The sequence below is a fragment of the Phyllostomus hastatus genome, unplaced genomic scaffold (assembly GCF_019186645.2).
Source record: "Phyllostomus hastatus isolate PE091 unplaced genomic scaffold, TTU_PhHast_1.1 phas_contig_1, whole genome shotgun sequence".
NCBI classification, from domain to species: Eukaryota; Metazoa; Chordata; class Mammalia; order Chiroptera; family Phyllostomidae; genus Phyllostomus; species Phyllostomus hastatus.
In genome coordinates this window covers 16,375,659-16,620,922 of record NW_025333498.1, presented here as the reverse complement: position 1 = coordinate 16,620,922, position 245,264 = coordinate 16,375,659, and the positions used below count along the sequence as shown (strand labels likewise).

Here is a 245,264-nt window from a genome sequence, read left to right as displayed (position 1 = left end):
CTGATATCCTGAGCCATTTAGGAAAGTTTAATGGAGAATAAAAGGTAGTCAAACCATCCAGAAGCACAAAGCCTTGCTACTCGAAACGTAGCCGTGGGCAGCAGCTTTGGCATCTTGTGGGCACTTGTTAGTGGGCTCAAAGGTGTTCCTGTCCTACAGGAGCTCACTGCCTCTTGCTGCCCAGCGGACAGGTGCAGGAGTACCCTGGGCTGGAGCCTTTGCACACAAGGGAGGGCGAGAAGGCAGGCTGGGCTGGGAGGACACACCAGCCTGACCCTCTCCAGGCGACTCACCTGATTCTCCACCGGACCCACGATGGTCAGACCCCTCTCCACCTTACCAGCAGGTTTGTGGGGTATCTAGTATTTTGCCTGCCACATACTGAGTGTGTATTCCAGGGTCACTGTGAGGACAGATCAAAGACAGGTGAATACTGTGGTTATAAACATAAGGACCAAAGGGGAAGCCCTTCCCTGTCTCCCGTCTGTCCTGGGCCTGCTAAACTGTGCCTTTGGGACTGCAGGGGGGACCACCATGTCATGCCCTTCGCAGCGTTGCCTCTAACACCCTATGCTCACAGTTTCTCTGGGTGGCTCTGGTGTCACCATAAGATGTATGTTCTTTTAAGGTATGAACAGTCTCCCCAAGTCCCAGGTGGGTTCTTTCTGTGAGGTTAGCAGAGAACCTTTCATCTGCTTCCAGCCAAATTGGGCAGAGGGTGGAGTCCCATTGCTTGGGGAAGAAATTGTGCACAGTTTTGATTCCAAGTCTGGAAGGAAGGGCACGTGACTCTTCGAGGGGCTGAGTCAGTCGGGCACTTCTGTTTGTGCCATCTTCACGGCTTCCCTCCTCCCAGGGACAGCGTCCAGCCAAGAGGGGCTTCAAGTGGCCAGACCTGTGCCGCATTCCTGGCACTGCTGCTTCCTTGCTTCCTACATGCCGTCACCCTAATTGTTTATTTCTCCTGAAAATTGACAGCCTTGTCTACAAAGTGAAGATAATAAACCTCCTTCATAGAGTTATCGTGGGGATCAACATTAAAATGAAAGATGGGTAACACCCAAAATGGGACCCTGGAGAGTGTCCTCGGGGGTGCTGCCCATCATCACCCCAGGGCCTGCGAGACCAGCTTCCCTGACAAAGCAGCTCCCTAATTGAAGGGCACATGCTAGGTGCTCTGTGAGTGATAGTATCACATCTATTGCTACATCTGCTTAACATAGGATTGCCAGTCTTAGCAAAGAAGATTGTCTGAAACATTGTGTGGAATGTACTTGTACTAAAATATTTTTTGTTTATCTGAAGTTCAAATTTAACTGGATATACTTTATCTGACAACTCTTGTTTATGAACATTGGGTCATGGGAGGTTAAATTATAAAGGGAAAACTGTTACTACAAATGCCACAAAAGACATTGCCTACTATAAACAAACTGTTGCATTGGAATTTTTTTCTCCCCAGTAGTAACTGGGGTTATTTCTAAGTTGGCCTTAGGAGAAGAGGAGAAGAGGAACCGGATGAGGCTGAAGGAGGAGGGTGGAAGGGGACGGAGAGCCGGAGGAGCCAGAGGGCAAGGTGACTAAGAGACCTGCTGAGGAGTGAAGAAACACACTCTTAGACCCTTTCAGGGCTTGGAGGTTTACTGAAGAGGTTAAGGGTGGTATGGCCCCTGTGGGGGAAGGACGAAGAGCAGATTGGATGGCCAGGAGTCCAGGGGAAGGGTTGTGTTTTCAATGCCCTGAAGTCACAACTGAGAGCCTTTCCCCTTGCTAGTGGGTCTGCAGTGGGAGGAAGAGAAAGCCAGCCTCAGCCCCTTCCTGGAATCAGAGGGCTTGTTGGTGTGGAGATGATCGGGTGGAACAGGCTGTTTGAAAGGCTTCTGTCAAAACAAGCCAGGAGGCCACCACCTGCTTTTACTCTGTGTGGTTTACCTGGTGGTCCAGAAGAGAGAGAGACCCTGCTCCCAGCAAGTGGGGTCAATTCCTTTCTCTCTGCTTCCCATCCCCCCCCACTCCCCCCACCCCCGTCCCCCTGCCATGCAAAGCCGTCCCACATACTCCCCTGCTGCCCGAACAACCCCTGCCTTCCACTCTCGTTTCTGTTCCTGGGGAGTGAGGTCTTGGTCATTAGCACATACTGGAAGGCAAACCCCAGTGAGGGAATTAGCAAATGAAAAGAAACTCTTGAATCCAACGGAGGAAAAAGGTGGGCAGAAGACACAAGATTGGCAGAAGACGGGTGTCAGGTGTGAACCTTTGCATCCACCCTCCATGTTCCTTCTCCAATTTCTTGGTCCTCCAATTCCTTCCTACATGTTGGTATTAAAATGTCATGTTTTTTCATAAATGAAGGTCATAATAAATGATCATTTTTAAAACTGCAAGTTAACAAAATAAGATTTTGGCAACCTCCTATCAGTGAAAAATGTTTTTGGGAATATTTAATGTGAAATCCCCAAATCTGAGAAGCAGTGATTTAGAACCTTGGCCACTCCAGATGGCTGGACCGGAGCAAGTTCACGTTCAGGTCCCCAGTGCGGAGCCCACAGGGCACCCCGCCGCCACCCAGCGGCCCTTCACGACCGGCAGCAAAGTGGTGGAGCCAACTCTTTCTGACATGGCGAAGTCCAGGATGAAGCAATTCTTACCTTCTGTTGGTGGCCTTCTTATACCACAGACACTGATGAGAAAAATTCGGCATGCATTTTGACAGCAACACAAAGGCTACATGTGCCATTTTTGAGTGTTATGTGTACAAAGCAGCTGAAATACAATTTTCTCTAAGAACCTGTTTTTAATTAGTTCTGGAGCCCTGCTGCTTTTTGTTTTGGTTTCATTGAATTAAACTGGACAAATACGCATTCTGATACCAACGGGACAAGTGCAGCCCGAGGAGCTGTGGGAAAACAGAGAGTGGGCCAGACGACGCTGCTGCCTCCACAGAAGCTGCAGTCTCTCAGGAGAAAAGACAAGGAAATGACTGATAATGGAGATGGTGGAGATGACTCAGTCCCTGAGGGGCAAGGGTGGGGGAGGGAGAAAGGAGATAGTTTGGAGGAGGCAGAGGTCACAGGTGACAGAGACGAAGAAAAACATTCTGAGGGAGGTGGCGTTTAGAGGGACCAGACCGTGTGGGCAACTGGAGGACAGCGACTGTGTGATGGCCCTGGCGTCCCTAGTAACGGGCACCCAGTAAGTGCTCAATACATGTTTGAGGAATTAATTAAATAAGTACTAATGGCAGTGCACGTGCCAGTTAAAAGTTTCTAAGCACAATGCTTCTCTTAGACTGAAAGCATTTGGGGAAAGCTCTTAGTTAAAGCAACTTTTATGTGCATTGAGGGATGCTTTCCTGCATTTTAATTCAGTGGCTGCAGTACTTACTTTTAAGCACAAGAGGGAGCTGCTGCCCAGTTTATTTAACCAAAATAGTACTTAGGTTTGCTTATTTCTTCCCAAATTAAGTGTAGTATATTGAGCCCTTTAACCATCTTCCCCCCCTCAAATAACCCACCAACCAAAAAAAACTATTATAATACAATAAAATTATTTTTTAAAAATCTTTTTATTTTTACTGATTTTAGAGAGAGAAGGGGGAGAGAGGAGAGAGAGACAGGCAGACATACAGACATGTTTGAAGTTCCACTGGTTGATGCGTTCATTGGTTCCTCCTTGTGTGTGCCCTGACCAGAGATCAAACTCTCAGCCTTGGTGTATTGGAACTGTGCTCTAACCAACTCAGCTACCCAGCCAGAGCAAGAAGACTACCATTGGTGGTGCATTATTTTCTAAAAGGAACTTCTCCTAAGTTACATGATTAGTAGGGGGGAAAGGTAACATTTCACGTGTTTTGTAAGTGGCTATCCTAGACCAGGCTGAGAGTTCTTCAGAGCCCTAAATAGACCCAGGGTGTCCCGGTGATGGAAGCCCTACGTATAAACATGCGTCAGAGCCTCACCTGTGGGCAGCAGATCTGAGATAACAGCCTTTTCTAAGAACCCAAGGTCTTACAAGGGTCAAAGTCTGGCTGAGATGCTGGCCAAGTCCAGGCCTTCAAACTTAGGACCTGCAACTTCTTTTACAAAGTGCTGCAAATAATAAACTATGAAGGAGCTGGAATTCGGATGTGTCTTAAATACAAACACTGAACTTAGAGGAAAGTTAGCAAGGAATTAAATGATTTTAAGGGATTTCTTGCTTTACTAAAGGATTCTCCACAGATTTCTCCTCATAGCAAGTTCCCAAGTAAATACATTTTTTAAAAAACTTGAGGTACTAAGATAAAATCCATCCACCATTTCTATCAAATAAAGTGTAAGATAATTTAAATGTGGGAGGTGGTATTATTAAGGTAAACAGTGATCAATGTGCTTTCCACTATCTGAGAATAAAAGAGCTTAAAGTAAAAGAACATTTGCCTAATTCATAACTAAATTCAACCTATGTTAAGAATGTAGCCCTGGCTGGTGTGGCTCAGTGGGTTGAGTGCCGGCCTGTGATCCATAGGGTCTCGGGTTCCATTCCCAGTCAGGGCACATGCCTAGGTTCCAGGCTAGGTCCCCAGTGCAGAGGGACGGTGCGGGGCGGTACAGGAGAGGCAACCACACATTGATGTTTCTCTGCCTCTCTTTCTCCCTACCTTCCCCTCTCTCTAAAGATAAATAAATAAATAATTTTTAACAAAATTTTAAAAATAGAATCTGAATTTTGTCTTAAAGAGAGAAAACAGTCCCTTTTGTCTTCCCAGAACTATTTCATTATGATTCTTTTTTATTTTTTATTGTATTTTAATTATTTGTTCAAGTACAATTTTCTGTCCTTTACTCCCATTCCAGCCTACCCACTCATCCTTCCTCACCTCCCTCCCATTTCCACCCCCACTAGTTTTTGTCCATGTGCCCTTTAAATTTGTTCCTGTAAACCCTTCCCATTCTCCTCTGAAATTCCCTCCCCTCTCTTCTCTGGTCACTGTCGCCTGTCCTCTATTTCAGTGTCTTTGACTATATTTTGCTTGTTTCTTTGTTTTGTTGTTTAGGTTCCTGGTAAAGGTGAGATCATATGGTATTTGTCTTTTACCTCCTGGCTTATTTCCCTTGGCATAATGCTTTCCAGCTCCATCCATGCTGTTGCAAAGAGTAGGAGCTCCTTCTTTCTTTCTGCTGCATAGAATTCCATTGTGTAAATGTACCATAGTTTTTTGATCCATTCATTTACTGATGGGCATCTTGGTTGCTTCCAGCATCTAGCTATTGTAAATTGTGCTGCTATGAACATTGGGGTGCACAGGTTCTTTTGGATTGGTGTTTCAGGGTTCTTAGTCTCTATGGTCTTAATATTTGAGAAAGGGGGCAGCAACATAAAATGGACTAAAAATTGCCTCTTCAACAAATGGTGTTGGGAGAACTGGACAGCTACGTGCAAAAAAAATGAAACTCGAGCACCAACTTACACCTTACACAAAAATAAATTCAAGGTGGACAAAAGACTTAAATATAAACCGTTATACCATTAAAGTCCTAGAGGAGAACATAGGCAGGAAAATCTCAGATATTTCATGCAGAAACATTTTTACTGACATGTCCCCTAGAGCAAGAGACTTAAAGGAAAGAATAAACAAATGGTATCTCATCAAAATAAGAAGCTTCTGCATGGCTAAAGAAAACAATACAAAAATAAAAAGAGAACCAACTGTATGGGAAAACATATTTGCCAATGATACCTCAGACAAGGGTTTAATCTCCAAAATATATAAAGATCTTACACGACTCCACTCTAAGAAGACAAGCAACCCAATTTAAAAATGGGCAAAGAACTTGAACAGACACTTCTCCAAGGAGGACATACAGAGGATCAGAGACACTTGAAAAGATGCTCAATATTATTAGCTATCAGAAGGATGCAAATTAAAACCACAATGAGATACCACTTCACACTAGTCAGAATGGCCATCATAAAGCAACAAACAAGTGTTGGAGAGGTTGTGGAGAAAAGGGGACCCTAGAGCACTGTTGGTGGGACTGCAGACTGGTACAACCACTATGGAAAACAATATGGACCTTTCTCAGAAAACTAAAAATGGATCTGCCTTTTGACCCAGCAATTCCATTGCTGGGACTATATCCTAAGAACCCTGAAACACCAATTCAAAAGAACCTGTCCACCCCGATGTTCATTATGATTCTTTTTGTAACGATAAGTCCCGGCTTTCTACCATCACCAGGGGCCAGGCTCTCCCACGTCCGGCGGCCTGTGTCTGGGCTTCTCCCCCCTCGGTCCCCCCCCACCCCCCGTGCTGTTGTTTCACACTGCTCACTTCTGGAGGGTGACTGCCAGGCCTTCTGGGGTTTCGAGTCACCTGCATAGCCTGGCCTGGGGCCAGCATTGGATAGTTCTTTCACAGTTAGAAAAAATAATAGCCAAGGGTGACTGATAAATACAGAGGGGAAACAGGTTCTTAATGGTTAAGGGTTATATGTTTACTTGGTTTTGACTGCTTGGTTGTTAAATCCTAATGCTCTGGTCAAGAGGGAGCAGGAGTGGTGAGGAGCATGGACTGAGGGAGTCTTGGGTTCAAATCCCACTTCTGCCACTTGGAGCTGAGTGGTCCTGGGCAAGATTCCTGCCTTTCCACATCTCAGTTTCTTTATCAGTAACAGGATGCTGACGCTGATGAAACTTACCATGCTGGATTTATTATTTATAAAGTACTCAAGATGGTGCCTGACATATAGTAAATACTATTAGTGATTCTGAAGTAGAATAATTATATTTAGTGTGATCCAGTCAAAAGATACTTCAATTGGTCAAAAACTAAATAAAGCTTAAAAGAAATATAACTGAGATGAGTCGATGAAAATGTACTGGAATTATATATTGATGGTGGTATGCTGCCTCATGAATATACTAAGAACCACTTTCATATGGTGAATTTTATGGCATGCAAATGTCTTAATAAAATGTACAGAGAAAAATTCAACAAATATTTGTGGACACAGTAGATAACGAACCCTCTCCTGGGTTCAGTGGAGGGTAGGAAGCGGTTCAGGAGATGATGTTTACCCTGAAAGGTGTGATTTAAGGGGCCTCTGCAGAGTGTCACCACCTTCCCAGTGCCCTGGAGAAGAATTCACTATCCACATTTTTTACTCTGAGACCCAGCAGGGTTAAGTAATTTGCCCAGGGTCCCACAGGAAGTATGGGTAGCAAGACCCAGCTTCCTTTGTCAGGCAGGGACAATCTCATTGAAGATAGAAACGGACATCCATAGAGTAATTAATGAAGCAGACATCACAGGGGCTCATCAGGTCCTATGTACGTGATAAGGAATGTGGGCGGCCAGCAGTGGGGACTGTTTCCTGGAGGTGAAGGCCTTCAAGAGGGGCCGTTACAGCTGGGTAGGGCTCTGACAGGGACAATTGTGCTGGGAGAAGCTGTCCTTAGAGATGCATGGGAGGTGCTCACAGACTTGCTTTGCCTAGAATTATGCACATTCTCAGGTTGTGAAGCCTTTGGTGATCCTGCGAACAAGCACAGATGTGTAAGAAATGTGTATGGATGTATTGACACAGCTGAAGCCATTTGTTTCCACCAATCACACCAATCAGATGTTAATTAGAGGATGAGGATACAAGACAATTTACATTGCTTACCATTCATTCACTTATCTCTTAACACATTTTCGAGCATTTACCCAACCTGAGAGTAGAAACATAAATAAAATACAACCTTTGTTCTTTGGGCAGATTCTAAGTTGGGAACTGAAATCAGGCACACGAGAAAAGGCTGCAGAGAGACACACAGTGTGTGGCCGAAGGCTGTGGAAAGGAGAGTGGAAACACTGGCTTAAAACTCCATGTTTGGTTGATGTTCATAAAATAAAGGTTGCTCAAGAGGTTTATTTTTCTGGCTGAAAGGAAAAAGAAAAAAACTTCTACACAGAGTACCTTAGCAGGACTTCCCTGGCAGAGAGGGAGGAAAGAAAAATCGGGGGAAGAGGTGCCCCAAGGGTTGGGAAGGGACAGGGAGCCCCTCGCTCTGCTCTCTGCGCCACCCTCAGGGCGGGCCCCCAGGTGGTGGATGGGCTGCTCCCCGAAAGTGGTTTAAATTTGAAGTGGGGCGATTTCTCTGTTCTCTGCGTCCAGGCCGACCCTCTGAGGGAAAGCCTGTTGGGACTTGGTGGCTCTGGGAGGGAGCTGGAGCCCTCACGATGTTTGTGGAGAAGAGGGGACTGCTCCTTCAAGAGGAAACTATTTTCTCTCAGTGCCCTATTTCAACTGTCCTCACCCAGGGACCATTTTTAAGGATAAGCAAGGAACAGTTTGAGATTTTTAAAAAACAACGCTTTTTATTGTGGTAAATATTCGTAACACAAATTTTATCACTTTAACCGTCCTTTAGTGTACAATTCCGTGGCACTAACTACATTCACGAGGTTGTGCGACCATCAGCATGATCCATTTCCAGGATTTTCTCAGCACCCCAAACCAAAAGAAACCCTGCCCAACAAGCAGCAACTCAACCCTCCTTCCGAACCCTGGTAATCACCACTCCACTCTCTGTCTCAGAGAACCTGCCTGTGCTCAGTACCTCGTGTAAGTGGAGTCATATAATTTCTGTCCTTTTGTGTCTGGCGTACTTCATTTAGTATGTTTTCAAGGTTGAGCCACATTATATGTCAGAATTTCATTCCTTTTTAAGGCTGAATAACATCCCACTGCATGTACATACTGTATTTTGCTCATCCGCGGAAGGACATTTGGGTTGTTTCCATCTTTTCAGGCGCTGCAGGGAACACTGGCCACAAGTATCTGTTCAAATCCCTGATTTCAGTTCTTTTGGGAGTGGAATTGCTGGGTCATATGATAATTCTGTGTTTGGTTTCTTGAAGAGCCACCAAACTGTTTTCTCTTTAGTTTAAGATGGAGGCACTCAGTGTTACCATGGGTGTGTGAGAAGGATCCCCATGGAGAAGTAGGTGGAGGCCCCGGGTTGTGTCAGGCCACCCAGCAGGGCAATTCCCCGCTGCCCTGATATGGGCAGATAGGTTCTGCTGCTGAGCCCAGGGCTGCACATACTCTAGTTTGGGGTGAATTACATTGTGGCTAAAAGGTTGCTATGGAGAAAAAAAGGCGGGAAGTGCAATTGGGAAGGCGGAAAGATGGTTGACAGTAACACCGAAGCTCTGGAGACAGTGACCAGCTATAGAATGGCCCAGGTTGAGCCAGGGGTGGCCGGGAGAGCAAGGAGCAGATGAACTGACTCAGCCCAGAGCTGCTTGGAACCCAGATGCAGTGTAGGTTCAAATCCCAGTTCTCTTCTTCGATATTTTAGGCAATGAACTAAACCTCCCTCCAGTTCAGTTTTCTTATTTGTAGGACAGTTGAGAGGATGAAATAAATTGTGTACTTGAGACAATGCCCTCGGGGCCTGGCCCTTCCAGTCCGTACAGGTTAGGACCAGTTTTCCCTTAAACCCTGAGCATCAAACTCAGGCACCGTGTTAGACTGAGAAACACTCCCCTCACCTCCCAGTCCTAGACATGTACTTTAAAACACGGGATTCAATGCAATTTGCATTTCAGTGGCCATTCCAGAACTTACCTATTGCCTTTCTACTGCCTCTTTTCTCTCCCGACCAAATGCTTTATCTTTTTGGGACTGGTGAGTGGGGCTTTCCCAGTAGGCACTAAACTAGCTTTTAAGCAAAGGATACATACTTTGCTTAAAAAAAAAGTAGAAAAACAAACCAACAGAAAACTCAGCTACTCTGGACAAAACTCTTCAAGATACCATTGGCAGTGAATATTCTTGTAGTGACCCTGTTTCCTTTATTGAACAGGGTTCACTCTCCAGGCTGACCTGGATTGAAGGGAGAAGCAATATGAAAACACTCTGAGGCCACAGCCTCACGTAAGTGTAAATTATTATCATTGATCGCAAATACAGAAACTGTTTGGAAAGTGAGCTGATATCCAAGTGGACGAGTCTTCTATTTCCCCACCTTTCCCTCTCCCCCCCACCCCCCGGGGGGGCGGGGCCAGGCTCAGCGGAGCTCCCTGCTCATCCTTGCTGATTTAATTCAATGAGCCGACCTGCAAACACAGCCAGGGTTCCGATGATGCAGACGAGCATAAAGACTCCAAGGAGAATGTGGTCCATCACCATTGCAACATACTTCCATTCCTCGGCCGCCTGGGGGAGAAGGAAGTGTGAGAATTTCCTTGCGGTGGCCCTTAGGCTCACAGTGTTCATCTATGCATCTTCTACAGCCCTTTTAATTTACCGATCTCAGAGCCCTCAACATCCTTTGGCTGGCATTATGCTCTTTATCTTTTTAAAGATTTTATGTACTTATTTTTAGAGAGAGGGGGAAGAGGGAGAAAGAGAGGGAGAGAAACATCAATGTGTGGTTGCCTTGTACATGCCCCCAGCTGGGGACCTGGCCCACAACCCAGGCGCTGGGTGGGACTCCATCCACTGAGCCACACCAGCCAGGGTAAGACCTTTATTCTTCAAATAGATCATTCACAATGATGACTTACCAAGGTGGCCTAGAGGCGGGCACCGAGGCTTATCTTCGGTCAGGTGCTGCCTCTAAAACCCCAACCTGCCCATCAAGCCAAACCCATCCACCTGTGCTCGAGCACTTGGTTATTTAACCCCACAGGTGTGGGTTTCACGTCACAAGGCTTACATTGTTGGACTCCTGGTCCGACTTCATGGTCTCCGCGATGTATTTGATGCCCTCGATGGCACTTTTCACCTCAGGGTGCTTGATCAGGGGAGAGTGGAAGCCCACGGGGGGAGGCCCCGGCTTCCCAGAAATGTCAGAAATATCAATGTCTTCTGTAAAAATCTTTTTGTCTTGTTTTTCTCGGGATGGTCTTTTCATTGTGGAGAAGAACATGATATTTGGGATGGTGTCGATAAAAACCTAACATAAGAAAGAAATCCATTTATGAGAATAATTTCTAGCAGGGCAAGCATCGAAGTCTGACTTTGAATTAGCAATGTAACTTTAGGCAAGGCTTTCAGCTTCTCTGCCTCAGCCTCTGTGTCCTGAAAACAAAATGACTATACCACACTTACTCAAAGATTCCTTCATAGTAGCCTGTGGTCTGTCAAGTTACTGTGGTTAACACTGATGATTCTGTCATGTGAGCCTTTCGCCACCGGAGGGAGCCTGTGCTCAGCTCTCCAACTCAAGAAACCAGTGGTGCTCCTGAGAACCCAGTGACGCCTAGCTTGGGAGCCCCTGCAGGTACCTGCTTCTTCCAAGGCCACGTGCTCTCATGATCACATGGTTAAAAAAGGGCACCTCCAACTAAAAAATATGTAAGGTTCTTGCTCCACAAAAGAGCTAGACTATTTTCTTTTGTTTATTGCTGTTGAAAAAATGCAACATAGGTATTGCCAGGAGTCGCTTAGCAGTCTTAATAGGGACTGTTTTCTTCTTCAAAAAAAAATACATTGTGAGCAGTAGTTTCTCTGTCAATTCATCACAAATCTTTTGAATTTTACGCCAAAGACCCTAGCTATATGTGTGTCTGTGAAGTTTTATTTTTTAAAAAACCCTGACATATTTGAAATTTAACATATTTTAAATTTCAAAAACGTAGATACTTGAGACCAAGATCCCCATTAAAATTCACTTTTTGACAACCTCTCAAGCCTCTCCTCCATTTCTAGTCCTTATTCTATGCAGATGATTGTACCAGCAAAAATTAAGCAACCTGTTCACAGACCAGAAGACATTCAAGCAGAAATCTCAAGAATTTTGCAGCATTTCAATAAAAAGACAGTTATTTGTATCTTCTCTAATCAAAGAGATTCTTTAAGCTTGAAGTAAAGGTGAGCTTTGTTAATTCTGTTTTTCTTCTCTCTCTGAGGAAGCTACATAAGTTCTTTATCTCTAGAAAGGGGCTCAAGAAATTTCCTTCATAGATGGTAGGTAGAAAATAGACAGGGGGAGGGTAAGGATAGTATGGGAAATGTAGAAGCCAAAGAACTTATAAGTATGACACATGGACAAGAGCTAAAGGGGGGGAATGTGGGTGGGAGGGGGTGTGCAGGGTGGAGGGGAGTGAAGGGGGTAAAATGGGACAGCTGTAATAGCATAATCAATAAACTATTTTTTAAAAAAAGAAAGAAATATCCTTCCAAAAATCCCCTAAAGCCCATAGAGGGCTTTCAGTTCCGAGTACCACAAGGGTTAGCCAGAATTCTGCGGGCGACGGTGGGGCGTGGGGGGGCAGGGGGGGCCCTGCAGAGTCCCCGGAGGAATGGCTGCCCTGTGCAGAGTTGGCAGGGGCCTCCCTCACTCACCTTCCGCACCCACTCTGGCATGACGTGGGTGCTGGGGGAGCGGTGGTGTGTGTTGATGACGATGACGGTGATGATGATGGAGGCAATGACAAAGACCATGGTGAAGAGCATGTATTTCCCAATCAAGGGCACAGCGCTGGAGGTGGAGGGGATCAGCTCCACGATGACCAGAAGGAACACAGTTAAAGACAGCAGGACGGAGATGCTCAGAGTCATCTTCTCTCCTGGGCAAAATGGGGGAGAAACACAACAGACAAGCTGTCATAGCCCAAATGGTTACTCCTCTCTGATTTATGCACTGAAGTCCTAAGCCTCCGCCCCTCAGTGACTGTATTTGGAGATATGGCCTTTAAAGAGGGAACTAAAATGAGGTCTCGGGGTGGGCCCCCATCCAGTGTGACTGGTGCCCATATAAGGAGAGGAGATTAGAACACAGATACACACAGGGAGGGAAGAAGCATGTGAGGACACAAGGAGAAGACCAGCACCTGTCCACCAAGGAGAGAGACCCCAGAGGAAACCAACTCTGCTGATACCTCGATCTCGGACTTCAGCTTCCAGAACTGTGCGATGATAGATTTCTCTTTTCTCAAGCTACCCAGTCTATGTCTTTTGCTATGGATTCCCTCACAGACTAAGACACCACCAAAACCCCAGGCGAGAAGAATGTGGCAGGCACTTCTCAAAACATCGTTCTGGGGAAATTTGTTGGGTAGAATTTCCTGTGAGACCTTGGCACCTTAACTCTGCTGACTGTGGCAGGTTCATTAGAGGCCTCCAAGCAGGAAATAACTACTTCGTCTCATGCCCCATAATTGTTTTTTTTTTTTAATTGAAAAAAGATTAGCTCTGGCTGGTGTGGCTCAGTGGATCAAGCACTGGCCTGTAAACCAAAAAGTTGCTGGTTTCCCCATCAGGTTCGGTTCCCCATCAGGACACATGCTCAGCTGCAGCCAAGGTCCTCAGGTGGGGGCACTTGAGAGGCAACCAATCGATGTTTTTCTTGCACGTTGGTGTCTCTCTCCCTCTCTTTCTTCCTCTCTCCCCTCTCTCTGAATAAATAAATCTCTAAGAAAATTTTAAAAATATGTTTATTAATTTTATAAAGGAAGGGGGAGAGAAAGAGAGAGAGAGAAACATTAATTGGTTGCCTCCCCTGCATGTTCCAACCAATAATTGAACCCATGACCCTTGGGTGTATGGGGTGATGCTCCAACCAACTGAGCCACACCAATCAGGGCCAGAATTCCGTTTCTTGGTGGAGCCCAGAGAACCGAGTTACACGAGCTGGGTGGCGTGCTAGTCCCCAGGAGGCAGGTTTTCCATCTGCAGCAAAATGTCATGATAAACCTCACCAAACTGAACGGAAGCCTGGCCTCCTTGTGACCCTGCAGACAGGTGGGCAGTCCAGAAGCACATGTACAGTTTTCTCATTATGGGCGCAAGCCATAAGACCCAAACCGAGAAAATGAAATAAATGACTTCACATCACTTACTTTCCTCTAAAGGGGATACTTTGGTTTGGGTTCTGTTTTTCATAATAAGGAACTAGGGAGGCCCCTGCTCCCCCTTGTCTCCTGGTCCTACAACTTCAGGATCAGCAATTCTGGTTGGAGTCTTGGTTAGGCAAGTATGGCAGACAAGAAGGGCAGGGACTGACTGGCAGTGAGATGTTTTCGTGCGGACTGACCACCTTAGAGGCAGAAGAGAGCCACTGGTGGGGACGTCCCTTGGCTGGTCTTGCTGATTGTGCCCCGGGAAACCCTGTGTTTCCCCACTTTCCAGTATGGAGCTCTGCCCCTGCTCTGGACGCTTCCAGATGCTGGGAGTACAGAGCAGGATGCAGAGCAAGTGCGAACAAGACACTACCAGTTCTACCTAGTGAGGAGAAGAGCCTTTAAAAGTGAAAACAAAGACAGAATTATAAATATGAGATATTGACCAAGTCACATCACATTTCTTGAGTAATAATAGTAGCTAACATTCATGAAGCAGTCTCACTGTTCTAAATACTTCCCAAGCATAAACCATTTAACATTTGTAGAAACTGGGATTCGTTTCCATATTGCCCTGACTAGTGTTTTCTCTCTTGCCTTTAAGGGGCTTCATTTGATTAGAAAACTGGAAAAATACTCGACTGTGATCATTTGTTTAAAAACAAATATAATCGCTAGAACATACTTTCTGCAGGGACGAATTCTGCCTTGTTTTCTACGGTGCTCCTGCCACACAGCAGTTCTTCAGCAAGCACTGTATGTTGAATGAGTGAATGCGTAATCTTTTTTTCCTTGTTGAAAAGTCAGATTTAGAGTTTGGTGAGGTTTTCTTTTTTATTACTTTGATAAAGTTGTGACCTGTCGTAACTTCGAGAACTGTCTGCACCTTCCCCCTGCCTTCCCCACCTGTCAGCCACGCGTCGTTTATGAGCGGTGGCTTGCTGGTGGCACGCAGCCCCTCTCCCTGTTTCCTGGGCCTGTGGTGGTTTGGCGAGATTGTGTCACAGGTGTGACGACTCAGTGGGAGGTGTGGACGTTGCTTGGGCTGATCGGGGAGGAAGCACTGCCACTTGGGAAGTGTGGTCTTGTGTATAAAGGCGCTGCCATCTGGAAAACAGACAGGCAGAAGCTCCTTTCAAGTGGCCGGCAGTGAGCAAAACAGGCGAGACCTGGATCAGGTGGTAGAGAGCAGGGACTGCTTGGTGGAGGCGGTGTGAGGAGTGTCTGCGGTCCCGCACACTTCGGGGCGCACAGTAGGTGTTCCACCTACTGATAGGTACAGATAGGTACGGGTGGCTGTTCACTCTAACTAGACTGAGCTGTATGTGTGCATCGTTGGGGGCACGCTCAGCTCTCGGCCTGCTCTGCAGTCTGCTCAGCTGCGAGCTCCATCCACGGCGGCTTTCGCCACTGGACATGGCCACTCGGTACGTGTGTCCTCCCCGTGATGAGGATTTCTGTCTGTCTGCCTGCACTTGCTGATTAGCCTGTAATTATTTCTGGCTTTCCCCAAAATAGCAGCACAAGGTCTGTTAGCATCAGCAGTTGCAGCCATGGCAACTGCACCCACCTGAGTCCGTGGGCAGGTAGAACACCAGGCCAGTCAGGAAGGAGAAGAGCAGGCAAGGAATGATGACGTTCACGATGAAGTAGAGGGGCAGGCGCTGCATGACGAAGTGGTAGGTGATGTCCAGATAGGGGGTGGAGGTGCAGCAGGCATAGAACACCCAGTGCTTCCAGCCACGGGCCTCCTTGATCACCCATTCCCCACTCTCCATGAAGTTGCTCAGGTCTGGCTGGTCACTTTCCTGAGAAGATGAAATGAAACTTTCAAAACCCAGCCATGTCACCCTGAGGAGGGGCAGGGTTTTGTAGTCATCTGTGACAAGGCAACAGATTCCAGTGCTCTTACACACCCAGGTGGGACCCTGGGTCACTTCCAGTTTGGCATCTCAGGTTACTTTCCTATCAAACAAGGGGGGTGGAACTATTGGGATTCAAGCTACCTTAGGAGCTTTAAAATATACTGGTGCCCTGGCCCTGGCTGGTGTGGCTCAGTGGATTGAACGCCAGCCTGCAAACCAAAGGATTGCTAGTGCAATTCCCAGTCAGGGCACATGCCTGGGTTGCAGGCCAGGTGCCCAGTAGGGGGTGCATGAGAGGCAAACACAGATTGGGTTTCTCTCCCTGTCTTTCTCCTTCCCCTCCCCTCTGTCTAAAAGTAAATAAAAACAAAACAAAACATATTGGTGTGCCAGCCTCACCCCAGACTGATTAAATCCAAATTCTTGGGACTTCATTTAAGCTCCCAGGAGATTCTCAAGTGCAAGCACATCAAGAACCTTACCAGCCAAGAACCATCTTGTAGATGATTCCCAAATCTCCCAATGGTGCTGAGAATCTGTGATTATGAAGGGGCAGAGTGGAAGAAGACCTGAATCCTGCTTTTCCTGAATCCACCCTCACTGCATGGGGCCACTGCCTACCGGATAGATGGCCACCACAGAGCCGTCATAGGTCCAGGTACCCAGCTTCATGCTGCAGTTCTGCTCATCAAAGGGAAAGTGGGTGACGATGATCTCACAGTAGCTTTTAAAGATGGCTGGAGGCGTCCACGTGATGTGGCCGGTGTAGTCCAGCAGCACTTTGGTGAACTTGACGATGGCAAAGTCACCGTCTGCACTACGATGGGACCACAGAGGAGAGAACTGTAAATTCTCAGGTGCTAATTACAGCTTTCTTTCAGGCAGTGCTGCTTCTTACCTATGTTAGGGTTTCCCAAATTTGTCTGATGGTAACAATCACTGGGCTGTGTGCTAATGTAGCAATTCCTGTAAGCACTGAATCACATTACCTGGGGAGGAACCTGGGAACCTTCCGTTTTAAAGAAATAACAGGGAACACTGATCCATTGCATCCAAGCTTTTTTCTTCCCAGTGCTCAGTAGTATTTGTCATAAACTCCAGATTATTGGATTTTTCCTCAGAAGCTAAAACTCCCCATTTTTAAGTCCAAAGTTTCCATATTTTTGAATGTAGGAGTTTCCCAGATTTTGATGTAATATTTCCAAGTTTTCAAATATTGGCAGTAATTTCTTGTTAAAAAATATCTGCCATGATAGATATTAAAAATCACAAAAGGCCATTTCTGTGACACGGGCTGTATTCAGTGCGCGGTCCTCGTCCAGCAAACACCCTGCGTCCCAGGCTGTGGCCCAGGGCTGGGCACAGGTGTCAGGCAGGGGTGGGGTCGTCTCAGTGGGCGTTCAGAGACATACAGCATCTGTTGGCTCCTCACTTCATGAGTCAAGAGGTTTTCTCCCCATTGAATTTTCCTTGGGATGGGGCTGTATCCCATTGCACTGTTGGGCCTTTCCAAAGAGCAGAGGGCCACGTTGTCCGTCTGTCCCTTTAAGCAGACCACACAGGGCCCTCTCCCCACCAGGGTGCTCCTGAACAAGCTTGTTAGAAGGAGCAGAGGAGTTCATCACTTCCCTCACATTCTTATTGGAAGAGAAACTTTACTAACACAGGACACTTTGCCCTATTGGCATAACAGACTGAAAAGTTCACAGAAATGATTGGATCATTTGACTCAAGCTTGAATCCCAGTTATGACAGGAATATATGTGGGTGGAAAATCGAAGGAGGGGTGGTTGGCAGTAAAGGGCGTCCTTTCCACTCACTGGCCGCGGCCTCCTCCCCCGTAAGTCTGCCGCCTGGCACCGCTAGCTCGCCGCAGACACGAGCTGCAGCGCGTCAGGCGCGAGCCCTGTAGGCCAGTGTTAAATGCTGCTGCCTGGGAAGGGCGTGCTCTGCGATGCACAGGCCCTGACAAATGAAGGATGTATGGTAATGAACATGTCATTAGAGCAGAGTGTCTCGAATCACATTATAGTTTTGTGACATGCAGTCTGTCACGGAGCCCCTGGGTGGGCTGCACGGGCGTCCCGGGCGTCAGCAGCTCGGCTGCCATGAGGGCGTGATGAATCCCGACCCCGGGAGGCTCGGACCTGCTGGCAGGAAGGACGTTTAGTTCCAAGGAACTCAATCATAGCAAGTTTGGGTTCCTTGGACAGTTGCCATACACCCTTCAGGAGCCCTCGGGGATTAAATGTCCTCCACCCACAGCCCTGATTCAATTTGGCTCCGATAATTGTTCCTCTTCATAACACGAGACGCCATATGGCGCCCTAGCAGGGCAGCCTGGCTCTTGGTTTTCGGAGCATACTGACAGCGGCGGCCCTTCTGTCGGGGCACGTGGGCTCCCCGTGCAAGGCCCCTCCCCGGCCGGGCTGGTTCGCTTACTTGTTATACAGCACGATGTCTGGGCGCCAGATCTTTTCGGAGGGAATGTGAATTTTTTTCACGCCGCCATAGTCGTCTGGATTCCATTTTAGGTTGTAATCTACCCATTGCTAGAAATGAAGACGCTTGGCTGATTAGAAAGCTCAAAACGTTTTTAAAACAATGCAGGGTTATCAAGAGCTCTGGTGGGTATGATACTTTAGATAGCAACAGAAATTGTGCTGCCATTAGAAAGGCTGGATTCAGAGTTCGGCTTTCGTGTTAGTTAGCAATATAAGCCAATGCTTCTGCTGATTGGCTGCATGCAGTCGCTGTTGTAAGCATTTTCCTGATATTGATCATTTCGACCTCACAATGACCCTGCAAGGTCAGAGTGGTCACTCACCCCATTTTACAGATGGGGAAACAAAGGTGCCTCCAGGTCACGCCCCTGGGTGGTGGCAGGTCTATCTCGCCACAGTGCCCCCGCCAGGAAGGAGAATGTCCTTCCTGTGAACATCTTTCCTGAAGCAGGCAACATCACTTTTAAAAAGTATTATGTTTTTTCTACATTATAAAAGTAATATATGCCCAACGCAGCATAACCATAAATATACAATGTTATGGGTTGAATTTTGTCTCCCCAAAATTCATATGTTGAAGCCCTAACCCCTAGTACCTCAGAATAGGACCCTATTAGGAGAGAGGTTATTAAGTTAAAATAAGTTCAATAAGGTGGGCCCTATCCCAATGCGTTAGTTGTGAGGAGGGAACATTTCTGACAGAGGCACATTCGGGAAGAATGCCGTGAGAACACGAACACGGCCAACTACCCGCAAAGCAGAGAGGCCTGGGGCGGACTCTCCCGCACAGCCCTTCTGCTGACACCTTGAAGAAACCCCTTCTGCCGACACCTTGATTTTGGACTTTTGGCTTCAGCAACTCTGAGCAACAAATCTCTGCGGTTTGAGCCACCCACTTTGAGTCTTTGTTATGGCAGCCCTGGCAAACGAATACACAAGGAAAAAGCACAAAGTAAAAACAAACCCCCACTGGCAAATACAGTCCATAATCCCACTGCCCCCAAATACTCACTGCAACGTTTTGGTATATATTCCTTCAATTGAAATTGATTTACTCTGGGTCCAGGTTAAATTTCAGGGTGAATACAGACAACATAAATGCAACTGTCTCACTGACATACCTGTTTTAGTCGAACGTTGGTTGTTACGATCTGATTCACTTCATCCTGAAAAAAGATAAGACCCCATCTTTAGGGAGCAGGGGAAAGCGAACGGGAGGGTGCTCCGGGGTGAGACTGTGGGTGCTGGAGGGGGGGGCCTGGAGCGCTCTGCTCTCACCACATTGATGAGCTGTATCAGCTGCAGGCCCACGGTGACCTCCACGGCCTGGCGGTGGTCTTCCACTGGCCGCACAACGCTGTTGTAGTGTTCGAATAGCTTTGCCACCAGACGGGTCTCATGTTCAGAGCCCAGGACCAGGCCAGCTGAGGCAGCAAATGACATGCACACTGTTAGACTCTGCTGCCTGCCTCCACACACACTAACACGAGGAACTGAGGCACAGCGAGCTAGTGGGAGGCTCGCATTAGCCCTTGTTGAAGCGCTCCCAAATGCAGCTAGTGTTTTCTGGAGTCCTTTCCAAGCACAGCTGCTGGTGTGGTCCCTTCCCAGTGGGGCATACCAGATTACCATGACGGCTGTGCTTTGGACAGGGGACATTCCTTAATACAGCTTCTGGCTGAATCAAGCTTGCTAGGAACATGTACACACAAGAAGAAAGATCCCCCCCAAAACCCAGTCTCAGCATTTCAGAGTCTGGTCGTGGTGTAATGACCGGTCACATTGGCTGGTCTCAGATGCTAGGGACAGCCAAAAATCAGTGCTGTTCACACCCGTTAGGATGGCCATAGTGAACCAAGTTGAAAGTGACAAGTATTGGTGACACCGGAGAAACGGAAGCCCTGATGTGTTGCTGATGAGAATATAAAATGGGGTGGTCACTGAGGGGAACATTTGGTGGTCCCTCACACCAGTTAAGCACAGAGTTAGCACACAACCTGCCACTTCCACTTCTGGGTGTGTCCCGAAAGAACTGTTCGCACAGAAACCTGTACCTGAACGTTCACAGCAGTACTGTATACAAGGGCTAAGCGATGGACACGACCCAAATGTCCATCAACAACAGGCAAGTGGAGGAACAAGTTGTGGCCTAACACCATTCAGGGGGAAACTTGTCAGCCAGAAAAAGGAGTGCAGTGTTGGTCCAGACAACATGGACCTGCCTTGAAAACACTGTGCTGTGTGAAAGGAACCAGACACAGAAGGGCACATACTGTGTGATTCCGTTTATATGAAGTGTCCAAAATAGGTTAGTCCACAGAGATAGCAGATTAGGGGAATACCAGGGACCGAGGGACAGGGGAAGAGGGAGTGACAGCTAATGGGCCCAGGGCTTCCCTTTGGGACTAAGAAGAGTTACAAAACTAGACAGTGGAGATGTCTGCATAGCATGTTAAATGTACTTAATGCCACTAAATCGTTCACTTTAAAATGGTGATTTTATGTATGTGCATTTTACCATGGTCGATTTTATACCATCTGTATTTTACCATAGTTTTTTTTTTAAATCACTGCTGGTGGGTCCTTGTCCCGGTTGTTATCAAGACAGAGTAAAACTGTGTGCTCTGCTCGCCTGGGCTTGGGGCTCCTGTTTGGAGCAGGAGCAACCCCAGGGAATCTTGACTGGATTTTCTTTCAGGGCGAAGAGCAATGCCATCAATATTCTCGGGGCTCATGGCCCTTCTATGGCCAGTGTTGTGTGGTCCTCACCAGCCTCCAGTGAGGCAGGTGGGTAAGCTGGCACTTTCACCTGGGGTTCTGAGAGGCTGGACGGCCCGTGCAAGGCCGTGTGGCCAGGGCCGAGCTGGGGTGAGAGACCTGTCGCTGGGCAGCGTGCCCCTGCACTAGCTCCTGAGTGTGCTGTGGGCTGTCTCAGACAGAGACTGTGCGGCATGATTCGTGTTAGAAAAGGTGTTTTGGATTCCAGCCAGTGCCTTACGAAGGATCTCTGTAACTCAAGCCTTGCGTGGACTGGGGATTGCCGGTTCAGGGCTGGGAGAGGAAGCAGACACATGATCTGCTTCCATGATCTTGGGAAGCAGACCCAAATGATCCATTTGCCCTGACTCATGCCACCAGATCTCCCCTTTCCGCAGGTTATTGCTGAAACCCCCAAACCTCCTGCCTGGAACAAGACAACTTGAAAGGTTAAATGAAGGAGATGCTTTCTCTTTTTTCCCCAGGAGTGTTAACCTACTACTTCTAAGACAGGTTATTATTTTTCTGTTTTCTTAAATTATTTTTTATTGATTTTGCTATTACAGTTGCCCCACAATTTTCCCCCTTTGCCCCCTCCATCCAGCACCCCCCACTCCTTCAGGCCACCTCCCCACCAGTGTTCCTGTCCATGGGTCACGTGTATAAGTTCTTTGGCTGCTCCATTTCCTACGCTGTATTTTACATTCCCATGGCTATTCTGTAACTGCCTATCTGTACTTCTTCATCTCCTCACCTCTTCACCCATTTCCCCACACCACCCTCCCATCTGGCAGCCATCAAATGACCCCTGTATCTATGATTCTACCTTAGTTCTTCTTGTTTGTGTAGTTTATTTTTTAGATTCAGTGTTGATAGATATGTATTTATTGCCATTTTATTGTTCATAGTTTTGATCTTCTTTTCCCAAAATGTCATTTGTGTCTATGTAGCTTAAGTTTGGAAGAGTTTGTCAATAAAATAATTATAAAGTAAAAAGTAATGACTCTTCCTAATTTTATTAATAAAAATAACTGGCATGTCCACCTTATGTGCTGTTCTTCTACATGCTTTATATATACTAACTCTTTCCAGCCTCATCATGGGGTGTGGTAGGTATTATTTTGGTCCTCGCTTTACAGACGAGGAAGTTGAGGCACAGAGAGGTTAAGTGGCCAGGATTCATAAGCGGTGGGGCCAGGGTTCAAAACCAAAGTACAGGCTCTCAGCCACTATTTCTTATCCAGAACTTTGGATCAGCTTGAAACAACCAATGTTGTGCCATAAGTTGAAAACATTTTATCCGGTCAAAAGTGTGCTTTAAGTAGCCTGTAGAGCTTTAGTAAAGGCCCTGTATTTGTTTTAACTCATTACATGCTTATAATAGTCCTAGGAGGTAAGTCTTCACCCCTGTATTACAAAGGAGAAAGTTGCGGTTTAGACAATCGAGGGATGTATTTGTGGTTCACCGCCAATTAGAGGCAGGACTTTGAATGGGGCAGTCCGCCACCTGGGCCCGTGCTCTTTGCCACCTCCCTAAAGGTACATGTATCACTTCCATTCGGGTTTTTGAAGCTCTCGGTGCAGCGTCAGGCTGTTTGTTATGACCTCCTTGGACTCTCTGTAGGGAGCCCCTGACCTAGCCTGCCTCTCCCTTTCTAGTTTTCCAAGTTTCCTAAACCCAAAAGGGTCCATGCAGAGCTTTCATATGGCATCTCCCCCAAACCACTGGCATTTGAAGGTTCTTCAGAGGAGCGTGTTGTCCAAAGGCCCAGTGTTTGCAGTCACCCCATTGAGCCCCTGGGACACAGCAGTCCTCTGTCCCTCATGCCTGTCTATCCTGGGCCCCACTCAGCCCACAGGGTAGGGGACTGGCATGGGTCACTGAATGTCTTGGCAGCTGAATTTGAAGCTGTTGCTTTGGCATTGCCTTGGGCTGCTTATTTTCAAGTGATGGTTTATTCCGGTTTGACAGGAAGAACATACTAGAAAGCAACAGATAGGGCAGATGGTGAGCATTCTGTAGCAGGAAAACTATGCAAGCCAACCCCATGGCCCACCGGGGAGAGAAGGCAGGGCCGGGAGATGGGTGGGCGCGGTCAGCACACCAGCAACACAAATTCCCTCCTCTCCCACCCTGGCCAATAACAAGGGGCCTGGCTGCTTCCTTAATGAATTTCTCAGGAATTTCCCCAAAGGTCTGCATTTCTTAGATTGGATTCATTAGTTTTCTGTCCCTCTTTTTTTCCTTTTTGAAACAGGGTGCAGTGATAGAAAACTTACAGGACTTGAGGTCAGAATCATACAGTTCTATTCCTAAATCCACCGTGAGCTGGAGAATTGGACCAATTCCCCATGGACTCAATGCATCCCAGTAAGTATAAGATGCAGAGTGTAAATTAATAACCATGCAGACAGATAAATAATGTCCAGGGCTCCCTGTTCAGGAACATCATCCTTGTTCAGATGGTGTAGCCTTAGCGTGTTCGTCAGATACATGTGCATTCACTGTGTGCAAAGCGTGGTTTTAAGAGCTCTGAGATATCTGAAGGTGAATCTGACATAAATCCTGTCTTCCTACCCTCATGAAGACTGACATTTGTCACTTACATAAATAGCTGTGAACAAGTTGGAAAGTAGTATGCTGTAAGAGAGGTGGCAATAAAGTACTTGGGATTCTTGAGACGGAAGAGAGGAAAGGTTGTAATAAAAAATGCTATATAAATAGAACAGAGATCATTATGTGTTAAGCTAACAAGGAAAATATATCCCTGATATGAATGAGAATTTTGCCCACAAGGAATTGGTTCTAAATAGGGGAACCCAACCAAAATGTTAACATTGCTTTTCTGTACCATACTGTTCCAATTTGTATTTTTAATGGCCACTGGGTTGGGCAAAAAGAATTCTACACTATTCCTACTCCTCTTGGGTGATGCTGATCTCGCCCTGCTGCTGTGTAGTGTTGCTACCTTTTGCACTTCCAGGCTGTTTTCTGACTACGCACACAACAAAAGGAGTCTCTGAAAGACCGCGATCTAAGATGCATACGTTCAGTGAGTTTGGGCAGGTCAGTTCCTGTCTTCCCGCCTCAGCTTCCCCATAACATGGCACCGAAGATGTTGGAATGCCTCACCCAGCTCTAAATTCACCTGTGGGAATCTATCCCAGCAAATTCTAGGGTTGATCTAAATATATGAGGCAATATATGAGACATACTTTTTAAGGTAGCTAACCATGCATTTTTGGAGGTTTTTGGTGTCCTAAGAGCTCTTTCAAGGATTTCTATGCATAAGCACATCACTTAAGAATTTTCCCTGAGTGTAGTGTCTGCACGCGCGCGCACACACACACACACCATCACCACCAGGCCACATCTGGTTGGATCAAGTCCAAATCCCATAGGATATCATTTATCTGAATGTATTAGAGTTTTGGCTATTTCCCTCAACTCTGCTATGGAAAAACATTGATAATAAAACTCTTTCCCTCTTCTGCCCAGAAGGCCTGTGTCTGTCAGAGCAATGTTAGAGAAGTCACAGAATGCCAGCTGCCTTGCTTCCCCGTTGGGATGATGTCACCAGCAAATTCTCCGATATGAAGCAATCAGCAGACATCTCCTGTTTTCCGCTCCCGGAAGTGTGGGATTCAGGAGAGTGCTTCAGCTGCTGTGTGGCGACACATTCCAGAGTTAAAGGCAGGTCAAGGGCTCGCAAGGCTTTAAGGTTTCAGTTCAAACCCTAGCCTTCTTACAGTAATGTACTTTCTCAAATGAAAAAAAAAGTAAGCCAGAATGCATTCGTATGAACTTCTTTTAACTTCAGAAGTTTAAAAAGTTACAAAATATTTCATCTCCTGGAGAGAATTTAATTACAAGTATGAATAGGTTTCTCTCTCCAGCACATGGAGCTGTCAATCAGTCCTCTCTATTATCAGAACTCTCCAGGAGAGGTAAAGGGGGTTGTTAGCCCCATTGTTTGCGGCAGTGAGTCGGCCCCCTGCTGAGTCCCTGTAGTCGTTCTAAGCGGAGGGCAGCTCTGGGAGGGCAGCGGTGGTGCTGAATGCAATCACACGGGCGCACCAGGCACTGATAGAGGGAGAGACCAGCACGTTCTGCTTTGTACCAAGCAACTCCTATTTTATTTGGATAGCACAATTGAGAAATCTCTATCCACAAACCCGATCAAGCCAACATTGGTGAGAAACTGACAGCAGTCTCAGGCTGCTGACGCTCGCCACTGTGTTCCCACCAAAGAAGCAGGACTCAGGTTTGTGGGTGTCTCGTGCTTCAGCCTCAAAGCACAGCCCCCCAGCACCGGCACTTACCTGAGCAGAGGCCCAGGAGCAGGAGGAGCAGCCGGGGCTCCATGGGCGGAGGGCGCTGCTGCGGGCTGGCGGCGGACTGGAGGCAGACTGGTGGCCTGTGCTGCTGGCCGGCGCTCTGGCTGGACACTCGGCTGCTGGCGGGTTTGGACAGTGTGTCGGCTCAGTGGAGCTATTGTTTTACACCACCTGTTTGTGGCCGTGACAGCTGGGCTGCCCAGAGCCCAGGGAGGCGCTGAGGCCTCACACTGTTACAGAGTCCCTCTCTTTGCACAACTGCTACACCCTTGACAAGTTGAATGTGAACTGCACTGTGTTTTATAGGCACCAGGAGTCAGATCTTAATTTTTTAAAAAAACTGGCAGTAGGGAAGGACTTATTTTGAATGATGAGCAACTCTCTCCCTTTTGTGAAAACCAGAACCTCATCGCTGTGGGTTGATTTGATTAGGGTCACTGGGTCTGCGAAGAGAGTCAGCTGTGTGTGTCCGACACCGCTCCGCCTAAACCCCAGAAGTGCACATTCCGCACACGGAATTCGTCTGCTCCGGGTCACTCGAGGCTGAGTGTGCCTGGGGCTCTGGTGGCAAAAGGAACTTCAGAAGAGTGTGGCTGGTACTGAATCTACTGCTGCAGAGGCCCAGGTTTGATGGCGTTTGGTTTTTAACGAAGAAGGCTTCTTCCATAAGATTGCTTTTACTGGCGTCCAGAGTGGCTGTTCCACACCCCTCTCTGTACCTGGCAATGCCCGTCCCACAGCAGGCCATTAACCCGAGCAAACTGCCCATCGCTCACGTACTGTTACTCAAGTGAACAGTAACCAGGGGTGAAGCGTCCCGCTGCGGGGCCCGCGGTCCCAGGTTCCCGCTCCTTTCCTCCCAGTCGGTCCTCCGCCTGCTCTCCCTAGAGAAGCAAAGAGCAGAGTGGCTCAGCCTTTCAATTCCTTTGTTTAAAAAAAAAATCCTAAAAGCCAGCAGTTAGTAATTGCTCAGCTTGAGAGGTGTTTTTTTGTTTGTTTGTTGTTTGTTTGTTTGTTTGTTTGTTTGTTTGTTTGTTTTTACCACAACAGGGAGGAAGCTGTTAGGTAAAGGTACCCAGCTTGTTCCTTCCCAGTTGAAGCAGGCCCCTCACCTCAAGTCCAAGGACAGTGTTCTGACAAACTCCCCATTTCAGTGAGTCCGAATAATTAGAGAAAGGAGTTGGAGGGTAGAGGAGAGAGCTGAGAGTTTACATTTATGTTTTTTTTTCTGTTTGAAATTATGGGAGATCAGCTAATTGTCCAGTAAAATATTGGTTCTCCCCCTTCAACACTGCACTGGCCGCCTGGGAGTTATTCCCGCCCCACCCCCACCCCCACCCCAAGATACCTTGCTGCTTGCATCTAGATGAACTCATGTGGCTAGAAAATGAAATGTGAGAAGGAATTTTATGAGACCTGAAAGGACAGAGCCAGCTCCATTTGCTATGGTGGCGCCATCTGCAGGCCTGTGACATTGTTAAGCACGACTGCCCTCTCCTCCTCTCCGCTTGTCCCCAGGACTGGACATCACTGGAAAGCAGGAACAGAACGGGACTAACTGCTCCCTACAGCCACAGGCAGAAGGTAACACTGGGACAAACTGCAGCCTCATGTTACAAGCCCCAACAGCCCAGGGGCCTCACAACAGCACCTCCCCCCCATTTTTAATCCAATTATAATTCAATAAAAGCTCAAAGCCCCCACCCCACGATGCTGGTGAGTCTCTCTACATCATGCCCCTCTCCTTTGCTGGAGAGTGAATTAAAACTTTACACTTTCTTCTCTTGGTGAATTCTTTCACAGCCCGTCTCGTTGGCCACCCTAACACGACTCACAAACCTCCTACCACAGCTATGCATGCTTTCGTCGTCTTTGGATGCCAGGAATGAACAGGACCCCCAGGGTAACCTTGGAAACCACGTGTTAAAGGGGGCTTTCTTTTGACATCCTGGATCTTGAATGACTTCATGGAGAATACCCATTGTCCTGGTCACCACCCAGCTCTTTTTCATGAATGAGAATAAAACTTTCATTGTGTTAAGCCATTGACATTCTTGGGTTTTTCTGTTCTGAAGCTAATATTACTGTTATTAATATGAAGTTCACTCCCTTGCATTGGGGTCCTGTGGTTAAGAATAGACCCTAAAACATGCAGTGCTGCAGAGGAAGGCAAGAACACTGCTTTTGGAGGCTGGAAAGGAAGAAGACCCATGCTATGCAATAGAGGATTATTTAATAAAATTGCTCCTTAATTACTTAGTGAGCAAAGTGTTACTTAGCTTGTGGCTGTCAGCAGAAGAGGGTGGAAAACCCAAAGTTAGTGCACATTGCTTCTGATTGGCTTTGCTTAGTGAGTCAGTACACGGGAGAGTGAAACTCAGGAAAGAATTGGCTGGTTCAAGAGCAGAAATGAAAGGGAGTAGAAGGAGTCCAGAAATCTGGAGCTTTCTGTTTTGAACCCCAAAGAGCACGTGATAACTGAGAGAAAAGGCTTTGGGCAGCAAAAGCCTATTAAAAATGCTCAGCGGTTCCACCACTGCAGCAAAGATCAGATTAAGGGTGCTTTCTTCACACTCAAGCCTATTTTCTCCAGATGGCTTCGAGCTGATTGCCTCTGAGTTGAGGAGAGGAATAGAGGTTCCAATGCAAGAAGTTAATCAAGCTTGAGAATGAAGACCAGGAAAGAGCCCCGTGTGTGCACACTGGCACGTGGAAATGACTGCAAACAAATATTTCAGGAGCTTGCTAAGTGTTTGAAGGATTTGTGTTGCCAAAGGGTTCGTGAACCCAGATTATGAAAGCTCAGGTTGCTCAAGCCTTAAAACAGTTCTTGCGAATCCCACACCTGCATTGGTGGAAATCAGGCCACAACACCTGCACAGGCTTCCAAGAGGGCACACTCCCCATTGTCACTTCTGGTGTGGCCTTGAAGGTGAATGGATGAGAAAGAACCTCCCAGGGCCTGAGCCAGGAGCCACAAGGGCAACAAGGCAGATCCTCCCAGAGGGCAAACTCAGGTCTAACTCAAGGAGTCACTGCAGACCCTCTCAGGAACACGCATTTCTGCTTGCAGGGCTCTGCTTACTGCCCACACCTGCCACACCCGCAGCCCTCCGCCTGAGGGGTTGGTTTTCTCTCTGGCTATAGGAACACATGGGCCAAGCTGCAAGGGCAAGAGAGTTAATGCCCCCAGAAATGGCCCTCAACTCCTGCAAAAGGAACAATGCCCCAGCTTTCTCACCCCCACAATGGGGTAACTGAGGCACACTTTATGCTGAATGTTGTGGGACCGAGTCCCTGTTACAGGTGGTGGAAATGTCTGGACAACCCCCCCTTTACTGGCTTCCTTCTCTTCTCTGCCTCATTCCCCACCCACTGCCCGCCCCGGCCCACCACCTCTCAGATAACTCTGTACAGGGGCTGCTTCTGGGGGAACTCAAATCAAGACAGAATTCTTCCCACTGTCTGGGCAGGGGTCTTCCCATTGGCGTAAATGGGTGCCTTTTCCACATTTCTAGAAACTTCCCAATTCTCTTCTGGAGGTGAAAAGTAGTCCCAAAAATATATTAAAACTGTCTCAGAAGTAAACCAATTTTTTTCCATTGAAAAGTTTATTATTCAAGTAATTTAAATTTACTATAGAAAAATTGGAAAACAGATGAGAAAAAAGGAAAGTGTTTACCCACTGTCCTTCTACCTAGAAATATCCATGGTTAATAGGTTACTTCACATCCATCTCCATGGATATAAAATAGACCTTTCCATGTATGTATATGTATATGTATACACATATAAGTATTTCACTACCCCAAACCCCTACTTCATGTTACTTAAAGTCAGAAGATGTCCTTTAATTTTTAGGCCTTTGTGGATTAACCACTGCCAGGGAAACACTATTTTCAGGAGATTAATCTTTTTCCAGCTTTATTAAGGTATAAGTGACCAATAAAATTGTAAGATATTTAAAGTAACAGTGTGATGCTTTGGGATACATGGTGAATGGATTCCCCCCATGTTCATTTATTAAACTGGATTTCATTGAGCATCTCTATGTGCCAAGTACAGCCCTAAGCATTTGGGATACATCAGTAAACAGAACAACGAGTATTTCTGTTCCTCAGGAATAATCCATTCTAGTTGGAGAAAATAAATGGACAACTATGAATGTAGTTAATAAGGAAAATTGTTTAGTATCTTACTGGGTGAAAAATGTGCTGGAAAAAAAAAAGTCGGGCAGGGTCACGGGGTCCAGGATAGCTGGAAAGGGGTCGGCTTCACTGAGAACACAGCATCTGACAAAGACTTGAAAGGGGTGCAGATATCTGTGGGTGAGCATTCCAGGCAGAGGGAAGAGCCCTAAAACTCCCTAAGGGAATGGGCCTCAGGTGCTCAAGATGTAGCACAGAAGCCAGCCAGGCTGGAGCAGAGTGAGTGATGGGGTGGTGGCCAGGAGAGGGGTCACAGAGGAGCCAGGGGAGGAGGGGGCAGCACACTGCCATGTAGACTTTCACTCCGGGTGAGATGGGAAGCCTCTGCAGGGTTTTGAGCAGAGGAGTGACGCCATCTGACATGTGTTGTAAAAGGACAACTCAACTCCTGCGGCGACAAGTGGCTGCCGGGGAGACAAGTTAGGCGCCACTGCAGCCAGCCAGGCGGCAGACAGCAGTGGACTGGACCAGAGTGGTGGCCGTGAGGGCGGTGAGATGAAGTTGGATCTGGGAATGTATTCTGGCGCTAGGGCTAACAGGATTTTCTCAAGGATTGGATCTGGCTGTGAGAAAGAAAGGATGATGATTAAAGATGATTTGCAGGGTTTTAGCTCGAGCATCAGGAAGGATTTAGGCGCCAACAAGTAAATTAAGAAAGGCTGTGAGTGAAGCAGGTTTTATGGAGGAGCAGGGTGGGTAAGCATGAGTTCTTTTAGGGACATGATGAGTTTGAGGTGTCTATTCAAAATGGGGAGGCAGTTGCCTTTATGAGTCGAGAGTTTTGGGGAAAGATGTAGGCTGGGAGAGATGGTGCTGAAAGCCATGGCTGGATAAGGTCAAAAGAGTGGGTCTGGAGGAGAAAAGATCTAACGTTAAAAAACTGGGAATAAGAGGAGGCTGCAACCAAGACGGAGGAGGAAGTATGCGGCAGGAGGAGAGCTGGGAGAGGGTGCACTCGTAAGCCAGGCGAAGACGAGAGGGGGGGGGGGTCTGCTGTGTTCAAGCTCCTGATGGAGCCACAAGATGAGGACGGAGATGACTGCGGTCTCAGCAACACGAAGGCCACGGCGCCCTTGGCATGCACACAACCTCACTGGAGGAATCAGAGGGGCTTTACAGCACAGGGTGACAAAGAAGTGAGGTGTTAGTGGGTGGAGGATGTAGGGTTGATAGATGTTAATGGAAGACTCTGTTTTTTGCCATTTTTTTTGGATGGGAAAAATAACAGCATATTAGCACATGATTATAATGATCCAGCAGTAACAACAAACATTGACTGCGTACGAGAGAGCTGCAGGAAAACATACATAAAATGTTTTCATAAATGGGATTTACTGTAATATTTTTTTATAACTTGCAAAATACATAGTAAATACATCTCTAGTCAAATGATGTGGCTCTAAATTTTCATTTTTAGTAGCTGCAAAATATTCTTTTTTTTTAGTGTACCATGATTTGTTTAACCAACACTTTATTACTGGACATCGGAATGTATCCTGGGTTGGCTTTTTTTTTGCCTTTATAAACGATCATGCAGTAGACATCCTTATACATGGGTGATTTGTAAATCAGCCCAATTTTCTGATTGTCCCCTTCCAATAAACTCCTAACAGTGGGAATGCTGGGCCAAACAATGAAAACATTTAAAATAATTTTAATGTATATCAAATAGTCTAAACCTCCATTTTAGTATCTCTCAAACTTATTTAGGCCAGCCCTTATTGCACTTATATTTCTCAATAATGCATGTCACAATTCTGCACTGTTATGTTTATCCATGTGATTATGTTGTAAGTGTCTGTCTCTCCCCCAGACTGTAAACCAGTGAGGCAGAGGTGGCACCTGCCTTTGCTCACTGCCTTCTCCTCAGCTTGAGGGCCTGAGCCTGTCATACAGCAGGTGTTCATTCAGTCTCTGTTCATGAGTGAATGAATGAATGAATGAAAAGCTTAATTCAATGAAAAAGGTACACAATCACAATGGATAACGTCATTTGGGGATAGAATGAGGTCTGACTATTAATCACAACCAGATCCTTGCATGGTACCTCGTACATAGCTTAAAAGGTGTTTGTAATTGACTATATATTACAAGAATAAAGTGTACCACTTTTATTCACTATAGAAGTCCCCCTTCTTTTGTGGCTTAACTAATGAAATTATTGTGGATCCTCCCAAGGTCACTCCTTTGGAGAAAATTCTCCGTCTAGACCTGTATTTTGATGCAGCTCCTAGGAGCCTGGCCACCTTCCCACCCTTTGCCAAATCCTCCTGTTTCCAGCTCTGGGCACTTCCTCCCAGTGGCCAGCAGGTGGCAACAGATGGTTATTAAAGTGGCTGTGGAGCTTCAGAGGCTGTCCTTACTGGGAGTCTCTCTTGGCTAGCACACTACCACCCATGGTCCCCAAGGCCCGTCAGGGCACTGTCCGCATGAAAAAGTCCTGCAGGTCTGCCAGCAGGTCCCTTCCTGGGGGACAGGCTGCTTTGGGCCGTTCCCAGGGACCTCTGGAGCAGTGGTTTCCCCTCAGAAGAAGGATCAGGGGTCAGCTCATAGTCCCTGAGGGAGCCCACCTCTGCTTTCTCATTTTGCAGGCCTTACAGTTCTGAGGGACTCCAGAGCCGACAGCTTGAGAGCCAGATGAAATTCACAGGAGCGTCTGGACTTCCTCAGGCTCCGGGATCTTATCCATCACACAGGCTGACCTGCCTCTGTCATTGTCTCAGTCTGTCGGAAATGGTCAGTTTCTTTTACTGCTGCTGGGGCTTCTTCTTTTTCAGTCTAAGCTCAGTGCCTGGCAGTTCGGGCTGCTAGTTTGGTAGTAATTATTGGATCTGTAATCACTGGGTTTGCTGCACAGACAAAACAGGTGGCCGCCCACATGTGGGTCCTCCCTAGGGGGGTGCTGCTGTTTCCCGGGGCCAGAGATGGATTGGCCCCCTCCCCCAGCTTCACCCTCTCCTTTGCTCCCTGGAGAGGAAGGGTAGGGAGGATGTCACCATTTGCTGCGGTCCTGCTGTCCACCATTTCACCGTCACAGCAACCCAGTGGGGTAGGTGTTATTGTGACGTGTCCAAGCTCACATAAGTCATAAGCGGCAGAGCTCACCACAGAGCAGTCTCGTGTTTCCGAATCCAGATATGGTGCTCTGTCCACCCCACTCAAGGTCCAGACTGCGCTCCCTGGAGCCCCTCGGAAGGGCCACAGGAGACAGGAAGGTAGAATGGGGACACGTGGCCCAAGGGGTGAGGCTGCTTGCCTCCCACCCTTGCTTCATCTAGAGCCATTACATTTTGATTCTTAAAAAAATAAAGATCTCTCACCCTCCCATATTTATATATAGTATAAAAAGGAAAAAACTCTGAGAATCCTCTCACAGAACATATGGTCTCAGGTACGTTCTGCCTCCGCTGATGCTGGGTAGAAGTGTGAACCGGGCTGTGGGACTCTAAGACAAGTCAGAGCAGACGGGACCAAAAGCAGGCTCCAGGGTCCAACCACTTGGTTAATTCAAGAAATGCCCTGACAGCAAAACTCCTCTGCAACCAGCTCCTCCTCTTCTCTGGGACAGACAGAATCCAGGACGATGAGTCTGCTGCACACTGCGACGTGGGCCCCACTCGCTCCCTCCCTGGTAGCAGAGTGTGCTTCGAACTTTTCTTGGTCCTGCAGAATCTGGATGATAGCGATCTGGAGGAAGACTGAAGGAGCCTGGGCGGCCAAGTGGAATGACCAGTGACCTGCGAGCGGAGGGAGCGGAGAGAGAAAGGCCTCAGGCTGGGTCCCTGGAGCTGTGGGGAAAACAGGCAGAGAGAGAGAACTGGAGACTGAGAGACATTGGTCCAAAGAGTACTTCTAAGTTTTTTGGATGTTTAACACACACTCCTATGTTTGGCAGTTTCTCAAGAGACAGAAAAGGTTTGATTTGTTCCCAGTTGTACTTTTCTGCAGGTCCGCACCAGTGCCCAGCCCAGGCCGTGCAGGACCCCGGGATTCGGTTGGGTGCGTGAGCCGCAGTGTCCGCTGTGATGGGGAAACTCAAAACCAGGAACGCCGTTCAACTTCGTTTTGTCCGCTGCCTGGGCTTTTATTCTGAGGGGTGTGATCAAACATCGTTATTTGCTTGTGTTCCCCAAATAACTTTTAATTGGTCTTTATTTGGACCAGGAATGTTCTGCTCTTGACACAAGGACAGAAATGATCAAAAATAAAATTAATAAACAACTCACTTCAGAAAAAAACTTGCCCTAATAGAGTATTTTATTATATTGATCTCAGCAAAGACATAATTTAAAATTTGCTTTTTAATTGTTTCTTAAAGCAACAATTGGATTGGTAAAGAGCTCACTTAAATATTTCTTTTCACATCTCCTGCATTTTTCACAATGGAATTTAAAAATCATCTTTCAGTAGAATTACCTGCACTGGTGCAAGACATGCAGTCCAATCAGCAACTGTCCGAAGCCTCTGAAACCTCTTGTCTGGCTGGATAATCGCTGTATTCATCACACAGTGAAAACTGATGAGCCAGAATCCTTTCACCGAAAAATACTGCCACAGAAAAAAGCCTGTCAGTGTTCCCAGAATATTATAAAACCGACGGTACAAGAAACTTAAAAAATATTGTTGGGGTTTTAAAGTTGAGTCTCCCTGCTTCCCTGCCCTGTCCTTTAGGACAATATTAAGAGGCTGTAGACAGGCTGTACTCCAACCATTAGTGCATTGTTCTAACAAAGACTCTCACGTCCTTTTGGCTAAACAGCGGCCAAATTTTAAAGGGCCGGTAATATTGGGGCTGGTCCACTGAATAGTTTTGGGCAAAACATCTGGCCAAGATCAAAGCAGATGCAGTGAGGGTGGGACCCATCAGCGGAACGTGCTGTGAGGACTGTGCACATGAGACTAACCCAAGCTCGCTCCAGTGCGGGCGGACACCTCCGCACTCACAAAGGTGCGAGATGGCTTCTTCAGTGAAAAGCCTGCAAGTAAATTTGCCAAGTGCCGTGTTCAACTGGAACCTTGTCTACAGTCTCATTTTCTCAAGTACGGTGTAATTTGGTCTTGGGACCACTTACCTAATTACATGTTACGAAGATGAGCCTTGTATGTTACAGCACAACTGACAGAATTAGCAGTTCGGTGGGAAAGAGTGTGGATGGGTTTGAATATTTATGGGGATTTACCTTGTCTGTTAGAGGGGCCTTCTAACAAATTAGAACATGCATGTCAGCTCCATAATTATCTAGCTAGACTTTAAAAGATGAGCTAGCCAAGACTGAGTTTTATTCAAATACTATTTTATTTGTCATACTAATTTTTAAAAGATTTTATTTATTTATTTTTAGATAGAGGGGAAGGGAAGGAGAAAGAGAGGGAAAGAACCATTGATGTGTGGTTGCCTCTCACATGCACCCTCCTGGGGACCTGGCCAGCAACCCAGGCATGTGCCCTGATTGGGAATCTAACCAGCAACCCTTTGGTCTGCAGCCCACACTCAGTCCACGGAGCTACACCAGCCAGGGACTATCATACTAACTCTAAGTGCACTAGCCCACATTATGGCCATCAGAGGCACTATTTAAATTGCCAACACCCAGGTACCTCTTCTTCGTGCTGTGACTCAATGCATCAGGGGCACTAACTTCATTTAGTTATGCCCCGGGGGTGTCTGGAGCGCCTGGATAGACATGGTGCAGTTCCTGGGGCTCTGATTCTACTTGAAAACTTGGAGAAAAAAAGAATAATCAGTTTAACCTTTTATTTAATATGCTGCCAATTCTTTATTTAACATGCTATGAAGCAAGCAAAATTCTGCATTAACTATGTTATGACTGAAACCCAAATGCTGGCTAATACTTAGAGTGACAGAATAACAACTTATAAAGGAAGGAGTGTGTTTAGCTGTCAGAGTTCCAGCCAGAAACTGAGTGATGCTGAGGAAAAATGTGCGATGACAGTCATCCTGGGGGAGTGGTGGGACAACACCCTACCCGTCTTCCAGGTGAGGCAGCCCAGAGCTGCTGCTCCTGTCTGCCGTCCAAGTCCCTTTCACTGGTCAGGGACTCGAAGACTGCTGGAAGGAAAGGAAACCTCCAACCCCAGGGAACAGGACCCACCCTGTTAGGTGAGATGATGAAGCACCTGGACCGGCTGGGCGTGGGCAGAGCCATTAAGAAAGTTTCCTCCTACCTCAGCTAAGCCTGCACTGGGCAGAATCCCTGAGGCTCAAGGACATCCTCTCCTCCAAGAACCGTCCCCATTACTCTCCCAGATCCGGCCATGGCACCTCCCAACTCCTGGCACCCAAGTCGCCACCTTTGATGGGGACCACTCTATAGCACCCATAATGGTACCCTCCCCCCACCTCTCACCAGCCTGCCCACTGGGGGCAACACAGTCCGGCCCAGGTCCAGCCCTAGCTGGAGAGGGGGAGCTCCTGCCCTTGACCCTGATTCAGGCTTCTAGTTCTTTTCTTTATGTGGTTCACTCCTAGGACTACAAACTGGGTTCAACCAATAAAGAATTTAAAGTCGAATTTTTCTGTGAAAATACATATGAATGCATAATTCACACGAATGTCTAAAACAGAAGGTGCCCTTGTTTGTGACCCTGCAAGCAGTCCCTGGGCCCCTGGGGGACCGGCTCATCTTCCTCTGCCATTCGAGCGCCACCAGCAGGCATGTTGGAGAAGTGAAGCTCTGAGGTGCAAACCTGCAGAGTGAAGGGGACAGCCCCCATACGAAGTGCGCCCCAAAGTTGGAGACAAGACTCTTCAGAGGGTGCCCGTCCTGCTGGAATCAGAGGAAATTCCACACCGTCCGTACATGCCGCCTCCTCCCTGCGCCTCTACCCCACCTCCCAGTCTGCACAGAATGTCAGAGGAATAAAACCAGTCCCCTTTCTTAATGGGCTGACAATTTTGTAGGGAGTGGTCTGTTTCTCTTTTTCTGTGGCATCATTATCAGAAGTATTTAAAGTTGTTTTGGTGAAATTCACTCTATATGGCTTGTTTTTCATTTCCAGAAAGATAGAGCCAGCGCGGCTGGTGCGGGGGAGCCAGAGCTCCGAGAGCAGGGGGCGGGGTCCTGGGGCCGCGGGGGCTGCACTGTGGTCGGTCGTTGGTGCAGCAGCACACGCGGCCTCTTGTGGGGGCAACAACAGAAACTCAGGGAGCCCAGGCTGGCAAGAGCAGCCTTTCCAAGCCCAAGACTGTCACTGAATGGAGGGGTCTGCGGATGACCAGGGTCTCCTTGTCCTGGGCTGACAAGCGCTGTCCTGTCACCTGGCCTTTCCCCCTCCCCACCCCCTGCCTCCTGCCTCCTGCCTGAGGCCTTACGAAACACGTTTGGGTGGGCAGAAATGCCCCGCGGGAGTCACTGACTCCAGGTCGAAAGGTGAAAGTCTTTGGTCGCGGCCAGACCAGTTCCAGGCCCCATTTCAGTTAATTCTGGAGGAGGGTTGAAGGACCTGACACCTCTCAGAGAGCCCCCCTCAAGCCTGGCCTCTTAGAAACGTACTTTTCTGGAGACTGATCTTTGACTTCTGTTTCCTACAGAAGAGTGATTAGCAGTTGGAGGATTGTACTTCTGTGTTCGTTTCTATTTGGGAGGCTAATTCACATGTCAGCTCAGGAGGATCTGGTGGCTTTTCAGAACTGTCACCTTAGGGATGTGTTTTCAGGGCCTGGCTCTGTGACAAGCACCCCACCCCTCAGCCACACAGGACAGGGTGCATGTAACCCTTTTTGCCCTAAGCCATAGCTCTCTCTCTCTCTCATACCCTGTGCGTGAAGACTGACACATTGCAGATGGCCATTCACCTGAGATGGAGACAGGTCATCTGCCTCCTGCCATACAGCTGAGGAGGAGCGAAGAAAGTGTCAGAGGAACGAAGCTAAGAAAACAAGAACAATGGGTTGGGCTAATTCTCAGAAAGAAGAAGAAACAGGTCCTGGGAATGGGAGGCTATTGTCAGAGACCCAAGAGAGACATACCAGGCAGCTTCACAGGCATGGACCTGGATCATTCCATGGGGCCTGGTATCAGGGAGAAAGCACCATGTTTTCAAGGACAAGAGGCTGAAGGGAAAACCTGGCTGCCTGTGTGTGTTGGCAGGGGAGGCTGCTATGATGAAGATGTGGGGCAGGGGTGGGGTTTGGGGTAGGGGTGGGGAGCTGGAGAGAGAAACTGATTGGGATTAAGGAGAAAACTCAGCAAACCAAGTAGTACTGGGCTCTACCAGGACCTGTGACCACTCTGTAGCTACGATGTCCTGAAATTTAAAAAATAAGTCAGTTTTATCTCCCCAGAGTTAGCTGACATGTTCAAGGTCTGCCTTTATGCTCTCTGTATTTGCCTTTGTAAAGCCAGGCTTTTCTCCAAAACTCCACCCTGGCAGGAGATCAAGGGAGAGAGCCCCGTGCTCTCCAGCTAATGGTAAATTGTCTCAGTGAAGCTTCCCCAGCATCACCCAGAAACAACCCAGAATTAGCAATCCGGCTTCATCAACTGCAGCACATGCTCGCACACACAAGGCATGCACCTTGTCTCTCCAGAAGGACTCCTACGGCCTGCGCAGGCAGATGGAGCCCAGCAGAGCACACCCCGGGGCTCTTGTCTATTGCCGCCCACAGATCCTCTCCGCCCAGCCCTCAGAGCCCTCCCTGCATCCCCAGGACAACGGCCCTGCCCCTTGCCCCAGTGTTGCGGTTAGGTTATTTTGACATATTCATCCCCAACACATCATGATGAAAGGCAGGAAATGTGCAATTTCAGTTCCCATAGCAGGAGTGGTCGGACCACATTGTATCACATTTATAGGCTGGTCATGGGATCCTGGAGGCAAACGCAGCGCAGGGTGACCTCAGGCGCGGGCTGGTCTGGCCCGGCTCCCGGGGCCCTTGCTGCCTGAAAGCCTGCTCACTGCGGACTGACCACAGCCTGGCTCCCTCCCACTGCTGCCTGTGATGATGGCCACCTCTTCAGAAGGTCACTCTCGCTGGGGCTCCCCTCTGCTCACATGCCCCAGAGAGAGCCCACTTCCTCCGAGCCCCTCCCAGGCCCCTGGGGCCTATTTCTGAGCCAGTAATGTGGAGCTTTCCATTTCCATTTCCCGGTCAACAGGAAGTGACTCCAGGACCTCAGGGCAGAGGTTTGGAAACCCCCAGCATTCTAAAAATGTGGCAGGAGTTGTTGACCCATCAAGACCCTCAGGGGAAAAAAAGGCCAAGGCCTCGCTGTTTTCTGCAGCCAGTCAGTCATCTGTAAATGCACCATCTTCTCCAGGAGACAAGAGCAAGCATCACTTACCCACGCTCTGGGTCTTACAGCACTGGAAGGATGATTTGTTCTGGGCCAGAGAAGAAGCTGGAGGGAAGAATTCCCCTGCTCCTGCCCCAGGTGTATGCCCTGTGGCTGTGTCAGAGGGCAGTGGGGATGGGTGAGTGTCCGTTTCCTGGCTCTGGTGCAGCGAGGCCAAACCCTCGGCTGCAGGAAGAGCGTTTGTGCTTTTCATTTCCTTGGGGGTGATTTTTCAAAGTGGCTCCAACAGGCTTGACCACATTCAGATGTGTTTCCCGGGAAGCAGGCGACTGGGAAGTGCAGGGGAGCTGGCTTGCGTGGGGCCCAGGCAGCGCTCCTCTGCCTGTGCAGCCCGCAAAGACAGGTACTCAGGGACCGTGATGTCCTTCTGTGCCTTTGTCTGGGGCAGTTCATTAAGGTAGAGACCACCTCAGCATTGACAGGACAACCCTTTTCTGTGTGTTCCCAGGGAACATAATTGACTACAAAACCTTTTAGCAATGTCACCGCTGCCAGATACAAACCCAATTAGCAGCAGAGTTAACTCCGATGAATCCTGGGAACATGGAAATAGCACATTCTACAGCTGATCAGACCCATGGAATGATGACACGTCGGATGTCATCCGGAAGCTGGGGTCCCAGGGACCGCAGGGACTGCAGTCTCAACGAGCCCACGTGTTCCACCGACTCCAGAGCCCCCCCTTCGTGGGTAATTACACGGCCTTCGAGGACGAACGATGCGAGGCCAGCTCCTGTCTGTTCCAGGCGCCTGGGCTGGGAGCATCGCAGTTAGAGACATTCAAAGAACTCGTTAGGTCTTAATCCAAGTGCAGCCCCTTGGTGCCCACCCCCCAGTGCCTGCCCCACAAATCTGAGCAGATTTAGAAACCTTTTGTTTCTTGTTATTCAGCTCTTCTCCCGAGGACTAAGGAACCGTGTGTTCTGACTCTCCTGGGAGCAGAAACGAACCAGTCACTTCAAGGGCACCGTGGGACGCTCTGCCCACCTACATGTCAGTTTAAATAATTAATGGTGCCAGGCGGGGGCTACCAGTACGTGCAGAGAGAAAAATACCAGTGCAGACGGCAAGCGCAAAAGGAAACACTTACCTAGTTTTCAAACTGTTATCATACTGGACTGTGGTGATTATTAATCATGGTGGGGAGGGCCATCACTCTGGAAAAGGCACTCTACGTCCTGGGCACCTTGCTTTGAGGACTAAAAGTCCCATTTGGAAATCACCTGGGGACTAGAGCAGCCGGGCCTGAACCAGCCGGTCAGCAGCCAGGCAGGAGGGAGGCTGGCACAGGCGCTGCTCAGGGCCTCAGGCTTTACAACGAGCCTTCCGGTGTCCTCAGCTGCTCACGTGACATGTCACCCCTCCACCTCCTCCACTGGCCAGTGGGGAAAGCCCTCAGGTGGAGGAAGCCCACCGATGGGGCAGGACGGGGGCTGCTGCCAGGGTTAAAGGCATTTTTCCTCTTCATTTGGTAGGTGGGGTGCTTGACAGGCAGAAAGCATTTGGAAAGCAGTAGGGTGGACGTGTCTGGAATCAGGGCCCAGCAGCCCGGGGAGTCAGCTAGAGCTCCCAACTATAAACAACAGAAACCAACACCGCTGATTTAAACAGAAAAGGAGTGTGTTGGATGGCTACGGGATGGCCCAGAATTAAGGGAGGGCTGGCAAGCAAGCTTGGGAAAACAGAGGCACGAGCCGTGTTACAGCCAGGCCCACAGGCAAAATCACAGCAGAACACCAGCACTGCAGGACCCACACCCTGTGCTGGTGATTGCAGGGCATCGGGACTCCTCCAGGCCCTGCTGGGGCTGGACCTGGCCACTGAGGCTGGAGCAGCTGCCTGGGGGCCCTGCAGACACAGGGCCCCACCCCTCTGCTGCAGTTCTCCTTTCTGGTTTGCCACAGCTCTGGGTTCTCACGAAGTCCAGGGTCCCCCAAATGGTCAAGGCTGACCATGTGCCTGTGTCCCACTGCAAGGTGATACACACCCTTCTGCCTGAGTACGGATGCCAATTCTCCCAATTTCCAGTAGGGACACTTCATGAGCTTTCCTGGAAGATGAAAGGAGATGGCATGACCCTTGGAGTCTCTCTGATCCTCTACCCAGGCACCTTGTGTCTGAGCCTGGTAGCCCACGAGGTAGCTATCCAACCCCTTCCCTTTTCTTTCTCAGGCTGCAGCCATTTTTATATTTCTTTTTAGAACCTCCATGGTGAGAGAAGGGGACATGAGGCAAAACCAAATGTGCCATTGCTCTGGGGACAGTTTGCAGGGGAAGGGTGGAACTCAGGGTCAGCTACAGGCATAACTCGGAGATATTACGGGCCAGGTTCCAGCCGACCATAGCAAAGTGACTACCACATAAAGTGAGTCATAATCCCTTTGCCGGCGGAGGGTCTTGCCTTCAATTTGTAAAAGATGCCATATCTGTGAAGCTCAATAAAACAAGATGTGCCTGGAGAGGCCAAGGCAAAGGGGAGCACTGGTTAGAAAATGCTAAGCACCTGTCAAAACTCTCGGTCCCAGGGCATAATACAAACTTCAGCCGGGGCCTGAAGCCCCCATGGGGAGCAGGAGAACCTCCACGCGCAAGGGGACAGACGGACTCCCGGCTGCAGGAGGGAGCGGTGGAAGCCAGCGTCCCTCCCCAGCAAGGTAGGTAGGAAATGGAGTGGGCTGGAGAATGCTGGGAGGTTCTGAAAGATTATAACAAGACTTCTGTTTATCTCCTCCCCAGCTTCTGCAGCCGGTCTGCAGTTGGGATAAATTCAGCACAGGAGGAAAACTTTCCTCCCCCTCTCGCCTCCCATTTTAGGTGAGAGGAGGAGGTGGCACGGGGGATAGAGAAGGATCTAGCAAGCTCGCCAGCTGGTGCGGTGCGTGGCTAGGCTGAACGGAGAGAGTGAGCTCTGTGCCCCCACAGAAAGGGGCTGAGACAGGAAAGAAGAGGCACCCTTGCTCTTCTCTCCCTTCCCCCATCTCTTTGGAATCAGGTTGGCCTCAGTCATGGAGGGAGTAGGGTCTCCACAGCGGGCACACCCCAAGCAGAGCACCCATAGCCAGGCTCAGGGCAGCAGCTTCTGGTGCGAGTGTGTGTTTGGACTACAGCATTGCTTTCAGAAGGACCCACTTGAAATGCAGCCCTGTTGCCTGGGAACCGTAATGCATGAACAGCTCGGTCCCCTCCACAGAGCTGGCCATCAGATGACTGATGGGTGGGTTATGGGGCAGTTCTGAGGATGGGAGTTGGAAGATTTTAATGTGAGTGAAGGGCTGTAGGGAGGGCCTTCAGTGGTGGGAGCACTGTGTGTGGGGACCCCATGAGGGCCTTGGATAACCAGGGGCACCAGGGAGACTGGAATGAGTGCGGAATGAGGGATTGGGGATGGGAACAATCACCCCACAGCCTCAGAACCTCCCCCACCTCCCCACACAGCTCCACCTCTCTGTAGCATGGGCAGAAGCTAAAAAGCTTTGAGTCTGGCTTTCCAAAGCCCTGTTGGAGCCTCTCACGGGAGCCCTGCCCAGTCAGCAGGCCTAGACGCCTCCTGGGCTGGAGTGTAGGCTGCGGAAGCCGTGGTGGGAGCCCGGAGGCCAGCTCACTTCGTATGGGAGAAGTACCTCCCCAGCTGGTTCTAGGGACAGACATAAGCAGAATTGTATTTCCATCTCCTTGTTTCCATCTCCTGAGTGGTTTGTTTTAAAATTTGGTTCAAGGTCTTATAGCTATGGAGACGAGATACTTGGTCTCAACTTTTGGCTTGTTTTGTGCCTTTTAGGAACCAAATGAGGGGCTGCCACACCTGTTCTGGGTGGACGGTCACCAAGGGCCACCTACCTCTTTGAGCTGCAGAGTCTGCACTCTGAGACACTCATGGAGTTTATTGCCCCAAATAAGATTCTAATTACAGAGTGAGTTACTATTAAAAAATTGTTGCCATTGATCTTGTCTAAGGATTGAGCTATGCAGTTCTGCAGACTGCCTAAGACCACACATAGTGGTCAGGTTTGGCTTTGTTTTGCTTCAAGTGCACACTTGTTTGTGAGAAACAAGTGTGCCGCCACCTGCCATGTGACAAGTGAGGGCTGGTCCCATTGTCCTTTTGGCTCCTTATTGGAAAGTACAAGATTTCATTATGGTTGAGCCCTATGTGGGCGAGTCTTTCTGAGTTGGACCAGCTTGTGGCCTGGAAACCCATTTCCAGTGAGTCCTTGACCACTGGGCCGTGTGAACAGCTAAGAGGGGGCCGTGGGAGGTGAGTGGGAGTGGTGCGTTGCCGCGCTCTTCTGATGCAGGCATCACAAATAAACGGGTGTATTGTGTTGTATACGTGCGTGTGTGCACATGTGTTCATAGTGGTGTTCTGGGGGTGGGATACAAGTGAACTTTATTCATATTCTGTGATTTCCAGATTTCTGCATTAAAATATCTTACTCTTATAATTAAAGGAATAAGTCAACACATACTAGTTTGTAAAGAGAATAAATTTTTATTTTCAACAACCATGGGCAGTAGGTTTTCTCCCCTGAAATTGTGTGTGTAACATGTGTGTCCATTCACCTACCCACCCATCCATCCACCCACCCTTGCATCTTCTTACCCTTCCGTCCGTCTGTGTCTTTGCCCGGAGAGATACCTGGAATGGTGCTGACCCAGTGTTCGTGAGGGTTGTTTCTGGGTGGTGAGATTTCAGATGCCTTTGTTTGTGCTCTTCTTTGTACTTACCTCTACTGCTTGACATTTATAATACTGAGGTGCGTTTTTATAATGAGGAGTAGGGCGTCTCTGCTCTCGTCCAGGGGGAGCCCAGGCACAGAGCCAGAGTGAGGCCTCCCAGCTGGCAAGACCAAGCGAGACTCCGGCCTCATGGCCCTGCTGCCCTGGCCGCACTGAGCCTGGGTGCTGAGGCCCGGGCTGGGGCAGGTGTGCAGCTCGTGGGGAGTTGAGAGGGAGTTTGTAGGCGACCCCTGTGCTCTGTGTAAACCCACAGCAGTGGCATCCTGAGGTACGTTTTATGACTGACTGACTAAGGCTCTGTGGTTCATAGCTCCAGGGTGACAGTGACAGGCCCCAGGGTCACTCCTGTCCCTAAGATTCTTGCACCACCTCTCCCTCCCCCATAGCCCCAAAACTTGGGTAGGGGCTCGTGTGAAAGGATCTCCCAGCATCCTTGGGTTTGGAGGTTGCTAAGGTCATGGATGTGACTGTGGACCTTTTTAGCTCCCGCAGAATAGACAGGCGGGCCCTCCTGTGTGGGCACTGGCAGAGCGTTCTCCGAGTGTCAGCTGGGAGCTGGGAGCAGCAGGCAGGTCTCACCCGGGGTGAGAGGGAGAGTGGCGCCACGAGGCAGGCAAACGGGTTGGCACCTGTCCTCCAGCAGAGGGGACGGCACACACACGTCAGAGACGGAGAAGCACTGATCCTGGAGATGGGTGGGGAGGATCGCAGGGCTGATTTTTCTAAGAGCTCCAACCCAGGAACAGCCCTCTGTCAGAAGATCTTAGGAGAAGGAGCTCTGTGAAGGCTCGTGTGGTCTGTTCAGCTTCTGCTGCTCCTGAGCAGGGAGGGCGGGGTGGAGAGAGAAGTGGGTGTGGGGAGTGGAGGACGGGGTTGTGATGAAGGAGCGGGTGGCGGGAACGGCAGCAGGAAACCACAGCGTGCGGGGGCAGGCCGACGGTGCGCAGGTGTCCATGGGTGAGGAGTGGGAGCTGAGGGTCGTGGAGGGTCGCCAGGTGACAGGGCGGCTCAGGAGGGTGTGGGAAACTGGGACGATGGCTTCTCCCACTCCCATCCCCCCACTTGTTGCTAGTCTAGGCCTACCCATCAGTCGGTAGGCCACCAGTCTGCTCCCCAGAGACACTTGACAACCTAAACAGTCGACAGAAGATGATCGAACTAAGATGTGCAGAAGCCCTCAGAGAGGAATCGGTGAGTGAATATGAGAGAATTAAACAAATAAATGATGCTCGTTGCCAAACTCTGTTAGGAAATAACCCTTGTCTGCCCAGAAAACACACTGAGGCTTGCCGTGCAACAAACATAGCATGACGGTTCTTCAGGGAGTTGAACATGGAATCGCCACACGGCCCAGCACTCCACTTCTGGGCATGCACCCCAGAGAACTGACGACAGGGGTTAACACACACACGCCCGTGTTCACAGCAGCACTGCCCCACTCCCGACAGCCAGAAGGTCAAAATGACCGGAGTCCCTCGGCACATGAATGGGGAAACAGACTGCGGCACAAACGCAACAGAGTTATTATTGAGCCTTCAAAAGGAATGAAGTGTCGATACATGCTGCCCCATGCAGGGGCCTCGATCACATCGTGTTGGAGGGAGCACGGCGGACGCAGAAGGACAAACAGTCACGACTCCCCTCACGTGAGGTGCTTAGAATGGGCTCGTGCACAGGGAGGGGATGTAGGGCAGTGCTTGCCAGAGCCTGGGGGGAGGGGGGTGGGGAGACCTTGTTTAACGGGCACAGGGTTTCTCTTTGGCATGATGAAACGTTGAAAATGTTCTAGAAATACAGAGTGCTGATGGTTGTGCAACCTTGAGAATATAAATGCCGCTGAGTTGCACACTTAAAAATGCTACATTTTATTATGCATATATTTCACCACACACCAGGAAAGAAGTCCACAGGGCTGTTATGGACTGAATATGTCCTCCCAGATTTCATGTGTTTAACATCCTCACCCCAATGTGATGGTGTCAGGAGGTGCGGCCTGGGGACGGTGATCAGGCCATGCGATCGGAGCCTTCCCGACTGGGACCAGAGCTCTGCCGAGACCGGGGAACTGCTTCCTCTCTGCGCCTGGCGAGGGTGCGGGAAGGCGGCTGCCCGTGAGCCGGGAAGCAGGCGTGGTGCTCACCGGCACTGGCACCGGCTCTGGCGGCGGTCTGGTCTTGGACTTGCAGCCTCCAGAAATGTGAGAAAGAGGTGTTTGTTGTTTAAGCCACTCAGTCTGTGGTACTTTGTTTTAGCAGTCCAAACAGACTAGGCTCGAAAAAAAATTGTTCCCGCGTGTGGAGCAGGAAGAGACAGGCAGGGCTGTGGGGTCATCTACAGAAGAGCAGGAAAGATGGAAACCAAGGTAAAATCTCTTCATTAAAGACTGAAGAAGGAGAGGAAGGGGCTGTCCTTGGCCTGTCTCTGGAGTTCCTCCCACTGTTGGGTCCTCTACGGCGGCCATGGAGATGGCCCTGTGACCCAGAGACCTGGCTGCCGCTTGGGAAGCAACCTAGCTCTCTGCTCCCTGTGCTGGCGCCTAAACAAAGGCTGAACCCACAGACCCTCCAAGGAGCTGCCCTCTGGAAAATCACCTTTTGTAACTCTTCTGTGTGTGAGCCCACTCGGAACGCGCTATTTGAAAAAGGAACTGAATTTAAAAACTAAAGATGCTGCAATATGTTGACATGTGCATGATGGAAAATTGTCTTCTCAAGCAGCTTGAGAGGAAATCCTCACATCCCCATGGCAACCAGATTCCACCGTGACCATGTATCTCTGGGAGGTCATCCACTTATTTCTGAGCCTCAGTGCTTCAGCCCCTCCCGGCAAACACATGAGGGCCAGATGATGCCACCGTACTGCAGTTCCCTAGCTGTGGACTGATGGTCGAGGACCCTCTTCTAGTCTGTGAGGAACTTTCCTGGAGACCCATCGAACCTGGGGCAGGGGACCAGGCAGTCACTGAGAGGCGGGGGCGCTCTGGGGCAAGTCGCCACCCTGCAGAATTGTGAGACCCCCACCCCTGCTCAGGGGTTCAACATGCTGGGATGAAGGGATGGGATTCAAAGGTGATGAGCACTGACCAGAAAGTCTGTCCCTTGGTAATTGCAAGAACTCTTAAGAAATTAGATCCTTAGTGCTTTATCCCCGTAAACAGATATCAAGATCCTCTCACAGAATTTCCATGTAATCTTCCCCTTTGATTTTTCAGAACAAGCACTTCTTTCAAAAGTATGTCCTCAGCACCATTTTCATGTCCCATTTCAGAGCGGCTGAGCTGTGTGTGAGAAGGCCACCTTCCCCAGCCCTGCAGGAGAGGCGGGAGGCCCCCTTTCCTGCAGTCCCTTCCCTGCTGGTACACAGAAAGCCTTACAGGCGGTTTGGGCAGGAAAGAAAGTGTGTAATTTTGCTGTTTCAGGGCCCCAGCCATGCGCTGGACAGCATTCTCTTCCTCTCTTCTGCAATGCAGCTTTTATAATTAGAAAGTGTTGTTTTAAAATTCCACCCCTGATGTCTCTTTCCCATGACACTGTAGAAAGCCACAGGCTCTCCGAGAACACAGCATGTTTGTCATTTGAATGATGTTGGAATAGGCCAGGCTTTCGGTACAAGGGGACATGCATGAGAGAAAGCAACTGTCCATGTTGTGGGTGGATAAGTTTTTTTTCCCTTTACCCCTTCTCCTTACCCTCGAGTGGTACAAAGTTGGGGAGGGAGAAGTGTTTCCTAACAGGCTGCATGTCTCTGCATCTCAGGCTAGAGCTGGACTGCCCTTCCCACGCCCGCCGGGGCCTCTCAACACCCACTAGAGACCATTTGGGGTCATTTGGCATTTGCTCCTTGTGAGAAATCCCCAGTTCTCTCAGAATGACCTTTCCACCAAACTCTGCTTCCCCATCATAAAGCTGGAAAAAGAAGAAAGGACCGTGGTTCATGGGGTGTAGGCAAGAAGAAAGGATTTTGATGTAACCCCATATTGGCTCGGTAGACCTGGGCAGTGTGGGTTTTGCAGGGTGAAAGCCTCGGACTCACCTCTGTGCACAGACAGCTGTGCATCTCAGGTGCCAGCAGGAGGCTGGAGAAGATAGCATGGAGGAGAAGGAGGGCGGGAGAGGAATTAATATTAATGTCATCCACATCAATTTTGATGAACTTTTACTGAGGACATATCAAAGAACGCATGGGCAAATGCTCTTTGGTAATTGAAATAATGTTGATTTTGTGAGGCCACTTGTCTCCTTCGCCTGGTTGCCTATTTCACAGACAATACACTGGATCCTGAAATTTTCCGATAAGTTACTGGTTTCTTCTCCCAGATCTGGGACTGAACCAGGGTGTTTCCAGAATGGAAACAGCGGGGAAGTTAGCTGCCCTGACTGATGCTGTCCCCCGCGTCTCCCAGGCCTTGGAGACGTGGACGGGGATTCCCTGACCTGTCAGCAGCAGCACCGGGAAGAGCAGCTGCTGTGTGGCCAGTCTTCGCTGAGCCTCCTTCTGGGCGGAGCCCAGTGCCGGGCAGCGTGCCCTGGCCCCCGGCTCTGGGAACCCCAGGCAGAGGGCTGCCCGCCTCCTCCTGCTCTCACAGCGATGGGTGTCTTGCTCAGGGGTGCCTCAGTGACTGGCCTTTGGTAGACAGGCTGGTGGGTCCTAATAAACCCTTCCTCATTAACCATGTAGAAACCATTAATAAAGTGGAAACTCTGCTCTGGCAGCCAGCCCAGCACACAGGCGCAGAGGGTGGGGTGAGGGCCCTGCTGGGGTGGGGAAGCCCGGTGCCTTCTCACTCACCCTCCACCATCAGCTTCAGGATGTCTGCGTTCTGCTTTACATGCCAGCAGTCCTTAATTTCTCACGAATTGTTCGTGACTTTAATGTTTTAAAAACTCGTGCTAAGGGGGAAATTTTTCTTCGAGAAGTTAGTAAGTTTGCAGAAAAACAAGGCTTCCCATGAACTAGTGGCTAGTTTGTTTAAAGTTTTTCTGAGTGCAGAACCTTTCAGAAGCGTTACTATGCTAACACGATTGTTATCTTCATGAAGGTGAGATTGGTATATAGTATTTCCCAAACTTATTTGACTATAGAGCCCTCTGTTCTTGAAACGACTCCCCAGTAAGACGCTGAGCTCCCCAATGTATTACCAGATGGTCTGCTAATAAAAAATAGCTCGTACGTTGATTAGAATCCAAGGCAGCAAGCGGGGGAGAGCGCCACGGCTGTGGAGCAAGTGCTTCAGAGTGGGGATGCCACAGGAGAATTTCCAAGGGCTTGGGGGTTCAGCTCAAGCAGTTGAGATGTGTCTTTCAGGGCCGTGGAATAAAGCAGGTTAAGACCGCAAGGGTCTTGTAGGGAGCTGTGAGGTGAGCTATTGTTTGATAAGCAAGCTGTGTGCCAAGTGAGCAGTCTGTCGCCTCAGATACATTGATCTGCAGGACATTCCTGAAACTGTCTTAACTTCCCTGGGCGAAAGGTTTCTTAGAACAAACAGCTAAATCTGACAGAAGTTGTCTCAGTTTCTAGGCCTCTGGCTGTGTTAGGCCGATGCAGGTTGTTGTAATTCTCAGAGAAATGCATACTTCTAACATTTTGTGGAATGCTAGTCTCATCAAACAAAGTCTGGGAAATACAGAATTTTTCTTGAAGTGATTTAACATGGTTCATGTTAAACCTGTCTCCCTTTTCTGATTTGACATCTAATATATAGGTTAAGCTATATATTAGCTTAGATTAAAAATTTATATTAAAAATTTAAAAATACGTGTATTGATTTTAGAGAGAAACATTGATGTAAGAGAGAAACACCTATCAGTTGCCTTCCATACATGCCCTGACTGGGGATCAAACCGGCAACCTTTCAGTTTACAGGACCAAGCTCCAACAACTGAGCCTCACCGGCCAGGGCTAGAATAAAATTTGAGTAAGGGAAGAAAGTACTGAGGATGGAGTCAGACTTAGGTTAGGAACCAGGAGATGAGGCTCTGAAGGGAAGCAGAAGCAGCCAAGTGTCTGGACAACACAGTATTTCTGTGTGCTTGATGCTCTGGCATTTGAGGCCTTGATCCTGGAGAGGCTGCCGCCGCCAGGGTGAGCTAGTTCCCAAAGAGAGCGAGGTCCTCTCCTGCGGGCACACCTGTGGCTTTCCAGCCAGGCTACCCAGAGCCCACATCTTCAGCTATGCCCTTCAGCAAACTTACACACCAAGCCAATATTCCCCGTTCCTAAGCCACCCCAAAGCCAGGTGCAAGACAACTAGGAATAGGCCAGAGTCTGCTGAAATTCTGCAAGCTAATCCTAAATTGACTCAAGGAACCTGCCCTACCTTACCCATTCCTAACCCCGCAAAACCCTGATAGAGGCTCTGGCCATTCTCTTTGCCTCTTGACTGACCCCGGTCCATTCCCACAGGACCCTGCCTGGTGTGCTGGTCCTCCTGTTCCTATGGGTGTGTGAGTTTAACCTTCCTCCTTCATGACCATCATTGCCATGTCTGTGTGTGGCATCATACCTGACGAGAACAAATCCCAAGTGCATTTTAACACACCAACAAGAATGAAGCTGAATTCAGTCTGTATACCAGGGACTCCCCGGGAGCTGACGGCCCAGGCCCTACCCACAGAGTGTTTGATTTGATTGACTTGCAGGAGGACCTCAGGTGATTCTCATGTATATTCGATCTCCAAGTGAATCCTGGGACCAGCAGCAACACCGGGAGCTTGTTAGAAATACAGAATTTTGTCCCTGCCCCAGACCTCCTCATTCAGAAACTGGAGATGGGGCCTCTGCCAAGCTCTCCAGGTGATTCTGAAAAACCCTCAAGTTCAAAAACTGGTGCACTGGGCTACAGCCGGGTAGACTCAGAGACGCAGCCACCGGGGGGGCCAAGAGCCTGCACGTTTGTGGCTCCTTTCAATGCCATCTCCTGAGGCAGCCCACAGCTGCTCTGTTCCCGGACCTGCAAATCCCTTAAATCTTGGTGTGTTGTATTTCCATTTTTATTTGTCTCAGGGTATTTTTAATTTCTCTTTTGAGTATTTTTTGACTCATTTTTTTCGTAGCATGTTGTTTATCTCCACAGATTTGTGAATGTTTGTTTTTGTCTTGTAATTGATTTCTAGTTCCATACCATCATGGTCAGGAAAGATGCTTGTTATGATTTCAATCATCTTAATTTATTGACTTGTTCTGTGGCCTAACGATTTATCCTGGAGAATGTTCCAGGTGTGCTCCAGAAGAATGTGCGTTCTGTTGATTTGGGTGGAACACCCTGACCAGGCTTACCTTGTAGACACTGCAGGTTCACTGTGATAGAGTGAGCGTAATCTTTCAGCTGCTGGAAGGTCTTACCTCCAATTTGTAAAAGTGCAACATCCGTGAAGCACAGTAAAGCAAAACCCAATAAAATGAGGTGTGTCTACATGGGTCTGTTAAGTCCCTCTGGTCTGACCCGTTGTTTAGAGCCGATGTTTCGATTTTTCCATCTGGATGATCTGTGCATTTGTGAAAGTGGGGTATGAAAGTCTTCTACTACTATTTTACTGCTATTTCTCCTTTTAGGTTGGTGAATATGTGCTTTATACATTTAGGTGCTCTCACGTTGGGTGCATATTTACAAATGTTATAGCCTCTCATTGGAATGACCTATCATTACTTAATACTTTTCCTTGCCTCTCGTTATAGTCTGTGTTAAAGTCTGCCTTGTCTGATATAAGTATAGCTGTACTAGCTTTCCTAGCTGTACTAGCTTTCTTTTGGTTTCCATTTGCATGAAATCTTTTTCTGTATCCTCCCTTTCAAACTGTGTGTCCTCCCATCTGAAATGAGTCTCTTGTAGGCAGTATATAGATGGGTCTTATTTTTTATTTGAATCCAGCCACTATTTGTCTTTTGATTAGAGAACTTGGTCCATTGCATTTAAGGGAGTTGACAGGTATGTACTTATTGCCATTGCAATGTTTTCTGTTTGTAGTTCCTCTATTCCTTCTTCTCTTGCCCCATTCCTTTGTGAGTTCATGATTTCCTCTGGTCTTGCGCTTAGATTCCTTTCTCTTCATCTTTTGTGTGTCCACCACAGAGTTGCTTTGTAGTTACTCTGAGGCTTAGAAAAAACATCTGGTAACAGTTCATTTTAAGATAAGAACTTAAGTTTGAACACATTCTAAAAGCTCTACATTTTTACTCCAGGCCCCATCCCATGTTTTATGTTTTTAATGCTGCTAGACCCTGTGACAGAGCGCTGGCTGGCACTGATGTGGCTGAACTTAACCTTGGCACGCCTGCATCATCTTCTGTCTCCCATAGTTTGGATACAAAATCCTCGGACAAGTTATTCCTCACTCATACGACTTTCTTTGGTAAGAGTAAAAACTGTCTTAGGAAAATGTCCACTCACATGGAGAAGCCTCTTGATGTCAGGCCAGGCCCTGGTTTTTCTGCACCGAAAAGCCCCAGCTGTGTCCAGGTTACACCTGTGAAATCGTCAGAGGAAACACACAGGCCTAAACTTCATATGATGAAAACCAAAATATTTTTTTGTTTTCAGACCAAGTTTACAGCCTTTTACCTCTAGAAAGCCCTTTTTGCTAACTTCCTTCGGTCATTTTAATCTCTATACATTACCTCCTCTGCTTTTTGTTACCACCGTGACGTGGACAGTTAGGCAGTTACCCAATGAGAAAGAGAAGACAACCCGTGGATGTTTTAGCTCCAGGTGTGGTGTTTCCTGCTACAGCGTCACCGTGGCTGCGTCCAAATCACAGTAAAACCCCGGCACTTCCGAGTGGTCACCTGCGCTCCAAGGACAAGGGCAGGAACACGAGGCTTGTCCTTCTGGTGTTTTGTGATATTTGATGGGAAAAATTTACAGTGTGAAATATGTTATGACTGAAAGACTGTATTAAAATGCAATCTCTTCAGTGGAGAGCAGTAAGACTCAGAGACCAGGGTTTTCCTCACACTACACGGTGAGGAATTATGAATGAATCATAATTTTTAGCTTGGCTCTCTCTTGACTTTTGGCTTCAATCTGTGACATATCAGTTGATGTGAGATCCCTGTGTGATATGTAGAGCTTGTGAAATAATTTTACTTTAATATTTACTTAGGCATTTGCTGAGAGGTCCCAGTGACTTTACTAAGGTAGAAAAATGCATGGAAACCAACAAATGTTTGAGTCTACAATGAAAGTATTAATACAGCCTTCATTAATGCAATTGCTAATTGGTCTTTGGTGGGTTAGTTATAACCTAATTCCATGACTATGCAAAGCCAGGGGAAAACAACTACTTTAGTTGTTTTTTTCCCATCATTACTATTTAAGAAACGTACATAGTGTCAGTCTGTTTTAGATAAATGGTGGGATTCTGAGCTTCAGGTTGAGACCATTTCTTGTTCCAGAAATGACCACTAACTATGCCTGGAATTGGCCCAATGAGAGAAGTGCACTGGGCTGCAGTGCACCCCCAGCACCACTGCCCAGCCTCATGTGAGGAGGGAATTAGGGGCCAGTGAACCCACGGCAGAGGATGACGAGTGGGCTTCTTTCACGTTCTGATGTCCCGTTTCAGATACACACTCACCTGCAGGGTCAGGCAGCAGGCAGTGATCTTTTGATGCTTCTAAATAAGCTCACACTGGGCATGCGTGAAGTCATTTTCATTTCATGTCTACTTTTCTTATTGGTCAAAGAAGTGTTGACTGTCAAAAGTACCCAATGGAATTGTGAGAGTGTGGCTTTGCGAGCTCATATCTCCCTAAAGGACGGACCTATACCCAGGCTGCTGTGTTTAGTTTTCTGTTGACTTCTAGGGCCGAGACCCGTAGGCAATAAAATGAAGGGCAAAATTGAAGTTTGATTAGACCACACTGACCCAGCAAGTTCCCTGGGAACCGGAACCTATCTTGTTCCCCGGATTAGCACAGTGCCTGGCCCGGGGGAGCAGGCAGGACATGGGTGTAGAATCAGATACACCCAGGGACGCAGATCTGGGCTTTTTTCGGAGATAATGCAAGTGAGAACTAATTCTCTAAAAACCAGAGCAGCGGACAGAGCCCTGGTGATGCTCCATTCTCCGCAACCTTCTCCTGCACTCTGCCACAATGTGAGCCCATGAAGGGTCAGAACCGTCCGGATGTTCGGTGGAAATGTGATGTGCGATTGTGCCATGTGTAAGGGTCACCATTACACACAGTGTCACACAAAAGGAGACGCCCTTCACTGAACACTAACAGGCACTTGTGAGGGCCACACAGTTGTTACAGGCAAATCGAGTCACAAAGATGCTCGAAGAGTTCCGTGGGCAGTCAGCCTCCCCATGACTGAAATAGACAGCTGGCAGAAGAGTTTTCGGTATCTTCCTTTTCCAATGTCCATTAAAAATAACCTTTTTGTTCTTTAAATGGACTTACAAATATACCTAATCAGTTCTGGGCCTGTAAACACCAAACTATTTTGTTAAAATGAGTAGTGTTGGAACCCTGCACTTAATTTATTTAGAGGCCGCCTATTTGAGCTCATCAAGTAAGCAGAAACATTTTGATAAAAACCAGTTCTTCCATTTAGAGACATTTAAAATCTCAATTCAGTGAAGAACTACTTCCTCTGCCAGCTGGTACAACTAACTGGCATTAAAAACTAACAGAAAATGTAGAGAGAGGAAAATCTTTGATTTCTCAGTAATTTCTGTGAGACTGTACATTTCAGGGCGCAGCATCCACAGCGTGGCCAAGTCTGTGGGTGATCACGGTCCCTCCTTATCCTGACTGTGGTGGGAACAAACAGAAACCTCTGCCTCCTCATTAAAATGTCACGATTTAATAAATCTCCCATTAGTCATAGAAAGATATGTATAAACGACTCAGATTCTGAGTAAGAGCCTGCCTGAGTGACTGGGAATTGTCTCTTCATTCCAAGGAGTGCCACCCAGCAGCCCAGGAGTTCTCACCAAGGATGTAGCTGTAGTTTGTATCTGCACGTCCTGAGTGGATGAACCACACATCCATCAGTTTAAAACCACACCAGAGGGAAAGGGGCGTGGGGGGACAGATGGAGATGGAAGGAGACTTGGCTTGGGGCGGTGAACACACACTCCAACATACAGATGATGCATTACAGAGTGGTACTCTGAAACCTGTGTAATTTCATTAACCAGCCACCCCAATAAATTCATTAAAAAAATAAAACCATACAGTTCATATCAAACATATCAGGTGCTCTTGTTCACAGCCCTGATAAACAGCAGCCTGCCTGGATACGTACTGAGGACATTATGTGAACATCTGCTTAATATTTACCATGACCAGGCACTGCGTCTGCTCCAGGTGTACCTCCAATCCCAGCAGATGCCTACTCCAAAGTCAACCACCTCTGTTCCTTTTAGGAAAACAAACCAAAACAACAGGGCGATCCATTCCAATAAAGCTTATTTCTTTATAAATTTCTTTACTAACTTTCTCCTTTAAAAGGACTTTGTTCAAAAAGAACTTTGTGCAAAAAGAACCTCAGCCACAAGCACGTGGAAATGCATTGGGCTTACCTAAGCCAGGGCAGAGCCAAGTGCTCCAACTTCTCTGAAAGCGTCTTTCATGAGTCACAAGCACTGTCTTCATGGACAGTGTCTTTTTATGGCCGCCCTTTTAAAGAAAATTTCTGTTAGGAAGCAAATCTGGGTGCTTCATTAGTCTGGGTATCTGATGCTGCCTGGTGCAACGCCATTGCTGCGAGGGGGCTTTGCTCACGGAGACAGCGGTGAGAGGCTGCTTCCTGAATAACCGCACTTTCCTGCATGGAAGCGTTAAACACACGGCCAACCTCTGCCACAGCCTAAGGGCAAACACATGGGGAAAGGCCACAGTTCTGTCAGCTCCCATTATCCCTGAGATAGTCTTGAAAGTATCAAGGATTGCAGTGGCAAAAATGGAAAAAAGAAGTAATTTTTTTTTTTTTACTTTTCAAAGCAGGACCGAACTGTAGTTCGGAAAGTGTGCTCTGCTGGCAGACAGGGAAACGAACTCTGGGCGGCTGGTGGCAGGCGGGACGAGGCCCATCCTGGGTTTCCTGGCATCGGGATGTCTGCAGAGGCCCTGCCTCCGGCCGTTAGGCCGCTCTCTCTGGGACTCAGCGTTAGGCCGTGTTTTCAGCTCAGCGGTGTGTCAACACTACTCACAGTCAACAGACCAAGTGTTTTGAAAAGTCTCTCCTTTTATTAGCCTTTTTTCTTCTTCTGATGGTTGTAGAAGGAACTCTTACCTGTGTGCTGTGCCCTGCACCCCACTTTCAAAAAAAGTATTCTAGGTTTCTGTCAGAGTATGCAAGAAGAAAAGTAAATTCAATGAATGGGTGTTCTAATTCTAAGCAGTTTTAAATTACTATTCTAGGAACTTAGCACAAAACTTTCCAAAAGGTGAGAGGGATCACTCAGTACTAAATGGCCAAACACATTCTTCCAAATATTTTCAATCATGGGAAATAAGCAAGCTATCAATATTTTTAATTTCTAAAAGCCAAATTTAATAAATTAATAAATGCATGCCAGATAAAAACACAAAATTACAACTAAAACCCAATAATAATTTAACAGAAAATGCTCTGCATTTTATTTTTTTTATTGGTCTTGATCATTTACTAAAGTAACAAATCTGAAAACACATTTTGCTTTTTTGCTGGGAAGAAAGTACTATGTTAGAGAGGAACTAGGAGAACCTGGAAATAAAGCATGTGAGAAGAGTAGGCGTATGTTATAGTCTATGGCAATGCAGCAGCCAGAGGTGCTGTTTTATCCACTGATGTGCATGGTTACATAAGCGTCAGAAGCCAATGACATAGAACCCAAAAGCGAAGTCACGACAGATTTACTCTGCGAAACATGCTGAATTACAACCACAGACTACCCAGGACGAAGAGCGGTGCAGGCTTGCTGTCTCCTTTGTACGGGTTCCCTTGCCAAACGGGGCTAATCATGCAATAACCTGAGTTTCTCTTAACATGATAAACACCCAGGGTTCACTAGAACTGGAAAGCGTGTGTTCACTGGTTTACGAGGACAGCTGAGCGGTGCTACGCAAGCAACGGAAAGTTCCGTCATTTTAAGCTGGTTATATGCCCGAACTGCTAACCAAGGAATAAGTCAGCTATAAGAGCCAATTAAATTACTATAAAACATTCCTTCATCTGTAAAACATTTTTTCCCTCAAACTAAAACTTTAAAATAAAATGTCTTCATTTTTGATAAGCAGCTCTACCACGAGTCTCTGATATCGTATATCGTTCAAGGCAGCCATTGCGTCTAGTTCTGGAGACCTCATAAGCGTTGGGCCGAAAACAATCCCCAGGTTTTCTGCGTTCATAAGATTCTCCTTCTCATGGAGGGTCACTCTGAAAAATACAAGTAAAGGAGTGTGAGTATCTGTAAACCATGTGGTTCTTCACTGTGCTTTGGCACCAAAACAAAAGATTTGTGTGGGTTCAGTTCTCTTTGTGGATTCTCCGGCCACAGCCTAGAGCTGCAGGGGTGAGTCTGCACACAGCAGAGAAGGAACTGGGTCATCTGGATCATTCCATCAGCCTCCCTCCCTCCACTTTGGCTATCTTGTTTCCTGTGGATTATTTTTGCAAGTGTCTAGGGAGAGTGCGGTAGTGACATTAATAGGAAATGGCTCAGGGAAAGCAACCTTGTCAGAGAGTGTTCATGTTTATATTCTTTTTACCGCTATAGCCAAGGCACAGAGACTATAATTTGAGAGTTATTTCTTTGTTTTAGTGTGGAGTACTTAATTGTCTCCAAATATGAAGCAAATTTGAATTTACAGATGGAGTTGTAAGCAAATCAAACAAAAGGTTTAACTCCTGGTGTTTTTCAAGAGAAGAAACATGTACATGTTAAAAGCACTGCGAATTAAATATTCATTTCTGGGGGACGCAGGCCTAAAGGCATACAACATAGATGTCACATCCCGCTATCTTCTTGTTTCTGATTGGTCTTACATTTTGAAACCCTGAAACCACTAAATCTCGGTCTTATAATTTTAAAAACATTGCTTTAATGGTAGAGATTGAGGGTGACCGAGCAGGGAATAAAGCTAAATCACCATCAATCACTTTAAAACATTAAAGCAGAGTAACAAAATATTCCATTTTCCATTCCTCCCTTCACCCCTTACTGTACTCCATCATTTTTTACAGCTGTTTTCAGTGCTGGCAACATTAACTCAATAATCTGCAATCCCATCCCAAGTCTAAGTGCCTACATGAGAGCACGAAGAAAAATGAGCCTTCTTGCAAGTTGTTTTGCTCTTGCTTTATTATGCTAATGCTTGTGTCTTTGCAGCTGCAACCTTTCCCCTTTCCACAAAAATTGATGGGTGTCCTTGGCAGAATATTAGTGTTTCTAACATACTTGCCAACTCACACTGGAATTGCAAATACACTTACGTCAGAATCAAGTGTATTGCAGTGCATAGTATTTTTCGCATTCCCTCTTTACCTGTGCAGTTGCACACACAACATAGCTATTCATTCATTCATTCATTCATTCATTCATTCATAAGATCATTTGTCCTCTCTGTCACCTTTGGGTTCATTTTATTGTTACAACGTGGATTCGGTACAGGTAGAAGCTTCACAGACTGACTTGCCTCTTCAGATGCGCCATGAGGTACCGGAGGGTTTCGCAGTGAGCAGGCGGCAGCAGCTTCAGTGCTTCGTGAAGGGTTTCCAGCTGCTCGTCAGGATCCATGATTTCTAAAGTAGCAGCAGAACAAATACCAAGGAGAAAAACTTTAACAGACACCAGGTATAAAGGGTTCATTTGATTCTGTTCTTGTGGTAATCTTTTAAAACTGGTAAGAAATGCTTTCTCACAGATCCGTGACACGGCCTTCGAAAGTTATTTGTAAGGTGCAAACCGCAGATTCCCAAAGGCTTACTTTCAGTGTGGCAATACCACTCACTTGAAGTTTTGGGGGAAGCACCCAGTTTTTTCACTTGAATATCCTGGAGTCTGGTCACTATGGGAATTGGCTATTAGATATGTAGGATGTAACTATAAAAAAATTCAGATGCAAATGTACTTAATAAAAAAACTTATACATCCAAATGAGGCCATCTTAGAACATTGCATATGTAATGGATGCTGCACTGCTCCAAATATTTCCAAGACCCCCTTTCAGCGACGGCGTGGAAGCTGTGCCACCCTCTGCCCCTAGCAGCTCCTTGCTACAGTCTTATTATTTGATATTCATGCCTTTTTCTTTTTCAACCAAGAAATGTATCATCCAATATGTATTTCCTTTATTAGATTACATTTTAAATTACTTTGTGTTATATAAAATAGTCAATCTACCCTAGAGCACAAAGACATTCTACTACTTAGAACACTCAGAAGCTACAGTGCGGACTTTGAAGGCAGTTCTGGCTGCTCTGGGTGACTGCAGGACCCCTGACATCGACGGGGGTCTTCCAAGTGTTGACTTCCACGGGGCCACCTTCATGTGGACATTTCAGTTCTGCCGTGTTGGCCAAAAACCCAGCACATTCCTTCTAGGTCACAGACTGCATTAAGTCCATCAATTATTTCCATAATCAGGAACAAGAAACGTCTTTGGAATTCTGTGTTCCTTCCTAGCACATTTCTGCTTCCACCCCAAGGTCAGGAAGATGGGGTGCGTATACAGGTTTGGTTTCAGGGCAACTGCAAAGGACCCCAACTGCTGACTCCTAATCAGGATAGCAGCTGTGAAGTGTTAAAAGGCCACATGTGACCACAATGTGACCATTCAAGACCCAAGTCAAGAATCCTAGCCCTTCAAATTTAATAAAATAAACCAACTCAATGGCAATGTATTGGAGTCAGGTAAAAACTGATAGGAGGGTGAAAAGTTCCTAGTGTTGGCAGAGCGATTTGCTGAATTTCAGGATGTGAACATTGACTTAAGTTTTTTAATTCAAGGAAACTCTGGCCATTTTGCAATTTCTGCCCAAAGCTTCCCCAGAGTTTCGGTTCATTTCGTAGCGATAAAGAATGTAGCATCTGACTTTCACCAGGATACACACTGCTTGGTCTTTGAACCCTGGGGCCCTTAAAGAGTGCCATTTCCCTACAGCAATGCCATCTTAGGGACTGACATTCAATCACTTAATTTCTAGAATTAAGAGAAAAAATTCCACTTACTAGAGAAAACTATATAGGACTTATTAATTGAAAACTACACTATTCTGGAAATTGAAAAAGGGGCAACTGAGTTTTAACTTCCACAATTAATCCTTCTGGGGAGAATCTTGAGACAGTGTGAGGTTAGGGACAGTGCTGGTCGGGTGGAAACAAACAAAACTCTGTTCATGGAGAGCTCACCTTGTCTACCGGAGGGGGCTGAGAACAAACAAGGAACACGTGTCTTTTAGTTTGTACTAGTTCGAGTGAGGCGCGTGCTACGGGAAGCAACTGGACATGCAGAAGTGGGATGTGTAATTATAAAAGGGTGGTCAGGATGGACCGCAGTGAGAAGAAGGACTGCGTACAGGGCTCCGAGGCAGTGGGGGAACGAAGCACCTGGAGATCTGGGGAGGGTGGTGCCAGGCAGAGGAAGAGCCGTGCGAGGATCCTGAGGGGAGAGCATGCTGGGAATGTCCCAGGAAAAGCCAGGGGCCAGATATGGCTGCAATGGAGTGAGCAAAGGCAGCAGAAGGCAATGAGACCAGAAAAGTAATGGCACTCTCGAGTCTGGTGCTGTAGGTTATTCTAAGGACGGGGCGTTTGCTGAAAGAAATGGGAAGGTCATGATCTGACACACATTTTCTACAGGTCCCTCCTCTGGCTGCCAAGTGGGAAACACTATGGGAGGAGCAAGGGTCGAAGCAGGAGGATTATTCCAGTAAGTACAGAAATCCAGGTGAGGAGTGACATGAGCTCAGACCAGGTGCTAGCAGTGAAGGTGATAAGAAGTTGCTGGATCCTAGGAGTATTTTAAAGGCCATGTCCAGAGGAGGTACTGATAAGGGACGTGTGAGAGGGAGAAGCGTCAACGGTGAGCCGAGCTTTGGGCTCAGGCAACTCGGGGGGTGGAGCCTTCGTGAACTGAGATGGGAAAGATGACGGGTGGAGGTTCCGTGGGGAAGATCAGGACTCCTGTTTTCGGTGTCCTTCAGACACCCCAGTGAACACCTGGATTGTGGGCTAATCTGGTGTTCAGGGAGAGGTCAGGTTGGAGCGATAAATTTGAGAATATATGACAAAATGCACTTGATTATACTGATATCAAATGGACAGAGATTGTTCCCTGGAGTTCATTTCTCTTTTCCATGTAGAGAAGTATCACCCATGATCAAGTTTTCAGAGAACACGATTCTTTAGCCCTAAGAAGACCACAGCATAATATAGGAAGCAGACGGACAAAACAGAAAGGGTTTAGAGACGAACGACCACATTCATGCTCTGAACACATGAAGGCTGGCATGTGGGACAGGGTGGTACCAGGACCACTGCCGATGGGCGGGAGTTCAAGCTGGCAGAGCTCTGGCGTCCATCAGGGGGCTGGCGGCCTGGAGCGGCAGTGAACTTGCGGCTATTGGGTATTTAAAAAAGGAAGTCTAGTTATACGACTTCTTAGAGTATCTAAAAACTAAGATTCTGTGGTTCTCAATTATAAAATTATGTTTACTCATTCAACAAATACTTTTTAAGTTTTTTAAAAAAGATTTTATTTATTTTAGAGAGGGAAAGGGAGGGAGAAAGAGAGGCATAAACATCAATGTGCGAGAGAAACACTGATGGGTTGTCTCTCACATGTCCCCAACCAAGGACCCAGCCCCCAACACAGGCACGTGCCCTGAGGATCAAACCGGTGATCTTTCAGTTTGTGGGATGACGCCCGACCCTCTGAGCCAGATTGATGAGGGCTCATTCAACAACTATTCATCGAGCATCTACTATGTAAACAAGGAACTGTCACAGGCGCTGTGGGAAATTAAACGTGAGCAGGAGGGCTCCTACTGTAAGGGGTTGCAGACTAGCAGGGAAGACAAGAACATAATCTCTGACATGAAGGAAAGGGGCTTTACAAGAAGTCCAGGCACGCCTGATGGGAACACAGGGGAGACTGATGGCCCGTGGCTGAGAGAGCCAGAGCAGAGGAAGAGATGGCATTGGGGGAAGGTCTGGAAGGATCTGGAAATGCAGGCGCAGGAAATAAGCACTCTGAACCTATATCAAGATCTAGTTAAGAGCGCTTTTTAAATTTTAAATTCTTTATAGAGGAATTCAAGTACAAGAAGAATAAAACTTAGCCAAGCCAAAGGTATGAATCAGTGGCAGAGCTGAGGGGAAAACTTGGCAAATTTTAACTCCCAGGCTCCTCTTTGGGATGTCTAAGTTGCTTAGGAATAAGAACTCTGGGTTTAACTTCTGAGTTTATCTGACTCGCTCAAGGTTCCTCGCCAAGTCATGCAGCTTCTCTAAGACCTGCTGGGAACACAGCTCTTAGGCCCACTGGCCAGGGGAAGAGTTCCAGATTCAGAACTACCAGGGGCTCAGCACTGGCAGCACTGGCTGCATCGTGGTCAGGAAGCACCCAGGAAAGCTGGGGTGCTGAGTGGGTCTGGGACAAGCCCCTCTCTTCTAGGCCTCAGTACTGTACGGCAGAGATTCCTTAACTGGTGGGGAGAGGCAGTGAGGAGAAGGGCTCGGGAGACCAAGACAGCCAGCTGGTTCCTAAGGGGGTGGGCAGGGGACGAGGCAGAACTTCAAGCCTTTAGGCAGGATGCCCTGGCCTCCTCTCCCCGGTTCTGATTTCCTGCAGCCACTCCCTTCCAGCTTTCAACCAGCAGGATTTCTCCAAAGGAGGCTGCAGCAGCAGAGCTTAAACGGCTTTTTACAGGAGAAAGCTTTAATATGAACTATGATGTTTTTGTTGGCAAAGGATGCTAATAAATGCCATGGATACTTGAGACCTGAAAAATATAGCCTGAGTTTTGTTTTCAGGGCTAGAGAGAAAAAAATTTCAAGAGCACATGCATCAGCAAGGGTCAGCTAACTGTGCCTTCGTTTAGAAGGTGTTCCTGTCCGCTTGTCTGTCTGCCTCCTCTGTGTGAGTCTTCTGTCCCCTGGACCATCCGGTGACCCAGGCAGACTGGAGGGAGTGAGGGCTTTGATGTCAGACAGATGTGGGTTCGTTTGCCAGTGCCACCTCCTCCAGTGATCGGACCTTGGACAGATCTCTCATGTCCTGCAACATGTCCCTCTTTCTAAAATAATATTATGGGTATAAAATACCGAGCATGACTCCCAGCACCTAGTATTGCTCTACAAATCTTAGTTGGCTCATCTTCCTTCTCTGCCTGCACAGATACGAGAACGGCTGTATCCACACATCTAAAGAAGGACACTCGGCTAGAAAAGACAGGTGCAAGGACACAGAGTTCTACATACAGTCACATCAATATCAGACACGCACAATACACTTTTATACTGTGTGTAAGTATTATGCCAGGGTTTTTGGTGTCATGGAAATCACGCACAAAAGCTAAAATTTTAAGGGGTTTCTACTTTGATTCAGGCAAGTTTCTTCCTTATGCTGTGCTTTCAGGAGCCCTCGGAGGGGCGAGAGGAGGGCCTTGCTGCTTTTGGACGGGTCTGTTTCAGACACAGTCTCAGAACGATGACAAATGGTTCTGAACAATAAAGAGGGGAGGTTTTCCTCGGCCGCTAGGGCGGGTGTGGGGAAAGAAGGTGAGGTGATTTCAGACTGTGGGGCAAAAGGCCTTAAAATCAGCAAGTGAGGCTTGGATTTTTCTTCCAAGTAGATAAGGCAGCGTGTGAACGGCAGCACCTGGGTTTGAGTAGCTGCTCTGCTCTCTGCTAATTGGATGCCCTTGGGGTTAGGCTCAGAAGCCAAGTTCCAGCTTTACCCCAAGTAGCATGGCGACAGGAGCACCGTCTGGTTGAGCCTGGGGTGCTGTCCCTGGAATGAGAGCACGCTGTGCGCCCAGTGCTCTCCGCCTCGGTGCCAGCCCTCTGGGAGGAAACGCCCGCCCCGCAGCACAGGAACCTGGGCGACAAATCCATCCCCAAGTGAGAGGAGTTAAATTCCTGTGGGAGATCTAGGGCCTTTCAGGCTCACAACACGGACATTTGTAAAATCACGTAATTCCCATGGCTTTCCTCTACATGAGAGCTGAACTGACCCACAAGAAATCTCTGCTCTGTGGGGCTAACCACAAACATTCTCAGCAAAAGCTCTGTGGGGGAAACTAAAAATTAAAACAAGAAAAGTTAGAGCTTCATGAAATTTTAAAGTCAAAAAAGCAAATCAGTGTTCCTAAGGAAGTAATTATTTAAAGATCAAGACAACATGTGGTTTTGAGAGAGAAAAGCACATGACAGAAATAGCCTATCTTTTCTAAAATATGGTAATGCCAACAGTTAAAATCTGTTAAGAATTTCCTTTAAGAAAATGCAGCATGAATTACAGGTATGATTTTTTTTGCACTATAAATAAAATTTGGCAAATGAGCCCTTGCTTTTTCTGCATTTTCACCCTAGCTACAAGGGAACTTAGGAAATGACTTCTCGACACAGAAGCGCTCCTGAGAGATCTGCAGGCCGGGGCCAGTTTACAGATTGATGGTCTGTCACAGGGTCGGCACGGGAACTGAGAGGAAGAATTCAGAAACTTTTCCTGAAATCTGACAGTAATCTTTATGTGCAAAATTAATAACAAAGTAGTTGATCTAGATTTTTTTTAAATTTCATTTTCCAGTGCTTTTATTTTATTTTACAAAGTATTGGTCCGTATCTGGGGAGCACTGTTATAAGCCTCCCTTTGGAAAATGAACGCTAGCATATTACGAAGAAGCTTCTGCTAGTGAAGTCATAAATAACCTATAGTTGAGAATAGTTCAAAATTCTTGTGAGTATGTTAACTGTGCTGAGAGGGGTGAGGAGGAAGGAGTCCATAAAATGCATTCAAGATGCTCAGCAGAGAAAGAAGAACAGAAGTGATGCCCCAGAAGGGGCAGTGTGCAGGCTGTCTGGACGCGTGGCTGTACTCACTGGCAGACTCGATGAACTTAGGATAGGCGTCGTACGTGATGAGTGGAATCGGTAAGTCCCTGAAGTAGAGTTTCAGTGCGCCGGTGATGATGTTGATGTCTTCATACATGTTCACGGAGATGTCCGCTTTCTCACCATCTTGGAAGGACAGTAAAAGAGAGAAAGGTAAATATTTGCATCTATAGCACTGTTTTCATAAATGACATATTTCTGTATATAGTTTTTAAAAATTAGCAATGCTTCAGTTCTTAGCATCAAATTCAGTATGCTAAATGGTATAAATGACTGCTTTTCTGTGAAAACCAAAATCTACTGTTTTGAATTTTCTATTCTTAAGTTATTTTTCCATGTTAATAATGGAGGGGAAAATCAGGCGAGAACTGGAGTCAACAGAAATATTTTTAAATCTCAAGCTTCTTGAGAATTCCTAGGGGAACAAAGTGGCATTGCTTTTTCTCTTTTTAAAAGAAACTCAGAGAACATGACCAACAACAACAGAGTCCCTCTCAACTCACAGAAGACCCCCAGCACCGAAGCCTTATTCTCTGTGCTTTTTTCTCACCCCAGGCTCCCACACAGAACGCCTTGGTCTTGCCTGAGTTGTGGAGTAGAGGAGGTGGTAAGCAATAAAAGAGAAAAAAAAATAAAGCAACACAAAAATCCTTTGAGTGTTGAAATAACAAGAAGAGAAGGGACTGCAAAACGGAAAACACTGCAGAGGTGCTGAGCCCTGAGACCCCCAAGCAAAGCCGACCTTCCTGCAGCGCGGCCTCGTCCCCAGTCCTGCGCAGTCAGTGCTTCCCGGGGTCAGAACACCCGAACTTCCATCTACTGAAGATTTAATGAGTGTCTACTCTAAGCTAGATCTTAAGCTAGACTTCTTTTGTTCCATTGGGTTTATGAAAGATTTCTGTGCATTAAACAGCAGCCTCTTCAGCACACACATATGAGAATGGCTAAAATCCAGAACACTATAACACCGAAGGCTGCAAAGGACATGGAGTAACAGGAACTCTCGTTCACCGCTGGCCAGGGTGCAAAGTGGAGCGGCCGCTTTGGGAGACAGGCGGCGTCTCACTCAGCTGAACGTACTCTTGCCATAAAATCCAGCCGGGGTGCTCCCAGCTGCTTACTGAAAGGAACTGAAATTTATGTCCACTCAAAAACCTGACATAAGGCTTACAGAGGCTTTATTAATAATTGTCAAAAAACTGGAAGCCACCAAGACGTCTTTCAGTAGGTGAATAAACTGAGGTACAAACAATGGAATTTCATTCAGCTATACAATGAAATGAGCTATCAAGCCAAAAAAGACACAGAAGAACTTTAAACACAGTAAAGAAGTGAGAAGTGAGTCCGAAAAGGCTCTGCCACTTCAAATGCGTGGTGTGCTGGGAAAGGCGCACTGCAGTGAGTTGGCGAGAAGGTGGGAGGCGGCAGCGGCTGGGGTGGCGGGCAGGGTGGGGTGGCCGAGCGGAGGGAGGGGGGCGCTCTGTGGTCAGGAACGCTCTGCATGACACTATAACCACAGGTAACATGACTTCACACGTCTGCCAAAACCCAGAGAACTGTACAAGTTAAAAAGAAAACCCTAATGTGAACCACTGACTCTGGTTAACAATACTGCATCGATACTGGTTCATAAACTATAACAAAAGTATTACAGTGATGCGAGATGTTAACAGGGGAAGCTGTGGGCTCGGGCACGAGGGGAGGGGCAATCTCGGCACTTTCTGCTCAATTTTTGGGGTAAATCCTCAAACAACTCTAGAGGCTTTTTTTTTAAGCAGCCTCTTCTAAAATGCAAATACAGACACTCATATTCGAGTATGAATCAGATCATCAGTGCCCCTCTTTCATACTTGGGTCGAAGCCTTACACTGCAACAGTACAGATTGGGAGAGAGTGCTTTCTAGAAGGAACTGGCAATGAGGACGGCTTCATTAGGGGCCCCAGGCAGCAGGGAGGTGCTGGGGGCCTAAGGAACCGCAGAAGGGGATGCAAGGGCAGAAGGAAGACAGAAAAATGACAAAGGCAAGGATCAGCTCTGTCAAAATTTTTACTCAGAAAAAAATTTTCTTCTGTGTTTTTTCTGAGAATCCAGACTTCAAATATCCTCTCTCATTATTGGCTAAAGTACAATTTCTTGTTTGGAAAGTAAAGTCACAATTCTTAGAGTTCAGCTACATGATAGTATTAAACAAAATTTGGAGGCTGGTCTGGGAATCTTCTACCATCCATATAATTCCTTCTGTGGCAAAACACTGTGCTCCTCACCCCTCAGTCCCTCTCCCTCACTGACTCCTCTCTAAGCCGCAGCGCCTCGACAAGGCCCCAGTCTCAGGCCCCCGCCTCAGGCCTCTGCACAGACTCCGCTGCTGTCAGGGCCTCCACAGGTCCTGTTTCTTTGCTGCCCAACCAATACACAGCCAGCTCCCATTCGTCCTTTGAACGTCGGCATAAATATTTCTTCTCTGGGAAAGCCTCTTCTGATCTCCAGCACCCCTGCCCCCAACCCTAACAGACTGGGTTAAGTTCCCCAGTTATTAGTGTTTTCCTGTATGGCATCTATTAAAATAGTCAGTACCACTGTGTGGTTATTATCTCATGTGAGCCCTCCACCAGTGCGAGGGCCAAGCACACGTGGTCAACTGCTGTATCTAAAGTAAAAAACGTGGTGCCTGTGACACAGCAGCTGTCACAGAAACATTTTTGAGTTAATGAATCAGTGTAAATGGACTTTAGAAAGCTAGAAGCCCCAAATATTAACACTCTGGGACTTACTATGTATATTATTCTTAAATGGGTTCCTTTAAAACCTGCTTTTTGAAAAGAATCTGCATCTTCTCTTACATTGATTGTAAAGCAAAATAAACGCACTCTGTGACCTGGTTTCTAGAGACTACATCCCAAGTTGGGCTCTGAAGCAGCAGTGAGACTGCAACGCCCTCGGTCCCCGACTGCTTTTTCGCCTGCAGCCTTCGGCTCTGTCCAGCCGGGGCTCTCCTACGCGGGGCTCTCCTGGGAAGGCTTGGGGTCGTACTGGCTCTGACCTTCCCAACGACCCCTCACTGTGCTGGTCACATCGACATCTGCTGCTCCACCCAAAGATGGAACGTGGCGGGGCTGCAATTGCATGTGCTGCCCTAGGAGCTGGTGTTCCATTCAGTGAGCATCTCCTAAGTGAGGGGAGACTTTCCAAGTTCTGCCCTTTTACTTTGATGCTAGAATTGAATGAGTTCCTTCTAGCATTCTATGGATCCTGCTTTTTCCCCCAGTGGATCTCATTATTTCAGGGTTATTAAGCCTCCCGGAAGTGACCACCTGGCCCCAAGGGTGTGGCTGTGTGGAGCCCAGGTGAGCTCTTCGAGATTTTTGAAATCCGTTATTAGTACTTTCAGGGCACAAAAAGATTGTCTTGTACTTTTAATGAGAGGAGACTGCAACTTATTTTCTTTCTGGGCCCCATGGAAACATTCGGTTTCTTTGCCAGTGTGAGTTATTTTTGAGAATCCTTGCCAGTGGCTGGGAATGGACATGCTCAGTTGCTACCTTCTAGAGAAAAAAAATGGCTCTTTCATCTCCAATTAAGCATTGATTTAGAGCTATTTAAAATTTTTTTTTAATATAAAATCCTCACCCGAGGACATGTTTTCATTGCTTTTTTTAGAGAGAGAGGAAGGGGGAGAGAAAACCATCAGCGAAAGTGAGAAGCATCGACCAGTTGCCTCCCACACACACTCGGATCTGGGACCAAACCCACAACCCAGGCCCTAGAATCAAATCTGCAACCTTTGGTTACGGGACGACGCTCCAACCAACTGAGCCACACCGGCCAGGGCTGATTTGGGGTTATTCCTGACGCTTATTTGGATTTAACATACCGTTACTTCCCTTCATTTTCCTTGATTTTATTAAATACTTGGGTTGGCCTAGATTTCCTCACATTATGTTGGTAATAACACTTATTTCTGTCTTCTGCCCCTGTTGGCTGTAAGAGCTTTGTGATGGGAGAGGAATATATACTTGCAAAGGAAAGAGGCTCTTTAAACTGTCACCAGCCTCAATCTGTTCCACTCCCTGTATTCAAGGTTACAGGTCTTCTAGTACTTAAGGACAAACTGGAGAACTGTGGGAACAAATCTGAATTTATATGTTAGAGACAGTAAGCCCACTGAGCTCTTCTTTGGCTGGGCTGTCCTCCCACGGTGGGATGCGGCCTCTGCCAGAAGGTCCTCGGCTCCTCTCAGCTTCCTGTCCTGACACAAGAGTCAGGACTTGGGGCCCCACTGAGTCGAAGGTGATGAGGAGGCATGGAACGCAGGCGGAGGTAGAGAGGGGCCCCTCGAACCTGGGAACTCGGAGCTCTGCAATGGCTTAGGCCCCACAGCTCCCATTTCTCCGTGCTGTTTTCGGTAAATATAATTGCTTTGCATATATTTTGACTGCCCTGGATATTCAAATACTTGTAATATAGTTAAATTATATAACTTTCTCATCTTGAAATTTAACAGTTTAATACTTACAATCGATAAAAATAATTTTAAAAAATCATAAGCCAAGTCTTTTTATTTGGTATAACAAGCATCAATGATCTAGAAAAATAGTGCACGGAATAACATAAGATATTGTGCCTTTTTGGCAAAGAGTATTATTGCCCGAAGTTAGTGAACATGATGAAGAACATACCTCTGTCAAAAGCCATCTTGACATCTTCAATTAGGTCACTAAATCCTGACACACGGTACAGGCCTTCAGAACTAAGACCTGCAAAAACGAAGCAAGGGTGCTAATTAGTCTCTTTGGAATCATGCCTTTTCTTTAAATTTTAACTTCTTGCCATACTTTAAGCTGGGGAAATAATGTGTCAGAAAGAATGATAAAATATACGTGTTTAGAAATCTCTTCACACTTTTCTCCTAAAATAAACCCATTTCACTCACCGCTTTCTGACTCCGACCTACTGTCACCCGGGTATTTGTGAGCTGGCTCATCACTTTGTCTAATTAGATCAAATATGTTAAGTCTTAAGGGAAATAATTCATCACCTCAATTACACCATAAGTTCTTTTACATAACACAAGACTCAGATAAACTATATTAATAGGCCTGTAGCAGTTTTTCCCAAGTGAGAAAGAATAATTAGGGTGCAGCTCTGGTTTCTGGCCTAGGACAGTTTTAATAGAGCATTACCCCTTTGCATCTCGGACCCAAGAAAAATATATAAAAAACTGAAAAATGAATGGCATGTACATGTCAAATTTTATAGACTTGAAACATCATCCATAAATATACTTTCAGGCATACTTCCTATAACTGGTTAAATGCACCTAAATGGACCTTGAACTCAAGCTGTTTAATTCCTTGTTAAATTAATTCATTTCAGATCATTTGCCACCTGAAATCGCGCCCCCATCACTGTCGGAAGACAACCAGTGGGTGCGGCGAGGCACCCAGAACAGCAGCAGCACCGGGATGGCCCTCGTGGTGAAGTGCACCGGCCGAGCCCCCCAGAAGCGCCTCACCTCTAGACTCGATTTCCCTGATGCACATGTCCACCACCATCGGCCGCTTAGTGATGCGGGCTTTCACGAGGGTTGTGAGGTCACAGCTGTACACCTTCTTGACGTGTTTCAAGTCTGGCTTGCAGTCATTTGGGACCATCTTGGAACACTGCTTATGGACATTCAAACCACAATCTGGAAAAAGAATGGAGACAGAAAAAGTTCATTATTGTTGGAGGGTACTGGGCATTCCAGACTATTTATTTTAGCAAAAGATACTCCAGCTTGCATTAGGTTTTTAAAAAGACTAGCTTCCAGCAGTTCCTATTCTTCCTATCTCTTCTCTTGCAAAGTCTTTTGGGTTTTACGTGAGAAGACCAAACTTCTAACTCAGGTTTCACCATTTACTTGCTGTATGACCTCAGGAGAATTCCAGCCAAACCAAAACAAGCTAAATTCCTAAGTGTTTAATTAAATGTCTACAAAATGGAATGTTATGCCAATTAGCCCACTAAAATTTTATCCATTTAAAGTTACATAAAAATATACTCATTGTGGGGTATAACTGCATTTTAACACATTTGTACGAGGAGGAATTAGACCTCCGGAGAGTATCCTGGGGCCCTCTTAAAATGTTGCTGCTCGTATTTATATTTATTCATGATCCTTTATATATAAAACATATAATTGATCGAGTAGCTAAAAACAGTTATAGTTATTATTTGGCTATCATCACCAGCTTACTAAGGCCAAACATGATTCTAAGTGCTTTATAATTATTACTTCATTTAAACCCACGAAACTCTATGAAATGGGTACTATTACTCTTCTTGTTTTATAAACCTTATCAAACCAAGCACATAGTTGTTAAGACATTTACCCAAGGTTGTGCATCTAAAGTCTGTGGGGAGCTGAGAGTCAAGCCTACGGCTGACTCGAGAGTCCATGGTTACAACACCTACCCCCTGGTGCCTCTACTGAAATTACTCCTTTGCTTTGTAATTTTCCTGGGTCATAACTTCTGAGATGCTAGAACCTAAATATTTCTAGTTAGTATGTATTTTCAACGAGAGTAAGGAATAGAGAGGAATAGAAATATTTTCTTAGGTTGGACTGAAGAGTGATAAACCACTGCTGAATAATTGAACTAAAATAAATGTCATCTCTACGTTTTTAAAAGCGTAACATATTTGTTTTCAAGTTCATGAACACCTGATGCTGACTTCTTGTAGATCTGGTCCCAGTGGGGCACACACCGTTTACAACCAGGCCTTAATAACGCCGCTGGTCATCACGTGCAATCCCACAACAACTGACTGCGTCCTCAGACGGCTGCAGTTGTGCGTGCTGTTTCGGCAGAAAGGGGAGCACAACACTGACCCCACAGAAGTGTTACAAGAATTAATGAACCAGTGCGTTTGAGGTGCTCTGCACATTATAAAATGTCAGACAAATGCTGGTGATCATCTTCATTATTATGACTTTCTGTAATACTGCAATCCAGTTATACATGGCAGTACAGTGCTTACATGTAAGTAAATTGTAACTGTTCACCATGGCGTCGTTGTATTTCCGAGACCACAGCCTGGAAGCCTGTCCTGTGTGAGCCCTGGGGCTGTCACATGGCAGCGCCACAGTCGGCTTGCGGACAGAAGCTAAGCTGAGCTCCAGGCCCATCCTGTCTGTCAGACTGAGTGCCTCTAAGTCCTGAAGCACTTGGATGTCGGGGTTACAGACACTTCCTCACCTCCAGTCCTCTTAATACATTTCATTTACATAAAGGTGTCTCCAAATACGCACATCATTTTTCTCTGGCTGTTCTTACCATATTGCCACAAGTTTTTCAAGTATATTTTTCAAGTATTTTTCTGTCCCTCTTCGTCCTCTTCTGGGACTCCGACAACACAAAAGTTAAATCTGTTATTGTCCCACAGGCCTCAGTTCACTTTTACAAATCTATTCTCTCTCTCGTTTGAATGAGATAATTGCTATTGACCTACAAGTTCACTGATTTCTTCTTGTCCTCTACATTCTGCTACTGAGTGCATCCAGTGAGTCTGTCAGTACATTTGCAGTTCTAAAATTTCCATTTAGTTCTTTTTTACATTTTTATTTCTTTTCTGATACATCCTATTTTTATCTGTTTTAAGAATGTTCATAATTGCTTGTTGGAGCATTTTTGTGGTAGCTGCTTCTCTTGTCTGGTAATTCCAGCATCTGTGCCATCTCAAAATTGGTGTTGGTTGGGTTGGGTTTTTTTTCCAACTGAGTTGAGATTTTCCTGGTCCAAGGTACGAAGTGTAATTCTGAACTGTACTGTGGGTATTTTAAGTGTTACAGACTCTGGTTCCTATTGAAATCTTCCATTTTAGCTGGTAGGTAAACTTTAGATTTAGAGTATACTTTCTGGCCTCCATTCTGGCTCACTTTTTCATGGCTCAAATGTCAACCTCTGGTTATGGAGCCCTAGTAATGTTTACATGGTGTTGTTTTGCCTGCCCTACGTGTATGTCACCCAAACGGCAGGACTCTCCCCTACATGCTGGGGAGGACAGGGCCACCACCTCCCAGTTACTGCAGGGTGGGGATGGAAGTTGGGTTTGCCCACCAACCTGGCTGAGGACGAGTGGGCACTGAAGACAGTTTTGTTTACAGTCCCAGCTGTCTCATTAACGCAGGTGAGGGGTGAAGGCAGGGCCCTGACCACAGACTTGGGCTGAGAGGGTCCTGCTGCTACTACAGAAGTGGGTGGGGATGAGAGTCAGGATCCCACCCACAGGCTCAGCCAAGTGGGGGTACCAGTTTCCTCTGCAATATGGTGACGGAAAACAGAGCTCCACGCAGACACACAGGAGAGCGATGCAGCCTTGTTATTGAGGGGCTGTGGGGGGCGGTGGGAAATAGGCTCTACCGACAGACGGCTGCTGCACGTTCACAGGGGAGGGGTGGCGGTCGGCTTTTTCACAGCGTTCACCTGGAGAACGGTGGCTAAGAGATTTCTGTTCCACTGAACTATGCTTTTCCCAGGGCTTCAGCCAGGGAGAGCAGGCTTTCCTTGGGATTCTTTTTTGTCTGTGCCTGTTGGCATTTAAGGGTAGTGAGTTTTTCTAATGCCCGAGGTAGAAAACACAGGAGGTTAAAAAACAAAAATAAAATCCAAAACACCATGAGGCAATTTGATGGTGGATTCCTTGAGTCCTGAGGTCCCTAGTTGGCCTTCCTTCTTTTCTGCAGCTTTCGGAGTCTTCTGATAGTGGAGGCATGTATTTTGTCCAGGGAATTGTGTTGTTATTGTGAGGGGAAAAAAATGAAATCTATTTATTCATCTCGTCCAGAAAAAGAAAAACTCTTACATAGTATTTCCCAAGTATAGAAGTCAGCAAAGCTTCCTAATCTAATAATAATGTTGATGTGCCTCCTACTTCTTAAGTGGGTGCACTGTAGTCACAGATCCAGCTGGGCACTTCCCAATGACAGTAAAACAAAGTCACTCAGCCAGAAAGTGGAGATTTAAACCTTGGATTCCTGGTTCCCTGCCTGTGTTCTGCTCACTGAGGGAGATGCACCATGGACTCTGAGTTAGTTTTTAGGGCTGGAGGTGAACTTGCTATTCTCAACCTCTTATTCAATAATGTGTATTATACCCATTATTTGTTGCATATACTTCAGTTTAAAAGATACTGCCATATTTTACTGTTTTATATATGTGTATATATACACACACATATATATATATATAAATGATTGATTTGGCAAAGACTTTTGAAAAGCAGTGATAAAACCTACCCATTATATTGTTGTTTTGTTGTATTCTCTCCCTTTGTATAAACTCTAAATGGAAATCCAGTAGAAAGCAAAATAGTAAAATTTTGATGCATCCACATAGTATCAAAACATCTGGTGGCACTGATGGTCTGATGTTAATACTAATGTTTTCCCTTTGAATATTGGAAGTTCTCTACCATTATAAACATCCTCAGGGTCCTAAGATTTCTGTCCAGATGGGCTGCCTTTCCCCAGGGCTTTGGCTAGGAAGAGTAAGCTTTCCTTGGGATTATTTTTTGTCAGCGCTGTTGGTGTTGATGGGCTGTGGGCTCTTCTGGTGCCCACATAATTCTCCTCTAATGCCCGATCATTTGTGACTCAGTGAAAACTGAATGGAGTGATGACAGAGCTTAGATTTAGGTAATTAAGGGAGAGGAAAATGTTTTTTAAACTGACCTTCTTTCTTCCATTTGAATAAAATTAAACTATGGGTCAATATGTTGTGCCCGATACTATAAATGTCAATGGTCAAATTTTTGGCAGGAGTGGACAAGAAGTCCTTCTGAAGACCAAAGGACAGGGCAAAGTCATTAAAATAAAGCATCTTTATACCCTTAAGTTCACAGTGCAATATACCAGTTCTGAGCTTGCTCTGAAAATTGCTGCTTCAAGGACTAGCAGTATATCAATATTTCAGTTGGCCATTAAGAGTTTATTTGGTTTTCACACTTATTTATTAAAGTCATATAACTCCTATACAGTTCCATTTCTCCCAGGGAAGATCTACACTGTAAATAAAAAAAAAAAAGTCCATAAAAAAATCTTTCATTTGTTGCATCTCTTGGTTTTGTAGGTTATTTTTATGTTATAATTAAACTACATTTCCCTCTCCCAATTATTCAGTTAATAAGCACAGAATAAACATATAAAAGGAAGAATAAAGATTTCAAATCATGCTTTATTCTGTCCTTTATTAATGAACTATTGGTATTATATAGGCTGCTAACTTTAGGCTACTCAAATTTTCTTTAAAAGACATAATGTATGCTTCATATTTAGAAAGCACAGAAATCTACTTTTTGAAATAAATAGCTTATATTATGTACATTCTATTGATAGGATTAATGGGCAATGCTAATGTGTTTTGAAAGTAACTGATTCATTCTTTTCTATGAGTGTTCATATTTTAAATAATTGCAGATAAAAATCCTTTTTTTAAACATATTTCTTAGTTTCCCACCCCCTCCATCCAGAAAAAGTGGAAATACCTATTTCTAATATACATCAGAAGTCATATAAGCAAAATTAGGGCAAATACCTTGTTCTTCGGGATATTTATGAAAATACCACTTACAATTAAAAGGGGGCTACATAGAAGTTTTAAGTGAGTCTAACCAATTTCTTCTTGGCTTACAAGGAGAAATGTGACATTTCAGGTATAGTCAATCAGAGGAGTAACTAAATAAAAAGCATTACTACCATTTCCTTCCTTCAGCCTAGAAGTTAAAAGTTTGTGTATTTGAAGCAACAAATACATCTTATTATTAGGAAAAAAACAGCTGCCATTTCCTTTTAGGGGCTGGCAGTAATGATAATACACTGGAAAAATGATGTCACTTTAATAAATGACCAATGCTAAGTCAATATGTCTGGTTCACAACAAAATTATCTGGCTATTTTCTTAGAATATTCTGGTAAGGCTTAAATGAAAACAATTCAGCAATGCTAGTAGAACAGTCTTTTGGATGGCAGGGATGTTTGGCCATCTCAATGATTATATAGATGATGATGATGATGATGATAATAATAATAATAATAACAATAATAATATTACTTTAACCTGTCAGCTTTTCATAAGGAAGGGAAAAGTGGTTTGGGAAACTATTCTATCTGAGTAATAATGACCCTTTGAACTTTACTTTTTCATAAAGATTGTAGTAGGAGGAGCGGCACTCCCATTCTGCAGTTAGATACTCTCCTGTATATCATTTTACTCAGTTTAAAGAGTGAGGAGACAATCCTGAATGTCTACTATGGAACCCTGTGGTGGGGGGCTGAAAAGATCCTATCCGGTGTGCTCACGATCACCCCGGTGGCTCCATCAGCTGTCCTCGTCAGCTGTGGAGTGTGTAGCAGCAAGCCTGGAGTTTTGAGACCTTGCTTGCTATTAGCTGGATTCAGTCTGATTCCTACAGCATCTCTGCCAGTCTGGTGATTGCAACCCCACCCGACATTTTATATGATGTTAAAAAAAAGAGGGGGGTGGTGGGATACAAAATTGCTGCTTTGGCAAACACTCTTTTAAAAATTCCTGACAAGCTCTGTGCCTTGGTGGATTTTGAAAAAGAAACCAGAACAAAGCAAGCTGTCTTAGGGATCAAAAGCAGATAAATACATCTCTCTTTTGACAGGCAGCAAGCTTGCCATTTTCCTTTGGAAGTATAATAATAATATCTTTAATGTGCAGTGGCTAGTACATTAGTTTCCTATTGCTGCTGTAACAAATTACCTCCAACTTAGTGGCTAAAAACAACATGAGTCTGTCGTTATGTAGTTCTGGAAGTCACAAGTCCAAAATCAGTTTCATGAGGCTAAAATCAAGGTGTTGGCAGGCCCGTGTTTCTTCTGGAAGCTCTAATGGAGAATCTGTTTCTTTCCTTTGCTGTTTCCAACTTCGAGAGGCTGCCTGCATTCCTTGGCTCCTGGCCCCCTTCCTCTGTCTTCAAGGCCAGAGGCACAGCATTGTCTCTTTCATGCCTTCTGCTTCTATCCTTACATCTTTTCTCTGGCTCGGCCTCTCCTGCCTCCCTCTGCTGTCCCCCTGTGACAGTGATTACACTGGGCTCACCCCACAATCCCAAGACATTTTCCATCTCTAAATCCGTAACTTCATCACATAGTCCCTTATGCCAGGAAAAGTAACATACTCTCAGGTTCTGAGGATTAAGAAGGAGAAATCTTTGGGGAGTCACTGTTTAGCCCACCAGTTAGTTCTCTAAGTTCTTAATTCTTCACAGTGTGTTTTAGAGAAAGTGGATGGTCAGGATGAGCCACTTCATACCTAAGAATCCCATTGTCAATCCAAATGTCATTAGTCATCATAGAAAACAGAAGTAATGCAAACACCAAGTTCCCACACTGAAAATAACGAGCTGACTTGTTCTTATATTATACAGTAATATGGTTCAAATCACACACAGTAATGCTTTTAAGGACAAGATATAAGATGAAAAAAATCTCCTCAAGGCTTTTCTTTCAATCCCTGCCCTCTACTCCTCACAAGAGGTGAAGGTTATCAATGTAGGCGGCTGTGGGAGGGAGTGAATCATGTTCTTTCTCCTTTTCTTTACACCATCACTACCATGGTGTTCCAAGACATTTCTTTCAAACATGACTTGTGAATGTGGCGTATTGACAGATTATTCACAGGTGTTGTACCTGTTCTCTTCTAATAGGTGACTCAGAATTCTTACTCAATGGCCTTCACTCTTTCAAAAGTAAACGACACACACTCTAGTGAAAGAAAAGCTTTTAAGTTAGTGACAGCAATAAAGTATTTAAAAAACTGTTGCAGAGTCTCAGCTGGTCAAGGCTGTCATAAGGCAACCCACGCTTATTAAATTGAGACTGTCACTCCTTGAGCAAGTGGAAAGGTGACTCCATTTGCTATGGAAAAACAACAACAATGCAGATGGTCTGAACACCACCACTTTATCAACACTGCATGACCCACCGTGTTCCCCTCCAGTTCAAAGGCTCAACCATAGCCTTCCCGAGGATGGCTCCTCACACTGACTCTGGTAACCACAGGCCAGAATCGGAACATTGTTTTCATTTACTCCCTGGGCAGAGACTCGCATACGCAGGGGTCATCCCTCTAGAATAATGGAGGAGTTAGATTGGATCCGAGCCGAGACTCTCCCTAATGAACAGACACCACTGCAGAGGTTGAAGTCAACACTCGGGGAATTCTCGTCCTTCCCCATGGCAGGCCCTTGAATGGGTTTGGCCAGTGCTATATGCCTGAACTTTGTCATGTCTTAGTGACACTAAGGGAATAATGACAGAAACGAGGGTGATTTGAAACATTCATTTGCAATGCATATTGTACCTTGTTATTAAAAAACACAGTTCAGAAATAAGAACAACCAGAACCCAGAAGTTTCTTCACAGAATGGACAACAAAAAGATTGCATTAAAAATCATGCCACAAAAGAAACATGGATTTTTACAGTGATTTGACAGAATTACTATAGTTACCATTTTTAAATACTTTACTCTTAGTATACATACATTTTCAGTGTTAAGCTTCATGCTAAACAATATGTAAGAAGATATTTTTCAGTTTTACAATTTAAATAGCGGAAAGAAACTTCTAGGACCAAACACTATGCATTTAAAATTTAAGTGGCTATCTTGAAGCTTATGTCAGAATTTAGGGTAGTTTGAATACATGGCCAATACTCTGTGCAGTTGTTATATACAAATGAATTTCACATGATGTGAAAACCACATATATCATACAGCATTTCAATAAATACCTCAGCTGGTTATTTATGTGTAAATCTCAGAAATTTCTAAATTTAAACCCCAAAACACTATGGTCATGCTCTATAAAAAAAGATCTGGCTTATTCAAAATTTCAAAATGTCACAAAATACTAGTGACTAAGTGGTTTTTCAGAATTTGGTAACCCTCTCTGAAGATAAATTCACAGATTTTTAAAGCTTCAATTTGATTTCACAAAAATTTAGCAAGGACAATCCAGCTTAGCGAGTTATCTTTAAAATTCAGTTTCCATGGCAACAATCACAGGTCCCTGTATACTGCTTTTTTTAAAAAATCATTTTTATAAATTTAGTTCTTGCAACATCAAAAGCAACAGTTAAATATAACTGCCTTACTTTTATCTTCTTTTATCAGACTTTTTGAACACGCTGACTTCTCTCTTTTTAATGAACTAACACACCAGATCCCTTGCCTGCTGTTCATTAAGTACAAGCTTACGGGCAGATAAAACTCCAATTTTCAGAGTGGCTGCCTGGAAACCCAGGCTGCTGCATGTGTGTTACAAGCAAACCAGGATCCAGCCCATTGTGCCTAACAGCAAATCTCCTTATAACTCCCTCCGTACAACTCCCCAGCTTACTCGACAAGGTGAGAGGGAGGAGCTCTTACCTGCACATTTCACCCCCTGAGCAATGAGCCCCCACATGAAGTTGGCACAGTATTCACACCAGTGCGGCCCTCTGAACGTGTGGACCTGCAAGAGAGTAGAGAGGAAGTGGCCAGAGGGAAGCACACGGGTGAGGAGGCTGTCCCCTGCCACGGTGCTAACACACAGACAAGCCGCAGTCAGTACTGTGGAGGCGTGACATGATGATTACATTTGGCAAAACCCTAGTTGAGTAAAACTGACAAGCAGTTAAAATTTCTTTCAGAGTTTGATTTCCTCTTCCTTTGAGAGATGGTGGTAAATCAAATTTACTGCAATTTACTTTTGAAAATAATTTCCACATGGGAATTTTCCAACTGTTCCCTCCAGCTGCGGGCAGCCTCATGTGTGTGCTCTACAAACACTGGCATTTTTCGAGCACCACGACACGAGGAAGGAAGCACAGGGAGCAATGTCGAGTGTGTCCGGGTCCTGAGAAGGATTCTGCCGGAGACCCACCTTCTGTCCCCTGTGACCACAATTAGGGACACAGATGTTGCAGGTGATCCTTAGTGACTGGTCACAACTGAATCATCAAAAAGGACCAATTTCTCTTCAAAACTACTTGATACTTATTATGTTAGTGAAGAGAATGGATATATTTTATAAATTACAGTTAGTCAGGAATGCTGTTTCAGGGTAGAAATTATTCAGTAATCATTCCAGCTCATAAAGGTTGTGCTGCATTTGATTCCTTTATCCCAAAGAAAGAGATCCAGACAAGAATGGACTCCAGTGCCAAGACACCCACAGAGTTCTCTGCACAGGAAAGGGAAGGGATCCCACCTTAACTCAGATGGAAAAACATTGGTCAAATAGGAAAGCAAGGAACCCAAACCCCAGACATTAGAGACTAAAAGGAATGAGTATCAATAATGCTTTAAGATTTCTGAGCAAATACTGGCTGAAAATGCACTCAAGAAGTAAGTTAGCAGAAAAGTGAGAAGGACCAAGGAAGTCACTAAGCTGTATCAAGTTACATTTACTTGCGATAATTATTTACATGACTTCCTCCTGCAGAAGACAGGAATACAAGAGAATGGATATCAGAGTGTGACAATTTGATTCTAACATAGTATCTGCCAAAACAGCTACTGCAAATAATGAAATTCACAGCTAAAACTGTCATTTTTATTACTATTCTATTTATGTATCAAATAGGTCTTAGAAACCAAGGAAATGATTTTTAAGAAGTAGAAGTATAGTCATATATATATATATAAAACTCATTTCTTCAAACTTAAGATGCTACTGAATGTAAGACTTACACTAAATTTAAGATACATGCAGGGTGGGGCACAAGTAGGCTTAGTTATTCATATGAAAAATAATACAATAATTAATAAATAATAATGTAAGAATAAACTGTTTCCTGTACTCACAAATGTAAACCTACTTTTGCTTCACCCTGTATACTCCATTTAGGAAAACCATGTCAATTAAATTATGACAAGCCACTGATTATAAGATAAACGCCAATCTGAGAGATGTTAAAGTGAAAAAAGAGTACGTATTAGAATCAATGAAATGTGGTATATCAGAATTCAATGTACTACTACTGGCAAAATATCCATATGCAATGGATAACCTGGGGTTCATTCCAGTAGGTATGTGCGCTTATAATTCTCGTTACTGCCAAGTGAGCTTGCGTACTAAACATCACGTTGACTTTGAAAAGGAGGTCACAATCCCTTTCATGTCTTTTATAGAAAAGCATCAGGAATGCAGACACAGTTGCTTCTGGATTGTTAATGATGTTCAGAGTCCGTACACTGAAAGTATTTCCTGAAGTTCCTGAAGCAGAGCCCAAGATCAACACTCAGATAGCCTGAGATGCCTGTGGGTTGGTCCATGCTCCTCTGAGTGAAGAAAACCGAACGAAGTATGCTATCTTGCTTTACTCCAAGGAGAATGTGTGAAATAGATAGCAGTGACTCCTAAAAAGGTTACAGAATCATACATGAATAAGCTATAGAATTGTGAAGTTATTTTTAGGGAAAGTCTCTGGGATATAAAGTGGCTTCTAGGTTGCCAGATCTCAGGAGAGTGCGGGTTCACTTACCATGGTGAGGTTGACGAAAAGGCACTAAGAAGTGTGCGGGAAGTCCCAGTTTTGTGTCTGCCCGTTACCCCCTGGTAAAGGGTCTTAAAGTTACACTGGGAGCACAACAGCAAGGTAGGTCACGTGGGATCACTTTGGGAAGGGCTCTGGCAAATAGCACTGAGCACTGAGATGTTATGAGCTATTACGGAACCAATTCTCTTCCTCCCTTCACGAGAGAAGTAGTGAGTGTGGCACTTTGAAGATCTCGGGACAAGTCTTCATACTACACATGCTGAAGAAAGAGCTGGACTGTCTGAGCAGGCAAGGATCCCATGGTTGTCTCAGAAAGCAAACTTTAGGAAATTATTTACATACTTGCTTCTTGGACAGCCTTTTTATAAAGGCATCCTGAGTGATCTGGAGCTGCTTTTGTTGTTTTTAATAATAATAATAATAATAATAATAATAATAATAATAATAATACCAGTTGGAAATTTTCTTATATAGCTCTCCAAGAAACAGTGGTAGAAATTGGCACTGAAGTTCCAGAAGCTTACACAACTACTATTTGTATAATAGGGTTTACCTGAATTCCCTCTTGAATTTTTATACCTAAAATTCTTCTTAAATTTTGTTTTGTGGCCTCTGTGGCTATGTGACGCTGGACTGCATTTGTACACATTGCAATACACGAATATTGCAGCCTTTTCCTCTTTTTTATTTTCCCAGAGGTCACCAACACAGAGACTTCATTCATTAATCATTTTTATTATCATAAACATTTGCTAAGTGATGACATATACAAAAATAAAAAGGACATTGCAGGTTTCTCCCATGAAATGCACTGTGAAAATGCTAGGCTGAACTTGCGTCTCCCAAGTACGAGGGAAGCGGGGGTGGGGGGGGCACTGCTCAGGCCTAAGATGCGACCCAAGAGCTGAGTGTTCCGGGACAGGACGAGCAGGGGCGGCCAGGGGACCTGCAGAGGTGTTTGTGTTGGAGGGCACCTAGGAGAGACTGTTAGAAGGAAACCAAAGGTACAAGCATGAGCAAAACAGTGAGATGTTTAAAGAATTCCAAGGAACGGTGGGGGTGGGAGTGGCTGGCAAGGTAGGAGATGGGAGGCGCACAGGGCCTTTTCCATGCCCACAAATTTATACTTTACCTAATGAGCAAGGCAAGGCCACTGAAGATTTTGAAGGAGAGCAACACAGTCAAGGAAGGGGGAAGGGCTGGAAGACGACGGACTGGACAGGAAGCTGTGGCGGTGGTCTGGGTGATGGATGAGGTGGGTTGAAACTTCGGCAGTGGTGATCAAGAGAAGGGGCAAATAGTTATACAGGGGCGGAGTCAACAGGGCTTGGAGCCGGGGAGCACCTGGGCTGACGGTTAGGGTTCCAGGCTTGGTGACTCGGGGAGGATGGCATTAACAGAAGGAACCAAAGGAGGGAAGCAGGTCTGGAGGTGAGCTGGGAGGGAAACAACGGAGGCGGAGGGAAGGCTGACTGAAGATTTCTGTGAAACAGGAGGTAACTCATGGAGTGAGGCTCCTGAAGGCATCAAATGACGGGATCTAGGGCAGAGGGACTGGCTTTGAATAAAAGGAAAATTACTTCCCCCACCCCACCCCGAGGTGGAGGGGAAGTGGAAAAGCAAGGCTGTGCAGGAGTGCTGGGGGCGTGCAGGCCAGAAAGCCAAGGATGTTCATAGTCTGTGGTATCTATGCATTAGGTCCCCAGTTCAGTTACTAAGCCCACGAGGAGTCTGCGAAAACGGGGAACAGGAACTGGAACAGGCCAGAAATTCAGAGAAAGGCTGTTGGACTTGAAAGCAAGCTTCTTGCCTGAATGACACAAAGTTATACTAGACTAGGGTCAAGTGCGTTAAAGAAAAAGTGACAAATTCTTTCTTTGTAAAAGCATGATTGTGCTAAATTTGAGCTTTACATGTTTTACTATGCATGCAATTTTACATAATCAGTGATGTTTATATCACGTTTTACCAATTCAGAAAAAGATATCTTAAAAAACCGTTGGACAAGTCACACAATGCAGAGGAGCCCCCTGGCTGCCCTGCCCTGCCTAGCGCAGCAGGAACAGTGCTGCCCTCGCCGCCAGTTCTGTTCACTGTGCACTGTGCATTTGGATTACCTGTCTTAAAATGACTAAATCAGAATATAATGGGCACTCAGAATACAATAATTAAAAGACCAAAAGTTATGCCCTGGGTATTCTTTCTGCTTAGGAGGATGCTAAGACCCGGGCGGCATCTGGGAGAAGAGAGGCTGGAGCGACTCTCACAGGGTCCAGGGGCTCAGGCCGAGGCCTGAGGCTGTGCGGCAGGGAGACCTTTTCCTGGACACCCCCCAGTGTCATAGGCGGCTCTCAGGGACCCGCAGCTGGTCAGCATTCAGAGAATTAAAACTACTGATGTCTTTACAACAGATGCAACCAACGGACACTCATTTAGTGACATTTCCCATGTGTCATCTTTAATAGGATTTTTAAATTCTAAATGGCCCCAGACTTGTGTATCTCATAATTTGTGTCTCAGTTTTCCTGTCCCTTCTTCCCCAAGGCTGTCAGCTCGGTCTTCTCCTTTCTCATTACCTTCTCTTTTTTTCCATTCTCTGATTCTTAGATGTGAATGAGGAAATCTAATAAGAGAACTTTGCTAGCACTGAATGTAAATCAAGAAAATGTGTCATCTATTTTCCCCTTAAAGTCCATTTAAAAACAACAACAACACAAACTTCTGGATTCCTGCCTGTGCTTCTTATAGCTGAGGCTGACGGGCAGTGGCTTGTGATGAGCGGGGTGTTAGCAGCGTCTTACTTTACTCTATGGCAGCCACTAGTCTTCAGTTCGTGTTTCTCACCAGCAGAAGCTGCCTCTGTGTCTGCTGTTTACTGTACAGCCTTAATAACACACACTAGGCTTATGTGGTGGGAAATATCAATTCCTTCATAAATACCACTACTTGGTCAACTTACTAAAAAAGGACTTCTTTGGGGAGGGTGTTTTGGTAAAATAATCCAAAACAGCAATCAGCTTTAGTGTATAACATTATTAATGAGGTCAGGGATGGTTCTGAGCAAAGCAACCTTAAGGTGGCCTCAGACACTTGTTCTAAGCCACCTCCAAAGGTTTTGGTACATCTTGACAAATGAAACTGACAGAGTACAAAGCATGAATTGTACCTTCATGAACAAAGGGCAGAGCAACTAGTTCTAAAGGCTTTGCCTCTTCTGCAATAGGAAAAAAGACCATCTTTTTACCATGGCATTTGCGATTGCTTTTCACCTGTGAAAAACTCCTTTCACGTTATTCACCTTAAACACAGATATGTAAGACTGGACTCATTAATGGACCCCCATAGAGTCTGGCACAGAGAAGGCTCCGGTCAGAACCCAGCTGCAGGGGACAGACAGGGAGAGAGACGGGCAGACTACTGAGCGGCTGCGTGGCGCAGGCTGGGTGCTGCTGTCTAAGGGCTGTGTGTCTCCTCCCCACCGACCACGGCGAAAACCGAAGCCAGTCCCAATTGGACCCACTGTTACACTGACCAAAACCCTGGCTTCTGCTTCTCATCATGCTTCTGACATTTGTATCTTCACTTTGAATGTCAGTAATAGAAACAGCAGAAAAGAAATGTATGCCATGGAAAGAGAAAAAAACTCTAGCCTATCTTCATTATCCCTTCCAAGCCACCATAACACTTCCTCTAGAAATAAGCATGAACACAAACAGCCAAGAAGACTGCCTGCAAAGCCCGCTGCAAATGTAAACTAGGCTGGAGGTGACAAGAACATTAGGGAAATGAAATTTGTTTCGGAAGTGGGAACGACATTTTTTTGTTTGGGAGGCTCTGACGAGTCAGCTCCCCAGGATGGTACTGGGTGATAAAGGCAGAGAGCAGATGATCGAAACCAAATGCAAAAAATGTAGGTGGGCAGACAGCTGGGCAGGAAAGGTGTTTTTCCCCTTTTTTTCCATTTTTATCTTCAGGGCAACCAGGATGTACTCTTTCAAGTACCCAGTTTTAGTCTCATCAAGATGGCTTAATTTTGATCCAAAGGATTTGAAATTGAAAAATTTTGGTCCTAATTTTGCCACTTCAGTTAAAGTATTTTGGTTAAACTATTAACCCATGAGGACAGAATGCATACCATTGGCAACAAATGTGCAAAGCTGTGTGGGGATTCCCTGAAACAATAGGTGGGGAGGGGGTACTTAAAATAGGAGTGTCTTTAGTATGAAGGCAATGCCTTCTTGCCACTTAGTTAAATCTAATCAGAACTATTAGTGGCTGGAATTCTCGAGGGAAAATCCATGACAACCGGTGAGGTTTGGATCTGGTTCAACCACCAGCACTGGCATCACGCAGGCCGTGCCGACTCCTCCTGTCCTGACGGAACGCAGGACAGGCAGAGGGAAGGCACCAAGCACAGTACTGGCTGGCCCTGGGCTTTAAGCAGTGCTTAGAGTGGGTGAACGTCAGGAACAGGGGGTGGGCACACCCACTGGCCAACAGGACTCAGAAAGGGGGAGGCTCTGGGCCCGGAGGCACTGGATGGCACTGAGGGCCCAGGTGCTAAGAGCTGCTACAGCCAGAAGCTGCCACAGATCCTGCAGGGGAGCTCACAGGGGCTCTGAGAGGCACAACTCAACCACATGAGGAATTCATGCCGTCCAAAGTAGCATTCTGAAAAGGATGACAAATGGCAGAAAACCAGTGACGTAATGGTTCAAGAGTGAGATAACTGTTTAAAATTGAGGGAGACACCATAGAAAGCCTGCTAGACATACATTGGTTATACCACAGATAAATGATATCCCCTTAAAAGAGGAAAACTAACTACAGGAAAACACTGGTAGGACATAGTCAGACTATAACAAGACTAGTCTTACTTTACTAGTAGGGCAACTACTAAGGGCAATGTAATAATTTAGTTCTGCTCCCACATGAAGAACATTATAAAAAGGTTTTTTGGTTGGTGTATAAAACAGAACCTTAAGTAAACATGTACAGAAAGTAATTATTAATTCCACTCATACAACACACTCACTATAATTCTAGATTCAGATTTCCTTATGGCCTCCTTGAGGATCTAGGTAGCCCCTCCCCTCCCTATCCCAACTCATCTGATCAGCATTACCCCTGAGAGAGGAAAGATCTCTAAATTACAGCTGAGTTCGTGTGGCGCAGACAGGTGAACCTGCCGGAACACCCAGTTTAGGGTGCCGGTGCTCTGCTGGGTGCTGGGAGCTGGGAGCGCCGCCCCTGCTACGGAGCATCAGTCTCAACCCAGCAATCGGGCAGCGGGAACACAGCAGTTCTCACGGCCTCCCTTTTATGTATTTATTTTGATCACATTACAAGGTACAGATGTACAATAAACACTAACAATAAATATAACCAGTAATTCAAAAAGTATTTTCCATTTCAAAATACGGATGTTTACAGTAGTAGAAGACTCATAAGTTTAATGTTTAGACTTTTTGTAAGTTTCAGAAACAAATTTATTTTCTTAAAGGAGCTCCAGTGAGAACTTTGCTTCTAAACAGAATTGTGGGTAAAGTTTTAAAATGTCAACTGCCATAACCTCAACACTTCTACTTTGAAAGTTTAGTTTCATTATTTGGATGAATAAGTTTACATTCAAATATGAGTACTGAAATATCAGCACAGTAAATCAATGTCTCCTAAATCAAAATGTCTGTCTCCTAAAGTAACAGGATAAAAGTATGACAGGAAAATAAATGAATCTATTTGGTTGTGCAATAAAAACTATTGTACATCCCACAGCTCAGCGACAGTCTCTGCCTACATTACAGGTGCTGAAACTGAGCGCTGGGAGACAGAACACCTCAGACCAGTCTGCAAGATCTTACGACCCACAATTCCATGAAGCCAAGACTGCACTAATACTAACATTTCAACACAATCAGGTTTCAATTTCTCTCTTTGACTTGGTTTTAAATTTGTCATCTAAACAAGTTTACTGTTAAAGTGTTATGAATTAAAGTATTCCTATATTAGGAAAAGGTTTGACTAAAATGCACAAGAAATTATTAAACTATGTAGCTAAAACCCTTTCTACAGGTCTGGTAAAAGAGATCCAGACTTTCTCTATTGTTTATCTTCTCTTTCTTTGACTGCTGCTCTTATCTGTAATATTTCCTTCCTTCCATTGCTTGGTTTAATCGGTTCTTCTTATTCTAGATTCTTAAGGTAGAGCTTAGCTCTTTAAGACCCTTTTTTTCTTTCCTAAAATAAGCATTTAATGGTAAAGATTTCACTACACACATTACTTTAGCCATATTCCAGGAATCTTGACATGATGTATTCTTTCTGTAATGTCCCTTGTGATTTCTTTAATCCAAGAGTTATTCAGCAGTAAACTTTAATTTCTAAATATGTGGGGAAATTTTCAGATGTTATTGATTTTGAAATTAACTGTTATGGTGAGAGAATATGCTGTGTATGATTTCAATCCTGTTACATTTATTGATACTTGGTTTATGGCCTGAGATGTTGTGATGACTCTTCTACGTTCGCTTGCACAGTGTTGCGGATACTCCGCTGTTGCTGAGCAAACATTATATAACATATCGTTACATTACATAAACATTACATACCCATTATGTCAAATTGGTTGATACTGTTGTTCAAGGCTTCTACAGCCTTACTAATTTTCTATTCTGTCTGTCTATTTGTTCTACCATTGAGAGAGAAGTAGGAAATCTCCACCTATAATTTTGGGTTATCTATTTCACTTTTCAATTCAGTTGTTGGTTTATGTATTTTAAACCTCTATTATTAGGTGCATAAATTTTAATCCCAGTAATACTTCTTCTCTGAAAACTGTGTTTAGTATAAACATAGCCACCCTTATTTTCTTTGAACTATTATCTGTATGGTACATCTTACTCTTTTTTGCCCATGTTTTATACTCACAGCAGGTTAGTTCTGGATGGCTGTAGTTGGATGTTGCCTTTTTATCCAGTCCGACCACCTCTGCCTTTAATGGAGCTGGGGCCATTTCCACGTAATGTTACCATCAGTACGACTGGGCTGGAACCTGCCACCTCACTTCTGTTTCTTATATTACTGTTCCACTTGTTCTTCATTCCTTTTTCTTTCCTGCACACTTCTGAATGGCATATATTTTATGAATCCCTTTTGCTTCCACTATTAACATAACTTTTATTTTTTAGCATTTGCCCAAAGAGCTATAATATATATTTTAATTTTTCAGTCTACATCCAAATAATGTTACATTACTGCAGGTACAGGTATATAGAACCTTCAGACAGTAGGCTTCCACACTCCCAGCCCCACATTTTGTGCTATTGTTGTCATCTATATTATCTGCATAAATTACATAATATGTTACTATTTTTGCTTTAAATAGCCAATTATCTTTTAATAGCACTAAAATGAAGAAAAGCCATTTTTACACTTACCCACATGTTCAACATTTCTGGCATTTTTATTCTTTTGTATAGATCTAAACTTCCATCTGATATTATTTTCCTTTTGTGTCTGAAAAACCTCCTTCAATACTATAGTAGTACAGGTCTCCTCGTGGACCTATACTACTAGAATTACTTTCTTTTGTTTTAAATATTTTGTTTAAAAAACAAATATTTTTGTTTTTCTGGGCTTCAGTTTCTCCATGTGTAAAATAATATTAACTTCATCAGACATTTTCAGTGTCCCTTACACAGGCTGAATGCTCCAGAATTCCTTTGTCACTGGGCCTGCAGGCGCACCTCTCCCAGCGCAGTGCTACATCAACGTGGTTGTATTCAGCAGCTTGTATCCTAGGATCTTATAATCGGTGATTTCACTTGTCATTTAATGTAGTAGGCATTTCTTATTCTTTTAGCCACACAGAAGAAATGTCTTATCTTTGGATAACAGTCCTCAATCTATGTGAACCGAGTGGAACTGACCTACTCCCTGCTCCAGGGGAGAGTATGTGACCTAGATCTAAGCCAGTAAGCACATTCCGCTCTCCCGCAACCAGAGCTTCTCGTTTGGAGAAGGGCCTATCAGCTAACTGGGGGACTGCCTGCCAGGCCCAGGCCCTTGCTCAGTCTGTTACTGCGGCTGACTAGAGCCTGAGAATGTCTGGAGCGGGAGCCTCTGCCAGCCATCTTGCCACCAGGAGTCTAAAAATGAACACAGAGCTTGGAGACAGAGCTCTGGTGGCATTTTTAAGCTCCTGGGTCAACTAACACCAGACTTTTCCTACTATGTGAGCCAATAATTTCCCTTTTTTGCCTTAGAGTGCATGGGTTGGACTTTCTGATACTTGAAATGGAAAGTCTCCTATGTGTTCCAACAAATGGTATAAATATCAGTGATGGGTTCCAAATGGACTTTTAAAAAAGACACACTGAAGCAATGCCATACAACATTGGAGTAACAAGCTGTAATAGCAACCATGAAGGCAAAACCCCGTGATTTCTAGAGAAGGACCTACTCTCTTTCTGAACAAGGGCACTATCCGAGCTTGTGAGGCAGAGCCGCCAGCACTGATCAGGGTGTGTGACACGCATTAAGAGCTGGAGCGCCAAACAAAAGGGGTCCTACAAAAGGGACAGAGTGCACCTGACATTTCAGCCTGATTTGGGCAACTCCATTCATGCTGACAGCCAAAACGTCATCTCTACCTCACACAGCTGAGTGGAGGACATCACTCAATATGACAAAAAGCCTCTGGTTCCCATGCCTGAAAATGGACATATTATTTTCTCTTTAATTTTTACATCTGAATAACACTTTTAAAAAACATATCCAAGTTCTGTTTTTGCTCCTCAAAGACAATAAAAATAGAGAAAATAAGTAGTTGATGATATTCTCCAGAAGTGTCACACTGCTGGGCTCTTTCCCCTGCCTTTACTAACTTTCCTATTTTGCAATCTTAAGATAATTTAAAAGAGTAAACATGGGTGGGGGAAACCACTAGTGTTTTAGTGTTTATCAGAAATATAATTTGTGGTCGTTTCCCAGATGCCAGCATTACTGTGGTGAAATATTTCAGAAAGAAAAATCAGTATTTGCATATATTCTCTTTACTTAAATATATCTTCCTCAGACCTTTATCCCACTCCCTCTGCGGTATATGCATGTCTTCCTCTCTCTGCCCTTTGGGCTCTTTGATGAAGGCAATGATATTTTTGCATCATGTGCTACTGTGTACAAATAACGAACGCTGACTAATGACGGTAATAAGTGTACTGAGATAACAGGGAACTTGACAAGACAGACAATAACGAAGGTAAGATAATATGACAGGTACATCTTTGGGCACATGCTCTGACAATCTTATTAAAGTCACCGGAGTCCTCGCTCCTACTCGAGACTCTTCATCCTCTGAGGATGTTGACATAGGGTGTCACGAAGGTGAAGGATGACAGTACAGTTTGTCAATTAAACAAGGTTTTGAAAAAGATATGAAATATTACATATGTATCTCTCCTATTAATTTAAAAAATAAGCAGGACAGAATTAACACTTAATCCTTAATTAAATCGGAGAGAACAGATACATGATACAAGTGACTATAAAAGTCGCCTTTAAAGAACCAACATATCCCAAATGTGGGGGAAAAAACAATCCTTGGGGGTTAGATTACTGTGTGGACACATAAACTAAAGTATCAGGAGAGCAGAATTTTGAAAGAAGCGACTTTCTAAAATTACATGTTCTTCCTACGTAGGGGTGCTCATTTAACTTATTATTGTGTTGGGAGTCACAGGCCAGGCTGGTTCTTTACTTTGGGATACATTTTAGAAATATCAAATTTCTTAAAACATTAAGTCAGTAGGAAGGACATACGTGCTGGAAGGAATGAATGCCACCTTCCATGCAGCTGTCTGGCGGGGGGTCTCAAATTAAGACATTGGTTGGGAATCGGAGAATCAGGACAGGTTCTGCTGCAAGAGAGAGCCCAGGCCCCTCTTCAAGTGTTTAAGAGTGGTCACCCTACATCTTAATTTCAAAGGCTGGCCTGAGGTTTGGGTTTTTAAAAAATTATTTGTTTTTTAATTACATAAAAGAAATAGTACACTTACTACTTCTACTAATAGCCTCCTAGTGAGAGACAAATGTGTAAATCTCTTCCCAAATTTAAACTACTAAGATTTAATTCCATAAAAGAAATAGACCACCCAATAAATTCTACTAACAGCCTCCAAGTAAGAAAGACAAACTTCCAAATATCTCTCCAAATTTTAAAGCAACAAAAGCAAAGATAGACATGGAGACTCCATGTAATGATAAATCTTCCACACAGCAAAGGAAACCACCAGTGGAGTTAAAAGGCAACCTACAGCTGGATCACAAGGTAGTCTTATTTTTACGTTCTCTGAGGAACCTCCATACTGTTTTTCTTAATTGCTGTATCAATTTACATTTGCACCAACAGTGCAGAAGGGTTCCCTTTTCTCCACATCCTCATCAACACTGGCCATCTTTTGTCTTTTTGATAAAAGCCATTCTCACCATAGTGAGATGATGTCTCACTATGGTTTTGATTTGTATTTCCTTAATGACTAGATTATGTTGAGCAGCTTTTCATATACCTGTTGGCAATTTGTAAAATCTTCTTTTGAGAATGTCTGTTCAAGGTCTTTGTCCATTTTAAAATTGGATATTTGACTTTTGCTATTGAGTTGTATGAGTTCTTCTTTTTTTATTTAAAGATCTTATTTATTTATTTTTAGAGAGGGAAGGGAGGGAGGAAGAGAGTGAGAAACATCAATGTGCAGTTGCTGGGGGCCATGGCCTGCAACCCAGGCATGTGCCCTGACTGGGAATCGAACCTGTGATGTTTTGGTTCGCAGCCTGTGCTCAACCCACTGAGCTACGCCAGTCCTGGCATGAGTTCTTTATATATTTTGGACACTAACACCTTATTAGATATATGCTTTGCATATATTTTCTCCTGTTCTATAGGTTGCCTTTTAGTCTGTTGACTTTTTCCTTTTCTGTATAGAAGCTTTTTAGTTTGATGGAATACCACTTGTCTTCTTTTTTTTTTTTTTTGCTTTTATTGCCCATCCTTTGCTGTCATCCAAAAACCCACTGCCCAGACCAGTGTCAAGAAACTTTCTATGTTTTCTTCTGGTAGTTTTGGGGGCTACAGGGCTTATATTTAAGTCTTTATTCTGATTTTTTAATTGATTTTTGACATAAGGGACCAATTTTATTCTTTTGCATGTGGATATCAAGTTTTCCCAACAGCATTTATTGAGGAGACTGTTCTTTCCCCATACTGTTTTTGGTGCCCTTGTTGAAGATCAGTTGACTACAGATGCATGGATTTTTTTTTCCTGGGCTTTCTATTCTGTTCCATTGGTCTGTATGTCTGTTTTAATACTGTTTTGATTACTATAGCTTTATAATATATTTTGAAATCAGGAAGTGTGATGTTTCTAGCTTTGTTCTTCTTGCTTAATGTTGCTCTGGCTATTTGGGGTCTTTTGTGGTTCCATATGAATTTTAGGATTGTCTTTTCTATTTCTGTAAAGTGTGTCACTGAGGTTTTGATAAGAATTGCATTGATTCTGTAGATCACTTTGGGTAGAATGACCATATTAGCAATATTCTTCCAACCCATGAAATCATGGGTTTCTCTTGAGTTAAGTATAGCATTTTAAATTCTCCAGCCCCATAAAATATCTGTGAAGAAGTATAAACAACTATGTGCCAACCAGCAAGAACCTTGTGAAATGTTTCTTTGGGGATTATCAATGGTAGACAGTAACCTTTCCAATGGCCTTAATGATCTAGATTTGCACTTGAGGTGTCATAACCAGCCCCCTGCCAGAATTACAAGCCATAGGAAGGACAGACAGGGCTCAGATCGAGAGGGCCACAGTGCTGAGGGGGAGTACCGAGGCCTGGGTGGAAGTGCGTGCTGAGCACCAGCAGGGGCAGATGTAAAAAGCAGAGTAGTGTGTGTTCACTGTTTTTGGCTTCCACAGCATCTGATAAGTATTCTGCCAGACAGCAACGGAAACACAGTGACTACAGCGACTTCACATGGTCTTGTCTAATCTCCTGGCTTCATCGGCCTTCTACAAGTCTGACTGCCCTAAGCAGAAATAATCCCCATTCCACACTGATCTTTATTTTTATCTTTTCTTGCAAGTCACCCACATTAAGAATCAGGACTTGCATGCGTGTATACACACATACATATATATGTGTATAATAAACCTATTTGGAGAAAAACATTATTCCTTTAAAATGTTAATTTTGGACACTCCATGTTCATATATATAGGAGAAGCAATGGTGAGCAACATCATAGCTAAAGCTTAATAATATGATACCCCAGGTTGTCTTTTCCATTTCATCATATTGCATTTAACTTATTTTATATTACTGTTAATTCAAAACAATATTCAAATTTCTAAGCACTTAAAATGTGAACACAGACACTGCTGTCAAGTATAAGATAACATGATATTTGGGTTTTATTTCATTTAAACTCACATGAGTTTGATTTTTAAAAAGCCCATTTGTAGCCCTGGCTGGCATAGCTCAGTGGATTGAGCATGGGCTGCGAACCAAAGCATCACAGGTTCAATTCCCAGTCAGGGCACATGCCTGGGTTGCAGGCCACGGTCCCCAGCAACTGCACATTGATGTTTCTCTCTCTCTCTTTCTCCCTCCCTTCCCTCTCTAAAAATAAATAAATAAATCTTTTTAAAAATTCTGAAAAAGAAAGCCCATTTGTAACAACACAGGTCTTAAGATGAGAAGAATCTACTTTTGTGTTGGAATTTCCAGCTGCCATGAGAAGTGGTTTCAAAATAACCACCACCACCACCAAAGTCCCCATGTCACACTGTGTGCTCATTTACTAGTCATTCAGCAGAGGCTGCTCAAGCTTCCATAAGGCATCTTATTAATATGAGACGTGGGGACAGGTGAAGGCAGAATGGAGGGAGAAGAGAAGCCGGGGACATGGGAGGCTCGGTCCCTGATTATGACATTTCACTGACTGTTAATATAACTAGTTTAAAAAAATAGTCTTTAATATATAGTTTATTTTTGATTCTTATTAAAAACTGATATATTAAAATGTCTCTATATAGGCCTTGCTACAATTTTAATCATGGAAAACAATATACTAACAAATTGAATGTTTCTCATATAATTAAATCAGAGAATTTTACAGCTGTAAGACAACTTACGGACCATGTGGTTTAACTCCAAATTTCATACTACACCTATTTTTATTTGTTGGTTCATTTTGTATTCTCAAATGCGAGTCAAATGAAGATCACAGGACTTGAATTTGTCTGTATCCTCAAAAGGAAAGAAAAGACCACTTTCAGCAGGAAAACTGGCCATTCCTTCCCACCAGTTTATCAAATGCAGAATGTCTGCTCTGTTGGCCGGGACTGAGAGGTTCACTACTATTGCTTTATGTCAGTAGGTCTTGAATCAGTAACTTTATTAAATATTACAAGGTTCACCTTATAGTGTTTTCATTGCTGTATCAATTCACATTTCAGGATTCACTGCTTTCATATTACTTTGGCAGCAATTACATCTATTAATATGCCATCTTTCATTTACATGCACAATGCAAGTACCTGAAACTCTAAAATCAACCAGTCAGCAAAGACAACCTTAAACAATATTTTAAGTATCTACTCACTAAACTCATATTTTAAAGTGTCTACTCACTAAAGTTTTCTTTTTGTTTAATTTGCCTAAGTAGCCAGGTATCTGTTGTCATTATTATATGTAATCTTGATTTTATTTTATAGAGCTACCTGAATATACCAAGTGAAACACCAAATACTTTAATTTGGAGGAAGTAGAAGAAATACAGAGGATTATACTGTATTCTGTGGTGCATGAAAACACAACTGCTCTTATGTAACTAACGCTGCCTGGGAGCTAAGGAAGAAGCAAGAGCTTTCCTTGGTCCCCACAGTCATGCCCGGCTTTTCCATTGCATCGTGACCTCTACAACTGGGCAAGAAAAAGAGTCTTGGTGTGGATTCAGAAAAAAAATCCATTTAAAGGTAATGTGTAATAACAAAAGTAGTGGCTACCAGGAAACTCAATTTTTTTTCTGATGCAGAAGCAGAGGTTTAGAGAGATGAAGAAATCTGACAAGGTCACACAAATAACAAGCAAGCTCCTGAGGGCAACGGCTGGGGCTTCGTTGTCATTCTGTCCAGAGAGCCTCAGATGTGGGGCGTCCTCGGTGCTGGAGGGGTGCCTGTGTCTCACTTCTAATGTCAGAAGCTTTTTGTTTAGTTTCAAGTCTGCTCCAGAAATTAGCTTGCTCTCTCCTTCTCAAGTTAGGATGGGGACAGTTCTTAAAATGAGAGGTCGAGTTACAATTATTTTCTCTCTAAGTTATGTTGACAATTTATAGGTTAATATTCTTTTAAAAAAGTGGTATATTTATTTTTAAAATGATGCCCCCAAGAGAGACAATGATCTTCCTTGTGATCAATTCTCTATTAAATCCTTTAAGTAACAATAGAAAAAAAAAAAAAAGACCATGTTATATAACATAGCAAAATATATAGCTTTCCTATATTGTTTTGTTTTTCCCCTTCTAAAAAAACAAAAACAAAAACCTTAAGAAACAAGCACCTGTCTGGAGTTAGGCCCAGTTGATTTTTCTTTTTATTTCACCTTGGTGAATGCTTTCGCTAAAGGTGTAAGACACTCTTGGCTTCACTCTGAAATAAAATTTGGCAGCTGTTCAACACCACAGAGCAACGTTACATAACAAGGCAGTTCAAGAAACAAGAAAGAAAACCACACTGAAATGAGGCTTTGGTGCGTGGGCTTGTGGTTGGGCAGAACACACTTTTACCAACATAGAAAAGAGTCAATGGTGAGGCCATGTGAACAATTATTATGTAAATGCTCAGGGTTTTTCCCACAATAAATCTCCGAACTGTATGTGCTCACACGGCACAGCAGTGACCTTCCGAGTGCACGTCTGTGTGGGAGAGAGCTGCCTGCGCCACGGAGTCTGAATGCTTGTGGGGGTGTTCTCGGAAGCCAAGTGTGACCCCCCTCCCTTTCTCTCTCTTTAAAACAAAATAATGCCACCCCACAGAAACATTTTTTAAATAACAAAAAGTAATTTCAATGGAGAGAATCAAATTCTGAGACTTCTGACCTTATTAGCAATTCTAGAACACATGTAACCAACTCACCATCTAACACAAGCGTTATTTAGCATACCTTTTTGTTTTAAACAGCATGCCCAAGCTGGTTTTTAATATTTTAGCTCCAGAGAAGGAAGGAGAGTTACTTTTTAACATGATTTATTTATTTATTTATTTATTTATTTAAGAAAAGACAAGTATCTTTAAAACAGTGTGAGTGAGTACCAAGCTGAAAGTCACAGTGGGCCCGAGTCAGCACATTCTGGCTCCTCATTAAAGCCATGTGCTAGATTAAAATGGAGAAATACAACCAAAAAAAAAAATAGAGATTAGATGCTTGTTTATGCAAACCTTTGAAAAGACCTATTATTTACTTTAATCAATATTGACAGAAAGCATGTACAATGAACTTGACTTAGCACTAAAATGGCCCCCTTAATAGGTCAATCTGTTCCTGCTGAACATACCAGAGGGTACATCTTTGGAGACTTAAAAATCTCAGCCATTTCTATACAGTATGCTTAGTTTCTTGCTTAGGAACCTAAATGGTATTTCTGTGAACTAACAAACATATATAAACTTTGTATTTGCAAAAGGATTTACTTGGGATCATTTTCCTGATACAACCCCGGCAAGTCCAAGTTGTGTATCGGGCAGGAAGAGACTGGGGCCTAGTAACCTGCATGTGTTGTGCAGATTCGAACATGGAGGATGTGGGTGAGACGGGACACGACTGGCTGGAGGGTGAGGCCTTATTAAGATTGAAGAGGGAGAAGAAAATGTCACTTGGTTTACCTTGAAATCTGTACATAGTCCATACATTTTGAAATTCATATTTTATCCTGGAATAACCTGAATATCATAAAAATCTATTCCTCACTATGGTAAACAACAGAACATGTTGGGGGCTCTGTATTTAGCATCTGAGTGAAATAAATGCTGGTGTTAAAAACCAGGACGAATGGCAAATTCGGAATAAAATTTCCTACTACAGAGCCTGGTGCATTCTATCTACTGAATAAATGTTGAAAAAAGTAATAAACAAATGGAAAAGCAGGGTTTCCAGCTTTATCATGTTTTGAAACTAGATATTCCCAATATAAAAACTAATGACATGTTGTCTAAACTAAAAATACTCATGTCTCTGGAACTTCATCATAAAGTTGTTTAACTACTGGGAAGTTGCTAGAGAAATGCCAGTGCCTCCGTTCACTCAGTACATGGAACTGGGTCTCATGCATGGCCTCACGTTGTATGTTCTGTGAGTTAGGTTGCAAAAAACAGAAATTCAAATGCTATAAATACAGGCCAGATCTACAAACAGTCTGAATCAACACACCTATCATTCCGATGAAAGATGATTAAAACTCGGTTGGTAAAAGACAGTAACACGGTGAGTTAAAACCACACACACAAGGTGAAAACAAACACTCAAAACTGAGAGAAGCTGCCAGCGTCAGCAGCATCAACATTCCCATGGCAGTCAGGCTCCTTTCATCGTGGTCAATTCATGAACGGGGGAGAGAAGACAGAAAGGAAGGCAAATGCAGACCATCTGCTCCGTCCAGATGCAACAGCACATGACTCTCACATCCACAGCTTTTTACCGGAAACTAACGGAGATCAGGTCTGATCTCCCCTCAGAGTACCCCGAAAAGAGAGTTAGACCGATTTACATCACATAAAAACAACACCAAAAATATTAAATGAGACCTTTCAAATAGCAGTCAGTACTTTCACCACTGAAATACACTGATTAAACAGAATACGAAATCACCATTAGAGAAAATGGGGTTGGATTCCATTAGCTGTATTCTGCTTAAAACATCTTCATTCCTTAAACAGCAAGAACATTTTAGTCCAGTCATCCTAGTTTTAAAAAGACATCAGCTGATAGTCCTTTAATACTGTGTATTTCAAGGAATGTACATTTCTTTTCTTATAAGAAAAGGTTAAAAAATATGCTTACCTTAAAATTGTGAACCTTTTCATATTTTGGAATTTGCTCATTTTCTTTCAGAGTTGCTCTTCTAACAAGTGATGTCAACTGCGAATAAGCAAAGAGTTTCAGAGGTTGCCAGATTGTCACAGACGACTTTTGAGAACCCAGTTTCATTCCCAAGGCTGCTATCAATAAATCTTGCTGACGGCCCTCTTGTTTTGATTTGTGAACTGCAGGTTTATTAGTTTTCCTACCCGACCAAGACTCTTTGGATGGCATTTTTGGAATTCACAGGAAAGAATAAAACCTATATTGATCTATGTCTGTCGATGAACTCTGCTCAGCTAACAAATGAGCATTCTGCCAGCCAGCACAGAGCCCTGCCCTACAGAGAGCTGCAGAGAAACATCACAGAGGTGGAGGAGGATGATGAAGCACTTCTTAAAAAGAGGTCGACTAACCAGAAAAATTCTTCTTTCTTCTTTTTTTTTTTAAAGGGCTCTATATTTAAGCCTCTGAAAACTTGAGTCTGAACAGAAATAGTCGATGCTAACATACAAAACATTCAGCATCTCTCTATCCCTTTTTAAAAGCCATCCAATTCTGACAAATGATACATTTCTAAAAGCTTTCTTCTCTATTGAATGTATTAACATCCATTCTGAATGAAAGATGCCTACATACTGCCTGCAATCAGTTTCTAGCGACAGACACCCTGTGCAGCCCCTAGCTGAGGGTGGGGGAGGGGAGGGATTTGACAAGGAAGGCTGGATTAGACTGGTTACCGTAAGAAAGGAGACAACCAATGAAAATCAAGCAACAGTATTTAAGTACTGTATTCCTCAACTCTGTCTCTGTTTCTCCCTCCTCTCATGTAAGATTTTCTTGCTGGCTCAAGGAAAAAAGAAAACCCACAGTGGGAAGACAATGAGCAATGAATGAGTCATACATCATTACAAAATGGAATATATTGTTACCTATTAAAAGCACAGGCAAATTAACATGCAGCACCTGGTTTTAAAAAGAATGCACCACTGCCAGGTGAATTATGAAAGGTTGATCTATACCCCACTTTGTGCATATGGACTGGGGTTAGTTAACTAAAACCAAATTTTATTAAAGATGAGCAATAGCTGATATGCATTTTGATTACAAATAAAAGGAGTTTAACTAGGTACCATTTTCATGTAGAACAAGGAGCATGCATATAATACTGCTAACTCTCGAGGGGTCAGTTTTGTCTCCCTACCATGAATCAGTCATTTTGTTGCTGGTCTATACTTACACAGACCCATGTTTTAATTCTTAGTCTCAATATTCATTATTCAAAAAGCTTGAAGCCAGGACATAGTGGGAGCCGGCTGGGAACAACTCCTCATGTATGTACACAGGTCTCAGATGTGGTGTAACTGTGCTTACAGCAAGGACCCTTGGAAGTTTGTGGGGTACAAAGGGGGGTGCGAGGGTGCTCGTGGATTGAAAGAATTAATTTTGTTAAAATGTCCATACTACCCAAAGCAATCTATAGAGTCTGTGCAATCCCTGCCAAGATACCAATGACATTTTTCACAGAACTGGAACAAATAATCCTTAAGCTTATATGGAGCTACAAAAGACCCTGAATAGCCAAAGCAGTCCTGAGAAAGAACAAAATTGGAGGTACCATGCTCCCTGATTTCAATCTATACTACAAAGCTAAAGTAATCAAAACAGTATGATACTGGCACAAAAACCAGACACACAGCTCACTGAAACAGATTAGAGAGCCCAGAAATAAACCCATGCTTATATTGTCAATTAATCTATGACAAAGGAGGCAAGAATATACAATGGGGAAAAGGCAGTCTCTTCCATAAATGATGTTGGGAAAACTGGACAGATACATGCAAAAAAAAATGACCACATTTTCTTACACTAAATACAAAAATGAACTCAAAATGGATTAAAGACTTAACTGTAAGACCTCAGACCACAAAATTCCCAGAAAAAAAAAGTAAACTGTTTGACATCGGTCTTGGCAATATGTTTTGAATGTCTCCTTAGGCAAAGGCAACAAAAGCAAAAATAAATGACACTGCACTGGACTGAAAAGGTTTTGTACAGTGAAAGAAACCATCAACAAGATGAAAAGGTGACCTACTGAGTGTGAGAATATATTTGCAAATGATAGCTCCCATGAAGAATTACTATCCAAAACATATTTTAAAATCCATACAACTCAACATCAAAAAAACAAATAAAAAATGGGCAGATGACCTGAATAGACATTTCTCCAAAGACAAGCAGATGGCCAACAGACACATGGAAAGATGCTCAATATCACTAATCAACAGAAAAATGCAGATGGAAACCACAATGAGATATCACCTCACACATGTCAGAATGGCTATCATCAAAAGACAACAAATAAGTCTTGGCAAGAACATGGAGAAAACGCAACCCTTGTGCACTGGTAGTGGGACTGTAAACTAGTGCAACCACTAGGGAAAACCGTATGGAAATTCCTCAAAATATTAAAAATAGAACCACTGTACAATCCAGCGATTCTACTTCCAGGTAGTTAAATGAAGAAAATGAAAACAGTAATTCAAAAAGACATATGCACCCCTATGTTCATTGCAGCATTATTTATAATAGCCAAGATATGGAAGCAATCTAGGTGTTCACTGATGAATGGATAAAGATTTGGTGTGTATATGTATATGATGTATATGTATAATGGAATATTACCCAGCCATTAAAAAGAATGAAATCTCTGACATGGATGGACCTAGAGAGTATGTTAAATGAAATATATGTCAGACAGACAAGACAAATACCACATGGTTTCACTTATATGTGGAATCTAAAACACAAAACAAATGAACAAATAAAATGAAGCAGAAACAAACTCATAAATACAGAGAAGAAACTGATGGCTGCTGAAGGAGAAGGTGGTGAGAAGATGCAAAGACAAGGGGAAAGGAATCAAGAAGCACAAACTTCCAGTTATAAAGTAAGTCACGGGAATGTAGCATACAGCACAGGAAACACAGTCGCTAACATGGTTATAAATATGCATGGTGACAGGGGGTTATCAGACTTACTGTGATCACTTCATAAGGTATATAAATGTTGAATCACTGTTGTATATATGAAACTAATATAACACAGTATGTCAACTATAATTTAAAATAAATTTAAAAGTTAAAACAATTAAAAATAGTTTTTGGAAATACATTTTTTAAAAAAGAAAGCGGGATGGCTGGGTAATCCACTCAAACACACCTGTGTTTAAGAGCAGTACCTCTACTTGTCACGAAGGTGCTACTGGAAGCTTGCTTTCTCACACCGGTTCCTTAAATGTCTCCCATCTGTCTCCTCATACTATGGTAATTAAGTGTAAACCATTATGATTCTAATATTACACTGTATTTAAAGAATCTAAAACTCTCTATTTAAATGAATTCAGTCTATTTGCTTAGTGCAAACAATCTATCCCAGATTTCATAATCTGCAGGGGGTATGTGCCCAGTGCAAATTCTCATTTAATTAAGGCATGAAGAGGTCCTTAAACTATGCTAAGTATTGGAAATACTGAATAATTGATTTTCTCAACATTCTCCAATTTTTTAATTTACTTGAGTCTATAGTCCCTTCTTTTTTAAAGTTTATCTTTTAAAAAATGTCTAAGTTATTATAGAAGTTAATGTTTATATCTACAAATATTTTATTTCTATAAATGTATGCTCTCATGTGATTAATATGAGACAAAAAATGCTCCTGTTTCAAGAGGAAATACAGTGGAAAGAATTTTCCTTGCCTAACTTAAATTCCTCTTCAGCTGAGACCTAGATAGTCATGTGATGACTAAAAATATAAAGGCCAACTGACTCTTCAGTCACGTGCAAACTGAAGTGAAGCCACCCAGGTTCTTAGTAGGCACCTGATAAAAACCCACTCCAATGGCAAACTTAACTCTAATTTTTTTCTCCAACCATGTTTAACAAAATGTTTAAGTTACTAAGTTAAAGAAAACAATCACTCATATAACCCAGGTAAGCCTTCTCTTTCTTTTTCTTTTTTTTTTCTGAGTATTTCTGACCCAGCGTTTTTATTATAGATCATCCCCAGCCACTCAGGCTATAGTAAATAAAATTTAACCAAAGCATAAAAATATTAATGGGAGAGTCATCCAAGAAAAAGACAGACTCATAGAGAGCAGGCTGACAGCTGTTGAGGGGGTGAGCGTTGGGTGGGTGGAGGGATCAAGCAAAAAAAACGGAAAATGAGAAAAGCTCATGGACACGGACAACCGTGTGGTGACTGCTGAGAGGAGATGGGTACGGGGGTATAAAGGGTGGTGGACGGAGACTTGACTTGGGGTGATAAACATATACTACAGTGTACAGATGATGTGCCCTAACACTGTGCACCTGAAACCTGTACAGTTTTGTTAACCAGTGGGGAAAATGTAGACAACTGTACTTGAACAACCATTTTAAAAAAGTGAAAAAAGTAAATTAAGAAAAAAAGAAATACTGGATTAACTACAACTGAGGCAATTACCTAGGGTAGTAAGGAGATATTAAACAGCTCTGGCAAGAAAGTTCTTAGCTACTCCCAGATGGCTGGGGTGTGGTCACCATTATGCCTTCAACAACTGCAACTGCATTTCTATATTTTGCTGAAAAGCTCTCAAGTCATAAGAACTGCTAATTCTACAATTCAGAACCAGACAAATGTATACTATATGTCCATATCTATCTACTTAGAGAGTTATAGTAGCTATAGATTATGATGATCATTTACTGATTATTAAGTACTTATATGCCAGGCACCCTGTTAAACACTTTCCATACAGAATCCATCAAATCCACCAAAAAATGCCTATGAGGCATTTATCTTATCCTCATTTTATAGTTGAAAGAACTGAGGCCTACAGAAGTTTAACTTCCCAAAACTGTACAGCTAGCAGGCAGTGGATAAGAGCTGGGCTCTTGAACACTATACTATACCCACCCAAGTGAGAGGAAACTAGAGTCTGAGGGTAACTGTTTTCTTCTATCTATTCAAGGTGGTTTCTCTAGTTATTTTCTTTTCAATTTTGAAGAATAGTAATATAAGGCAAGACAGAGCCAGCGACAGTAACAGTGGATGGTAAGAGAGTAATAGTAACTAAGATCTCTAGACCTCAGCTTTAGCACACAGTACATGCAGTAGACAGTGCAGCCTTGTAGACTCCATCAAACGCCCCCTCCTCCACAAAGGCTTTGATGATTTGCACCAATTAGATGTGGTGTCACCCTTCTGTGAACCTCAGAGCCTTTCACTTGTTCATTAGATATGAGACAAACCACATTGTACCTTACATCACGGTTAACCTGTGTAGCTGTTTACATAGAATTTGCATCTTATATATTTAACATAAATCTTGAATCTAGCACAGTGGCTTGTACAAATAAAGATTCAACACACACTTCATTAAAAGAATAAAACCAAATGAAGGCAGCTATTTTATTGAGGGAGGGGGGAAGACAGTGTGTTATAATAAAAAAGATGGGATTTGAAATCAGAGCACTGAAGTTTGAATCCTGACCTTAGATTAGTTTGGTGTCTTGGTTTCCTCATCTACACACTATGGATAATCATACCTACCTAACATGTAGGTATGTTACTGGGAAGTTTATAGAAGATGAAACATAAAAGAGGAAAAGACTGTATGAAGACAGAAGACACTCACTAAATGACAGCACTTTGGGGGTGCTGTACCAAATGTTTGCTGCAGGGTATGCTGTGTAGTGTCAGACAAAGGTTTCTGCCGTCCAGGAGTTTGTAGCTTCACCCTCCTTTCGGCTTACACCATACAAACATGACTGGAAATTCCACCCTCCCCTTTATTTTGTGGTCTCTACCAAATTTCCCAAATTTTAGTTGTAATCCTATCTTCTAAAAGGTGTAAAATGACATGTATATTAGTTGAGGAGACAGGATTGGGACGGGGGTGGAAGGCCGAAAGGAAAGGAGATTCTCTGCCTTTGTTAAGAGACCAGGTAACACCCTGGCTGGCGTAGCTCAGTGGACTGAGCGCGGGCTGGGAACCAAAGCGTCCCAGGTTGGATTCCCAGCCAGGGTACATGCCTGGGTTGCAGGCCATAACCCCCAGCAACCGCACATTGATGTTTCTCTTTCTCTCTCTCTCCCCCTCCCTTCCCTCTCTAAAAATAAATAAATAAAATCTTAAAAAAAAAAAAAGAGTCCAGGTAACAACGCTGAATGCTTCATATCACTGTTCTATTTGTTAGTTACAACAATTCTGGAGGTGTATTGTATAGTGGACATTTTATGGAAGATGAAATGCTCAGAGTGACGCTCAAGATCATAGTCAGGAAGATCTGAATCCCTCTCTGTGTATGTATGTGTTGGCTTCAAAGCCTGGCAGCTGTTTCTGCTACCTTTAATGAGAGGAGGAGATAAACCCGAGGTGTTCGGGTTACAGTCCCCTCATATTCTGGTTCTATGAAGTAGAAGGAAATGGCTTCACTGCGTGGGGACAGGGCACATATCCCACAAGATCACTCTTGCTGGAAACACCACCAGTACTTAGCTTTTTATTTTGACTGGAAATCTTTGGCCTGTCTTAGACTCTGGCCATCCTTACACGGACATCGCTTCTGTAATGTTCACCTGAACGATGAAGAAACAGAAGCTCTGGGAGATTAAGAACCTTGCCCAAGGCCAACTGACTGGCATGTGGTGAGAAGACCACATATCTGTGTGACTTTCAGTCTGTGTCTTTTCTCCTATCCTGCCTCTCACATTATCTACGGTCAAATGCAATTTTTGAAAGGCTACCTATCACTTGAATAAATTTCTAGATCATTTATATTCTAGCATGCCTCAGATCACTAGCCATTTCAGTACTGCTTACATTTGAATTTACAGTATCTACCAGATTCATCATTTAATCAAAAATTTCCAAATGCATTTGAAAATAAACATTAGAGACTTCTATACAGAACTCTATAAATTCCTTAAGTTATACAGAGATCAATAACTTTTTATGTTGCACAGAAGCTCTTACATCTTCCCAGGTTCCAAATTTTTATGTTACTGGCATCAGTTACATCATAATTCCTAACTCAGTCTTCATTACACAGCTCATCTAGCATTAACTTAATATCCATGTAAACAGACAGCAATAAGGCATGCTGATGCATTCATTTCAGTGGACAATAAATTTAAATTACACTGTAGATACTGCCAAACTGCACAGTTTCACATGTCCTCTTATAAACATAAGACATTTGAAAACAATGCAAATAAAAAAGTACAGCTCTGCATCACTATTCTTTCAAGAAACAACAGAATGACCAAATTCTGCAAGTGACCATTCTGAGGGGGCTTTTCGCACTCTGCACGAGGAACACCAGGCCCGGGAGGAGTGGGCAGTGGCACTCAGCCTGGTTTCCGAGCCTCGTTCTGACCGACACCAGACAAGCCTCTGATTTTTCCAAGTCCCAACTGCACCAAATGAATCCCACAGTCTTCTCTACATTTTTAACAGAATTCAGAAGGAAAAAGAAAGGTTCACATTCTGCACACAAGGATGTAGAGCTCGGTGTGCTTCCGTGGGGAAGGCCAGCCTGGCTATCTCCACAGAATCTCTGCAGGGTCACGCTGCCCAATATACTGCGCATGGACTTGTCCAGTACTGTCCTGCAGGCTCGGAAACTCATCTCTCAGCCCAAGGGGGTCATATTTATTTCTCAGAGAGAGAGACTGACAGTATAATATCAAGATCATAAAATTGATAGGTGAAAGGAAAACGATGGTTGTCTAGTTTATACTAAAATATGAGATACAAAGTGGTGTATCTCACTTTGAACCACTGGTTCTTTTTTTGATAGAACACCTACATTGGAAACAAAAAAATTAGGATGCTGATAAGAATGGATCAGAACAAGTGGAGTGCGTTTCATGAACTGAATTATTTAATGCATAGAGTTAAGACATCTGTTGAATCTTCTACAATTAGAACAGCCTTGCCAATGAACTAGAACACACAGTGTCCATTTTAAATCGGTGCTTACTTAGATGGACACAAGCAATTTCTACATTTTTAAGTCTCCTTTTTCCAGGCGTCTCTTTACTATGATTTTTTATATTTCTACTCAAATATCTTGGATGGTAATCTTAAAGTTAATTCATAAGACAGTCTTATTTTTTTCCACTTGTAAGTTCTTAAAGAATAATAGATTATAGGCCTGATGTACTGGTAACAGTTTACATAATAAGATATAACAAAATAAATGGCCGATGTTTTCCTGTCCTGAATTATGTATGTAACACAAGTTAATATATATGTAATATATATAAAATTACATAATAAGAGTAAAATATTCTAGTCTAACACTCTCCAGTTTTTGGCCACTGGCAGTGATGGTTTGTATCGTGATAACATTCTTGGTTCCTCTAAAGAGGAGCTGAAATTAGCCTCTACGGGAATGTCTTATTTCTGCCCCCTAAATGAACTTGAAGGAATTTTTAGGGAAATGTGCCATTAACATTTTGGCTTTTGTTTTACCCAAATTTTTGACACCTATTAGCTGAGAGACTTAAAGAAACATTACTGTTCTGTAACAATAGAGGAGATGAAATCAAAAAAGCTCTTAAAATCCAGTGTAAAATTCTTGTATCATAAATGTTTTTACTATTCCAAAAAGCTTTTAGCGCCCTAGCTTGCGTAGCTCAGTGGATTGAGTGTGGGCTGCGAACCAAAGCATCACAGGTTCAATTCCCAGTCAGGGCACATGCCTGGGTTGCAGGCCACGGCCCCCAGCAACCGCACACTGATGTTTCTCTCTCTCTCTCTCTCCTTCCCTCTCTAAAAATAAATAAATAAAATCTTTAAAAATTTTTTTAAAAATTTTAAAAAAGCTTTTAGCTGTAGTATATATATGGAATACAACTATTGGGTTGGCCAAAAAGTCTGTTTAGTTTTTTCCATAAAATGAAAGACACATTTTTTTCATTTTTACCAATAACTTTATTGAGTTGGATATTTTAAGTATGTTGGCTATCTCCTGCTGTAGGCTTCCAGTGAGTAGAGGCCAGTGGTGCTGCTAAACATCTTCCAATATACAAGACAGCTCTACAGCGAAGAATTACTTGGCCAAAATGTCAGTAGCACCAAGAAACTTCGAAAACTACTTCAACACGTTTGATCAGTCACAGTGCCTTCTCCATACACTGCACAAATCTTTTTTTGTGTTTCAGTTGTGTTTTTACCTTTCTTGAAATAATAAAGCCTAATATGCCAAAAATATTGTGTATCTTCTTCCATCTTCAATATTAAAATGGCTGCACAAGAATTCACCAATTTTGATTAAGTTTTTTTAAGTGCACGCTGATGTGACAGCTGTCACAATACATCTAACGAAATTGCTTCGAATGAAGTTAAAGACAACTAAGCGCTACTGGAGCCATCGTATGGAACAAACATAACGGACTTACTGGCCAGCCCAATAAAAAGCATAATTCAGATTGATATTATTAGGAGTATTTTCAGATATTAAACTGCCATGTGAGATTATTTCAAGTTACTGCAGTCCAGCGAACATTTTACAATCACCACTTTAACAGAAGCAAGACACTGTATCAGAGTAAATGCTAGGAACTACATTTTCAGTTTTCTTTGGTGACTTCCATCTATTGGGCTGGGATGAAGTTGATGTGATTTGGATTTTTACAAGAACCTGTTACTGATTTTCTTTAACATAAGTTACATAAGCTTACTTCCTATGTGTGTAGTTTGATTAGAATATTCCAGTTATAATCTCTTTTAATATTCATGTTAAGCCTCAACTAAGGTAAATGTTGACTAACAGTATGAAGTATATTTGTGAAGTTCAAACATATTTTTGAAAACCTATTTTTATTACTTGACAATCCCAATTATGGCCTGAAAGTAGAAGATTGAACATGTTTGTACACAACCGTCCTGAGAAGAAGTGTAAGCACAGGCATAACTCACAGATGTGTTAACAGTTCTGCTCACTGCCAGGCATGGACTTGTCTTTGGAAGGACAGTGCTCTACAGCATGGTTTACATCAAGATAATGATGTTAAAAGAGTAAAAACAACTTGCATCTGGGCGTTTTCTAAAATAAACTTTTCATAATACGTCTACAGTATTTCATCCCATGAAATTTCTGTTAGTTCAAAGGATGCTAATGAAATTAAGAGAAAGCACTAATAACCCCTAACTTGAATACTCTCGTTCACATAAGAGATCGTTCGATTCATGTATACACTGTGTCCCAGAAGGAACTTGACAGCTTAAGAGCAATCTGAGGTATCTGGACCAGGCCCACAGATAAAGAGAACGTTAAAAAATAAGATACAGAAAGTCAGACTGCAAACAACTTCCTGTGAGGAGGAGGAAGATAAGATTAAAGGATAATTCAGCGACATTTTAATATTGAGGATCTTAGGCTGATAAAGTCAAATGCTATTCAAGGCTATCTGGCCAGATTAAGCTAGTGCTCTCCTACCCTTTCCACCAAAACGTCCCCAGGAGCAATCAACAGTGAACAGGGTGTGCAGAGACCCAGGGGCGGCTCCCCAAGCTCCCCATAGTGTACCCATGTAAAAGTGTTTTATACAAAAAATGTATTCGGTCAACTACTACTGAGTAAAGCTGATGCTCTAGGAAGCTGTGTCATATTTATGTTTAGATTTATGGGTCCCTGCTGAGCAGCAGGAAATACAAAATCTAGTCCAGAGAGCAGGCCTGGGTGACTGCGGGTGGCCTCAGGCCCTTTCGGGAGTAGGCCTGATTCTACCACCACACTGCACAGCGAGAAGTAATCTGTGCGGTAACTGCCTAATTAATCCTGTTCTAGTCCTACTTCACCAGAACTGTACTGAGTTCTTCTTCCTATTTGGTTAAAACAAAATACTAGAACAAAACAGAACAAAACCACCAGACCAGCTCTTAGAATGAACCCAAATCGTAGCACTTACGCAGAACTTCAGATTCTACAGAGCTCTCTAACACACTGTAGCCCCCATTTCTGTTTTTCAGAAAGAAGACTCAGCAGTGTTGTTAAGGCATTTGCTCACAGGCAGATAAATCAGTAAGGGAAGAAGCCACAATGGGAACACGGGCCCCCTGCCTTCACACCCTCTCCTCTGTCCACTCTTCCGTGCTTCCCGGGGACCTTGGCTTCTGATCACTCAACACGCGACAAGACTGGCTCTTGCCTTCTGTGAGAACCAGGGCCTCGAGACCCAGATGTATCACCGGGCAAATGCATCTACAGCTGAAAACACCCCCCCCCCCAACTCAGTTCTAGGCCTGACAGATGGTTCACAACATCCAGAGAGGTAAGTCAGCCTTAGTAATTAATTTCTGGCATTTTAAAAAGCCTTTTTCATCACTCTGATGAGGGTGGGTAAAGTGATATGTTGCTATTACTTAGATACATGCAGATTCTCTGTCAACTGTCTACCAGGGCTTTAGGAGAGTTACAGAGCTGCATGTCTTTTTTGGTTTTGTTTTTGCTCTAGCTTTTCCTGTTCCTTAAATAAAAACAAATCAACAAAACTCCCCTCCAAACCAATGAGTTGAGAGAATAGTCTCTTGAGCAACTAATTAAGTTGTCTGTAGGAATAGGTAATTAAGCTTTACATTAAAATTCACCAGACATACATAATTTACAAGGTGAAAGCCATTCCAATCTCATGAGTAAATAATTAACTAATTCTTATATTTATAACAGAAATTCCAGAATGGCAAATGCAGCAGTAATTACATAATTAGGATACATTTTATCTTTAAAGTAATATAGTGTAACAAAATAAGGATTCTGGGTTCTGGACATGTAGCTAAGAAAGTATAAATACTCACAAATTCAATAAAAGAAAATACAGAAATGTCAAAGTGCATACAGATGCTCCTTGACTTACAATAGGGTTATGTCCTGACAAACACGTCATAAATTGAAAATACTGTCAGTTGAAATGCATTTAGTATACACACTCTACCAGCCATCATAGCTTACTTAGCCTAGCCTACCCTAACTGTGCTTGAACACTTACATTAGCCTGCAGTTAGGCAAAATAATATAACAAAAAAACTATTTATAAAAAAAGTGTTGACTCGCTCATGTAATTTATTGAATACTGTACTGAAAGTGAAAAAGAAAATGGTTGAATGGGTATCATTTTCACACCACCATAAGGTCAAAAAAATGGTAAGCTGAATCATAGTAAGCTGGGAACCATCTGTATATACATCACAAGGCTCTCCTAAGTAGTTTTCATTCAATAAATATTTTATTTAGTATCTAACATGTTCTAGGCATTAGTGAAATTGTGGCCAATAGCAGAGAATAGGGTCCTATGCTGATTTTCACAAGGATTAGATATTAAACAAATATATATTTAATGAACTAATTATATTTGGGGTAAATATTAGATAGGTAATGGATTTTTTCCATCCTGTTTTAATCCTAATAGTCACATTTTCTTACAAAGATTGAATTCATTCATGAAATCCACGCCCGTGGCCTCCTTCTGAGCTGCTTCCTCCGCCCATGGCCCTTCTGGGGCTACAGCAGGTGACTCCCCACATCTCTCTGCCCCAGATCTCTCCCCTTCAGATACGCCAGTGCCTTCAAAAGCCTTCAAAATGCCCAAACCCCAGGGCAGTGTGCTGACCACCCCATGCAGTTATTTTATCAGAAACAATGCAGAGAGAGAACTGCTGTTTACAAACCCTCCTCAATCCATTTAATCACCCCTTCTATAAAGAGTTAAAACAAACAATTTTTAACTGAAGTTCAGTGTTATTGCTAGTGAAGTGACTAAAGCTTGGCACTCGAGTAAAGACTACCTGTGAAAGAATATCGGCTCCACTTACTAGTTATGAGGCCACAGAAGAAGTCTCCATCTGTAAATCAGATGTCTTCATTTGTAAATTGGAATAACGATAATACCTACCGCAAAGGGTGGCTGGGAGGGTGGGATGAGACAACCTACAGAGGATGTATGAAATATACATAAAGCACATATTTTCAATAGCTAGCATACAGAGAGCTCCCAAAGCTCTCACAGGTAGGCAGTGGTGGCGATGCTGATACTGCTGTCATCATTAGCATACTGGTCTTACCACCTAACATAAAGTGGGTGCTAAATCTTGAAAGAATGAGCACACCAATCCATAGTACATTGGATTCTCCTCACTCATTGATTTATTCTCACTGAATTCTCCACACTCATAGATGAATGCCTTTCTGAATGATTCCACCCTCCTGCCCTAAAAATACTATTAGGAGAGATTTAATGCAAAGAAAATGGCCATTCTTTCAAGTACCTTAGAGCTCATTTTTTTTTAAAAGCTGATCAGAGGTGCAAAGAGGAAGGGCACTTATTGTTTCCTCATTTGATAGCCAAAATGTACACAACAATGAACTGAAAACATGTTAAGAGAGAAAATCTGTAACAACACAGGTATCATAGCAACATAGTTAACTAAGGGATGAAACTGAATTGAAAACATTTGTTCTGTTACTAACAGGCGCCACCTGAAAGACAAAGGAAAGGGCGCCCGGGCTTCATAAACTGCAGTTTTCAATGCTAAACACTGTGGATCAATGTGGTTTACATTAATATGCAGGACACCAAAACAACGCTTACTGCAGGAATGGCACAAAGTGCCGTGAAAATTTATGAATAAAAACTATCGGTAATGATCAGTTGCAAGAAAATCTTAAGAGGAAAGGGAATTTGGGCAGTATCTACCATTAGTAAACCTAGTTTCAAGTTTATTTCTTCCTAAGAACTCCAACCCATAAGTTGTTATAAAACTGCAAGATGAGACTATTTTCAAATGCATGTCTTAATAAGGAAGACATTAAAATAAGAAGTTTGATGTTAAAGAATAACTGGCCTAAAATATTTCCTCCTGCAGATCAGCTGTAGATGTTTTTAAGTGGATGCTTTCATTACGTTTTCCTGTTGGAAATACCAAGCCATGACATCAGCTGAATAATGTCTCTTTGTTGTTTCCCTTTTTAAACAACACATGGAGTTTAATGCATTATTTTATACCAATGGTACTGATTTTAATTAATGATAGCCTAGTAAACTAGCTATTGTGGGTCATTTATTTTGACAATTCTAGCCCCTCCACCCAACTCTGTCTCCTCTGTTTTTTTTTTTCCTGCTGTAGGTTGTGTTAATTCATAGTTTTAAACCTCCACATTTGAAAACCTCTCCAAAAGAGAAAGAGCCTTATACCAAAAGATGTAAAGGTACCTGGGATCCTTTTAGGGATGGTTTTCTTAAGGAAAAATACTGAGTTGCTACATGGGCTAGCTGTTTTTTCCCATGGAATATCATTTTTCACTTGGACGAATGACTAATAAATTTTGGTTATTCAGATTTGGCATTTTTTTCAAAAATGAACAAAGTGAACCTGCCATCTCATGGAAGATAACTGATAGTCAATGAAAAAATTCAAACTTTCAAGAGAAAACAAGGTTTTGGGCATTTTTGTATCCACCACCCTGAACTTGAAAGCTTCCCACTACTTACATGACTGTTCTGATGAGATCAAATGCTGATATTGACAAATGTGATTTTTTGATAGCATATAAAGAAATATGTCAATGTTTGGAAGACCCACATAACTCAGTGAACCAATATTTTCCAAATTACCAATGCATGGTGCTCAGAGTCATGCATAGTTGAGAGATTCTTTCAGAGTTCAAAATAGACCAGTGGATTCTAGTGTAACCAAATGAGAAATGCTACAGATAGGGTTTCAAATTCCACACTGCAAGTAACATTTAGGAAACTACCACTTACCCAGTTTTGGTCTGATATCAAAGAGAAGTATCTACAATTATCGGAAAAGGCTACTAAAATACTCCTCTCTTTTCCAAACGCATATTTGTATGAGGTCAAACTTTCTTCACATACTTTAACCAGATTAACACATTACCACAGATCAAATGCAGAGGCACTTATGAAAATTCAGTTGTTTTCACAGTAGTCAGATATAAAGAGATTTACAAAAAAGTAAAAAGTACCACTCTTCTATTAACTAAATTTGTTTCATAAAATATTATCTCAATAATAATGCTATTATATTAATATGTAATGGGTTTATTATATTTAAATGAATTAATATATTAAGATATTTTTAAAAACCTGTTTTAATTTCCAATATAGTATTTATCAATAGATATAACCCCCATAAATTAAAGCTCTTCAAGGTCTCCGACAATTTTTAAAGTGTTAGGGGCTCCTGAGTTTAAAACTAAAATGTTTGAGAATCACTGATCTAGTCAATTAGTTGCAACATTTACTGTGCAACAGTATCTCTGTCCCCAGCTCCCCGCAATGCCATGTGTCTAGAAAGACTAATACATGTCGGGGCCTCATGTTGACTCTACTGAGTCAAAGAGTCTGCAGTTGTCTCTACTGTCAAAGTGTCACAGGTGAAAACACTGATCCCATTTGTCTCTTTAATAAAAAACTATGACTGCATATTTTAGAATATCCACACAATTTATTTATATTAAGTAGTTTTTTCATTTTCTTCATTATTTTATTTCTCAAAAGTAGTATCCTTAGTAATACCTTTTTCTTTTATTGCTACAAATGCAAATCTTTATTCATGTAATTGGTTTCCCTGCTTCTGAGAGATCTCATGGAAAATGATAAACTGTCAAACTGTATTAAAAAGCTGTAGGGGTTTGTTGTTGGTGTTTGTTTGCTTTATTTCTCTTTTTTTGCTTCTAAATTATAATAAACTGGGTACAGTAGGTTTTACATATAGTCTCAAGAGTACTGATTTGAAAAATACTTTAATTGCCTTCAAAAAATACCTTATTTAGGAGGTGACTGTCAATTCAGAGGTCTTTTGTCAGTTTCAAAGAGCTAAGTAAGCTTCCACTTTGACAATGAAATGCTAATAAGCACTTAGACTAAACTGATGAAAACCTGAAGACGTCAACCTGAATTTAAGTCAACTGTTGAAAGTATAAAAGTGTGCTGACTTAAGTATAATAAATGTGACATGCTTTATTACATTATAAATCTTAGCTACTAATATATAAATGAATTATGTTAATTACTTAATGTGGTTCAATTTCAAAAACTTTGAAGATATTGGTCCAGATCTCATTCTACCAAGTATGCCGCCATTTAAATTCGCATGTTGAATTATTGAGAGCTTTGCCCATTCATATAACTTACACTGTCACGTAATTAAAACTCCTTCCCAATCTTGTTGTCACTGTGACAGGAACGGAACTATGGGAATCCATGCATTTCTGTGCTACTTAAAGGTAAGGGAGGGAGGGTGGCACTTGACACCAGCAGTCACTGGAGAACTAAGCGACAGCATCAGGAAAAAGATTTTGTTTTGTTTAACATTTAAAAAATTCAATAGGTATAAGTTTTCTAATTCTGTAAACTGGAATTGTTTCTTCTTTTGCACGTCTGAGTTTACTTTAACAACCGAAGGTGAGAGTGGCGGCCCTGGAGTGCCGTGCCGCGCCGCACCTGAACCGCACTTCAGCTTCCTCTGGGCACGTTCCAGGACATTTCAGGCTCTCCCTTTGGAGCAGGCCAATCACTCAGACGGCGGCCGCTCAGCCTGAGCCCTAACACAGTCTGGGGGTTTTACAATGACACCAAGGGGCATTTGGTAATAGGGTCTGGCCTTCCTGATTTCACTTTTAAAAATAAAGGATGCATTCTTAAAACACATCCTAAGTATCTCTTCATAACTCTCCATATACCTATCACCCCGAAGACACCCATGTTATTATAATACTCACCCTCAAAAGTGTGCCATAATGATTAAATCAGATATCTGGTAAAGTACCCACTACATTTTCTGACATTCGGAAGTGTAATAATTGTTAGTCATTTCTGTTGTTATCCTTAGTTTTACAACCTCTAGTGATGTACACTGGGAAGCTAGAAGAGACCTTTAATTTCCTGAGACCAAAGAAAATTATGTGACTGGCTCAAAGACACAAGCCTAGTTAGCAGCAGAGCCAAGCCTATACTTAAATCTGCATGCTTTCAGTCTGTTCTGCCTCTTAGAATAGAAAGCTCTCAGAAGTACAGAATCTTGTATCTGAAAACCTCTTGAGGGTTAACAAAAAGAGCTTATGCGTAGCGAATTGTGACACCTAGAAGGTGTCATAGATGACACCTGAATGACACCTGTGAGAGGTGAGTCCTTCATTTTACAACTGAGCTTCAGAGAGGTTAATGATATGCTTCAAGTGATGTCATCAAGTCATAAGACAAGGATCCAGAACTGTTCCAAGACAATGCCTAATAAAAAAAGTTGGTTGTTTTAGGTATGTGAGAGAATGGTTGAATAAACAGGAGACGCTGTGGTAATAAAATCTCCTTTTGAAGTGCTTGTATTTGAGTAGTGAAGGTGGATCTTGTGGAAGACACATCTCAACAGTAAAAACAGAGGCATTGAGAGAGGAAAGGAAAGGCATAAAGGGCAGCTGAGCCAGGTGCTGTGGGCTGCTCCACGGCGACGACGGAGCACGAGTGTGCAGGATCACAGAAGTCCTTTCTGAGTCTTAACACAAGATCAAAAGATCAAATGTTAAAGATCCACTGCTATTTAAGCATTCTGTTACAGAGAAAAAAAATTAGCTTAAAAGTTTAGAAGATTTTTATATGAAACTATAAGTTAAATATTAAAAGTACTCGTTTATAGTCTAGTATCACTATGAATTTAAATACATATATATGTATGAAATAAAACAAAACTGACCCCTTTGCAGTAACTATGAACAATGCTTCCAAATAAAAGCATTTGTCACACATAGGAAATACAGTCAATAATATTATAATTACTATATATGGTGCCAGGTGGGTACTGGAAATATCAAGGAGAATGCTTTGTAAAGTATATGATTGTCTAACCACTGTGCTGTATACCCAAAATACAAAATAATATTGAATGCTAACAGTAATTGAAAGATAAAATTAAAAAAAAGAACATTTGTCATAGTCATTAATTAGGCAAAGGCACTGGGAGGGGACATTTTCTACAAGGGACAAAGGGAATTCACTATTCACACTGAAATAAGTAGTAATGAGAATGTTATGTCCAAATGATATTGAATAGTTTTGTTTTATTTATTTATTTTTTAAGATTTTATTTATTTATTTTTAGAGAGGGAAGGGAGGGAGAGAGAGAGAGAGAGAGAGAGAGAAACATCAATGTGCGGTTGCTGGGGGTTATGGCCTGCAACCCAGGCATGTACCCTGGCTGGGAATCGAACCTGGGACACTTTGGTTCCCAGCCCGCGCTCCATCCACTGAGCTACGCCAGCCAGGGCTTTGAATAGTTTTGTTTTAAATACCAGTTGCCGCTAAATGCCGCTGTGCATGCTGCAGGTGGAGATTATGGAAATTCTTTCCCTTCAAAAATGCTTCCTTAATTTAGAACTGGGTCACTCTAAAGGGTACACAAGCTTGCTATGATTACATATGAAGCTAATGCACAACTTTGTATATTCTTTCAAGAGATTCAGGAATGTTTCTCTTATGTAAGAGTTTTGTAGATTTTAAAGGTACAGAATTTTCCAAGAAAAACAACTGTATATGCTTTTAATTTATCCCTGAAGTTAATGAACTTATAAACTTAAATTTTTGGTTATGATTATTCCTAAAGAAACACTGAGTTTTACAGCATTAACTATTCTGGAAACAAATCTTTTACTTGAAGAGAAATAGCAATTTTCAAAAGTAAACAAAATTCTGAATTTAGAAAGTCTACTAAAACGAATCAAGTAAACCTAATCTGGACTAAGCAAAAGATTTTTTTTTAAAGGCTACTTAAGGAAGATTTATAATAATGACATAAACAGTATGCAGGAAAAACAGCACTGATTACCAATCATTTAAGAACAAGATATCCTGTCAGAAAGAGCATCTCTATCTATATACTTATTTCTTCATCATTTAAAATGATGATGATTTTTTAAGGGTTTTTTTTTAATGTACTGGGTGTACAGGACAGAAAAATAGCTTCATAACAAGATCTATGGTTGTCTTGCTCAGTACTGGAAACAGCACCCAAATCAGGTACCCAATAAATATTTATGCGATAAATAAATAATTTGGCTAAATAATTACTGTTTATAAACACGATGGAATATTAGAACAGAAATACATTGCCCATGGGACAGATGGGCAGATTTATTCACATGGACAGATTTTTTATAACCTAATCGTAAAGCAAATTACAAAGTAGCTTATAGAGAAGTATTCTCTCCCTTTCTCTCTGTCCTCTCTCTCACACACACACACATACACGTGGAAAGAAAATGACAGAATATTATTGGTTATGTTATCCATCAATAGTGGGATTTATGTGATTTTTACATTCTTATTGTTTTTCATTGCTTTATTATTTTTGTAAGCCATGAACATGAATTACTCATATAATAAGAGCATGAAAGTTTAAAATAATCTCTATGCATAGGAAGACTACAAGGAAATCCATCAAAAAGTTAACATAAAGTTGTTTTTAGATGGTGGGACTATGACTAATCCTCTCTTCTTTCTTTTACTTCATATTTTCAAATTATATAAAGAACTTTAAGACTAGGAAAAAACTCTCTTAAATTCATTAATTAGATTTACCAACATGATTCATTTTTTAATTGTAAGAACAGTTTGAGGCAACATGATTGGACTTGTTCACAAATATCACCTACAGACACTGGCACGATTGTGGGGATCTAGTTAGTGTGGCCAAGGCATTTCTACAATTACCTACCACTTTCACAGTCTGGTACTCTCCCCTCTCCACCACTACTGCCAGCCCCCAGCCTTGAGAAACACCAGGCCTCCAGAATTTGGCTGATAAACTTTGCGGAGCTCCACAAGCGGGCATACGAGGAGGAGTTTGCGCCTGAGGCCGGCCTGCTTAGAGAGCAGTTTCAGGTCACTGGGCGGCCTACTCCAGGCACGGTGCATTGAAGTCAATTACTAAAATTAATATGCCAATGATTTAATCTATTTTTGAGTAATTAGGAGGAAGTCAAGGTTCTACCTACCTTAACATTCCCCTCATTCACTCCCATCCCGGTAAGTTTTATAAGGGAGAAAGGGCAAAAGTTATAACCATTTCTCCAGGAATTTTATACGACCCATGGTCCACCCATGGGAGCTCATTACACGGAGAACGTCATCCCTGCTCTGGGACTAGGGAAAGGAGAACGCTATCTACAGGACTCAGGTGGGCTGCATCTGCACACTTTCACGAGAGAAAATGGTGCTTCAGTGAACTCAACAAAGCGAAAAAACTGAAAATCTTCAGCCGTGTTCCATAGGGAGTTCTGGAATCACACCCCTGCCACAAAGAATGCCTTTTCCCATTTCAATAGACTGTGAGGGGGGAGCAGAAATGGGCTACCTTGTACCATGAGGCACAGTTCAGAGCAGGGCTGCTCTAATCCCCATCAACTGTGCCCATGACTGACACCTGCTGTGGGGCCTGTTCCAGGCCAGAGAGGAATGGCATGGAGAGCGCCCATGACTAAAGGGGAGCTGGCCACTTCCTGGCTTGCTGAGTGCTTCTGGCTCAGGTCCAAGCAGAGCAGAGAAGCTCTTCCTCCCAGTACTCAAGAATCCTCTCTCATCGTGTACCCATATTTACTGAAGCCATTATTGCACATTAAATAGTGAACACGCCATAACGATAGGATAGAAATCTTCAACAAGTCAGAACACCTTGCAATCTCTACTACACACCAACAATTGCTTTGTTACTCATATTTCCCTAAAATAGTATGACTTGAGAAATGTTACATCTAAAATGACATAAGGAAAGTGGGTATTTCAAGATAATAAGATGTTTTGATACTAGAAAGCATAAAAGGATAAAGAAAGGATAAAAGTAAAGGTGTGTTGTAAATGTGGGAAATGAGAACATTAAATAGGGTGTCACCTGTCAGATCAACACTTAAAAAAACTTCTTGTCCTGGTAGAAACTTAATCAGGTTGCCCTTGGGTGCATTGTGGTGGTAGGACTTTCTACAAAAGGGCCATTAAGGAATGTTCTGGAGCAATGAGACGTTCTATATTTTTATTGTAATGGTGGTTACACAGGTGTATATATTTGTCAAAGCTCATCAATCTGTACGTGTAACTGTGCATTTTACTATATGTAAATTATACCTCTATAGTTATTAAAAACTCTTGGAAAAGGAGTCTAGAAAGAGATATGGGCTAATTTGTAGTTTCCCTGTTACATTGGTTACTTTCTCAAGGGATAAGGGACTGCAGTTTTTTCTTTATTGTGAACTTGGGTGGCAGCCCAAAGTAATTCTAAAGTTACAAGTAAACTATACCAAGAACAGGGGTGCCTTCCTACTGAATGAGCAAAAGGAAGAGAGGTGTAAATCTCTTATGACTGTGCTAAACAATCTGCAGCTTATATAAAAGCTTCCGCTTTTGGAATAAAGGTAACCTTTTATCAAACATTGCTCATAAGTAATTACAAGCTGCAGTAACTCAGACATTTTCAAGAAAAATGTTCTATGAGATGTAAAACTGAATACTGTCAGTTAGGTCATCGGCAAACCTGTAGCATTTAGTGAATTTTCCCTGAGTGGTGAGAACATAGAAAATAATAGGGTTGATCCAGTCAAGTGACTGAAACACCACAGTGAATGCAATGCAGCAGCACACTGATAGGAGACACAGGCATCACTGACAGCTGCTGTGGATGCCTGTCGTTTCTTATTGAAAGAACCTAACTACTGCTCAAGTGTGAAGTTTTGACCAGTTGTAGTAACTGGAAAAAGACACAAGAATTGCTAGGGACTAACTAATGAGGATATGCAAAAACAGTATGTTCTCATAACCGGAGAAAGAAGATGCTCAGGGCATGGCTATGACTCACCAGTCTGAGAGGTCCAAACATTAGCTGGGAGGAAAACTGACTCCGAACACAAAGGGGGACTATGAGGGAGCAAAGGCAAAAGACGAACAGTACAGACCTAAATCATTAAGCACGAGATGTAATGAGAGGGTTTGCCAAAGCTGACTCTTCCAGTCGCTTGCCAGTGTGGTCTATCAGCAACACGGAGAGGCCAGACCGCTGTTCGACTGTCTCGGACTGCTCTGGACCCCAGACGCTGCCACCCTCCCAAAGCCTCCAGAGTTGATATCTATCTCACAGCATTAAATGGATTGGGATCTTGCTGCCAATAATTATTTCCCCACCAAAAGCTAAAATTCCAAAATAGAAATTGTGAAGAAATTTCTAATAGCTTCCTTTTCCAACCTTCAGACCAATAATTTAAGAGTTATTTTATTTGTTTGGCCCACAAAGAGAAATCTTCCAAAAGTGCAGCTGGCCTGGAATATTACAGTTTGGTCTTCCACTGGCTTGGTTCTTTGGAGCTGAGACACTAATATTTGTCTTCCATCTTCCTATTTCCATCTGGTTTTCCTTAAAGTCTTTAATTACTCATCCTTTCTGTAGGTGATGAAATTCACCCAAAATCATCTCCTGGGCCCCATCAGAGTTTTCTTGAATCGTTCAAGCACGAGAGTCTCTGGTGGGGTCCAGACTGTCCTCACACGCACCTGACTGTCCGGGGTTCGGGAAGACTCTGCTCCACCATCTTGGTGTCTCTGCACATGTGTCTGAAGAGGTCCACCTAGCCACCCCTCACAGGCTCCCTCATGTCACACAGGCACGCTGTCTGTACCTCAGAGGCTTTATCTGGGGCCTGAGGAGTGGCCCTTCTCTCTGCCTCACAGGGACATTCTTAGGAGCCTGAGTAGTTCAAGGGAAAAGTACAGAGTATCACGGCAAGGTGAATTGCTATGTTTTTCTCCTCAGTCCCAGAGTTGACTTATATCAGGGCCTTGGATTTGGCTGAACTCATAAAATACACTCATTTATTTGTTCATTCATTTAGTCAACAACTGCTTATATAAAACTCAGAAGGGATACAACACTGAGGGAGTAAAGCCCGGACAATAGGGTACAGTGCCAGAATGTCATGTACATTTATGAATTACGATTCTGAAAAATTACTGTTCTCACCTACATGAGTGTTTCCTGTGACCTGCTGGGCTCTTACTGCAGCAAACTCCAACTGGAGTAAGTCCCACTCAGTATCTACTGAACTCCTGTAATACTACACAGATGATACACGTAGCTTGCCTTTTGCTCTCCAGGATGCCTAAGTATTAATGAAATAAAGTAGAAACAATGAAAACTTTAAAATGTAAGATATTTGAGGCACAGCTTATAACTTATATGTCTTTTATCTCTTCCAGAGCCTTGCCTATTTCCTTACAAACAGGAGGCATGCAATAAGTGCTGAATTAAATGCAGTTAATTCTGACAGGAGATGACTTAGTTCAGAGACTCAAGAAAAAATGGGATGGTATTTCTGCTGTGCTCTTAAGTTGTTTAAGTTCCAATGTAAGTTTTGAGTAACAAGAAGAATTTGTTTATACAGATAACTCATGAAAGACTGTGCAGAAAATAAAGTGCGATGATATAAAGGCAAAGGAAGGAGAGGTCTACCCAGCTGCAGTTAAGAGAGCAGGTGGATGCAGAAGTTACGGGAAATCTGAGAGACCCTCTAAAGGGCTTTCCACGGAGTGCAGGTTCACTGAAAATTCCTTGACAGGTGGAGAAAGCGGCTTTACTCGTCTTATTTTCAGGGAGGTAGAGTTAAAATACTGGTCAATACTAAAATGCAAATACCACAGCAAAATAACATCTTTGAGCCTTAAAAGTCATCGGCACATTATCTGGCAAAGACACATGCTTCTTCATTGGACACAATTAGAGGTTCCACAGCATTATTTAAAAAGAGGCCACTTTATTAATGAAGCAATCATTAGCCTTTTGATGTTACCTTGTGAACTCAGAGGGCAGTTCAAGCATTGAAAAGATGGATCTTGAAGAAAAACCTGAATACACTATTTCTAGCAAAGGCTGGGGGAATGGTCCTCAGCACAGCAGTGCCCATAAATGGGCATCTGTTGGTGATCACTCTGATCCCAGAGTGCAGTGCTGTGTCCCGCAGCAGTACACTAACAAAGAGACCACACCACAAAATCTCAGGAATACTCTCAACCACCGGCGCAACTGCCATCCAGGGTCCTCGTCTTACTGATGGGGGCAAATCTGGGCCCCTAGGAGTTTAAAGGCTTACTCAAGAGCACACCCCCCAGTAATACTTATAACTGACCAAAAAGGATTTTTTAACCCCATTTGATTTCTTAAGAAGGATATTTATTGAGGAGGATGAACCCACTCTTAGAAGTTCTGTATGGAAGGTGTGGTCTTCCTCATGAATTATCAAATTGGCTTTTTAATGCAAATAAGTGCCCCTGGGCATATTCAGCAGTTCTCTAAGAGCCTGTTCACTCTGGCCAACTAATCCTAACCTTGAACAACCCACAGTAGAAACCTGAACATGTAAATTTGACCAGGGGAGAGAGGAGCACGTTGGTAAGGCTGGTATACGAAATGGAAGAACAGAAGAGCAGAGTTTGGGAAGGAACAATGAAGGAGAAAAAAACATAAGCTGCAAAGACTGAGACAGAAAGCACAAATCAAGCAATCACACAGTTTTCTGCAGATGGTTTTATGCCACCCACTCCCCTGTTACTGTTTTTTTATAGTGACTAAGTTTAGGTGTGTGCTTCTTGTTCATTTCTACATGAGATTATACAGATACAGGTAATGTGCTATCTTTTTAAGCAAAGTAAAAACATTTAGAAGATCTGCTTTGTGGGAGAGAAAGACAACAGCAGACCACACTGCCCACGCGCCTTCCGCTGCGGCAAGGGACAGACTCGTGTCACTGGTGGAGGCAACAACAGTTTTTGTGGCCATGGCAGTTTTTGGCAGGGCCCCCATTACATTTCAGCCTCAAATCTCACCAAGCTTTTCAACACTTATGCAACCTGGAGGTCCCTAAAGATATCTTTAAAAAATGGAATTTAAATGTAAAAGAAATTCCTTAAGAATAAATGAATATGACGAGTATTGCATTCATTTTAAACTGCTGGCAAAAGAAAAATACACACACACACACACACACACACAGGTTATTTAGCTCGATAAAGTTCTGTAAAACCAACACACTGGTTTGCCACACCCCTGCGATCTATCATAGGTCAACTGTATGGGAAGACGGGTCTGGAGCTGAGACAACTAAATCTTGAAGCAAAGAGGTTCTGGCTGGATTCAGAGATCTGACTCACAGAGTAATTTCTGAAATGCAAATGATATATTTTATTTGACAGTTTATATTATTAACAGTTATATGAGACATTTGTAAAGCATGGTTTTGGAGGATTTAAATTTGCATTGTTTTTAAGTATAAAATTATCATAAAACTATTGCACTCAGCCACTGGTCCAGTATCGGTTGAGGCACACATATTATATGCATTACTTGGAAGAAGAAATTATTTAAATGTAGTTCCAAAATAAATTTTAAAAAATTAACTAATAGCATTAATCATCTATAAAAATTCTTGCAATAAAAAAAGTAGTAACTAATATAAATCGGGCTCTTGCCAAACTGGGATGCTACAGTTAAACTATTTTAGAAGAGAAAGAAGCCAGGCTTTTCAACATGCTACAACTTTATGATTAAATGTCTTTCAACATCTAAAAAATTTTTTAATGGTTCTAATTGGTATCTCAAGCTGAGGAAGCAACCTAACTTGTTAATGAGAAAAATGACATAGCTATCACTTGGAAAAAAATTGTCCCCTCATAATAGACCACCAGATTTCCTAGGGACAACTACAAATTTTCAGGATACACTTCCTGTGGCAAGGCAAAAAAAACAAAAAGAGAAAAAAACCAAAAAGATCCCAAAACCCTTACAGCCATAAAACCATCTTGCCAACTGTCCATAAAAGCTCAGATGCTCAGCTTACACCTAAGGACTGGGAAAAAAAAGAAATTCTCATCCTTAATTTTAGAACAATATCTTTCCTTGTTTTGAACCAGAGGTCATCTGGTTCAAAATTTCCCAAAATGCGTTTCATGGAACATTATTTTTCTAAAATGTTCTGAATAGTGGCGGGGTGATTCAGATAAGCACTCATGGAGGGTCATCACGTACATTAGGTTATTAACAAAGCATCCTACAGAAATGAAATAGTTTTAAAAAACAATTTTATTGAACCTATTTGAGCACAGAACCCTTTTTTAGTAAGCATTTATTAAAATCCTGCAAAATCAGTTGTTTTGCAGAAAACCCCCATCTTACACACAGGAAGAAACTGAAGTGCACACAGGCCAGGAGAATATCTCAAGGTCACAGAGTTAGCTGGGGCGTAAGCTAAAAACAGACCTCTCCTTTCAAGACCACACTTCAGTGCTCTTTCTGGTTGTGCTGTGCTGTGTCTCTGCGGCACCATTTCCACTCCTGGGGGATCACACACTAAAAAGACCACACCTTGGAGATCATCTAGTCCAAAGCCCTCCTGTTAAAGGCGGGAAAATGCAGTCTCACAAAAGGGAAGCAACATTCCCAAAGTAACACAGAGAATCAATTCCTGGAGACCTACGACCCAGCTCTTAATCCCACACCAGTGACTTCCCCTCACGGCACACCAACTCTGGCAGAGCCAACACTTCTTCCTCTGAGGAAAAGGCGTCACAGACAAGAGGGGCTTTGGCTATTCAGGGCCCAGGAAATATCTGTTAAACTATACTTGTGTCAGTAGGTATTTTAAATCAGTTAAACATGATTGTCTTTACTTACAAATGTCATCCACTGTGACAGGGAATCAATGTTTCAAGCTGTTGAACAGGCCATCATCCCTGTCCTGTTGGATGACACCTGTAAATAAAATAAATCTATTTTTGAGTAAGTAGATTTTAAGCCAACTAGATTTAAGATGCATGCAGTTTAAAGCTAAGAATAATTTTTAAATGATTCTTAATTGTGCACTGCTGGAGACAGATATTTCCCAGTGCCAACTATTTCGCTGTATGTAGCTATCACTGGCCATCAGCACAAGAGCATCCAGGTAATGTGACGTGTAATGTTGCCAGAATACTAGGGAACCATGGGTACTAGAGGTAAAAGGGTCCTTGAGGCATTGTCTGCCTCAGACTCTTGGCTCTTGTGAATATTATTTTCACTTTGTAGGAGGGATCAGCAAGGTCTCAGGAAGTTACACGACTAGCCCAATGTGATATACCTAAGTGTCTTTGGCTTAACTTTCCTGATAATGAAAAGTGTACAGAGAATACATGCGCAAAGGTTATCATTAGGCTGATCAACTTTGAAAGACTCACATGTACACGTTTTTAAATATTTCACAAATGCTGACTTGGAATATTCAAGCACATCTGCATAAAATGTAATATCAGTATTAGATATTTAAATGAAAGCATTATTGAAAAATGTCATGGATAGAAAAAAACCAAAGTAAAAAAATGGGAACTAGAGAATGAAAAGAATATTAAACACAGGATGCACTTAGGATTCTAAATTCTGGTTACTTCCAAAAAAAGATCTGTGGTTACTAACAAATATGAGTATATGAAAAACCATTTTCTACAAATTTTCTATAGTCTATAATTTAAGATGTTCGTTTCTCTGTAGCCACAGAATGCTACTCTAATAAGACCTTCCAGAAACTAAAATTTGGACTGAAAAATGAACATTTAAAATTTCCGTTCTGTACCTAAATATGCTAAGGTAACTACTGGAAGTATTTTAGGATGCTGTCTGGAGGTGATATGGCTGTTATAATAATGTCATCACCAAACTCACACTGAGTGCTTACTACATGTCTAGCATTGTTTCATTATTTTATACACTCTATATCAACTGATCCTTACAACTTGATTACAATTTTGCACTAAGCGTATCAATACACAGAAAAATTAAATAACTTGCTGAGGTTCACTCAACTGGTAAAATGGAAAAATTTGCACACAAATCTATTTAGTGACAGAATCCAAGCTCAAACCACTATAAATACTGCTTTTCTTTAATATAGCAACTGAAGATTCTCAAAATATAATAAATTAACATGATCCCAATAAAATTCCCCCAACTAAATCCCATTCATTGTAAAACATCAAGCAATTCACTCTTTTTCTTGGAGTGAAGGGGAGACTAGGGACAATTTTCGAAGTAAAATAATCAAGGAACTAAAATTCCTAATGTGAACCTTAAATACTTATATTTAAAAAATAAATGGGGGAAAATAGAGACAACTGTACTTAAACAACAATAAAAATGACAAATGAAAACAAATTCTTTTATAATTAAATAACAGTAATCTTTCTCATTCAGAAGTCCATAAAGAAATAAATCTTCCTATTATTCAACACTGACTGATTCTCAAATAGTGTAAGACTTATTTGTAAACTGAATTTAATCATTTATATTTTTAAAATATAGATATATCAGTTTTATAAATAATAGAGCTATTTCTATGGGGAATTATCTTTAAGGGAAACAAAAAATAATTTTGATAGATAATGCAACTCCTCAATCTCTTACGTATTCTAGCAATCTTTTCTTGACCATAAGTTATGCTTCTGAACAAAACCCCTGAACTTTTTACTAGGGCATTCTTCCAACATATTTTTAAAACTGTGGAACTGATAAAATAGAAAATAATCAGGAATATAAAAATATACCTGACATATTTTAACTAAGAATTAGATATATGCAAAGCTTAAGACCACTGAAACTAGACATTAAGGAAAACACATATCCTTTTCAAAGCACTGTGGAGAAATCGATCTCTTCTGGCAATAATGACTTTCTTGTAAGGACCCCCAACAGAAGAAGACAAAGTGTGGATTCACGGTAGCTTACCCTTTTTTCTGACACCCCATCCTGGCCTGTAGAATCTTTATCATCATGTGTCTCTTTCAGGACTGGCATATGTTTTTGGTATGCTGGCTCTCTGTTTAAGGTTGTGTATCCTATGTGCTCATATATTGGGTTTATCGTCATCTTGGCAATGTATTCTGCTGCCTTGGTTTCAATATAGAGAGTAATCAATCCATCAGTCACCAGATCGTGGATGGACTCAAAGCGCTTCTCCCCAACGAAGTGCTTTCCATCGTAGTAGAGCCTGAAGTTTCTGGTTTGACTTCCAAATCTGCCTCAATGAAATGGGAAAGATGTTTTTAAGAAAAGTAACCAAGTGAATTCTTTCTGAAAAAAAAAAATAAAAAGCTATTGGTTTGTGTCTTCTTTGTTAAATAAACTGTGGCTAATCTCTATGAATCATCTGAAATATAGAAAATTAACCTTTTGAACACCAAGAGTGAACTTGCACAACCAGGGGTAACTGGCCAAAAGCACGCTACCCTAAAAGGGAAAGTGTGTTCTTATTTATCTTTTTAAGCTGCTTCATTATGCCTGTAGGAAAAACAGGGGAAAATAAACTTCATGTCCTATTAGAACACATTCTATATTCAATCGGTCAACTCTATAGTGCATGAAATTTCTATTAACATGTTTTCTTCAAGTTGATAATAAAAGTATTCAATGTACTTTAGACACCAGCATTAATATCTTAGTAACAGGGAAGTTCCACGTAGAGCTCGCCTGAGCGTGATGCCGGCGTCCAGCCAGAGAGGCAGGAGGGCAGGAGGGCAGCGGAGACACACTTCTGCTGTTTCTATTCAAAGGTCAGTGGCTCGCTCTTCCTTTTTACAGTCACTTTTCTGTGTCTGCTTGTTGAGTCCGAGCAAGAAATGTTTGCAATATACATGGCATATATGTCATAAACTATTAGATTCTAAAAATTTTATTCTCACTTTTGCGTTATGCTTGATAACTGGAGAAGATTGGTTTAGTTTTATGGTAATTGCAGTATTTTGCTTTCTGTAGCAAACCTCAGACACGGATCTGAGCTGGCATGACTACACCCATGTCCTTGCCAGACAAAGACAAGAACACGCACTGACTTCAGTAAAAGCTGACACCAATAGGCACCCACGACTAGCACTGTGGTCTCCCAAAGGCAGTCTTGAGTATACATAATTAAAAACTAAACAAATCATAAAAATACATTTAATTTCATTGTTAATAATACTAGCATTGTGGTCTCCCAAAGGTAATCTTGAGTATACCTAATTAAAAACTAAACAAATCATAAAAAATACATTTAATTTCATTGTTAATAATACACAGAACAAGGCAAACTAAGAAACTAAAGTAATACCCTCTTTAATACTAAATTAAAGTATTTAAATAGAAGTACAAACTTATGCAAAATATTATTCTGCTATAGGTTTCGTTCTAAAAGGACAGGAGTTAGAAACTTAAGATTTTACTTTTAATGTGTCCTTTAAAAAGTTAACAAAGTTATTTTTTATAATGTCCTGCGGTATCTGTTTCTGTAGTTCAAATTAGACTTTAATAATCATGCAATCTAAAACCTAAAATTCTGCCCTAGGTGGTATGGCTCAGTGGATTGAGTGCCAGCCTGTGAACCAAAGGGTCGCTGGTTCATTTCCCAGTCAGGGCACATACCTGGGTTGTGGGCCAGGTCCCCAGTAGGGGGCGTGTGAGAGGCAACCACACATTGATGTTTCTTTCCCCCTCCCTTACCCTCTCAAAAAATAAATAAAATATTTGTTAAAATTCCTCTTTAAAATCTAACATTCTATCCATGTTGGCCCTTTCTCTAAAATAAAATTTATTTAATTTTTAGTTCTTTAGAAGCAATTAAATTTGATTCACATTCAAGTGAATGATTCATATAATTCTACTCTTGCTTTGTCCATTTTTCTCTAATGTTAAAGATGTATTTCTCCTAAGTAAATTTCATTCTAAGTCTAAAAAATTAGAAGGTACAATTTCTACATCAAAGTTAAATATAAAAGTTTCTTTCAGCTTAATATACTGCTTTATTATTTCCTCTTTGCCAGTCATTATCTGGTATTGAGAAATCAACATGGAAAGCCACTTCACAGTTTTAATAAATTCTTATAACAATAAACACTCATAACATTGTTTAACATTAAGTCCCTTCATATTTCAGTTGTATTCAGAGGCCTTTCACCATTAGAGGGATTAGATCATTTTACTCCTACAGGGACTTAGGATTTTGCAACAGGTATTCTACAATGGGTAAAGCATGCAAAGACCCTCCAATCAATGGTGGCAGGCACTTGTTACTGAACTGTCTTCTGAAACCTGAGAGGTATGGGAGCACAGGGTGGAGGCGAGGGTGACTCTGAACTGGCCTCACCTGGGTTGGAATGACTGGACTGAAAGACTAGAAGTCTGGGTTAGACTTCCTGGTACCTGACAATGGGGCTATTTCTAACCCGTCCAAGGAGAGGAGTTCCTGTCTACCTCTGAATTATTGGGTGAAAAAAACTAAGCAGTTTGTCCTTTCTCTTCCTCACAGTAGCTTCAGAGACTCTGCATGACTCCCAATTCTGTCTCGGCCTGCACTACAGCTCTAGACTTTCAGACCAAACTTCCAGTCTTAAGAGAGTGGATTAGACAACTAAAATAACTTATAATATAGTTGATTAAAACTTAACCTCAAAGCACAAAAATATCAATTTCCATTTTGGACTTATTATTTTCTTAAAGAAAAATTATATTACTTTCATTAAAGGAACTATATGCTTTCTTCACCTGCTCCATACTGTCCTCTCTTTTACTTCAGAAGTTACATAAAGGATGGCACCACAGTCCAGACCGACAGAGACCTTTGCCCTTCTTTGATCTGAAAGGCACGACAGAGAATCTTAGAGCAGAGGTGGTGAATGGATGTGTCTATTCTATAAAAAAGACCCATATAAGGGAGATGCCAAATATAAAGGCAAAGAAAGAATCCTTCCTTATAAAAGTTTATGACTCACAGATTGTCATTTATTTGATAAACATTTAACAAGACACCCAGGGACAATGTTAAATACTAGGTAGTTCATACATAATAAAGTTCCTGTTTCCTTGATAAGCTCAAGAAATAGATAAACATAAAAACAAGTCAATACAAAGGCAAAATGTAATGCTGAATTTTAAAAAGTTTACCTTTAGAGTGATTTCTAAAAAGTGATTTAAAAATGTATGTAAGTTTGTTCTTATATCAAAAAGTTTTATTTCTATACAATGATTCACAACACCAAGTGAATCTACTATCTCCCTCACACTGTGAAAACCAAGAAACTCACTGCTTAGCAACATCTCAGTGCACACATGCTTGACCTAGCATAAGGACTCAGCGCTGCTGCTTCTGTCTAGATACAAAGCACCCTTGCAGTCGGGAATGGGGTGTGGCTGGGGGCAGGCAGGGCCTGGGTTTAATAGAAAACTGTAGGCTTTGGCATCAGGCAAATTAATTTGAAATCTTGACCTGCCACCTCTTAGCTGGGTGATTTTGGGGAAACCATTCTTCAGATTCTGCATCCTGAAAACAGGAATAACATCACCCTGCACCGTATGGCTGTGAGGATTACGTAAGAATATATAAGTCCAAGCTAAGTACACAGTAGGTTCAATGAATGGCAGTTACCTTTCTCTTTCTTAGCTTAGGCCACTGCAGAGAGTTATAGATTGAGTTATCAATCAATAAAGTAAAACAGAAAAGATACTCAATAAATATGCATAGGAATTTCAGGGGAAGGGGGGAAGGGTTTGAAGGAACTAGTATAAAGGACACATGGACAACAACAAAGAGGGGTGGAGACGGGAGGGAGGTGTGGAGGGCTGGGGGATGGGCTGGGCTGGGGTGAAGGGCAGAAAACTATACTTGAACAACAATTAAAATTTAAAAAATATGCATAGGAAGGGGTTCAGTAAATAACCAGTAACACTGGTTGTGTAGTGACATCTCTGTGTAAATTGATTTAACAGTCCAAAAGGCAAGGAAGAGCTCTTTTGACAAAGCTCTTTTTCTTTTGGTGTCCCTGAATAAGTGCCTCCTACTTCGTTAAACAGAGTGGGCTACAACAGAGTGCAAAGGTGGGAGGGGAGAAGCAAGAACAGTCTTCCACTGTGCCGTGGGATTAGGTCTCCAGAGGAGAAGGAGAAAGGCCAGTAAATACACTCATACTGAAAGCAGGACACATGAAATGGATCTAGTGATGACTACTGAACTCTACAGACTGCAGACTACTGATCTGTAAAAACTGTTAAAACTAAATCATTTTCTCTCCATTTCTATAGGAAAATTTTCTTTTTCTATAAAAAGAAAATGCATATAAGTTCTTTGGCTTCCTCATTTCCTATACTATTCTTAACTTTCCCCTGTCTATTTTGTACCTACCATTTATGCTTATTCCTTGTACCTCTTCCTCCATTCTCTCCCCCCTTCCTCCAGACTGATAACCCTCCAAATGATCTCCATAATTCTCTTTCTGTTCTGCTTACTTGCTTAGTTTGTTTTTTAGATTCAGTTGTTGATAGTTGTGTATGTATTGCCATTTTAATGTTCATAAATTTTTATCTTTTTCTTAAACATGTCCCTTTAGCATTTCATATAATAATGACTTGGTGATGGTGAACTCCTTTAGCTTGATGAACTCCTTTAGCTTTACTTTGTCCGGGAAGCATTTTATCTGCCCTTCAATTCTACATGATATCTTTGCTGGATTGAATAATCTAGGTGGTAGGTCCTTGCTTTTCATCACCTTGAATACTTCTTGTCAGTCTCTTCTTGCCTGCAAAGTTTCTTTTGAAAAATCATCTGACAGTCTTATGGGGAACTCCCTTATAGGTAACTCTCTGCTTTTCTCTTGCTACTTTTAAGATTCTCTCTTTAACCTTAACATTTTAATTATGATGTCTCTTGGTGTGATCCTCTTTGGGTCCAACTTGTTTGGGGCTCTCTGTGCTTCCTGGACTTGTATGTCTATTTCCCTCACCAAATCAGGGAAATTTTCTTTCATTATATTTTCAAATAAGTTTTCAATTTCTTGCTCTTTCTCTTCCTCTGGCACCCCTATGGTTTGAATGTTGCTACGCTTGAAGTTGTCCCAGAATCCCCGTAGCCTATCCTTGTTGTTTTTTTTTTTAATTCTTTGTTATTCTTGCTGTTCTGATTGAATGTTTTTTTTTCTTCCTTACATGCTGAATCATTAATTTGATTCTTGGCTTCATCCACTTCACTGTTGATTCTCTGTAAATTTTTCTTTATTTCCCTTACTGTAAACTTCATTTCTGCCTGGGTCTTTTTTTATGCTGCTGAAGTGCCCAATGAGTTCTTTGAGCATCCTAATAACCAGTGTTTGGAACTCTGAATCTGATAGATTGTTTACCTCCATTTCATTTAGTTCTTTTTCTGGAGTTTTGTTCTGTTCTTTCATTTGAGCTATATTTCATTGTATCCACATTTTGGCAGCCTCCCTGTATACGTTTCTATATATTAGGAAGAGCTGCTTTGATGCCCTGTCCTAGTAGCATGGCCTATTGTAGCACACTGGGAAGTTGGATGGGGCACAGCCTTAGGTAATCACCAGGTTGGGGCAACCCAGGTGAACCAGGTGAATGGAGTCTCAGATAAGGTGTGACTCATCTGTGGCTCCGTGTGGGGGAGGGCTCAGAAAGGTGACAGCGCTGCTGCCTGAGCTCTGAAGTTTTGTCCAAAAAGAAGCTGTCCCCTGGCACTCAGCCTGATGCCGGATACTTCAGTTTCTTCCCGTATGCCCTTCCAGCTGCTGCCCTGGTGCTGGAGCCCAGAAGGTGTGATTCTGCAGAAGTTCTAAGTTCACTGCAGGCCCTTTAAGAGGAGATGCTTGAGAATCCTGTCATTTCTTCTGCTGCCCCAGCCCCACTGGTTTTTACAGTCAGAAGTTATGGGGATTTATCTTCCTGGTGCTGGAACCCTGGGCTGTGTGGTCTAGCCTGGGGCTGGGATCTTTCACTCCCAAGGTATCCCTCCAATTTTTTTTTTATCTACCACATGTAGGTATGGGACTGCCTGTTCTGCCTCTCTGCCCCTCCTGCCCATCTGGATGAATGTGACTTCTTTAATTCCTTGGCTCTTGGACTTCCACACAGCTTGATTTTCTGACGGTTCTGGGTTACAGTTGTTTTGTAGTTTAGTTGTATGTGGCGGTGAGTAAGGAGGTGAGCCATGTTTACCTAAGCCTCCATTTTGACCAGAAGTTCCTCAAAGACATCTGTTCCATTGCTTTTAGAGAGAAAGGGAGAGAGAGAAACATCAATGCAAGAGGCATCAACTGGTTGCCTCCATACATGCCCAGACTGGGGATCGTGTGTTCCTGGACCAGCAATCAAGGATAGAGGATCAAACTTGCAACCTAGACATGTGCTCTGACCATGAATCAAACCCATAACCTTTTGGTCACAGGATGACACTCCAACCTACTGAGTCACATTGACCAGGGCTGCCCTTTCTTTTAAATAGCTGTTTATTCTTTGTTGAACATGTTTGAAACTATACAGGCCCAAACGCTCACTCAGACAGGGTGGAACAAGATGAATCATTTCCAAATGGCACTATAGTTAACACACACACACACACGCACACAGATTAGGATAATCTGCTTTCAACTGCTACTGTTATAATTACCATATTTTAGAAAGATTGCCTTTTTCTCCAGGGTTCCAGGTTTTGATTTTCATGCTTTTAAGAAACGTTTAATGCTGTGCCCAGTTGCATTCAGAAGAATTTCAAAATACATAATTCTAAAATCTAACTTTAAAAAGTGAACAAAAACCTTAATAGCACCCTTTCTATTTTTTAGCAAGTAAACCATACTCATAAAAAATTTATTCCAGAGGTACAGAGTGATGAAAACATGTATAAAAAATAGCCTTTGAGATTATACTTTACTTTTTCTGAAACCAAGAATTAGTTCTGATTTGGGCCAAAGTATCTGGAAGTATCTCTTCAAAGGAAAGCTCCAAGCTAACAGATGTTTTCTGTTAACAAACAGAAAACAAAGCATATACAACACACTTGTCTAATTTAACAATAAAGTGTTAGAACTATTTCCAGAAACCATCATACAAACAGTTTTATTTATATTTGTATATTGTTTATCAGAGTCAAAGAAGCTAATCTAATGGTGAAATACAAATATCTTATAAATTCATCTAAACATACCCTTAGAAGAAAGGATAAAATCAAGACAAGACTATGAGGAGGCATTCACTTAAACACTAGGAAGAGAATTTAGATGGATTAACTAAAAAAAGCTAAGGATGAGAGAACTTGGCGATATACAATTTTTAAATATTTTCTACATCTAAAACTTTTATTAGGATACTTTTGTCTATAATGCTACATAATTTTGGATGGTAAAGTGGGCAAAAGTATGAAAACATGTGAACTCATGATACTCCCTTATCAGGGTAAATCACCTTCAGGAAAGAAGTAAACCAGTACCTAAAGCTCCAGAAGTGGCACCAGGCAGCTCTGGAACTGACATAGAAGGATTAGCTGATGGTCTGCCCGCCACCCTCCCCATCCTGTCCCCAGTACCACCTCTCCCCCATTCTGGTGGAAGACAAGTTCTGCTTTCTGCCTAGGATAAAGCAAAGAAAGCTAAACTGAGGAACACCGGAGAGAGTCGAAGGCTGAGGTATGATCCTGAAAACTAACTGAGAGTTTTAAATGCTGAAAATGAGACCTCCATGTCTTTTCCCCACCAGGTTCTCAGAAGACTTGTTTCTTTCCTGATAAAAGAGTGGAAGACTCTTCTCTGGGAAATCTGATCAGCCCAACAGAAAAATCTTAAGAACAGAGATCTCACACGACACTTGGCAGGCTTCTAGCAAGCTCTCAGGACCACCAGTCAACTCTTCAGCACCAAATGAATTTCAATGAGCCATTAGCCAATGACCACTTGACATCTAAGGAAAATCTCTCTCATGAAGGAAAAAGAGAATTAAAGAAAGCTAAAGGAAACAAACCATGCAAAGAGATGAAAAAATTTAATCATCAGTATGTTCATCAGAGCAAAAGTAAAATGTTTCCTATTTCTGTTCTTAAGGATTTACCAAGAAACATTAGGATGCTGTAAAAAAGACATGGATATAGAATACATAGAAATATAAGTAAAAAAAAAGAAAATGTATTATAAATGAAAACCTTAAAATAAATGAAAAATAAAGCTGATAACATATTCAAGAAGAGAAAAAAGACAAAAAGAGAAAAAATACAAGAGAAAAAACATGACAGAGAATCAGGAAGTCCAACATCTACATAATAGGAGCTCTGGAAAGAGAGGATCAAGAAAATAGAAGGGTAAGAAACCAAAGAGGCAATTCAGGAAAATTCACCATAACTGAAGAACAGTAGCTTACACAATAAACAAAAATATACCCACATCGTGAGGGTAAATGTGAAAAGGTGCACAGACAGGAGTCCAGTAAATGCAAGTGAAATCCCCAGAATGGCAACATTCAACAAGTCTGACAATACCAAGCAGTGGCAAGAATACAGAATGTCTGATATAATCAACACCTGGCATACTGCTTGGCAGAAAGGTTTTTATCTTCTTTAGTAAAGTTGAATAAATGCATACCCAGGACCCAGCAGTCCTGGGTAACACCCCAAAGAGTATGAGTGACTATGTGTACTGGGACACACACACACACACACACACACACACACACACACACACACACACACACAAAGCAGCAATGCTCAAAATGCCTAAACCTAGGAACCACATAAACTCCCAGTTAAAAAAAAAATTGTGGTCTACATACTGTGTTGATTAATTTTTAAGCCCCACCCAAGGATATGCTTTCACTGATCTGAGACAGACAGAGACATCGATGAGAGAGAAACATCAATCAGTTCCCTCCCATATACACCCTGACTGGGGCTCCAACCCGCAACCCAGGTATGTGCCCTGGTTGGGAATTGAACTTGCAACCTTTTGGTGCACAGGATGACGCTCCAACCACCACATGGCCAGAGCTGTGTTGGTCAATTTTATATATCAACTTGGAGGGTGTTTTCAGATGAGATTAATACTTGAATCAGTGAACTCTGGGAAAAACAGATGCTCCCCCTAATTGGGTGGACCTTATCCAATCAGTCGAAGGCCTAAACAGAACAAAAAGACTGACCTCACTGAGTGGAGGGGATTACCCAGCAGGTTGCCTTTTGACTTCATATGCACCATCAGCTATCCTGGGTCTCGAGTCTGCCCACTCACACAGGTTTGGACTTGCCAGCCTCCACAATCACGTGACCCAATTCCTTATAATAAACTTCTTTCAATACACACACACACTTATACACTCATGCCCTATTGATTCTGTTTCTCTAGAGAGCCCTGGCTAATACAATGAAATACTACATAGCAGGAAAACATACACTCAAGAACATGAAAGAATTCTTTAAATGCTGGGGGAAAAAGAACTCACAAAAGAAAATGTACAGTGTAGTTCAATTATATAAAACCTAAAGGTAGGCACAATCCAATGCCATTTTATAGGAATGTATATATGTGTGTTAAGACTGTGAAGTAAACATGTATAAGATAACTATACAGGGAATACAGTGGTTAACTATAATGTGAAAGGTAGAGATAATGACAAAAAGGGAAATGGAATTTCTAACTACTATTATATTTTGATGTACTAGGGATTATATAGGTTAACATGAATTTAAATGTAACCAATTTTTATTTTATTTATAATTTTTAATATGTTTATTGATTTTAGACGGGGAAAGGAAAAAACACTGATGTGAGAGGGAAACATCAGTTGCTGCCTCCCATACGTGCCCCGGCTGGGGGCGGAGCCTGAGACCTTCTGGCGTATGGAACAGCGCTCCAGCCAACTAAGTCACACAGGCCAGGACTGTAATCGCTTTTTAAAATGTATTTATGCTTTACATATTTTTCTGCATGTTTTATTTTACAATAAATTTGTTTAAAAAAACAAGAGCAGAGAATAAAACATCCAAATGACAGTCAACAATCTTAGTCTGCAAGAAAAGCCATCAGAAACAGAATCCCTTCAAGTGTTTTACACTACAGAACTTACACTATAGAACTTAATATAAATTTTTTAAAGAACATCACTTTGGTAATGTTTATTAGAAATCCAGGCCCCTGGGTGCCACCACCCCCCGACTTTCAGGTTCAGAATCTGCATTGTTAACACAAGATCCGAAGGTGTTCCTATGTGGTTTAAAGTTTGGAAAATACCAGTCTAATCTGAATTACAGATACAGCAACTGAGAGGTTCAAGTTCCTCAATAATAAAATAGGAAGGTTAAACAAAAGTTAAAAAACCCAATTCATTGTTTAAAGTAAAATGGTTCTTTTTCTCCACTGGTAAGGACTGCTTTATGGTCTCTCCCCGACGGCCTCCCAGCCCAACGTGAGTTCAGCCCACTGCTCTCCCAGGCCTCCCTAAGCACTGCGGGTGCAACGGGTGCCCAGCCAAGCTTACCGGTCCTCGCAGCTGTTCTTCCCCTTCAGAAACCATTCCTTTACCACCACCACCACATAAGTCAGCCCAGCCAAACTTTCACAGTTATCTGAGACTCTTCAATCTCCTCTATACTACAACTTTTATTTACTGATTGGTCTTTCTGAATCTATGCAAACTCACCCATTCTGCCAACATATGCTAAAATTTATTCCAAGAGAGAGCCTCTGACATTGTTTTCCCTCATGAAAATTGTTAATGGTGTATTAGTGTCTATAAGAAAAAGTCTAAACATGTTAGCACGCCCTGAGCCCTTAAGAATCAGTTATTTCACTTTTAAAAGCACCAGAAACTGGCACAGCGCTGGGCACATATTAGGCCCTAAGTAAATGGCTATTGAATAGAATTAGTAAAGACTTCATTAATACCTTCCCCTTAAGTAGGCCAGCTAAATGTAACAATAAAAAAGTGCTCTCTCTCGCTCTCTCTCTCTCTCTCTCTCTATATATATGCAAGTTACAGGATTTCCAAAATTGAGCAGATTACTAGACCTTTGTTGGGAATAATTTTTAAAAAATGATGATCATGATGCAGAATGTGTCATTTACAGAACTGTAATGCTCTTCATGTGATGAGCTGTGTAACATGAAATTGCTTTCTGTAGTTACAACTGGGAGTGAATGAATGGGAAATACTTTTTCTAAGGCAGTGAACCAGAGTAACTTCCACTATCCTGTTTTCATTAAATCAGAGACACAATATTTTGTACATTCAGTAAGTAAATGTATGTTTACTTATAAAGTCTGTGCACACATTATAATCTTGTTAAAACCAGGATAGGTCCAGAGACTATCAATATATTTGTATAATTCACAACAGATTTGGCTTATGCAAGAGTTGGTGATCAGTCTCACTAAAAGCTTATTAAAATCTTGTTTTCATGAGTCTACTACCTCAGGATAAAAAGCCATTGAAGTCTACAAGAGCACAGAGCTATATATGTGTGTGAGTCCTGGCAGAGTTCTATACATGCATAAAAGTGTGTGTGTGTGTGCTATAAAAACAAATCCATACATTCATATACAGCCCAGGTGGCAAACACAAGGCCCGCAGGCCGAATACAGCCCTCCACCTTGTTTTATCCGGCCCAGCACCTTGTTTCTACCCAGGGGCAGTGCCGAGCTGTCGCTTAACTGTTGAGGAGTAGTTACATTTATACAGTCCTAAAATTACATTCAGTCCTTCGAAGGCAACCACGAGGCTGATGTGGCCCCTGGTGAAAATGAGTTTGACACACCTCTGATATATGGGTCTGGAAGAACTAAAGTCTGTCTGAGTGTGGTTGGTAAGGTAATAATGTGGATGTAATTATTTATAGTTTTAATTTGAACATTTCACTTAAAATGTCATATGGTGTGCTTGAGTGTGATATTGTTATATTACAGAATTACATGCTTATGATTTTGTAATAAAAAAGGGATGTTATTTGTGCCAGACACTCTATATATTTTCCAGATTGCTACTATTTAATTCCTTTAAACAACAAAATGCTTTTACTTAATCATTTCTGTATAAACTACACAATTGTCAGAATCACAAACTACAATTTTAACCTGAAGATTCAGGTTTGTTATCATGAATATACTACTACTAAAATTTGAGTGTCTGAATACAGAAATACTCCAGAGGTTATTACAGTGTATTGACTCACCTTTCCCTCCCTGATCTACACTGCCCCCAATTATTGAACTTACAGTTTTTTATTGTGTTTTTCCATTACCATTTATCCCCCCCATACCTTCTTCCACCTCCCCCCACCTCCCACCCCACTGCAGTCACCACACAGTTGTCAGTGTCCATGAGTTTTCTCCTTTTTTTCTTTCTTGCCCCATCCCTCCACCCTCCCAACCCCCTCCAGAGCTGTCAGCCTGCTCTCTATCTGTGAGTCTGTCTCTATTTTGCTTGTTATGAACTTATAGTTCTTGAATCTAGCAATTATTTTTAAAAAACCTCTTTGCAGGGTACCACCTGTGTTCAACTTCTAATTTGCTACTTTTAACCTGCTATAAGATTGGAAAAAAGACAAAATGCCTGATTAATATTTTATATAGACTGCTATTAAATAGATTATAATGAGGATTACTGAGCATTCCTTTGCAGTGAACACATGGGCCCTGGGGCAGTTATCTAGCCACTCAAAGGCATTTCACATTGACTTCCAGCTTCTGACCATATTCTGGAGACTTGAAGTTGCCAACAGTTTGAGGTCCAGACAAGTGGAACATTACTGTAGATGAGCAGAGGCAGGCCTAAACTTGGTTAAGTATATACCTTTAAGTTTATTACCTAGTATTCCCTAACAATAAGCAAATGACTATGTAAAATGCATCATAAAAATCCCTCACTTTAAAAATCAATTTATTAATGTGTAATTTATATAAAGTAAACTGTAACGACTTAAAGTGCACAATTCAGGCCCTGGCTCAGTAGCTCAGTTAGTTAGAGCATCATTCCAAAAGACCAAGGTTGTGGGTTGGACTTCCAGTCAGGTCACATATGAAAATCAATCAACCAATGAACGCATAAATAAGTGGAACAATAAAGCAATGTCTCTCTCTCTCAAATCAATTAAAAAATAATAAATTGCAATAAAGTGCACAATTCAATGAGCTTTAACCGATAATGCTATCACAGTCAAGATTCATAACAATTCCAGCATCCCCCAAAGTAGCATCATTTCCTTTCGCAGCCTATCCTTCTCCCCAGTCCTGTTCAGCCACTCCCTTTCTGTCACTCTAATTTCCTATTATGTTGTATAAAATGGAATCCCACAGCACGTATTCTTTTGGGTTTGGTTGTCTCAGTTTCTAACATAAAGATTTACTTTAAATTGATGGATACTATTCTCATCAGATTTTAAATACAACCAGAACAGGATTTCAGGCTGCAAAAAAGCAATAAACAAATTATAATCGTTACTTTGTTTCTGAGGTTGTTTTTACCTATCCTCTTGTCTCTAATGAAGATGTTAGGCATCAGATATAATCAAGCTGTTAGCTGGAAAAAAAGACTTTTCAGCAAAGTCAGAGTTATCACTTGTTGACTTTTAATGGCTAATAAGTAAAAGACTTACAATGTCTGTGTATGTTCATTTTAATAATTCTATTTAATATTTTTAGTGTAATGTGGTAGGCACTAAGTATGCACTATCCCAAGTAATCCTTCTAATACATACAAGGTATTATCATTACGTCCTCACTTTATAGATAAGGAAACTGAGATCTAGGGAGATGAGCAATTTGCCCATAGCAACTCAGAAAATGCTGGAAATAGAGTTTGAATCCAGGATTGTCTGACTGCAAAGCCATGTTCTGAACTACTAACCATATTTACTTACTTAAAATCACAAAGCCAAAAAAGTAATCAAAAGCTCAATAATTGGGTCATACATCTTTTAGAGCAATGTAGCAAAGGAATCATAAATACCTGTCCATTTAAGAGATCCTTAGGCAAGAGCAATAATAGAATGAAAAAATAGGTTTCTTTAGTTCCTTACTTATGGAAAGAACTGTATCACGGGGAAGTATTCTAAATCTGACAATTATCTAATGTATTTTATGCAATGTTATTAAATAAGCCCGATACAATATATGCCAAACACTATATGAGGTCCAAAGAAACCAAGGTAAGACTTAATTCCTGCCCTGACTAGCGTGGCACAGTTGGTTGGGCATCGTCCTGCAAAGTGAAAGGTCACAGGTTCAATTCCCCGTCAGGGCACATGCCCGGGTTGCGGGTTCAGTCCCAGGTTGGGGATCATGCAAGAAGCAACAGATTGATGTTTCTCTCTCACATCAATGTCTCTCTCCCTCCCTTCCCCTCTCTCTAAAAATAAATAAATAAAATCTTTTTAAAAAGTCTTAATTTCTGCCTAGATGGAATATCTCGATTCATTCATAAAGAACAGACAGATAGGCAAACAGACTATTACTATCGATGGTACTTGTTCTTAGTTACAGTCAGGGAACATCTTTCCAGAAAATCAATTAAAAATCATGTAATTGATATCAGGCATAAATGTATTCCGTAGAGAATAAAATATAATCTTGAACATTAAGTACCATCCTGAAAATAAAAATACTTAACTCATGAATAGATTTCTAGGTAAGCTTTAAAACCTGGCAGAAAACACCTATTGTGAACCTTAGGAAAAATTCTGAAAGACCTCGTATGAGGAGTAAATCTGTAGCTTGCAGAGTGACCACAACTGAAAGCAGAAGCAGAGCCAAAAGCTAACACAATTGTCTGCAAGGAGCAGATGGGGAGCAGGGGGAGGGAGGAGCACTCTCTCAGAACCATGACAAGAGCCACAGGGCAGCTATTTTAGCTTGGGGATAACAAGGAATTCCTAAGAGATTTGTTCTGCTAGACTCAGGGAAGACAGGGCAGTTTAAGGAGGGTGGGTGGGAGGACAAACCAGAAGACATATTCGGTATATTTGATAAGATAAGGGTCATGTGTATAAAAAAATATGTAACAGCAAGATGAAGGAACAAGAGTGCCAGTCCCTGTTCCCCTTCAAAGACACCAAATTAACAATATATGGGCCTAAACTCTTTTATGAGAACTCCAGAAACCACTTAGGAAATTGCAGTACCCCAGGAAAGTGCAAAGCCAAGAACAACTGTGCTGAAACAGGAGAGAAGAGTTATTTTATTCTATCCACAACTGCCCCTTCCACAAGTCAGCATAGCTCAGATTGTTTGCGGCTTCTCTCTGGGTGTTGCTGGGGAGGGGGGAGTGGGGAGGATAGTGGAACATGTGTCTAACAATCCGGCTTTTCAGTGGGCTGCCCAAGGGACTGGTTAACCTCTTGCATGATTTAGAACAATGAAACTGGCATAGTTTGGGTGCTGGGGTGATGCTGAAGAGCAAGGGAAGGCAGGGCCAGGCTGCAGCAACATCAGAGAGCCTACATTACCCCATACAGATGTTGGCATGCCTTGGCACGGTCAGAAGGTGTCAACTTGTTACTTCTCCCTCATGAAGGAGGGAGAAGAATGTTGTTTTTCAGAGAGCTGCCCAGGGGACTGGTGTCTGTCTTGCCTGATCTGGGGACCTTACAGGGAGCTGGCATGCTTTGGATGTCTGGGGGCTACTAAGAGCAAGGAGAGCAGGGAAGCTTGCTCCTGTAGCACCGAAGAACCTGCAGTACCACAGTCACCAGACGGTGCAGGAGATTACGACAAAGTAAAAAACCTCTCTAATTGGGAAATCACACACACACACAAACCCAGAGAAATCACATAACATGCACCAAAATGTGTCAGAGCCCCCTGAAATCTTTATTTGGACTGATTGGCAAAGGTCAGCCTCTGTATAAAGCCAGTCTATAAAAACTTGGATAAGTGACTGTTTTTAAAAATGCATAAAATGCAGCAACAAATAAAATCACAAATCACATGAAGAACCAGGGAAACAAGGCCCAATCAAGGGAACTAAAATTAATTCCCAGAAACCAGCCACAAAGGAACAGTTGCTTGACAAAGAATTCAAAATATTTTTCTTAAAGGATCTCAATGATCTAAAACAGAGCACAGGTAGAAAACTAAATGAAATGACATCAGGAAAATGATGCATGAACAAAAATACAGAATCAACAAGGAGATAGAAACTATAAAAAAAAGAATCAAGCAGAAATATTCAATATCAGACTTGATCAATCAGAAGACTCAGCAAAGTTGAAGACAAGTCATTTGAAATTATTGAGAACCACACACAAAAAAGAATGAAGAGAAATAAAACTCCTAAGGGACTATGGTAGCAGATGAATATATGCTTTATGGGAGTTTCAGAAGGAGAAAAGGAAAGGACAGAGAGCTTATCTGAAAAAGAAAACCCTACGAAACAAAAAACACTGGCTGCAAACTTCCCAAATTATAGGAAAGAAATGGACATCCAAATTCAAGAAGCTCAAAAAACTCCGACCAGGATGAAATAAAGGAAGTCCATATCGAGACAAAAACTCAAACTGTCAAAAGTCAAAGGCAAAGAATCTTGAAAACAGAATGGGAAAAGTGACTTACCAAGTACAACGAGCTCCCATAATATTATCAGCACCTTTCTCAGCAGAAACCTTACAGCCCAGAAGGGAATGGGATGATGGACTGAAATTTCTGACCACCCATACCCACCAAAATACTGCCAATTAAGAATATTTCATCTGGCAAAAGTGTCCTTCAAGAATGAAGAAGAGCCCAGACAAGTGTGGCTCAACTGGTTGGGTGTTATTCCACCAAGTGGAAGGTCACCCGCTCAATTCACGATCAGAGCACATGTCTGTGTTGTGGGTTCGGTTCCTGGTCAGAGTGCATACAAGAGGCAACTGATCAAAGTTTCTCTCCCATATTAGTCTCTCTCCCGTCCCTCTCTCTAAAAATAAATAAATAAACTCTTCAAGAAGAAGAAGACGAAGACGAAGAAGAAGATGAAGAAGAAGCAGCAGCAGCAGAGCCCTGGCAGGTGTGCTCAGTTGGGTTGAGTGTTGTCCCACAAACCAAAAGGTCACAGGTTCTATTATTGGTCAGGGCACATGCCTATGTTGTGAGTTCAGACCTCTGCTGGGGTGCCTACAAAAGGGAACCAAACAATGTTTCTCTCTCACATTGACATTTCTCTCCCTCTTTCTTTCTCCCTTCCAGTCTCTCAAAAATCAGTGAGCATGTTCTCAGGCGAAAGTAAAAAATAATTGTAAAAATTATTCTTTTTAATGAAGGAAAAATAAAGACTTTCCCAGATACACAAAAGCTGAGGGAATTCATCATCACCAGACCTGCCTTCAAAGAAATGCTAAAGGCTTTGACTGGTATAGCTCAGTGGGATAGGCATTGTCCCAAAGACCAAAAGGTTGCTGGTTGGATTCCAGGTCAGGGCACATGCCTGGGTTGCAAGTCAGGTCCCTGGTTAGGGCACACGAGAGGCAATCAGTCAGTGCTTCTCTTCCTTTCTCTTTTCCCCTCTCTAAAAATAAATAAAATCTTTTTAAAAATGCTAAAGGAAGACCTACCAGTTGAAATAAAAGGACACTACACGGCAACATGAAAGCATCTAAGAATATAAAGTTCACTGGTAAGTACAAGTATACAAACAAATACAGAATACTGTAATACTGGTGCATAAACTCTTTTAATTCTGGTATAGAATTTAAAAAACAAAACCACAAAGACAGTTATAACACTATGTTATTGGATACACAATATAAAGACTTTTTAAAATATTGTGTTTATTTACTTTTAGAGAGAGGGAAGGGAGGGAGAAAGAGAGGGGAGAGAAACACTGATGTGAGAGAAACATCGACCGGTTGCCTCTTGTACACATGAAATCAATAACATAAGTGGAGATGGTAAGATACATTTTTGTATATAACTGAAGTTAAGTTGTATCAGCCTAAAATATTGTTATAGCGATAAGATGTTTTGTGTGCCCTCATGGTAACAAAAAATAAAATACCAATAGAAGACACACAAAACAAAATGAGAAAAGAATCAAAGCTATTCTATCTAAAAACAAGTCAGTGGAACAAGGGAAAGCAGCAAGAGAGGAAAAGAAGGGCAGACATGACAACAGGAAGTCCTTCTCTACCAGGGACAACTTGAAATGTAAATGGATTATACTCTCCAATCAAAAGACAATGAGGAGCTGAATGTGTAAAAAATATTCAACTACAAGAGACTCACTTTTGGTATGAAAATCCACACAAAAAAAGGCTGAAGGGGAAATAATGTAAAAAGATATTCTATGCAAATTGTGACCGCAAGAGAGTAGAGGTGGCCATTTTTCTATCAGATGAAATAGACTTGAAGTCAAAACTGTCACAAGAGACAAAAAAAAACAAACAACGATGCTATATGCTGAATGATGATTAAAGGATTAATTCACCAGGAAGATATAAATTACAATTATAAATATATATCTCGCTAATATCAGAGCATCCAAATGTATGAAGCAAATATTCATAGAACAGGAGGGAAAAATAGACCGTAACACATTAATAGCAGCATATTTCAAAACCCCGCTTTCCATAACAGAACAATTAGACATCAATAACAAAATGGGGAACTTGAACACTATATATCATTTAGACATACAGACACATACAGAACACGCACCCAAAAGCAGTACAATACAGTCTTCTCAGTAACACAGAGAATATTCTCTGGGATATACCACATGTTAGGTCACAAAGCAAGTCTTAACAAATTTAAAAAGATTGCATCATTGTGACTTTAATTTGCATTTCTCTGATGATTAGTGACATTGAGCATCTTTTCATATGCCTGTCGGCCATCTGTAATTCCTCTTTGAAGAAGTGTTTATTCAGGTCCTTTGCCCATTTTTTAATTGGATTGAATGTTTTTTTGGTGTTGAGTTTTTAAGTTCTTTATCAGAAATATTGGTAAGTATGTTCTCCCATTCAGTGGGGTGTCTTATTTTGTTGATGGTTTCCTTTTCTGTGTGAAACCTTTTTAGTTTGATGTAGTCCCATGTGTTTGTTTTTGCTTCTCTTGCCTGAAGAGATATATCAGAAAAAATAGTGCTATGAGCAATGTCCAAGATTATACTGCCTATGTTTTCTTCTATGAATTTTTATGGTTTCAGGTCAAATATTTAAGTCTTTAATTTACTTTGAACTTACTCTTGTGTGTGGCACAAGGAGGTGGTTTAGCTTCATTTTTCTGCATTTCTCTATCCATTTTTCCAACACCATTTATTGAATAAACTATCTTTAGCCCATTGTAGGTGCTCGCTTCCTCTGTCAAATATTAATTGATATAAAGGGGTGGGTTTGTTTCTGGGCTTTCTACTCTGTTCCATTGATCTATGTGTCTTTCATACCAGTACCAAGCTGTTTTTATTACCATGGCCTTATAGTATAGTTTGATATTAGGTAGCATGACTCCTCCAACTTGGTTCTTCTTTTTCAAGATCACTGTTGCTATTCAGGGCCTTTTGCAGTTCCATATAAATTTTTGAAATATTTGGTCTAGTTCCACAAAATACATCATGGGTATCTTGATAGTAATTGTAGTGCATCTGTAGATTACTTTGGGTAGCACGGACATTTTAATGATGCTAATTCTTCCTATCTATGAATATGGTATATATTTCCACTTATTTGTATCTTCTTCTATTTCTTCCTTCAATGTCTTGTAATTTTTCAGGTACAGGTCTTTTAGATCGGTCAGAATAGCTATCGTCAATAAATCAACAAACAAGCACTGGTGAGAATGTGGAGAGGGGAACCCTTTTGTGCTGTTGGTGAGAATGCAGACTAGTACAGCCACTGTGGAGAGCAGTACAGAGATACCTCAAATGATTAAAACTGGAACTGCTTTATGACCCAGTGATTCCACTTCTGGAAGTTTATGCAAAGAAATCCAAAACACTAATTCAAAAGAACATAAGCATCCTTATATTCATTGCAGTGTTATTTATAATCACCAAGACATGGAAGCAGCTCAAGTGTCCATCAGTAGATAAATGGATAAAACAGCTGTAGGACATTTACAGAGTGGAATATGACTCAGCCATAAAAAAGAAAATTTTACACTTTGTGACAGCATGGATGGACCTGGAGAACATTAAGCTAAGTGAAATAAGCCAGTCAGAGAAAGACAAATACAAGTTAAATATGATTTCACTTATATGGGGAATGTAAATAACTGAACTAACAAGCAAGATAGAGCAGACTCATAGATACAGAGCAGGCTGACAGCTCTGGGGGCTTAGTTAGTGGGAAGAAGGATCAACCAGAAAGGAAAAGGGACTTATGGACATGGACAACAGGGTGGTGATTGTGGGAGGCGGGGTACATGAGGATAAAAGGTAATGGAAAGAACACAACCATACTAAGCCTCTCTTCCAATCACAATGGAATAAACTAGAAGGCAACAGCAGTAGGAAAATGAAAAATTCACCAATATGTGGAAATTAAACAACACATTCTTGAATAACCAATGGGCCAAAAAATAAATCCCAAGAGAAATTAGAAAATATCTTCAGATAAATTTTAAAAGAACAAAGTGCTAAGAGGAAAGTTTATAGCAACTATGTCAAAACGACAAGATCTCAAATCAACTCTGTAACTTTACATCTAAAAAAACTAGTTTATGTTCTAAATGCTTCTTTGTTCACCTCTTTAGGCAATTTCCAAAGCTATTATTTTCTAATTTTCAGGTATAAAAAGTAGTCTAGAATGACTCAGCTTCTAGGTTCTCATGAAAAAAAAAATAAACCCAAAGTTAACAAAAGAAAAAAATAAAGATGAGAGCAGAAGTAAATGAAATATAGAACAGGAAAACAATTGAAGAAATTTAACAAACTAAAGAGTTGATTTTTTGAAAATACCAACAGAATTGGTAAGCACTTAGCCAGATATAAAGACAGATATAGACAAATGGAATAAAATGAAGAATCCAGAAATAAACCTTCATACATATAGAAAATGATCTTTAATAAGGGAGCCATGGCTACACAATGGGAGTAAGTCTCTTCAACAAATAAGGCTGAGGAAACTGGATATCCACATGCAAAATATGAAGAACCTTTTATCTTACACCATATACATAAACTAACTCAAAATGGACTAAAGACCTAAATATAGGACCTGAAATCATAAAGCTCCTAATCAAAACAGAGAGAAAAAGCTTCATAACAGTGGAATGGGCAATGACCTCTTGAATATGACACCAAAGCACAAGTAACAAAAAAAACAGAAAGAAGGGAAGAAAGGAAGAAAGAAAGGAAGGAAGGAAGGAAACCCAAACTTAAAAGCTTCTGCACAGCAAAGGAAACAATCAGCAGAGTGAAAGGGTAACCTACAAAATAGGGGAAAATATTTGTAAACTATATACATAATGCAATAAAAAATAACCTGATTAAAAAATGGGCAAAGGACATGAACAGTTATCAAAAGATATGTAATTGCCTTAAGAAGCAAACAAGCATATGAAAAGATGCTCAGCATCACTAATCATCAGGAAAACACCAATTAAAACAACAATGAGGTACCACCTCATACCCATTAAGATGGTTTCTACCAAAATAAACAAAAAAACAAAGGTTGGTAAGATGTGGAGAAATTAAGACTCTGCACTGTTGGCAGAATTGTAAATTGTACAGGTGCTATGAAAAACAGTATGAAGATTCCTCAAAAAATTAAAAATAGAACTACCATATTACCCAGCATTAGCATTTTAGGGTACATATACAAAAGAACTGAAAATAGACCTTGAAAAAAATACAGTAAAGATTAAATTTAAAAAACTATAATACGTAGAAAAAAAGAGACCTCAAAGAATTATCTGCACATCCATGTACACTGCAGCATTATTCACAATAGGCAAGATGTGGAAGCAATCTGAATGTCCATCAAAGGATGAAAAGATAAAGAAAATATGAGCCAATTACAAAAAAATAAATACTGCATAATTCTGCTTATATGAGTTATCGAAAGTAATCAAACTCATAGAGACAGAAAGGAGAATGGTAGCTGCCAGGAACTGGGGAAGGGAATGGAACAGTTATTGTTCAGTGGGTACAGAGTTGAAAAAGCTGAAAAAGTTCTCGAGATCTGTTGTACAACGAGCATAAGGCAAGCAACACTGTAATTTACAGTTAAAATTATTAAAAGAATATATATATTTCAGAAAATTGAGGGCATAGATTAGGAATACCAAAACAACAATCCATTGAGACAAATTAATAACTACTCTTCCCTCAGCACATCCCGATACAGCTCTTCATGCAAGACAATAGAAGTTATTACCCATGATATGTAGTGATTTGAAAAGCTATCCCTATCAATGGCAGATTACTAAAATCTGCAAGCTTACTATAATTATTAATTATATATATGAAAAGTTTCCATTTTTTCCTCTCAGCTCACAGGAATTGTTTACTTTTACTGACAGAGGAGAACTGAAGATTTATTAATATTTTTAGTTAGTAGAGGACAGATATGAATGTGATTAAATCTATCATCTGAAACATGTCTGGTGCAAAGGAAAATGAAAGGCTTCACCAATTAATTAAAAACAACACCTATACTGGACTCTGAAACCAAATCTATGAATGCTTATGTGACATTTACAGTCTTCAACTATTTTTGACTCCAATATTTTTTACTCATATCAGTTCAAAAATGAAAAGTCACAAAGGCCAAATCTAAAATTAAAAAGAAAAAAAAAACTTTTATAAAGATCCTATTTTATATTCTCCACATAGAATTGGATACTGCTAAATAATTCATTAACTTCTCTATGTATCCATATGACAAAGATTAAGTTTGTGAAAGAAAACCATAAACCTCTTTTCCTCACATATTCAAAATTCATATTTGTTGTTCAAATGTCACACTTAACTACTTAAATTTTAATGTGTATCACTAACCATATATATAATGCAGACCTACCATATTATTATGGCATTAATTATTCTTTTATATATACTATAAATGTTATATCAACATTCAAATCACAGTGATTCAAATCACTTTAGTAAAATGGCTTATAAATATGAAAAATGGGGGAGGCAGAAGAGAAGCAAAGAAAGAGAGGAGTTTCTTTTCCCATTTTCTATTGCTATATGCTGGCGAATCTAAAATTGGTGTGTTCCAAAATTCTGAAATCTGTGTGTTCTGGCAAAATCTGCCTAGAAAAGGCTGTATAATTATTTAGAACCTTGTGTTCCTTCTTATTTAAAATGGATGTTCCAGTTTCTGAAATCCACTGAAATTTAAAGAAAAAGGTATTTTTCCTAAAATAAGCAGCATCTTAACCCCTTTGAAAAACTTACTGCATTTTTTACATTATTTTGTACATTTATAGTCAGAGAAAAACGCAGTCATTCCTCTGTACTTTGACAGGGTAGAAGCCTATCCTTAAACAACTGACAGCAAAAACGACAAAAGGCTGACATCTGCCTTAGGATTACGACAAAATTATCTTCAGAGAAAGAAATCTGTGTCTGTGGGCGCGTGCATGTGTGTGTGCGTGTGTGTGTGTGGTGTAGGAGAGAGCTATCTATACATACACGATTATAAATGTATTTTTCCAGACACTTCTAATATAAGCCAGTTATATTAGAACTGGGAGGATAATTTAAATATTAAAACACTTCCAAGCTAAGTTTCCTGGGATAAAAGTATTCCTAAGGAAAAGTTTCATCAACCTGTCTAGTGGATAGATGAACTACAGATACATAAAAATACTTTCATTTCAAAACAAACATGACGACAAAAAACACAAAAAGTAACTACAATGGAACGCAAAGCTTGCTACACAAAAAGTGCTCTGACAAACTAGAGATAACAGGCTCCTCTGAACTGATCACAACTTGTTTTTTTCTAGGATTAGCAAGAAAAAGAGGTGTGTGGCAAAAAGGGGAAAGGAAGAGGAAAAGCAGCAGCACCTTTCGGTATTCCCCTAAATGAATGGCCCCCCTCTAAGTAAGACAAAATCCGACAGAAACCGATCTTAATATATTCCTGGAATTTAGATCAGATTTTCCTTCATAAAATTACAGCTCCCTGTTCTTTTCCCTCCATAGCTCTTGATGCAGCTTTAACTCCACGTATATGGGGCAATCTCATTAAAGTCTAATCCTCTCACTCCCTGATAAACTCCGTATGACCAGGGATCTCCAGTGTCCTATTCATTATTCATCCTGGTACCCCCAACACCTAAGAGTATTATTGTAATTATTTTTAAAAACAAAGGAACAACAAAAAATACCTTTTTTTAAGTGCCAAAAATATTATTTATTTTTGGGACAGTAAGACTTTAGGTAATGTTTTTCCTTCCCTACATTTCTGCACTTTACTGTTTATATGTTCCACCTTTTAATAAAAAACAAAAATTTATGATGGACTTAAATTTAAATAAGTAGATACAGTAAGTGAAAACCAGAGTTTTAAAAAATTGGGAGGTGAAACTTGACCTTATGAAGAATCAATTCAAATAGCAAACTTCTCACATATTTACTGATATGGTAAATATTCATGATATATAGCTAATTGAAAAATATATCATAAAAAGTATACTTGGTATAGAACCATACGTTTAACCCAGTAAAGTATTAGAGTTTCACACAGTACAATGTTTATAGTGTTTATCTCTAGGTAGTAGGATTACAGATAATTTTTTGCTTTTCTTTCAGCTATTCTACACTTTTAATGTTTTATGTATTATAATATATTAGGAAGAAACTAAATAATCTTTTTAGGCAGCTAAGAATTCTTGTGCATTTTACAACATGTTTCAATTTGCGACCACTTTCAAGAACACATTTTTTTTTCCAAGTATGGGACGTTTTATGTTAAACTATCCACTCCCAGCTGTCTTGTATCAATTACTTTCTATAGTTTGTTTTATTAAAGCATACTTAACCTGAGAGTCCTTCATATAAACTGGAACTATTATACCAATATGTTTAAAAAACTTATGGGACTGGTAACATGGTGTTACAATTTTAACTAAATTATGCCATCCTCTTTATCAATACCAATCCTGATAGTGTGGGAGTACTAAATTCTACTGCTATCGTGTGTGGTGTTCATGCACACTCACACGCAGAAAATTTCCCCAAAAGTAATTCATCATCTTAACTAAAAGAAGCCAAAAACCATTTTCAAAAATTATTCTGCAGAACATTATTTTCCACTTATTCCAAACAGTACAACAAGGAGGTTGCAGGAAATGAAAAGAAACCATGGTAACCAGCTAACCCTATCGGGAGCTATCAGATCAAAAGAACACAAAGTACATTACACGTCAACGCCTACCAGCAGCACAATCCTTCCCTAGTTCCTTTTGATCCTTCTTCCTAAACGTGAAAAAAGCTTTCAACCAATGTTCATATTTTAAAAATGTGAAAGCCTCTTCGCCAATGCACTGAAATTCTCTGACTCAACCCAAGAACTCTGGCTGAGTTCACTTTAAAAGTCAACCAAATACCCTGAGATTCAATTAAGAAATATTAGGTTTCATTTTTCCATCATTAGCAAAATTATGTTTTATTTCCATGCATTTTATCATTTTCTAATACAGTAGCAATGGTTTCTTCACACTAAATTTTCAGAGCATTAAGATTAAATAACATTCTCATAGTAATTCCTTGCTTAATAGAATCTCACCAGCATTCTAAACTCAAAGCCACAACGCATTAAACACAATCACACTTGTATCACACAGGAGCCCCACTTTGTCATCTTGTATACGCCATCACGGGTCATCAACCCCCGTCACGCGAACTGAAGCTAGACCCACAGGGTCTAGTTCAATGTGCTCTTCAGAGACCAACCACCACCTCGAACTACACACACAAGGTATATGGATGGCTTCTGTCAGGCGTTAGCAGTTTATTACATGACTACAGAGCCAGGCAGACAATGGGGAAACCTCTGCTATGACTAAAGATGATCTTTGCTGCTATGGTTAGCCACCCCTAGTAATTATCACTTAAAATAAAATAGACATACGTGCCATAAAAATATGTATATTTTATATACAACCGATTTCTGGAAGGACAAATAATTGTGAAAGGTATTATCTCTAAAAAGTGACTCTAGAAGTGTGTGGTGGGAAAGTAACATATTTATCATTACATATGCTTCTCTAAGTTGAAAATTTCTTCTAACACATCCATGTGTTGTTTTCATAATCGTAAACAGAGATGTAATAAATTACATGGACATAAATGTTATTATTTAATAAATTATTATTGCTGTTTTTCTTTGAAAAGTTACCCAAACTCACTACAAAATTATTTTTATAAGCACAAATGATCACCAAATGATTTCATAATGGAATTTCAGCTTAAGTAATTAAACTTTATATGTATTTAATTTGTTTTTCTCTTTTTTGTGGGGGATGAAAACTTAACCCTTGAGAATTAGTTGAGTAAACCTCATCTTTAAAGCTTTAAACAAAGGTTTACCTCTATTGTAAAAATGGTAATGTGTTAGTAACTTTAGAATCATTATTATTAAAAACTCACTGATTTAAAAGTTGAGTTTACTCTTGTGCCACAGTCCTTGTCAACTTATATAAAGTGTGGCACATTTTACTATTATTTAGGATGTTTTCCTTTTTAACAAGCTATAGTCTCTGTAACTATAGTCTCTGCATTTGTTCCTGAGAAAGTTAAGTCTTGGTTTTATCTGTAAAATGCAGAAAATGTAGTACCTACAGCATAAGCCCTTTTTTTTGGTAGGTAAAACTGAGTTTTCCAATATAGTGCCATGAATAAAGGACACGGATTACAAACTATCCAACCTGCCCAGCCCTTTTAGAGGCCAGGAGGGCTGGACGCTTAAGTCCCTGGGCCAGTCACACTTGGTCCTGACCAGCCTCATGCCCGTATCTCCACATGACAGCATCATTTTCAGTGGGTTCCACAGTATGAAAAATTATTGTAAAATACTGAAAGATATCTCACATGAAGTATTTACCACTGTGCCTGACACAGTAAATACTCGGTAAATATTAACCACTATCATATTTATAAAACTGTTAAACCCGTTAGTAAAATATTTGGGTATGTCAAATCATTCACAGGAAGGGAGACACATTCTAGAGCTGTATCTTGTTATCATGTAATTTAAATTAAGAGAAACTGTTATGTTTCTATGTTGATCTTAAATTAAGAGACACTGATATGTTTTTATCATACCTTAAAAGTAGATACACAAGCCAGATTCCCTTTGTAAAACAGGTAGATGACCACAGAATCAGTTCTCTCTCTCATATCAAAGTTCCTATTGATTAGTCCCAAAATGTCCTTGAAACTCAATTCCCCCTTAAACAAAACACTCAGTGGAATTTACCTTATGCTGTGCCTTTATAATACAAAAAAAAAATACAAAAGAACAAAAAATATTTTGAAATCAGCTTTTTTGATTTATCTACTACTGCTTTTTAAAAATTTTTCATCTTTATTGTTTTTTTATTTTAATCATTGTTCAAATACAGTTTTCTCCTTTTTACTCCCAATTTTATTGAATTTTTTACATTACCTTTTAGTCCCCTTCTTCCCCTTCCTTTGCTGTTTAAATCCATTCTTATGTATGCCTACTTTTGAGAGGAAACTGAACAGACAGAATACACTGAATAAAAACCATGTTTTCAAATTGAAAAAAATTTGAAGAATCAAGTACCATTTAAGAGTAAGGTGCAATTCAAAACCACAATGAGATACCACTTCATACCCACTGGGATGTCACATCCACTGTTCACATAAAAGACATAAGAAGTGCTGGTTAGGCGTAAAGAAACAGAACCATCTTATATTTCCAGTGGTATTATAAAATGGTAAAAACCACTCTGGGAGAAAAATTTAGAAGTTCTTTAAAATGTCAAACATAAAAGTTATAATATGATCCAGCGATTTCACTCCTATGTATATATTCAAGAGAAATGAAAGCATATGTCCACACAAAAAAGTACGAATGGCATTATTCATAATAGCATCTTTATTCATAATAGCAAAAAAGTAGACACAAATCCAAATGTCCATCAACTTATAAATGGATAAACAAAATGTGCTAAACATGCAAACACTGGTACATTATTTAAATATTTGTTAATAAAAAGGAATAAAGCAGTGACACATTCAACAACATGACTGAACCTAAAAAGCATACTAAGGGAAAGAAGGCAGTCACAAAAGAATACATATTTTATACATGAATGACTCCATTTATATGAAGTATCCAGGATGTATAACTATAGAGACAAAAGTAGGTTAATGGTTCCCTGCGGCTGGGAGGGTTAGGGAGAAGTGGGAAGTGGCTCAAATGGGTATGGATTTTCTCTTTAGAGTGATTAAATGTTCTAAAATGGATTTTGTTGCATAACTTTCTGAATGCATGAAAAACCAATGAACTGCACACTTCAAATGGGTGAAATGGTAAGTTATTTATAACTAAATAAAAAGGTTGTTTTTTTTTAAGAGTAAGATGCCGTAACATTCAAAAGCCAAGCCAGCAAATAAAGTTAGAAAAAATACTGCAGGGTTTTAATGCTCAGAAACGGGGCTTGGCTGCCACAGGCAGACGTCTCCGAGCGCTCTTGGATCGGAGGTGAATCTTTTTTGGATCAGGGAAACAGAATCAGAAAACAGGAAGAAAAAGAATTGGTGAAGCAATCAGCCCTCAATTTTTTTTATCTATCCACTTTACACTTTAGAGATAAGTCTTTTAGGCTTATTTATCAAAAGGAGGAATGAAAAAAAAAAGAAAAAAATAGGAAGGATGTCTCTCTCAACTTAACAAACAGAAGATTTTTCCCCCTTTTCCCCTCACTGAACTCCCAGCATTTAATTCTAATTTGTTCACTGAAAATGAGAAATAACTCAGAGGCTCTTAATACTCAGCCTATATATTTTAAGTTTTCTCTCCCTGTATCACATGGAAAGTCATTAATTAGAAGGTTGTTTGGTGAGCCTGAAGTCCAGAGCTAAAGGAAGTGAGTAAATCAAATGTTTAATGAAATATTTCTCAAAATGTGTTCCACAGAGGGGTTCCATACAAAAAGGGTCTCATGATGAAATGATTTTGGGAAATGCAGTAAGGTTATGTTAACAATACTCATATGGTTCCTTGTGTTCATCACCACTGGAAATAGCGCTGCCAATGTTGGCGGAGGCTCCCCTCTCCCACAGACCCTGGGCTCTAGAACACTGGCCTCTGTAACTTCTCTTTATACTGAACCCAAGGCCAACCAATTCTTCTTCTGAACCATTATTTTTTTAAATATAGCTTTCTTTTTTTATTTTTAAAGACTTTATTTATTTTTTTTTAGAGACAGGGAAGGGAAGAAGAAAGAGAGGGAGAGAAATATCAATGTGTGGTTGCCTCTCCTGCACTCCCTACGGGGAACCTGGCCCACGACCCAGGCATGTGCCCTGACTAGGAATAGAACCGGTGACCCTTTGGTGCAGCCCACACCCAATCCACTGAGCTACACCAGCCAGGGCTGAACAATTATTTACATTCCACTTAGAGTCAAATCTTCAGAGATACAGGAGGCATTATCTTCCACTTCGATTAAAGATTGCAATTCCTCTCAAAATGAAGATAGCCCTATTGATTTTCTTTGGTCAACTATAAAAATTATGTATGTGCATTGCAAAAGAAGTCAGGTGCTCAGGAAGATACAAAGAAATAAAAATCACCTTTAAATTTATCACTCATAGATGAACACTATATACATTTTGATGATCATTCTGTCAGAAATCTCTCTACTTACATATATACCCAATAGATACTTAATTTTTTGTAAATAGTATCACAGTATACATGATACACTGTATAATAAATTTTATTTTTCAGATTATCCTAGCTATATAAATTTCAGAATTTATCAAATAAGAAATATATTTCAAAAGAGAATATAATAAATATGTCCCAACACAGAGTTACATTATGCTTTCTCAGGTTTTAAATTCTCATTTGTTCTCTATTATCTAAAATTTTTCCAAATAATTCTGGCCTTGATGGTTGGCTAGCATAAAACCAATAGCAACAAAGTGCCAAGCACTGTGGGTAAAGCATTCCCTGACCAGGTCCAATTGTGTCCTAGAATTTCCAGATACAGGTGTTGGGATTATCAGCTCTTGAACACGTCATCTTGTTCTTCTCCCAATTTACAGAAGCTAAAATGAGTCCGACTCAACAGAAATGTCTCTGCAATTGCTAAATTTGGAGCTAACATGTCTCCTCAAAGCGAACCCTTGAAAATCTGTAAGACATTAAGACAGTCTTTGAAAGATCGATTCCCCGCAGCCAAAGAAAAACTGCTCACCAAATTAACTATCTAAATAATTCTGGTACAGCTTAGTTCCTACCATCCCTTCCACTCATTCGTACTGCTCCCACAGGGATCTTTCTAAATCACAAATGCAATCATCACTGTCTTCTAAAAAAGTCTTCAGTGAGTCCCATTTTCTACAGGTAAAGTCCAAACTCTTAAGCATGAATTACCAGGCTTTCCTGGCACACTTACTGCTAAAATTTCCTGCACTTCCCAACCCCAGCAGGCTGCCATGCACCAAATGCTCTACGCTGTGCTACACATTCTGGCCTTGGCTGTTTCTTCTTCCCAAAACGCTCACTTTCCATCACATCCTATCCTACCTGCAAACTTCTACTCTACTTTAAAAAAGATTATTTATTGGTTTTGAGAGGAAGAGAGGAAGGGGGAAGGGAGAGAGAAAAACATAGATTGTTGTTTCACTTATTTATGCATTCATTGGTTAATTCTTTATGTGCCCTGACTGGAGGGTGAACCCACAACCTTGGCCTATCAGGCTGATGCTCCAACCTTTTTGACCCCAAGGACCAGTTTCATAGAAGACAATTTTTCCATGGACAGGGAAGGCTGGGGCAGGAGGCGGAGCTCAGGCAGTAATGCCAGCAAGGCTTCCTGCTTGCCCGCCCCACACCTCCTGCTGTGCAGCCCGGTTCCTAACAGGCCACTGACCACCACTGGTCTGCAGTCAGGGGTTGGGGATTCCCTGCTCTAGCCAACTGAGCTACCTGGCCAGGGCTCTCCTCTACTTTTAAGAGGCAGCTTAAATGTCTTCTTCCTTGATCCATTTGGACAGTACCTGGCAGAATAGAGAAGCTCAATAAACACTGCTCTTTTTGATGATGCAGTTACCTGGATGCTTACGTTAATTTCCCAATTTAACAATGAAGACCAAGATCCTGCTTTTTATGAAAGGCCTTGACACGTATTAGTGGCACACCAGGGATAAATATTTTAAGGAATATATCAGTCAAAAGTACAGTGGATTTCACTGCACTAAAATTATTACCATAATTAGGTTTTCCATATTACCTGTAAAATATTATTTGAAGTCAGATTGGAAAGTATTTTAAATCAAGTTTTGAAAATACTATATGCAAAATAACATTATTATAACAGATTTTATAAGTTCTGAACTAAGTTGTACCAGAATTATTTATAAAACTTAGGTGTCTGGTTTCATATAAAGCTTTCTGTGGAACTCATACCACATGTTCTATTTACCAAAGCTAAATGTCTGCTCCTTTAATAAGAAGCTGATCAGGGCTAAAATGTTTGAAGAATTACACCATGGATTGATCCTCACTGTCTAACATGGAAACAACTTTAATGAACACCTAACATGCTGTATAGTGTAAGTGTATTTATCCCCTGCCTGCCCCCCACACCCTCCATCCTTCTTTCTTCTTTTAAAACAAGAAAAGAAAACCAGAATTTGTTTGTTCATGCAGACTTCCTCTCAAAGCCTGATCTTCCAGTAGATGCTGACCGTATCTCCCAGGTCCAGGAACCAGTATTGGTCGGACAAGCAACCAGTACATGAATTTCCCTGCAGATTGTTATTGGGCCGGGAAAGGGAGACCCCACTGGCTCAACCAACCTGAAGGGAAGGATGCACACTGCATGAGAGAGAACAGGCTTCCTTGAAATCTCCAGCCAGGCATACACAAGGAAGAGTGCAATTTTGATTTCTCCTAGCAGCCACCTTTGACCACAAGGAAACTCAGCCTTAGACTAGAGCTCAGAATGATCAGAGAGGGGTGGTGGTGGTGGCGGGAAGAGGACAGCAACAAAGCGGAAGAGAGTGTTGTGCAGATATCTGTCTCCCCTCTCACCATACCTCCTCCTCCTTCACTGTGATCCACTAGCCTTTACACCAAAGCTTATTTACCCCCAGCACTCCGGTGACCAGACTTTTGGCAGTGTGGTGTTACAGAATCCTAAAATTATAAAATGTTAGGTGTAGAAAGTTGAAAAAACTAACTTTAAGGAGTTCTGTGGTTTTCCACAAATCAGTCTTCTAGTTCATTCAGTGACAAAACAAATAGGTATTTAAATTTCTAGCCCAGATTTTTTTCCCTGTATGCCATAATTTAAACCTGAAAAACAGGATAATTAAATAATTAAAGGGGGGCTAACACTATCCTTTGCCATAAAAAGCTAGTTCCATCAACTCCTGTAACAAGCTCTGTTCTCTAAGTATGCAATTAATCCAGAATTCAGTGTAAAATAACACTGAATCATATTCTTTTTGTCCGAAAGAGTAATATTAAATGTGGTGGGTGGGTGGGAGTAAGAGCAGTCCCTGCACACTCACACAGGTTTAAGTGTGGAAGAAGTCAGACATCGACACATGAGCACTCGCATCAACTTTCTGTTCTCTCTTTGTGGTCACAAAAAAGTGCTATTTCGTTGACTTCTTTCTTAGTAAGTTTCAATTTTTAAGGCTTTTCCAAAGAATGGAAGAATGAGCGCATGAATGAACAAATGAAGAAATGGACAAAGACAATGGATAATTACTCCAAGCCTCTGGAGGGGCAGCAGTGTAGACTGTTAAGGAAGAACACAGGCTCTGAAGCCAGATTGTCTGGGCTCCAAGACCAGCTACACAAATCATTAAATATGTGACCTTAGCCAAGTTACTCAACCTCCAGTTCCTCTGTTTCCTTATCTGTAAAGTGGAGAAGGTACATAGGATGTAGGTACATACATCCTAAAGTTGTGAAGATTAAATGAGGTTAGAGGCCTGATGTGAAGTAAACCCAAAGGATAAGCATGCTATTGTATTACTGTTCTGTTATTACTGCAGGGCCAGTGGACACACTTGTTCCTGGGCACAGTACTGTCAGCTGAGAACAGCCAAAACACTAGGCAAAGTTTAGCTAATAGGAAAGAGCCAAGGGCTCCAACCAAAGGCCAACTGAAGAGAAAAGACATTGGCCTTAATTTTATGAGTTACAGAGATCTTTTCTTAGTTTCTTTTCTCATTCAAGAAATAGATGGGAGCTGACATAGCAAGACAGATGGGAGAGAACTCAACATGAAACAGAAGAAAGCACCTACAATAAAAATGCTTTAAAAGTTTTTTGATTCTTAATTACTGAGTGCTACCATTTATGAGGAATATTTTAAGGGCCTCAAAACTATTAAAATGGTAATTAGGTCCCAAGAAAACAAGAACCAATTCAATTACATGCTGGATGCTTTAAAATTTAAAGCGCTCTATTAACAGGGTTTTAAATGGAGCGTAGTTATAATTACAGGTCCATGACCAACCTTAAAGCCAAAGTGTAGGTTCCTGGCTGGCGTTGGCTCTCCCGAATGAGGTAGCTCCCCTCAGCCACACTCAAGAGCTGGTCTGCTGCTTCTCGGGAGATCATGCCGTGAAACCTAAGAAACAAAGTCAATATAGAAACTGCATGCCTTCCACCTTTTTCAATAAAACAAGATAAAACAAACCCCCACCTTTTCCTGTTGTTTTCTAGACTGCCATATAATCAGAGGGGAGCAGTTGAGTTTAACTATGCCTGTGTTTCTCTGGGCCTGGCCCCTGGCCAGCTTCTCGGTGGTGATAAAAACAGCACCAGTGTAGCTACCCAATCCATTTAACAATCGCAACACCAAAATTCACATCTATCCATCAAAAGGAAGACCAACCACCCATCTTGAGAAAACAGTGCTCTTCTTACGTGGCCATCTGAGCATATGGGCATGCTAAAAAATATACAGGAATGTGTCCCATTTCTTTTCTTCATATTAACAGCACTGCTCCAAAATTTTGGCTCAGAATCTATGTTGGCGATTTTCCAAGACCCTGGGTTGCCCTTAATTGGCATGATTGCCCAATAATGTGCATAATCTGCATCACTGGGTATTCAAGCCGAAAGAAAAGAACTGTAATACTTGCTTTTACTCCTTGCTAAAACCTACTTTTGATTAAAGGAGAAAAAAGGAGGAAGGACAATAAATACACTCTTTACACAAACACAGTAGACTCATCTATAACACTCAGACCTAAAACATTGAAAGAGAAAATGATGTCAGTGGTGGTTGATGATTATTATTAAAAATACAAAATCACCTGACATTTTCATGAGGATTTACACACTTTACAAAGAACTGACACATACATTATGTCCTTTTAGTAACTCAAAAATAACTGAATGAAGTGACAGCTCTAACAAAACTTTGCAGCTTTTACTGGTAAAACAAAATAAAACAACAGTCTCTTGAACTTGGAATAATATATTTAAAAGGCCCTGAAATGGCACCTTAAAAATTTAGAAACCTTACTAGGGTTCAGCTAGCAACTTTTTGAGCTTTTCCTCATGGAAATGATGAGTCTCGATTTAAGCCTTAAAACAGTTCATGGTGGGCATATTCGAATCATGACAATGAGAACAGCTAGGTTTAACAATAGTCTGGAATTTCTTATCTTCATAAATTCCCCAGTCTCTCAGAACCAGGTCCACTCGGACTCTGCTGGAGCAAGAAGATGGTAACCTGTCCTTACCATTAGATTAGTATATTGATATATTTAGTTTACCTGTCATAAATTAATACAGTTAGTAAAATTTATCAATGATATCTGTTTAAAAAACTCAGTTTAAAGAAGAATGCCATTCAAGAAAAGAAATTTTACAACAAAACCCAACAATGGTATTTTAAAAACAAAACTACTCATAACAGTTGACCCAAAATTTTCACCCCATAAAAAGCTGTATGCACTGAAATGTTTCTTATGGTGATACATTTAATAATATAGTCATGTGCCACTTAACAACAGGGATACATTCTGGGAAACGTGTTGTTAGGCACCTTTATCATAGAGTGCACTTACACAAACCTAGACGGTACAGCCTACTGCATACCTGTGTGGTATGCCAACCACTGTTACATGTGCAATCTGCCACTGACCAAAACATCATTATGCAGCACATGACTGTATATTTTCAATGCAACCTAAATGCCAAGAGCAGAGAAATGACTAAATTATGGTACAACCATAAAGAACATCAGTGCTCCCCCAAACTCATAAGTTCCTATGTTCTATTCACAAGAGTCTACAAAACTTAACCAGAATTTTAAATAATTTAAAAATCTCTGCTACATACATTATTAGCTAATAGGATATTAAGTCATGAAAAGCAAATTATTTTATTTGGGGAATGATGAGATTATAGGTGACTTTTATTCTTTCCCCCAAATGGCTATATTTCTGTATTTTTTAAAAAATAAGAAGAAAATTAAAGACTTTAAAAATGATTATAACATTTTTTATAGAATAGAAAAATTCTCATTATTAATATTAAATAGAAACACCAGGATACAAAAATTATAATATCTCAATTTTATAAAAATAGTTAAGAAAGCTTTAGAAGATAATACTTCAAACTATTTACATTAGTCATTTCTGGGTAGCATGAATTTGCTTATAGAAAACTTGGAAAATAAAGAAAAGTATAAATATGGAATAAACCACCCATACCCCAACACACATATGTATGTATGTGTGTACATATCTAAATGATTAATATGTACAAATACATACAAATACGAGGTCTGTCTAGAAGGTATACAGCCATGTAATATAAAAAATAGAGACACTTACAGAAGAAGATACAAGAAATATTGCACCCAGGACAATAATGCCTCAGTCCCCTTCAAAGTAAGCACCTTGGGACCTTATCGCCCATCACCATCAGCTGCCCTGTTGTATTTTCCTGAATCTCATCAATGGTATGAAATCTCTTCCTTTTCAAAGGTGATTTTAGTTTTGGGAAAAGCCATAAGTCTCAGGGTGCCAAATCTGGGTCATAAGGGGACTGAGTCATTTGGGTGATTTGATGTTTTGCCAAAAAAACTCTACACAAGACATGATGCATGAGCAGGCACACTGTCATAATAAAGCTGCCAATCACCAGTTGCCCATAGCTGCAGCCTCCTGAATCATTCTAATAGTTTCCACAGAGGAATGTTCAAGCTTAATGCAAAATCTGATGCAGATTTGTTGCTTTACTTGCTCAGTCATTTTGAATGTGACAGCCACACAACACATATGCTCACTCAACAGTGTCTACTGCCCCCACTAACTAGTACAGTGAAGTCATCATTGTTCACACATGTGCATTCCAGTCCACTCTCCTTGGCTGCCAGGTTACACTGGTGTTGCACAAGCCATTCCCATTATATTAACAGTGGCTGGACTTTTTCCGGACAGACCTATATATGCATATACTCACTGTATTTTTCACATATACTTCTAGGACTATTTATTCACTTGTATGGCTTGCATCTTTACTTGAACATTATTACATACATTTCCCCATGCTATTTTCATCTCTATTCTTCTTCTTGTTTTCTGTGTTTTACCAATTAGACTATATTTGTAATCAGAAAAATAATTTCACTAGTCCAAATTTGAATACCTCCTTCATCTTGCTTTTATTTTTACTAAAGCATCCATTTACCTGTCTCTCTTACATATTCCAATCTTTAAAATGTTTTCTGATAATCCATACTTACTCTCTTCCATAATACTTTGGTCTGTTTTCTACCTATGGGGGAAAAAAGATATTTGTGAAAATGCAAATGTTCAGAACATTACTCAATATTTTGCATGTGTGACAAACTAAAGTATATATTGAGAAAGAGAAAAAAATCAGAGCCTGGAGTTCCAGTTCTATCAGCAGATTAACTGTGTTATTCGGACTGGTCACCTCAGCTCTTCAACCTGTTCCATATCTATAAAACACTCTGTATGTAAAAAGAGTTGGACAAAATTATCTTTCATTTCCAAAATTTTATGAATCTGAAAAAATATTTACATCACTTTATTCAAAAAGTAAAACAAAACATGCAAAAACTTAATGCCACAATTTTGTCAGAACAACTGTGACTTTCTCTCCCATCCTCTCCCTTCCTGTTACTCCACAGTCCCCCTGCTGTTAACATCGCAGTATAATCTTGCCTTTCTGTTCTCCCATCAGTGCTTCCCTCATCACAGTTAACCTCCCCTAGCTTTTCCTGGCAGGTGTGCTGGCTGTATGAAGATAAAGGAAAGCCCTGCAGAAAAGATTCTAAGGAATTTGCACTGGGGTAGACTGAAAGAGAGTATTTGCTAGTTCATGTAAGAAATATTTACTGAATGGCAGAATGTGATAGGCGCTGTCATGCAAGGAAAGGGACATATCACTGAAATAAGGTAACAAATGCCATTAGTCATTTGAAACTGACATTCTAATGAGGAGAAAGAGACAATAAAGAAGTTTAAAGAAATTTAAAAAAGACAACAGGAAGTAATAATCAGTGCTATAATGAAAATAAAAATGGGTAATGTAACAGGGAAAACTAGTGGGTAGTCAGCAGAGGCCTTTCTGAGAAGATGGCAGTTAAACTTGGTCCTGAATGACAAGAAGCCAGGCCTAGCTGCAAAACCATGGGAATGCAATAAGCTTTCCCTAGAAGGTGGCTGGGTGACACCACAGACCACATTTATTAAGTTCAGGCTATGTGCTAGGCAGGTGTTGTAAGTACACACGAAGATCATTAATTTTCACAATGAGGTATGAATTATGCTATTTCAGCCTCATAAAATAGCATTTATTGATGAAGAACGGAGTATCAGAGAGGTGAGATAACTTGTTCAAGGTTACAAGGTGGTAGAGCCTAACACACCCCTGGGATTCCTGTTCAGGAATAGCGAAAAGGGCCCTCAGTCTGTGTCTGTTTGACACTGACTCATCTGAGATAGTTTAAGTCTGGCAGTTCTCAAAGCAATTCAGTATCTGTCCATTAGCCTCCGTCTCCCTTAACCTGTATCCAGAGCCAGACTGCCAAGTCCAGTTACCTACCACTGGTCATCAAGGTCTGATACTGCTTTCAGCAAACTTGAGATATTTATTTATATTGTAGGAAAAAACTGTGTTTCTATGAAAAACTATGCATCACAGCATGCACTACTATTTTATATCATTCCATACCAGCTCATTGAAATCTTCCTTATTCTTTTTGTTATTATACTTTATTCAATCAGCTTCCTATGGACAGACATTGAGGTTTTCCCCCTAATACTCTACTACAAATAGTTCTACCATAAAAAACTTAAGCACATTTTATTCCACATTTGGACAGGTAATTGATCAGGGTGAATCCCCATAACTTGGACTAGTAAGATAAATGAGGTATAGTTTTGTTAGACATTACAAAATTCTCATAAAATGGTAGTATTACCCATTCCCATCAGCAATATACAAGTGTCTGCTTCCTCACAGGCTTACCAATGAAATATATTTTAAGCTTTTGAACTTTGCCCATCTGAAAGGTGAAAATGGTCTTGCCACGTTCAGAGTCTGGCACAAATAAGTCCCTTTTTATTACAAAATCATAAGCATGTAATTCGGTAACATAACAGTATCACACTCAAGCACATCATATGACATTTTAGGTGAAATGTTCAAATTAAAACTATAAATTATCACACCCATATTATTACCCTACCAACCACACTCAAGCAGGTCTTACTTCTGCTGGTCCCTATATTTTAATTTGCATTTCTCTTATTATTAATTAAATTGAATATCTTTTCCTATATATTGTCATATGTTCTATTTTTTTGGTGAACTGTCTATATCTTTGCTTATTTTTACCTCATGATTTAGATCTTTTTAATGGAAAAATTACTCCAAATAATACTTCCATGATACCTCAAGCTTTGTTTTAAAAAGCAAAGAATAAACAAAAAATGGAAGAATGTATAAACTAAAAAAACTTAGTATCACTTAAACCTTTCCCCCAAAGGTAAATAATACATAATACTTAATAATACTTAAAACTTTACTGTCATATTCTATATTGTGTTTCCAGACATTCTTTTAAACAGTGAGAGTTATTTCAGGAGAGAAGAATAGGGATAAAAATGCATTCAAGTGACAGTTTTACGATGACAACTAGGGTAAAGGGTTAATTTCACAAATCACCAAGCCACTGAAGAAGGTCCAGGTTAGGGAAACAAATAACTGAGAGACATTTCCCTGTACACTCACCTCATTAGTACAAGTAATTCTTCGAGGGTGAGGCGCTTCCTGCTGCAGCTGATACACTGCGGGAAGGCAGAAAGTAAAAGGTGTCAGTTTCTGTCATGCAGAACATCTGAATATATTAGGAACCATGAACTGGCTGCTTTTTTATGTTCACAAGAACTGTGGTATAGCCCTATTTTTTTATGAACAAAGCAAAGAAAGTGAACCAAACTAAATTTCATGCAAGCCCAGGAGCAAGCACCAATAGAAAAGTCATAATCCACACAAGTGTCTCTCTACCTTTTAACCAATCATTACTGGACACCTGATCTTGTTCTCCAGAATCAAGTACCTGGTCATTTACTGTCCCCAATTCTTTTTGCCTATATTACAAAGCTTCTCTCCAATATAAACCAATAATAATTACATATTTTTAAGTACAGTATTAAGTATCAAACTTGAAAGTAAAATTAGAATTTATAGGCTAGAAGTAACACACTGTTTTTCTTCCATTTATATCATGAATGATCTATTTTCAAAGATAATCTCCCTTAAAAACAAAATTTATGAGCCAAAGTTACTACCACTTATTCAACTAGGGCAAATGAATTTTTTAAAAAATCAGGTACTGAAATAACTTGCCAAAGAAAGGATAATTTTTAGGGTATTTCAAAACAGACCATTAGAAATTATACCAATACCTTAGACTTTTTTATTTGAAATGAAGAAAGAATAGAATGTGTGGTTATCAGAGGAAGTGTGTTTATGTATGTCTAAATTTATCTCTTAGAGAGAATGTGTTTTGTATTTCAACATTATCACATATAATTGAATTTGAGTTAATACCGGATTTAAATACATACACATTTTGTCACCATAACATCAAATATCCCAGACATCTGGTGTTAGCTGATAACAAATGACTCAGATTTTAAGTGGATATCCATATAAAGGCCTCACCTCTGATCATATTCATTCATATGTAGCACAGGAACATATATAAATATATACAATTAGGACTATATACATATACAACTAGACTGTATATGCATATGCATGTATATGTACATACAACATATGTATGCTGAGAACAGGCACACAGCACTGCTCCACAATGCTATGTATGTAAAGGTGACACAGCACTGCACCTGAGCATGGGAACTCCTGAACAGTCTGCCTGGGGTTTGTCTGAACACTGGGGCTCTGCATATTGTGCTTCAGTTTCCTCATTTGTAAAATGGAGATACAAATAGTGTCTACTTCACAGAATACTGAAAGGATTAAATAACTTACTATATGTAAAAGACAAAACAGTCCTTGGCACAAAATAAATAATAAAGATCAGTTATAATTACATGTAGTTAACTGATATTAATATACAAAATTCTTTACAGTAGTACTTGAGTACCAGAACGTATCTTGAGTTTATCACCCCAACGATACCATGGTGATGCTATAATTAAAAGGTACTGAGAAGATACAGCTTTACTGTTTAAAAATAAAAAAAAATAAGCAAAGCCCTTTCTCACTTAGTAATGTTTGAAATTCTAACAGAAATGTATCCTTTTGCCTTTTCTTCCTGGTTGCAAAAATCCCTAAAAAAGACAGCACATTAAAGTATTTTATTGTGTGAGTTATTTTTCAAAAACATTCCTGTGAATATATTTTAATGGGTTAAAAAGATCTGAAGGGAGGAGTTTGGAGGTGAGGAAGGGAAGAAAGGCGAGCACTGGAACCTGCTCCGTCTGTGTGTCATCCAGGGTATCTGGAACTCTCCCTCCTCCTGAGGAGCCGAAACATGATTGGCAAAAAAGGGAGGATTTTGCAAGCCTATTCCTCCATACTGGTATCTGTAAGATGTGAAAATTCAGTTCACATTTCTGTTTTGATCAATAATTCTCAAAAGAGCAGTTATTTGGGTTGGCCAGAAAGTTTGTTCCGTTTCCCCATAAGCTATCTTGACTAGTGCTGAGTTAGTTGTCATTAACTTCATTTGAAACAATTTTGTTGGACTGTTTTGTGGCAACTGTCTTAACAGCGTGTTTTTTAAAAAACTTACCAAAATTGGTGAATTTTTATGTAGCCATTTTAATATTGAAGGTGGAAGAAAAGAAGTGAGATTTTTGGCATATTATGCTTTATTATTTCAAGAAATGTAAAAACACAACTGAAATTATTTGTGCAGCGTATGGAGAGGGTGCTATGACTGATCAAACGTGTCAAAAGTGGTTTGTTAAGTTTCATACCGGAGATTTCTCACTGGATGATGCTCCATGGTCGGGTGACCAGTTGAAGTTGATAGCAATCAAATCAAGACGTTAGTTGAGAACAATCAATGTTATATCATGCAGCAGATAGCCGACATACTCAAAATATCCAAATCAAGCACAGAAAATCATTTGCACCAGCCTGGTTAAGTTAATTGCTTTGATGTTTGGGTTCCACATAAGTTAAGTAAAAACCTTCTTGACTGTATTTCCACATGTGATTTTCTCCTTAAATGTAACAAAAATAATTATTTTTCAAAACAAACTGTGGTGGGTGATGAAAAGTGGATACTTTGGAATAATGTGGAGTCGAAGAGATCATGGGACAAGCAAAATGAACCACCACCAACGACATTGAAAGGCAGGTCTTTCTCCAAAGAAGGTGATGTTGTGTATGTACATGGTGGGGTTGGAAGGGAGTCCTCTATTATGAGCTCCTTACAGAAAACCAAACAATTAATTCCAACAAGTATGGCTCCCAGTTAGACCAACTGAAAGCAGCACTAGATGAAAAGTGTCCTAAATTAGTCAACAGAAAATGCATAATCTTCCATCAGGATAATGTAGGACTACATGTTTCTTTGATGACCAGGTATAAACTGTTACAGCTTGGCTGGGAAGTTCTGATTCATCCACCACATTCACCAGACATTGCACCTTTGGATTTCCATTTATTTCAGCCTTTACAAAATTCTCTTAATGGAAAATTTCAATGAAATTATCTTAATGAAATTTCAATTCCCTAGAAGACTGAAAAAGGCACCAGGTACAGTTCTTTGCTTAAAAAGATAAAAAGTTTCGGGAAGACAGAATTATGAAGTTGCTTCAAAGATGAAAGAAGGTAGTGGAACAAAACAGTGACTATGTTGTTCAATAAAGTTATTGGTGAAAATTAAAAATTATTTTACATTTACTTTAAAACCAAACAAACTTTTTGGCCAACCCAATACCTTTCGTCAAAAAAAATGCTTTGGAAAGCACTGCCATCTATATAAATTCAATTATTAAAATTAAATGGTAGTCGAGGACATGAGAAGTTACTAGACAAAGTAAAACACTGATTTTCATTCTAAGAACAAATACTCTAGTACCTGGTTATCATCAGTAATTTTCACCTTTTCAGTAAGCAAACATTAAGATAAGCCAGTATGAAAAAAAAAAGGAGTGACTATATTGTCATATGAGAATTTCAACCTGCATTTTTATTAGTTTTAATGGGTATAGCTGTGTTCATGGAGAGGAGTGATTTTTATATAAGTGCCTCCTCACTGGCTACCAATGGTCAGTCTATCCTTAAGACACGTTGTAAATAAGTAATACATGTTATTTATTTGGATACTGTATAACTGAATATAACATGAATTCAGGGAACACATTAAAAGGACCATTTAAAAACTATACAGAGTAATAAAGGCTAATTAATGAAGGCCCTTCTTTTTTTTTAAAGATTTTATTTATTTATTTTTAGAGAGAGGGGAAGGGAGGGAGAAAGAGAGGGAGAGAAACATCAATGTGTGGTTGACTCTCACGCGTCCCCTACTGGGGACCTGGCCTGCAACCTAGATGTGCCCCAACAGGGAATAAAACCGGCTACCTTTGGTTCACAGGCCTGCGCTCAATCCACTGAGCTACACCAGCCAGGGCACAGGCCCTTCTAAATTTGAAATATTTGGTCATTTAAACCAGAGCTCAGCTGAAATTTAAATTGCATAATCATTAACTGAATTCACTAAAAATTAATAGCTAAATTATTAAGTGAGAAGATACATGATTAAACTACTTAACATTTTAAAATCATCTCAGATCTGTTAATGCTTACTTATTAATGAATTTCTCATTAAAATGTATAGACAATACATTTTTAATCAAGTTCCAAGATCACAAGTTGGTATCTTAAAGTTGAAATTGGCTCACATGTTTGGTTTAAATTTCTTAACATTTAACAAAAGCAAAAGAGAATTCCAGCTTCTCTTCTAGAGTTTCACATGAACAACCACAACAAAGGGGAGCTAACTATGAGCCACTCCCTACAGACAGAACACTCATGCTCTGCTTTCCCACCATCCCTACCTGGTTTGCTTGCCTTATTTATTACATGTTAGGGCCCTGGTTTAATTCAAGCAATACAGCAATAAAATCATTTTTATTTAAAGAGAGTCCTCAACTTAGAGACTCCTTACTAATTCTATTTTCCCACTGGTCTGTGTTTGTAAGGCTTTAAAATTACATTTTCACAAGCTTAACTGAACCCAAACTGGAAAGCAGAACAGAGCCATGGGTAAAACTAATTTCTCACAGAGTCATAGAGAAAATCTTTCTTACAGATGCTCGCTGTGAAAAGCTATACAGATCCCACCATGCGAAAGACAGGGGGGAGAAACTTAAGTTGAAACTTTTGACATCAAGACTTAACTGTCTCCCTTTAGTTTTATAGATGTAATACATATTGGAAGTTAACAATCAAAACATTTTGAATAGCTCTTGCTTTGCCCTTACCTGCTTACATGGACTGATATAACTCATTTTTTTAAAATCTCAATCCATGTAAGCTTTATTAGCATTTTGAGAAATTTTTAAATTAAAGAATGTAATTCACATCACAGAGAAAATGATGAATGCATTATGGTTTGTCAGTCACAGAATTTACTGTCACTTATCAACTCTCAACAAGCTATCGCTGGGCCTGGCTCAGAATTAAACAAAGTATCATGGCTCAATTATTAAGGGTGCTGGGCATGGCTCACAACTCCAGTTTCTTAAAATTTCAGTCTCAATTAATGAAATAAGGATGTCATGGGCTTGTCAGTCTATAAAAGTTTTCCTATTAAAATACACAGATACCTGAACAGATGAGCTTCTTCAGGTACTATTAAATAAAACACCTTACTGTAGGTTATACACAGTTAGCTAAATATAAATTATAAAATTGTCTGACAGTGGCAAAGACAAAACAAACAAAAATCAAATTAAAAAACTCAACCAAAATCATTATTTTTTTTCTAGGATTAGATTTTGACAAAGACATTTAATAACCTACATGATCGTCATAACAATTACTTCAATGTTAAAATGCAATCTTTACATGTTTTCTTATTATTTAAATTTTGTACATATTCAATTTCTTGGAAGACGATATCATAATTTTATAAGAAAATTCAAAGGATCGATTTTTTCAAGTGAACTTTTCCACTAGGCTTTAATATAGTTTAATCATAAAATTTCCTTGAAGTGGAATGACGTTTTTTCATTTGATGGTCAGGAGATAAAATCCATTCTAATAATTTCTTCCTTGTTTCTACTATAAAAATGATGGAGGGGGGAGGCTCTGGCACTGAAGTCACTAAAAGAAACTACAAAACTCAATAGCAGTATTCTCACCAAAAAAAGAAATATGTCATTTTTAAAGACAAATGGTACCTGCCAGAAGATAAGAAGAGGTGGAAAATACAAACTGCATATACTCCATTCAGTGATCAAATTCTTCAGGGGGAACGAAATCACCACCATGACTTAATTACAGTCTGAGGCTGTGTAAATGCTCTTATACAAAAAATGTGTAAGGCACAAGTTGGAGCCAAGGGAACAAAGATAAATTGAAAACCAAAAAATGCAGAAAAGAATTTTAAATAGGTTTCCCGCCAATTAGATTATGAGACAAAACCTTTAGGAGGTTAAAGAACATTAGTCATTTTTATACATGCTTTGAACTATACTCCCCAGAAACAAAAGGCAGCAGTGGGGGTGGAGGCAAATGCATCTTTGGCAATGTTTTCAGAAGCTGTTCAGATTTTGCTGACTATAATCGGCCCAGTGTAACAACCTGTTAAAATAAAGCTTTCTGTTGTTCTGGGAACATAAAACCACCAAGATCTGAACTGTTGCTCCTTCAGTAAGCAAATTTCAGAAACATACCAATATCAAAATTGAAAATAACTCAACATCTACAAGATGTTAATAATCTACATCTGAAGTACAGGTTTCTTAGATTGTTTATTCAACTCTACAACAAAAGCTTATAGTACTGGTTTTGCAATAGTGCTTACATGACTTTTTAAAACCTGCTTTGATTATATTAACCCTATTTCCACTTTTTAAAAATCGGAAATATCTTTTACTTGATGAAATAATATTCTCTAGGAAACAAGGATGAGAAAATAAAAGACAACCTAGACTCTTCTGAAAACATTTTTGTTCTAATGCAAAGCTTAAAGAGCAATATAGAATTCAAATTCCTCTCTTTTACATTTGGGAAGACAACTTCTAAAATAGAAGATGACTATTCTTTTGCCACTTTTTACCCATTCTTTTTATCAAGATAGCCTCCTGATTTAACATCATTAACAGGTTCCTTCTTCACAGAAAGAATTGGGATCTGAGAATAATTAAATTGCTTGAATTCTTAATTAGCTTCTCCTTGCATTAGTTTTACCAGCCACTGTCAACATACAGTCGCAGGTTCCACGCTAAGGACATTCCACGCAAGCTCAGAAGGATGAGATGCGTTCCAGACGTGCAAACCACACACAGCCTTGGTGGGAACCCTCCCATTTCCCTGTAAGTACTTCTTCTATGCCATTCCCAAACGCTCTTGTTGATCAACTTTTCAATAAGAGGTACAAAATGGAATGACTTCATATCTAATGACCCTAATATTGTTATATTACTTACAAAGCACTGTGTAACTCACCCACTTTAAAATTATTTTGTATACTTACAGTAAGATTTCCAAACAGGAGGTCTATATTCATCTGTATCTGAAAGAATAAACATTAAATTAACATTGCTAGATATTTACATTTGCAGGAGATATTTTAATCATTAATTAATTTAATATATATTTGTCAAGGTGTATTTGTGCTAGGCATTCTGTCAGGCACTAAAGGGCATTCAAAGGCTTTTCTTCGTCTTGGTCCTCATTTTCTTGGAGCACAGTTTTAAAGATGTTCAAAGAAAGCTATTATATTTATTTAACTACTTATCACATAAAAATATCAAGAATAATTTTTACTGCTGGTAATTCTTAGAATCACTGAGGTAATGATGGTCAACAATGTATTTGCTTCTTTGGGCTTAATTTTATGATTATTTCACCAAAAGATCCCCAAAATCATTAAAATTTTTCTTTTTTAGTCATATTGACCAGATAACAATTTTAATCCTCAGAAATGTATTTCTATATCTGCCCCCCCATCACATTTGTGGGATTCCAGCATAACCAGTTTTACTAACATCAGGAGAGGCGAACAGCAGGTACAAATCTTAGTTCTCATACATCCTGGACAATCAAACCCAGGAAATGAGAAATACTTCAATGGGTGAGAGTGTGTCTGGGGAGCCACAAAGACCATGAGGTGAACATCTGCGCTTCAAGTCCATTGCCCCTCCCTCTGCTTGAATGCAGATGTAGGAGAGAGTGTGAAGAGGCAGTGGAAAGAGATGGAAATATAAACACGTAGAAGAGGGGCCAGTTTGGGCTGGCTTCTCATCAGTAAAGCATCGTTGAGGACTAATATTGCTAGTTATAAGCTCTGCCTGCAAGGCCACATAGCCAAACCGGCAGACACAGCATTTTGGTGTGGGAAGGTATGGCTAGCCGCATCATGAGGCTCTGTTAACATCCAACATGAACCCATTAAGAAAATTGATGCTAAAAATCTTGGTTCCCAAGAAGGCTAGACAATTCCTGGAAAGAAGGCTGAATCCAGTGTATGTAGCTAAAGTAAAAATATTCATAGTCTCAAAACATTTAGCCCTCAACTCCCAACCTTTAAATGCACCCTGACATTTCATTTATGAGGTGTTATTGTACAGAGTTGGAGGGCTGCTACACGGCCACTAATAACGGGCATAAGAACACAAAAGGGAAAGTGTAAGTCATGAAGAAGTTGCTTGGCACTCAGTAGAAGTGTTCAAATAGGTTTCCTTAAAGAACAAATAAAAAATTACATGAACAAATGAATAGGAATAAAGTAATGCAGCAAATGCAGTTGACTCTCATATAGATTATAGTTATATTCTATAAAGTCACTGCAAACACTGAATTATTAAATTCTGAACCACTACTCCTAGGGGAACATAAGGTTAGGCTCCTGTGAGCCTCTGGCTACATTTTCATCAACCAAATAATATATAACTTTACTTTATGTATGTTGCTGTTTAAAAATACCTTAGTTAGTATATACTGCTGATTCACTAACACCGAACTCACAGCCAACAGCTCTGTAACTCATGCCTCAATGAAGCTTATCTGACACGTGTGTTTTCTCCAAAAGACACATCGCAGACAGCACTTTGGCCCTATGCTGGGGGGCCATTTTAAACAGCAAAATCACCACTTAAAAAATCACAAAAATGCAAATAAATGTGGCACTACATAGACTATGAAGAGGACAGCTGTTTACAGTATGAAAGTTAAAACAAAGCAGGCAGAGGGTCACCTTGTTTGACCTCAGCTGGGAATATGCAGGTCATGCAACTCAAATATTTGCCACTCTGTAATCACTGGCAAATACCATGAAAATGTCAAAGGTATTTATCTTAGAATTACAAAGAAATGTTAGAAAATTTGGAAAAATACAGAATCATGAATAATAAGGATTAACTATATATGAAACAACAATTATTTAAGAAAACTGCCAACTCAGGTGAACCTGCTTAGTAATGATATAAAGTTAGGATGAGACATTACCTTAATGCAGTGATAAATATACACCTAAACATATTTATTTTGCTAGAGTGTGTACGTGTTGGTGGGGAGTAATTATTTTGAGATTTGTCTGAATAAGTAAATTATAATTAAGTCAATTATATATTTAATGGACTAAAGTTAAATAAAATATAATTAACTCAATTATATTTTTACTTTTTTAATATTTTATTTATTTATTTTTAGAGAGAAGGAAAGGGAGGAAGAGAGGGAGAGAAACATCGATGTGTGGTTGCCTCTCGCACGCCCAACTGGCCCGTAACTGAGGGATGTTCCCTGACTGGGAATCAAAGCAGCAACCCTTTGGTTCAGAGGCCAGCCCTCAATCCACTGAGCCACACCAACCAGGACAATTATATATTTTTAATACTACAAGTTTTGCCTATGCTATTTTCCAAGGTCCCAACAGCACAAACTGCAGTGACCAGGCATGTCCTAACTCACCATGTAGAAGACATCACGTGTGGCCGGGAACAGGAAGGGCACTCAACCAGGCTGGGATCTGGATTAAACAATTTAACCTTGCCCTGGCTGGTATGGCTCAGGTGGTTGGAGTGTCATCCCCTACACAGAATGGGCAGGGGTTCGATTCCCAGTCAAGGCACATACCTACATTGTGGTTTGGGTCTCCCGTGGGAGCAAGTACAGGAAGCAGTGGTCAATGTTTTTCTCTCTCATCAATGTCTCTTTCTTTCCCCACCCTCTCTACAAATATTTCCTCAGGTGAGGATTAAAAAAAAAAAGAACTTAACCTTGCCCCAAGAGGTCTGGTTTTGTACTCAGCTCCTAAGAGGCAATTTTATTTGCCTTTGAGCCTCAAGCTACCAGGGAGCAACAGTGTAACTTAGTGTGGCTTTGGGTCACATGGTATCAGCCAACCAGGAGACTAAGAGTAGCCACTGTGGGCAATCAACCAACCATGTCTACATAATAAAGCCCCAATGGAAACTCTGAACTCAAGGCTTGGGAGAGCTTCCTCAGTTTGAAATGCTCCATGTGTACTATCACATTTCAATGCTGGAAGAATATGCACCTGATTTCACAGAGAGAGAACAAGGAAAACTTTGAGTTTTGTACTTCTCCTGGACCTGGCAATATGTGCTTCTTCACTTGCCTGGTTTCAATTTGTATCCTTTCCCTGTAATAAATCATGACCGTCAGTATGAACTTTTGGTCAAGATGGAGGCCTCAGTAGACAAACTTCTCCTTCTCAAGTAACCACAAAAAGAATTACAACTAAACCTCAAAACAAGTAACACCCAGAACTGTCAGAAAATCGAATTGTATAGAAGTCCAACAACCAAGGACTTAAAGAAGCCAATTCATCCAGACGGGCCAGAGGGGAAGAGATGTGGAGACCAGCAGAGGGGTGTGGTGTGCTGCGGAGAGGTAATGGCAGCAGAATGGTAATGGGCCATACAACATTTACATGCGGTGGATCAAAAATCAGGAGGGACACCTTGGGAGTGAAAGATTGCAGCCCCAGACTAGACCACACAGCCCAGGGTTCCAGTGCCGGAAGATAAATCCCCATAACTTCTGGCTGTAAAAATCAGTGGGGGTTGGGGTAGTGGAAGAAACCATTGACTTTTAGGAAACTGCTTAAAGGGCCTGAACGGTCTTAAAACATACGCAACCCACCCACTCTGGGATTCAGCACCAGGGCAACAGCTAGAAGGGCTCCAGTCCCATACAGGGAGTGGATGAAGTGACTGGAAATGGGGCAAGTGTCACACAAACCTCCAGAAGCCAGGCAAGCGGCACAGTCCCCTGTCAGAGGCCTCTCCCAACACAGAGCCACAAAGTGATAAAAGCTGGTTGCCCCACCCTGGAAATTATGACCTAAGGCTCCGCCCCACACAATTTACAGATGCCTTTTCTACAATAGGCCATGCTACTAAGACAGTGAGTCAAAGCAGCTCTACCTAACACACAGAAACTAATACAGAGAGGCTGCCAAGTTGAGGAGACAAAGAAATATGGCCCAAATGAAAGAACAGAACAAAACCCCAGAAAAAGAACTAAATGAAATGGAAACAGCCATCCTATCAGTTGCAGAGTTCAAAATACTGGTGATCAGGATGTTCAGAGAACTCACTGGGTACGGCAACAACATAAAGCAAGAAATGAAGGTTACACTAAGGGAAATAAAGAAAAATCTACAGCACAGGTGGCAAACACAAGGCCTGTGGACCAAGTCCAGCCCTCCACTTTGTTTTATCCTGCCCAGCACCTTGTTTCTACCCAGTGGCAGTACCAGGCTCCTTGCCCCTAGTTAAGGTGTAGTTACATTTATACAGTTGTAAAATTACATTCAGCCCCTTGAAGGCAACCGTGAGGTGGATGTGGCCCCCCGGTGAAAATGAGTTTGACACCTCTGACCTAGACAGGGAACCAACAATGAAGGGAAGGAAGCCAGGATTCAAATCAACAATTTGAAACATAAGGAAGAAATAAACACTGAACCAGAACAGAAAGAATAAACAGGAATTTAAAAAAAAAAAAAAAGGACAGGAGTTCTAGCCAAGATGGAGGCATAGGTAGAAACCCTTTGCTTCCTCTTACAACTACAAGGAGGATAATGACCAATCTAAAATCAATCAACAACCAGAAGCACCAAAAATCAAACTGCATGGAACTCAGACAACCAAGGGATTAAAGAAAAAATCACCCAGAACAACCAGACCAGTAAGACGGACCCCATGGGACAGGCGACTCAAAAAAACCCCAAGAGGCACTGAGGGGTGGGGCTGACTGTGGAGTTGGGCGGAGCTGTATGGGAGGGGCTGACTTATGGGGAAAACTGAGACTCAGAGCTGACTCTGGGCTACGGCTGGGGTGCAACAGTGGGAGATACTTCCAGTCTGACTCAAGAGTCTCTTGGACAAACAAGCAAAATATAACCAAAGACAATGAAATTGAGAACAGGCTGACAGTGACCAGAGGGGAGAGGGGAGGGAATTTCAGGGGAAAAAGGGAACGATTTGCAGGAACAAATATAAAAGACACATGGACAAAAACAAGGGGGGGCAGAAGGTGGGGAGGGCTGGGGGGTGGGCTGGGATAGGAGTAAAAGGCAGAAAACTACTTGAACAACAATTTAAAAAAAAAAGTCTGTTGGCAAGCTGCGCTGTTCCCTCTCCGGCCCCTCCCCCACAGGCAGTACAGCAAAAAGGGTGGCCCCGCCCCCTCACAACATATCAGTTGTGCCAAGACAAAGAAATATGGCCCAAATGAAAGAACACAGCAAAACTTCAGAACTAAGCGATGAGGACACTGCCAACCTAACTGATGGAGAATTTAAAGCCCTGGTAATCAAAATGCTCACAGAGCTGATTGAGCTTGGCATAAAATGAAAGAACAAAGGAAAGATACCCAAATGAAATAAAGCAAAATATTTAGGGAACCAAGAGTGACAAGAAGGAAACCAGGATTCAAAGCAATGATTTGGGAAAAAAGGAAGAAATAAACATCCAACTGGATCAGAACGAAGAACCAAGAATCCAAAAAAATGAACAAAGGCTGAGGACTTTCTGGGACAACCTGAAACGTTCCAATATCCGAATTATAGGGGTGCCAGAAGGAGAAAAACAACAGCAAGAAATTGAAAACTTATTTGAACAAACAGTGAAGGAAAACTTCCCTAATCTGGTGAAGGAAATAGACTTCCAGGAAGTCCAGGAAGCCCAGGGAGTCCCAAAGAAGTTGGAACCAAAGAGAAACACACCAAGGCACATCATCATTAAGTTACCCAAGATTAAAGACAAAGAGAAAATCCTAAGGGCAGCAAGAGAAAAGAAGACAGTTACCTTCAAAGGAGTTCCCATAAGGTTATCAGCTGATTTCTCAAAAGAAACCTTGCAGGCAAGAAGGGGTTGGGAAGAAGTATTTGAAGTCATGAAAGGCAAGGACCTACATCCAAGATTACTCTATCCAAAAAAGCTTTCATTTAGAACAGAAGGGCAGATAAAGTGCTTTCCAGACAAGGTCAAGTTAAAGGAGTTCATTATCACCAAGCCCTTACTATATGAAACATTAAAGGGACTTATTTAAGAAAAAGAAGATAAAAATATGAACAATAAAATGACAACAAACTCGTAACTATCAACAAATGAACCTAAAAGAAGGAAATAACAATGAAAACAAAAACTAAGCAAACAGCCAGAACAGAAACAGAATCAAAGAAATGGACATCATACAGAGAGAGCTTAGTGGGGAGGGGGAAGGGAGGAATGGGGGGGAAAGGTACAGGGAAGAAGAAGTATAATTGGTAGGCATAAAATAGATGGGGAAAGATAAAAAATTGTATAGGAAACAGAGGATTCAAAGAACGCATATGTACAACCCATGGACATGAACTAAGGTGGGCGGAATGCTGGAGGGTTGAGGGGGCAGGGTGGAAGGGGGTAAAGGGGGGAAAATTGGGAAAACTGTAATAGCATAATCAATAAAAAATACTTTAAAAAAAGATGGTATAAGAAGAATCTGGGGCATTTCCAATTGTGCCAAAAATCTGAATCACAAAAATGCCAAAAGAAGAAGAGGATGAGCAAGAAATTAAAAACTTATTTGAAAAATAATGAAGGAAAACTTCCCTAATTTGGTAAAAGAAATAGACATACAAGTCCAGGAAGCACACAGTCCCAAACAAGTTGGACCCAAAGAGGACAACACCAAGACACATCATAATTAAAATGCCAAAAGTTAAAGATAAAGAGAGAATCTTAAAAGCAGCATGGGAAAAGCAGATAGTTACCTACAAAGGAATTCCCATAAGACTGACAGCTGATTTCTCAAAAGAAACTGCAGGCAAGAAGGAACTGGCAAGAAGTATTCAAAGTGATGAAAAGCAAGGACCTCCAACCTAGATTACTCTATCCAGCAAAGCTATCGTTTAGAATCAAAGGGCAGATAAAGTGCTTCCTAGACAAGGTAAACCTAAAGGAGTTCATCATCACCAAGCCATTATTACATGAAATGTTAGAGGGATTTATTTAAGAAAAAGAAAATCAAAACTTTGAACATTAAAAAGGCAATAACTGAACAACTATCAACAAATGAACCTTTAAAAAAATTCAGCAAACAGAACAGGAACAGAATCATAGGTACGGAGATCATTCAGAGGATGATCAGCTGGGAAGGGAAAAGTGGAGAATGGGGGAAAATATGCAGGGATGAAGAAGCATAATTGGTAGGTACAAAATAGACAGATGGAGGTTAAGAACAGTATAGGAAATGGAGAAAGCCAAAGAACTTATATGCACAACCCATGGACATGAACTAAGGTTGGGGGGAATCCTGGAGGAAAGGGGGATACCAGGTAGAGGGGGGCAAAGGGGAAAAATTGGGACAACTGTAATAACATAATCAAAAAATATACTTTAAAAATTCCTTCAAAATAAATATTAAAATATTCCTTCAATATTTTACATTTTTAAAAATGAAAAATATCATGACTGTCACTATAATAATATTTAGTGACTCCTATGAGTTCTTATAGCAAATTTTCAAACCTAGGGGTCTTTGGGGGAAACCCCTCCAATGTGCAGTTGGTGTCAGAAGTAAGGGAAGTCTTTGGGACTGTGCTCTCTAACTCTGTAGCTGGCCCTAGCTCCTTGCAAACCCTGTGCAGACCCTGTACCTATGAGCACTGAGGGCCTCCTGCAGATTGTTTTGACTTTGGCAAAGGTGAGCAAGAAAAAGGCTCATACTCAAAGTCCTGTCTCTGGGGAATTGTGTATCTAGTCCTAGGCAGGGTTTTCTTAGAGGAACATCAACTTTTACTTGCTGCATGACTTTAGTAAATTTGCTACTTCTTTGAATCATAATTTCTTTATAATATGTAATAGCAATATCTAAAATGGGAATAGTAGCAACACAGGTTTGTTGTGAGGATTAAATTAGGTATCATATATAAAATGCCTTTCACTTAAGACACTTTTAGTAAATGAGTACCCCTTCTCCTGCCTTCATCAAAAGTGAACCTAAAAACACAATGATATTACTGTAAAAGCCTCAATGATATTATTGTCAATGACTTCAGCTGTGCATCTTAATATTTTGTTCTTCCCTATACATTTACTCTATTATAGAAGATACTATTCAAGATGCTACAGATCACAATTATGTGGCCAAATAAAATGACTATTTAGCAAATAACCAAGAAATATTGGGGGGGAAGTTTGAGTTTCCTTTAATATTAAAACAATTCAAATTACATGTGACATTTAAAGAGGAAGTTTGGGTTTTGAATGTCTTCCTAGCAATCTATTTTTTGCTGATGAGAGTGTAAACTGCCACAACCTCTCTGGAAAGCAATTGGTGATACATATCATAAGCCTTCAAAGTGTATAGCAGGCATCTGTTAAGGCAGAGTGTAAGCGAGATGCTCTCTGAAGGGGAACATTTAAAAATTACGAGAGTCTTTCTTACATGTAGTGGTAGGGACCTTAAGGTCACCTTGGTGACCTTTGTGTTGATCAGGCAAAGGGCAGACACCACTGTCCTCAGGACTCGGCGGAAAGAGCCCACTGGGAAGGGGAAGTTGGATGGCTTAGAAAAACATGCCTCAACCCCTTGATAAGTGGAATTAGTTGCTGGAGTCAGAGAGTCCAATTTTCCTGTATCCTACATCCTTCTGTTAGGGAAGAAACCTTACCCCGATCTTTGATTTCTCAGATTCAAAGTTAGGGAGTTCTGCCATAGAAGAAACTCATGGCCTGAACCAAGTTCCTCAAGAAACAAGAAACTCATGGCAAGAAAAGGCAGAGACACTCCTGCAATAAAATTACCTGGAAGACAGGTTAATTGAAACAAGTGATCTAGGGTCACGCAAAGGGCTTACGGGTTTATTACAGAGGGCAGACTCTGGCCCAGCACAAGGGAGATGCCAGAAGGGTCTTGGACCTCAGCTTCCCTAGCACACTGAGTTGTTGAGTATAAGAGCGTGAACTAACAAAGTGCAATCACAACCTCCAATGGGAGTCACTACTGTGACCTGGGCCAAATGTGATCAGAAACATCCTAGCAGCAGTTAGACAAGCAACTATCAACAAACAATACAGGGCTGGTCTTGAGCACTGACAATGTGATAAAGAGAAGAAGATAAATAGTATATGATTATACTGTTCTCCTTCTGCAGTTGGAAAAGAATGGGACCACTTCAAGACTACTAAGTAAGCCTCTTAGGGTTCAAACTTGGAAAGGAGACTGCCTAAAGAGGAAGATATTTAGGAATATCTGAATTTCCTGCTAATTGGAGCACTTATTTAAAAAATGGGTGCATATTTGGCCCCTGAATTTCTATTAGGTCATACCAGTTCCTTCTGCATATCTCTTTGGCCCTGCAGCTGTTATCTCTAGGAATTTATTGTAAAATAATCAAGAACGTTAAGAAAATATTAACACAGAAGAATATTGTGGCAATATTACACTGAAGACTAAGAAACTAAGTCCAGCCTAAATTCCCAACAATAGGACAACTTTTAATCTGTTAGGAGGTCTGTTCTCTTAAATATTTTAAATCTTTTAAATGAGTTTTCTTAAATGTTATTTTAAAAACTTGGATTATAAAGAGCTTTTACTATCTATCAATATTAACCATATTAGAAATTAAACCTGAGAACTCAAGTTATTTGCTAATTTATTTTAGAAAATAATAAATCCATTATGTCTTAATAAAACACTTTTATAAAAAATAACTTTATTTTTCAAAACAAAATATGTTTTACATTTTGCAAATCTCTTTAATGTCTGTTGTAACCGAAGACAGCCAGATTCTCCTATCCGCCTCTGTGTCTAGTCTGTTGTGATAACACGTGAGATGCACCTGCTGGGAGATTAAACTAAACACTTGTGAAAGAATGACAGTGAAAAGGCAAATGAAGTCTTATTATTAAAATACTTTGGGGAAACTGAAAAAAGCTGGGGACCATCAGGGGTCCCCACAGCATACTTTGAGAACAACTATGTTAAAACATGCTATTATATGAGGTAAGGTGCAGTAAGATATGTCTCACCTATAGAAGAAATATAAAAGTTAACTAAGAAAAGAGAAAATCGTGTGTTCAGCAGTTCAAAATCCTTTCAGCTTTTCCAAAGGAAGTTTTCAAAGGCCAGTAAGCACCAAACGTCTGTGAGCTGTCTTCAACAGAAGGTCTCAAAGGCCCCTCCCGCCCACCACCCCTTTCTGACTGTCGGAAAACCCCCCAGACAGAGAGAGCAATGTTAATGTGATGGACTTCCATCACTGAAGCATGATAGAGAATGACAGCCAGCCAACCTATGACTCAGAGACAGCGGTTTAAAATAATCTTAGCATGATATGGATGAGTTTCTAAATTAAGTACACATCCATAAATCCATTAAAAGATTTTTCACATTGCCTTTAAGTGTCAGCAATACTTTTCATATATACATAATAGATAATTTTATCAAAATACTAGTTATGCTGGCATACAAAATGTTAAAAGAATAAGAAAGTTTCATTTATTCCATAAATATATATTAAACACCTTCTGTATAAGGGTAAGAGTGCCAGTTACAAAACGAGTCCAGATGTAGTTTATGCCTTCAAAAGCAATAAGAATAAGATGGATATTATAACTTACAAATAAGGTAATAAGACATGAGTAACACATAATACTCTTATACACAGCAAGAACTTTACAAACCATCATCCTGTCAAAATGCTTGACAAAAATTGGTCCCCAACAAGTTATTTGCTAAACTCATAATAGAATGGAAAGAAAGAAGGAATCACTTCTGGCCAGAGTCAAGAAGGACAAACCAGAGATGGCATCATCCAACAAGGGCACTGGAGGGCAGATGAAATTTTTAAAGTAAAATGGTTGAGGGAAGGAAACTGGAAATAAGAGCAAGAACAGCATTAGAAACAGAGGGAACACACTGAATAAGGGCACAGAAACAAGGAGGTGCTGGAAGTGTTTAAAGAAATGCAAATAATGCAGAGTGGCTGAAAGAAAAGACACGAGGAAGGCCTGAGACTCAGGCACTGGAGGGAGCCTGGGCTGAGTCATCCAGGGAGCATCCATAAGTAATACCCCATGTGTTGTGCTGCTTTGTGCTTACTTCCCATTAAAAACTCAGATGTCTGGGAGGAATACTGTAGTCAGGCCCATGTCAGTTCTCCAGAGAAAGAGAAACAAGCCAGGCAGCAGGAAGGCCAAAAGCAGATGAAACAGCAAGCAAAAACAGTGGAGCACAGACTCAAAGTAGAAAGTGATTGGCTCAAAAATCACAGGTAGTACATCCAGGGAGGAAGGGGGACAGCTCTATGTCTAAAAAAGTGGAAAAGTGAGAAGACAGGTTCTATGTGAGACACTCACTTCTGTGATGCTAAACAAAAATCTAAACAACTAAATTCAGGAAAACGAAAGAAAAAAATGAGATCAGTACACTATATGGAAAGTATGCACAACACGATTACATGTTTATAAATGATAAAAAAATATATGTGTGTACATACAGGGGGAGAGGGACAAGGAGAGAGTATAAAGATCTAGAAGGACATATGCTAATGTCAATGAACAGTAGTGATCTCTAGATCAGCCCCTCTCATCAGGTTCTTCGTCTGAACCACAGAGCACAGAAAATGTTTTGAGTGATTATTTTCTCAGTTGTTGCATGGATGGTAGATAGCCAGTGTCCTTCTAGAAGCACAGGACAGGAGTTAACTTTCTACACACAACAGATGCCCTAGGTCATTGCAGCAATACTCCCTCCCAGAGCCAAGAGGAGAAAGGCTTTCTCTAAAAGCTGATTTTTATTTTTCTTATATATCTATGCAATTTTTTTATTTTTTTAAAGATTTTATTTATTTATTTTTAGAGAGGGAAGGGAGGGAGAAAGAGAGAGAAAGAGAAACATCAATGCACAGTTGCTGGGGGCCGTGGCCTGCAACCCAGGCATGTGCCCTGACTGGGAATTGAACCTGCGATGCAATTTTTTAAATTATAAAATGAATATACTACAATTGTGCTTAGGAGAAAAACTATTAAAAACAAAAGGTAGAATTAACTATGTGTAAGAAGAGAAAAACATGGAAGCTGATAGAGAAAAATCTCATAACAAACTCCACAGGAAGTTTTAATTATTCTGAATGGGCTCTTAAAGTGAATATACTACCACAAAAATCATATTTCTAGCTTGAGAGGCTTAGAAGTCACCTATATAAGCTTTGTGGCAAGTTTATACACAATAAAGCACCATCTTCTCTAAAAACTTTGAATTCCCCCTTGGAATCTCTATGGAGGTCTTCACTGACCTCTTCTCCCTGTCCTAACTGAATCTGCTGAATGGTGAGTACTCATTATGGAAAAGAGAATGGTTTAAGTTTTCTTTCACTTTTGGTTAATTGCTAGAATTGTGAGTCAAAGAAATCTCACTTCTATATATTTTATTTTTATAAAAGTGATTCTAATTTTTATTACTTTATAAACTCAAAGATACAGATTTTAAGCAAGACTTAATGTTAAACATTTTTGTGTATAATTTCCTTTTGTGCTTTTTTTCTCTATTAATATTTTCATGACATTCGTTTTTCCTTTAAATGTGAAAATCTCAAGATATTTATCTATACTTTTAGGCAATATTTTAAAAACTTTAGTAAAATATATCAAGGATAATATCTTTGACATAATATGATATATTATAATTTATATTAAGGCTATTTGGGAGATACTCGAACTATTCATTTATTGATTGACAAGATTAAATGTACTTACAAATACCCTAATGGTTCAAATTTTTAGATTAGCTTAAAATACTTTATTTTACTTTAAATTTTTATTTACTGGTTTGAGAAAGAGAGGCATCCATTTGTTGTCCCACTTAACTTAGGCATTCATTGGTTGATTCTTGTGTGTGCCCGGACCAGGTATCGAAACTGCAACCTTGGTCAATCAGGACAATGCTCTAACCAAGTGAGTTATGGGGTCAGGGCTGACACATGTTATGACTAAGTAAAGCTTGATGCTCTCTCCAATGAGAACCTGTTTTTAACCAGTATATCTATGGATGTCACTGTAAATGATGGACCTTGAAACACAAAAAAGTTTCTTTTAATTACACAGTTGTGTGTATCTTTATATAGTCATGCCTTATAAAGTCTTTGGTTTAGAACAATATTCTGGTGAAGTTTAAACCTGCTTAACCTTTTATTTTACAAAATAAACAGTTCATTCTAGAACAGACTAAATGCTAAATTTAAGCTGTTTATTGTTTTAGGACCAAACCAAAAAGGCTTTTATAACTTTTTAACAATATGATGGGTTTTCTCCAAAGGGCCGGTGTTGCATTTTAAATGAAGTTTAGACTAATGACACATGAACACAAAATCTACAGGCTTAATGTTTCACAGTATGTTTGTTCCAGATCGCCTCTGATTTGAAAATTAACAACTTTGATTTCTATAAAAGAATGGCATGTATTAACAAGAAAGAGTATTTCTTCCTTTCAAATGAAGACTCACCTTTCAACCAACCGGCAAGACATTCTCTGTCCTTCTTCAATCAGAAAATGCAGGGAGGCATTAAGGATTAACCCCCACCTGGTGCTCTTCTGTTTCTGTACCAAACTTGGCACACCAAAACACTGAAATGTGTCTGACTACGAAACTCTATTTTATTAAAAAGTAATCTTTTAAAAGAACAAGGGCATAAAATTCACAATAAATACCCAACAATTACTATTGTTAATATTTGAAGGAGTCTCAGAGAAAACAAACTTTTTATTCTAAAACAAATATATTTCTTGGAATATAAAAATTCACAGCAAAAATTAAAATGCTTACATTGTAGTAACATACACAATTCTAAACTAATGATGAAACAAATAAACACAGCTTTGCTATACTTCTAGATACTTCAGGTCCTGACTAAACTTCTTTTCTAGAAAATGATTCAAAATGTGGCAAGTAAGCATTTCAATTAAATATAATTAAAATTCACTTTGCAAAGTCACGGCGCAATCAGGTCAGTAAAATTCACCCTTAGAAGAAACAAAGTCATTTAAAACTGTTCCAAGTTGAAAATTGATGTGTAAGGATACAATTCTGACAGAAATAAACTATTTTTAAAACCAAAGATAATTGTATTTTAATTGTTCCATTATTCTTCAGAGAATAATGACCCAGAACTTTTAGTATATGGAAAAACTTCTGAGACCGTACAACTACAGCGCTCACATGTAACTCCTTCAAAGATCTCCAAAAACAAATATTTTGCAAATGCACTGCTCAACTCTTTGCCAGGGACCCAAAGTTTGGACAAACAAAGCCTCCTGAATGAAATGTGAGCCAAACTTGGAAACCTCTCCTTTTTGAAACTCAAGTTCGGCCTTTATTAAAGACCTAAGCATTGTTTCCTCTAACCAACCCGGCAGACCAAGCAAGCAAACTACACAAACAAAATCCTTCTGCTTACTCAACTCTTTTCACTGTCCTCTTAGAAACAAAAGCTGTACACAGAAACTCAGTCATTCGACTCAATTTAAGGGTAAAGGTTGTCATTTTTCAATCTACTATTTTCCTTTTTTCTTTTTTTACATTTTATTATTTTTAAATTACAGTTTACATTCAATATTATTTTGTATTAGTTTCAGGTGCACAGCATAGTGGTTAGACAAATGTATACTTTTAACAAAGTGTATATCCCTGATATTTCCAGTACCCACTTGGTACCACACACAATTATTACAATATTACTGACTGTATTTTCTATGCTGTACCCATGACCATTCTGTAAGTACCAGTCTGTACTTCTCAATCTCTTCACCTTTTTCACCCAGTTCCCCAAGCTCGCTCTCTTCTAGCAACCATCAATCTGTTTTCTGTATCTGTGAGTCTGTTTCAATTTTGTTTGTGTTGTTCATAAGATTCCACATATAAGTGAAATTCTATGGTATTTTTCTTTCTCTGACTGATTTATTTCACTTAGCATCATATTTTTTAGGTCCATCCCTGCTGTCACAAATGGTAAGATTTTTTTCTCTTTTATGGTCATTTATTATTCAGTCTTAAAGAAGACCCTTTAACATTTTCTGTGATGCTGATTTGGTGATGATGAACTCCTTTAGCTTTTTCTTGCTTGGGAAGCACTTTATCTGCCTTTCCATTCAATGACAGCTTTGCTGGGTAAAGTAGTCTTGATTGCAGGCCCTTGCTTTTCATCATTTTGAATCGTTCATGCCAGTCCCTTCTGGCCTGCAAAATTTCTGTTGGGAAATCAGCCGACAGTCTTATCCAACCTTGTTATTTCTTCTTCTAGGCAACTTATATCTGAGTTTTTTTCTTTAAAGGGCTTTATAATTTCTGATAATATTTATCCTAACATGTTGGCATATTAACAGTAAGTCCCCAAATCAGCTCACTTAACCACAGATTTCTAACAGAGAACGAGAAGAGATTTAGCTCCTGCCAAGCCTCTCAGTAACCATCTCAACATTTCCAAATAGCTCTTATTTGGATTTTATTAGTCAAGTTTAAAAAAAATTCATGCTCTGGCTGGTGTGGCTCAGTGGATTGAGTGCCAGCCTGTGAACCAAAGGGTCGTGGATTTGATTCCCAGTCAGGGCACATGCCTGGGTTGCAGGCCAGGTCCCCAGTAGGGGTCGTGCAAGGGGCAGGCAGATATTGATGTTTCTCTCTCTTTCTCCTTCCCTTCTCCTCTCTAAAAATAAATTAAATATTTTAAAAAATTCATCTTTAATAACATCATACATATCCTAAAACTCTCTACCACAAAAAAATAAGAATACACAAACACAACAATGGCAGATGATTTCTCTGCTCTCACATGTCTAAAATTAAACTGCAATAAATTAATTTTTATTAAGTCCTTATACCTCATCCCTAAAAGAATATACCATATGGTTTACACATTTCACCACACACACAGAAGAATCTATCTGATGAACACTTTTTCCAAATCCAGCAGTTAAGACGTTTAACCATCCAGAGCACTTGAAATTACAGATATCAAAAATATAAACACATGGAATTTTTACTTTTTCTAAATATGATTTCTGGGAAACAATCAACTCCAACTATACTTTTAGTGGGGATCTTCCTACTCAGCTACCCCAGAACTGTACTCAGTTGTCAGCAATGCCCTTGCCTCCTTTTGCAGACACAGCATATGTCCTCCGTGTTCTTTTCTCAAAGGAAAAGTTGCAAACAGTGTTTTTCTCCTTGTCATTATTCATCCTTTGGGAGAAGTTATTCCTAACCCATGAATTTCCCATGTACCATCAATTTCCCACAGTTTTGCAGCAGTGATTCACTGGGATCCTTGCCTTTGGCAAAGGAATCTATTGCCATATTCTCAGGCTTAGGAGTAAGCAACAGAATATGTTTACCAGAATGTGCATTATTTTTGACACAGATTCATAGAATCATTGGGATTTCCCAATGATGAAAGTCAATATATCATTTTGCCAGAAAGCATTAAAATAGCAACCTTTCAAAGTCTTGCCTTATATCAGTGTTTTTAAGCTTTATCAAGAGGACAGGTACCCAGAAAATAGTATGTATTAACCCTTAAGTGAAACTGTATGGGGAAAAGAGAGATAATGCTCCTTTTACTAATATAGATAGCTGTGTCTGTGGGTTCTGTATCTATAGATTCAACCAATTGTGGATCTATAATACCCTTTCAATGCTACATTGTTGCTGACATGAACTATGTAGTTAGGCCTAAAATAGCTGCTGTGTACTAAATATGTACAGACTTTTTTTTGGTCATCATTCCCTAATTAATACAGTATAACAACTATTCACATAGCATTCACATTGTACTGCATTATAATCTAGAGATGATTTAAAAGTATGTGGGAAGATATGCCCAGATTATATGTAAATCTTATGCCATTTTACATAAAGGAATTGAGCGTCCCCAGATTTTGGCATCGGCAGGGGGGTCGGGCATCCTGGAACCAGTCCCCCAAGGATGCTGAGGGATGGCTGTGCTCTGACATCATAGACAACGGAGATGGAAAGGATCACAACATTCCTCATCACGATAATTTCCTAAAGCACTTCTTTAAAACCAGACTTCTCTGGGAAAACCAACCAGTCACTTTAAAAGGAAGTGGATTTTGAAGAACAAGAGAAGTTTGCTTTAGATGATAGAATGTGGAGCTGAAAGTGGAACAAGGCATCTCACAGCTGTAGGAAAGAAAGCAGTCAGAGAAGTAATACTGTGTTGACCACAAACGAGCACAGTGGGATAACTCGAAGCACATGCTCACTGTCCCACAGCACAATGCAACACTCCGTGCGCTTTAATTACCAGTGCCCTGACTGCACACGTGACAGCACAGGCGGCCCAGACGCAGGGGCTCTCTGGAAATGAGAACTGCGTTCCAGGCTGATGGGCACCAATTTCTCCTGCTCTGAAAGCAGAGTCCAGGGCACGAAAGAGCTGGGGCTGTGGTCTCTCTTGCTCAGAGTTACTTTCGACAGGCCTAAAATGAACATGGAATGGACTTGTCTTAAAGAAGTTCCTGTAGTCTCAGGACATGAGGAGAAGCTGACTGAAAGAATAATAGGAACAAAGGCCCACCTTTCCTTGATTTTAAAGTCCAAATGCTTTAAAAAGTGGAAGTATTTTTATAATTCATTTTGCAGCAAACTCGGGTCTGACCTAAACCAGAGAGCATTTTTAAACTCTTTATACATTTGATGGTAAAAACCTCACCTGAACAGATGTGAGAATATTTACAGCCTTTATTTTTTCCACAGAGTGTAACTGTTCATTTGTTTCATTGCAGAAATATTAATGTGTAATTAGAGTGATATATCAGACTACTGGGATGTTATAAAATATACAATAAATGAAAAATGTGTTACCTTTCTAAAATCTAAAAAATTCTGAATTGTAACACACATCTGTTACCAAGGGTTTTGGACAAGGGATTACAGGCCTGATACTGTTATTAATATTTATGGCTGAGTATGTTAAACCATCAGTCAGAATGAGACACCGTTCTGCTAAATCGTCTCCACTGGCTTCCTGTCACTCAGAATAAAAGCTAAACTCTTTACAACTGCCAACCATACAGCTATTTAAAGACCACAACATTGACATCATCCGGTAATTTGTCAGAAATGCAAAATTTCGAGACCCAACTTCCACCTATGAATCAGAACCTGCACTTTTACAAGGTTCCCAGGTGCTGTGCATGTACCTGACTTTTCAGAAGCACTGACCTACAAGGCCTAGATCATTGCCTACTTCTCTCCCACTCACCCACTCTTCTCCAGTCTCTTTGGTTTCCTTGTCATTCATCAAATATACAAGAAACACTTCCACCTACCTGCTCCCTCGGACTAGAGGATTCTTCCCCCAAATATCTCTGTGACTTGCTCCCTCACCTCCTTCAGTTCTATACTCAAAAGTCACCCTCTCCAAACTGACAGTTGCCAGATGGGTGGTTGCCAGATGGGTGGGGGTTTGGGGAGATGGGTGAAAAATGTGAAGGGATTAAGAAGTACAAACTGGTTACGACACAGTCATGGAGATGTAAAGCAGAGCAAAGGGAACACAGTAATATTGTAATAACTCTGTATGGTGTCAGATGGGTACTGGATTTATCTGAGGAATCATTTCATACATTACATAAATGTCTAACACCTGTCCTGTACACCTAAAACTCATATAATACTGAATGCCAAATGTAATTGAAAAATTAAGAAATTAAATTTAAAATTCACTTTTTCAGTGAGCCCTTCCCTGGCAATTCATATTCCTTCTGCTCCCAAAATACTAACATTTTACCAACACATGTTTTTTTTCCTCTTCCCACTAGAACATAAACTTCATGAGGGCAGGAACTCTGTTGTCTGTTTTCCTTAATGCCCAGAACAGCAATTCTCAGTGTGGCTGGTGGGTCACTGAAACTCTTTCTGGGGATCTACAGGGTCAAAACAATTTTCATAATTATTCTACGAGGCCATCTGCCTTTTTTGCTGCACTGACATTTGCACTGGTCGTGCAGAAGCTGTGGTGGGTAAAATCGCCGGTGCTTCGGCACAAAACGATGCAGTGGCACCACACTGTTGGGCAGTCACTGTATTCCTCACAACCACACACTCAGAGTTTAGAGAAAGAACTCCATTTCACTTAGGGATGTCCTTGATGAAGCAGTCTTAGAAGTATCAGCTTCATTACATCTTGACCTTTGAGTACATGTCCTTTTACCATTCCGTGTGACAAACCGGAAGTGTGTCTTAGGCATATCTGCCGCATCCTGCAGTCTCTGGTTGTCTTGAGGGAAAGCCCAAGTGAGACTCAGCTGTCAGGTGGACTGGCTGCAACTTTTGTAAACACTGTTGCACTGCGAAGAATGACTGGCAAACCACGATTATTCAGACTTGGGTATTTGGTAGGTATTTGCTTGAAAATAAACCAAGTGAGCTTGTCATGTCAGAGAAAATAAGTGACAGTATTTACTGCTAGTCATAAAATTCAAGTTTTCAAGTGAAAATTAGAATTTGGGGAAACTTATATGCACCACCATGAACTTGACAGCTTGTTAATATTTAAAGATGTTTCCAATGAGATTGATAGTGACATTAAAGAATGTGATTTGTTAATATACTGTATAATGAAATGTGTTAACATTTGAGAGAGTTGCATAATTCAATAAAATAATATCTTTGAAATGACAAATGCATGGTCATATGAAATCATGTATGGGTAGAAGATTCGGCCCAAGCACAAGACGGACCAATGGATTTTAATGAAACAGTACCAAACGTTCATTGATGTGGCTTGAGAATCTACGTAGCAACTGACTTTGAGAAACTGACACTCATCAAGTTTTAGTGTAGTATCAAAGAATATCCACAACTCTTTGAAAAGACTATTAAAATACTTCTCTTTTCCAACCACACATCTGTATGTAGGCCAGATTTTCTTCGTATACTTCAATCAGAGTAATTCATTACAAGAGATGATTGAACACAGGCATTTTCTTCTTTTAAGCTAGACATTAAAGAGTTTGTAAAAATATTTTTTAAAAATACCACTCTTCTCACTACTTTAAAAATACAGTTATTTTCATAAAATATTTATTTATGCTAACATGTAATGGATTTATTATTTTGAATCAAGTGATAATTTTTTTAATTTCCGAATTTTAATTTTAAATACAAAAAACAGCAATATATCTATAATCCACGTAAACACATGCTGCTTAGGTTCCCAATGTTTAAGAGTGTAAAAAGGGTTGAGATTACAAACTTTGAGAACCACAAGCCTAAAACAGTAACTAGTAGATATAGTATATTCTGTTGCACTGAATACTTAAAATGTGCTGAGCTCTTGTTAAATGCTTTTATATGTATTTCATTTATGCCTCAAGACACCCTTACAAAGTTGGTATTATTATTATCACCATTTTACAAATGAGAAAACTAGCACTTGAAAGAGATCAAGGTAACTCTTTCAAATCTCAAGCAGAAAACCCCATCCTTGAGCCAAAATCAAGTGATTCTAAATCTCACGCTCTTAACCACGATGAATAATAAAGACATTCCGGTGAGAAACAAGACAAACAGAACAAAGCCAGGCAACTACATTTAAAGTACCAAGCAATAAGGAGGAGTCAAAATACAGGGTGGGACAAAAGTAGGTTTCCAGCTGTGAATATGTGAAACACAAGAGTTTATTCTTGTATTATTATTTATTTACTATATTATTATCCATATGAACAACTGTAAACCTACTTCTGCCCAACCCCATATAAAGCCAAATGAATTGGGGATTGAAGGGAGGCAATCTAAGTAGGTTCATGGGACTGAAGGAAGGCCAGGATAGCTTCTCAGATGCAGAATGCAGATGTTTGAGGAAATAACTCCAGTGCAGCAAACAAGAGTACAACTGTCACTAGGCTAAGAAATGGACACTAAAAACCCTGAGATGTCTATTTTGCTTCAGGACCCAAGGACAGCAGAGACAAGCTGATCCTTACGGCCAGGTTCACTCAGGATGCCATCCAAGTCTTCTTGCTACTGTTGGTTTCCCTGCAGCTCAAACTTGAGTATAAAATCTTTAATGAAATGTCTAGGATGTTTTCTGGTTCCCATGTCCAAAGAGAATTTCCACTTCACTAAATCTATAAACTCCTGAGAGGATCATCCTGATGGAATTAGTAACAAGGGAACTTACTGTGTGCATTTTATGAAGGAGTCCTGTAAGGTCAAGGACAGCAATCCCTTCGCAAACTCAAATTTTCCTAAGCTAAAAATTCCTGCTAGGATATGCAGGTATACTTCCTACAGTCTTGAGATATTCCATGTCCTCTAATACATAAACCTTGAATCCCTTTTGTCAGGGATGACTACCAAATAAGGGATCTAGGTTCAGGAAGAAAAAAAACAGGAGAAGTGGGTGGCAGAGCAGTAGTCTCAGTTTAAGGCAGCATTCAGACAAACAACAAAAGTTAGAGCAAAGAAAGTAAATGAAAACTTGGAACTGTTCTCACTCCATAGGAGGGAGGGAGGCCACAAAGGCCAAGTTAGTGTTCGCCTATGTGTAACATGTTCGGTGTTGAGACGGTGAGACTCAGCCCTATCAGAGAGAAGGTTTGAAAAATTCTGACTCAGCTATATATGTACAGAAGACCAGAAGTTGAAAAACATAACCTCTTACTATGCATAATGTCTGCAGCAGTGGGAAAAATAAATTTGTAAACATATTCTCAAAATTTTGGATGGAAGAGATCCTGAATAGTTCCTGGTGTACAAAGGACTACAACGATAACTGGTATTTTCTTTCTGTAGTCTTCTATTTTTATTTAATGTCAGTGACTATAAAAAAAATTATGAAGGCCTTTACAGATTCATTAGTGATCCAGGATTACCCTAACAGTATTTTTGCCTTGAAACCCTTTTGTTCCTCAACCACAAACTCTTCTACATGGAGTCATCCAAGTGAGAGTCAGAGGTCAGGAAGAGAATGGGGGGCGACGACTGTGCGCACTGGTGTTTCCAGAGCTGAGTGGGCTGCTGTCCAATCACCATGCCGCCTTCCTCCACAGCCCAGGCTTTAACATATGGCGTACACAGAACTGCAGTGACTCAACATTTTGCTAGATCATAAAACAGAAAATGTGCACATGAAACCCAGTCACTAGTGTTTCAGACTGCACAGAGCACTGCGATCTGCTTGTAGGGCAGCAAGGGACCGACACAGATTGCTCAAAGCCTGGTCACAAAACAAAATTTCCTCAGAAAGGGCAGAAATCTGGAACAGAAGGTGACAATATATCCATCAGGGTCAGAAAAATGAAAGGCTGAAGCAATGTTCTGGGAACCTCTATGAACATATCAAACAAGCAAAAGAACAAAGATGCCCGAGCGCTTCACCCCGGGGTACTTAGGAAGAAGAGGGGCTACACACTGACTGCCCGGCTGCTGTGGATTTCAGTGCGGACCCTGAGCACTTGCCTCGCTCTGTGCTACTAGCTTTCATGTGAAGGGAAACGGTTACAATTGTGGGGTGTGGGGGCTTGCGAACCTGACTCTACCAGAGCTTACTAATTGTGAGTCTGAACTCGGGAAGTCAATTGGACAAATGGATATTAGCTGACATTACTATTAGCAAAAAATGTTTTTTAACTTGATTCTTGAAGTACCTGATATTAAGTAAATTTCTATGGGAAGAAATGCAGGTATCACTGGTAAGATTTTCACAGACAGTAATCAGAACATGTAAGATGCCATAACCTAGGTCATTACAGAGGAACATCCCTGTTTGTCTTTCTGCAGTGAGCATTCCTAAGCTACCGAGCATTTCTACAGCATGAATGGCAAACAGTTTAACGAGAAGTATTGTTGGATGTGGAGCTAATGTTGTTCGATTTTATTCCAGCCAACATTAATCTGTTATGATTCCCGCCCCCATGCACGTGACAATGATATGTATGACATATACATGACAATATACATGTGAGTATAGATGACAATTATTTAAAATATACATAAAAGATAAAATATACTTATATTAAATAAAATATAAAATCAAGCATGGGGCACGGTCGAAAAATTTGCTGGTTAAAGCTTCATGAAGAAATGTATGTTGAATTTACAGGTACAAGGGAACACTTATACAAACATGGCTAGAACTCAATATAGTCCTACCAGCTCTAATGCGAAGTGAGGACTACCACGTAAACAGAATGCCTAGAAGTTTAAGTTACAGTAGCCCCCCTTTCTCCATGAGGGAGATATTTCAAGACCCCCCAGTGAATGCCTGAAATTGGGGACAGTACTGAAACCTAACACACACTATGCTTTTTCCTATATATACATATCTATGAGTAAGCTTAATTTATAAATTAGGCACAGTAAGAGATAAACACAATCATTAATTGTGAAATAGAACAATTATAGCAATATACTGTAATACAAGTTATGTGGATATGGCATTATTAAGTAAAGTAAGGGCTACTTGAACACAAGCACTGTGACACGGTGACAATCAGCCTGATGACTGACACTGCCACAAAGTGACCGACAACGGGGAGCAGGCACGCAGGGTGGAGATGCTGGAGGGAGAGATGACGCAGGTCCCAGGTGGGAAGGAGCAGGACAACACAAGATTCCGTCAGGCCGCTCAAAGCAACGTGCAATTTAAAACTTAAGAAGTGCTTACTTCTGAAGTTTTCCATTTAATATTTTGGACCTCAGTGGACTGTGGGTAACAAACCGGAGAAAGAGGGGATACTCTACCACACTTTAAAGAATTCTCTAAAAAGTCCTTAGTTAACAGATAGCACTTCTATTTTCTCCCAGTTCCACGTAAGGACGCAGAAAGGATACTGTGCCAGTGCCCAACATATCTCACACATGAATGGCATGTCCACTAGGTTTACCAAAATGAAAAGGCAGATAACATGTGTTTTTAAATGTCTAAGTCTTCTTTTGTTTAACTTCAGACTTAACGCAGCTTTCTAATAGCAACATCATTTGTTATTCAAAAAGCACTGAGTGATTTATGTGAAGCAGCTGTGAACAAGCTTCTGCTGAAAACACGGCTGTGTGCGTTGCTGTGCTAACATTGTTGGAACGCCCAAGGACGCTGGGAAGCAAGGATCGGAAAACAAAAGGTCACTGGAAAGAAAGTGAAACAAGACTTATCTGACTCAACCAACATCAAGCACAGAGAAAAGACAGCAATTTCTGTGTAACCTTATCAGCCTACAAGAGAATTATTGAAAATTCTTATATTATCACAATGAAAATAAATGATATTTACAGTTCACAAATGGCAATTAGATCAAATTCAGTTTTCTCATAAACTTAAATATTTGTTATACCCTTGAAAGTCAATGCATAACTGCTAGTAGTAAATGTTTCCCCAGGAACAATAAAATGCTCAAAAATAAAGGTAAAGTAATATAATTTAGTAGAATTGGGTTCTACTAAAGACTCTAGTATAGAAAAGCATTTCATCACTACTAAAAAGAAAAAAGGCTGTTAAAAAAAAAGCACAGGCAAAATTAATCTCTGGAGTTAGATGTCAGGATAGCGATAAACTTCAGGGAGGCAGGAAAAGTTAGAGGTTAGGAGGGAGGGGTTCTGAAGAAGGCTCTCCAGGGCACTGGTGATGTTCTATTTCTGGGCATTCCTGAGCATTAGCTACCCCAAATGTGTTCATCTGGCGATAATTCATCAATCTTACGAATTCTGTATTTTATTACGTATTTGTGTATTATACTCAAATAGGCTTACACACTATGTTTTTTTTTCTGTGCATATGTTACACTTTAAAACGGAAAGGAAGTCCTCAGGGAATCAATAAATATGGCTCCTTACAGTTCCGCTGTTCTTAGTATAATGTCAGTAGTTTCACTGATCCAGTGTAGGGAGGTGCAATGACTACCTCAAATAGCGCTTGTTGGGGGCCAAAAAATCGCAGGGAGGTCCCACACACGAATTTATCATGCCACAGTTAAAAGTTAAAACAAGAACTTAGTAAAATTAATCTATGCCTACAATCAAGCTTTAGAATTCACACATTCAGAAAAAAAGTCAATCTGTTGACCAACAGAAAAGATACTTTCCTTGACCACTACATACACATCTACATTTTCTAAAGATACGAAGGAAAAGACCCACAAGGAACGCTTCATTTTTAGAAGTTTTTTAGAATTTGATTCTAGAAAAAAAACTAAAAGTGGGCCCACTTGAAACCATAATCTTCACTCACCAATGGAAAAACAATCAAAGCCCTTAAAAAACAAAACCCTCAGCTCTCAGGATTCGAAGGCACCAGGGGATGAAGCAGCGCTGAGCGCCGTGCGTCCACCCCCTGCAGCCGCCCCCATGTTACACTAGTCTGACTGGGGTTTCTGCAAGAGTTCCTCAGCTCAGAAACTAATCTAGCTTAAATTCAATGCTTACATAAATTTAATGAAAATCATTAAACTTTAAAGAGATTGTTTTATAAGCCTTTTAAAAGGAAATGCTGTGCAAAACGGTATGATGAAAACGATGGCAACCTGAAACTGAACACTGCACCCTTGACCCAGGAGAGGACAAGCTAACAAAGGAGCAGTTCCACTGTGCAGCCTACCCACGGGACACACTTACGATGCAAGTGCAGCAGCACGTCCACGATGTAACTGTTTCAAAAAAGAAAACATTCCTGATTCTGTCTTCATATGTAATACATTATTTCTTCACAGCCCTCATAAGGATGGTGAAAATAATGACTATTTTCACAACCATCTAAAATATTTGGTTGTAAGATTCAATTTACATTTTTCAAGTCTGACTTTGTTCTCAACAAAGTTCCTTTTACCCTTCTCATGCAATTACATGCCTTTGAATCTATTGCTTGACCACTTTTATGACGAGGCTGAGAAAAATCCAAGCTATAGAATGCTACAGATCTACACTTAATTTGCTCTAAATTTTAGTGGACATACTTTCCTGTCTCAGTCTTTTATGAATACAGCTCTTTTCATTGAAATTGTGAGCAGGACTTCACAAAACAACAAACAAATATAAAACTTCCCTTACCAACCTCAACATGATTTTCACAGAACCCCCTTCGCAAACAACAATGCTAGTGTAAATAGTGACCATGTAAAACAGCATTAATTAGACACTAAATATGCAGGGGCAAACGGGAAGCCTACTGCAATCATATTACGACTGGGTAAATTCCTGCTGCCCTTCATTACTGTCTCACTTATTAAATCTCACTCATAATTAGGAATTATGTTTTTAAATAGAAAACAGAACCATTCCTTTAGAACAATAATTAATGGTGAGGTCCTCTTAAATGTCAGTATTTTAAGATGTACAGAAACTATGCATATAGACATGTTCATAGATCACAGAGACAGTCCTTAGTATTGACCCGTGTTTTCAAAATCTTAAAACCTTCAGTAAAGACTCTTAGCTCCTATACTAGAAATGAGTACTTTTCAAAAATGCTAAATTGAAGCTAATCAGTTTTAAGAATTCAAGCTCATTGGAAATCTAAACTTTAACATTTAAATACCTAAATATGTATGTGTTCCTTCTCAATTGTTACCAAATTTCCTTAAGCTAAGGAAAAACAGAGGAAACAGGTTAGCAAGCGCCACCTTGTGGATTCCCTAGAAAATGTCTTTACTCTGTTCAGTTTCAGAGATAAATCATTATATCCAATACCCTATTTTCGATACTCAAAATGGTACTTTAATTTAAATGAAAGTATTCACTAAAGGTTAACTTTCCAGGGTCCAAATAGCAATAGCTGTAATTAACTGCATTTGTGGATATGAGGTAAGATCCTTCTCCTAGAATCCGCACCATGTGTTCTGGCCGTGTCAGCCTTGGTCTTTCCTATAAGGAAATCACCAGGAAGCTTCAGGGGACTCAGGTGCCTCTGCCTTGGAAGAGTCTGGGATGACCAGGCAGGGCAGCAGGGTAAACCAGAGCAGTTCTGCATGGGGTGCAGAGGCCATGGCGTCTGGCAGTAACTGGCTGTCTGGGGTGAATGTCGCGCTGGTGAAGGCCTGCAGGAGCCTGCACTTAAAAGAGCAGATTGATATTCAACTTCAGGATATCAATTCAGGGTTCAGGATATCAAGCACAAACCTCAGCTCCTTGTGGAGGATGATGCAAGACTGCTACAGCTGGAAACCCAGGGAAATCTGAACTGCTACAACTGTTTATATAGGATGAAGGCTGTGATGCCATCCGTGCCTCTGAGATCCCACTTCATGCTGAACACCAGCATCTCCATTCCTTAATGAGCAAGAATTTTCACTTCTCCTGCTAGAACTTTGAAACACTAGTACTCCTTTCAAGGGTGTGTGCAAGGCCCACACTGATAACCTGCTGGGTGGCTATGAGACAGCCACTATGGGACAGGGGTCTTTGGCCAGAGAGAATGCCTGCACTACCAAGAGACTCTGAGTGAGCTGGCCACAGTGGGCAAAGCACAAAGTGGGGGCTCTCCGTGACATCAGCCAGCAACCAAAGCCCTAACCCCGTCTCCTGAGGTTTCCTCAACAACCATCCAGGTGACATACCTCCCCCTCTCCAGTCAGAAGAGTAGACATGCCAAGCACTTCCTTGAGCTGAAGAGCTTCAAGGACAACTATAATACAGAGAGAGGACTGTGTGATGGTGCAGAAGGGTTCTTGCTGTTGAAGGAGTCGGAGAGACTGCATTGTGCTTCCCGGGCGCCCATCAGGTCCCAGCTGGAGCATCTGAAGCTCAGGGCATGTCCAGAGTTCTCAGAGCTCATGCCTAGAGGATGGTCCTCCAAACCTTTCTTACAGCCAGTTTCAAAACATCACTCAAGACTTCAATGTCCCTTGGTAGCCTGTTTTTCTGGAGTTGTATTCAGATATTTTTCTTACTGTTCCTGCTAAGCTTCCTTAGAAAACCCTCACTTGGCTTTGATCATAGTTCTTCTGCCCTTGTCCAGACCATAAACAACCCCAAGGGTGAGAGGACTGGGGTGACAAGAATGGCCACACCAATGCACTGGTCTGGCTTTACAAATTGATAAAATGAGCAATTGAACAATTTTTTTAAATCTTTCTCCTAAAGCACTTGAAGTATTTATAGCCAAACCATGACATTTGATCTTTACAACATTCTCGGGAGTTAGGCTAAGGAGATATATTATGCAATAATGAAGCTTGATAATCTTATATACCAAAGGAAGTAAAAAGGCATTCCTCAGTGGAGAAGTTAGAATGATTCTCCTAATTTTGTAATGTAGCAAAGTCATAGAATATTACCTTGCAAAATAGAGGCCTTTATTATTTATAAAAACTAAATCAAACTCTAAAATTCAGTGGAACTAATAATGAGATATATCCATAGATCTGGGTGTGTGTGTGTGTGTGTGGGTGTGTGTGTGTGTGTCTCATCAGCAAAGGTTTACAAATTTAGTTAGGAGTTAGGGTACATAGTATATGAAGATAAAAACAACAACAAAAAAGACTTCAGAAATAGCATAATTTTTCCTGTAACATTAAAGAAAAAAATATAATATTCTGAATTTACATAATAGCCTCGAGTTGTCTCGCCTGCCAGCCAAAAGGTCTATTTTCTTTGGCCTACACAGTGCTTTTTAAAGGCCCAAAATAATTACTGATATTTAAAATTAGGAAATTCCTCAACACTCCCCATTGTCTATGTTACTTATCTGCCCACTGTAGGCATCCGAGTTTGGCCCCTTCATTTACAGCTTTTCTTTCTAACTTCCCAAATTTTTTCTTCAGGGTTCTTTCTCCTGGTAATCTTTGGGCGGGGTGGGGGTGGGAGGCCATAACAGCAGCCAAACTCATTTCTTATAATGTCAGGGAGTATGCTAACTGCTTGAGGATACTTCCCCAATTTTCTCCTTAAAAGGTGCTTAATCCCGATACTACTAAACGTTGATGCTGTGGCAATGTCTCTGCTGGAGGTTTACAGAAAACCAAGCTCATCACTGGATGGAAGAACAAAGATTTGTGTTACGTAGGGTTTGACATTCACGTTACGGAAGGAGAAAAAAACTAAATACTTGGGGGGAGATAAGACAAAACATTAATTACTGTGGCAAGTCTTAGTTGGTTTAAGATCTCACAGCATTTTAAATTTCTATAACCAAAAAAAGAAACATAAATTTCTATAACCTCTCACATCTGTTTTAATAAAATTAGCCTAAAGCATACTATTTTGCTAGTGTCCCTAATAATTTTTTATTAGTTTTCAAAATGACTGTTTACAATATAACTACTATATTATATTTAGTTGCCTGGTGACAATATGACAGACAATATTTTTATAGCAGCTTTCTTAGGGAATCTTTTTATAATAAGGCACTGGAAAATAAAATATGAAGCTGATTGAACTTCATCTGTGGTTTGAATTCTTTAAAAAAGAGTATGTAAAGCGATAATAAACACTGTGTTAAATGCACCAGTTCATCCAAGTTTTCAGCATTGGCAATATATTTTCATAATTAAGAAAAAGTTTCAGATAGATATAATTTAAAGAAAATAGATTTGAAATATAGAACATAAGAGTTTAAAATGGCAGGCTTCATTCATTCCAGTTTACAATACCAATTCTAAGTGTTCCTAAAAATCATAAGTTTGAAAAACTGCTTCTTGATATTTTTAAAGCTGCTGCATTTTTCCCAATAAATAAATTTAGATAAAATTCACTTACTCTCTTGCTCTCTAACTCTAGGGATTATTAGTTAAATGCATTTTAATTATATTTCCATAAAGCTTCTGTTTAAGTTTTAACATAAAAGGCAAATATGTCAACTTTCAAAAACTGTACCTTGCCATCTAGAAGTGGCAGCTAAAAATACATATAAGCAACATATTAGAATTGCATATTTATTTTAAATGTAAACTTACCAATGAAGAAAGCTAACTTAGGACAGATTTTATTTTTTGCAAATTATCTAATATTGATACACTTAACATACATTCATTTTCCTTCTTCCCTGGTAACAGAAAATAGCTTATTATAACAAAGTTGGACATTTTCTGATGAAATTTTTTTCATTTTTGATTAAATGAAAATTATTTCCAAAAATATCATTTTAAAATTTTCAAATGCCTCCATTTTCCCTAAGGTGAATTATTATAGTTGAAAAACAAGATGAAAGGAAAAAGTTTTGATCAGCTTGAGCTAAATGAGGTCTCACCTCAAACAAGTCCTGAGACCTGTGTGTGCACGATCATAGCAACTACCCTCCCACCCTTCTCAAAGGTGGCATGAGAGAGAGAGAGAGACAGACAGACAGAGAGACAGAGAGACAGAGACAGAGAGAGAGAGAGACAGAGAGACAGAGAGAGACAGAGAGAGAGACAGAGACACACACACCACAAGAGAAAGCGCAAGAGCTCCTCTGTCTGGAGAGACCAAAGCCCAGCAGAGGCAGGGAGAGGGCGGTGCAGAGAGAGGCTTGTGTCTCTCAGGAGAACTGCAGAGCCATCTGTCTGGAACATTCGGGATGACAGGCTTCTAAGTATTCTACAAGTCTCCTTGCCACACAGCCACGTTTGTTTCCTCCTTCCTTTTTAGTACTGCACTATTAATCCACTGTGCTCCTTTATCTTGTTCTTTTGAAATAATATCCTTTTAACTTCAACCAAAAGAGTACACTGACAAGTTGAGAATCATTTCTCATTCAAGGAATATAACCTAAAGTCTCTAGTTAACTTTTAAACATTATGATGAAGGGGGAAAAAACCATGAATTGTGTTTTGTGTTTTTATGGTTTTTCATCTTTAACTACATATTTTTCACACACATATAATGAGATAACATCCAAATCTGAGAATATTAACAAATGCCATCCAAAGACCTACATAGGTAGTATCACCAAAAACAACTTACAGGGGTTAAAAGGTCAATCAATTTTTTCTCCATCAAATAAAGTATTATTAGCAATACATGAAATGTCCTACAAGCCACTGAGTGCATCTTTGCTTTGGGGTTTCAGCACATTCTGGAAAGTAATCTTTAGCAGGAGCTTTTTGGTCCACTGCTTAGTGACTTCTATTCAGCAACTTTAGAAACACTTATTAAGATAGTTTTTAAATTGAGGGATAATATGCAAACGTCCTATGAACTTGCCTAACCCACCAAGGCCTGAAAGGGAGCTTGAACAAGGAAGGGCTTTCCTTTACCATCTCCCTGCTAGTGGCCTGAAAAGGAAGTTTGTTTCCCGGTGAACACTGGACACACAGCAATGTTGAAGGGACCAGCAAACCAACCAGGGGTAACAAGCCCTGTGTTTGCACATACTGTTTAGTGTCCCCTCTCCTCTGCTTTGAAAGTTGATGAACGAAGGATGAAGAGGCATTTTACAGAACATGAAGCAGTGTAAATCCAACTAGAATTTCACCAGAAATTTTTTTTGAAAATCCAGCTGATAAAAGCAACCAATCCCAAAGCAAATGCTATATCTGCCCATGACATGCATCAGTATTGCAGGAATATCTGTATTTCTTCCTTTAAAGAATGAAAATAGAATCATTAGGCAACAAAAACAATAAGTGAGAGGTTTTAAGATACGTTAACTACTATTACCTTGGTTAAAGCATTATTAAGTTATGGAGAAAAATAAAGAATGCTTTCTATTTCTGACCTGGGAATTGTTAAACTACAGGAAGTGCTGTGATTTGAGAACTATTTTACTGACTTAAATGTTTTTTGAGTACCTACTATGTGAGATGCACTATGCCAAGTACAGTAAGGAGCACAGCAAGGAGAAAGAATAAATCTTACCGTACAGAACACCAGCCTAGAAAATAGGTGATAAAGACATGTAACCACTACTGTGGGAGAAGCACAGTGACGGATGTCACAGGAGGCTCACGGATCAGATGGTAAAGAATCCAGAACATGAAAAGCCTCCTTTTGGGTGCATGGCAGGAGCAGGGCAGGGGGTGGGGTGGTAGCAATGACTGTAGTACTAAAAGCAAGCGCCGAGCAAGAGATGGAGATACAGAGAAAGAATCAGATATGGAGGCTCTTCCAAAGGCCAAGCTGCAAGAGTTTGCAGCTAACTGGATATTAGAGGTGAGGGAGGAGAGGATGGTAGAATACAAGCTAAGGATCAGGGGCTGGGAGCATGGGGAGCCTGAAGTGTCTGCAGGAAATCCTAATAGAGGTTCGGAGGGTATGGAAGGGCAAAGCCAGAGAGGGAGACTTGGGAATCATCCACATGGTGCTCACTGTTGAAAACCCATATATTCCCAAGCAAGAAAGGGAGGTCAGTTCTTAAAAAAACACTGACATTTGCAATAAGTCTTAAACAAAGTCTTCATGGTTGTTTTAACAAGGGTGAGAACATCTTTTTCTTTTATAGTTGCCCACCTTTCTTCCCACTAGAACTGAATGACATTCCCAAAGGCCTCGTAAGTAATTATGATAAAGCACGGTGGTTGGGAAGCAGTGGTATAGATGAGGGTTGAAGAGCAGGTATGCAGGGAGAGGAGGTGGAAGCTCTTTCAATACATCTCTGGTAAGAGGGGGGCCACTACTAACTCAGGGTGTTGCTTGAGAGGGTTCCAAAGCCGAGGAAAGGCTTTCTTCCACAGGATGCGAAAGCGTGGCTGTAACCTAAGGGAAATGATCCAAAGGAGAGAAAGGAGCTAATGATACAAGACAGAGAAAAATGAATTCCCATGCTTGTTGCTTTCAATCTTCTTGCATTGTACTGTTTTGTAAACCACCTCGAATTCTTGCTCAAACAATGAGAGGTATTAATAAGTAACACAAATTTTCTTTTATTCATTTAAAAATATGAATGATTAAACTGTTTATATTTGCTCTAATAAACATGAAAACTAATAGGAATGTTTGTGTAGCACACAGATTTATTATTATGAGAGAAAGATTATATTGTTTTTATTTTCAGACCTCTAAAAGGTTAAGTTAGCCATTTTCATATTGAATTCCTATTCAATTTGATTATGCTCCCTACTGTGAGGGTAAAACATGAACAAACCAAGCTAATTTATGAGTGGTTCCTTTGTAGCACTGAAATGAAAAGGAACAATAGTTTAATGAACTGGAATTTGTTATCTAATTATGCCAAATAATTCAGAAACATCTGCTGGTGGTTAGTAATACTATAGTTAAACCTCAAAGAATCTGCTCCCAGAGAGATTTCCATTTTGTTCAAGCCTTTCTGAGCTTCCAACTGGGGAATCCATATTCAAGTATGGAACTAAGGGATAATACAATCGCACACTGACTGAATTTTTTTAATAAACAAATGAACAAAAAATAGTGAAAAATAAAAGGTGTGTATCATATGGATTTGGGCCTTAAAATTAACTCCCAAATTTAAGAAATATCATAGACTACTGTAATATCCAACATTCACCCAAATGTTTATTGAGTAGGTGGTATGCATCAGACACTGGCAGTGGTTAAATACACAAAGAAGACATCCATTAGGGAACTTCCCTCACCATTAGGGAAGACAGAGAATATAAACCAACCACTGAATCACCACCCGACAAGTGGTAAGGAGAGATGTGTAGAGGGCATTATGGATACCAAAAACATGTAACTAACTCAGAAGGGCTACTCAGAAGAGATGACTATTCAAGCTGAGTTTTGCCAAGATGTGTGGTGGTGAGGGAGGAAAAAGAAAGGCTTGGGAAATGATGGTGCCAAAGGCACGTCGAGCACAATCCCTTCTGGAAACTTAAGAGTTAGTCCAGTATGGCTGAAGCACAGCCTCAGGAGAAGAGAGTAAGAGATGAGGCCAGTCAGGTAAGCAGGTGTCCTATCCTGACGGCCTTATTTGCAAGCTAGGGAATATGGGCTTCATCTTAATGGTGATGGGAACTCATGGGAAGATTCTAAGTAGGGAAGGGAACTGTTAGACTAACCAATTTCTAACAGGCCAGTTTAAGTTTCCATTTACGGATTCTAACATAATAAACAACAATAACCCAAAGTAATAAAGGAGGAAAAAAGTCAAGTGGAAGCAAATGTTTACACTAAGTCAAGGATATTCACAGGCTAAGCATACAGAGTGATAGGCCACTGTTGTATGTTCATGCAGTCACTCAATAAACTTGGACTGAGCACCCACTATGTGTCAGGCATTGAGTATACAGTTCTTGATACATTTTGAGTCCCATGAGGGCAGGGGCTAGACCTGATTCTATCTAGACTACCCCGTAAAGGAAAAGGAAGCATTGCCTCTTACCCAGTGTATTTTCACATTTTCAGAGTGCAACAGAAAGCATGAAGTGTCCAGCACTATCAGCAGTGTATCTGGCCTTCACTGTATTACTCTTGAGTCATGTCTCCACCGGAGCACTCTCAGACAAAGTCCATGATGGCATGCGGCATGTATGTAGCCATGCACACATAAAGAATACTGCAGAACTACTTTTTCAAGTGAGTCAACAGACTTGTGTAATACAGAAATGGAGAAACTGCTGGTATCTTGGATCTTTGCTAATATTTATAATAACAATTAGTGACAATATTAGCTACTATGTATTTTCAACCACTATATTAAGGACCTTATATATATATGGTCTCATTTATTTCTATGTGAACAAGAGAATTAATAGCCTTTGCTTTCACGATGAAAATGAGAGTAGAACGAATAGCTGACACTTGGCAGAGAGAGGATTAAAGGTAGCTTCTCTTACCCCAAACTGCGAGCCCTTTCCTCTACACTATGTGCTATGGAAGTGTCCTCCACGAGCTTCCCATCCCACTCAGAGTAAAACCTGCAGTCCTTCCCATGGTTGATAGGGCCCCACATAACCTGTGATCCCAACATACCTCCATCCCCCAGGTAGCTCTCTGTCCTCATCTGCTACTACTTTCCCCTGGCTTTCTCCACTCCAGCCACACGGCCCTTCTTTGCAGTCCTCAAATTGGCCTAAAACATTCATATCTCAAAGCCTGTTCTATGAGGTGACAACGTCTCTATTTCATACGTGACTCATTCCCCCACATCCTTCAAGTGTCTGCTCAAAACCCACCTTAGCTGTGAGGTTACTGCTGACCACTCTGCCACAGAGTTAGCCCCGTCCCCCCGAACCTGCTTTATTTTTTTTCATTGCATTAGCCACCTAGCACATCATCCATTTTTTCTTTCTCTGTCTCCCTCCCCTGTAAGAATATAAGTTCCTTGAGGACAGGAACTAATATATACCTGCACATATTAGGCCCCCCAAATTTAATGAACAGATGAGTAGACAAATCACAAAATAGAAAAACACACAACAAGCCTCAGAGCTAGTAATCAGAAAAATTGTGAAATAGTACCCTTCCTGTCTTTACTTCCTTCTCCCACTCCATGGTATCATCCATTCCTTCCCCCATTCCAAAATGTGCTGTGCTTTTACCCTGTTGTATGCTTTTATGCTGTGCTTTTCTATACCTGCTACGGTCCCTCTTAGTAATGCTACACCCTCTAAATAAATAGCTTTGCCACTTTCTTCTGTCTCATGCTGTAGCTTCCTGACTCAACAGGCTTGCCTGGTCTCATTACTTTAAGGTCCTTGGTCCATAAATTAAAATTATTCTTTCATGTTATGTGAAGATAAGTATCTATATTTAGCATATTATTCCTCATAGGTATCATGCTAAAAATCATGCTTTAATTTTTAATATAACGGTATACACTTCACTCACCAGGGAAGGCCTGCAGGGGAAATAGTTCGGTTAGACAGACGTTCACATATCCCTCAAACGAACATTTACATCACTCACCTGTCACCTGTCCTAACTAACACCAGTCACTGCAAACCCCCAAATCACCTCTGACGAGCTGACTGCACTGCTGTTAAGGAGATGGAAACAACAAAGGTCTACATGAAGGCACACACTACACGGGCGAAGATACGTGCTGATGGCAGAAATGGCAAAGTCGGGAAAGACTAGCAGTGTAAAGAGGACCCATTCAGTTATTAAAATGTCAAGTTTGTGATCATAAAAATCTATCAAAGCACACATACATTTCTTGGACTACAGCTTTTTCCTGCTTGCTTTACACCACGAAACACACCATCCAATGAAACTCAAAGGTAAAAAGTCAGAGTGGAAAGAGAAAGGAGCAGCTTCCAGCACAGCTGGGCCAGACACAATGTGTGGCCCCCTGCCACGCCAGAGGCGGCAGGCCTGGCCTGACTCATCTTCCCTTCACCCACGAACGACTCAACTGTCCAAATTAACTCTTTCCAAGAAGTCCTTATTTCCTAAATGTAGAACAATTCAAGCACATTGAGGCATTTTCAACCTATCAATTTTTACTTGTTTGTTGTTCCTTAGGGAAGAAAGAAAAAACCTTAATAATTAACGATGAAAAGTCCTAAAGGTTCATGGATATGAAACCAGTCTTTTAAAAATGGCACTTTCTGCTTTTTACATTTTAAATAAAAATAAATTTTCCTTCTAGTCAATCTTTCCCCTCCCCTGGGTGATTTCTTACTAATGACAGCTTATATTGAGATATAATTCACATACCATAAAACCTACCCTTTTAAAGTATACCATATAGTGGCTTTCAGTATACTCACAAAGTACACATTCTGTTTGTAAAAATAAAAAGCCAAATTAAAAAGGTATATTTGTAACTTTATTTTCTCAGGCATGAGTTTTTTTCAATATGGCTTTTCTTTTTTTTTTTTTTTTAAAGATTTTATTTATTTTTAGAGAGGGAAGGGTGGGGGGGGAGAGAGAGAGAGAGAGAAACATCAATGTGCGGTTGCTGGGGGTTCTGGCCTGCAACCCAGGAATGTACCCTGGCTGGGAATCGATCAATATGGCTTTTCAATGTAAAATACAGTCTCACCATCTTGTTTTCCTAGTTTCTTCCTATTCTGTTTTTTAAGGACAGTAGAATTACATTAATAAGTAAAAATCAAAGTTTATAGGAATCCCTTTCCACATAGAATGGTTTATGACTGGTAATTTGGTTCTAATGCCAGGCTCTGGGACTTGTCTGGCATTGCATTTGCACAGAAAGTTCAGTAACTTCATTTAGTTTTATATATTGCAGATAAATAATAAAGGTTGTTAAAGGTACTGTTCCTGATACTTTATGTAAGATTCAGAAAACATCAGTTGCCCATATCAAAGGATATCATAATTACTAGAGGGACTTTGAGAGAAGCTACACACATCCCAACTCAACGAGGAACTCTTTGTTATGGTGGATCTCAAGACGATAACTGTTCATTCTGAGATGAAACCAATCTGATGAAAAATGTGTAACTTATTATAAAATGCCATTTCTTCAGAACTATATGGCAAAGCACGACCAAACAATATTTTTTTGCCAGATTCTCTTATCATTGCTGTAGATTAGTCTAAAACATGCATTCTCAATGGATGGTAATAATGCCCTTAAGGGAGCAAAACTTAACCTTTAGGAGTCAAAAAACTAATTCTTTTTATACACAAAGCAGATATACATACAGTCTATAAACAGATAATACAGAGTATCTCTGATTATACTAAACTTTTATGAAGGCAACGATTAAGAAAAATGTCTAAAAGGCATCTTATGGAGAGTGATTTAAAAAAAAGAGAAATATTGATGTAAAAGAAACTTTTCTTGACAAATATGTCAAATTTTTATAGTTCCACACATCACAGTCTTCTATCTTCAAAGATGAGGCTGCTTTATAGGATGGTTATTTGCAGGGACAGAGGTGACTCAAAGACTACATCGCCAATATTCCTTGTACACAGATGGTGACTATGTGAGTTACAGCAACTGTATTTCTTTTATCTCTTTTACATAGGGCCAAATCTCCAAACATTAGAAGAAAACTTTTAAAGCTGAAATATTAAGCTTATAACACCAGTAAAAAAAAAAAAGCAACATGGACAAGTACTTAAATAAGATTGGTGATTTTAATGGTAGCCGAAAACATGGAACATTCTAAGACAGTAGTAGCTGGGCTCTCACCATTAGACCGCCCTGCTGCTTAGGTAATTCTCGCTCCTATGCTTTGATGAGCAACATCTGAAAAACAAAAATACCAGCAGAGAGTGTACTCAAGTGGGAATTTCCTATAAAATTAGCTTTTGGTCAAGTAAATCACACTGAAAATGCAGCTGACTTGTCTTTTTAAAAATCAATTTTAGCACTGGGACAGTCACAAGCAATCAGAAAATTTCCTACTGCATCACAGAGACTACCCCATTGCCACTTAACTACTACTCCAAAGGAGCTCTGCAGAGATGCCCACAGTCAGTGGGTCAGGGTAGTGATGGATGTCAACAGAAGTAGCATAGTGAAAAGTTTCCATAGCAGAAGAGTCTGAGGAAAGAAGGTAAGAATCACAGTGAAATCCCAAGTATGAGAAGTGATCTATGCAGTGACTATAGGGTAATGAGAGGAAAAAGAAAGGAGAGGGGGCAACACCAGAGCTACTCCTACCCACAGAGAGAAGAGTCACTCAGGGTTCAGCCAGTCTAGCTGGACTGTACCCAATCTCGTCTTTCAGTCTGGGCTGTAACCCACTACCCTGCCTAGCTATGAATGACAGAAATTCCTGCCAACGGATGACCTGAAGGATGCTTTCTCACCCAGCTCTGTCGACTAGGGCTCTAATGGTGTGACCAGTCAGGATGTTCTGTCAGACACACCTGCTAAAAAGTCCTGAATTAGATGATCTGAGTCTTTCCCTAGAGCTCAGCAATTACTGGAAAACATGCGCTTCTCTGTCAGGGAAGTTCTAACAAAGCCTACATGGAACTAGGTAGTTAGGTGCAAGCACTGTAGTTCTGGAATGTGAACTTTAAGACAGGGACCATGTCTTGTAAACTGTTTGTTGAACAAATAAGCAAGGTGAGTGAGCAGAGTATGAACTACATGTGGATTTTTCTTTTGATATGAGGATTTAAAAATTATCTATTGATGATGATGATTGAGGGGTAGGTTCATCTGAAAGGTGAATAAAAATTATTGAAAATTCCTGAACTTTCAAAAATGCACATTTTCAACTCCCAAATGAGACTGAAAAATCAGGAAAGATTAGGGTCTGGCTCTCCTATCAAAGAACAAAGCAGAAATTTGCATTAAAAATATCCTTTTAAGCATCAAGGAGGTGATTAATACTGTACCGAAGTGATAAAACAATCTTCACTCTCCAGCTTAACTTGGCAATTATTTTACTGAGGTCCTATAACATACTTAAGTGAAAAGAATTCAATGTATATAAATGTAAAGTTGTAGTAGGTAATTTTAGAGGCTCTTATCTTTTAAAATAAAGCTAACTTTCACTAACTTCCTATAAAAAGAACATGCTTTACAATTATAAAAAACTTGATGAGGACATAAAACACTAGATTCTACTGCTAGCTACTGTGGAATTGTTTACCCCACAAATTCACGTGTTGAGACCCTAACCCCCAAAGTCATATAGTGTTTGGACACAGGGACTTAAGAAGGTAGTTAGGAGTAGATGAGGTCTGAGGGTGGGGTCCCCATGATGGGATTAGTGCCCTTATAAAGAGACCACACAGCTTGCTTTCCCCTTCTCTCCACCACTGTGCGGAGAAAGAAGATGGATGGGTGCCTGCAAGCCAGGTACAAGGCTCTCACCAGGAAGTGAGTTAGCTGGTCCCTTGGTCTTGGACTTCTCAGCCTCCCAAACTGTGAGAAATAAATGTCTGTTGTGTAAGCCACTTAGTTTATGGTATTTTACTACTGCAATCCAAGCAGACTGGCTTAACCAACCACCGTAAAGCAAGATACACAATAGTTACTTCAGGAGGCTCGAGTAGAAATCCATTGAGATGGGACTTTCATGACTTAGAAGTCGCATTTATCTAGTTTCTTGTATCCTTCCTTCTCTTCACCATCACAGAACTTTATTACCTCATGGTTCCTCTGTAGTAAACTGGTTGTTAAGAGTAAACAGGAAAGGGCAGGAGGTATTTCTGACTAACGCCAACTAGTTTAATAGTAGTTAATATCTAAAATAAAACCCATTTCTTCTAACCCTTGAGGACTGCTCTTAACATATCCAAAAGCTATTTTGAATTTGGACAAATTTGAGGAAATCCAGTATTTACTTTTAATACAACGTTCTCAAACTTGAGTGTACATAAGCACCATAGGGAAGTCCTTTAACAATCCCCTTCCCCCAGAAAGGCAGATACTGTAGATCTCCTGGCAAACACTTTTATCCACGTCTCAGATGACTGATGAGGGGAGGGCAGGCGCGCTTCAGAGAGCAGCTGCTGCTCTACCATTACTGAGAAAATAGCCTGTGCATGCAGGTGTACTTTGCTTCGTAACAGAGAAATGTTCTTAAAAACTGTAACCAAATTGGATTTTGTAAGTAAGCTAATTTTTATTTTTTCACAAAATAACTTTAAAATTTTAAAGATACTTTATTCACTCTGAGGAGTGGGAATAGTTTCTTATACCTTCTTCTAAAGGTCAAATCCCATGTTCTTCCTTTCCTCATCTCCATTTCCGGAATTAAAGATTTAACAATTTAGGAATCCTCTTAAGAGTCACATATTTCTCGATTTATCTGTTTTATTCATCAGGAAATTCAGTACTCTAAAAGTGGTTAATTTGTAAACATAACCTTTAAAAACAGACCCTGAAAATGCAGACTAGCTCTTTAGGAAGGATAATAAATTTAGTCAAATAAAGAGAAATTTACTCCTGAAAATCTTACTTCTATGTATTAGCTACAATAGTGTAAGATAAATGTTTCTTCAAAAGAAAATAACTATGAGAGAGGCCTTCCATCATTTTTAACTTTGTATAAAAAGAAAAAGTCCACACTTAAGGAAAATACTTCCAAATAATGCAGATTAGATACAATGTACTGAGAAACAACAGTGAGATTTTTATTATTTCTTTCAGAGAAAGTAGAGACATGTTTTAAAGCACCTGTGGAGAACCAACACCAAGTAAGAAATGTCATTTCTCAGTGGGTGTTTAGACAAAATAAACACTGTCCCCGGCTGAGCACCGGCAAACTATATTCTAGGCTTAGCTTTGCCACAAAAAGGCCCTATGACCTTGATCAGCTTCTCTGGGTCTAAAGCTAATTTATAAAATAAGATGGTTAAATAAAAGTAACTCTTTGATTCCAGCAGTGTAATTCACTCTTAAGTATTTACATCAAAAGGCATTTGCGGTATGTGATGCTTGATCAAATGACATTATTAAAACTGTAACTGGAAACTTGATGATGTGAGTAACTTACTAAGACTGTCCTTGTAGCTATCAGTTACATATCATTGTACTTTGTTTCTTTGAAAAAACTGAATACTTTGAACATCTAAATTTTCACATACTGTATGTACTGAGTTTTCTGAGAGCAATGTACATGTGTACCATAATCTGTTTCTGTAAAAGGAAAGAATGCATCTTTTCTATCCTTTTTTCCAACCCATTGTCATTGCTGACTCCAGAAGAAAAAGAAAAAAACCTTAAAGTCAACCACTGAAACAATAGTGTTGCAGTAATTACATCACAGAAATAACATTTCTTTCCTGAAATACTCAAAGATAATCTCTTGAGATTACTTACTCCCAGTAACCAACTTTCTTCTGTCTTCTGTTATGTTAGAGCAAACATTTTCAATTTTAACAAATATTAAATTTACCATTTAATTCTAGCTTTCAGTGGAATACCCAACAAAAATCAACACAGGCACTTGGCAATACCAGAGAGGTTGGGATGCACAGACATTTTAGTCAAAATAAATAAACTTTCCAGGATCTTTATTTGTTGACTTGAGAAACGTAGGTCTGGCAACAACCAGCCAACTTCGCTCCCAAGTTGGCATCCTATCCTCCGTTTACAAAACACCCGGGACCTCAGAGTCTCCCATCCCAGAACTGGCCAGCGAGCACACGCCCATCGGCCCTGCCTGGAGAGGAAACAATAGGAGAGGCGCGAGGAGAGAGCCCAGCGCTCCGGGCGCCCCAACTCCCCAGTCCCGGCCAGCGCCAAACACAGCGTAGGGCGTCCCCGCCCGGGGCACCCAGGACTCCCCAGGCGCCCGCCCCCGAGCTCTGGGGCGCGGCTCACCCGCGGCGGCAGGGGCAGAGGGCTGCACTTACCAAACAGGGTCAGGGCCATTGTAAAGGCGCTCGCCAACTGCTCACTACCGCCCGTCAGTCCACGGGCTCCTCTCAGGCCAGCCGGCGATCACCGCATCCGCCCGCTGCAAGCACGCCTCGAAGGGAGTCGAGAGTCGGAGGGGCGTGGTGGGGTCGCCGGCGCACAGGGTAGCCGCAGGCCGGGACGCGGGGGGCAGCTGCAAGAAAAAGTTATTTACGTGTTATTGTCAAACGCACCAGCATAAGGGGAGACCCGCTAGCCCTCGGCGAGCCGGCACTTGTCGCTGCCATCTGTGCACTAAGCGGAACGCGTGCGGGCAGCGGTACCTGCCAGGCGGGAGGCTCGGCCGAGGCGCGGTGGCAGGCGGAGAGGCGGCGCCGCAGTGGCGGCAGCGGCGGCGCGGAGAGGAGCAGCCTTGAAGAGCCCCCGGCGGGGCGCGCTCACTCCGCATCCCGCGGCCTCGCAGACGCCATCTTGCGATAGCGTCTCCCCCTGGATTCGCCGCCGCGCCTCCTCTTGCCACCCCCTCCGGCGGCAGAGCTAAGTGCGTTCCCATGACAACGGGCGCGCGCGGGGGTCGGGGGCGCGCGCCCCTCCTGCCCAGGGCAGAGACCGGCAGTTCCAGCCTTGAGGGAGACAACCCTCAGGATCCTGGTTGAGGTGGGGGCGGTGCGCATGTTAGCTGAAATCCTAGGGTTTTTTTTCTTGAATGGGATTCGAGGAGGCGCAGAGTGGGGAAAAAACAGCAGATACTCGAAGAGTCACGGAACATGCTCCTGGAATACAGGGACCCAGCCAGGGTCATCTGGGGATCCGGGTCGTTTGAGGACATATCCCTCTGGTGGCGCCCTTAAGGTTAACGGAGAGTCTGGGGCCTGTGCCCTGAAGCTACAGGACTCGGGAAGGGATCCTGGAGTAGAACCGAGAGAGACAGTGAATGTCGCTTTCCTTTCCATTTGGGTTTAAGGAGCCACTAGGAGTAGTTCCGATCAGATTTGCCTGTCATACGCAAAGAAACAGGAATGGGTTACAAAGCGCCTGGGATTACCTAAAATAAATTGTTGCAAGTCAATGTTTAAACCTAATTTTTTCCTTTTACTTTAGACCGCTTTGATATTGTCTCAGGGAAAAAAAATCTACATTTCTCAGTGATTGACACTTCTCTACCACAAAAGATTGTTCCCCTGAGCTTTTGGCATTTATCTAAGAATCACTGGCAACATCCTTTCTGTGATGTTCTTTGCTGGCCTCTGTCTCTGCTTTAATTAAGGAGAAGCCATGTACCGCCTTGAGATTATCAGCCAAAAGATGTTCTTGAAAGGCTCGGTTATGATTTTTTTTTTGTCGTTCTCATTTACTGTATGAAAAAATCCAGTATTCTCTAGTTGCTATATTTGTTCCCCGTTTTAAAAATTCCTCCTTTTTTCTTATGTCTCTGCTTAAGGATTTGGTATTATTTCCACATCTAATGATGTAGTTCTTGTCTTTGGTTCTTATTCCTATGTGCATCTTTCCACTTTCACTTCCTCAGATTCCCTAATGTCATTTTCTTCTTATCTCTAATTTTCAACTAATTCTTTTAAGAATATTATATAAATAGCTTGTATTTAATTTATCTTGAGATCAAAATCATTATAAAAATTACTACTTCAAATAGAACCACAGTTAATCCATCATCGTTTCACAGCTGACTCAAACATTAGTAGAAAAAGAAAAGTGGATTGGAAGGAGGAGCCAAGCCTTTTGTTTCACACCAGTTGAGGAAAAAGAAATGGTAAAAGAATTCAATATAAATGGGCAAATGTGTAAGATGCCACATGCTTGAAATTTCTAATGTAGTAAATGGCTCTCCTTTCACCACTACTATCAAAATAAATGTTGGAATCCTCAGAATTTTAAATCGTTAATGAAAAGGACTCCTGATTTTGAACAGCCTTTCTGCTCATGAAAAATTACAAACACATAGCTCATGAAGATAAGTGAGAAACTCTAGAAGACTTTTTGAGACAGATTGATAACCGTGGAAAGATCGCTGCTGATCTGCTCTACAACCAGAAAACTCAGAAGCTACAGAGCCATGTACTGTCTCAACCGGTGGTCTTCAACCAAAGAAGGTCGAAGGGACCTAATTTCCCTTTGAGGCTCTAATGAAAATACTGTCCCCTTTCCTGGACAATTGCTTGTGTACCTCCATACACTCACCAAAAAAATGTCACACAGCTTCAGCGGGATTATGGAATAAACCAGGGACCTTAGTTTAGCCCTCAATATCCTTTGTAATCCCAGAAAGTTTCTGCCTTTATAGTTAAAAGTTTTAAAGACTTCCCCTTTCACAAAAAAAGCATGGAATTTTCAAGAAGGGACTAAACTACCCCAATTTACATATAAGGAAACTGAGGACCCAGCAATCAAAAGGTTTTCCCACATGTGTACACCTATTTAGTGGCAAAATAGGAAAATCTTAGGCATCTGTTATTCTCCCTCCCCGGCCCCCATCCTCCACTCTGCACCAACTTAGAGGTTAAAACATGTTTTGAACTTAAAAATAAAATTTTGTTTAGTATTAGAAGCAGAGTAACAAGAGTGGGGGTGCGGGGGGAAGGGATTTAGTTCTCAGCCATTGTTGTATGGTTGGGTCTCACAGTTTGGGAAGTTGAATTTTGTCCCAGAGTCTATTCACAGCCTCCTCCACTCAGAACTACAAGTCCAATAAGGCTAAGAGAAGAAACGTGCTTTTCTCACCTCTGTGCTAAACTTGCTTATAAAGAGGTACCAGAGCATCCAGGTTTTGGTGCTCCACTTTAGCTTGCTGCAATTCCTTCTCTCTGTCCCTTGGGGGTTATCCCCGAGGGGAGTCAGAGGGAAGCTAACAGTCCTGTGCTCTGACACACCCAGGGCACCTGTCCTTGGCTACTAGATCAGCTTTGCTCTCACTAATTGTGGTCAAACACAGTTCAAACCGAGTGTTAGCCTCAGCTTTGGCTCAGGAGGGGAATCAAATTCCTCTTTTTTATGTAAGTCTTGGCACTCCCACACCCCAAATGCAGACACACAGACACCCAGAAGATGATTTGGGGATACTATTTGAAACAGTACAGCTGAATGTTGCCATGTTTTCCTTTTCAAGCATCTAGCTCTCCACAAGTGGTTCCTTTCTATTGATTTCCTAATGGTTCGATGCTCTAACAAACAGTTTTCTATGCTTGATCAAAGTCCTTTGTCTTGAAAATAGTATTTGTTTTTATCACATGGCATTATCTGATGAGAAACAGAGTGTTTCTTTTCTCACTTAACTGGAAGTAAAGCAGCAGTCTTTTGGCAGTGGATTCAATGTAAGGAAGGGCGTTCACCACTTGAGGGTGATTATTATGGGTGGTGCCTTAGATTGTTTATTGAAAAGGGCGAAGAAGGAATTGATATTTCAAAACATTTATGTTTTCATTCAAAGATTTAATTTTGTGCTCGACATGCAACCGTTTAGAAGAGCCAGATTTGTTTGCTCTGTTACTAACTAGCTGTTAAATTTTTAGTTTTACTCCTGGTTCTTATCATCCTCATTTGTAAAGTGAAGAAATGGGACTAGGTTATCTCTAATGTCCCTTTTAGATTTAGCTGTAATTCTGTGATATTTAAAATATCTAAATTAACTAGATTATGGGCAAAACAAGGCATTTTTGTTTGACTCTTCAACATATTTAAAATGCTATTATATCTAGTAAGTCTGAGTCATAACTTAGTTTTATAAATTCCTAGTGTAATAAGGAAGTTATATTTTATTAAAACGTTGATACTGCAATTTCATCTACAGTATCTCATACTAACATTATACTTATTATATAGAGAGCAAGCCTCTTTTAAGTTTAACAGGATCAAACTTTAAATTATGCACTAAAGGATCCATTTTAAATTTACTGAAATGGTTTCTCATTTTTAAGTTTTGTAGACTAAACAGGACTTAAACAACCTTTTAAATTTTTTTTCTACATTTCAAACTAACAACTTATCACAAATGTTTTGTATTTTCTTTTTCTTGTGTTACTCATTTAGATTCGCTCCCATTGGTAAATATTGATTTGTCTGTCAGTTTTGAATGAAGTAGAAATTAATGAGGCGATTCTGCCTCACAATAACCAGTTAAAATCGTAGCGCTTTATCATGGCCACACAGCTTTAAACACTAGCAATGCCCAGTAATATTAGCACAGTTCCCAAAATAGTGCAGAAGTTTGCAGTTGAAGAAAAACATTACAAAGCATATTTCTGCTAATGTGATAGAAACATTTTCTATTCTTCAGTTATACTGATTTAAGGTTTAAATTATTTATTTAAAATATTCACAATATGTGGCATTCTTTGTAACCTCTATTTATATTACCAGTTGAAGTATTTATGTCCATAAGGTAAATTTGTTTAGTGTAGATTTGGTCTGTTTTTCATAATGTTTTCCTCAGACACTTAATTCAGGTGAGTTTTACCATCCTCCCCTCTTGCCTTAGGCTTTCTTTTTTTTCAGTTTTTTTTTTTATTTTAACCATTGTTGAAGTACGGTTTTCTCCCTTTTACTCCCATTCCAGCCCAAGGCTTTCTTAATGAGCACTTCACCTGATATTTGCAGGGCATTCCATGATTTATATAAACAGCACTTCACAGGGCAGAGCCACATACAGTATTGGCCTTGAACATGAAGATTTAGTTCATAACACTATTTAAGAAAAAAAAAAGAATGCTTGTGTCATTCACTATAAAATTGGATTTAAGCTTAAATAATTCAAGGCATTGTGAGAAAGACTTAATTTTGTTCTGCTGACCACCAGAGGGTGCTTAAATTATATCCACAGGAGTAATCTTGAATCTTAGAAATGAAGTAAAATTTGAAAAGTACCTAAGAATCCTTAAGAATTGGAAATCTTCTCAGTTTCCCTACACAGTGCAGAAAAGCATCCCCCCAAAGTCGTGCTAAACGGGAGGAGGCTATGGACCGGACAAGCACAACTGTGGAACTGCGTACTACTGAGAAACTGTGTACTGCTGAGCGGTGCTTGCTCAGTCCTTACGTCACTTCCCAAGTGAAAAACTGTGTTTGCAGAAGGTGTGTGTGTGTGTGTGTGTGTGTGTATGCACACACACGCGTGTGCATGCAAAGAAAAGGAAAATTTGAATTCAAAAGCAGAATGAAAAGGTTTTCTATCCCTGACCCAGGATAATAGATTTCTTGTTCATTGCTCAGCTTGAGGAGAAAATTTTAGTTCAACAGGTGATGGAACCACAGATGTTACTACAAACCCGAGGTTAAAATCTTCTAAAAGCCACAGGCCCTATTTTTAAAATTTTGTGATAGAACATACTTTGACATATTAAAATGACCTCTGGTTTGGAGTGGCCAAGAAAAAAGAAAGGGTAAAAAAAGTTTGTCTTTAATTTGCTTTGAGTACATGTTTAAAAGAATACTGTATTCCCTGGTAAATAATACAGCAGATCTTTTGGAAGTTTGTGTAGGCTTAAAACACATTTTCAAATGCATATTAGATAAAAGTACAGAGATTGTGAATGCTCTCAAGTAAGTTTTTGTTCTGGACTATAATCATATTATAGTACTTTAAGCCAGCATTTCCATTTGTGTGTATTTTTCTGAGGTCATCAGGCATAACTAATGCGCAGTGTAGCTACACGTCTATTTGACTTGAGCACTTGGATTTCTGCCAGACTGTGTTTTCAAGGGGGCATAAGGAGATTTGGCTACAAATCAAATCTCCCTAACATGGCCATGATTTTTCTGGTTGATGTGGGTGTCCACAATAAGATGACTTATTCAAGCTCATTACATTGTGAGTTATAAATCAGAAAAGTAGCTGGGCTCTAGGTGAGAATTACATACTATCTAATTAAATAACAGAACTAAAAGAGAGAGAAGTATATTTTTATGCTGAAAATCATGATCTAGGCTCAAACCTTGTCTGCCCCTGTGATGGATTTTTCACAAAGTTTCTTTGTATGCTGTTGTTAAGCAGATCTTATGTCAGACACCAAGGACAATGTACCAGTTGGAATTCATCCATCCATCCTTCATCCAATTAACAAATATTAACTGAGTTGCTATGTTATACCAGGCATTGTGCTAGATTCTGGCAAAGGACTCAAAGATGAATCAAACATGTATCCATATCTTTAAAAATTTGCAACCCCTGGGGGTAAGACTTATAAATGGGACAATAACAAAGGCCACAAGAGGGGTACAGATTAAATATTGTGGGCATTCACAGAGGAGGGAAAGATTATTTCTAGCTGGTGAAATGGATGAAGGCCCCATAAAGGATGAAGCTGTGCTTTGAGGTGTGGATAGGAATTAGGTCAACAGAAGAAAGAGAGAGGGCCCTAGACAAGTAGCTCAGTCAGTTAGAGCAGGTTCGATCCCCAGTCAGGGCACATGCAAGAATTAACCAATGAGTGCATAAAGGAGTGGAACAACAAATCAATGTTTCTCTCTCTTTCTCTCCACCCCCACTTTCTTCCTCTCTCTGTCTCTCTCCTACTCCCTTCTCTCTCTCTCAAATCAATACATTTTTAAAAATGAAAGGGAGAGGTGGGGTTTAAGCAAGAGGGAAGAGCATGATAAAAGTCTTGAGGAAAGAGGTGGGGAATCATGAGAAGAATTTCAGGTAGGACATTCTGGCTATAGCAAGGATTCGTGGGAGGAGCGGCTGGACACATGGGCTGGGGACCTATGCAGGTGGCCGACCTGTTACACTGATGCTTATTACGTTATCTGAAACCTGCCATCTTCCTGCAAGTACTCGAGACAGCTAAGAATTGGGATTTTTATATAAAACTCTGGTCTCAATTTGTTTTATTGCCCTATTTTCCAGTAACAAATTTCCAAGTACCCACCAATATATGTGTGCATGCAAGTATGTGTGTACATGTGCTATTGTTGTAAGCTAATAACTGAAGGCACAATAACCTGTAAGGTGAAGTTCATCACTATTGATATAAAGTCATATTTTAAAGTCTTCATGAAAATGTTTAATTTGGGGGTCAAGCTTTAGCCAGAGCTTATTGTATCATCAATATCTTACTTCAAGCTGCGAAAGAGCTTGCACCCAGTGTAGCGGTCACACCACTTCTGCTGTTTCTGCTGTTTATCTGTGTTTGTATAATCAGTAGGAAAACCAATGCATGGTTTTCTTGAAAGGATCTTTGAAGACAGTTGTCTATTTGGTGAGGATTAGTTTAGTTTAAAAGCACATGATATTGTATAAACTGTAAATCCAATTAATTTGACCATGTAAATAGCAGTAAGTTGCAATAAGGCAAATGAGAAAAAAGGAATCAATAGCATTGGCAACCCCACATCACAGTGGAAGTCCTTTCTTCTCCCAGGATAACTTCCCCATAATACACGTGAGGTGGGATTTTTCAACATGCAAACTAAGAAAGGGGAATCTGTGTCAACATGTATATAAATTACTAATAAGGCTTAATTTTTTCCTCACTTAGAAAACAACTAATGACTATAGATAGAAGCTCTGCTCTTCTTTCCACAAGACCATGAGAGTCTTGCATACCCCTTGGGGCATGCGCACTACACTTTGGAGACTGCTGGTGTAGACGGTGGGAGAGCAGGGCAAGGATGTGTGCAGCGGTGTGGTCAGGGCTGGCCTGCGCAGGAGCAATCCGATGTCTGTGTGCAGAATAGGTTGCAGGGGAGAAACTGAATTGTAGGGTCTCTTAATTCAAGCCCTACCCACTTATTAATTGCAATTGTCACCAAGTGCTAAGAATTCTGGGCTGAAGTATGAAGTGAGCCTAGCTTTCAAGCAGTTCCAGATGTCACTCAAACCTCTAATACCCTGGGCAAATGAGGCTGAACTTTATTGAGGAGTAGAGAAAAACTACTATATAAAGAATATAAAGAGATAACATGGTTAGCTGTAGAGTGGACCCTTCTTAACTTAGAACCCAAGCCTGGTGAAAGTTTTTCAAACATTCTGTTTCTCCTTACTACTGAGAGGAAGCATCGTCTATAGAACACATACATACCTTATCAAACACGGGACCTGACGGAATGCAGGGTGAGGGTGGGGAATTACCATCTACTACCTCCCTAGAACTTCTCTAATACTATTGTACAATAAATCTTTAAAAACACTGGTCAGAATGATCTGGCTTCAAATCTTGGCTTTACTTCTCAGTACCTACGTAATTGGGGGCAAGTTCAAATTTCTTTAGACTTCAGTTTCCCCCTTTGTAAAATAGAGGTACACTCTGTATCACTTGGTTTGCAACCTTTTGGTTGCAACCAAGAAATGCAAGGATGAGAGAAAACTTTGCTTAAATTGGCTTAAACAAAGGGAATTTACGGTCCCTGTAATGGGAAAACAAACAACAAAAAACAGTCAGGGTGAGTTTCAGGAGAGGTTGAGCCAGCAGTGGGGAAAAAAAAACCCCAACAAACCCATCCCTGAGTTTTCCATTTCTCTAGTCACAGGGTACCCCCACACATGGCATCTCCAGACCCTCCCCTAGTGGTTGTGAAGTGACTTCAGAGGTTCTAGACTTCATATAGCCCTACCTTCCCATCCAAGGGAAGACGATGTCTGGCACAAGTCCTTGAATACATCCCTCTCGCTGGCCAGGAGTGGGATACGTGCCCATCCACGAATCATGGCTGTGGCTAGGGAAAGGGGGTGAGTGCAGGCCATACGCAGGTTACCCTGAACCTGAGTGGATTAATTCTCCCAAACCTCATGTCTGAGATGAATTTCCCAAAGAAAAACCAGTAGACAAGTCGGAGGAGAGAGAGGGGGCTGGGCAGGAAACTCATACTTGTCTGCCTTTTAGGGCCATTCTGAGAATTAAATAAAACACAGAGTGCACATTCAGCAAACACAGTGTTTCGTCCTTTCTCCATGAGGATTAGGATCCTCAGTATTAGGTGAAAGCCAAATTTTCCCTGAAGTTAGGGACCCAGGTTTTGTGCCAACAAGTCCTCTCCTTACTAAACAAGGTCTTCTCAAATGTGAGAGCAACGCCTGGCTCTGAGCCTCAGAGATATCGCCTCCCAGACAATTCAGTCACGGCAGCAACCTGTGGGGAGTAAACATTGTAATCAATGGCTTTCCAAAGTGTGTTTGTCTGCAATGCAATGCCAACTAACAGCTGAATTTTTTTCATTAAATTGGCCATGATTTTGTCATATTTTTCAATTTCAAAATAATTTAAATTTATTTCAAAATATATAATTGGTTCAATATCAGGAAATTTACTTTCTATATGTTTTAGGGTTTCCTGTTGAATCTCAGCTGAGATTCCTAGTCTGGTTGTATATGATGAATCGCTAGGTTTTATAGGAGCATACTTACATGAACAATATTTAGGGGTGGGTAAGTCTGAATTATGTTAATAATTGGCTAATAACAATAGAGCTTATAAGACGAATATATCCCAGGAACCCAAATGGCTTAGTCTCTGCACGGAGTTGCATTCTAAGGAAGAGTCCATCTGGAAAAAGTTATTGCAAAGGAAGTGTAGTCTTGGGATTCACGAAGAATATTACAGGGTATGCACTTTATTCCACACAGGAACTCTTCTTAAAACTTCCTCTTTTTCTGTCATGCCCTGCAGCTGTTCTGGAGCAGAGCACTCAGGCCTCCCCACATTCCCTTCCACTCTTCAGCCTACATGGCCTTTTCTGTGCTCTCCCATCCTTACTTCTATTACATAATTGGGCTCTCTGGTTTCTGTTTACTTTCCTTAACCTTCAACTACTACTTAAGCTCCTCACTATCCAGGGAATCCAGACCCTGGCCCGCCCAGCCAGCAAGAATCTTCTTCCCTGTGCTCCTGCCTCTCAGTTCGAATCTTTTCCTGCCCGTTAACTTGATTCTGCACCTAAAACGTGTGGGGGTGGGGATAGGAGGTGAGGCAGAATCTGGCCTTTTCCTTAGAATTTGAGATGGTAAAAAAGATGGCTAAGACAAAATTACAATACATTTTGTCCCCGACTTAAAATGAGTGCCAGGAATGGTGTGAGACCCTCTGCATACATTTTCTCATTTGAACATCCCAGCAAACTTGTGGGGCAGATCCCAGAACCTAGGACCTCAGATTCCCAACTCCATTGCTTGGTTAGCTCGAGTACCCCACCTTTCTCTATAAAAAGATCTAGCCACAGACACATTTTTATTATTGATATATTCATGTACATTGATATAGTTTGTTCATTGAGGGTGCTTTATTGTAAAAGTTAGCCTAATGTGATAAACAGATATTTTGCTATAAAAAATTGAATTTAGACTTGATGCTCCAATTTGAATCCACTTTAGAAATCAAATATTTACTCACTTGGCAAGGCATTTATTGATAATGACAATGTCCCTGGAGCTCAGATATATAAAGAGATAAAATCCAACTAATAAAGCAAACAACATGTATACCCAAAATATCTATTATGAACTCAATACTTATGCAAACTGCTTTGCTAAAAATCTTTTCTATGTTTTGGGCAGATGCAGTGAAAGAAACAGCATATAATTGGAGTGGGGTTAAATTTTTAAAATTTGGGAGGAGGACTAACATTCAGTCCTTGCCCTCAGATCTCTTGGATGATGGTGACTGGTGGGAGGCAGCTGGCTGAGCAGTGAAAAGAGGAAGAGGAAGAAGGGAAAGAGGCCCTTAGAACCTGCCGTCGTTGGCCTGTCGCTGCCACCAGACCCCCCAGACACAGCGCACCCAGGAATTCAAGGGGTCAAAAGAGAAAAGGCTCCTCAGCAGATGAGTGCCTTGTTGCAATTTATTTGACTGACAAGTAAGACTTTTAAATTCCAATCTGAGGTAGAATAAACAGCTTCCTATTGAGTGCCTATTGTATCCATGAGTGCCTTCATTAATTCTCTTTATTTTCTGAGCTTGGGTTGGCTTGATTCCTAGATTTTAAAAATGTTGGAAGTGCCTCATACCTCTTAAGCTGTGAAGGGAAACCGGAGGTCTTAGGGTATGTCTTCCTGTGTTTCCTGTGTATCCGCTGAGGAACAATGCAAATGAGAGACAGATAACCTTCAGAGACAGGGCGACACCCAGTGCTGGTCCAAACGAAAAGAAGAAAACACCCAGAATGAGAAAAAGCTCTCATATCCGGCCTCCGCTGAGCCTGGCCCGGCCTCTGTGCTCTCCACCCCTTCTCAGCCCTCGGAGCCTGGGTTGCATTAGTCCCTTCCACCCGGAGCTGTCTCCCGTTGGTCCAAAGAGCACCCCTCCCAGCTGTGATGGGAAACATCAGGCTTTCTATCATTCAACATACATTTTTATCCCACTACTTAATGGAAAGAAACAACTAATTCATTTCTCAGCTTAAAAAAAAAAATACAAACTCCTTCAGGGAAAAACTGGTGTTGGCTTGTCTCACTGTAATCAGGGCCACACCCAGGTGTCCCTGCAGGGGTCAGGCTTGACAGCATCCACATTCCACAATGCCCCCTCTCTCCAGACCCGCAAGGCCTTAAAACCCTGTCCTCCTTTTCTCCCCCCAACTTGGGAGTTAGAGTTTAATTTAATTGAAAGCATTTAATGCCTGTTCTTTAGGGCCTCCTTTCAGTTTTCAAGCCTATGCAGCCTGTCTCAGTAAAGGGATGTGCTATGGGTGATATATTAAATATATATTTAGGTGGCCAAGACACGGAGAAAAGCAAAGTGTCCTCAACAGGGGACTGGATAAAGAAGGTGTGGCACAGAGACACAATGGGACACTACTCAGCTGTAAGACAAAATGAAATCCTGTCATTTGTGACTACATGGATGGACCTTGAGAATGTTATGCTAAGTGAAATTAGTCAGAAAAAACTAAGAACCATATGGTTTCACTCATATGTAGAATATAAAACTGAGATGCATAGACCCAGACGACAGTATGGTGGTACCAGAGGGAAGGGGGTGGGGCGACAGCAAAAGGTAAAGGGGCCAAATGTGTGGTGACGCAGGACCATTTACCTTTGGGTGGTGGGCACACAATGCAACATACAGATTGTGTGTCATAGAAATGTACACTTCAAACCTATGTGATTTTGTTAACCAATGTCACTCCAATAAATTCAATAAAAATATATATTTAAATATATGTGATGATTTTGTTCAACTGAGGCCCCAAAACAATAATTTAAAATGCAATTCTACATGAAGTTAACCCACCCAGAAGTAACTCATTCTTCTTTTAACTGCCAGAGAATTCTGTGCTTCAAGTTCAAATATGGGTCTAAATATATTTTGCATTTTATTATAATTATTTGAGTACATACATATGCAAATATATAAAAATATATTTGTGAATATATATGTTTGAGAATAATACACACACATTCTACCTTTCTACCTGCTGGATCCTTAGCTTAGCAAGAGTAGGGTTCTGTTGTCCTAGTAAGTACAAAGATACTCAGCAAATTTCAGTTGAATATATTAATGTAAAATAAGAGCTAATACACTGACTTCAAATAGGCTGCCTATGTTCTGCACCTCCCCAAGGGCAGCACGCCAGGCTACAGATAACGTTCTGGTTAAGCCTTTGCCTTCCTCCATCTTACCTGTATGATGGCAAAAGCAAATAGAAGGTTTTGTTTAAAGTTTGTACTTACAGCGCAGTGGCATGATAGAGGACTCAGGGGCCCCAGGATGTAGGAAGGTTAATTATAACTGCTTTTCCATGTTTCAGTTGTTTGCAGTTCAAACAAATGAAATAAGGTTTGCAAAGTCAAGCCAGATTTTTTTTACACCAGTTTGTAGAAAATCTTACTTTATATGAACAGTCTTTCTATACCCTATAACTCGTAGAGCCTTTATACGCAGACAGCCAGAGACAGGTGCCTACTTTCTCCTTTTAAAAACTATTTTCAATGAGAAAAATGTTGTTTTTCTACAAATAACAATGACAAAACATGTATGCAAAAAAGAAAAAGAGGAAAGAGAGACCATTGTTAAATTCACTGCCAAAAAATAACCATTGTTAACATGAGATTTTTTTCTTTGACCCTTAGATGGGGTACATGCCAGCATGGAACTTGCCCCTTTCTCTGCCTCCTCAAATCCAAATGGTTACAACATGTTAGTATCATGTGACTTTGCCCTCCATCGTAGCTGTTGGGTAGGGGCGTGGATGAACACAGACCCACGCTGGGCCATTTAGAGTCACCCTTTCTCTGAGGATGAAGCTATAATGTTTAAGTTAGGGGCTGCTGGAAATAATCTTTGACCATGGGGAATGAGAAACAGAAAACCATCCAGAGCAAAAGAGATGCAATGGTGGGGGGGGGGGGTGGCCGTTAAGAGAGAGAGAGAGTCCTGGCAGCAACCAAGTATCTGGTTCCAATTATTCTAAGGCTTGGTAGGACATAATCTATAAGCTCTGTAGGTAGGGTTGCTGTTTGGTGTGCTGCCTAGACCCGCCCCTTTAGGGCAGAGGTAGCCCTGCCCCCAGATGCTGGAATGACTGTCGCTGATGGATCATAGCTGAGTAATTTCCCAGGATTTGTCCTTGGACTAAAGGAGCTGGCTGCTTGGACCAAGGTCACACACTGTCTCCATGAACAGCCTACATCCAATGACTGTTGACATGTGGGTATAAGGCCTGAATTCCTTGCCTCCATATGGGACAACTCCATGGCATTGCCCATGGCATTTGTCACAGCCGCATCACAGTTCCACTTGGCCCTCTGCCCAATCCTCCTTCCCTCACTCCCTTACAGGTATCAATTCAAAGGCCACTTTTCACTAAACCTTCCACATGCAATTCCGTCTCCATCTGTTTCCTGGGGAACCTGACTGAAGACAGAGAGTGTGGCAGAGATGTCTACATGTCCTACATAACACTTCTCGCTTTCTTCCTTTGTAATGTAGCTGACGATGCATCCCTGTGATAAATCACTCCACCATTAGTGCTCAAGCTAGCACAGGTGGCTTCTTGTGTTTTGCAACCAAAAGGGTTCAAACTAATATATTATTTTCTTTTTTGATCCCTATTATCACATCATCCTTCAGAAACATGGCACCAATTTACACTCTCATCAGTAGTGTATGAAAGTAACAACTGACCAGGATCTGCACAACACTAATGTGATCTTTTTTAAAAATTCATTCACTCAATGAATGTTTATTGAGTGCTTGCTATGTACTAAGTAAGGGCTGTAGAAAAATTTCTGCCTTCATGGAACTTGAATTCTAGGTGTGAAGAGACAGACAATTAACAAAATAAGTCTTAAGTTGCACTGTATACCAGAAGGTGGTAAGTGCTACAGAGACATAAAACAGAGAAGAGGGGGCAGGCAGTATGTGTGGGGGGGACACTCATTTAAGTACACTGGTTAAGGAAGCTCTTGCTGAGATGGGGACTTTTCAGGGAAAGCTTGAAGAGGATAAAGGAACAACAAGGCATGAGAACATCTGGGGAAGAGCATTTTGGCAGAGGGAACAGCAAGTTCTGGAGGCTGGATCACACCTGGTGCATTCAAACAACGACCAGGCTGGAGGCTGGAGGCTGGAGGCTGGAGGCTGGAGGGAAGGGTGCAAGGGGCAGACTGGGAGGAGATGTGGCTGGTAAGGGAATGGGGCTGCTGTGTGGCCCTGGAGACTGTGGCTTTATCTAGACGAGACGGACAACCAGAGGGATTGGAAAGGAAGTGACAAGTTCTGATGTGTTCAAAAGGCGCCCTCTGGTGGCTCTGCTCAAAATCTTGAGTAAAGAGACACGAAGGGGAAAAAAGAAGGTTGGTGCTGATTCATTCTAGTGAAGATGTCTGCCACTCCATCTCATGCTCCTTGGATCCCTCAGATTGGTGAGCCTGGCTCTTCAGCTGATTTTATGATTCTACAGGCCACCCTTTGCCTTGTAGTACATTTTCCTTGTCACTGAGGTAGCCACAGTAGGCCTCTGTCACTTGTAACCAAACACCTCCACCTGCCCTAGGGTAACTCTTGTTGACCTCTGCCTGGCAGGCTTTCCCTCATCTTCTACTGGTCACAGATCCTACTCAGCCCTTAACCACAGCATCTCTGACTCTAGATCCTATTGCCTCGAAACCAAGATGGATTCCTCTTGTACTTTGGACGTATGAGCCAATAAAACCCCTTTTGACTTTGTCTGGTTTGAGCCGGGCTTCTCTCACTTAGGACTGAAATCACCCTGCACCGCCCTTCCTCTTGTCCCCTCTGTATGTGTGTGCCCAGCGCCAAGCATAAGGCCTTGGAATCAGCCAGAGCTGAGTAAATGAATAAGCTACTACTCTCTTAAAATCAAAGACATTTTTATAAATCTATAGATGACAGAAAACTGGAAAGGTTGCTTTGAGAGGCACAGCGTTAAGCACACCTCTTCAGAAGCCAGCCTGCCTGGGAGTGGGTCGCAGCTCTGCCATTTATCCGCTCTGTGGCCTTGGGCAGGGCAGGAATTTTTCTGTATCTCAGCTTCTTCAGTCCTGAAAGCTGGGCCGTAATAGGACCTACCACACAGAGCTGTCATGAGGATTAAATTAGTTAATTTATAAAAAGCACTTAATGCCCGATATATGGAAGTACTTCTTAATTTTTGTTTTGCTTTGTTTTGATGCTGACAAATTTTTGGATGATAGAGTCAAGAGTGAAACAGGCTCTAATGTTCTATCAAGAATGATATGCTAAAACCCCAGTCATTAGTTGTGCGATCTTAAATGAAAGGCCTACATTCCCTGAGAAACAGTTTTTTACTTTTTAACCAAGCATGTATAGAGTCCAATACTCTGGCCCAAATAATTAAACATAAGATTTATGTTTAAGATTAAGGTTTAACAGAAGTTCATGTGATACTCAGACCCTAAGCTGACCATGAGTTCATCTTGAGCCGGGAGAATGGCAAGCCTCTCACACAACGTTCGGTGATTGGACTGTGTTCGGTGTGAGGACTTGCGCCGCACCCGCGCTCTGCCTGCTGATGGAGATGGCGGCCTGTGGAGCTGCGGGTCCCAGCAGCCGAGGAGAGGTAGATGAACGTGAGGTTAGGGACACATTTACAAAGAATCCTAAATGTGGGAGTAATGGATCATGTATGGCTACTTTGATTCATGCCACATTCTAACAATGTGTGACTATTTTTTGGAGATTGTGTTTTTTAGGTTTAAAGGAGGTAAACCAAACACTAGAGCAATGAATCGCAACGTTTGTCAAGTAGAAGCCGTTCCACATATCGGTTGTCTTTTGCCCTAAAGGCCCAGTGGGAGTGGAACGAGCCACGGCTGCCCCCAACTGGTCCTGTCTGCAGGACTGTGCCCACATCGTCAGTGTTGAGTCTACTTTCACTATTGCTCGTGCTTGTGCCTCGGCCTTGGGAGGACCCAGACGGGCCACTCACCCTGCCCTAGTGTGATGTTAAGATGATGTTAGATGTGAATTCATCTAACTGCTGTGTTCCATTTAGTCACTTTCCTCTCAGTCCTGGAGGTACAGAAGACAGAGCTAACAGTGCAAGTCCCATCTGCAAGGGTATTTCTTTCTGTAGAAAGAGTTGCTAGAATGTTTACTTATAGAATAACCACTGGCTAGCCTAGCCCACACTAAATAAACACAAAGGAATTACAATGAATCACGGGGACCAGAACTACTGTTCACTGCACAGTGAAAATTGTTTAATTAAAAAAACAAAAAACAAAAATAAAAAATCCTTCCTTTTGTTTCCAAACACTGCTCCACCTCCATGCTGCTTTAAAAAAGAATTATACATAAAGTATATATATTCTTCATGTATATATGACTACAGTGTATTAAAAGACTATTATTTAAAAATCCAATATTCTGAAACTGGCCTGGTTTGGCAAAGGGAGGCAGGACTATGTGTTTTGGGTGTTTTTAAAGGGAGCAGGACTTATCAGCAGAAGTAAGCTCTTATTCTAAACCTATATAACCTTTAAATAAACAACACCTTTCTTTTTTCACCAACAAAAATCTATTTCTTGTACATTGTAGATTCAAATTGCAGTGAAAAACAGCCAATGGACATTTTGATGTATTTGTGTTTGTAGAAAGAAAAGTAAATATAATACAGAAATTATTTTTTTAAAAGAGATTTTATTTATTTTAGAAAGGGGAGAAGGGAAGGAGAAAGAGAGGGAGAGAGACATTGATGTGAGAGAGAAACACCATTGTCTCTTATACATGCCCCAACTGGGGATCCCCCTCGAACCTGCAACCCAGGCATGTGCCCTGACCAGAAATTGAACTGGTGACCTTTGTGGGACAACATGCAACCAGCTAAGTTTCACCAGTCAAGGCCAGAAATTCTTAATTAAATACCACTGTTTATCCAAATAGAGGCAGCAAGGGAGGTCAGTCAGTGAATAATTTAAACCCATTTAATCTCTATTGTTGTTTTGCCTACGAAATGCTTGTTTTGTTTTGGGATTTACTTTTTGTAATTAGAAAAAGCAATATATAATCATTGTAAAATAATTTTGAATATATGGAAAGTTATGGAAAAAATGTCTAGGTTCAGAAGATAAATATAAAAGACTTCTGGCCAACATGGAGGAGTAGGTAGATACACTTTGCCTCCTCACACAGCCAACAGAAGGACAACAACCAATTTAAAAATAAAAAACAACCAGAACTGCCTGAAAATCAAACTGTATGGAAGTCCAGCAACCAAGGAACTGAAGAAACATTCATTCAGACGAGTAGGAGGGCAGAAACAGGCAGCCAGGGCAGAGAGGATGTGCAGCAGGGCGACAGCTGGAGGACTGGGGCAGGCAAGGTGGCAGCTGGTGGACCAGGCAGTCCCACATTTGTGTGCACATAAACTGGAAGGAACAATTGGGGAGCAAGACAGACTGTGCAACCCAGGGTTCCAGCACGGGGAAATAAAGCCTCAAAACCTCTGGCTGTAAAAACCTGTGGGGGTTGCAGCAGCCAGAGAAACTCCCAGCTTCACAGGAGAGTTTGTTGGAGACACCCACAGGGCCCTAGAACATACACAAACCCACCCACCCAGGAATCAGCACCAGAAGGGCCCAATTTGCTTGTAGGTAGTGAAGGAAGTGACTAAAAGCCAGCCTGGCCAAGCAAGCAGCGTTGTTCCCTCTTGGACCCCTCCCCCACATACAGCGTCACAACACAGTGACCTGGATGTCCCACCCTGGTGAATACCTAAGGCTCTGCCCCTTACAACGAAACAGGTGCACTGAAACAAATAAACATGGCTCCAATGAAAGAACAGATCAAAACTCCAGAAAAAGAACTAAGCAACAAGGAGATAGCCAACCTATCAGACGCAGAGTTCAAAACACTGGTAATCAGGATTCTCACAGAAATGATTGAGTACAGATGCAAAATAAAGGAAGAAGGCTATACAAAGTGAAATAAAGAAAAATATACAGGGAACTAACAGTGAAGGGAAGGAAACCAGGACTCAAATCAACAATTTGGAACAGAAGGAAGAAGTAAACATTCAACCAGAACAGAACGAAGAAACAAGAATTCAAAAATATGAGGAGAGGCTTAGGAACCTCTGGGGCAACTTTAGATGTTCCAACATCTGAGTCATAGGGGTTCCAGAAGGAGCAGAAGAGCAAGAAATTTAAAACTTATTTGAAAAAATAATGAAGGAAAACTTCCCCAATATGGCAAAGGGAATAGACATGCAAGTCCAGGAAGCTCACAATCCCAAAGAAGTTGGACCCAAGGAAGCTCACACCAAGACATATACATCATAATAAAACTACTCAAGATTAAAGGTAAGAAAAGAATCTTAAAAGCAGCAAGAGAAAAGGAAAGAGATACGTACAAAGGAGTTCCATAAGACTATCTGCTGATTTCTCAAGAGAAATCTTATGGGCAAGAAGGGCCTGGAAAGAAGTATTCCAAGTCATGAAAGGCAAGGACCTATATCCAATATTATCACTTAGAATGGAAGGGCAGATAAAATGCTTCCTAGATAAAGTCAAGTTAAAGGAATTCATCATCACCAAGCCCTTACTATATGAAATGTTAAAGACTCTTATCTAAGGAAAAGGAGATCAAAACTATGAACATAAAAATGGCAACAAACTCAACTATCAACAATTAAACCTAAAACAAAAATGAAAACAAACTAAGCAAACTACTAGGACCGGAACAGAATCATAGAAATGGAGATCACATGGAGGGTTATCAGTGGGGAAGTGGAGGAGGAGAGAATGAGGGAAAAGGTACAGGTAATAAGAAGCATAAATAGTAGGTACCAAATAGACAGGGTGGGTTGTGAATAACACGGGAAATGGAGAAGCCAAAGAACTTATACATAAGATCCATGGATATGAACCGAGGGGCAGGGAATGCTGGAAGGAGGGGCTGGTGCAGTGTGGAAGGGGATAAAGGGGAGAAAAAAATAGGACAACTGTAATAGTATAATCAATAAAATATACTTAAAAAGAAAATAAACATAAAAACAAAAAATGCATATTCTAGGTGGTTTTCCATTTGTTAAATGTGCTTTAGCTATTTCTACTCACAACACTTCTGACACCAAATGTGTCCATTTTTTCCCCACACCAATCGCTTCTCCAACTTTCCAACCGGGTATCCTACAGTTCAATTCTGACCCTGTGCCTGGGTTTAGCACGGACTCCCATGAGGCTGCCCAGGCAGTCAGGGGTTCCCATGACTCCCTCCCTCCTCAGGTTCCACCCTTGGTAGAATGGTTCCTAGAACTCAGGGAATCTTCAGCCCCTCTCCCTCCCCTAGAGGTCTGGGGTGGGGGTTGGAATGACTGAAAGTGCCAGTCCTCTAATTACGCCTTGGTCAACCAGTTTGTAATCCGGAAACTGTCTAGGGCCCCCCCACCCCGCCCCCGGTGCCAGGCATCTCACAAGCTTACAAAAGACACTTACCACTCTCCAGAAATTCCAAGGGTTTTAGGAGCTGTGTGTCAGGAACTGGGGACACAGACCAAGTATATATTTCTTATACCACAGTGAAAAAAATGTTTAAAATGCCCCGACAATAGGTGTTAACTGGTGTTAAAAGGAAAAACGGCCAGACGAAGTCACTTGTGCTGAGCCCCAAGTCAGTGAACCAGGCCCTAACACCCGACTACTGCTTCAGCCTCTCCCAGGAATGCAGCCCGTCAGCCTGAAATTAGCCGGACAGCACCAGTGAGCTGACTTTTAGTGAGACCCCTTTCATCCCCATGGGTGGGTTACCTAATCCAGAACCAATCCTTTCATCACTAATAAACTTCCCTTTCCTGCCCCTCTCTGCCTTAAAAATAATTTCCTTTTCTGTAGCTCTCGGGAGCTCCTTTCCCTTTGCTAGATGGGATGCTGCCCCATTCATGGATCATTGAATAAAGTCAAATTGGTCTTTAAACGCTCTGAGTTGAATTTTAGATTTTTAAACACTGGTTAATCTCCTTTTGAGGGTCTATCACTATAGAAATAGAACTCTTCTCATGTTTCAAATATACTGATTCTTCTGAGCTCTGAGCGGTCAGTACCAATTGATTAACTGTAAGTAGTCTCAAAGAGGTGATGCGCTGATCCAATCCATGGTCAGAACTTTGTTGGAATTTTGATGGAAACAGAGACCGATCAATGGCCTGTGGGTCAGACAACAGAAGGCCAGAATTTAAAGGCCATCAGCCAAGTACCAGGCTATTCCATATAAATTACAATTGTTCTGCCAATGGACTCTTCTTCTTTGTATAGGCCCCAGTGTGTGTGTGTGTGTGTGTGTGTGTGTGTGTGTGTGTAGGGTGGGTCTCTAACTGGGGCCCCGAACAGAAGTGCCAGCATCCTCTGGAAACCTGTTGGAAAGGCAAATGCTTGGCCCTACTGAGTCAGGAGCTCTGGGGTGGGGCCCAGCCATCTTTCAACAAGCCCTCCAGATAATTCTGATACCCTGCACCTGCATCTCAACTCTACTCACGTGTCTGTCTGGATCTGGGTGACATTTACGTGGTGCATAAATCCATAAAAACCCTTCAAGCTCTGCACTTAAGATTTGTGCATTTTACTGAATTTAATTAAACCTCAATTTAAAAAAAATCACAGCCAAATTGTATTTCTAAGAAAGCTGGGTGGGGCTGGCTTGCTGGCCCCTATGGAGGGTGATCTGACCCAGGGAGCTTGGCCTAGTAGCAGCGTTCTCCAACCAGTGATCTCCAGCCTGCCCTCAGGGGTCATTCCACAGGACTGACAGATGGGGAGGCCTGTCTGCAGTGACCACAAAGGGATTTGTGGACATCGTTTAGCAGCGACTTAGTCCCCAAGCAACAACCTCAACTTGTTCTCTATCAGGGGTGTCAAACTCACTTTCACTGGGGGCCACATCAGCCTCGAGGTTGCCTTCAAAGGGCCAAATGTAATGTTAGGGCTGTATAAATGTAACTACTCCTTAACAGTTAAGTGAGAGCTCGGTGCTGCTGCCGGGTAGAAACAAGGTGCCGGGCCGGATAAAACAAGGTGGAGGGCTGGATTCGGCCAGTGGGCCTTGTGTTTGCCACCTGTGTTCTATATCACCTGGGTATGTCTGCAAGACATGAAGACACAGGGAACCCTAATGTGATACCTGGCAGCAGGCGGGAGGAAGGACTGGTCCTTCAGGCTGGAGCAGGGAAGCAGGAGAAATCTAGAAAGCACTGATAAAACTCAGCTGATCTGGGCTGTGCATACAAGTCTTGGGCTGGAGAAACCAAGCAAGGAGAACAGGCTTGTTGAGGCACGTCTCTTCTGATGACAGAATCCTCAGAGGAGCCTAAGAAAGGGGGAGGAAGGACCCACGGACCAAGAAGGGCCCTGCAGGGCCACAGCCTCTAACAGACATCTGTCCTCTATCCCGGTGGGGAGTGAGGTGCAGGCCCACGAGAGCCACGGTAGCAACTCTGCACCCAGCCTCAGAACCACAGAAGTTCTGTGCCTCTGCCCTGAAGTGCCTTGTGTGTCTTGAAATGAAAAAAAAAAAACACTCACCCAGCTTCCAGTCTCCCAGCCTGAGCACCAAGAACTGCCTTCTTGATTAACTACCCCTCCCCTACTCTAATTTGGAGAACCCACACTACGCTTTGCAACTGGGCCCACTTTTGCTAATCCCCGCACAAGAAGGCTCAGGGAGAGAAACGGGGCGGGAAAACTGTTCCAGCAGGTGGACCCCAGTCCACCCTCTGCCTGCTCACGTGCACAGTGCCTGCAGCGCTCCTAGCCAGCTGCCCCCCCACCCCCAGTCCTCAGAGCAGCTGCTGCGTCCGTGGACCTCTTATGTTGAATGTGACTGGTTTTGTTCAAATCCAGTTCCCTCTGCTACCCAAAAGTACAGCGGTTCCTATGAAACCTTTTGAGAGGTAAAATGGTGTAAAGCGAATAAGGAATTACCATTAATTTGTATAAAAAAAAAACTTGAGTATTCTCAGACCATCCCCAAAATAACCTACTAAATCATATCAAGCAACACATAAAACCTATCCAGTAAAATAGTACCAACATACAGTGAGAGCAGTGCCCCTCTTGCTGTTCCAGGGGTGCGCTGCCTCTGTAAGGGCTTGCTGTGAAACGAATGTACGCTGAATGCTATTTTTGCTGTTTGCCTTTTTTGGAAAAGTGGAAAACCTCCCCGTTAGTGAAAACAGGTACTAATGGTGGTCTTTCATAAAAGTGAAGAGGTGTAACAAGGACTTTCAAACAGCAGGGGATAGCTGTACTCCCTACAAGGTATTTTTCATTCCACCCTTGTCCAGTGGGAATAGAAACACATTAGAAATCGTTCCTGTCTAAACTGATGAAATTTCCCTTCACTTCCCAGACCATTTCAGTCTGGAAAGCAGGCCTCGGGCTTGCAGATTCCACCTTCTACACAGTGTTGTTTCTGGCCTTCGATTGCACTGGCTTAGCTACGGTGGGTGCCTGTTAATTCCTCTGGCTATCCAGCATCCAAACGTTCTTTCTACACTGAGTGAGTCTTCCGTTGCATAAGTCTTGGTGGGGAAAGACCTCCCACTACAGAGCCTCAAGCAGACAGGTAACCGCTCTGTTTCCTGGTTGTTGGCATGGGTAGCTGGGACATGACCTCAGCCAATCAGATGCTGCCACCTGAAACTTTAACACTTGAGTAATAAAGCACAGATAGAGGGACCCTTGAGAGATTATTCACTGAGACAGCAGTGCAGTCTAAGTGTCCAGCGGTAGCAGAACTAGTGGCAGTGTCCCATTGTCCTACAGTGCGACCTTGCCACTAACTAGCCAAGGCTAGTTTCTGTTCTCGGTCTCCTCCGGCCACTTCCTTGCTTGTGGTCCACTCCTCCCTTCTCTGAGGCTTGAGCTCCTGTCCCCAGACCCCAGGGACACCGACCATCTCTGCCATGGCAGGCTCTGCAACCCCGCACTGTGATCTGCCCCTGCTGCGGGTTGCTGGTCCTGGCTGTTCAGGAGCTGGCTGAGAGCCAGCATTCAGCTGATTTTGCGGTAGCTGTCAGGTTTCTTGATTACAAACTACATGTGAAAGCTCAGAAGTCTGGACGCTGAAGAACAAAGCAGGAAAAACAGTTCCAGAGGACATCCGACAGGGCGACTTTTCCACGACCCGATGGTTCTGTGCCCAGACTCTTATCTCAGGCTCCCCTGGATTCCTCTCTCCTCAGCACCAGTCTACGCTAAGTTCACAAGGATTCTTTGGCATGAGCGCTCCATCTTTCAGGGCATTTGCCCATCTCCATCCTCTTCTTCCCAAGTGACATTTTGGCTCGGAGGCAACTTCAAATTACATAACAGCAATGAGGAAGGATAGCCCAGTCCCCAGGTTGTCCTGTTTGGCTGGTATGCTCTGAGGTCCTGTCCCTCTTCTGGGCTGGAGCCACCTGGCTCTGGAGCACCGTACATGGGCTTCCACAGCTGATGTTGTGAGTTTTGCCCCCAGTTCTCTGAAACACCATAGTCTTGACCCTCCAACTCTTGTGGGCTCCCAAGTCTCTCAGCACTCCCATGCCCCACCTGTGGCACCCAGGACCTGTTAGCTGCATTCCCTCTCCCGTTCTGGAGTCTAGGTCCCTGCGAAGCTGCCCTGGGGGACCTTCGTCTAAACAGCTCTCTCATCCACTGCTAATCCACCTGCTGGGGTCTCGCTGTTCCCGAACCATTCCAGACACTGGGCATCTCTAGGAGGTTTGCAACTCTCTTTGCCATGTACCAGAAAGCAAGAAACAACCCCATTTGCTTTGAATTCCTCCAAATCTATTGGCTGGTCATTATCATTCCCTTACATCATAATGTTGACCTCAAAGTGGGAGTCAAGGAACAGGCCCTCATGTGTTGAGTATTCTCCCCCACCCCAAAGCTCTCCGAGCTCTTCCCCAACCCAGGAAGCATGACCTGTATGTCACATTTTGCAATTTTTCTTCTCTGTGGTCCTTGGTACACCCTGTGAGTAATTCTCCAAGCTTCACTCCCCTTGTCAGGAGGTGTGGTAAGAGTCCTAGTCTCATTCAAGTGCTTAGTTCTTGCCACAGAAATCCAGGCCTCTCATTATTACTTTTTTCTACTGTAGGCTTTAAAATGCCTGTTTTGAAAGCCAAAATTGAGACATAAGTGCTTTGGTCTAGACTGTCTCCATTGTTCCTCTCTGGGTCACACACTGAGGAACTATTTCTGCTGGATGGTTCAGGCGAGAGAGGTAGGGTAAAGAAACAAAAATTGTGTAATTTACCATGAAAACATGACCCCATTTCAGAATCCTAGCTGTTACTTTTTAACTGAGAAAATTATCTGCTCAGAGCCTCAGTGTTTTAATTTACAGAGCAGAATAAATAGAAAATGATTTATGCATTTGTTGTGAAGATCAAATGAGATACTACATTTAAAGACCTCAGTGTAACATGTAGCACATAGTTCTTGCCTTTGCAGACACACAGTGGTTACACCTCGAGAGGGAGGACCCCACGAAGAAGGGAGTATTCCGTGACATTTGGTGCAGCAGGATGTTGTCCTGTTTCCCCCCAACGATGTAAGCTCTTGTATATCTTAATGTTAAACTAACGTCAAACTAATAATTACCTGTTATCATAAACATAGTGAATCCATTCCAAAGTTTCTATGAGAAACTTAGGTTCTCTTCACTTTTAAAATACTACCACTAGGTGGTGCTTTGTTCAATTAATTTGACTGTAAAATCTTCTGGTTCCTGTGTCAGATGAAAATGAACTGAAAAGTAAACAAGCATGTTGCCGGGTGCACTTCAGTCTTCACATTTACTTTCCAATGGATGCAAATGTCCTAGGCCAGCTATGGCAAAAGCAAAAAATGTGCTTTTCTCAAGGGTTATACACACTGTGTTGCTTTTCTTTAAATGAAGTGGAAATAAGTACTGTATTTTTAGGACTGTAAGATGCACCTAGGTTTTATAGGAAAATAGAAAAAAAAATTTTGAAGTAAAAAATGTGGTAAAATATTTAATAACCTGTGACCCCGCTCCACTGTCACGCCCCCCCGCCCCCCCCAGCGAGCCAAGTAAGCTACATTCAGGCTCTAAGACGCACCCCACTTTCCTCCCAAAGTTGGGTGGTGCGTCTTATAGTCCCAAAAATGCAGTAGCTCTTTTTTCCTTTCAAAGGACCTGCTGAACAGAATGATGCAGGAGGCAGGCCCTAATGCAGGGGAGAGTATACATTTTTGCCTGATGAAGAAATCACTTTTTATTTACAATTCTTGTAGCTTTCTTTAAAAATAAAAATTTCATATTTAAAAAATCAAATTCCCCTTTAAACTAAAAATACTACACTTTTTAATTCCTCATTTAATAGTGCCTACTGCTCCTATCCTAGACATACTGAGTCTTCTGCAAATGTATCACTAAAAACAGTTTGTTAAAAACTAACATTATGAATCACTTATAAAAGTACCACCAGCTAATAGAACAATTATTTAAGTTAAATATGTATTTTTTCATTAAAAAAGGTAAAGATAGTCTTTTATGTATCAACTCAAAGCCTTTCTTTCCCTCTATGTTCAACCTGGATTGGAACCCCAATTCTGCGACGTGCCAGCTCTCCGACCTTGGGCAAGCCTTTTAGCCTCACCTGTAATACATACCAGTATCTGTCTCCCAGGGTTGAGAACAGGTCTTTTTTTCTTAATGTTGTGAAGTTGTTAGTACAGAATGCTTGAAAAACTATGGATATTAAGGACAAGTGCATTCTTTCTTTCAGATTCATTGGTATTTCTGCTTGAAAACACAGGAATCTTCCTGTAGGACATCTTCCCTTTGCTCTCCCTCCTCTACTCCAGGACCACCATTTCCATCTTTTTTTCTGTCCAGGAGCGTTGACTTGGAAAGGCTGTGAACAGATTCCTTTGTCCACAGGACAGGAGATTGGAGGGAGGGTGGAGAGGGGCGTGTGGGTATTTGTTCATCTAGGTTCCTGCCTGTGGGGTCACCGTGGGCTGGCTGCAGCTCTCAACTGGACGCCCAGGGTCTGTCTGTCTGTCAGGCATCCCTCTCCACGCAGCTCCCTCTCCCTCTCTCCAAATTTCATCTCGGACTCACTTTCCTTGCCCCACTAGAACTAGCCCCATAACAAAACTTGTAGGACGTACATGCCCTGTTCACCTCTTCGTGTGTAGTTCCTTTATCAAATTCTCCTACGCTAACCTAACAATTTAAATGCACCACCTTTTTCCTGCTGGGTCCCTGTGATCCAGGAATTAAGCTAATTTGGGTGGGGGGCACCACAAGGAATATCCTTAGACTTTCCATTACTTGGGGTCTCTGTGCTTCTCCAGGAATCTTGGTGACACTTGGTCTGAACCCAGATGCAGGGATCTGTGTGGACTCAAAAGCCTCCCCCTACTCTCACCGGTGATGTCCTCCTGCTGTGTTCCTCGCGTCTGCATCTAGAGCTGCTTGGCTCAGCTGAGGACCAGACCCAGACGGGAAGCTCCAGCCCCTGACCACTGTCCTATGAACTCCAGACACACTTGCCATTGTGTGAGGCTTTGCTGCAGAGTCAGGGGAGCGTTCCAACCAGACTCCAGCCACATTTACTGTCTCCCCAAACCTGTTTTCCTCCCAAACGAACCCCCAGTATCTGTTGCCTTATATCATCCAACCCCCTCACCCTCAGCTCCCACTGTTTCTCTGGTCAGATCACCCGTGACAGCTCAGTCTGCTGTCCCTCGTCCCTTCTTCTGGAATTCCATTGAATGACATCATCTTCTCTTGTCACCCTTGGGGAAAACAGGCTCAGCCAAGTCCTGAAATCACCCACCGCCCTCCACATTTGTGCTCACTCCTTCCCTAGCCCCACTGACAACCTTACCCCTCGGCCCCACAGCAGATGCTGGAGGAGGGTGCAGCTGGGGAGCCACTGGCAAAAACCAAACCAGATTTTGGGAACCAAGCATTTACCCCAGGACTCCACCTGATGAGCCCACAGTCTTAGTGGATCAGAACTTTTTCCTCCTGTGCATCCAATAGCCACTTTTACACAGTTTAGAGCTCCTCTAAATCAATAATGACATGTCCCCTACCCGCACCCCCCGACGAGCCAGAAAAAAAAAAGCCAGAAAAAATCTGGCTATAGGAGGAACCCCTGCCCTGGGGCTGTGGGCACTTTGCCTGGGGCCCCTTCCTCCTGGAGCAGGAGGAGGGCTACTGTGAGCTCCTGGGCCTCCAGCCTCTTTGGCTGTGGTGACCACAAGGGACTGCAGACTCAGAGCAGGTCGCCCAGCCAACTGCTGGTGGCAGCTGCATCTGGTTAAGGAGTCCAAAGAGGACGTGAGGAGGTGTGGGAGCTAAGAGGCCACGATGACTCCCTGGTGGTTCACTGGGCTACCTCAGCCTGCTGGTGCTGGACGGCACTCAAGCTGTTACCTGCACACGCTTCTCCCAGTCACCCACAGCGAAGGCTGAGATCACGTGTGAACATTTAAACAGAGTTAATTAGTGCTCTGGCCTGTGTGTCTTAGTGGGTTAGGCGTCGTCCAGGAAATGGAAAGGTTACTTGTTCGATTCCTGGTAGGGCACATGTGTGGGTTGTGGGCCAGGTGACTCTTGGGGGTGTGAGAGGCAATCAATTGATGGTTCTCTAGCACATTGATGTTTCTCTCCCTCTCTCTCTCCCTTCTTTCCCCTCTCTCTAAAAATAAATAAATAACATCTTTTAAAATAAATAAATAAAGAGTTAGACTTTTCTGATAGTTCAGGGATCATGGAGAAAGTAGCTTACAGGAAAAAAAAGCCTGAAGCAACACAATTGCAACAACACCAACCCTACTTACCCACAGGCCCCTTCCTCACTGCCACCCAGCTGAGCTCCGGGTAGCTCACATCAGGCGTCTCCAGGCCCAGGGCCCCGGCCTCCCATTTCCTGGGACACTGTTCCCTCCAGCTCCAACCCTTGTCACCGTCTGGGCCGAGCTGTTTCCAGAATGACAGGAGTATTCACCCTTTCATGGGAAAACTCATTCTCCTCACAAAGACTTCATACATTCGAAGGGATAATGGCCCTACAATTATAACTACATTTCTCAAATTCTGGCTAGTCTGTCCAATGTAAGAGTAGTTGGGATCATCAGACTGAGGTGAGATTGGGTTGTATAACAAGCTAAGTTCAATTTCTTTTCAAGAATGAAACATTTTGTTATTCAGCTTATGCATGGTTTGCTCTCTTATAACGTATTTCATCAGCGTTATTCAGAATGAGGTTTATTTATATATTTGATAGACTTTTTCCATCTTAATATATTTTCATCTCATTTAACACTGTAGACTTAGAATGCCAATATCCATATTGCCTGACCTGATTTTATTAGTTTGCATTTCCTAGCATATCCTTTTCTTCTCTTTATTTTCAACCTTTCTTTCTTTTATATGTATCATTTGTACAGAGAATATAGGTAATTGTTGATTGCTTTGTCATCCAAATATGTTTATCTTCTATTGTTGTTTCCTTCAATTTCATGATTTCCACTATATTATTTTTATTTTCTTTCTGCCCCCTAAAAAGCCCTAAAGTCTCAACAAGCCTATTTAAGTCTGTTTCTTCATCATGCAATCCAGCAATTTCAAGAATCCAGGCCTTTTCAATCTTACTGCTCTCCCATCTGTAAGGTGTTAACTTCATCTGCGTGGCCCCGTGGCTCACCTCCAGGTGGATGTTGCAGCCCAGGCAAAGAGAGGAGTTGCAGAGATGACCCAGGAGTTGCACATGTGGTTTCCATCCATCAGTGAGCTGGGACTTCACCTGCTGCCTGCCCAGGGATAAGGGATTCTGGGAAAGCAGTCGTGCCTGCCTGGTTATTGAGTTTCTGGCTCTCAGATGCATTCCCACCCTTTTAAACTCTGGTTTTTGATGCCAGGATTGAGGCTCTGGGAACTACATTTCTCCTTTGTCAGCTGCCTTTGTGGTAAGTTCCACCAAGAGGCAGTGTGTGGAGGGACACTGGAAAGGAAGAGAAAGGAATTGCTCCTCCCTTATTTGCTGGTTATACCTTTCACGTCACCCCCAAGAATGGTCCTGTACCCCAGTTGTGTCAGTCCCAGTCTCTAGCCTCTTCGGGTACTCCCAGAACCAACCACATTGCTCTGTCCTCAGAGATCTGAGAACCTTCCTCTGATCCTTTAGGTTCGAAAACCTGTCTCTTCTCTTTGTTCCCACTGCCCTAGAAGTTGTGACTGCTTCCTAAAGTTGTACCTCTGCCTTACCTCAACGTTCCTGCTCGGACTTTTCAGTTTTCCAAC

At 41.5% G+C, this 245,264-nt stretch overlaps 2 protein-coding genes and 1 pseudogene across 4 annotated transcripts; 1 reads left to right on the top strand and 2 right to left on the bottom strand.

Annotated features, from left to right (window-relative positions):
* Positions 1-8,321: 8,321 nt before the first annotated feature.
* On the bottom strand, positions 8,322-25,373 carry CHRNA1 (cholinergic receptor nicotinic alpha 1 subunit). The gene is made up of 9 exons (XM_045855684.1): positions 25,269-25,373; positions 19,467-19,612; positions 19,310-19,354; positions 18,127-18,236; positions 16,306-16,501; positions 15,390-15,627; positions 12,324-12,547; positions 10,693-10,932; positions 8,322-10,190 (listed from the first exon to the last, which is right to left on the bottom strand). The coding sequence occupies exons 1-9, from the start codon at positions 25,309-25,311 to the stop codon at positions 10,059-10,061; spliced, it is 1,374 nt and encodes a 457-aa protein (XP_045711640.1). The 5' UTR covers positions 25,312-25,373; the 3' UTR covers positions 8,322-10,058.
* A 30,730-nt stretch (positions 25,374-56,103) lies between these two features.
* CHN1 (chimerin 1) lies at positions 56,104-216,046 on the bottom strand. 3 transcript variants are annotated; one of them, XM_045830448.1, is made up of 14 exons: positions 215,892-216,046; positions 215,565-215,761; positions 173,499-173,537; positions 166,541-166,596; positions 164,022-164,053; positions 160,773-160,886; positions 127,111-127,399; positions 98,250-98,327; positions 79,028-79,112; positions 70,106-70,279; positions 69,270-69,347; positions 64,581-64,718; positions 58,171-58,276; positions 56,104-56,911 (listed from the first exon to the last, which is right to left on the bottom strand). In XM_045830448.1, exons 2-14 carry the CDS (start codon positions 215,581-215,583, stop codon positions 56,740-56,742), a joined length of 1,380 nt encoding a protein of 459 aa, XP_045686404.1. In that variant the 5' UTR covers positions 215,584-215,761; positions 215,892-216,046; the 3' UTR covers positions 56,104-56,739. The 3 variants fall into 3 exon arrangements, with proteins under 3 accessions (XP_045686404.1, XP_045686415.1, XP_045686423.1); XM_045830459.1 differs by lacking the exons at positions 166,541-166,596; positions 173,499-173,537; positions 215,565-215,761; positions 215,892-216,046 and having other exon boundaries at positions 163,967-164,046; XM_045830467.1 differs by lacking the exons at positions 127,111-127,399; positions 160,773-160,886; positions 164,022-164,053; ... (2 more) ...; positions 215,565-215,761; positions 215,892-216,046 and adding an exon at positions 125,032-125,055.
* Positions 200,472-201,388, top strand: LOC123809970 (annotated as a pseudogene).
* Positions 216,047-245,264: the final 29,218 nt, after the last annotated feature.

Coding starts and splice junctions, on each gene's coding strand:
- CHN1 (XM_045830448.1), bottom strand. Junction 127,400..160,772: donor ACCTACACTTTGGCTTTAAG/GTTGGTCATGGA, acceptor TCATTGAGGCAG/ATTTGGAAGTCAAACCAGAA. Junction 79,113..98,249: donor AAAAGGTTCACAATTTTAAG/GTAAGCATATTT, acceptor ACTCTCTTGCAG/GTCCACACGTTCAGAGGGCC.
- CHRNA1 (XM_045855684.1), bottom strand. CDS start 25,311: ATGGAGCCCCGGCTGCTCCTCCTGCTCCTGGGCCTCTGCTCAG. Junction 19,613..25,268: donor GCTCCTGGGCCTCTGCTCAG/GTAAGTGCCGGT, acceptor TTGCTGCCTCAG/CTGGCCTGGTCCTGGGCTCT. Junction 18,237..19,309: donor CCAACGTTCGACTAAAACAG/GTATGTCAGTGA, acceptor CTTCATTTCTAG/CAATGGGTAGATTACAACCT.